At 43.2% G+C, this 266858-nt stretch overlaps 6 protein-coding genes across 11 annotated transcripts in view; 1 reads left to right on the forward strand and 5 right to left on the reverse strand.

The window, feature by feature from the left end:
* The window catches only part of LOC139372521 (actin-related protein 3-like), a 12814-nt gene extending 2479 nt beyond the window's left edge, over nucleotides 1-10335 (reverse strand). Inside the window, exons 1-9 of the mRNA XM_071112252.1 lie at nucleotides 10142-10335; nucleotides 9486-9541; nucleotides 4335-4459; nucleotides 3789-3899; nucleotides 3608-3703; nucleotides 3154-3261; nucleotides 2721-2864; nucleotides 2313-2486; nucleotides 205-297 (exon numbers count right to left, since the gene is read on the reverse strand). Of these exons, the coding sequence (XP_070968353.1) occupies nucleotides 205-297; nucleotides 2313-2486; nucleotides 2721-2864; nucleotides 3154-3261; nucleotides 3608-3703; nucleotides 3789-3899; nucleotides 4335-4459; nucleotides 9486-9541; nucleotides 10142-10185 (951 nt within the window). The 5' untranslated portion in view covers nucleotides 10186-10335. The remainder of the gene's footprint in view (nucleotides 1-204; nucleotides 298-2312; nucleotides 2487-2720; nucleotides 2865-3153; nucleotides 3262-3607; nucleotides 3704-3788; nucleotides 3900-4334; nucleotides 4460-9485; nucleotides 9542-10141) is intronic.
* Nucleotides 10336-32219: 21884 nt separating this feature from the next.
* Nucleotides 32220-40113, reverse strand: LOC139372522 (ly6/PLAUR domain-containing protein 1-like). Its single transcript, XM_071112253.1, has 3 exons — nucleotides 39976-40113; nucleotides 36742-36876; nucleotides 32220-32501 (listed from the first exon to the last, which is right to left on the reverse strand). Exons 1-3 carry the CDS (start codon nucleotides 40022-40024, stop codon nucleotides 32266-32268), a joined length of 420 nt encoding a protein of 139 aa, XP_070968354.1. The 5' UTR covers nucleotides 40025-40113; the 3' UTR covers nucleotides 32220-32265.
* Nucleotides 40114-40981: 868 nt separating this feature from the next.
* Nucleotides 40982-201366, reverse strand: LOC139373192 (nck-associated protein 5-like). 4 transcript variants are annotated; one of them, XM_071113373.1, is made up of 20 exons: nucleotides 201174-201366; nucleotides 194136-194244; nucleotides 156625-156698; nucleotides 132895-132958; nucleotides 115758-115891; nucleotides 96013-96103; nucleotides 91111-91287; nucleotides 86375-86443; nucleotides 84030-84068; nucleotides 83693-83812; nucleotides 74573-74677; nucleotides 72974-73162; nucleotides 67480-71072; nucleotides 66120-66225; nucleotides 61382-61469; nucleotides 56481-56816; nucleotides 54610-54734; nucleotides 53713-53836; nucleotides 53393-53574; nucleotides 40982-43553 (listed from the first exon to the last, which is right to left on the reverse strand). In XM_071113373.1, exons 1-20 carry the CDS (start codon nucleotides 201242-201244, stop codon nucleotides 43230-43232), a joined length of 6120 nt encoding a protein of 2039 aa, XP_070969474.1. In that variant the 5' UTR covers nucleotides 201245-201366; the 3' UTR covers nucleotides 40982-43229. The 4 variants fall into 4 exon arrangements, with proteins under 4 accessions (XP_070969474.1, XP_070969475.1, XP_070969476.1 ...); XM_071113374.1 differs by lacking the exons at nucleotides 156625-156698; nucleotides 194136-194244; nucleotides 201174-201366 and adding an exon at nucleotides 143780-144207; XM_071113375.1 differs by lacking the exons at nucleotides 156625-156698; nucleotides 194136-194244; nucleotides 201174-201366 and adding an exon at nucleotides 133893-134060.
* A 13919-nt stretch (nucleotides 201367-215285) lies between these two features.
* Nucleotides 215286-220683, reverse strand: LOC139373195 (glycerol-3-phosphate dehydrogenase [NAD(+)], cytoplasmic-like). Of its 2 annotated transcripts, none has more exons than XM_071113380.1 (9): nucleotides 220518-220683; nucleotides 220163-220347; nucleotides 219657-219834; nucleotides 217922-218062; nucleotides 217487-217625; nucleotides 217249-217361; nucleotides 216793-217026; nucleotides 216532-216638; nucleotides 215286-216143 (listed from the first exon to the last, which is right to left on the reverse strand). In XM_071113380.1, exons 2-9 carry the CDS (start codon nucleotides 220201-220203, stop codon nucleotides 216047-216049), a joined length of 1050 nt encoding a protein of 349 aa, XP_070969481.1. In that variant the 5' UTR covers nucleotides 220204-220347; nucleotides 220518-220683; the 3' UTR covers nucleotides 215286-216046. The 2 variants fall into 2 exon arrangements, with proteins under 2 accessions (XP_070969481.1, XP_070969480.1); XM_071113379.1 differs by having other exon boundaries at nucleotides 220425-220675.
* Nucleotides 220437-231808, forward strand: LOC139373194 (oxysterol-binding protein-related protein 11-like). Of its 2 annotated transcripts, none has more exons than XM_071113378.1 (13): nucleotides 220437-220567; nucleotides 221500-221568; nucleotides 221895-222070; nucleotides 222590-222669; nucleotides 224202-224390; nucleotides 224795-224996; nucleotides 226109-226251; nucleotides 226680-226814; nucleotides 227584-228061; nucleotides 228286-228472; nucleotides 228853-229035; nucleotides 229226-229379; nucleotides 229741-231808. In XM_071113378.1, the coding sequence occupies exons 1-13, from the start codon at nucleotides 220563-220565 to the stop codon at nucleotides 229795-229797; spliced, it is 2058 nt and encodes a 685-aa protein (XP_070969479.1). In that variant the 5' UTR covers nucleotides 220437-220562; the 3' UTR covers nucleotides 229798-231808. The 2 variants fall into 2 exon arrangements, with proteins under 2 accessions (XP_070969479.1, XP_070969478.1); XM_071113377.1 differs by lacking the exon at nucleotides 220437-220567 and adding an exon at nucleotides 220713-221146.
* Nucleotides 231809-243442: 11634 nt separating this feature from the next.
* Nucleotides 243443-253279, reverse strand: LOC139372523 (zinc finger protein 514-like). Its single transcript, XM_071112254.1, has 2 exons — nucleotides 252840-253279; nucleotides 243443-245512 (listed from the first exon to the last, which is right to left on the reverse strand). The coding sequence occupies exons 1-2, from the start codon at nucleotides 253126-253128 to the stop codon at nucleotides 244563-244565; spliced, it is 1239 nt and encodes a 412-aa protein (XP_070968355.1). The 5' UTR covers nucleotides 253129-253279; the 3' UTR covers nucleotides 243443-244562.
* Between the last annotated feature and the right edge of the window lie 13579 nt (nucleotides 253280-266858).

Below are 266858 nucleotides of genomic sequence, written 5' to 3' on the forward strand. Positions count from 1 at the left end.
ACTCCTGAATAGATCACTTAGAAAATGAAACATGTCATCCTCCTACTTAATCTCATAACTTCTGGATGGAGACAAGTCTCAGTATCTGGCATAAGTATATCGTTTCAGTAAATCACGAGGACTGCTTTTCTATTGTCAAACGCAATGTTCTTGTTGCCTGTCATGTGAAAAAAATAAAACAAAACTTGAACTCCCCAGGCGTACCTTATAGAGGGGACGTCTGACGTCGATAGGGCAGTTCTGAATGACTTCATCAACAACCTCGGAGATGGGTTGGGTGAAGTCAGGGTTGGCAAACTGGGGGAGGAGGAAAGTACAACACATACAGTACAACCAATGTTATTATGATACAATTGGAGCCGAGTGATTAACAGAAATGTCAGTTAAATTATTTGAATTCCAATTCTTTCCGTTTTTTTCCCTGTGAGCTCAATGCCGCACGTCTCACAGTTTCTCTAGAGATAAATCAGATCCAGCCTGAACTGTGCAATGTAGTTGTAGTTTCCAACAGGCCAATATTCTATATAGTTTAGCGCATTAAAACGTGGTAATTAGCTACAATGACCATAATCCATTGTGCATCTACTTGTCCAGTCTTTATTTTAAGCCTGCTACTGAACAGAGAAGAAAGAGTGGTCGTGAGGTGACAGAGAGCAGCTGTTACTTTGCGAGGTACATCATATGACACCTGCCCGTCGAACATCGCATTCCAAAATCATAGGCATTAATATGGAATTGGTCCCCTCTTTGCTGCTATAACAGTCTCTACTCTTCAAGGCTTTCCACTAGATGTTGGAACATTGCTGCAGGGTCTTGCTTCCATTCAGCCACGAGCGTTCGTGAGGTTGGGCACTAATGTTGGGTGATTAGGCCTGGCTCGTAGTCACCGTTTCAATTCATCCCAAAGGTGTTCGATGGGGTTGAGGTCACGGCTCTGTGCAGGCCAGTCAAGTTCTTCCACACTGATCTCAAAAAAACATTTCTGTATGCACATCGCTTTGTGCACGGGGCTATTGTCGTGCTGAAACAGGAAAGGGCCTTCCCCAAACTGTTGCCACAAAGTTGGAAGCACAGAATTGTCTAGAATGTCATTGTATGCTGTAGCGTTACGATTTCCCTTCACTGGACCTATGGGGCCTAGCCCGAACCATGAAAAACAGCCCCAGCCCTTTGCTTTTGGGCACATAGACCTCTCCTGGCATCCGCCAAACACAGATTTGTCTGTCGGACTGCCAGATAGTGAAGCCTGATTCATCACTACAGAGAACAAATTTACACTGCTCCAGAGTCCAAGGGCGGCGAGCTAGACACTACTCCAGCCGACGCTTGGCATTGCGCATGGTGATCTTAGGCTTGTGTGCGGCTGCTCAGCCATCAAAACCCATTTCATGAAGCTCCCGACACAGTTATTGTGCTGACGTTGCTTCCAGAGGCAGTTTGGAACTCGGTAGTGAGTGTTGCAACCAAGAACAGATTAATTTTACACGCTATGCGCTTCAGCACTTGGCGGTCCCGTTCTGTGAGCTTGTGTGGCCTACCACTTCACGGCTGTGCCATTGTTGCTCTTAGATGTTTCCACTTCTAAATAACAGCACTTACAGTTGACCGGCACAGCTCTAGCAGGGCAGAAATTTGACAAACTGACTAGTTGGAAAGGTGGCATCCTATGAGGGTGCCACGTTGAAAGTCCCTGAGCTCTGCAGTGAGGACATTCTACTGCCAATGTTTGTCTATGGAGATTGCATGGCGGTGTGCTCAATTTTATACACGTCAGCAAGGGGTGTGGCTGAAATAGCCAAATCCACTAATTTGAAGGGGTGTCCACATACACTATACAAAGGTATCTACCTGAATATACATGATCTAAGTGTTTTGACAGTTGGTTTTCAGCAGTCATAAAAGTATGCCTTATTTACTTTGAAAAACTACAAAATAGTGATTTTGTCAGACAGCATAGGCAGCAGCTCTATAGAGATGAGACGATGACTTAGAATGAAATAAAGTCATCAAATAAAACAAATGTAATATACACAACTGAAATATTTGATTAAAGTCAATAAATAAATGGTTATTAAGTGATAAGCAGTAATGGGCACTCACTACCATCACGAGACTTTTATTAATTATTTTATTCTGTGTTGCCCACATAATGAACAACGCATTTCATGTTTTCAAAATAATATTGAAACCGAAATCTGTGATTATGTTTTAATAATCGAACCAAAAAGCATTAAATCTCTCAGCACTAGATACAATAACTAGATACATAACACAAGCACAACAATATTTATTGAAAATCAAGGTGATCATACCTCTGGGTGGAAGAAGATCTCAGGGCCAAGGAAGCGCTCGTAGCCCACGTCGATGGTGAACTCCTTCTTGCTGATGGAGTTGATGCCCATGTACTGCTTGATCCACTTAGAGCCGTCCGTATCGTACTTGTTGAACTCTTTCACCAGGTCAGGGCAGACATAACTGAACCTTTCCTGGAACACAATATGAAATCATTATCAATTGTAAGTCATAACCGAGTGTACATAAGACACTGGATAGATGCCAAATAGTTAACAAGGAGTCATGATCTGTGACTGTACATCTCTGGTCAATGGTGCAGCACTACTGACCTCTGCTGTTTAACCTGAGAAATGCTCACAAATAATACAGGTAATAATTCCTTTGGTTTGTGAAGGGAACAAAAAAAGTTAGAAATGTGCTGGTACCTTGATGGCTTTGGCTGTTTCCAATGACTGCTCTGGTGGGATGCCCACCTCCCGCTCTCTCAGCAGCTGCTGGGTGAAGTAGGTGATGTCTCGACCAGCGATGGGGATGTGCTTTATACAGCTACCGATGACGTAGCCTTCTGCCTGGAAGAAAACAACACCGATTGACAACACAATCTATTATCACTCGTACAGTAATGTAACGTTACCATGTATGTGTTAGCAATAGTATATAGTTAGAATACATCCGAGTAGTGTTCAGTAGGGCACACTGTTCCAAACATTTACAGCAGATTAAGAAAATGCACTCTTGTTGGACAAGTTCAGGAAGTACCTCCACGTTCCACTTTGTTTCAAAACGTTTGCTACCTACTAAACATGACCCAGTTCTAGTAAAGACTGTATGGAATGATGATCGAACGAATGCACCCACCACTGGGATGACGTGGGTGACCCCGTCACCGCTGTCAATCACCGTCCCCGTCAGGGTCCTCTCGCCCAATTGTCTGGAGGTCCATGAGGCTGCCAGCGCCAGGACCGCCTGAGGAGGAAAACACAGACCGTGTCACTTTCCACTAATGACGACAACCCGTATTTCGCAAAGGAGTGCTAAATCTAGGATCAGTTTAGACTTTTAGATAACAAATCAATACAATTATATAGTCAGGGGAGTTCTGAACCTAGATCAGCACTCCTACTCCTTTTTTGAAAAGGGACCCAGAATTGAGATCCACCCAAGAGTTTGACGGACACCCTCATTTTCTCTGTGAAATGTGTTGAGAGTTGTGATAATGTACTCAAAATCAAGTTTGACTTGACCCTTGAACATGACGAGGTGCAGAGAGAGAGAGATTATATAGAACCAACCAAGAACAGAGAGGATTTACCTGTACAGCGATGTAAAGACCTGGAACGTTGAAGGACTCAAACATTATCTCTGCTGTGTACTCTCGGTTTTCAGGGGTATTCAGAGGAGGCTCTGTCTGTGGAAAAGAAAAGTACAAATCCCATAGGTTCCTGCTACTAAATAGCGTACTTTCCACACTAACGTGCATGTTATGAACGTACCAAGAGGAAGTAGTGGTCTTCGGGCTCTGCCCGCAGATACTTGAAGATGACCTGTTCCATGAACCTCTCCATGAGATCCCAGTCATCCACGATCCCATGACGAATGGGCCACTGTAACAAGGGGAACAACCACACCCAACATTTCTCCATTAGGCTACTCAGTTCTAACAGGCCTTCAGCATGACTTTACATTTCAACTTTAAAAAGGGGCAATAACAAAGCGAACTCCCCGACACTGTTGTTTCGAGGAAAAAGCTGACTAATTGGGCGGCAGAAATTTAACCGCTCTAAAATCCATAGATAAGAGATATGGTTGCAAAGACTGACCATCCAACATCGTAGTTTTCACCATGTTTTGTTTACAAACATTGGAGTAAAACAAGAGGATATTTTCGGTTCTGATGGGATATGCCAGTTGAACTAAGCCCATGAGTCATATTGAAGTTATTTTCTTCCAGAACTAATATCATTAAAGTCCAAAAACGTATGTAGCAACTGCAGACTTCCCCTTTAAGTAAACCTCCATCACTGGAAAATGCAATGTACCTTTGTTGCATAATTTGGTTTGTCTATTGCCTCGTCACCGATGTAAAAGTCCAGATCGTCCACCCCCTTCGTCATCCTGCGCTGGGCTTGGTCTCCAACCTTGGCCGACTCTTTGATGGCAATACCTGAAGTTTAGGAAGATTCAACTCCATCAATCCTTAGTACCAGCCTACATATGATTAGGACATTGTTGATGACTTGAGGGTGCTGATAGGCAACGTTACACAGGTGAACTGATTAAATCAAGCATAGGGAAAGCAAACTGCCTATGCTAAACATAAGCCACATTTTTATTAAAGAGATACTGAACGCACTGACTCTGCATGGGTTTTTCGGTTGCTCATTACGAAAAACAAGATTTCAGTCATGGGGGTGTGGTTCGATGTGGCGGTTACTGATGTTTGTCCCTCATGAGACACCGTAGGAATAAAGTCAGTATCACTTTCTCAAAATAGTCAGAATGAATTCAATTAAATTCAAATCAATTCAAAGGGCTTTCTTGGCATGGGAAACACGTTTACATTGCCAAAGCACGTGAAATGGATAAACAATTAAATTAACAGTGAACATTACACGCACAAAAGTTTGAAAGAAATACAGACATTTCAAATGTCATAATATGGCTATGTACAGTGTTATATCTATGTGCAAATAATTCAAGTACAGAAGGGAAAATAAATAAACAAATATGGGAGTGGTTTGGAATTCATAGTAACTCAAGAATTCTGTAATTTTTTTTAACGTTTTTGCCGAGGTGCTTTAAGTCACACGGTTTTACATCTAGCTAAGGTGTTTGGTGCAGTATTTCTCAAGTAAAACATTTTTGTGACGAGTTGTTTTTTGTAAACAAAGTGCGATCTTCTGTGCTGCTGGGCAAGTCTGTCTCGCTGTCTGTGTTCTGCTATACGACTAGATATGTATCCCGCGGTAATGGGCATGGTTGAAATCAAAACCAAAACCATGAGTAAGTGTTTTGGACGATACTGACTTTATGACCAAATTTAACCTACTTGTGCTTTTTAGACAATTTTATCACTGGAATAAATGTTTGACTAATATCAATGTCACATATGCCATTTTCAACCAGATCCGTTATTTTATGTTTTTAATTATTTTCACAACATTGAATAAATGAGGTAAGCTTTATCCAACAACTTTGAGTGCCAACCCATTACACCCCTGTTTTGTCTGAATTTACGTGTTTTACCCACCAGCTAAGCTTCTGGGAGAGCGCCATCACTCTCTTTTGATTTGAAAATACATTCGATACAGGACCTTCTAACCAGCAGGTTTTACATGGGTGGAGTTATGGCTTGCCTGGTGACATCACAAGACGGTAAATAAGTTACACCAATAACAAAAGAGAGTTCCAAACCGCTTTGCCAATAACTGCTATTTTTTTCCCATCCCCACTCAGACTCCTCCCAAACAGTCCTAGCAACATTACTGCTTGAGAATTATAATATTTTGCTTAAAAGCCATTTGTTTCTTTTTAACCATTTTAATGGAAAGCTATTGCAGTAAGGTACTTAAATTGTACCCAGAAATGATTTGATGTTGATATACAAAAACAGCTGCATTGGGCCTTTAACTAACTGCATAATGTAACTTCATTGACAAAGATTTACCAAGAGCACTTTGGTTTCCTGGGCCCACACGTACATTAAAATGTATGCACGCATGACTAAGTCAATTTTGATAAAAGTGTGCTAAAATGGCATACATTATATATTATTATAATGTCGGACGATGAACATTGCTCGTTCAACTACTTCCTTGTAGCCTCTAAATGTTTAGGCCTACTTGTCAGCCATCCATGCTTCTAAAAGTGCACATCATCAATCTACCGGCTACTTCAAGTCCACAGTCAGGTGGCCTTGGCAAGCTTGTCCGTTATTCTAGTCAGCAGGGGCACAAGGGGACTTCTGCTATGGAGCCATATCACTGAATATAGGCTGGACTAGCTTCCTTTCAAGCTGTGTCTGGACAGCTTTCAAGTACTGAAAACAAGTGAATAGGCTAAGATGATTGAAAATAGCCAAAAATGGTTTGGATTGGTCACCGAGTAACTAGTTTACGGTCCTCTAACAAGCTAGCATTGCCATTTAGCGTCCACTGGATGACTCAATGCTAGAGGAAGGCGGCCAACTTCAAACTTTGTGGTTTTACATTTGTTGAATTAGGCGTGCTCGCCTACTTCCTTTGAGCACTCCAATCAGATAAGAAAAACAGGAAGGACCGATACCAAAATGCTTTCAGCAGATTCATTTAACTAATGGCCACACAGTATGTCCGCCTTATGAGTTAGCCAAATAATGGACTAAAGGAGCCTAAAGTTAATCCTAATAGACCAAGGATTTTCTATTTTAAGGGTAAATTGGCTCTGAAAGCCAAAAGAGACAAATACTCCATCTTGAATCGAATCTCAATTGCGGTATGGTTCTAAAAACATAAATCACCCTACTCTCATATAATTTCACAAATGTAAGATGCACACTCACTGTATTAACACAGTTGCAGCAGACAGACATTTTCAGTGAAAACAGATTTGAGGCATCCATCTTCCATTTAGAACAGAATAACACTGTCCATCCAGGATGGACATTTTTCTTTGGCATCACCTTCCATTAAAATAATCACATACACATACAGTCGAAGTCGGAAGTTTACATACACGTAGGTTGGAGACATTGAAACTAGTTTTTCGACCACTCCACAAATTTCTTGTTAACAAACTATAGTCTTGGCAAGTCGGTTAGGACATCTACTTTGTGCATGACACAAGTCATTCTTCCACCAATTGTTAACAGACAGATTATTTCACTGTATCACAATTCCAGCGGTTTAGAAGTTTACATACACTAAGTTGCCTGTGCCGTTAAACAGCTTGGAAAATTCCAGAAAATTATGTCATGGCTTTAGAAGCTTCTGATAGGCTAATTGACATCATTTGAGTCAATTGGAGGTGTACCTGTGGATGTATTTCAAGGCCTACCTTCAAACTCAGTGCCTCTTTGCTTGACATCATGGGAAAATCAGTCAAGACCTCAGATATAAAATTGTAGACCTCCACAAGTCTGGTTCATCCTTGAGAGCAATTTCCAAATGCCTGAAGGTACCACGTTCATCTGTACAAACAATAGTACGCAAGTATAACCACCATGCGACCACGCAGCCATCATACTGCCCAGGAAGGAGACGCATTCTGTCTCCTGGAGATGAACGTACTTTGGTGCGAAAAGTGCAAATCAATCCCAGAACAGCAACGGACCTTGTGAAGATGCTGGAGGAAACAGGTACAAAAGTGCATATATGCACAGTAAAACGAGTCCTATATCAACATAACCCGAAAGGCCGCTTAGCAAGGAAGAAGCCACTGCTCCAAAACCGCCATAGAAAAAGCCAGACTACGGTTTGCAACTGCACATGGGGACAAAGATCACACTTTTTTGAGAAATGTCTTCTGGTCTGATGAAACAATAACAGAACTGTTTGGCCATAATGACCATTGTTATGTTTGGAGGAAAAAGGGGGAGGCTTGCAAGCCGAAGAAGACCATCCCAACCATGAAGCACAGGGGTGGCAACATCATGTTGTGGGGGTGCTTTGCTGCAGGAGGGACTGGTGCACTTCACAAAATAGATGGCATCATGAGGGAGGAAAACGATTTAGGATATATTGAATAAACATATCACAACATCAGTCAGGAAGTTAAAGCTTGGTCGCAAATAGGTCTTCCAAATGGACGATGACCCCATGCATACTTCCAAGTTGTGGCAAAATGGCTTAAGGACAACAAAGTCAAGGTATTGGAGTGGCCATCACAAAGCCCTGACCTCAATCCTATAGAACATTTGTGGGCAGAACTGAAAAAGCGTGTGCGAGCAAGGAGGCCTACAAACCTGACTCAGTTACACCAGCTCTGTCAGGAGGAATAGGCCAAAATTCACCCAACTTATTGTGGGAAGCTTGTGGAAGGCTACACGAAACGTTTGCCCCAAGTTAAACAATTTAAAGGCAATGCTACCAAATACTAATTGAGTGCATGTAAACTTCTGACCCACTGAGAATGTAATGAAAGAAATAAAAGCTGAAATAATTCACTATTATTCTGACATTTCATATTCTTAAAATAAAGTGGTGATCCTAACTGACCTAAGACAGTTACTTTTTACTAGGATTAAATGTCAGGAATTGTGAAAAACTGATTTTAAATGTATTTGCCTAAGGTGAATGTAAACTTCCGACTTAAACTGTACATTCTCAAATCATACACATTTAAACGAGTCAGTCCATGTTGCATACACTAACAGAGGACATGAATAGATTCACAAACTACCACTTTCTCAACTGCACTAGATAGATAAGTACATAAACCGATACAATTTACTTTGCAATTAGTAGTCCAACAGCACAAGGAACAAATTAATGTTTGAACACGTTCTTCTTGGCCATGGGCATTCTGAAGTGCCGGACAGAGGGAAGCCTCTCGAACTGAGGGTGTAGGGGGTGGGAGGGGGTCGCCAACAAAAGCCAGTGCCTTCTTTTTGGTTGCCTTATAGAACAGAATGCTCAAATGTGCCTGTGGTCGACCAATTGCTGGCTGTGTTGACTATTCTGGTTAGTTTGCTTTTTCTCCTCACTCTCAGATTCCCATACCAGACTGTCATATTGAACGTAAGGATGCAGGTGTTTGGAGACGCAGATAGCTATTTAGCACTTATTGTGCCCGTTTTCCATAAACAAGCGCCTTAACACGAACATATCGCCGTGTGGAAACGCTAACCCCATTTTTATGATTTCTCGCTGATATGAAAGATAAGGTCCTTATGCTTCCAAAATCATACTGCAAGCGATGCGTGTTAATGTTCAGACCGAGCGTCGTGGCTCTTAAAACTCCTCAGTACAGTCCAATGACTCACGTGTAATGGAAAGGAACTGATTCTCATGATCAAGGCCTACATATGAATAAACATGGTACATTATCCTTAGAAGAGGGGTGGTTTTTGCCCTAACCCTACACAGGTGATTCAAATTATCAAAGCTTGATGATTAGTTGATTATTTGAATCAGCTGTTTAGTGCTCGGGCAAAAAAACAAAATGTGCACAGAGTTTGGGGAACCGCTGCTGTATGATACAGAAATACTTACATGAAGGAACAATAAACTGTGGCTCTGTGTTTCCAGCATATCCAATCTTTGTGTACCTACAACAAAAGCATTGCATGAGAAAGTTCAGTGGGTTATATAGATCCTAATGATGCATGATCTAAAGCAGTGGTTCACAACCTGGTGGTACTTAGCCATCCACAGGGGGTATATATAGATGTATGGTCGTGAGACCATAGGCCTACTGGTAAAATGCACATAGGGGTACTCAGTCCGAGCAGTGAAATTTCAGTTGGTGGTACAGTAACCGAAAAAGGTTGGAAACCACTCATCTAAAAGGTGGCATGACTGTCTGTGGACTAGGCCAGTTATACGCTTCCATAAATTGAAACAGTCACGTAGACTCTGGTAAAAGATTAAAAGCAATGCATACTAAAGTTACTAATGTAACGTCTAACGAGTGGGGAACCCTGGTTGAAATGAGCTACTAGCAAACTATCTTGTAATGCCTAAAATGGTTAACTAGCGATCTTGCTGGCTGAATTAAACGAAATTAAGCAAATTAAGGTTGTTGCTGACTAGCTAGTTATCTTGATTGGTTTACTTTGCACGCCCAACATTTCTGCCCTGTCTGGGTGCATCTAGCAAAAGCCAATGAATCAGTTAGTTAGCTATTAGCATTAACACATGCTACTTACCCTGTACCACAGTCAACTACACAAGCCGGTAGACGTCCAGCCATGTTTTCTTAAATATCTACTGCAGAGTGCAATCGTGAATTGCTGCTTTATTCCAATGGGTCTTATAAAAAGGAAATTCGTTTGTTTTGGGTAGAGGGATAACCATTTATTTAGCTAGCTAGTTTAGAGGCGGAACCCTGAACCCGCAGAGTGAAGTTACCTCCGCAATCACCTGACGCGGAAGTTGAAAGCGGTTGACGCGACGCTGATCATAACGTTTGTTAAAGCATTTCTCATATCGCACCTTATCAGAAGGGTAAGCGAATGTACACTTTCTAATTGGAATGTAAACATATTAAACAATTATTCTCTATAATGTACCGATAGTTTGTATAGTAGCAGCAGAATAACTGTGTTCAGTCAATTCACGGACAGGATTCTGTGACGACTGATATGAGGGCAGTAGACTATCTGAATATAATATCTTCTTTGAACATTGCATGACGCTATAGACATCAATGACATTAAAATGCATTGTATCAATGCGTTAGATTGACCTTTTGGGTGAACATGAAAACCAAGCTCTCTTCTCTCTATCCTAGAAGTAAACTGCATTAGTGATCAGTTTCACCCAAGACCATCTCAAAAGTTTCCATCATTTTCAGAGACCGAGTTAAAATCAGTTTCAAGTTGGATATTTGACAATAGCTTTCAAACCACTTGAGCCACAGACTCCAAATAAGTGTCATGATGTTTGAAACATTGTGACTGTTACATGTTGGTATGTTCCTTTGAATTTTATCAAGTTGACATTCAGTGATCCGTGCCCAGTGGGAACCTAGGCTTCTTCTGTCCGTTTTATGGTTCCGCAGCAAAACAATGGGCGTGGATGGTACTACCCACATCAGATATAGGCCTCCCTCCCCAGACAACCTGGAGATACCTCTTCCCACTTCATAGGGCATGAGCCAGATCCATGCAATGCCAATGGGTTTAGTCTCTGCCTCAAGTCTAGTGAGCGTAGAGGAGACCTCCGCACCTACAATGTGTGGGTCGGCAAGCTGGGGAGATCTACGAGAAGGGCCCGGCGCGCGTCCAGAGTTGCCGGACCCAACCCCCAACCATTCCGCCTTCAGCCCGCTGACAGACAGCACCCCGATGAACCCCCGCATGCAGCCTCCTGCGAGACCACGCACGAGAGACTACGAGATGGGCCACACAATGACCTTCCAATGGTGGCGAGAGGAGGGCGGCGGAGCGACTGCTCCCCCAACCGCGGCTCGAGCCCTGCTTCGCACCCCAGCCAGACCGACCCAGCCCTTAGAGCCAATCCTTATCCCAAAGTTACAGATCTTTTTTTCCAACTTTCCGGTGCGCGTTATAACATGCCAGAGGCTGTTCACCTTGGAGACCTGCTGCAGATATGGGTACCGCTCGGAGTGAGATTTACACCCTCTCTCCCGGATTTTTAAGGGCCAGGGAGAGCTCACCAGATGCCGCTGAAACCGCAATGCTTTCCAGGGCTTGGGCCCCTCTCTTGGGGCGAACCCATTCCAGGGCTCACTGCCCTTTACAAAGAAAAGAGAACTCTCCCTGGGGCTCCCGCCAGCTTCTCCGGAATCGGTTGAGTTACTGCACTGGATGTCTCATGGCACCCATCCCCGCCAGTCCGTGGACATTCTGAAAGTAGTTTGAGGTCAGTAGGTCACATTACATTTGAAAAATGTTTGAAAAATGTATTCAAAATCATGTGAGATGAAAATTGACAAACTAAAGGGTGTGTAATATAGTAGGGTAGTCAGTAGACATTCTGAACCTTGTTTGAAGTCAGTAGGTCACATGACCAAGGAGCTATTGAAATTTTGAAAAATTTATGTAAAATCGTGTGAGATTAAAATTGACAAACAAAAGGGTGTGCAATATGTAGGCCCACAATTGTACATTCTGAACCTTGTTTGAGTCCAGTAGGTCACATGACCAAGGAGCAATTGAAATGAGAAATTTTAAACATTTTATGTAAAAATGTGTGAGATGAAAATGGACAAACTGAAGGGTGTGCAATATAGTAGGGTAGTCATTGGACATTCTCAACCTTGTTTGAATTCAGTAGGTCACATGACCAAGGAGCTATTGAAATTTTATATTTTGAAATATTCATGTAAAATTGTGAGATGAAAATGGACAAACAAGGATGTGCAATGTGTAGGGCCACTGAGTGCACGGTCGTGGCCAAAAGTTTTGAGAATGACACAAATATACATTTTCACAAGTCTGCTGCCTCAGTTTGTATGATGGCAATTTGCATATACTCCAGAATGTTATGAAGAGTGATCAGATGAATTGCAATTAATTGCAAAGTCCCTCTTTGCCAGGCAAAAGAACTGAATCCCCAAAAAACATTTCCACTGCATTTCAGCCCTGCCATAAAAGGACCAGCTGACGTCATGTCAGTGATTCTCTCGTTAACACAGGTGTGAGTGTTGACGGGGACAAGGCTGGATATCACTCTGTCATGCTGATTGAGTTCAAATAACAGACTTCAAAAGGCGGGTGGTGCTTGGAATCACTGTTCTTCCTCTGTCAGCCATGGTTACCTGCAAGGAAAAATGTGCCGTCATCATTGCTTTGCACAAAAAGGGCTTCACAGGCAAGGATATTGCTGCCAGTAAGATTGCACCTAAATCAACCATTTATCGGGTCATCAAGAACTTCAAGGAGAGCGGTTCAATTGTTGTGAAGAAGGCTTCAGGACGCCCAAGAAAGTCCAGCAAGCTCCAGGACGTCTCCTAAAGTTGATTCAGCTGTGGGATCGGGACATCACCAGTACAGAGCTTGCTCAGGAATGGCAGCAGGCAGGTGTGAGTGCATCTGCAGGCAGGTGTGAGTGCATCTGCACGCACAGTGAGGCAAAGACTTTTGGAGGATGGCCTGGTGTCAAGAAGGGCAGCAAAGAAGCCACTTCTCTCCAGGAAAAACATCAGGGACAGACTGATATTCTGAAAAAGGTACAGGGATTGGACTGCTGAGGACTAGGGTAAAGTCATTTTCTCTGATGAATCCTTTCTGATTGTTTGGGGAATCTGGAAAAGAAGCTTGTCCGGAGAAGACAAGGTGAGCGCCACCATCAGTCCTGTGTCATGCCAACAGTAAAGCATCTTGAGACCATTCATGTGTGGGGTTGCTTCTCAGCCAAGGGAGTGGGCTCACTCACAATTTTGCCTAAGAACACAGCCATGAATAAAGAATGGTACCAACACATCCTCCGAGAGCAACTTCTCCCAACCATCCAGGAACAGTTTGGTGACAGACAATGCCTTTTCCAGCACGATGGAGTACCTTGCCATAAGGCAAAAGTGATAACTAAGTGGCTAGGGGAAAAAACATCGATATTTTGGGTCCATGGCCAGGAAACTCCCCAGACCTTAATCCCATTGAGAACTTGTGGTCAATCCTCAAGAGGTGGGTGGACAAACAAAAACCCACAAATTCTGACAAACTCCAAACATTGATTATGCAAGCATGGGCTGCCATCAGTCAGGATGTGGCCCAGAAGTTAATTGACAGCATGCCAGGGTGGATTGCAGTGGTCTTGAAAAAGAAGGGTCAACACTACAAATATTGACTCTGCATCAACTTCATGTAATTGTCAATAAAAGCCTTTGACACTTGTGAAATGCTTGTAATTATACTTCAGTATTCCATAGTAATATCTGAAGACACTGAAACAGCAAACTTTGTGGAAATTAATATTTGTGTCATTCTCAAAACTTTTGGCCATGACTGTACATTCTGAACTTTGTTTGAAGTCAGTAGGTCACATGACCAAGGAGCTTTTGAAATTCAAAAATGTTAATAAATAATTGTGTGAAATTTAAATCGACAAAAAAAATGTGTGTCTATGCCATCAGGTTAGCTAGAATCAGTTTGAAAGTTTTAGGAATAGTGGTTAAAGAGTTATTGAAATTTAAAATGTTTGATTTGTCACTATGCTTACGGTCACTAACTGCTCTTGGTGGACGTAAGGAAAACTACAGGCGAATAGCCGTCGACTATCCAACCTGAATCTTTCTTTACTTCGGTTTTTCAGAGCTATGTGTCCCTCGAAGCTATAGGCTACTGCAGCCCCCACAAAAACCATCTCCAACGATCTGCTCTGTTTAAAGATGATATCATTGATTTACCTCCCATCAACCAGCCAATGAGGATTGTATTCCCTTCTACCATGACCACATGGAATGGAAGGCCACTGATAAAGAAGATATATTAGCCGAGAGAGCTCTGGGGCTTAGAGCTGAATCCATCATGGAGGACCATCTTGCGGCTCCACTAGATCCAATCCTTGAGCTTTATAGAACATTGCCTTATTTCTCTCCAGGAAGAGTCATCCATCGCTCACGTCGGTGGTCCCTCACTCCCCGTATCCTCCCAAAGCCCTCAGCTTTCTTTTCTTGTTCAAACGGTCCTCTCCAGTCTCCACTCAGTGGGAGAAACCATTCCTTTACTGTGTTGACATTAGGATGGGATAAGGAAAAGCTGACAAATAAATACAGTTTAGCTGAGAAACCTTTAAAGGTACATTTGATTACAGTCCTCATTTAATATTAAATGTATAGTGCCAGAGTTACTGTATTTGAAGGGCTGCTATAAGAAAGAGGATGCATGCAGTAAATTATTATACTTGGGGTATATTGCTATTTCACCAGTAGGTGGCAATATGCATTTGACAGTACAATGCACAGTCAATGCCAATAGAAAGTGCACCCCCTGTTTTCACATACGTTTTTGTGGGATTGAAATAGAAATGGTACCTTTTTCTTTTTACGTTGATCTACACAAAATACTCTATGTGAAAGTGAAAATATGTATGTATATGTATATATGTGTATATGTATATACGTATATACATGTATATTTCTATATAGTTTTTACAAATGAATAACAATTAAATAACTAAAATATAGTCGTTGCATAAGTATTTGCCCCATTTGTTTAGGCAAGCCTAAATTATTTCAGAAGTAAATTCGGCTTAAGAAATCACAAATCGTGTTATCTTGACTGACCAGGTATGTGCCCGGGTGGGACGCCAGGTGGCGCCCCTAAGGGGGTGGGTGGGGGGAGGGGGGTCCTGTCACACCCTAATCTGTTTCACCTTACTTGTGCTTGTCTCCACCCCCCACCAAGTGTCTCCTATTCTTCCCCATTATCCCCTGTGTATTTATACCTGCGTTGTCTGTTTGTCTCTTGCCAGTTTGTCTTGTTTTGTCAGGTCTTTTCAGTGTGTTTCCCGTTTCTCCAGTTCTTGTCTTCTAGTCTTCCCGGTTCTGACCTTTCTGCCTGTCCTGAGCCTGCCTGCCACTCTGTCCCTGATTGACTCTGCCTTGGATTACAAACCTCTGCCTGCCCTTGGCCTGCCCTTTGCCTGCCCATTGTTATAATACATATTCTGAGAACCAAACTATCTGCCTCCTGTGTCTGCATCCGGGTCATATCCTGAGTCATGATAGTTGTTCATTATTTGGACCTTCCTATCTACCATATACTCCATCTAAACGTGAATCGATTCTCAATTGCGGTACAGTTAAAATAATTATCCTGGACATTATCATTCACCGGTTGATAAGACAAGACGTGCTAAAAAAAAGGAGCTTTTTTTGCTAATGTATGAAAGGGGTCCCTGGGTCTCTGATTTGCTTGGGAGGGGTTCCCTGGGCAAGAAAAAGGTTGAAGACCCCAGTTATAGAAAGAGAGGATGAATGCCAATCCAATCATTGCACAGGACCTGGACAGAAATATTCACTAAATATACAAAAGGATGTGGACACCCCATTCAAATTAGTGGATTCGACTATTTCAGCCACACCCGTTGCTGGCAGTTGTATAAAATCTAGCACACAGCCATCCAATCTCCATAGACAAACATTGGCAGTAGAATGGCTGAAGAGCTCAGTGACTTTCAACGTGGCACCATCAAAGGATGCAACCTCTCTAACAAGTCAGTTCGTCAAATGTCTGCCTTGCTAGAGCTGCCCGGTCAACTGTAAGTACTGTTATTGTGAAGTGGAAATGTCTAGGAGCAACACCAGCTCAGCCGCGAAGTGGTAGGCCACACAAACTCACAGAACGGGACCACCAAGTGCTGAAGCGCATAGCTCGTAAAAATCACCTGTCTTAGATTGCAACACACACTACCTAGTTCCAAACTGCCTCTGGAAGTAACGTCAGTTCGGAGGGAGCTTCATGAAATGGTTTTCCATGGCCGAGCAGCCGTGCCAAGCTTAAGATCTCCGTGCGCAATGCCAAGCGTCGCCTGGAGTGGTGTAAAGCTCACCCGCCATTGGACTCTGGAGCAGTGGAAACGCGTTCTCTGGAGTGATGAATCACGCTTCACAATCTGGCAGTCCGAAGCGTGATTCTTCACTTCAGAGAACGCGTTTACATTTGGGAATCTGGGTTTGGCGGAAGCCAGGAGAATGCTACCTGCCCCAATGCAAATAAACCCGTTTGTTTAGTTGCTGTTGACTTAGTTGCTGTTGTCAAAATCTGTGCATGAGAAAATAAATGCAACTATTTATTCAGTTTTACTCCCTTGAGGTGATGGATTCAAGCTCTTTTTGTCATGTCTACTCCCGCTCGACGTCACCGGTCTACTAACCGACGGTCCTGGCAACACATTATTATGCACACCTGGCAACTGAGGTAAAGTTGGTTTTATATTCACACATTCGGACATTCAACAGACATCCAACAGACATTCGCAAAAAGCCATTTATAAATGTAGAAATCTATAACCAATTCAATGTTTGTCACAGAATCATGGAAATAGATATGATTTATTCTATAAATGTCTAGCATACATTTACAATCTTTGTTTTGAGTAGAAATTCCAGTTTTGACTTGATAGAAATACATCAAATCTATAAAAATGCCATTTAATGCAGTATAAATCAATAACTAATTCACTGTTTGTCACAAACATCAAACTGTGTATGATTTATTCTATAAATGTCTAGCATACTTTTACAACCTTTGTTTTGAGTATAAATTCTAGTTTTGATTTGATATAAATACATAAAATCTATAAAATGCCATTTAAAGCTATATAAATCTATGATGTTTTCACTGATTATGTCATAATCATCAAACTAGGTCTGATTTATTCTATAAATGTCTAGCATACATTTACAATCTTTGTTTTGAGTAGAAATTCCAGTTTTGACTTGATAGAAATACATAAAATGTCAAATATTGCATTTAAAGATGAAGAAATCAATAACTAATTCAGTGATTGTCGCAGAAAAAAAAAGAAATGTTCATTTTCAGTGCAATTTGTTCTATATGAAGTTAGACCATGTTTACATACACTTGTACAATGTTTACAATCTTAAATGGTATGCCAAATCAATGTTTGTATTTTTAGTGCAACAGTTCCACATTTTAAAGTAGTTACATGGCACAACAGTAATTTATTTATACGTCTCTAATCTAACAGCAAAGAGGCCCCTTCCAATCATTTTCTATTTTGGTTTTGTTGAAGTCCTTCTTTGTCATCCCCAGACAAGCTGAACGGTACCATCTCTGGCACACAGAGCATTCGATCTGCAGTATTAAAAACAGAAAACAGGGTTATGTTTATTTACATGTAAATTACAGTTCTGGAATACCCAAATTCTGTTACATGCTTTTGCAATTAGGAACATTTTCAAATTTAATTGGATTTTTTAAAATTGGATTGCTCAATTACTAAATTGACTTTAAATGACATGCATTTGCTCACAACCCTGACAGAAGCACACATAACTGAGGTGTTAATCATCGTTGAGTATTCAGGCAATATAAATCATATAGTATTAAAAGAATACATTGTAGATATCACAAACAACTCGGTTTGAGCAGTGTCTGTCTGTTATACGTTTGATCAGTGGGTATAATGGTAAATCTGATCCCCAAGGTTCTCATAGGCTCACTTGGATATATAGAGTTGGAGGTGAAGAAAACAATATGAAACCAGGACATTAAAACACTGGCAGAATTCTTTCATCCACATCCATTCACACAAAACGTATTTAAAAGTAGAAATACCTTCTAAGACCACTGTCTTTCTGTATGTTTTCAAATTGTTCTTTCTTCAAGTAATGGGAATTTAAAGGGATATGGTAATACCTATGTTGGTGATGTAGGTAGTACTAGGCAGGTAGACTAGTAGTCAGAGCATTGGACTAGTAACCGAAAGGTTGCAAGATCGAATACCTGAGCCGACAAGGTTAAAAACTGTCGTTCTGCCCCTGAACAAGGCCGATAACCCACTGTTCCTAGGCATTGAAAAGAATAATTTGTTCTTAACTGACTTGCCTAGTAAAATAATGGGTAGTAGTTGCACACCTCCCTGCTGAATTATTATGTAGAGCTGATTTGGGCCAGTCTCCACTGTGGAATGTCCATGTTGATCATCTTGGTCCTCTTGATCCATCCACCTGTCTTCTTTGTTAGTCAGGCCTGACCGCTTCATCCCATAGTTTTTTCCTGTAATCTATGACTAAAGATGCAGCATTTTCTGCCAGGCCCCTTCTAATAGGGTTTAACAGACTCATTAGAACTTTGACCACAAGCCCTCTAGATGGACTACATGCCCTCTATCAAATCAATCCATTTCATTAAAAAAAAGGTTGTAAAAGTATGCTAGACATTTATAGACTACATCATACCTAGTTTGATGTTTCGTTGACAAACGGTGAATAAGTTATTGATTTATACCGCTTTAAATGGCATCTTATAGATTATGTATTTCTATCAAATCAAAACTGGAATTTTTACCCGCAACAAAGATTATAAAAATATGCTAGACATTTATAGAACAAGTCATACCAGGTTTGATGTTTATATGAAAAACGGTGAATTAGTTATTGATTTTTACATTTTTAAATGGCTTTTGGCGAATGTCTGTTGAATGTCGGAATGTGTGAATATAAAAACAACTTTACCTTGGTCACCTGGCAACCATTATTACGCACACATGCGCCCCATCATCTGTCACACCCGGACTTTATTACTACCTTGATGACTTACCATTTATCTAGCACTCTGTTCCATCAGTCATCAGGTAGTATTGTTAATGTTTCCTTGTTCGACTCTTGTTTTTGTTCGTTGTTATTAAACTCACACTGCACTTTTCTGACTCCCTGCGTCTACGTTACACTTTTGCAAAACACATGTCAAACGTTGGTTTCACTTTTGTTTTAAAGATAGCAAGGCCAAAGGACAAACGCATGAATATGAATAATGTCAATATATGTGGTCCTTGAGGGGAACAAGATCAAAATGCTGTAGGCATCGTTTCCTGATTTATAATATTAATGTTTATTTGAGGTTTTGGGACTATGAACTACTCCACGATGATAACATAATGCAATCTGAAGTGACTGTTGTGAATCTGATGCAACAAAGTTATTTATTCCATTTAAATATCATAACTTACGTTACCCAAAGGGGACTTCAGGTGTGGGAAGTTGGATGAGATACCTAAAGTAAACCTAACAGCAACATTCACATAAGACAATAGCAATACCACTCAATACCTAGGTGACTCGTTTTGTCTGCATCAAGTGCAACAGCATCCATTATTTGTGGGTGACAAACTAACCTGTGACAGTCAATCTGGAGGCGCTCATGAAAATGCTTACTAGTGACAGAGCGAAGCACCTGTAGAGCAAAGTCCTGGTCAAGATGAATCACCTTCCAATGGGTCAACAGAGGCACATGGATGGAAGTCATAAACCTGAAAATAAATTTTGTGGGAAGAGATGTTATACTGCAGGTTGTTATAACTAAACAATGGAATATTGAGGGAATACTGTATACTCACCATACCACATTGAATATGTGTGATATTGCATGTTTTGTATGTACTGTAAGTGCTCATATCCACAGCATCACAAATACAATACATATAGTACCAGTGAAACGTTTGGACACACCTACTCATTCAATGTTTTTATTTTTTGTACTATTTTCTACATTGCAGAATAACAGTGAGGACATCAAAACTATGAAATAACACATATGGAATCATGTAGTAACCAAAAAAGTGTTAAACAAATACAAATATATTTATATTTGAGATTCTTCAAAGTAGACACCCTTTGCCTTGATGGCAGCTTTGCACACTCTTGGCATTCTCTCAACCAACTTCATGAGGTTTGTCACCTAGAACACATTTCAATTAACAGGTGTGCCTTCTTTCCTTCTTAATGCGTTTGAGCCAATCAGTTGTGTTGTTACAAGGTAGGGGTGGTATACAGAACATATCCCTATTTGGTAAAATACCAAGTCCATGTTATGGCAAGAACAGCTCAAATAAGCAATGAGAAACGACAGTCCACCATTACTTTAAGACATGTAGGTCAATCAATACGGAAGATGTCAAGAACTTTGAAAGTTTCTTCAATTGCAGTCGCAAAAACCATCAAGCGCTATGATGAAGCTGGCTCTCATGATGACTGCCACAGGAAAGGAAGACCCAAAGTTACCTCTGCAGCTCCAAATTTGAGATTTTTGGTTCCAACCACCGTGTCTTTGTGAGATGCAGAGTAGATGAATGGATGATCTCCGCATGTGTGGTTCCAACCACCATGAAGCATGGAGGAGGAGGTGTGGGGGTGCTTTGCTGGTGACACTGTGATTTATTTAGAATTCAAGGCACACTTAATGAGCATGGCTACCACAGCATTCTGCAGCGATATGCCATCTCATCTGGTTGGGGCTTAGTGGGACTATCATTTGTTTTTCAACAGGACAATGACCCAACACACCTCCAGGCTGTGCAAGGGCTATTTGACTAAGTAGGAGAGTGATGGAGTGGTGCAATCACAATCAACACAACCTCAACCCAATTAAGATGGTTTGGGATGAGTTGGACCGCAGAGTGAAGGAAAAGCAGCCAACAAGTGCTCCGCATATGTGGGAAGTCCTTCAAGACTGTTGGAAAAGCATTCCAGGTAAAGCTGGTTGAGATAATGCCAAGAGTGTGCAAAGCTGTCATCAAGGCAAAGGGTTGCTACTTTGAAGAATCTCAAATATATTTTGACTGGTACTGTACATGTTACACTAATGAAAAACAATAAATTACATTAGTACAAATATTTTTTTTCATTGTTATCTAATCAAATTTGTTATTTCAGTCTATAGTCAGGGGTCTATCAATTCTGAATCCTGGGACAGTTAAATGTTTTACTCTGAAAAAGTGGGAATCTTTTTATGATTATCCCAAACTTGTAAAAAACTTTTGAGACATCACATCTTCCTTTAGGAGATAAATGACTGGACTAGATTAACGCGAGCCACAAATTACACCCTATTCTCTATGGGCTCTTGTGTAAAGTTTTGCACTAGATTGGTAATATAGTGCCATTTGGGACGAACACTAGATTAACTTTACAAGACATCCATTTCCATCACTGCATGTCTCCATCTATAAAGCATTACTATTGGATTCCAAGTGCCGGCTTCTATTTTAATCAGTGTAAAACGACAGGACATTGCACCAAGGGTTCTCTCGACCGACATTATTGTGATTAATACAGTCTCTTTTATCTTCTGGCTTTCTTCTGGTGGCTTGATGTATTTAGTGTAGGCCCCAAGGCTTGTTAATGCTTTCCCATTGCCTAATGATATAGATCCTCTTTTGCTCCCATCCCTAACAACACAGATGAATCAATCAAAACAGATTTGTTATTAAGTTTCGTTTTCTTTATTAGCTCCCTTGAGAAAAAGATAAGTTGAGACAATTTTTTTTTCCCCATCAGATCACTTTAGAGTGGGAGAGAAAACGAACATTTACTTTCGTCAATTAGCTGGTTTTGATCAGCCTGGCTGTATAGTTGATCCTCATAACTTGGAGCGTTTAGACATAACTCAGGATGTCTGAGAGCACAAAGCAATCGAGGCAAAGACACTATCGTGTATAATGCACGCCCGTTTTTCTGTGGTAAATGAACACCACATGCAGGCACATGCTATATCCTATAGGTCTCTACCTGCGTAGAGCACATGCTCCTTTTCATTGACGTTGCAGTCTCTAAAGTGTCCTTTTGTTTTGGGTTTAAAAAAAAATATATACATATACAGCTTAGTCGTTGTGGCTCTGAACACACTGCCCGCAAGCCGTCGTTAAATGTTCATTAAATATGTGGCATTTTATTAGCCATTCAGATGTGGTCATATTTTGCTCTTATGTAACTAAATCATCAAAGACATAACTGCTCAAGAGTCGGTGACCGTGGTTACAAATTTTTCTTTTTAGGTGTCCTTTTTTTTTGAGCACCTGCCCCCCAGAAGTTCTGTGTATGCAACAGAATGTACACTGCTCAAAAAAATAAAGGGAACACTAAAATAACACATCCTAGATCTGAATGAATGAAATATTCTTCTTAAATACTTTTTTTGTTACATAGTTGAATGTGCTGACAACAAAATCACACAAAAATTATCAATGGAAATCAAATTTATCAACCCATGGAGGTCTGGATTTGGAGTCACACTCAAAATTAAAGTGGAAAACCACACTACAGGCTGATCCAGCTTTGATGTAATGTCCTTAAAACAAGTCAAAATGAGGCTCAGTAGTGTGTGTGGCCTCCACGTGCCTGTATGACCTCCCTACAACGCCTGGGCATGCTCCTGATGAGGTGACGGATGGTCTCCTGAAGGATCTCCTCCCAGACCTGGACTAAAGCATCCGCCAACTCCTGGACAATCTGTGGTGCAACAGATTGGTGGATGGAGCGAGACATGATGTCCCAGATGTGCTCAATTGGATTCAGGTCTGGGGAACGGGCGGGCCAGTCCATAGCATCAATGCCTTCCTCTTGCAGGAACTGCTGACACACTCCAGCCACATGAGGTCTAGCATTGTCTCGCATTAGGAGGAACCCAGGGCCAACTGAACCAGCATATGGTCTCACAAGGGGTCTGAGGATCTCATCTCGGTACCTAATGGCAGTCAGGCTACCTCTGGCGAGCACATGGAGGGCTGTGCGGCCCCCCAAAGAAATGCCACCCCACACCATGACTGACCCACCGCCAAACCGGTCATGCTGGAGGATGTTGCAGACAGCAGAACGTTCTCCACGGCATCTCCAGACTCTGTCACGTCTGTCACATGTGCTCAGTGTGAACCTGCTTTCATCTGCCAATCTTGGTGTTCTCTGGCAAATGCCAAACGTCCTGCACGATGTTGGGCTGTAAGCACAACCCCCACCTGTGGACGTCGGGCCCTCATACCACCCTCACGGAGTCTGTTTCTGACCATTTGAGCAGACACATGCACACGGCCTCCTCCACGTCTCCTGATGTACTGGCCTGTCTCCTGGTAGCGCCTCCATGCTCTGGACACTACGCTGACAGACACAGCAAACCTTCTTGCCACAGCTCGCATTGATGTGCCATCCTGGATGAGCTGCACTACCTGAGCCACTTGTGTGGGTTGTAGACTCCGTCTCATTCTACCACTAGAGTGAAAGCACCGCCAGCATTCAAAAGTGACCAAAACATCAGCCATGAAGCATAGGAAATGAGAAGTGGTCTGTGGTTATCACCTGCAGAACCACTACCCCCCCCCCCCCCCCCACACACATGTGAAATAATAACTCAGATCAATCACATTGAAACTCTGGCTCCAAAATAATCCTATCAAGTCAGTATTAGAAGTTGGGTGATTACGATGCCCCTAGGGTTTTGGACCCACCTCCTCTACCCCATCCCAAAAACATAATAACTACCTTGTGCACGATCCTTCCCAAAATATGAATACTTTTGCCATCCTGGCTAACATACTTACAAAGTAAACAAATCAAACATGAGTTTAAGTCCCTCATCAACTAGAGTGTTTCAACCAGCACCCCCTAATATGACTATGTTTGCACGAACATCATTAGGGCCGAAGCAGAGGTAGCCCTATTATTTCTAATAATCTGTCTTTTTGCTGTTTCTTAACCCCAGGAGGTCTGTAGTCTGCAGTTAGTACCCCCTCTTCTCCTACTATCTCAATCCTTTGGCTCTCTCCTTTTCCACACAGCCTCTCTGCTTAATAGCGCTGTCTGTCGCCAACACTTTTTCTGCTGCAGGGTGCAGTTGCCGCTGCTTTAATGATCCTGTTCGAGAGGGTACAGGAACGTCCGCTTTGCCTGTGTTCAGCACTGTGGTTTCTCTGTGATCTTGTTCGTCTAACCGCCTGCTTTTATCCCACCGGCTGAGGCTTAACCTTCATGTTCTGCATGAAGAGTACATACTTGCTTTCTGATGTACCTCCTCCTATGAGTTTGTGTGTGTTTACGCGAAATATTACTCCCGGGACTTATTAACACTGTAAATGTGCTGTTGGTCCATCATTGCGGGATCAAATGGGAAGCATGTAAGCCTGACTTCAGACATGGATGACAGTTGATGTGAATGAGAGTGGACGCTCGTTGTTACCATCGTATTCCGAAAGGAGAGTAGATAACAACAAGAAAAATGGCGGCGGTGAAAGACGCCCCCCCCCCCCCCCCCCCAAGCACATCATCTAAAAGCTCATGAGTTTAATAAGGCATTAATGCTAGTCGAATGTACCGGGCAGAAACAGAGACCTCAAGGCCCAGTACAACTCACAGGAAGCTAAGGTTTTTGTTGGGAACATGTGCCAGGTGTTTGCCGATACACCTGGAGCCTTCCATGCATTGATTTTATATCTCTGCGGGAATGACTATACGTTGGGGCACCATTGCCCTTGCCAGAGCTTGTAAATGAACCATGGGGCTTTATGTCTCCCTGAAGGGGCTTTTAGGCCTGGTGAATCAGCATTCAATGAGCGACTGACAGACAATGTCATTTTGGCTGCATTTACACAGGCAGTCCAATTTTAATATTTTTTTCCACTAATTGGTGTTTTGATCAGTCACATTAGCCCATTAATTTAACATATTTTTCAGAGCTGACTGATTGGACAATAGGCTGATTACAAAAAAAATATCTAAACTCAGCCTTAGAGAGACGCATAGAATCGGTTTCTAAATCCCTTATGCCTGCAGCAGCCCCTTCTGAAATGCACGTTATCTTGTTTAACGCCTAAAACTATTTTCCTAAAAGTTTATTTGTTGAGAAGCCATAACAATCACATCTTCAATGTGTTCTAGTGTAATTGTATTCCCCTCCAAGACGCTTGAAAAAAGCAGCAAGACATTGTGAGAAACAGTGTAGAGTAGCATTAGAGAGGAGGTTTTCAATCATGGCCGCTTTGTATTCATACCGCTCTCTAGGTGTTTTTATTCATGAGTTTTAAATTGTGATCTCTTATTTTCTTTGCCTTTATCAAGTAAGAATGAAAACCAGCAGTGACTATCTCTAAAGTGGGCAGTCTGGGCTTTTGTCTATGATATTAGAAAACCCGCACACAGAGATATTGCTAACTCCAGGAGAAGCCCAATCATGCTCGCAGAGGACACATCAGACTTTCTGCTGACTGTTGACCAAAAATACTTATTTTTCGCTGACATTTTCCACCAGCCTTGTTATAACATTTATGTCAACTATACTTCATTCTCCTCTTTTGTATGAGGAGCCAGTCTGGCCCCCTCTCCCCAGACAGATGCGTAGTGGGAGAAAGCTAAAGGCTCCATTTTGTAAACAAATGTTGCACTTGCAATGTGTTGAAATGCACCATCAAGGTATATTTGAAGACACCTGATAGAATATCACTCTATTGCTTCGAGCCACATCCGTCTGTGTTGCCTCGAAATGGCAAAACCGTGCTATGTAAAAGAAGGAGTGTTGCGTAAGACTTGCCCATTGCCTACATTATGACTCCACTGGGCTGTTTGTCGCCGCACACACCAGGAAGACAGAGGACGACCCTGACACAGCTGATCTCTCTTACACACGGATTTGAGCTGTATCACCGTCAAAGGTCTAATCGATAGTTTCTTATACCATAGAGAAACCCACATACTGCACCATCCTCTACTTTCTTTCCTGCCTGAAGCAAATGATCGTTTTGCTTGTTAGCACCTGCTTGTTCATGCCTGACTGCAGTGAAACGTGTACTTCCACGTGTATGAATGAATGGCAAGAAGCAGCTTGGTTATAATTGGCCTCTGCACCGAACTCCTTATTGCTTTTCGTAGCATGATAATTGAATGTAAAGTGAATGATCGTGTGGTACGGTACGCAAAGTGGACGGCAGAAAGTAGCATGATACAGTTCATTTAGTCCCTCACCTACTGTGGGTGAGAATGTAGCATCTTGGGTGTGAGAAATGTGCATTACAAATTGAATGAATTATATACAGATATTATAATGGTAACACTAGTTTGTTCAAGGCTAAACAGCGAAACAGTGACAATGTTCTGAAGACCTGGTTAATAAGTGGTCACGAATGGGTCGTCATATTCCAACACAATTATAGTTGTCATTAGACAAACCTTATAATGTAATCTTTGAGAAAAAAATCTCAAATGAAGGTCTATTGCATTAGTATTGTCTGTAATAATGGAATTACAACAGTTGGTGGTCATTGGAAATTGGGAGTGGCAGGATTATAATGACACAGGTGCGTGGGTGGATGCTTTGTCCATTTACAGTTGAAGTTGGAAGTTTACATACAACTTAGGTTGGAGTCATTAAAACTCGTTTTTCAAACACTCCACAAATTTCTTGTTAACAAACTATAGTTTTGGCAAGTCGGTTAGGACATCTACTCTGTGTGTGACACAAGTAATTTTTCCAACAATTGTTAACCGAGAGATTATTTCACTTATAATTCACTGTATCACAATTCCAGGGGGTCAGAAGTTTACATACACTAAGTTGACTGTGCCTTTAAACAGCTTGGAAAATTCCAGAAAAGTATGTCATGACTTCTGATAGGCTAATTCTGATAGGCTAATTGACATCATTTGAGTCAATTGGAGTTGTACCTGTGGATGTGTGAAGGATTACCTTCAATCTCAGTGCCTCTTTGCTTGACATCATGGTGAAATTATGTAGATATAATAGCAACATCTCAAGATATCAGTCAGGAAGTTAACGCTTGGTTGCAAATGGGTCTTCCAAATGGACAATGACCCCAAGCATACTTCCACATTTGTGGAAAAATGGCTTAAGGACAACAAAGTCAAGGTATTGGAGTGGCCATCACAAAGCCCTGACCTCAATCCTATAGAACATTTGTGGGCAGAACTGAAAAAGTGTGTGCGAGCAAGGAGGCCCACAAACCTGACTGGGTTACACCAGCTCTGTCAGGAGGAATGGGCCAAAATTCACCCAACTTATTGTGGGAAGCTTGTGGAAGGCTACCTGAAAGGTTTGCCCCGAATTAAACAATTTAAAGGCAATGCTACCAAATACTAATTGAGTGTATGTAAACTTCTGACTCACTGGGAATGTGATGAAAGAAATAAAAGCTGAAATAATTCATTCTCTCTACTATTATTCTGACATTTCACATTCTTAAAATAAAGTGGTGATCCTAACCTAAAACAGGGCATTTTTACTAGGATTAAATGTCAGGAATTGTGATTAACTGAGTTGAAATGTATTTGGCTAAGGTACATGTAAACTTCCGACTTCAACTTTAGATGTCAACGTTAATCGATGAAACCACTTCAATGTTTTCCATTCTGCCCTAGCCTACATCTAGCTGTGTGGAAGTTACAGAAATATGAAATGCAGGGACATCTCCCTGTGATATCCATTTTCCAGACGGTGCAATAAATGGAGCAAGGTCCACATGGTGCGTACTGTGTCTGGTGGTGAATAATAAGAAAAACCCTAGCCGCTGGAGGTCACTGAAATTTCAAGCTAGGCTCCGAGACAGGATATTTCACAGCCTCCGTCACCCTGTGTCTCTCATTTAAAAGTGGTGCACGGCTGTGTCGGGCATCCCTCTCTCCCTTGCTCTCTTCCTCCATCTCTCTCTCCCAGTGTGAGGCTGACCTAACTAGGCCCATGTCTCATTTACAGACAAGCCTTAACTCCCCAACAAAGGAGGTTGGCATTATAAGATGCCCGAGGTCATTCAACTTAAACTGCCCTTTGGAAAAAAAGCAACTAATCAAATCAAAAATGTTATTATAAATATGTTATTTGTTTATTACATATTGAAAACAGAATGGTGAGTCTGCTGTTTCAGAAGCACTGTTTTTGGTCACAACTCTTTATTTGCATTTCACATGGGCAGAATATACAATCACTCTTCACAGAAGACCAATTAAGGGAGACCATCAAAGAAATTACCCATAATACCCCAATTCTGTTAAACATGTCTACCTGTTAGTTCAATGCCTTACACATTCAAGATTAACATCAAATAAGGAAAAAAAGCTGTATCATTATCATTTAATTTAACCACTATCTTTTAATTTGAAGGATGAATTATGACATGCTTCTTACATTAATCTCTTTACAAAGCCTTTCAATAATTATAATGGCCAATGAATAAATCAAATCAAATCAAATACAATTGTATTGGAGTAATGAGAGTAAGTTATTAGATATGTTTCTGAAATCTATTTACATTTCATATATGCTGTATTTCAAAAAGAATGGTCTTCCCTTCAGTCTCTGTGCTGCCTTTTCAGCAGAATAAATAACTCATCAATTGACAATAGAATCAGCTGAAAAGAAAGTCAAAGTAGATGACTGTAAAGCTACTGTTAAGCTAATACTGACTATGACTGGCAAAAGCCCATGGCACAAGAACCAAGAAAGAAACACTAGCCAACATAAATAAACACCCCGTCATATATTTCCTACTGCACTGTTGTCTGTACTCTTTTGTCAAATTAACTCCACATTGTCACTTCAACATTCAGTAGTCATATACACTCTGATATACGTGAGTGACGTCAGTTTTAGGGGTCAATAGAAACATTTCGACCAGTCACTCACTCCAAAGGTTCATGTGGACCATTTTATACAATCCAAAATATTGTAGTTGCGTTTGTGCGCTCTCTGGTACTTTCAAGTGACAATCCATCAGATAGGAAACATCAATAGAAAGAGAGAGAATAGGATTTCAGTAAGACATAAAAGTATGAGCAATATTTGTACATGAGGCATTGTTGAGTAAATGTATCCATCAACTATGCCTCTCCACGTATAGCTAAGTGATCCATTCCACAACACACCGCGCGTGGTGAGCGTTCCGTGAGTCAATGTGTTGCAAAGGACGTATGCTGCTGAATGAGCATTATACTAACATCGTCAATAGTTCCAGATGAGCAACTACACTTAAAAAGCTCCTCTAAGCAGTTTTAGCAGGTAGCTACAATAACCAATACTTATATCTGACCTTCCCGCAATGACAGCCACATATCTCATGTCTGTACAGAAAAGGGTATAATATGCATCCCTGCATTGAAATGTCCTTCATGTGAACTTGTGAATCAGTTATGAATAACGGAACTGCATAAGCTCTACAACTAAAAAGCTGAAATATACTATAAGGACTGTTGAATGACTTCAAATATATTTGAAGAACGACACCCCAAGAAGTTTTGAAAGTTGAAACTGGATGTTGATACAGATTATTATTATCATCCTGTCAATGACTACAGCTAATAACAGGTTATTGAATACGCTACCGTTCAAAAGTTTGGGGTCGCGTAGAAATGTCCTTGTTTTTTGAAAGAAAATCACATTTTTTAACCATTAATATACATCAAATTGATCAGAAATACAGTGTAGACATTGTTAATGTTGTAAATGACTATTGTGGCTGGAAACAGCAGATTTTTTACAGATTATCTACATAGGCGTACAGAGGCCCATTATCAGCAACCTTCACTCCTGTGTTCCAATGGCACATTGTGTTAGATAATCCAAGTTTATCATTTTAAAAGGCTAATTGATCATTAGAAAACCCTTTTGCAATTATGTTTGCACAGCTGAAAACTGCTGTGCTGATTAAAGAAGCAATTAAACTGGCCTTCTTTAGACTAGTTGAGTGTCTGGAGCATCAGCATTTGTGGGTTTGATTACAGGCTTAAAATGGCCAGAAACAAATAACTTTCTTCTGAAACTCATCAGTCTATTCTTGTTCTGAGAAATGAAGGCTACTCTGGGATGCTGGCCTTCTAGGCAGAGTTCCTCTGTCCAGTGTCTGTGTTCTTTTGCCCATCTCAATCTTTTATTTTTACTGGCCATTCTGAGATATGGCTTTTTCTTTGCAACTCTGCCTAGAAGGCCAGCATCCCGGAGTCGCCTCTTCACTGTTGACGTTGAGACTGGTGTTTTGCGGGTACTATTTAATAAAGCTGCCAGTTGAGGACTTGTGTTTTCAAACTAGACACTCTAATGTACTTGTCCTCTTGCTCAGTTTTACACCGGGGCCTCCCACTCCTCTTTCTATTCTGGTTAGGGCCAGTTTGCTCTGTTCTGTGAAGTGAGTAGTACACAGCGTTGTACGTGATCTTCAGTTTCTTGGCAATTTCTCGCATGGAATAGCCTTAATTTCTCAGAACAAAAATAGACTGACGAGTTTAAGAATAAAGTTCTTTGTTTCTGGCCATTTTAAGCCTGTAATCGAACCCACAAATGCTGATGCTCCAGATACTCAACTAGTCTAAAGAAGGCCAGTTTAATTGCTTCTTTAATCAGCACAACAGTTTCCAGCTGTGCTAACATAATTGCAAAAGGGTTTTCTAATGACCAATTAGCCTTTTAAAATGATAAACTCGGATTAGCTAACACAATGTGCCATTGGAACACAGGAGTGATGGTTGCTGATAATGGGCCTCTGCACGCCTATGTAGATATTCCGTAAAAAAATCTGTTATTTCCAGCTACAATAGTCATTTACAACATTAACAATGTCTACACTGTATTTCGGATCAATTTGATGTTATTTTAATGGACAAAAAAATTGCTTTTCTTTAAAAAACAAGGGCATTTCTAAGTGAACCAAACTTTTGAACAGTAGTGTATGTCAATTTATATAACGTTTAAGAACAAATCCCTTGTGTCTTTCAGCAATATTTGAAGTCCAAGAAAGTAATTGGGTATATACAGATGTAGGATCTTAATTTGATTACCCTGTTTTTGCAGGGAATTTTCTGCACAGCAGGAAAAGCAAACTTGTAGTGTATTCAAGGTTTTTAAAGGCTTCTAAAGTTGTATTTTCCACTTTAAAATGTTGGTTTGCCCAAACAAAAAATGTATCAACCCCTATGAAAATGTCCATTAATTATAACCCACACAATAATTCACATTTCTGTAGGATTTGTTGCTGTAGGAATATGTTCCTGCTGTGAGAAACTGGTCAAATTAAGATCACACATCTGTACTTACAAATGATATAAGACATGAGATCCTGCAGTTAGTACTTACTGTAACAAGAACTTGTACCAGTAGTAAATGATGCAGACATCTAAGTATATCTCCAAAATCCCTACAACTCACTGCTCAATGTCCTCAACTGTCAGTGCCATCTCTACACTCAGATCCATGATGAGTTAACACAATTCTCACAGCTAAACGGCTGCTGAGTACTCACTGACTATGATCACGTCTGACTCCTAATCATCAGGAGTATTGATCTGAAGTGTTCGATCTTCCTATAAACAGGAGAACACCGACGTTGATGAGGTCAGTGCCCATTGCCCCCAATAGCGAACCTACAGAGTAAGCAAGGGGGGATTGGAGGGCAAGGGAGGGACGAAGAAGAAGGAGGCAATGGCAAGCATTCAGTTCTCAAAAACTCAAAACACCAGGATTATAAAAGGGGATCCTTCCAAAGAGTCTTAAGCTCTTGAGTATCCGATCCAAAGATGACGCTGTAGAGTCCACAGGAGGCTGCTGAGGGGAGGACGGCTCATAATAATGGCCGGAACGGAGCAAATGGAATGCCATCAAACACCTGGAAACCATGTGCTTGATGTCTTTGATACCATTCCACTCATTCTTATCCAGCCATTACCACGAGCTCGTTCTCCCCAATTAAGTTGCCACCAACCTCCAGGGATAGTCTCTTATGTATAGGATTCCTCTCCAAAGACGACACTAGTCTGATGTTGCCAATACACTACGTACGGTTATGTACTGTACCCTATATGTACTCTCATAATACTCTAGTGTTATCTTTGGGTAGAGGAGTGGACAAATGGACGCCTCTCGGTCTATGTCAGAGAGAGGGAGACCAGCGTGAGGGAGACCAGAAGAAAAAGAAGGGATGAAAATGAAGAGTTGGCGGCCGACGGGACCGGGCGGTTCTTCTTCCGGGGCCCATTGCAGAGCGGTGTGTTACAACAGGAGATGCACACAGAGTTGATCCTTCCAGTGCAGAACTGCTGGTAGCCTGACGAGGATATGAGGCATGCCCCGGACGAGGCGCAGGACTTGCGGTAAAATATGCCTGAAGAAGGAGAGAGAGAAGTGGTCAGGAGTAGTGTAAAGCTATACAGGATGTCCAGGTCAAGGTAGATGTGGTAGTGACACCGTTGGTGAAACTGAGCCAAGTCTCATAGCAAACTGAGGTAGCACAAGCACTGGGGAAGGGAGGGGTAAAAGTCTGTCAACTGTCTTTTTTTTCCATTAATGTGTCTGTTTTATGTTATGCCTGGCCTATGCCATGTCTCGCACCCTTTTACAGTGCATGTTCTTGTATGTAAAGCAAATATCTGTGAAAATCAGACAAAGCAATATCTAATCTACCTTTTTTCACAAATAAACAGGAATAACAATTACACATCAAAAAAATGTGGTGATTTGAACATATTTGCCTTAGGATCTTAGCCAAGTGAGAAATTCTTGAGACTATATTGTAATTCAGTGCTATTTGCAATTTAACAGAACTTTATCCTGATCAATACTGGAATGGTTCATATTACTGGGAGGTGATCCTCTAAGTGCCTAGAACCTTTGTCAAGCCGTTATAAGAAATAATACATTGGGAATGTCACCTCGACAGAATATAATGCTCTCAAACGATGGAACAATTGCAACAAAACAATGCTTTGATTTATATGGTGGCGAGAGAATGCACATGAATAAGAGTGTTTTGATTTCATGGAAACGTTGTTGTGCCATTAAGTCTTACCATAGGAGGTCTTAAGAAAGCCTGCGTCTCCCTGCCTGATAAATGAACACCTTGCAGGGACTCAACTCCCATTTCTCCCTACTCCTTCCTAGGAAATAGACACTGCGCTTTTGGACACAAAGAAATCCAAGGTGACCCTGGAGATTTGACTCAAGCTCCAACTGAATCTATAAGCATCCGTACATGTTATAAGCATATATGGGCGCTCATAATGTCTTAATGCAAGGTCTATCATGTGTGTTCTCTGCTGAAATGTGTCAGCAGACTGCAAAGAGCTGTTATTATGAGAAGGGGTTCATAAGTACGACAAGTCTTACATTGCATTGTAACTGTGGCATAATGCGTTACACGCGTCGTCGTTAAGGGAAGAGTTGAGAAAAGTTCAAATGAAAGAGTAAAGAGGAAGTAGATGAAAGAGGTAGATGAAAGAGGTAGATGAAAGAGGTAGATGAAAGGGGTAGATGAAAGGGGTAGATGAAATAGGTAGATGAAAGAGGTAGATGAAAGAGGTAGATGAAAGGGGTAGATGAAAGAGGTAGATGAAAGAGGTAGATGAAAGAGGTAGATGAAAGAGGTAGATGAAAGAGGTAGATGAAAGAGGTAGATGAAAGGGGTAGATGAAAGAGGTAGATGAAAGAGGTAGATGAAAGAGGTAGATGAAAGGGGGGGAGAGAGAACTGCTAGTCATGTTAAAAGTTACATCAAAACTCTACTGCTCTAATTTACTCGTCGTTCTCTTAAAATAATAACCGATGAGCTGTCAGGCAAAGTGTAAATGTGTAAATGCAATACAATATTATTGTTTTGTCTCAAAGACGTCAGACAAGCCTTCAAGACAAAAGTAGAGCGTTTCGGTCTGCATCAGCCCCTGATTACTGCTATTAAGTTTGACAGAACTAACAATGCAACTTCAGCTTAATCAACCCTCTGCTTTGTTCCATACTTCATCACTCTGCACATTTAGAACTGACTGTCTAACAAACCAAGTCCCCAAACCTTTGTTGGTGGGGAAGAATGGGTAGAGACCAAGCTGGCACCAATTCACATGCAAAAGCCAACTTTCCCTGAGGATTACGTTACAGATGTCTTCACATATCATACACACATTATGCACGTGTTTCTTTCCGCCGATAACGATGTGGTAATTCACAAATGTATTATTTGTGATGAATTGCGGTTGCTGCATATAAAGATAATTAGTTAGGCTCCTGGTCTCAGGTTGACATTACAGGAAATTATTAAATGAAGGAACTTATCATTACCAACATTGCTGGAAGGTTTCATGTTAGAATAAAAGTTTGCATGAATTTTCTGTTTATCTGCTTACAGGAGCACATAAGAATCCCTTTGCCAACATCGCATTAGAATCAAATGACTCAGAAGACCTGAGTGCAGAGGCTGGAAAAGATTTGTGAATATACTGTAAGCATGTGCATTTCACACAAAAGTGCATCCTTATCTCAAGGTTATTCAAACCATTACACAGCATTACACAGTGTACATTTGTTCATGACATTATTGCCGTAGATTATTGCCTTTGAGTGATGAATCTTGTCAACCATCACGTTCAGAGACAGTTTGGGCATAAAACACTCGCTAAAGACAATCTTGCTATGCCGGTTTTGGTACACTTTTTTTATGCTCTTGTAATTGGAAGCATACATTTGAACACAAGTGACATGCTGTACATAACATTGGATGTGGTAAGATCAATAGGCCTAGTGTGTTTGAAGGGCGTTCTCCCATTAACCCTCTTGTTGTGTTCGTTTCATGTTAATGAATTCTGTGTTCCCGGGTCCAAAATGACCACCCCCATTATAGCTGATTATAAATCCATAATAATACATATATTATCACCTAATGTTGTGTTAGATATTTTTATCAACTTATAGTTCTTGTGAACATTACAAGTTTTGAACTTCTATTTGCAATTTATGGCCTGTAGGCCTCATTGACCTGAGCTCATACAACTCGTATTTGAGCTGAAAAAAAAGCATAATGTATGGATTATTTTGACAAAAACAAATACTCAGATGAAACATATTGTTCTATTCATCACAGACTACTTTGTGTCAAAGTTTAACAAGGACTCTCTCCTCCTCACCAGTGTTATGATCAAAGATATGATCAAGAGCCTCACATACAATATATTGTTTGGTCATTGTGCTGTCACAGAATGAATTGTGAGAAAGGCCTCAAAAAATATTTATATACCAGAGCCTGAGAAAAGTTCTATATATTATTGAAACAATGTTGAGATTGTTTGTGAGAATGCTAACAGGTGTGGTTCCTGTGGGGGAAATATTCTATTGGGGAAAGGTTCCCGTGGGGGTTGCCATGGAAGCCAAGAAGGGGAGTGATGTGTGTGTGTGTGTGTGTGTGTGTGCTCAAACACACATGCATGTGGGGGTCTGGGAGAGGAAGTGTGTCCATCAGATGAATGGGCATGTGCCTGAACTCAATTTTATACACTAATTGTATTCTCACCCATTAATTTCTAATTACTGGTCATTTTTGACCAGGAACACCACAGGTGTACAAAAGTTCAATAAAACCCCCAAAATGTTATGAAAATCATCCAAATGTAATTTGTGTGTTCAGATGCCCTGTGTGGACAAAGTCATGGAACCTTATGACAATCAGATTAAATTAACTACGTTTTTCAGAGAGAAAACTTGTAAATCAGTCCAATTTGACCGGAACACAGCAGGAGGGTTAAGCACTAAGGCACGAAGGGGTGTGATGTATGGGCAATATACCACTACTAATGGCTGTTCTTATGCACGACGCAACTCATAGTGCCTGGATACAGCCTTTAATTGTGTTATATTGGCCATATACCACAAACCCCTGAGGTGTCTTGTTGCTATTATAAACTGGTACAGCAGTACAAATAAATGTCTGATATACCACGGCTGTCAGCCAATCAGCATTCGGGGCTCGAACCACCCAGTTTATAATAAAAAATATTGCATGGATCAACTGAGTACAGCAACCAGCAACCAAGGGGTTAACCACCCTTTGGAATAATCCCATTAAAATAATATGAGCCATAAACCATGAATTAACTATGGTAATAGCCTCTTCATCTATGGAGATTCGTTGATAGGTCCCAATTGATGTAGTGGGCTTGTAGGCCTAGTTTATGATCTCATGTGTTGATGTTACAAGGAGACCTTATAGATCAGTTCCACTGAATTCAGAGATAGAGAGGAAGTACATGAAAGAGGAAAATATACCTTATTTAGGTCACATGTTAAAAAGTGTCACAGTCCGGTGTGACTTGGTTTTGCATGGCCTGGGGTGGTCTAGCTGCAGAATACATTTCTGTTGTGTTGGCGTGGGTTCGAATCCGGCCCCACCCTTCTGACACAAAACAGATCCCCCAACCTTCCTGTCTCTCTCTCACAGGTCTCTCTCGTCAGACTGAAGCTCACGCTCTGCTGTGGTGGAGATACAGCGTCAGCGAGAAGGGACTACTTCTCCCACTAGCTCTATCCAATGAAGAACAAACGAGGAAAGGAATGGGACTGCTCAGGAGACGCTGTTTTCTTACCATCCTTCTTCACCAGTACCTCCTTCTGACACATGTCCTGCACGTTGACCGTGCAGTTGACAATGAACTCCGGTGTGGAGCATTCATTGTTTTTCACCTCCTCACACTGGTAACATTGGATCTGGAGAGCATAGCCTGTACAAGAGAGAGAGACAGGAAGAACCGCAAGGAGTTAAAAACATTTTTTTTTTAAGTCCACAGTTCACCAGTATCTGGCATATAGTATCTCATTAGTCTATGAATGTTGGTCAAGAGAGACTACAGGCAAATTCTTTCAAGTTCGTTTGGCTGTGCTTGATTGAGCTTTCCCGGCACAGTGGAACCAATGGAGTTGTCAGAAAAATATAAGCTGGCACTCCAGGCAGGCTCAATCGAAACGCTGAAACTATTTGAAAGACTAGGCCTAAAATCTTGTTTGAAAGATTTGAAAATGTTATGCCGTGCACCCAGGTCTGCAGTTCAGTCATTAGCATTATCCCTTGTTCATCTGGAGCCTTTCAGCCCCCCATGTTTTCCTCCCAGCTAATCAAGAATAATGTGTTTTCGTGATCTATTGCCATTACCACAGATCAGGAACTGTATCCTCGAGGAGAGACAAATCCATCTTTGAAACGAAAAAGTCTCTTTGCTGGCATTTTGAAAGTCAACTTGGTCCCTATTTGCAAGACGGGATCTCCTTGATGAATCACACGTGTGAAGATTATCTCAAAGAGCAGTTAATGTGGGAGAGACGATGTTGACGCTATCCTTGCACATGTTGCAAATATCAGACAATAGGACTTTGAGCTAATATGATGACATTTCTGTACCCCACCACAGAAAGCACTGATGAGTCACACAAACACACACTTCTCTGACTGCATACACGTTTGTCATGACAACAAAGAAACACAGCAGAGAGGAGTTGTTTGGTGCACAAACAGGTCTGTAGTCAGGATAAAGGGATTTTGACTGAAAATAATGAACAAACATGTTTCAACAATATAAATCCATACTCTCATGTACTAGCCAACTAAACTTAATATAGAGCCGTCAGACATAATTGTGTGTGTAAGCTGGGCATACTGTATCTGTGCAGGGAAAAAGGCGACTCAACTTTACGCACTAAAATAATAATTGCCATTCTGACTACGACAGGTCAAAACAACCAAGCCAGAGTGTTTCAGACAAAGTGTTTTATCCACACACTCAATGAAGCTGTCGCTCCAGCACTGACTTCAAATGAGATGAATTCATTCTAACTTGACTCATTGGAATTAAATGGAAATTGAGATGAACTAAGAATGACAGATGGTTGGCTATTCGTGCAAAGTTGTTTCGCAGGGAAGAGAAACCGAAAGAATTTAATCGAGGACACCGGATAGAGAGCACAATCTGATTTAGGGTTTAGCAGAAACATGCATGACTGTGCAATGATAAACAATAATTCAAAATGTTTCAGGTCATTTGTTCTCCGTGACAGTTAGTACTGTGTTCTAATTACTGAAATGGCAACAGTCCTTCTTCTCACAGTCTGACAGCGCCATCAAGTACAAATTCAATTGAAAAGGACCCAAAACAAAAATCAGAGCGTAATTACTTTAAAACCAGATAAATGCCTCAAAACCCCATCCATCAACCGAGCAATAGTCTCTTAAAGTGCCTAAACACATCCTTAGACTGTAATGTATTTGTCCTCTACAAACCACTGGCTATTTATACTCTCTATAATGAACATTTAGGCAAGCATAAAGTTATGTACATATCGTCTATACTTTTCATATTGTTCTTCAATACAGTTTCCACTGAGGTAAAAACATCCTCAAGTTATTTAGAAGCATTTTCTGCCAACAGCGAAGATTATGTTTAAGGAGTGAGTATGTTAACTAAATGCAGCACGTCCAACTCAGAACGGAGAGAACATTTGTATGTTATTTTACACCAGAGGCATTTTTGGACGAGATCAAGTTCTTACACACCACTGTTCATATGCCATGTGCAATGGGTTCAAGTGGAAATATGGACTGGAAAAGCTCTTGAGCGGCTGATTGTTACATCATTCTGATGATATGATCATTGGATGTATGTGGGAATGACAATGCGGACTATTCCATTGACATAGATTATCATTTTCATTTTACCTGAACCTTTTTTGAACTACATTACCACCGTTTGTATACTTTATTCCCAAATCATTGCTATAAGGTGACCCATGTGGATTGAGAAATCAGTTTGTTTGCCGTCATCTATTTTATTAAATGGTGTTTTTTTTCCTTCCACAGTCATCTGAAGAGAGACAGCTTTGTTATTCTCTGCATATTTTGTGATATTAATATTCAACACAGGTGTTCGTGGAGTGGTAGTTCAGCTCCTTTAAAACCCATTAAAAAAATGGTGCTTGAGTTTATTACATTCACCTGAGCTGACAACTGTTGATCAATCAAGTTCCTTATCATTTGAGCTTGATGGAATGCCTACACCTGTAAAAAAAAAAAAAAGTGTTGAATTGCATCTGTGTAATTAGAGAGCTATTAATTAGCTATTGATAATGAGCGGCCTAAACATGTCCCTCTGCTTTATAAAATGTGTGAATACATTCTTCACCTGTAATGGTGTCTAGTCATGTTTAGTAGCAATTAATCGGAACATTCAATAGCCTAATTAGCATGCCACGCGGGGCAATTGTAAGATCAGAAAGACGCTCCAAATATGGAATAATGGTCAATGTTTCAGCATGTCACGCTGTATTATGTAACATTTACTTTTTAAACAATATCTTACATTTAAGCAAAGATATGTAAAATAGTAGCTTAAGTAACATTTTGAAAATGTTCCTTTGCACAAGTCATATGGCGCAATAGTTTTACAGACGCAATTACGACCTAAGGTGACATATTTTCTCTAGCTGGAGCGCAAGTGTCATTAAAAATGTTAAATCCAAGAATCTATGTCACAATTTCTTATTCCAAGACAGTTATAAATGCATTTAACGAGATGATTAGATCTGCAATGGTGACCTCCTGCGCGCCTCCCTGTTGGCATCACCAGACCTCTACTGGACTTCTGAAAACGATTTAATTGTTTTCATCCGACAAAAAAAAGCTCCCCAAAATCATTTAAACATAATCCAAACTTGAATTAGATTGGAATACATGGAAACGTTGACACATCACTTGAGGAAATGCTCTCAGCATCAGAATACAACGCAGCAAGCCAACACATGTAAGATTACGCAGTCTCCAAAGTTTAGCATACCTGTTTTGAGGAAAATTCCAAGCAAAGTTGCGTAAATGAGAAGCAACATCCTCTCCCAAATGACACTATAGAGGAACACATCAGACCAGGTGAACTTAAAACGAAAGCAAAACCCTTAGATGGATCCGTGGCATCAATGTGTGAGAGCACATTCTGCTGCGAGGAATGTGATGCGCAGCGCTGAACGAGGGCGAGCTCTGGGGTTCGAGAGACTAGGCTGCGGAATTCCAGTGAAATTGGATGAGGATAAATCGTAAAACGTACCACGTGATGAAAGATCGTGGTATGGAAGCAATTCTTCAATCACTCATATCCTACACACGCAGATCAGTGACTGTTTAATTGCGTCCAAATATGAAATGGTCACCTTTGGATATGCTTTTGGGCATGGAGTGCACCGTTGGTAGCCATGCACATTTAACCAGATTTAGAAAGGCTACTATTCATTAAATAAATGTTTTGAGATCATCTTATGGATCGTCTGTGTCTGTTATGGATCTTGTATGTTTCAGTTAGAGAGAGAGAGAGAGATGGGAGAGAGAGCGAGAGAGAATGTTTGGATGTCACTCTTGGGTGGCTGAATTAATTACTTTTATTTATAGTCACATAATTACCCATCAAGAGACTCCAATTGTTATAAATGCCCCTACTTTATAAGCACTGTTAAAGAGAGTGAAGCTCAGTGAACACAGGCTATACGTTTAACACGTTTTGTAGTTGAAGACTATGACATGAGCTTTACCGCAAGCATTTGAAGGCAGGACTTGGCTCAAACCTTCCCTTGCCATTATTAACAATTCCCTTCTGTAGCCTACTTACATATATTTCAGTTACACATTTATGAGCGCAATGGCAAAGATCAGCGAAGATCTCACTGTTCCTTATGACTATAGTACCTTACATTTGACTACAGTATATGATAATGAACGCACACGTGTATGACTGCACGCACACACACATACATACACAAACGTCAACCTCCAACAGTTACGAAAGCTGCACCAAATTTAAAATAGGAAATCATTTATTATTATTTGTCTGGGAAATTATTACATAAAATATAGTATTAAAAGTCTAATGTAACAGCCAAAATTGCACACGTAATTACCAAACTAACACTGCTGGTAACAGGTTCTCTTACAAAGGAACAATCAAGCAGAGAAGATGTGAAGTAGGACAATTAAACACCACTATACAGTTCCATGTACAAAAAGTGGGATATAAATACTCGTCAGCTAGAAAAATACACATTATGGTCTTAGCAAGACTCTCCTTACATATTATTAACAGTTTCATGGAAAATTGTTCGAACAATGAAACGTACAGTCTGTTTTTAATTAGCACCAGAATCAAATTACGCACGTTTGGCATGATGATTTATTCCTACTACGTGTCAAATGTGTTATAGGATAAAGTGATAAAAGGTTGCAGTAGTAGCTTTTATTCGACAAAATAAAACATTTTGTATCGACAAACACTACAGGAAGTCACAAAACGAGGAAACGATCAAGAAAAGTTGAACTGTTCTCAATCAATAGACATATAGTTTGAATGATTGGCAAACATTACACAATTATTAAATGTTTTAAATTGCATATACCAGTCAGCAATGCTCCATTCTGATATTAATTTAATTGCAGTTTTTAACACACAAACAAAATATACAAAACATGAGTGTTTTATGATGCTACAAGAGACACAGTTTCAACAGTTATGTTATCTTGCAGTTCATGAAGGTTTTACTTTTAAAAAAATGTCTGTTTTCCGTTTTAAAAAATGTAAAATGTATTTTCCATGAGTTGTAACCTTATATTCAAGGTAACTAGGTATACGCGTTGCATTTTCCCTGAGCTACTAGCATAGACTTTGCTCCGCAAATGTGTTATTGAAGCCAACAGAAGTTTCTGATTCATAAGTACCATTCTGACACTAGTTCAGTTCTATGTTTACATGAAATACTGAGTGACCCAAGTACAATGGTGATGGCACGGTGATTGCTTAAAGGGATAATTCAGGATTTTTTCTACTTCCCCAGAGTCAAATTAATTAGTGGATACCATTTTTATGGGCAGTTTGAAGGACATTGCTAAATAGTGTTAGCATAATGACTGGAAGTCTATGGTAACTGCTAGCATGCTAGTAGATATACTTCCAGTCATTGCGCCAACACTAGTTAGCATTAGCTCACACAACTAACTCTAACTTCCTTCATACTGGATGCAGAGACATGATAATGGCATCCATGAGTTCATCTGACTAGGGAAGAAGATAAAGGGCTTCATTGCCAAATATCCCGAAGTGTCCCTTTAAGCCACTACATAGCAGTTGAAGATCAGCTTGACAGTTTTGACTTGCTGGTAGAAATGATTGATCATGTATTGATCATGTATTTCTCATCTGTACTACAACTCAAAGTCAATATTGACTCCAGTACATTCAATATGCAGGATACTATTCTTTAAGATTCCACAGTACTGGTGGTTCAATTAAATGTGCAAATGCGTGTATTTAGGTCACTTAATATAAAGTATAAATTCCGCCACTTCAAAAATAATGTGTCTAATGTATGTCACATTTTAGTTCGCCATGCAACTTTCAAAATAGCACAGCAGTCTAGTAATCGTACACGTTTGACACAATGGCTTTAGGAGCTATGATTGTATGGTATGGGTTGCAGTGTATTGCATGATGGTAGTTGTGGTGTGTAGGCCTGCCATTGTGGCATACAACACTGTGGCAGTAAAACTTTTGTGAAATAATGATCCGTGAGAAAACCATCTATCCACATCCAACAATCGTAATAGTTTTTTGCACATATTATCATTCTTAAGGTATTGCTTCACACTACTAGGCATCATCAGTTGCTCCTGATGATATTGCTGATTGGTTTGATTTGGATTTGGTGGTATTTACTCTAGTTATGTCTTCAAGTTGAATTCCTTAACTTTGTACAGTATTTTTACAGTGCAATGATAAAAAAAAAACATTCCCCCTTCGGGGAAAAATATATAATGCAAGACAATTTCTAATATTGCTTTCCACACCTTGAACGGTGGTACTGTTGTAGCCTATAGTTTAATTGTCCATCTCAGAGGTCATGCATACCGTACAGTCTGGGTTCACGTCCTTATCTTATGACATCATCGATGACATCCCTTCCTTCCTTATGACCTAAGTGCTTCGGTTGGTGGGAGTAGCAGAGGACTCCAACAGAAGACTCCAACAGAATCGGCTCCGGCCTCCACTTTCTTACTCTACACATCGTTGGAGCCTTGACTGGTGCATGAGGAGAAGCTGTCGTAAAGCGAATCGCTGAGAGAACCAACACGCTCCGCCCCGGGCTTGTTGGAGTAGTAGCTGGACGACGAGGGCTCGTTGTCAACCCTGCTGCAGCAGTCCTCTTCTCTCTCCCCTGCGGAACAGGAGCAGTCACCGCTACTGGGCCTTAGCTCTGTCTCTGGGTACAGCCCCAGCCCACTGCTGTTCAGCTTGTTCAGGGAATCCAAGGACACGTCTCTGGAGACACCCTGGACCCCCCCTCCGCAGCCGCCTGTCGTCATGTCCACTCGATTCCCTTTCTACAGCAACAACAAGACAAATAAGAGAGGAGAAAATGAGACGAGAGGTGTTTTTGTCATCTGCCCACACTGCAGCGCATTATTATCATCATACTTTAAAGGGCCAATCTGGTATTCAAACAACAAAGCTGTCCCAGATTACTTATATGAAATTATTTGGAGAAAGGAGCAATCTGTCACTCTGTCTCTCGACAAAGAATGTCCAGAAACAACAAAAACAAGGCTGTCATGCTGAATTTACACTGAGTGTACAAAACATTAGGAACACCTTGCTAATGTTGAGTTGCACCCCCCTTTGCCCTCAGAAAAGCCTCAAATCGTCGGGGCATGGACTCTACAGAGTGTCGAAAGTGTTCCACAGGGATGCTGGCCCATGTTGACTCGCGAGGTCAGTCTACGTCATGGAACTGTTTTGTGCACTCAGTGTACATCTACTTCAGCGTAATGCAACACTACAAAGCAATTTGACTACTGCCATTCCTGAGTATCGCATTGATTTATTGAGAGCTTTGTTCATTCTCCTCCCATGCTTAAGGCCCAATGAGTCTGTCTGGGGGAATCTGCCGTGAGATATCAACCTCTCTACAGGGAGGGAGGTAGGTAGGGAGGGAGGGAGGGAGGGAGGGAGGGAGGGAGGGAGGGAGGGAGGGAGGGAGGGAGGGAGGGAGATTCTCCTTTGTAGCTGTTTTAACACAGCGTATTATATTTTTGTCAGGAGCCCATGTTGTTAAAAAAGAAACGAGTGAAACGGCGGCCAGCTTCTTCTCGCTATAAATTAACGCAAATGGCTTAACCTCAAATATACTGGAGAGAAAACAGCTACTGTATATCAATTTGCATATTGACAGGTGTTTTGGTATGCACGGAGATTCTAACTTAAAGGTATAATGTGGTATCTGGGTATCTGTTCAATGGAGATTTCAATCCATTAATTATTGAAGATTATATCACAACAAGAGTGGAGCTGCCATTTGTCTAGAGAAATAAATCCCAGATTGCAGCATTAATGTTGCAGTTTCAGGATGAATCCCTAGATCCCTCTAGGTCCTGTTGTTTATGTACTTTTGAGAAATGTTTTTGGCATGTACACTTTTATCGTGTGTGGTGGCTGAACTCATTGCCTTCTTTCATGGAAAACGCCTCCAAGCCATTCCACCAACCTTGAGTAATTTGGCAACACAACAATAGGAGAAGTCTCCATTGAGATACATATATACATATATATAAAAGCTCTGCATCTCCAATCTAGCATAATCACAGAAATCATGCATAATGCATTTTTCCACATACAGTCATAAATCTAACCACAGTGAATACAAAACACATCTTCAGTAGAAAAAAAAGAGATGTTGTGTAATTCAACCTTGGTCAATAACTATTAGAATATCTTAACGGAAATATTTATGCAGAAATGCACTAAGGAATCTTGAAATAATTTGAGGAGTCGTTATAAGGAGCCTGTGTTCTCTGGCTACATTGTATCGGTGGTCAAGGTAAACACAATTCTCCTGATAACTGGATTTTCCTCCAGCTAATCTACCGAAAGGGCCAAGCCATCCACACACTTCCTGGGTGGAGAGTACACAGAGGTATTACCGTATTACCAGGGGTATAGACCGCCCTCGGGGTTGCACTAACTCCTCATCATTAAGTGTTCTCTGCCAGGTGCCTCTTAGAAATGGCTTTCCTCCCAGGAACTCCAGCCCAGAACCACTCTGCTAACAATCTGGCGGTTTACAGTAATGCATTCTAAACACAGGCACCGCGGGTTAGATATTCTTCATGTACTAAATCAGCACAGAGAAAATCGGAAATATCCTATACTTCTTGAAAAATATCACTTTTGAGGTACAGTGACTAATAATGGTAATTCAAGGGTTGGTGATAAAAACTAATGTGACTCAAATCTGCAAAAGGACACATCTCCATTGTAGCAAAGTTACTGGAGAGTCAAAAGTGCTACATCGAAAATGCTTTTTAGTCAAAAACTAGGCTCAATCTGGGTCCGTGAAACCAACCATACAGTATGTGCCGGTGTAGTGTAGTCTACAGGTGCATGGATGTGGGAGACCATGAGAGCCGAGCAGAGGGTGTTTGACTTGATTGTGATCAGTGATTGGAATTGGGGTGGCCTTTCGTTCAGTGCCTTTGACAGTGAGGAACAGCAATCATGGTCCTGTTCTTCTCCTAACAGCCCTGAGCTCTCTATCTCGGTAGGAGGGATTCTTATCTGTGATTGAATTTGATTTGGTGAAACACAATTACCACTCTTGTCTGTGGGTCGAAACCAACCTCCGTACAGACCTTTACCATCCGAAGGTACCTAAGGAGCCAGTTGAAGTGTATCCTTTACAACGGAACACACAGGAAAACATCGCCTCAGGGGCACTTCAGGTGGAAAAAGAGCTTGTCAATGGCTAATTGGTTATCATCTAGCAACACTGAGGTATTTCAGTTCAATGGGAATGTCTTAGGTAACTGGGATTCTGACAGAATATATACGTTGGAAACATTCTTCCTTTCTAAAGAAGAGTCAGTCAGTCGATAAGGAGGTCAAATAGAGAACGGCCGTTCTTCTCCCTGAATGGGATTCAGGACAATTGTTGTGTGTCTGAAATATTTATTGTTCATATACCACTAATGGTATACTGTTGTGTATGTACGTATAGGCAGTAGCAGCTGGTATACAATTTAAATCAATCAATCAATATATATATATATATATATATATATATATATATATATAGGCATGTGGGCCTTGAGAGACAATACTTTTTCTCTACACTTGGTGTCAGATGTTTAAAAAAAAATACACCTCTGACATTTAGAAAATGACAAATTACTCATAACATTCCGGCCCAATATTTGATTCGAAAGTCTGTCATCTGAAGCACATCTTACATGTCTGTACTTCTACTTCCAATTGCATGTCCAAGACCAAAAACATGCCTCTCTCTCTCCCCATTGCATTAGTGCTCCAGGTAACAAGCTGTTACAAACAGCTGGGGGAGAAAGTGTGAACACAGATATTACATAGTTATGAGGCATATTGCTGTGTAACCTGGCCCTCTCTGGTCTGGCTCCTTAGGCCATGCCATGCCCGGCCCCAGCACAGCATCTAATGCTGTTTTCCCCCTGTCGGAGAGGCCTGCAGCAATCTCTATTACCCATCGGGAGAGAGAGAAGGGAGCGAGATAGAGAGAACCTGGGAGAGAAGGAAAGAAAGAGAAAAAGGGAGAGAAGGAAAGATAGAGAGGGAAAGAAAGAGAGGATGGGAGCAACTGAGAAAGATATAGAAATAAAAAGGGGGGAGATTGAAGGAGGCAGAGGGAAGAGGGGGTGTAGCCAGGCAGCCAGAGAGGCAGGCAGGCAGCGTGGCTGTCAAGCAGTGTCAGGATGATGAATGGGGGCCAGGCTGGGCCATGAGGTCTCTGATGGGCGCTGCTGAGCTTTACATCACTCTCCTGAGTGTTTGTGAAAGGTTATTAAAGGCACTTAAATCACCCAATCTCACACCGCACCCGCGCTCCCCCGGTCCGCACCTTCCGCACACTTCCCAAACGAATCTTCCCTAACGATATTATGAACTTACCTGACTGACTTAAAGGGAATGGTATATATATATATATGCTAGAATCCTGACTAGAACCAAAAAATTTGATCATATTACTCCAGTGCTAGCTTCCCTACACTGGCTTCCTGTCAAAGCAAGGGCTGATTTCAAGGTTTTACTGCTAACCTACAAAGCATTACATGGGCTTGCTCCTACCTATCTCTCTGATTTGGTCCTGCCGTACATACCTACACGTACGCTACGGTCACAAGACGCAGGTCTCCTAATTGTCCCTAGAATTTCTAAGCAAACAGCTGGAGGCAGGGCTTTCTCCTATAGAGCTCCATTTTTATGGAACGGTCTGCCTACCCATGTCAGAGACGCAAACTCGGTCTCAACCTTTAAGTCTTTACTGAAGACTCATCTCTTCAGTGGGTCATATGATTGAGTGTAGTCTGGCCCAGGAGTGGGAAGGTGAACGGAAAGGCTCTGGAGCAACGAACCGCCCTTGCTGTCTCTGCCTGGCCGGTTCCCCTCTTTCCACTGGGATTCCCTGCCTCTAACCCTATTACAGGGGCTGAGTCACTGGCTTATTGGGGCTCTCTCATACCGTCCCTGGGAGGGGTGCGTCACCTGAGTGGGTTGAGTCACTGATGTGGTCATCCTGTCTGGGTTGGCCCCCCCCCCCCCCCCCCCCCCCCCCCCCCCCCGTGGGGGCTGTGCTTTGGCAAAGTGGGTGGGGTTATATCCTTCCTGTTTGGCCCTGTCCGGGGTGTCCTCGTATGGGTCCTCGTATCCTGACCCCTCCTGTCTCAGCCTCCAGTATTTATGCTGCAGTAGTTTATGTGTCGGTGGGCTAGGGTCAGTTTGTTATATCTGGAGTACTTCTCCTGTCCTATTCGGTGTCCTGTGTGAATTTAAGTGTGCTCTCTCTAATTCTCTCTTTCTTTCTCTCTCTCGGAGGACCTGAGCCCTAAGGCTATATAAATACATTTGATTTGATTTGATTTGAATGTTCACACCACCATATTTTACAGTAGGTATGGGTTTCTTTTCGGCTCATACATTCTCATTTTGGTGCCACACCCACCACTGATGTGAGTGGCCAAAAGACCTCTATTTTCATGTAATCTGACCAAAGCACCAGTTCCTATCAAATCCAAGTGCCAGTGCCATTTAGCACTGCTGGGTGATTTGAAAAGTCTTAGTCAAGCGATCAATAATATAATAACACTCTTAGCAAAAAAATGTTATCTTTACTTTACAATCTGTAGAAACTATGAGAATAGAAAGGTTCAGAACTTTTGTGAAACATAAATAATATATCTAGAAATAGAAATCAAAACTGGATGGACTTCAATGATAGATGGTGGGTTAAGAGTAGCTGGGACAAAACAGAAACAAAACATACTGTGTCCTTAAAATGTACAGTATATAGTATGTATAAGCTGGAAGTAGAAGTTGTTGTTGTCCATTGGTTTACTCCAATTAGGGAGAGGATGTAGGGTTAGGGGAAAATATATACAAGATATATATACATACAGTAACAGTCAAAAGTTTGGACACACCTACTCATCCATGTTTTTTTTTAATACTTTTATAGATATTTTCTACATCGTAGAATAACAGTGAAGACATCAAAACTATGAAATAACAGATATGGATTCATGTCGTAACCGAAAGTGTTAAACAGATTAAAATATATTTCATTTGAGATTCTTCACAGTAGCCCCCCTTTGCCTTGACAGCTTTGTACACTCTGCATTCTCTCTACTAGCTTCATGAGGTAGTCACCTGGAATGCATTTCAATTAACAGGCGTGCCTTGTTAAAAGTTCCTTTGTGGAATTTATTTCCTTCTTAATGCATTTGAGATAGTTAGTTGTGTTGTGACAAGGTAGGGGTGGTATACAGAAGAAAGCCCTACTTTGTAAAAGACCAAGTCCATATTATGGCAAGAACAGCTCAAATAATCAAAGAGAAATGACAGTCCATCATTACTTTAAGACATGAAGGTCAGTCAATCTGGAAAATGTCAAGAACTTTGAAAGTCTCTTCAAGTGCAGTCGCAAAAACCATCAAGCACTATGAGGAAACTGGCTCTCATGAGGACCGCCACAGGAAAGGAAGACCCAGAGTTACCTCTGCTGTAGAGGATAAGATCACTAGAGTTAACTGCACCTCAAATTGCTGCCCAAATAAATGCTTTACAGAGTTCAAGTAACAGACAAATCTCAACATCAACTGTTCGAAGGAGACTGTGTGAATCAGGCCTTCGGGGTTAAATTGCTGCAAAGAAACCACTACTAAAGGACACCAATAAGAAGAAGAGACTTGCTTGGGCCATGAAACATGAGCAATGGACATTAGACCGGTGGAAATCTGTCCTTTGGTCTGATGAGTCCAAGTTTGAGATTTCTGGTTCCAACCACTGTGTCTTTGTGAGACGCAGAGTCGGTGAACGGATGATCTTCGCATGTGTGGTTCCCACCATGAAGCATGGAGGAGGAGGTGTGATGGTGTGGGGGTGCTTTGCTGTGTCTGTGATTTATTTAGAATTCAAGGCACACTTAACCAGCATGGACTTGCGCTTATTAGGACTATCATTTGTTTTTCAACAGGACAATGACTCAACACACCTCCAGGCTGTGTAAGGGCTATTTGACCATGAAGGAGAGTGATGGAGTGCTACATCAGATGACCTCCACAATCAACACGACCTCAATCTAATTGAGATGGTTTGGGATGAGTTGGACCGCAGAGTGAAGGAAAAGCAGCCAACAAGTGCTCAGCATATGTGGGAACTCCTTCAAGACAGTTGGAAAAGCATTCCAGGTGAAGCTGGCTGGGAGAATGCCAAGAGTGTGCAAAGCTGTCATCAAAGCAAAGGCTGTCTAGATTTGTCTTACATTTTTTTGGTTACTACATGATTCCATTTGTGTGATTTCATAGTTTTGATGTCTTCACTATTATTCTACAATGTAAAGTTGTAAAGAAAAATCCTTGAATGAGTAGGCGTGTCCTAACTTTTGACTGGTACTGTATATTAAAAAAAATATATATATGTATATATATATATATATATATATATATATATATATATGGGGGATTGGAAATTATGCAAACAATTAAATTGATTAAAGCCCAAATTTACCTGCAATATTAGAGCTGATCTACCCCCTATTTTTATTTATTTTTTATAATAATACAATTAAGCAAACTCCAGGCTTTTATATTTTTGGGATGACATGAAAATAGAACTCTTTAGCCAAGCACACCAGTAGTGGGTTTAGAGTCGAAATTAGAATGCATGAGCAGAAAAGAACACCTGGTTGCCTCTGCCAGGAGGCTGAAACTTGGCCGCAAGTGGAACTTCTAGCAAGACAATAACCCCAAGTACACATCAAAATCCACAAACAAATGGTTCATTGGCCACAAAAACAAAATTTTGCAATGGCCATCTCAGTCTACGCGGACATGAAACCCATTGAAAACCTGTGGTTTGAATTGAAGAGGGCAGTCCATAAGCGCAGACGAAGGATAACAAGGATCTGAAATAAATCTCTATGGATGAACATTTAGAAAAAGGCTCAATGCCATTATCCTCGCAATTGGAGGTATTGTGACCCCTACCTTTTTGAGAAAAAATGGATATTGCTTATTTTTTTTTAAATCAAATTCTCTGACCAATTGTATTAGTATAAAATAATAGAATTTACATTTTTGGGAGGAGCATACAATATGTAGCTCAGTGTTTGTATTATTTATTTTATACAGTCATTTTTGCTCATTTTTATCAAGGGTGTCAATCATTTCAGACCCCACTGTATGTATGGGGTATTGTCATGGGTGGACACATTGTCCCTTTCAGGTAAAACACATGTTAATAAGGTGTAAATGGGTTGAAAAGGAGTAAATGGGTTGAAAGGGGGACTATCATCGTGGTTGGTTCATGGCTATTAAATGAGGTTTTCTCTTCTGTTAATTCCACACATATCTACAGTATATACCTTTAACTTGAACATGTAATTATTCACGGATTCATTTAGAATAGTCAAGTGCTATTCAACCAAACAATGTCAACAATCCTCATAGGCCTTTATTGTGTTAGATGTTTTTTCAAAGTTTCTTTATTTTATTTATGAAGATGTTTTCTTGTGGAGGTCTTTCCAAGACCAATTATTGGACAGCAAAAGATGGTAGGATTAAATCCATAGTGTTGCTCTGTCTTTGGGTGTATTTGTTGTCGTTGTTTGGGTGTTCTCTGTGCAGGTTGGATGCACATGATCTCTGTCCGACACGCTGCATTTCTGTAGGGAATCTCATCACAATCAGAGCCATGCTTTCACACTCCCAGCTCATCACCGCAGCAGCCAACCACACGTAAACCTTGTCAGAAAAACCTCAGTTTACAACCCCACGTCCACAACCAGCAACCACACTTCCCTTTATTTCACACTGACATTAAAAATGGTCAAATCCAGGCCATTTTAGCACTCTTTGTAGAGTGGGAGCGAAGCCTCATATCCAAAATGATTTTATTAACTGTAGACAAATGGCTGAGAAGAGAAAAAGCAAAAAAATTTTCCAATGATTAGATGAACCAGTGTTTCTGCATGCAGAGCCTTCGTCAGGGTCAAAGCATACGCCAAGGACATTCGTTTCTCCACATTCAATCTTGAGCAGTCAATTGTTCAGTCAATGCAGAATGGAATAAATCTGTACTTATTGAATCTATTAGAAATGTTTGACCACAAAAAGAGACGGGCAAGGATGATGTTGTAAGTTTAATAAAAAGGCATACACCCTGAGCCCTGCAAAGTTGTATTTTGCTTTAGCAGAGTAGCTGCAACTTTCAGTACTGCTCCTCTTTCATAGTACAAGGCCTCTATAGGCCAACAGTAAGAACCAGAGTTCAAGAACATAAAACATATTCATGTATTTTTCCTCTCGCTCTCTTTCCCTCTCTGAACTTGTGTTGAGTCAGATCCTTTTGCAGATTATGGATTTTTCTGTCAGGTCGTGTGTATGTGTGTGTGTGTGTGTGTGTGTGTGTGCGTGTGTGTGTGTGTGTGTGTGTGTGTGTGTGTGTTAGGTTATTCTACTGCACTCATCTTAGGGGAAGTGGGGGCCAAGGGGGGTGAGGGCCATTTCATGGTCACTGCTCCTAATTTGTCATTCAGTGAAGTTAAATACTGGTAGGCAAATACCCCGTGACACGAGAGGGCAAGCCGATCGAAAGCAATTAGGTGACTTTCAGTTTTTTTGTTTTATGAAAATGTCCGAACAATCCAACTACAGCGCTGTGTAGGAGGGTGAAAGACATCAAGCTTTGTGGACTCGGGACGCAATTTGAGAAAGCTGGAGAAGCTGGAAAAGGACAAATGTTGCTTCACAGCGACTTGTTTTCACATGAGTTGGAGCGCAGGTTACCATGGAAACAGTTTGTTTTGAGCTAATGCATGATCTTACATAAGGTAAAGAAGTAAAGTGGTCCATACAATAGATCCTCCTGAAGCAACATCAACAGACCATGATCATCTAGTTGACGAGCTACAAAAGGATATGTCAAAGGTAATATACTGAACAAAAATATAAATGCAACAAGTAAACTGTTGGTCCCATGTTTCATGAGCTGAAATAGAAAATCTCCAAAATTTTCCATAAGCACGAAAAGCATATTTCTCTCCAATTTTGCCGACAAATTTGTTTACATCCCTGTTAGTGAACATTTCTCCTTTGCCAAGATAATACATCCACCTGACAGGTGTGGCATATCAATAAGATGATTTAACAGCATGATAATTACACAGTTGCACCTTATGCTGGGGGCAATAAAAGGCCACTAAAATGTGCAGTTTTGTCACACAACACAATGCCACAAATGTCTCAAGTTTTGAGGAAAATGCTCTGCAGGAATGTCCACCATAGCTGTTGCCAGGGAATTGAATGTTAATTTCTCTACCATAAGCCATCTCCAACGTTGTTTTAGAGAATTTGGCAGGGGGTGCTGAGGAGTATTTCTGTCTGTAATAAAGCCTTTTTGTGGGTGAAAACTCATTCTGATTGGCTGGACCTGGCTCCCAAATGGGTGGGCATATGCCCTCCCAGGCCAACCCGTGGCTGCGCCATTGCCCAGTCATGTGAAATCCACATATTAGGGGCTAATGAATTTATTTCAATTGACTGATTTCCTTATATGAACTGTAACCCAGTAAAACCTTTGAAATTGTTGCATGTTCAGATTTTTGTTCAGTGTATGTCATAGGTCAACAGGAAGTACTTACGCTTAGTCTGTCTCCTGCTTTGCCCTCTAGCGATGACTGGTTGTGCAACAAGTGGTATTGGGAGAAACTCCCCCTGTGGTCGTCCTTCTCTATGTGAGAGAACATATCATGTTGATAGTAGTCCATGATTGACGGGAACTTTCCCACACTGTTCCTCCTCATTGTCTTCTCTTCGGAGAAGACTGTGGAGAGCATGTTTCAATCAATATATCTATCAATCAATCAACCAAATCAAGATAAACTGGCTAAAATCAAATGATGTAGGCCTAAATAACATTAATATTGTGTCTGTGGATGTGGGATGCAGACAAGATTCTGACCTTGGTTGCTCGTCTTTGCTCTGTTGGTAAGGGTGCTTTGGGTGGAGCCTAGCGTGTTCCCTTCAGACTCTGTCTCGGTGTCACTGCTGCTGCCTGAGTATGTGCACACTCTTGGGGCTCTGTCCTGTTCAGGAAAGAGAGGGACATCAGAACAGAATGAGAAGATAAGAAGATAGATCAATCCCTCAATCCCTGCATCCAGTATGAAGGAAGTTAGTAGCTTCACGAGCAAATGCTAATTAGCATTGGCACAATGACTGGCATTCTATGGCACACTAGCTGTTAGACGTCTAGTAATTGTGCTAACGCTAGTTAGCAATTGCTGCCTTAAACGGATACTTTGGGATTTTGGCAATGAGGCCCTAGATCTACTAGCATGCCATCAGATACCCATATACGTCCAGTCATTGCGCTAATGCTAGTTAGCATTGGCTCGCGAAACTACCTCTAACTTCATTGATACTGGAAGTAGAGACATAAAAATGGTATCCACGAGTTCATTTGAGTAGATGAAATCCCTTTAATATCACTGTATCCTCAACCGATTACAGAGATACTCTTTCATAATGATAATGCTTCTTGGAGATGTGAAATTGTATAGGGATTGTACGGAAGCCGCAATTACAGATGATAATGCGTCTCATGTGCTACACAGAAACACAACCACTAGGCATTTGAAGTACTGTAGATTTTTCAGTTTAGCAGTTCTCTTATTGCTGCTATTATTCTGTCAGAGGATAATTGATTTACGTCCCTCCACTACTAGCAACATTTACTATATTTCATGCAACATAAGGAATCAATGCTATTATATGCTACTATGCTATTGCAGTCTATTTTGCCTCCAAAACACCACCCCTTTGACATAGGCCTAATAGTGCTGGGGAAGTTCCTTACAGTTGGTGAGTTTAGATCCTTAGTGTTCCTCTTCTTCTCCACTTGTTCCTCGTGGGCCTCCGTAGTGACTGCGTGGCTGGTGCTGCATAACTCTAACTGACTCAGTCGCTTCCTTCTGATGACATCTATCATTCAAAAGTAAAGAGAAACAAACCATGAGACACAGACAACAACCAAACCCACACACTCACACCAGGAAGAGAACCTACGCATTGCGTACATAGAGGGCGGAGGAAAGAAAAAATGTCAAAGCTATTAGATCCCGGAGTTTCAGTAAGACTCATGGTTACATCCCAAATGGCTCCCTATTCCCTTTATAGTGCACTACGTTTGACCATGGCCTTAGGTTACCATTTGGGACGCATCCATAGCTAACGCTATGCCAATATAGTTGTTAACCTGTGAAAGCCCATGCTGTACTACATGAGCATTATGCTACAATTTCTTTAATTGTGAGGAGAGTTTGGCATTTCATCTATTAATAGTCAATGGCATCCTCCCTACCGAGACTACATCGCTACATTTCTGACTTGAAGCAGCCCCGAAATACCAGCTTCAAACTGTCACTCCCAATGACAAAGCATCCAATGATAGTCACAGCTGAGTCAGTGTGAATTTTAATGACTACCTACCCCTTCCTTCACACTTTTTTTCTCTATACAACTCCCTGCCTTCTCCTGACAATATAATTAACTGGGCCTCGTTGGCGGCGGCACCGCGGGAACATCAGCAGAATAATTTGTACCGCACCGAGGACAAAATAGTTCTTTCATCTTCTTGACTACCTGTGAGGGAATCCGTGGTGGAGATTAGGCTCCTTCTCTATTCCATATAATGGCAGCTGCTGGTCATGCCTACCTTAACCGCAGTACCGAGGTCACACAGATAGACACTAATTCCCTGATTGCATAAATCCCTAGGCGTGATCACGGAGATCACTCATCCCTATACGAGTACATTGTTAGTGTTACTTCCCTCAGCCCATATGATCCCTCTCTCTCTCCTCCCCACCCACCGTTGTGCTGTTGTGTTGCTGCGGTAAATGAACAGGCAGAAGGTGGTTTATGATCTATGTCGCTAATTGTCGCTATTGAGTTTGCGTGTCTAATTGTATTAGCGACTTATCCTTGGGATATGGTCTGTGGGTCGTATTATCCGGAGGGTTTTGTGAAGGTGGGTGGGGGACACAGTGTCCTTTGTTAAGCAGAGCTACAGAATATCACTCAGAATACCAATAGGCTTGTCCATCTAGTCCAGCATTCAAAATGCATAGGAGATTGAATAACAAAAGGTAGAAGGTTTTCCTTTTCATTGAATAGCTTCAAGTGGAGAATGGATCCTCGGTTGAGATTGAGAGGGTGGAACATGTATAGTGAATTCTTGAGGGCGACTTAAGGTTCATAATGATGTGAATTGAAGTAAAACACTGCCACCCTCATTGCACAATCAAATTGAGCCAGCGAGATTCTGAATTTTATCCTCTCTCATTTTACACACAGTTTATAGATGGGTTAACACCAAATTGGGTTTCAGGATAGTGGCCAAACATCCTCTGAGCCTGCTCAGCCATTCTAACTTTTATATGCAGCTGTGAATCATTGGTTTACCTAACATAAAACCATTGGCATGAACCAGAGACAACACAGAGCCTGTAACAGTGGTTGTGTCCCGATCATCGACTTTTCTCCCTGAAGTGTGCACTTCACATGATGGGACTGTACTGGTATTAGAGCAATGGTGTGGACATTGTCCAGCCAATACTTACGGCTTCTTAATGCATAAAGGGGAGTGTGGAAGTGCACGCTTTGGGAGAAGGGTATAGAATGGAGACGTAACAGGGATGTTGATATGAGGTGAACCCCCAGTCTTACCTGAGGTGGATGGTCTGGGGAGGCGGCTCAGGGCTTCCTGTCCACAACCTCTTCCAGTAACTGTAGTGTCAGACAGGGAGTGGCCCAGGGCACTGGTGGGTGGTACATGTGGTTGGGATTCAGACAGGGACGGCACTGTCACATGGGATGGGGAATGAGCAGCAGAGGCCGAGAGGAGGTCCTGGTCAGGATCAGTGGGACTGTGAACGCTCGCCATTGTCCGGTCGGGGCTGGACTCAGATCTAGGAATGTGGCGCCCATTGACCCGGGTGACGGAGTCAGGGAGGGGGAAGGTGCCAATCCCGCTGTCCAGGGTTCTCATTTGACAGCTGGAGCCTGGGGGGGGGACAGGAGAAGCAGCGTGTGATGATGGGGTTGGGGGCGGGGAGGGGGGGGGGGGGGCAATGGAAAAGGAGGAAGAGCCACTGGATTGGATTCACAAGCAACGGAAGGTGTTGTGGGTAAAAAGGGCATCTTGGGGTAGGTTCAATAAGATAGGAGAACGAATGGAGGCAAAAGCAAGAGATACAGGAGCATTACTTAACGTACGGAGCACCTGGGTACAATCCAAAGCCAAATCATTATGAGAAACTGTAGAAATGTAATGCAGGAAAAAAGTCTGAACTTTTTGTATTACTTTGTCCAGTAATATGTGTGATGCGATCTGTTGTGTGTGTAATTCATCAGGTTTATTCCTATAAGTGGTTATCAGCCCTCTATGATCAAATCTGTATCACTTCTTCATGAAATTAATAAAGGTATCTGACTAATCTTGAAAAGGATCTAAAATGAACGGCCGCTTGTAACTCCTAGGTCTCTCTGCGTTCCCAATCTAATTTCACCCATTTGGAACCCAGCGTGACTTTAGAGTGCCAATTTATTAGTGATTTTTCTCCCTACCTCCTATATCAGCATTATGTTGATTTATACACATTCACCGAACTTGATATGTTCCACACTGCGCAGTGATCTAAGGACACTGTAGCAACAGATGGACAGCGTCTAAAATACACAGTTTTGCAAAGCCTCCGTCTCCGAGCGAGACAGATGGATGGCTGTTCGACATGATCCAATTCCATGTAACTGTGAATGATGTTGGCTAATCATTCTGTGCTCATTACTTAATTGCAACAATTTGAGTAAAAAAAAGAAAGAAAGAGAATGTTGAACTAGTTCTAACATTAATTAAGTTTAAAGACAAAAGTGCGGGAAAGGTCAGATGGCTGATATGACTGCAACTTTGACAATGTTCTATTTTCATTCTAGGTTGCACAGTGTTTTGCTGCATTGCAAAAGTAGAACATATCAATCTAGCGTTATGTACATTAAAGACTAGTTGAGGATGGAAAAACCTTGGAAATGATTGATCCTTTCGAGTGAGCAGTTGTTTTGGAAGATATTTAGAACAATCTGTAAGTTCTGATTTCTTTCTTGCCTTTTATGGACAAGCATGGGACCTATTTTTTTTAAGAGTTGGGTTAATTTCTGCTAGCTCTGCCCTTAACCATGGCGCTTGGTCTTGTAACGCACCATAAACATCCACTTCTTCTATATGCCCTAACACATCCCTCCATCGTTGTCATACAGTCTCTGGACGTTCAACCCAAACTTCTAGAAAAGAATGGGTAAATGGATGGATGATTGAATTAATGAATTCATTAATGATATATTAACTGTTTCCCCTGAAGGGGTTCAAGGCATGTAAAAGCTTCCATGGATATGCTTTAGTACAATAACCCATACGCATAGGGCTCGCACAACATCATCGCCAACCAGCTGCATCAAATCATAATTAAAACCAAAGCTCTTTATCAGAGGCAATGCGCTGCCGTTGTAAAATACATTATTAACCTAATAAAGCAATATTTTCAGTCCCCTCTAAATTTGCAACCAGACATTCAATTAAACCAACAGTGCATCAAAACAAGAATTAATTCAATTATGCATCAGAAACGTCCCACTGGATGACTGGGAGTAAACAGAGTCGACTTAATCATGCTATTAGTACACAGTTAGAGTCATATTGTAGGCATACGTGTCTTCTTCTACCTCTCTTGCACCTCCTACTCTGCAGTAATGTTGTAGCTGAGGTGCTCATAAACCACCTCGATGGACAGATGGCCTGTTATGTTGCTTAGATACATCTGCAATGAGTCATCACGGGGGCGGTAGTGGCCAGCCCCTAAAACAGCAGCTGATCAATTACTACAGAGTTCTGCATTATGCATCAAGTGTACACCAGTTCAGAATGTCTCACATGCTTGATCCTATATTCAAGGAAGAAGACAGAAGATAAAGAGGGAGACAGAGAAAGGGAAATAAAAGAGAAAGAGAGAAAGGAAAGAGAAAGAGGGAGACATCCACACCTCACAAAGCTCAATAATCAAAAGAGTTGATTTGGCAGTCGTTTTCAATATGCCGTTTGCACTCACACTATAACAAGGTCTAACATGGACCTAGAAGCCAGTTCCACTGCTTTTTTTTCAATCTTCCTTTCTAATCGGGGACTGGTTTAGACCTGGGATACCAGGTTTGTGCATATTAATTATCAGGTAGAACAGAAAACCAGCAGTGCTCCGGACCTCGTAGGGTATGATTTTAATGGCCCTAGGGTAATACTATCTAAAATCATAGGAAAAAGTATCAGAGAGGCTCTGGAATTGTGTTTACTGTGATCCCAATCACTTCTATATTAAACCTCCTGGAGATATAGGGCAAGCTCTGCAGACCTAATGACATGTTATGATGAGGACCCATGTAAAACCCAGACATTAACCACCATCGCAACTGCATGGGAATTAGAACCAGAGGTCATGACTATTGTCACATGACCAAGACCTCAAACCATTTAAATTCAGTCCAAGGTCAAATCTTGAGCTGTTTATGATCTATTATCTATGCACAGTCACTTTACCTACATATCATCTCAATTACCTTGACTATCCTGTAACAATGCACATTGACTCGGTACTGGTCCCGTTGTATATAGCCTCGTTATTGTTATTTTATTGTTGCGCTTGATTGTTTTTTAATATAGTTTATTTAATAAATATTTCACTTTTCTGAAAACTGCGTTGTTGGTTAAGGGCTTGTAAGTAAGCATTTCACCGTAAAGTCTACACCTGTTGCATTAGTGCGCATGTGACAAATAAAATGTGATTTGATTTGATTTGAACCATGACAAAGCCACATCTCAGACTCATGAGTCCATCCGCATCCTTTTCTAGTTTCTAGTTTTAATCCCTGCTACAATATCACATTATGTCAAAAATAAAATACAATTTTGTTTCTAGTTTCTTGTGTTCAGAGAAAATAAGTAATTGAGATCAGGCAAATGTGTGACATATTCTACCCATAAAAGCCCAGGGTAAAATGATATTCTAGGCTGGACTTCAGGACCTATAAGTGGACTCTGCTTAAATCTTTATGAGACCTTTAATTCATACTGAGGGGAGGTTGGATAGATGTGCTTAGCTGGCAGTATTAGATATGCCATTCAGTTAATTAGAATACAGAAACGATTAACAATCTTATTTTTGGCTCTGTTCCACGATATGGGGCTTAGTTGAATCAGGAAAATGTTCATACATCCTGGACATTTTCTCATGTCAAAACAATTTCTCACAATATTTGTGTGGTCGACCCCATCAATACAGAGGCTAACATATAAAAATGACTTAGAGCCAAAGAGAGCAGCTTTCATAAGTAATGGTAAGTAGTGGTATGTGGTTTTCCATGTTTGATGTAAATGATGTGCAAAATAACCTGCAAGTCTAGGTCCTTAATGTCCATCCTTTAGAATTCATCTTGATTTAGATAGTCATTGTGATAGTCAGCATAAAATAGTTAGTGGAATATTGCGTACCAGCAGCCACATCATCTGTGCAGACCTATTATGGTGCATGGAAATAAATAAACAAAATTAAGCAACAGAGATCATAATCCTGTGTGAAAATAAGGACAAGCTTCAAATATAAAGAAAAGACCATTATAATTCAAGTCGAGGCGTCACAAACACCTTTTGCACAGGTTGTACATGACTGGTTTGCTGCTCTCCTGTTCACATAATGCCAAAGCCACATCAAACTAAGTGAGAGAAGACCCCATTCATGAAAGGACAACAGGCATCATCTCTTCAAAGATAGACAGTTAATGTGCCACTCAGTTTAAAGCATTCCAACAGAGCGATAGGCACCTGGCGTTATAAAACTCTAATAAACATTGATTGCCCTGTCCTAGTCACGTTCCCCGAGAATGCCTTCCACCTGCCAATGAATGACAAACTGCCCAGCGTGTAAAGATCGCCTTGTCATTGAAATAGTAAGTGGGTGTTGTTGCATATAATTTTCCTATCACACATTGTACGCTACACCAAAGCTCTCAGAACAGCAGCTGCCCTGACAACCCCCGATGTCTTAGCCACGTAAATAATACTGTACGCCGGCAACACTAAAAGGATTTTTGAACGCCGGAGACAGTAACCATTTTGTTGATGACCTCAAAATGCAGTGGGAGAGTGGCGTGATAATAAAGACTCACTCTGCCAGTGACAAGACGGATCAGTCCTGCAAAGATACAGGAAATATTTTTATAGGCTCTAAGCTTACAGTTTTTCACTGGTATGAGAATGTGTTACATATGCAAGTCCCACATGCATTAGGTGATGAATGGCAACAGCTCTTTCTGTATACTGCAAAAGCCTAAAATAAGAGACCGTTTCTATACTCTATCACAGAAATACTTTACACAGAAAGCAAAAGTTGGAGATGCATTGCTGATGACTACTGAACATGTCTATGTTGAGAAATCTATATTAATGTTGCTTATTAGCACTAAAATGTTATATGTTTTCAGACGATAGCTCAAAGTACAGTAGGCCCATTGTTACAGTAAAACCTTACCTATCATGTGGTCCTGACATGAAGTCTCAGGGTTGGGTTCCTCCTCATTCTCTCCATGCAAGCTGATCTTCTGTGTCACAATGATGGTCTGGTGGGAAAAAATGAAGGAGGAAGTGCATTTAACTTTACTTGAGTTCTCACAACATACACTACCGGTCAAAAGTTTTAGAACACTTACTCATTCAAGGGCTTTTCTTTATTTGTACTATTTTCTACATTGTAGAATAATAGTGAAGACATCAAAACTATGAAATAAAACATATGGAATCATGTAGTAACCAAAAAAGTGTTAAACAAATCAAAATGTTTTTTATATTTGAGATTCTTCAAATAGCCACCTTTGCCTTGATGACAGCTTTGCACACTCTTGGCATTCTCTCAACCAACTTCACATGGAGTGCATTTCCAACAGTCTTGAAGGAGTTCCCACATATGCTGAGCACTTGTTGGCTGCTTTTCCTTCACTCTGAGGTCCGACTCATCCCAAACCATCTCAATTGGGTTGAGGTTTGGGGGATTGTGGAAGCCAGGTCATATGATGCAGCACTCCATCCCTCTACTTCTTGGTAAAATAGCCCTTACAAAGCCTGGAGGTGTGTTGGATCATTGTCTGGTTGAAAAACAAATGATAGTCCCACTAAGCCCAAACCGATGGGTTGGCGTATCACTGCAGAATTCGATGATAGCCATGCTGGTTAAGTTTGCCTTGAATTCTAAATAAATCACAGACAGTGTCACCAGCAAAGCACCCCCACACCATAACACCTCCTCCTCCATGCTTTACATTGAGAAATACACATGTGGAGAGCATCCGTTCACCCACACCGCGTCTCACAAAGACATATCTCCAATTTAGACTACAGACCAATGGACACATTTCACCGGTCCATTGCTCGTGTTTCTTGGCCCAAGCAAGTCTCTTCTTAATTACTATTAGTGTCCTTTAGTAGTGGTTTCTTTGCAGCAATTCCACCATGAAGGCCTGATTCACATAGTCTCCTCTGAACAGTCAATGTTGAGATGTGTCTGTTATACTTGAACTCTGTGAAACATTTATTTGGACTTCAATTTCTGAGGCTGGTAACTCTAATGAACTTATCCTCTGCAGCAGAGGTAACTGTGTCTTCCAATCCTGTGGCGGTCCTCATGAGAGACGGTTTCATCATAGCTCTTGATGGTTTTCGCGACTGCAATTACACAACTGATTGGCTCAAACGCATTAACATCCTTAGGATTGGTGGGTCCACTGCGTGACAGGTTGAGCTTTCGTAGGCTAATGCGATTAGCATGAGGTTGTAAGTAGGACATAGACATATCTGATATTGGCAGAAAGCTTAAAGTCTTGTTAATCTAACTGCACTGTACAATTTACAGTAGCTATTACAGTGAAACAATGCCAGGCTATTGTTTGAGGAGAGTACACAGTTTTGAAGATGAAAAGTTATTAATAAACAGATTAGGTACATTTGGGCAGTCTTGACACAACATTTTGAACAGAAATGCAATGGTTCATTGGATCAGTCTAAAACTTTGCACATACTGTGCTACCATCTAGTAGCCAAAATCTAAATTGCACCTGGGCTGGAATAATACATTATAGCCTTATTCTTGCATTTCAAAGATGATGGTACAAAAAAGATTGAACAAAAACTTTTTTCTTTTTATTATCTTTTACCAGATCTAATGTGCTATATTATCCTACATTCCTTTCACATTTCCAGAAACTTTAAATTGTTTCCTTTCAAATGGTACCAAGAATATGCATATCCTTGCTTCAGGGCCTGAGCTACAGGCAGTTAGATTTGGGTATGTCATTTTAAGCGAAAATTGGGAAAAAAGGGGCCGATCCTTAAGATGTTTTAAGAAGGAAAGAAACTCCACAAATTAACTTTTAAGAAGGAAAAACTGTTCATTGAAATACATTCCAGGTGACTACCTCATGAAGCTGGTTGAGAGAAAGCCAATAGTGTGCAAAGCTGCCATCAAGGCAAAGGGTGGCTATTTGAAGAATCTGAAATATAAAATATATTTAGATTTTTTTTAAACACTTTTTTGTTAATAACTACATTATTCCATATGTGTTATTTCATCGTTTTGAGGTCTTCGCGACTATTCTACAATTTAGAAAATAGTCAAAATAAAGAAAAAGCCTTGAGTGAGTAGGTGTTCTGAAAGTTTGGACCGGTAGTGTGTAAAATCAAGTTCTAAATCATGTTTATGACCAATTTGTTCAGGCATAATGACAGAACATTGACATAAGGTGTTATTAAATGTGCCTCACAACATCGTCAACAGATGGTATGTTATTTGTCCGAAAAATGGTTGGGGAGACCGGGGAAAAAAGTAACACTTTTAGGCTTTTGCATATTGAAAATATTATTTGATTTAGATTAAATAATATTGTTATACAAACAACATGCATATCTCAGCTACTATTACAAACTGTAACTACGTTTATAGAACATACCAGGCGTTTACAATTCAACCAAAAGTGTCAGGAGTGAAATGTTACAATTGACCCAGTATGTGGGATTAAATGTAACAGGGAAAGGGAAAAGGGGGATACCTAGTCAGTTGTCCAACTGAATGTATTCAACTGAAATGTGGATTCGATCCAGCAACCTTCCGGTTACAGCTACGGGGTTAAAAGTAGCATTGTGTTCAATGTTGGTAATGGTAATGGTAATTGAAACATTTAATATTTTTGAAACTGGTATTTTGATGATAATACACTAAATTGAAACTGGTATTTTGATGATAATACACTAAATTGAAACTGGTATTTTGATGATAATACACTAAATTGAAACTGATATTTTGATGATAATACACTAAATTGAAACTGGTATTTTGATGATAATACACTAAATTGAAACTGGTATTTTGATGATAATACACTAAATTGAAACTGATATTTTGATGATAATACACTAATTTGACAAATATTTTCTATTTGATCTTTTAGGAATGTGATATTGACCAAAAACTCAAATTGTATCAAAATGAATATAGCCTGTTTTATATTAGGATTCAAACGTGTAAATTGTACAATTTTGCAATTTTGCAAACACACACACACACACACACACACAGGAGCCTATACTAGTCTGAATCTTGTGAGAAAATACAAATAATTATTGTTATGGACTTTACAAATCAAAATACCTCATCTTACTGATAAAAATACTATGTTTAAATACATGGAGAATGCCCCACAGGTCAAAACACTAAACAAGAGAAGCGGCGGGTATATTTACTTAAGGGCCTCAAAACCTATTTTATGTCAATAAAACAAAAAATGATTGATGAATTTAGGCATTTAGAGACACCACTGAAGCATTAGCACATTGCACAACAGCTTTCTAAGTGGTTTCTAATTTGAGTTATTAAAAGCTCTTACAACTGACCCCGTGTTACATTTTTTCCCCAGTCTCCCTTACATCATTGTAATGTGCATCGCATTGTATTCATAATTGCTTTGCCGCTTTGTGTGTGTATTCAATCGTTTGTATGGTGGCCTTAACATTCCTTGAATATCAACTGCACAGATAATAACAGAACATCACTGCTAGTTTAAGGACATGTCTGGTATGATTCATAAACCACAAACAAGCAAAGTACACTTTTCCACAACGTGATAATACTTTATATACTTCTACGAAACCAGACATCCAAAATAACAAACGCAGCTAAGCTAACACAGATTTAGTAGCTGGCATATTCAGATAGAACATTATTGATATATATATAGCTTCCCTTTCGCTCTTAAACAAAACAATAGTGGAAGACGATTCATCAATTCTTTAAGCGATGACTCAAAACAGAATCGACAAACACCTTAGATTTACAGAAGTTACTATTACATTTTCAGAGCCTCTTTCGTAATAGGTAGTTCTGTCAGGGGAAGCAACAAGGTAATTGTTCTAATATGGAGGTGGGCTAACAGAGTGTGATGTTGAAAAAGTGTTCCTCCGAAACTATAAAGGGGATTTGCAGGTCATAAACACTTATTTTCTTCTGTTGTATTTCTGTAGAAGGGAGATGGAGATGAAGCTGCAAGGATAGTATTAAACAGGCCATTGTTGAATTGAGTGTCTGAGATAAGAGCCTCCTCATCGCTATCAAAGTTCCCCATCAGCTGGATTGAATTTCCTGCATATTGCATATGGTCTCTTTTTTCTTTCTCCCCCTTCCTTCCTTGCTCTCTCTCTCTCTCTGTCCCTGACAGAGAACAAGTAATATATTCTACCAAGGTCAGAATTACGTGGCATTCTAAGTCTTACCCAAAGCATTTTTTTTCTATACAAAGCTTAGTACGTGGTTCAACATCGGTAGCATATCTCCCAAGATGAAGTGCTTCAGTGTGCGCTCATATTTGTGTATGTGCGAAGGTTGGCGGAATTTGCAGGTGTGTACACAAATCAGACATAAGACATGGAAAACGTTATGGCAACAGTAAATGATATGGAGTATACGCACAATCCAATAAGCAACTGACCAGCATGAGAGCATGGAGGAAGTGGATACTCAGGTTAGGGGAAATAGTTAGAAAATGGTGAGATTATGAGGAAAGATGGATAGATGAGAGAGAGCGAGAGAGAGAGAGAGAGAGAGAGAGAGAGAGAGAGAGAGAAAGAGAGAGAGAGAGAGAGAAGGAGAGAGAGCAGTCGAGTGAGAGATCCATGCAATATCCTGGAAGCCAAGCAACGTTTCATTACAGGACCCCTAGCTCACTCACAGCTGTATCGGAGCAGATCTCCATATCTCCCCTCATATCGCTGTTTCTCTTGGGGATGGAGATGCCAGGGAGAGATTCAGCTATGGAGTCACCCTTCCTCACACTCCTGTATGGGAAACATGATTTGATATATTTTCTGTCTGTCTGCTTAACTGATTTCATATGAACCGTGCAGTTGGAAAGAGATCCCGGGTGAGACATTCCACTGTTCTCACTCAATACGGCCTCCATATACACTGAACAAAAATATAAACTCAACATGTAAAGTGTTGGTCCCACTGAGCTGGAAAGAAATGTTACATATGCATACTAGCTTACTTCTGTCCAATTTTATGCACAAATTTGTTTACATCCCTGTTAGTGAGCATTTCTCCTTTTCAAAGCTAATTTATCCACCTGACAGGTGTGGCATATCAAGAAGTTGATTAAACAGCATGATCATTACATAAGTGTTGGGGACAATAAAAGGCCACTCTAAAAGGCCACTCTGTGCAGTTTGGTCAGACAACACAATTCCACAGATGTCTCATGTTTTGAAGGAGCATGCAATTGGCATGCTGACTGCAAGGAATGTCCACCAGAGCTGTTGCCAGATAATTGAATGTTAATTTCTCTACCATAAGCCGCCTCAAACGTCATTATAGAGAAACTGATTCTGATTGGCTGGGCCTGGCTCCCCAGTACCATGCCCAGTCATGTGAAATCCATTGAATTGGGTTTAATTCATTTATTTAAATTGACTGATTTCCTTATATGAACTGTAACTCAGTAAAATAGTTGAAATTGTTGCATGTTGCATTTATCTTTTTGTTGAGTATAGCTATCCCCCTACTGTAGGATCTGAAATAAACTATTTTGAATGGCTCTTCCCGACTCCAGTCTCATTGAGTGATAAATGTTTGTAACTACTCTTGATAAAAATCTGTCAGCTGAGATTTTAGGTATTATATCAATTTATGGGAGGAGGGGTAATTCTGTACTCTTCCAGCCAAGATAGCTCAGGGCTGACAGTGTCTCTAGATTCCAGGCTAGGAAGTGCTAATGTTCACTCAAGTGGAACCATAACTCAAAGAGACAGCTGGTGTTGCTGTTGTTGAGCTGTGTGTGTTTTTGTCTCTTTACATGCATGCATAATGTAGCAAGACTTGTGTTTTACAGCAGCATGAACACTGGGAGAAATGCTAAAACGACAATCCGCAATCATTTCAGCATCACAGGAGACAAGTTATCTAATGAGTGTTCTTTTTCCTGATCAAATCACTGTAATTTTTGGGAGGTTTTTACCTATGACTAATTATGCAAATGTACTTGAAATATTTAACAAATCACATTTTATGAAATTTGCTATGGTAATACCAACCGTCCAAGAAGCTCTTTCATGAACTGGTCTTTCCCAATGTAGGTTGTAGAACACTGGATCTGATTGGCTATTTGTCCCATCTGAATATTGCAATGATCCATGATTGAGCTCAGCTTGTTCTCTGACAGCGTCAGCTCTGGACTCTTTTCGAACTGGCTGTCGTTTTTCTTCTTGTCCTTCTTTTTGTCCGATTTCATCTGTTTGCCTCCCAGCACAGATCCGATCCTCAGCTCTTTTTTCTCATCTTTCTCTTTCGGGGAGGTGGCGTCTGATTTCTTTCCATTCAAGGCTGGCAGCTTGCTTTTACGCAGGCCGAACCAGTTGGCTAGAGACGGGCCGGTCTTCTGCTTGGTCTCCGGTGCTATTACCTTCTCTTGACCCTGACCTTTCTGGATATTCTCCTCGATCCCCATCATGACCTTTTCCTCAATGGTGCAGACTGTGGGGCTCACTGGTTGCTCTCCCTCATCGATTTCCCCTTGGGAACAGCCTGCCTGGACTTTGACGCTCTTCGCGTGGTCTAGTTTTCCGGGGCTGAGCACTTTCACACCCTTTGTTGTGGCCTCCGGGCTATAGACAGGAGAGGCCGGCGACTCAAATGGAGGATGAGATGCAACCTTCTTGGGATTTCGGTAGTTCTTCAAGCCGATCCGGTCGGCGAGGGGTAAGCTACGCACTTCTTTTTGAGGTGGAGCCGTGACGCTCTCCCCCTTTATTGGGCTCCGTGGCCCTTCACCGGTGAATCCCGATGTGGAGGCTCTCTCCGGAAGACCCTGGTGGCTGTTTGAGCCTGTCATACCTCCGTAGTGGCTCAGCCTGTGGCTGGGGCAACGGACTGGACTTTCCCCAGATCCGCTACTGGGTTTAATCTGTATGCCCTCAACAAACGAGCTCTGCCTTGTTAACGAGTTCCCCCTCTCTCCAGAGTTGGTGATGATCTGGGTTCGAATCTTCACATGTCCGTCCAACACACTGATGTTGGGTTTTTCCATGTAGTGGGTGCTGAAACTCTGGCTGCGAGCTTTCGCCCCAGTCATCCCCAGGACAGGCTTTAGGTGAGGTTTGGTCGTGACAGATATGGACCTCTTAAACAGTCTACTGTCACATTCCGACTTGTCACCAACCCCCTGCTCTGCCAACTCAGAGGTGTGTGCCTCCTCTTCCTGAATTATGCACTGGACCTCACCCTTAGTCTCAATGATGGAAGTCATGGCTAATGAATCAACATACACTGCCTGAAAACTGTCACACGGGATGAAAGCATTTGAAGTCACAGTCTCTTTGGAGACCGAGTTGATGTGTTCCTTCTCTTGCTTTCCTGGTATCGTGGTGGAGCCTTTCTGCAGTGAAGGGGGCGATTTCACAAAAGCTTTGAAGCCCATAGGAATGCGTGTCTTTGATGCTTTTTGAGTGCTAGTTCCAGAGACGGGTGGGTTTGCTACAGCCTGGGGAGGTTGAGTCATACTACTGTGAGGTTCTGTTGGACACTGAGGGTGGCCCTGCAGAGTTACAGGGAAACTACTAGAGGTCTTATATGACATAGAATGCCTATTGTCATTGGTACCTTTCTTACTTGTAAATGTGCTTTGAAGTGAAGAGCCACGTTGAGAGTTGTATGAGGGAGGAGGAACATTCTTTGAGCTTTTAGGTGCATTTTCAGGGTGATCAGGCACATGCCCTGAGGAGGGGAGGTAGAGTTTTGTGGGGACCCGTTTCGAAGTGCCTTTAGAGGGGGTCTCATTTGAAGCAGGGTGCTGCTGGCTCGATTTGTCCAACAGTTTCTGAGGTGCGATTGCGGTACCGTAGCCTGCGTCCAGGTCTATGGTATCTTGGCCCTTGTAGGGTGGGGGTGGTAATAAATGTTGCATATTTGGTACAGGCGGGGGGTGGTAACTTGGGGGTGGCCCCCTCCCAGTTGTAGGCATGGATGGTTGAGCCCCTGGTTTAAGTGCTTGAGGTGACCCATCGTAGTTTGGTCTGATAAGTAAGGAGGTGGTGCGGCCAGGGGGCGGGGGAGGAGACGGGGACCTGAGTTCAGTTTTGCTGCTGGCTTCACAGTGTCTGTCTCTGGTAGGCTGTTCCCTGTAGTCCACATGGTCCAAATGCCTTCTTGGGAGGTGTGGGGAGCCGGTTGGAACACTAGATGAGGAGCCTTTTGTCCAGTCATTCCTGCCAGGAAGCTTGTTGATTACTGCCTTGGGGCTTGTAGTGCAGCCTGGAGCTTTGATGAACCTGGACATCTTGACCGGAGGAGAAGAAGGGAACTTTGACTCCTGAGCTGTGAATCCGGAGGTTGGTCCACTGTTGCTTGTTTCCGTGGTGGAGCCCTTAGAAACCTTCAGTGGAGATCCTTTCCCCCGGCTGCTGGGGATCTTTGAGCTGATGGCCTTGGGGCTGGTGGAAGCATTGTTCATGGGAGGGACAGAGTGGCCTTTGTTGGATCGATTGGAAGGTGGCTTTATCAATTTCCGTACTGGAGTGACATGCATTTGCAGCCTCTCTGGGCTTCCCTCCCTGCTAATGCTGCCGTTGTTGCCTACTTTGTGACGAATGGGCCTATCATGAGGCGACAGTGCAGCATACTCAGCAACCCCATTTTCTTTCCTCCCAGGAATCTCTTTCCGAGCCCCAGTACCAAAAGAGGACTGCTGAGCACTGAGTTCAATGGGCTGTCCGTCTGCATCGAATACAACCATGATACTCTCCTCAGACTGGGTTTTAGCCCCCTTGTGTTCCTTGATTAGGCTGAAAGGCCGGGGCCTTCCGTCAGCAGACTGAGTTCGGCCAGGTTCCCTCTTCAAGCATTGTACGGGAAGCAGTTTGTCAGAATCTCTTGAGAGCCTCTTGATGTCCTTCTGCAGTTGCTCAGCTGTCCGGCAAACAGGCAGCCGCCGGTGGTCGCTGACCTCAGTGTGCAGATCCTCAGGGTCGGTGTCTGAGAGGTGGAGGGGGCATTCAGCCTCTGTGGGGCTGATGTCAAAGTGCAACAGGGAGGGGTTTAGAACAGCCGAGGTCCGCCCCCCGGAGAGGAAATTGTTGATGAAGCTTTTGAGTTTTTCTGGCCGCTCCTTGGAGTTATAGCCGGGCGGGTGTGTCATACCCATGCTGCAGTTACTATCCCCTACTACGCCACTGTCCTGCCGCCCATCCCAGCTACACACACTGTCCGAGACGCTGTGCGACAGCTTCCTGAAGTACATCCAGCCTCCGTCCTTACTGGGGACGCAGTCTCGTCTGCAGTACGCCGAATGTAGCGACTCGTCGTCCGCATCATCAGAGTCGTACACAAACTTTTTGCCCCCCACCCCTGAGACAGGGGTCCTTCCCACATAAGTGGGCTTGGAGATTCCCTTGCTCCCACTCTTAATCCCCAGAGAGTAGATACCCTCATTAGAGTTCATGCAGTCCTTGTCGCCCGACTTGGAGACCCAGGAGGATGAGGAGCCTTTTGGTTTTCTCCTCTGGAGCTTCCGCAGGCCTTCTAGGATGTGGCTCTCTTTCCTCCTCGTGGGGAGCTGCTCTTCCAGGGGGGCACAGATGTTCCCGGGGGCCGAGGAACCCAGGCTCAACCTCTTCTCCCATGTCAGAGAGGACTGCAGGAGAAATACAGAGAGACAGAAGTTATTAGGAAACTCAGAGAGGACAGAGGGAGATTTAGAGACAGACACACAGACACATCATTCAAAAATGCAGCTAAATTGAGCTGTGCAACAGCAATCCAAGCATGAATATAAGGGTGTTCAAGCACCTGTAGTACTTCTCAGAGGATTTGTGACCATGGCCCACTCTCATTCTAAACAACAGAGTTGGTTGTGGAGTCATATGATTCATTTGTTAAGCTGTTACTCAGTCTGCAATTTGTTTTACTTCCTTTCACATGGTCTATTGGACATACTAAGCCCTTTGGGTTATGGCTCAAGCTACATATTTAATGCTTTGATTAATAAATAAAAAACTATTAAATAACACATTTGGAATCCTGTAGTAACCAAAACAGTGTAACCCAAAATATATTTTATATTTGAGATTCTTCAAAGCATCCACCCTTTGCCTTGATGACAGCATTGCACACTCTTGGAATTCTCTCAACCAGCATCATGAGGTAGTCACCTGGAATGCATTTCAATTAACAGGTGTGTCTTCTTAAAAGTTAATGCATTTGAGCCAATCAGTTGTGCTGTGACAAAGTAGGGGTGGTATACAGAAGATAGCCCTATTTGGTAAAAGACCAAGTCCATATTATGACAAGAACAGCTCAAATAATCAAAGAGAAACGACAGTCCATCATTACTTTAAGACATGAAAGTCAGCCAATATGGAACATTTCAAGAACTTTGAAAGTTTCTTCAAGTGCAGTCGAAAAAACCATCAAGCGCTATGATGAAACTAGCTCTCATGAGGACCGCCACAGGAATGGAAGACACAGAGTTACCTCTGCTGCAGAGCATAAGTTCATTAGAGAGTTACCAGCTTCAGAAATTGTAGCCCAAATAAATGCTTCACAGAGTTCAAGTAACAGACACATCTCAACATTGACTGTTCAGAGGAGACTGTATAAATCAGGCCTTCATGGTCGAATTTCTGCAAAGAAAACACTACTAAAGGACACTAATAATAAGAAAAGACTTGCTTGGGCCAAGAAACACGAGTAATGGACATTAGATGGGTGGACATTTGTCCTCTGGTTTAGAGTCCAAATTGGAGATTTTTGGTTTTAACCGCCATGTCTTTGTGAGACGCGGCGTGGGTGAACTCCACCGTAAAGCATGGAGGAGGAGGTGTTATGGTGTAGGGATGCTTTGTTGGTAACACTGTCAGTGATTTATTTAGAATTCAAGGTTAACCAGCATGGCTACCTCAGCATTCTGCAGCGATACGCCATCCCATCTGGTTTGGGCTTAGTGGGACTATCACTTGTTTTTCAACTGGACAATGACCCAACACACCTCCAGGCTGTGTAAGGGCTATTTGACCAAGAAGGAGACGGATAGAGTGCTGCATCAGATGACCTGGCCTCCACAATCCCCTGAACCTCAACCCAATTGAGATGATTTGGGATGAGTCGGACCTCAGAGTGAAGGAAAAGCAGCCAATAAGTGCTCAGCATATGTGGGAACTCCTTCAAGAGTGCTGAAAAAGCACAGGTGAAGCTGGTTGAGAGAATGCCAAGATTGTGCAAAGCTGTCATCGAGGCAAAGGTTGACTCGTTGAAGAATCTCAAATATAAAATATATTTTGATATGTTTAACACTTTCTTGGTTACTACATGATTCCATGTGTTATTTCATAGTTAGGATGTCTTCGCTACGTAGAAAATAGTAAAATATAGAAAACCCGGTAGTGTTCAGCTATGTGTTACTTCTATTTTTTTAAGCTGATTGAAACCCCATATTGATAAAGTTCATAAATGAGAGCGACAGAGACAAAGAAAAATAGACAGAGACAAACACACACACAGAGACAGAGTGAGGAGAGGTTGGTCTGGTCATCGTACCATTTTCCCACAGGAGCGTCCTTCATTCCAGGTGTAGGAGCCACTGGAGTATTCACTGCAGGCGCTAGACAGGGACAGCTCACTGCTGCTACAGCTGCTGCGTGGGTAGACTGGCGCTTGCACCGTCAGACTCAGCTGGCTCAGACACTTGGCCACAGGAAGTCCCGCCTTTCCGTTCAGTTGGACATCCTGCAGGATGGATTCCAAAGTCATGATTTAGTGCCACATACATTAATGAGTCAGGATAAAGGGGACTAAGGTAGAGAAGGTAGAGACAATTATGAGAGATGCAAGAAAACGCTACAAAAACACTGATTAACAAGCCTTATTTGAGCTTCTCAGTCTAGAAACTATAGAGTTGGGTCTGGACCCATACAGCTTGTTACATTGTATTTGAACTGAAAGGCTTTCCCCATCACTCTCCAGTGTTTATGTCTTGAATGGCTTCAAATCTAGTCTGGGACACAGACACATGGCTGATGCCAGGGGAGGAGCATGGTTTGGGTTATGAGCTAGGGGTGACAGGCTGATGGGCTCCAGTGAAAGCCAATTACCCAGGGAGATAAGGGAACAGCTGGAGGACAGGTGGCAGGGGTGAACAGGGGCGAGTGGGTTGGCGCGTGTCACAGAGAGCTTCACAGGGTCATATGAGATGGTAATGGTGTCAGAAGGTAAGAATATGGCCGGGAATCTATGACTATGCAATATTGAATCACTGGTGCATTTTACAAGGCTGTCCAAACACACACCGCTTTTGTCTTTGTACATTAATGCAAAAACAACTGTGTTTTTTGCATGTCTATTGACTGTTTTAAGTTAGATTGCCGGTGGCTGATATTTTATGTGTGAGACTTTCTGGGGTTTTCAGTATTCCTGTAAAGTGTTACGAAAGCTACTGCTTCAACCCTATAATTAGCCAGTGAGATGCAAATGATCAATCATACTTTCAGACGCAATCTCCCCAACAGATGTTTTCTGCACCAGTCCTATTCCACAATTCTGTCCAAACAAATGTCGATTCAGAATTCTAATCAACTGTTCAGTCAGAGAGATAATAGGAAGCAAACTAATTGGCCCAGGAAATCTGTACCAAATCTGTACTGCAAGTATATCACATTTGCACGGCTTCTTTTCCCAAACTCATTACCTTGTCGCAAACACATGAATATATTATCAGATTTCAACATAATTACACAATAAATGTTTCACATTTCTTTACTATATATGAAGGTTTATCAGGTTGGGTCCTCAAGGAGTAAAAGGACACAAGACCAGAGTGAATTTTTTAAGACCTTAATACATAATATATAACATGACTAATGTTCTACACTATCCCGCAGACTCATTTTTACTGAAGATGAGCCTCAATCGATGGTCCTCTGGTAATATGACAAGGATATATACCTTTAAGAATGTGATACTGCCAACTCTGCTTGCCCGAGAACAGCGGATCAAACCCCCATAATAGTTAGATCTGGTATTTTAATCCTCCCTAATGATTTCTCTGGGCTATACGTCAGTTCTGATGCCTGGACAATACATATGGGTGAGGCTGGGGGGAAAAGAACATGCCATTGGTTTGTTTTCCATCAATCGTACATGAGGTGGAGAGTCAGTGTTCCTGGATAGCAGGAAGCTTTTGCTCCTCTCCGGCTCCAGGAGGAGATCAGAGGCAGACAAATCCATGATCCGAGAGTGGAGTTTCTGAAAGGACAAGAAAGAGACTGAATGTCTCTACTACATACAGAGATATATCAACTACATAGAGAAGGCATTTAACACATTCAACTGTACGGAAGAATCTGGCAATCAAACAACTGTTCTGTATCAATCGCACCTTTCCAGAAGTAGATTCATGAATACATAATAGAACGTCTACCATCAAACATAAATCATTTTCATTCAAATCTCACAATGAAAACAAACAAAAAATCACATTTGAGCTGGTCGCAAAAACGCTTTGGTTCAGCTTACTTTCCCAGAGCTTGAAAGTAAATCTCTTTCTCCCTCCACTGAGATTGTATGCAGGGCACTCTTCAATAGTCTTAGACTCAATGTCATTAATGTCATCTGTTAAGAATAATTCATGTGAATGGGAAATAATTGCATTGGGGAGCGAGGGATTCCTTTGATTTTTGTATTCATATTCAAACACTATTTTACGATCCATTATTTTCTTTGGTTTCCGTTCACAGGGGAAGGATACAAAACCAAATACATTTTCACATATTAATCCTCCAACCTAATTACTGCCCAGTTCCCCGTGCTCGGATCTACTTAACGGCAAACGTGCTGTAACAAAACACTCGATTTATGCCACATTCCCCTCCAAAGGCAACTTTAATGCTCGTTGAGGGAGGACATCTTCTGCTGCGCTCATATCTATTTGAATTTCTCCATCTCGATAATGAAATACAATTGCCAGATTCCTGTACTCTGCACTAACTTTCCTTCCCGTGCTGTGTACGCCCACTCTAGATGAACATAACCGCAGGAAGAATGTCACGCTGCCTTCGGTGCGGCGATGAGAGTCACCTTGCGGAACTTTTTGTGTATAGTATATTAGCTTAAGTCCATCTATAGTCTTCCTCCAGTGTCCTCCACAATTAATCCCAATCATTTGAAAGTGATGAAAATGATTATTTGCATGACATCATTAGTTGGAGACGCGGGCGACATCCCACAGTGTTCCTTTAACATACATGAAGTATATCTGAATAAAAAAAGACAGGGAGAGAGTATACAATATGACAGGCTTGAGCCTGATATATGCTTACCTCTTTTCTTACTCAGTACAACAATAGAAATGCAATTTCTACCTCACCTCATCTCTGTTCTGCTACTCAGACTACCCAGATGGCTCCTTGAGTATAAAGCTACTCCTCTACTAAATCACAGAGGATACTAAGAACATGTTTATTAAACAACAGTTTCACACCTCGTAAACCCTCTGCTGCACAGCTGTGTCATTCAGGAAGCACTGATCTCAAACTCCTTGCCCAAGGCCAAACCATAGTATCACATTATCCATTATTTCATACAAACATCCTTCATGTTACCACCTGTTTAAGTGCGAGATTCCGATGCAAGATTATGCCATTCTAGAGTTTGTATGTGCTATCAACCGTTACACTGAGTATCAGGGACAGAGCTACAGTATGGAGGTGACCTTCCGAAAATAACCTTCAGCATGAAGATACCGGCTCACTGCATAAGTCCACTGATCCAACAATGAAACAGAGAGCCAGACAATAAGTCGAAAAGCTTGTAATAAAATCAGTCCCAGTGCTAGTGATCAACACACCGGCCGAGCCCTGGGGTCCCGGAGGCTTCGAGCTAACAAGCCTTCCTGCAAACGCAGTGTGAAAGCCATAGAGATAGATACACTATTGCATTGTATCTATATATACAGTGGAAACCATATTCCTGGAAGCCATATTCTTTTTACTTGGGACAACAGCCCCTTGTAACCAGTTTCTTTTGAATCTCCAAGACAAAATGCATTCATGATGAGAGGGATAACAATCCTAGTCCTTTGTTTCATAAACCCAGCCTTGGGCATTGCCAATTGCCACTTTAACATTGTGTTCAGAACATCCATGGACTACTGTCAGAGGATCAATAGTCACAATCTCACTGAAAGCAACCAACCAAAGCCACCTGAAGACCTCCCAGGAATTTACAGGTAGGTCTCCTTCACTACAAGGCTCAATATGTTATATATAATTTGTGATGACTGCTGCACTAGTGTAATACACGTCATGCAATGTGAAGTGAGGCTTTAGAAGTAGAACACCAGCTAATACATGCATCTTCACCATATGGCGTCCCTTAGGCTAAAGAAACACTTCCCAGGACATACGTCTTGGTTGCCTTGACATCGAATCTCAATATATTGCATTCCTGGTTTGCATTCGCCCGGTTCACCAACTGCTTCTCTGATAGAGTTCAGTGTGTCAAATCGGAGGGTCTGTTGTCCGGGCCTCTGGCCGTCTCTATGGGGATGCCACAGGGTTCAATTCTTGGACAGACTCTCTTCTCTGTATACATCAATGATGTCGCTCTTGCTGCTGGTGAGTCTCTGATCCACCTCTACTCAGACGACACCATTCTGTATACTTCTGGCCCTTCTTTGGACACTGTGTTAACAACCCTCCAGGCAAGCTTCAATGCCATACAACACTCCTTCCGTGGCCTACAATTTCTCTTAAATACAAGTAAAACTAAATGCATGCTCTTCAACCGATCGCTGCCTGCACCTGCCCGCCTGTCCAACATCACTATTCTGGACGGCTCTGACTTAGAATATGTGGACAACTACAAATACCAAGGTGTCTGGTTAGACTGTAAACTCTCCTTCCAGACTCACATCAAACATCTCCAATCCAAAGTTAAATCTAGAATTGGCTTCCTATTTCGCAACAAAATATCCTTCACTCATGCTGCCAAACAAACCCTTGTAAAACTGACCATCCTACCAATCCTCGACTTCGGCGATGTCATTTACAAAATAGCCTCCAATACCCTACTCATTAAATTGGATGCAGTCTATCACAGTGCCATCCGTTTTGTCACCAAAGCCCCATATACTACCCACCACTGCGACCTGTATGCTCTCGTTGGCTGGGCCTCGCTTCATACTCGTCACCAAACCCACTGGATCCAGGTCATCTACAAGACCCTGCTAGGTAAACTCCCCCCTTATCTCAGCTCGCTGGTCACCATGGCAGCACCCACCTGTAGCACGCGCTGCAGCAGGTATATCTCTCTGGTCCCCCCCAAAACCAATTCTTCCTTTGGCCGCCTCTCCTTCCAGTTCTCTGCTGCCAATGACTGGAACGAACTACAAAAATCTCTAAAACTGGAAACACTTATCTCCCTCACTAGCTTTAAGCACCAGCTGTCAGAGCAGCGCACAGATTACTGCACCTGTACATAGCCCATCTATAATTTAGCCCAAACAACTACCTCTTTCCCTACTGTATTAATTTATTTAGCTCCTTTGCACCCCATTATTTCTATCTCTACTTTGCACATTCTTCCCACTGCAAATCAACCAATCCAGTGTTTTACTTGCTATATTGTATTTACTTCGCCACCATGGCCTTTTTTTTGCCGTTACCTCCCTTATCTCACCTCATTTGCTCACATCGTATATAGACTTATTTTTCTACTGTATTGTTGACTGTATGTTTGTTTTACTCCATGTGTAACTCTGTGTTGTTGTATGTGTCGAGCTGCTTTGCTTTATCTTGGCCAGGTCTCAGTTGTAAATGAGAACTTGTTCTCAACTTGCCTACCTGGTTAAATAAAGGTGAAATAAGAAATACATAAAATAAAAATTCGTATTGATCAAGTTTGAAAAGGTGCAACGGCTTGCTTGGGTGTGAGAGCCACCCGCCGCGAAACACAGAGAATGGATAGAAATAGTTCCAAGTGGTGCTGTTAATTGTAGATGCATTTACATGTGCAAATTAGAGTGAATTGGAACTAGTTTAAGGGAACATGGATGTAAACTGGAGATGTGGATTAAATCACATTTATGACGATCCCTTTATCTCCCCAGAGTGCCAAATGAATCCTCCCTCTTGTTTCTCTTTCCGTAATCTCAGCCCCATTTACACTGAGTTTAAGGGGACACTGACTCTATCCTGCAGACCAGCTAAACGATGATAGGCTATAATGGCAACATTCTAATGGATTAAATCATATTGATTTCCAATGGATTTTTGTAAAAGTAATTGGTTTGTATTTTGATGTGCATGTGTGTGTGTGGGTTGGTTCTTCTAACCGTGTGAGGATATAAAATCCCATTAAGTTCCCACAAGGATAGTAAAATCAGGAAAATTCTCCCTCGTGGGGACATTACCCACGTCCCGATAAGGACAAAGGTTATTTGAAGCTTAGGGGTTGGGTTTAGGGTTAGGGTTACAACTAGGGTTAGGGTTAAGGGAAAATAGGATTCTGAATGGAAATATATTTAACGTCCCCATGGGGATAGAAGAAGAAAAACTGTGTTTGTGTGTGAAATTTCAATTGAGTTGAAATTGCTCGACCCATCGTGCAGTCTGGTTCTCTAGTACTGTACAGCATATTGTGTGCTATCAGGGACCTGGAGGGACATCAATACTCTCTTTCAGATCTAATAGGCTATTTGACTATTTTCTGGAAATTCTGAACCTTGAGGTCATCTCGGTGGAATGCTCCGTATTTTATTATTGGCCCAAGTCAATTTGGTCCAGTGCGGTCACGATCGATTGGGATGTGGAAAAGGATTAGACGCAATGTGCTCTCTTGTTCCCCATCGTCAGTTAACTTATGAAACATAGAAATAATGATAGAGCTGTTTAAACTGGATTAAATGGGAATGTAGTACAGTATATAAACAGCATGTTGAGCCTCTAATCAATTTTATTTCATCCCTCTTTTTTTTTGCACAGTTCATGCACATATGATGCTAAATAGTTTTCAATTAGTTTGTTAGGTATAATCAAATTGTTACATAAAATATGTTGTTTATTGCTTACACATTTATGCAAAGACTTAAAATGTAAGAATTAAAGGGAAGTGACATTAATTAAATGAAAAGGTTTTAAAACACGATCTGCTTATTTTTAGTTCAAATTTGAAAATCATATTCATATCATGTACATAATTGTGAATTAACGGAGGCAAAATATACCTACTACAGCTTGTTCTAAACCAAGTATTTTCTTTAATACCGCTTAACTTGCCATTATGACCTAAAGTTTATATGTAGATGAGAATTCTTCCCCTGTAGCTGACTCAGTCCAGGTTGTCCTTTACAGTGGACTTAACATGCCAGATGGCGTCTCTCTCACCATAAAGCCCGTAACAGAAATGTAGTCCTCTCTGAAGCCATATCGCTCCTCTCCAGGGTATAGGCTGTCCACACAGGGGGATGGGAGTGGTTGAGTGTCAGGAGAAGAGAAGGGGGGCTGATGTTATCGTAGGGGTGCAGGATTACACCTCCTCAGCACAGTCATCAATGATTCAGTCAATAGTGTCACAAGGCCTCCGATGGGGAGTGGTGGGGAGAGGGGGGGGGGGGACATGGGGGCGGACAGCTCCCCCATCTCCGTGTCTCTTAGGGCTAGCCTCACTGTACCTGACCGCGTGGAAGTGTGATCTAGCCAAGGACGGAGGCGCACTGAGGGAGCTCACCTTCTCTGTTACTACCTATTACCTAATCTGCATTTGATTCTGCACTCAAGGCTTGGTCTTCCCGTAGTCAGAGGATACAGGTAACGTATAGCAGGAAATTGGCTAAACTAAGACAAAACATGACTCTCGTACTCCACTGAGACTTTAACCAGAATAGGAATACTGTGCAGGCAGTCCAGTTAACAAACCTCCAGCAAAGACAACACTTTGAGGGGAACCATAGTGCAAAAGCCAATCAAAATTCAGAAGGCAAAAATTACTGAATGGTACTGTGTAGCTACTACGTCCTGCCAGAGGGGCATGGGAAGTTTCCACGGCAGCCAGGACCTACTTTTACGGATAATTGTCAACTCAATTACCACTCGCCTGTCACTTTTGATAAGGCTGCCTCTCTGAGTGGAAGGAGGGAATTATTATTCGCTACTTATACACCTTACTAAACACCTGGCCGAACTGCAGCAAACAGAGCTTTGTAGAGCTTTGTAGCATGTGAAATGCCAAATTACATGAGGCGACAGCAGGTCAAGCATATTCCCAGTATTCTTAATCACAATCTCAATAGAGAGCAGTGATTCGTAATCAGGGAAATTCAAGATGGCCCCAGAGGCCAATACTACATTTAATTACAGACTCCCAGAACAGTAGAAATGAAATATTCTGACTGATAGGAAATATTAATATGTCTAGCTCTACTGTCGCTAATTACTATTTGATGGTAGGTTATGGTATAAAGGTAATTCATGCAAACCCCTAACTTGCCTAGTTAAATAAAGGTTAAATAAAAAATAAAAATAAAATCATTTTTAAAAAACAGAAGGTTACCTGCAGCCGTTTTAGAGGGCAAAATATTAGGCTGCTTTAAGAGAAATGATCCACAAGAAGTAGCAAGGGAACTGATTTCAAACCCATGTTTTAATTGACTGAATCAATCAATCAATCAATCAATCAATCAATCATATACTCTTTCAGTACTTGTATTACTAGTCATCGTTGTCACAGTCACCTTTATAGAGCAACTAATCCCAGGAATAGAAACAAGGTTTACAACCTGAAACATATCGACAAAACCACAACCATGAAAGAATCATGAGATTTTCAATACAATGAATGACTGTTTGAGGAATCCATGTGAAAATACAAAAAAAAAATCCTCCTATAATGTATGATTTAGCTATCGCTTACACAAGTGTCAATTATTTTCTTGTTGTTTAATGTGCTGGCAGACATCGGTTGGACATAAAGTTGGACATAAATCTTTCAAATCTATCCGCCTCCTTCACAATAAAATCTCACTTCCTCACTGCTGAAAAAATGCCTTGCTACAAATCCTCATTCCCGGCATACTCCCTCGTGAAAAGCCAGCTCTGTCCCAAATGGTACTCTATTTTCTACATAGTGCACTTCTTTTGACCAGAGCACTATATAGGGAATAGGATACAATTTGGGGCAGAGACAGAGGCTCCTGCTACACAAGCAAATAGATTTACGGTATATTGCTCTCTTCAATGTCTTGTTGATCACGTTGTATATTGAACACAAATGCTCTACTGAACAGACTGAATACGCTAACATTTACTCTTGTAGGATATAACCAGAACATACAAATTAGTTTATTAAATCAAAATATGATTCAATAGTTACAAATAGTTCATAAACAATGACACATTTCACTTTATTCATGCCCTGGTTAAGTTGGGACAAAAATAGCGCATCCACAGCTTCGCTCAATCTGTTGGAATGACGAAAATGCCTCCCTTCCAGCCAAAATTGCACTCTTCACTGGACAATGTGGACTGTGACTTTCAATTATCCATATGTCAGCATAGCAGAGGGCGACTGACAGAGGGCATACTCTCTCCTGAACTTGAGGTAGATAAAGGATTGTCGTCAGCTCGCTCTTTGCAATTCTCATTTATATCCTTTCGAATTTTGTCAACACCTGAACAAATCGTGATGAGGGTCTATTGATCGAAACATTGCTTAAACGAGATCCATTAAAATGGTTTGTGGACTATTCAACAACACCAGTGTTCTGGAGGCTGTTGTTTTACAGATATTGTCAACAATAAAAAAAAAGTTATTCTTCAACTATAACTTTCTTTGTTTCTGTACCTGGATGTGTTGACTTGCATAGTACCTGGATGTGTTGACTTGCATAGTACCTGGATGTGTTGATTTGCATAGTACCTGGATGTGTTGACTTGCATAGTACCTGGATGTGTTGATTTGCATAGTACCTGGATGTGTTGACTTGCATAGTACCTGGATGTGTTGACTTGCATAGTACCTGGATGTGTTGACTTGCATAGCACCTGGATGTGTTGACTTGCATAGTACCTGGATGTGTTGACTTGCATAGTACCTGCACTCAGCTCTCCCCTGAGCTCCTCTCATCCATCCTTTCTGAGCCACATGTTCTCATTAAGACCAGTAGGAGTCTCATTATCCGTCTGTACCGTCTATAGGCCCCCTGTACCTCCATCCCCCTCAGCTCCCTCTCACACCCCACATCTCCCCCTTTTACCCTGTGGCAGTCTGAGAGCCTCCACCCTCCACTCTGAGAAGAGGTAAGGTAACGAGAGCTGGACGGCCATAGCTGCAAATCAGATAAAGGAAAATCCATGCGGCCATTTTATAGCAGACATGGTTGTCAATATTTCTCTCTCTCTCTCTCTCTGCAGTGACTGGAGTAAATGATTTCTGTGTTACAGTAAGTGTGCATTCCTACCCACGGCAGACTACATACACACACGGGCGCACACACATACCCTCCCCTCTCTCTAGCATCTATGTCTGTGTTACATGCCACAAGGTCTGGTGAGCTAGAGGTAATTTGGTTGAGAGGTTTACCGTCCCCCCGAGAGAGCCCAGGATGGATGACGCGAGTCTCGGTACTTTCTCAAATGATCTTGTCTGAGCCCTGCAGCTCCGCGGAGGCTGGATGGTTCATGAGCACACTGTTTTTTTAGCGATGATGATATCACAGACCCCGGACTCAGTATCACATCGCCATCACAAAAAGATGGATGATCTAATATCGCTGCTCTTCAGAACTTTGAAGTGAGCAAATATGCTACTGGAGCAGATGTCCTTACACCCACACTGTTGCCTTCAACAATATTGAATACAAGAACCAACATAGTTCTAATACTGAAACTAGTAGCAGTGAAATGCTATTTTAACTCCATCAGTTAGGCACATCTGAGTCATGGCCAATAGTTTCTCTATGAGGTTCTATCGTGGTTCTGGATAAATGAGGTGCTATAGTGGTTCTGGGGTAATGAAGTTCTATTGTGGTTCTGGGACAATGAGGTTTTATATTGGTTCTGGGACAATGAGGTTCTGTAGTGGTTCTGGGACAAAGAGGTTCTGTAGTGGTTCTGGGACAATGAGGTTCTGTAGTGGTTCTGGGACAATGAGGTTCTGTAGTGGTTCTGGGACAATGAGGTTCTGGGACAATGAGGTTCTATAATGGTTCTGGGACAATGAGGTTCTATAGTAGTTCTGGGACTAGATGAGTGGACAGGTCCCTACCTGCAGGAGCAGGTCTGATGCAGGTCGGACTCGCTGCTGGAAGAGGACACTCATTGTCCGGTTTTGTTGCTCCAGGTCAAACACTCTGGTCCGCAACTTCAGACACTCCTCCCTCAGATCCTGCATGGGGAAAAAAAAGAGAGAGAGTTATTACAAGCAGAGGTGTGAACTTACAGATGTGTGACTATCCTAATATGGACACCATAAAAGTTGATTAGTTAACACAAAGTTTTGAGCTACTGTATTACATACATGTCTAACAACATCATTGGATCTAATATTAGTATAATTCTGAGGCGTTTTTATAACACAGTTGCTATGGAAACCAGACTCCTACCTTTTGGGTGAGCAGTGCCTGCACAACTTGATTGGCAACCTAATACAGAATGAAAAAAGAAACAAGAATTATCCAAACGTTTTATGCAAGCTGTTTAGTGACTGACCATAATATGGTGGCTGTTATGGGTGAGAAAGAAAGAAAATGTCTCTAGTTGACCCACGACCTCAACTCTAAACTGCCCCTGCCCTGTGCATGCCGACGCCGCATTTTCTCAATTCCCCTCTTCCTCCAACAACATTTTATACACAAGTTCCTCTGACCGCTTACAAAATTATTACAGGCTTTAGTGAACACGATGTCCCAATACATTACAGCATTGTCCCCCCGTCTGTCTTCCCTTGGAGGAGTGTGTTGATTCCTAAGGGGACCAATCATCATAAATCTGACGCAGGGTGGCAGAGAAGGCCAGTAGCGGCCCGGCGAAGCCGAACAGATTGGAGCCAGACACGCTGCATGTCTTCATGATGTTTAATTGTCTTCTGTTGATTCTGTATTGACAGCAGTGTCAGGGCTGATGTAGTGGCTTGGAGAGTAGAGGGTTGTGTCCTGAAGGACACCCTATCCCTTATATACTGCACTACTTGACGCCATAGGCCCTGGTCAAAAGGAGCGCACTATATAGGGAATAGGGTGTCATTTGCGACACAGCGGTCAGTCGGAGAGAAGAAGTGGAGGGCTAAAGTACTGTTGTGCCTGGGCTTTGGCCGCAGAGCGCCTCACACCCCTACCACTCTTCCGAGTTTAGACCGCAATGCCCCATCGACTCTGACTCTGATTACAGCCCATTGATTGCTCGTTAATTCACTGTAAGCACGCATTGGCTTTTTCTCAGAGGTGTCCTCTCTCCCTCTATTGAATAACGGGAGATGGAGTAAATATGATGAAGTGATTGAGCCCTGTGGGGAGGGATACAGAGCTGCTCCTGTAAAACTGAAGGGCACTAATTCAAAGAATATTGAGTGATCTTCAAGTGAGAATCTAAATTACAACAGATGATAAATAAAATCACTTATAAAGACTTTATAGAGCATTCATAGTTCAAGTCATACTACATGAAGTGTGGCATAACAGTCTCTTGCATCTGATGCATTGCCAAATGTGGCATAACTCCTTTAACCAGCCTTTCAATAGCATGACATTTGCACATGTTTACTAAGTGGAACAAAAATTATATATATATATTTTTTAAATCATTTTAAAAACTAAAGTGAGTGGCCAGCCCAAATAGCATACCAAACAGCCACCACTCTGCTTATGTAGAGATAATAATCCACAATCTTTTTATTAAAAGAATGCATCATTACTAAACAAGCCCCGCGTTCTCTTCAGTTTCCAAAGGTCCTGAGCCCATCAGCAGAGCTGTTAGAGCTGTGGAGACTTCCGCATCACAACATGCTCATTAGTGAGCTAGCTCCAGTCAGAAGAGACCTCAGAGGACAACACAACACCAGACCAGACAACAGAGCAGCACAGCCCTGGCTTTTTGAGGTCACGGAAGTGGAAAAGGGATTTGGTGTGGGCCCACCCCAGGCGTTAGCCTCCAAGGCTGCAGCATGGTGTGGAGTTTCATACAGTATGCTTGGAGCATTGCAAAACAATTGCATACCACAGATGGACTGTTAACACAGATCACATATTGTTAACGCTCCTTGTGTCTCTCTATCACTTTCTCTCGCCTTCTTTTTCTTTCTTTCATTCTCTCGCTTTCTCTGTCCCACCATCAATCTACGTCTCCCCCTCCCCACCCCCACTCCCTCTGGCACCAGAGACCCAGATCTCAGGTCATATGAGCCCCAGTGGCTGGCACCACAGTGTATTAGACCAGTCTGTCCTTTCTGGCACCAGCGGGCCTCCAGCCTTCCCTCAGGGTGACTCAGCGTGCGGTCCGAGCCAACAAGCTCATTAATTGCTGTCATTCGGCTCCCTCAGGCCACCATTTTCCCAGCTTCTCCCACAACACAGTTCGCCGTCAGAACGCCAAGTACCTCTTTCTCCATAATCACATTTCCTTTGGAGAGGAATTACTTTGGAATTGCATTGATAGAATTTGAGAGCAGGAAAATTGTGTATTGAGAGAAATCTCAAAGAAAAGTCGGCAAAGGTAGAGAAGGATACTGGAAATTGTGCAGTGTTTGTAACCTGTTGGATCAGTACTATCAGTAAGATCTTAAAGAAAGTCGCTGAAGGTAAATAGAAAAGAATACAACTCACAATAAGTCACAGAATAGGGAAGAAATAACACTTGTTCCTGAGATGTAGGGTATCATTAGTGTGGTGAAAGAAAAGATTTCCCTCACGGAGGTTGCGGGCTGGGTGAATAGAGCGAGGCGTGGACTACTCACCTCATCCAGACAGTGCTCATACTGCTCCCTCTGGCTCTCGTTCTCCATGGCCAATGCGGAGTTTTCCTCCTGTACGGCGAAATAAAACACATTTAGTGATGACTGAAATCCACCGAGAGCTTGTCGTCAAAAGCAATTTGTACAGTTTGTATGCATCAGATTTATTTATGAGCCATTTACCAAAAGAGTAATGAAGGAAAAGTAATTAAAATAGTATATAAATAAATACCAGGTGGTGCCTGCTCGTCAATTTAAATAAATAAAAAACAATCACAGGTGGTTATAGAACAACCAACATATAATTATATACCCTGATTGACATACACTAAACAAACAAATAGAAACGCAACACGCAACAATTTCAAAGATTCTACTGAGTTACAGTTCATATAAGGCAGTCAGCTAATTGAAATACATTCATTAGGCCATAATCTATGGATTTCACATGACTGGGAATACAGGTATGCATCTGTTGGTCACAGATACCTTAAAAAAAAGTATGGCTGTGGATCAGAAAACCAGTCAGTACTGTATCTATTGTGACACTATTTGCCTCATGCAGAGCGATACATCTCCTTCGCATAGTTGAACAGGCTGTTGATTGTGGCCTGTTGAATGTTGTCCCACTATTCAATGGCTGTGCGAAGTTACTGGATATTGACGGGAACTGGAACACGCTGTCTTACACATTGATCCAGAGCATCCCAAACCTGCTCAATGGTGACATGTCTGTTGAGTATGCAGGCCATGGAAGAACTGGGACATTTTACGTTGCACAGATCCTTGCAACATGGGGCCGTGCATTATCATGCTGAAACAGGAGGTGATGGCGGCGGATGAATGGCACGACACTGGGCCTAAGGATCTCGTCGAAGTATCTCTGTGCATTCAAATTGACATAGATAAAATGCAATTGTGCTTGTTGTCCGTAGCTTATGCCTGACCACACCATAACCCCACCTCCACCATGGGGCACTCTGTTCACAACTTTGACATCAGCAAACCGCTCACCCACACAACGCCATACACGTGGTCTGCAGCTGTGAGGCCGGTTGGACATACTGCCAAATTCTCTCAAACGAAGTTGGAGGTGGCTTATGGTAGAGAAATTAACAATCAATTCTCTGGCAACAGCTCTGGTGGACATTCCTGTAGTCAGCATGCCAATTGCATGCTCCCTCAAAACTTGAGACTTCTGTGGCATTGTGTTGTGTGACAAAACTGCACATTTTAGAGTGGCCTTTTAGTGTCCCAAGCACAAGGTGCACCTGTGTAATGATCATGCTGTTTAATCAGCATCTTGATATGCCACACCTGTCAAGTGGATGGATTATCTTGGAAAAGGAGAAATGCTCAATAACAGGCATGTAAACTAATCTGTGCACAACATTTTAAAGAAATACGCTTTTGTGCATATGGAAAATGTATGGGATCTTTTATTTCAGCTCATGAAACATGGGACCAACCCTTTACATGTTGCATTTATATTTTTGTTCAGTGTGGATGTGAAATGATACTGCATATGTGGCCAATGAAAATAATGCCAAAGGCATTTGTAGTCTCTCCAATCTTTGTTTTCATATGAAAAACTATTGATGCAACAAATCATATCTGTGTTGTGTAGCGCAAGACTATACTGCCAGAGAACAAGATAACAACAAGAGAGGATTTGCCGGAGGTCGAAAAGGTCAGGTGTCAACCATAAGACCGGGGCCAACTAATAAAAACCTGCAGAAGTATCTCACAATGAAAGGTCAAGGGGCTTGAAGTTATGATCCTGAACTTTAAAAGGTACAAATAAGAAGTTAGGTAGAATGGGCTAGAAGGGGCTAATGTGAATATGTCCTTGTTTTAAGTGAGGGGGGGGGGGGATATTGCTTCACCTTTTAAGGGAGAGGGGCTATTGATCTCCTCTGTTTCTAGTTTGTCAAATGCAGGCGGTCCAGGCAGGCCATATTAGAAGCTGTCAACATCGCTCCGGCTAGCTCGCCTCTCTCGGCGCATGCCCTTTAGTACAAAAAGCCAACCTTTGATTAAAACCCAGGCTAAATAATTGCACCTAACATATTCCCCTGCCTTAATCAAAATGGCACAGAGCTATAACAAATGAGCAACTTTGAGATGTACACGAAAAGCCCTTTACAAAAAAAAATGTACTTGTATTAATATTAGTAAAGTAAAAACTCCTAGTGAAGGCAAATGATTACCCAAAGGTTGCATATAAGCATGTTTTTGAATGTTTTATCATATTCCTTGTGTGGGTAGTAACTGGTTGAATCATCTTTCTCTATGGAACAAGGGGTCGGAGAAAGGTGAAGTGGCGTGCTATATTGACGATACTGTTGATATGGGAACTGTGTGGAAAAAATGTGTCTACTTCCATCAAACTGAACCTAACCTGATGAGCACACATCTAAAAGCATCCGCGATGAACGCTGAACATTTTCTGCTCGCATTAAAAGCATTTGAGATACTTTCACTACGGTGCTCTTTTGCCATCTTCTATTGCAAAACGTCATGGAGAACGTCTGACATCGCAATAAAAATATATTATTTGATCTTAGTTGAAAAACAATATTTTGTACAGCCACAGTGCATAATCAATTGTACCGTGAATGAATGCAGTGCTCGGCTGTGATGCGTTGTCAACAAATTCAATCAAACATTTTGAATGGGGATGAAAAGAGCAACTAAATCACTTAACAAACATGTATTCAATGTATTGCTCCTACAGCCGCTACAATTAAAGCATAGCAACTACAACTGCTGTTGCCATAGATTCTGAAACATGTTAATTATGCACGCCATTATAAGTTGCTTTTTATAGAACAGAATACTTGCATGATCATCCATGATTAGAGTTCCCATGATTAGAGAAGTGGTTTTCTAGAATCATGGATGTATTTTTCTTTTAAACTTCAATGGAAAGTAACTAGCTAGAAAACAGAGTTATAAACAGCAGGGTTTTTTTGCTTCTGGCTTACAGTAGGTTTTGAATTGGGGTGAAGAGGGTGGAGAAGGGATGAGGGATTGTATGGACAGGGCTAGAGCTGGCTGCACCACAGTCAGTTCTCACTCGGCCTGTAATTGAACAGGAGTTAGAGCCAGCCCTGCACTGAAACCAGAGTGCCAGCTGTCCATCTGTGACGCCTGTACGCCAGGCCTCCTTTCCCGGCTGCCAACTGTGCCAGCCAAGCTGCATGGGCACAAGGCTGGGCAATGGGCATGCACACTTGCTCGAACTGCAGACAGTTACCCGAGACCCAGTCACTTGCTTGCTCGAGTGCTCTGTCTTACTATGGAGTCTCTACAACACTTGTGTGGAAAGCTAGAAGCATTGAGAGTTGAGCTGGAATGGATGAGTTAGGTACAGGTATATCATCTGTAGCGGTGACTTCTATTCTATCCTATGTCCACTCGAGATGAACCCTAACTCATTTTCCATTAGCGTTTTTTTTGGCCGTAAAAAAATATATAAATTAGAGTAGCAGCGTTAACTGATCTTTCAAGCATCTGTGAAAAGAACAACCTGTTTTTTTTCTTCTCCAATATGTTTTTTTTTTCTCTAAAGGATTCAATCTAAACCTAAAGGCATAGCATGCCCTCCATGGTAATGAATGATATCAGTTGGGCTGGGCTGGTGGGGGGGGGTGGGGGGGGGGGAGGGGAATAGAAATGGGCGCCCTTACTTAGTGTCATCACCGTTTACACATAACAAAAGGCCAGTGATGTATTGCCTCGCCCGTTGTTTTAGCCGGTTCTCCTCTGGAGGAGCATCCATCACGGATGCAGCGGGACGGAAGAAGATGGCAGATACATTTCGATAAACTCATTTAGAATGTGGCTTTTTGTGGTAATGTGGGAAGCTTCCTCCGACAAAATCACGAGACAGGCCAGCCGTTATTTTCTTTGAGTGCAGGGAAGACAACTTACACTGTGACAGAGGAGCCATAAAACAACAAGCAATTACACTGCATTTTGTTCTAATTAGCTTTAACTGCAATTTCTGTCAGCGTGGAGTTCGTGTCACTGTTAATAATGTCTGTAGAACGTGCCGGTTTCTTGGGGCGTCTATCTCTGGCAGCGTTTTCTCATGTCTGAGCTGTCCATAGTGGCTGAGGAGAAGACCTGGGTTCAAGTAGTATTATTTGGGTTTTTTTAATACTTTTTCTGCACTTGATTGAGCTTGTCTGGCAGCAATGGGACCAATGGAGTAGTCCTAAACGTGCAAAACCAAACCCTTCCCAACGGGCACTCCGGTAGGGGCTCTATCATACGCTCAAAGTGAACATTAGCCACAGACCCTCCGTAAATGAGTAGGTGGGTCTCAGAGCGTAATTTGATTAAGTCTTAATAGACTTAGCCCCTTTAATTGCTGAGGAGAACTGAAAGCCTGGTGTGTCAGTCTAGTGGGTGTACTGTATGGTCGGAAACAATCAGAATCAGAAGGATTACTCAAAATGGATTTCTGACTCAACTGTTGCTAATGCTGAGAACAGAACACACAGTAGAACAGTGGAGGAGCGCTATGGAAATTAACAAAGACCGTTGTAAAAGCCCCAAGTTCCGAAACCTGAGCCCTCTGTGGAGCGCTTTGCTCTTCAAACAGCAGAGCGCACAATACTTTGATAAGACCATTATGCTCCAGACTGCAAACATAAGAAGGAGAGCCTGGTCGCAGAGGGAGAAGGGGACGAGGGAGGCGAAGAGAGGCGGGGCCATGTTTTGAACTGTACCTCTAGGGTGCGCAGACGCTCCAGAAGGAGCTTTGTTTGGTCCTGAAACTCTTCCGCTCGGCTGATGCTGCCGATGTCTGGCAGCAAAGGGTCTCCAGAAGACGGCTGTGGGCCGCCACCGCTGCTGTTCTGCTCTAGGCTGTCACGCGTCTTCTGCACCTCCTCCGAGAGTTTATCCTGATAGACAGACAAGAGGAGAGAGAGAGAGACAGAGAGAGAGACACAGAGAGAGAGAGAGAGAGAGAAACAGAGAGAGAGACAGAGAGAGAGAGAGACAGAGAGAGACAGAGAGAGAGAGAGAGTGACAGAGAGAGAGACAGAGACAGAGACAGAGACAGAGAGACAGAGACACAGAGACAGAGAGAGAGAGAGAGAGAGAGAGAGAGAGAGAGACAGAGACAGAGAGAGAGAGAGAGACGGGAGAAGGAGAGAAATAGAAACCGATAGAGAGAGAACAGAGAGCGAGAGGGGAAGAGAGAAAAAAAACAATTAAACTCCAAAACATCCCCTAATCCCTAATCGCGTTTCACTTGTATTCCAAGAGAGTGGCAGTGACCTTGAGACCTCTCCATCTTGTCTGCCGATAGGGGACCCCACACCCCCCTTTTCCCCCCCTTCACACCCTGCCTCAGTCTCCAGCTGTGACACTAATAAGAGAGAGGCGGAAATTAAAAGCAAACACAATAAAATGATGGGGTCCCTGATAATGGCTCACCAGGAGATTCACAGACCAGACAGCATCCTGACATTGATTAGCTAATTAGGTACTGTACATTCAACACAGGATATAGAGTACTGTTAAAGGAGGATATGTCATGTGTCGTCTGTCAATTATTCAAAGTATTTTCACACTAACCTAGAAGTCAAGGAGGGATTTTCTTTCACTCCGATATTACCATTCAAATAAATGATATCATGCTACTTTGGCCTTAAATCAGTACCCCACGTTGTTTTGTATGTGATATTGAGACATATGAAAACCATAGCATAGCCTGTTGTTAAATCTAATATGCTGTATTTACAACAAACACCATTTTCCTTACAATTCCATACAAAACCCCTACCAGTGGGGATTTATGATGGATTTCCTGCATCCAAAACAAAGTGATATGCCGATAATATGAAACGCTTACTGGACGAAACTGGGCATTTATCTGTATGCATTGAATGTGCTTTAAAAAAACAACACCGGCTCTGGGGTGATATAGTTGCCATGAATCCTAGATGTAGGTACATTTCAATAGGAGAGATTGGGACACCTTTAAATACATGCAAGGCTTAGTCCGATCGAGGAGGTCACCGCCCTTTCATTTGCAACATCCATTTCACAAACCCTCTTTATCTCCGTCCTATTCCAAATCTGATCAAGGACCAAGAGAGGGATGAAACTACAATTGAGCTGGGAGTTAGATGTCGTGTAAACCTCAACACATGTCTATAGCCAGCCAATGAGCTTTGCAATGCAAGTAAATGGACTTTCCCCCCCCCCCGAAAAAATCTCACCAAAGCCTTTTGTTGTTATCGCCTGATGTACACCTGTGCACCTCTGTTAAATTTTCATTCAATCCTTCTCCCCCCCCCCACCCCTTGACAGTTAATTGTCAAGTCTGATGATAGGCTTTCACGGACGCAGACAGCCATGGCTGGAGACATTGATAGATGAGGTTGAGTCCTTGCTAGCGCCGCCATATACAAATGCATTCCAAATCAAGTCGTCCCTCCCGAACATGAATTGGAAATGCTGTCCTTGGCAACAACTAGCATTACATTTTGCTTTGAACTTTAAAGGACTATTCCAATCGGTTCCCAATCTTGACTTTGTTTGATTATTTTGTTTTGCAGGCACTTTGAAACCAGGGTTGTAATTAATTTGTAAAAAGTTAAGCATTTCTTATTTTACACGTTCAGGTTGCCTCTCCCTGTTTCAGTCAGTTTTCTTCCATTTGGTGCATAATGAATATGACCCACATCTCTCCCCCAGTAATGGCACCATTAATCGAGAGCTTGCTCTTATTACCACAGCCCTGTTATGTCTGATTGCTTGCTGGTTACAGTAGGTACAGTCATCTCGGCAACCTAACATATGTCTCTCTCCACATGTGTATGTTTGCTGCATCCGTTCACATAAGTTAGAGCGAAATCGATCCCCCACACTGACACACATCAGAGCGAAGTCAATCCCCTCCACTGGCACATGTTGACAGATCCTAATTCCATGTTTAATAATCCACTCAGGTTGATTAATTCTGGGGCTGCTGTTCTTCTGTATAATACCCATCATTTCAATAATCACAGGGTATCTGGCTGGGTGGAAATATGGTCCACCGCTGAGAGAGACTCTACACCGCAAAAGGCTGTTATGCCTAGTGCTAAATACTTTATGGGCCCTGGTCAACGATTGTGCTCTGTATAAGGAATAGGGGATTCAGCCATAGAGTTATACTCCCTACGTTCACCCACAAGAAATCTAGCTAATGCGTGATTTAGGCTAATTGAAATGTATACTGCCATACCTCCATTTCCCGTTATGATGCAAATTTTGTATATTTTTACATTTTATTTCACCTTTATTTAACCAGGTAGGCCAGTTGAGAACAAGTTGTCATGTACAACTGCGACCTGGCCAAGATAAAGCAAAGCACTGCGACACAAACAACACAGGGTTACACATGGGATAAACAAACGTACAGTCAATAACACAATAGAATAATCTATATACAGTGTGTGCAAATGTAGTAAGATTAAGGGAGGTAAGGAAATCAATAGGCCATAGTGACATAATTACTATTTAGCAATTAAACACTGGAGTGATCCAGTAGATGTGCAGAAGATGAATGTGCAAGTAGAAATACTGGGGTGCAAAGAAACAAAAAAATAAATAACAATATGGGTATGAGGTAGGTGCGAGGCTATTTACAGATGGGCTGTGTACAGGTGCAATGATCGGTAAGATTATCTGACAGCTGATGCTTAAAGTTAGTGTGAGAGATATAAGACTCTGATTTTTGCAATTCGTTCCAGTCATTGGCAGCAGAGAACTGGAAGGAAAGGCGGCCAAAGTAGGAGTTGGCTTTGGGGATGACCAGTGAAATATACCTGTTGGAGCACGTGCTACGGGTGGGTGCTGCTATGGTGACAAGTGAGCTGAGATAAGGCAGGGCTTTACCTAGCAAAGACTTATAGATGACCTGGAGCCAGTGGGTTTGGCGACGAATATGAAGCAAGGGCCAGCCAACGAGAGCAAACAGGTCGCCGTGGTGAGTAGTATATAGGGCTTTGGTGACAAAACGGATGGCACTGTGATAGACTACATCCAGTTTGCTTGTTGTTTGCAGTTGGAGGCTATTTTGTAAATGACATCGCCGAAGTCAAGGATCGGTAGGATAGTCAATTTTGCAAGGGTATGTTTGGCAGCATGAGTGAAGGATGTTTTGTTGTGAAATATGAAGCCGATTCTAATTTTGGATTGGAGATGTTTAATGTGAGTCTAGAAGGAGAGTTTACAGTCTAACCAGACACCTAGGTATTTGTAGTTGTCCACATATTCTAAGTCAGAACCGTCTAGAGTAGTGATGCTAGACGGGCGGGCGGGTGCGGGCAGTTAGTTTTACTTGCATTTAAGAGCAGTTGGAGGACACGGAAGGAGTGTTGTATGGCATTAAAGCTTGTCTGGAAGTTTGTTAACACAGTGTCCAAAGAAGGGCCAGAAGTATACAGAATGGTGTCGTCTGCGTAGAGGTGGATCAGAGAAGAATCACCAGCAGCAAGAGCGACATCATTTATATATGCAGAGAAAAGAGTCGGCCCGAGAATTAAACCCTGTGGCACCCCCATAGAGACTGCCAGAAGTCTGGACAACAGGCCCTCCGATTTGACACACTGAACTCTGATCTGAGAAGTAGTTTATGAACCAGACGAGGCAGTCATTTGAGAAACCAAGGCTGTTGAGTATGCCGATAGGAATGCAGTGGTTGATAGATTCGAAAGCCTTGGCCAGGTCGATGAAGACGGCTGCATAGTATTGTCTTTTATCTATGGCGGTTATGATATAATTTAGGACTTTGAGGGTGGCTGAGGTGCACCCATGACCAGCTCGGAAACCAGGTTGCATAGCGGAGAATGTACGGTGGGATTCGAAATGGTCGGTGATCTGTTTGTTAACTTGGCTTACAAAGACTTTAGAAAGGAAGGGTAGGATAGATGTAGGTCTGTAACAGTTTGGGTCTAGAGTGTCTCCCCTTTTGAAGAGGGGGATGACCGCGGCAGCTTTCCCATCTTTAGGGATCTCAGACAATACGAAAGAGAGGTTGAACAGGTTAGTAATAGGGGTTGAAACAATTGCGGCGGATAATTTTAGAAAGAGTTGGTCCAGATTGTCTAGCCCAGCTGATTTGTAGGGATTTTGCAGCTCTTTCAGAACATCAGCTATCTGGATTTGGGTGAAGGAGAAATGGGGAGGCTTGGGCAAGTTGCTGTAGGGGGTGCAGAGCTATTGACCGGGGTAGGGGTAGCCAGGTGGAAAGCATGGCCAGTAGTAGAAAAATGCTCAGTGAAATTCTCGATTATTGTAGATTATCATAGATTTTTTCTTTCAAAAACAAGGACATTTCTAGGTGACCCCAAACTTTTGAATGGTGGTGTATATTTACAAAAAAATATGTGTGGTTGGTAAAGATACAGACAATTACATAGATAAAAGCCACAATCTATCTGCAATATTAAAGCTGTTCTACCCCCCCCCCCCCACACACACACACACACACTCCTAATTGATGGTGAATAATAACAATTTATTCTAATGCATGGCCTGTGTTACCAAACAAAGCATTCCTCCTACACAAGCCTCTACGGTTTGGCTTTATAAAGAGCATTTTGGGGGAGTGCTGAGCAGTGCGGTGTTACCTTGTAGGCCTTCATGATGTCCACAGTGTCCACGGCTGTCTGCTCCAGCACCCCCTGGTTCTGCAGCAGCGTCCGCACTGTCTCTTCCATCCTGCACATGCACGCACACACACAAACAGAGAGGGAAGAAGAAGGGGGAGATTGGTTTAGAGCCAGCAACACAGGGGACGGTGGGTTTTGGATCGTACCCCAGTCCCTTCCCACCACAGTATGTGGTACACCACACGATGTGGTGCTGAATGGGTACATATGGTGCTGGGGAGGTTCAGAAGTGCATCCACTGAGGCAGAGTATTGCCTGCCTGCCTGCCTCTGCCTCAGTGCCTCTATGGGACTTGTGATACGGTTGTGCCTCGATTTTTGTGCCAAATAATGATTTCTCTCAATGCAAACCAGAGACTTTTACCCCACAGCCTATATCAATATTCTACACCTCACCCCTGATTCCCATATGAATTACTACAATGGTATTACCTTCTGCTCTACATTCTCCCCTGGCCTATTCCAGTTTTTTTTTAAAACACATCCAGTGAGAGTTGGATCTTTAGGGAGTTTTGTCTAGGATAGGGCTCCCTCCATTGACCCGGCTGAAAATAGGCCTACAAGTCAGAGTACAAAGAGATGGAGCGATGAAACCACAGTGACATTTCAGGAGAGAAATACCATTGTGGAGCAGGGAGAGAAGGCCAGACTTTGATAAAACGAAGGCGAATTCCAAATCATCACACGGACAAAGCCAGGGACACAGCCAGGGACCTAGCCAGGGACCTACTGTAGCCAGGTACATAACCACGGGATGGACAGATGGGTGTGTCACAAGAGCACTATCTTAGGAACGGCATTTCAACATTTCATGGGCAAAAAGACAGCAAAAGGACAGATAACATCAAGTTATCTTGACAGCATTAGGAAACCTACTTGTGTCTCACTGAATTCCCTGTCAGTGTCAGTCACCTTTAAGTGGTGACACTTCTGATCATCCCTTCAACAGTTGACAGTTGACACTGTTAATTGTTCAGGCTTAAACACACTCTGGGGAAGACAACTCAGCCACGTTTGTTTTGTTTGTTGTTTTGTTCTTACATCTGAGCTCAGGGAGATTTTGCCTGTTATCCCATCGCGGTTTTCACAGTTGAACTGTTGCACGACGGCAAAGCGTAGGCAGGGCTGTGCTCTGCCATCGTAGTAGCCACGCAATCTGGCAGGCTGAGTTGAAAGCCAGAGAAAAGCCGGCTATAATCAGGCCTAGCTAGCTGACTGACTGAGAGGCTGAGTGAGTAGTCAGGTCTATGGCAGATTGCTGTAGCCCGCAGCCTAGGACACTGTCCTTAATCACTGTGGTCAGGGATAAGGGGTGTGGGACTGGGACATTGTAGTCAAGGACTTTATGACTGAATGACATACTAAATCAGATTAGTATGGTATTGGAAGTAACCAACATGTGGTAACTGACTCCTTCAGAGTTGATTGACTTAACGTTAGTTGGGAAGCTAATATGGCTGAGCTGAAACACAGTGGGATTCAGTCATCCTCTGCACAAACCTACCGGTGTGTCTACAGTATGACCAGGGTCATGAGTTTTTACTGGTCAGATCATGTCGTAAGGAATAACTCCTGGCCCTTACTTTGATTCACTAGATGAATAGGAGAGCAAAGGCATTACTTACCCAATATTTACATTGATACTGTATTATGAGAGGTTATAAAAAATAAAATACAATCCTGCTTCATCAAAACAACTTTATTTCACTATTTCATTCCCTCAAAATATTTTCTTCACTAAACAAAAACATATTCAAATCAGATTCTCCACATTCTCCGCCACATTACCAGACAGACAGAACGTCACTGTGTAGAGAGGTAGTGGTCTGACCCCGGTGACCTCTACATGGCTAAGTGACAGGATGATGGGGGCATTTGATGTTCCTCTCCTCTTGCTGGCCTGTGTTGTGGATGAGGACTAGGGGCTCTAGGCCGGAGGTCTGGTGGCTGCGGCTAGCCAGCACCTGAAAGGGTCTCTTTGTGTATTTTTAATAGGGGCTGATTCAGGGCAGATCACGAGAGCACATGGTGTGCCTCAAAAGTCCCAACAAGCAATGCTGGACACGCCCAGGCCCATTCTGAATCTACAACCTGGCCAGGAGAGATGGGCAGAGCAATTCCCCTGCAGAAAACACGCGCGCACACACGCGCACACACAAGGCTTCCAGTGCTGATTTGAAGGGAATGACTTCAACATGCGTCGGATTCCCCAGACTGTTTGGTCACAGGGTCCTGTATGTGCACCATATAAGCAGAGAGAGAGAGAGAGAGAGAGCAGAGGGGGATAAAGGGACCATGGATATGGATGGAAGCCACTGCAGAGAGGTGACAAAGTCTGACTTCATAGTACATGCTGAGCTACAAGGTGCCTGACACCATACCGTGACGGTCAGCATGCTATTCTATGAATCAGGAATGTCCAGGACTAGTTGTAAATGCTCTGCTGAACAGCTTATTCTAATAGTTAACCAATAGCTACCCGGAACATCTGCACACTGTATCTTTTGACTCATCACATACGCTGCTGCTACTGTTTATTATCTGTCACTTTATTCCTACTTGTATATGTACAGTACATATCTACCTCAATTACGTCGTACCCCTGCACATCGAGTCAGTACTGGTACCCTGGGAATATAGCCATGTTGTCGTTACTCATGTATTTACTCCTCGTATTGTTTTTCTAGTGTTTCTCTTTTTTTCCCTCTACATTGTTGGGAAGGGCCCGTAGGTAAGCATTCCACTGTTAGTATCCACCTGTTGTTTACGAAGCACGTGACAAATCCAATTTGATTCGATTTAATGCCATGGCGTGGTAATGCCATGACAATTCACAAAGCTATGACAAGTCGTAACGCTATGACATGATGTAATGCTGCAGCATTGGCATTCAAAAGCTACATATGAGAGGAAGCCAAACAAATCTTTATCGGGTATCTTTTCAGCTACTAGCATACAATTGACACATGACACATCTCATCCCTCAGCACCATACATGACTAAGGGAGATTAGCTACACACACAGTGACCTGAAGATAACATTTAGTTCTGTTGTCTCTGTCGTCCTCTTGAAAGGCGGGTTCCAGTTTAGCTCCCATTCATTGTAACCACATTTCTCCCTCCGATTCATCTGGGGGAGCATCACAAATAGGACTGTCTTGGACAATTACCCCTGATAATCACATTTTGATGGTGTACTGATTAGGAATTATGTTGTTTTCTGAAGCTATTTAGTAGTATAATTTGCGAGGACAGGGGAGGGAGATCCACGAGGTTGTTTTGAGTGCATAATGCTTTTTAATATATTTCTTTAATGGTTTATATGTAATCAAATAGAGTGAGAACGGTTTAAAAGATCCTGAGTGTTTATTTAATTTATCTCTAATAATAAACTTGGATTAAGATCCTAACTGTAATCCATTGACAATTTCAAAACATCCTCAAGTGGCACATGCGCTGTTTAATATAGGCCAGAGTCTATGATCTTTAACTCCCCAACAACTTCAGCCATTGCATTTGTCTATAATATTAAATGTAATAACATTGCCATTTAAAATATGTTGGGAATTTCCTATTTTTGTGTGAAACACTTCAAAATCTACGCCATCAACTCTACTTGATGTCAACCCAACCCATTAGAGCTGATAACAATCAAAGTGGAAAAAATGCTGTGAAAGATAGCTTTGATTCCACACAAAAAAAAAAACATAAATCTGTGTCCGAACAGATTTTACTTAATGTGGTTACAATCTCAGTGGTTGTACATGACCTTCTATTGAGGACCTCGCTGGAGAAGAGGGAGGAAGGGAAGGATGGAGGGATGGATTAAAGAAAGCAAAGCCTGACTCGTTTGACCCCCAGACTGCAACAGCTGAATTTCAAACACGTCGGGCAACAGCCAGGAAGTACAATTAAGACTCCAATCAATCTCCAGCCCCAGGTATCAGGCACACACACACACACACACACACACACACACACACACACACACACACACACACACACACACACACACACACACACACACACACACACACACACACACACACACACACACACACACACACACACACACACACACACACACACACACACACACACACACACACACACACAATCCAATGGGGAAAGGAAGCCAGATGTCTGAATGAGCTGAATGAGGTGTGTTTGACAAGTCATCAGAACATGCAAACCATTGATGAACCAAACTGGCCTGTTAGAGGTAGAACACCCTGTGTGGTGGTCTCCCCTGCTTCCTGTGTCTCACATTACTCATGTCTCAGCTGCTTTCAGATGGCCCAAACATTGACACACAGATTTGCAGCTTCCTGCCATTAAAGCCATGAAAACGTTCACCGCCGTCCAGACTTCAAATGGGATGCCATTTTTATCACCTGTCAATAAAAACTATCAAGCGCTATTCCAGTTGTAGAACGGATACTAGTGAAATTAAATTAGTTCTCAGAGGTACCTCTAACAATGCTTCATGCACAACCAAGGATTTAGCAAAAGAACGACACACACACACACACACAGATCTTTAAACGCTCACACTGATCAGATTGCCTCAACTTACCCCATGTTGCTGAATTTGGGTCCGTTAGGGTTCTTACAAACATCCTTTCTCCTAAACAATGCCACAAACACCGTGCACTCTTCCCTAAGCTCCATGGGGACAAGCAGACGGACCAGCCAGCCAGCCTGCTCTCAGCACTCAGTGTCACCGGATGACCCAGACACAGATCAAAATGTGGGTCCGCTAAAATAGGCCAGTCAAGAATCATACAAGCCTGAGTGCTTTTCCCATCGAACAGACACTGCCAGCATGTTTGGATGGTCGTCCGTTAGCTGGTCGCTGGCTTGGAATCATGAACCACACACAACGCGCAGGCCAGTCTCAACCAGTCTCGCTTTCTATGAGGTGGCCTGCCTTGTGGTGGGTCATTATCCAATCCCTATGCTGTCCCAGTCAGGATCATGGTCTGGTGAGGGAAGTCCAAAGGGAGGGAGAAGTAATGGGGGAGGGAAACCCTTTCCCATATGTCCCATGTTAAGCCTGAGCCAGAGGAGGACAGCCCCTGCTGTGTCGACGCTAGGCTAGGCTACGACCAGGGATCAGGTCTGTGGCCACAGGGGGGAAGCCAGGATAGGGATCACTCAGCCTGGGATGAGTGTGAGGGATGGATGGGTGGAGGGGTGGATGGATGGATGGATGGACAGCAGACATGTGGAGCTTTATTAGCTGCCAGGGATTAGGGCGGCTGAGTTGAAACCAGCACTTTCTATTGCTATGTAAGTGACTGCTGTGTCGTCATGTCAATACTGTGCAAAAGCAATAATCCCACAAATTGACAGACGGGCAGACAGACAAAGACAAACAGACGTATTTCTCAGGACACATATTACCATGATAGAGAAAGAGTGAGACCATGAGCTCATGGGTTGGATTGATCTATCTGGCTACTGCAGCCTCCGGGCTCATTGGGAAAAGCCCTGGTCCAAACTCTCACTCCATCAACACGGTATTAGGAGCTGAGCTCTCCCAAACCCCCCATTAACCAGGTTTGACAAAGGCAGAATTTGAAAAGTCTTGAGCCCCCCTCCCCCCACCCCCACCAAAAAAAAGAGTAGGGAACAATCATCAGGTTGTGGCTGGATTGGGGTCACGAGGGGTCACCATGACTTGATGGATAAATATTATTATCGCCTTATCTTCACCTGGCAGCAGCTCCTGGAAAACTCACCCAAACTATCCGACTCAGCATTGCGAAGTTCCATTTTTCCGGTTGAACACTCTTTTTCTCATTTCCACTAAATCTCCTCCACCTCTATAAATGCATGTAATTGCCCGGCAGGCCGATAGATTAAGCTAAGCTACTTCTTTATCCTCTTTCAAACTTTTGTTTTGTGGTTTTTCGACCAGAATGGGTCATTGTAGTGGGGACTCTCCTGGCCTCTACCCTCTCCTCCTACCTTAGAAGGCACTGAGCGACCTGGACCCCTAATAAAGCCCTCAGGACAAATGCTGTTGGCGTCTCTGCACTCGTTCTCTGACCAAGCGATACACATCCAGTTTTGTTTAAAGCGGAAAACGGGGGGACATCGTTCCCCCTTTAGCACAGGGGAAGCATTACAAATTCCTTAAACCCTAGGACCACTGGCTCTTTCAAGTCACCTTTGACCCCTGACAATGAGACATGCATGACGGGGAGGCAGGGCGACATCAAAGGGACGAGTGAGACAGTCAGAGGCCAGGCAGGCCAAGGCAGTCATGTCACTGTTTTACAGCCTCCTATTCTTCTGAGAGAGATAACGACAACCTCCAGGATGCTTCCACCATTTTCATTTAATTTGAGTGAAGTACCATGTCACATAGGGTACAATTCTCACAAACATGCGACCAAAAAGTCACTGCATGGACATACGGATAAGACTTGAGTTAATTATTCCACCTCTTTTCCCTCCTTTAGTTGAGGTTGGTGTTCAAGCAAATTCATTATGTTTTTCCACGTGTACATCTCTGGCCATAGGAAGTAGTTAGCAGTGAGCTGGGAGCATAGGAAGCAGCTATTAGTAAGCAGTTAGCAGTGAGCTAGCAGTGAGCCAAGGGGCTCCCAGCATAGGCCTCTAGCCCTCTGAGGCTCCCAGGGGATCTGCGGTAGGGTTATGTGCGTGTGTGTGTGTGTGTGACTGCATATTTGCATGTGAAGGGTAGCATGTGCGGCCCACATGCAGCACAGAATATCACTGACAGGCCCCAGAGGAGACACTTAGGGAGGATGACAGGATGAATCGTATTACTCCACAGCACAGCTGTCACGTCCTGACCTTAGTTCCTTTTTTATGTCTATTTTAGTTTGGTCAGGGCGTGAGTTGAGCTGGGCATTCTATGTGTTGTTCTATGTTTTTGTATTTCTGTGTTTGGCCTGTTATGGTTCTCAATCAGAGGCAGCTGTTTATCGTTGTCTCTGATTGAGAACCATACTTAGGCAGCAGTTTTCCCACTATGATTTGTGGGTAGTTGTTTTCTGTCTTTGTATGTAGTTTACCAGACGGAAATGTTTCGGTTGTTCTTTTTGTTACTTTGTATTTTTAGTGTTCAGTACTATTGACTAAAATGACGAACACTTACCACGCTGCATATTGGTCCGATCCTTCCTACTCCTCCTCAGAAGAGAAGGAAAACCGTTACAACAGCCAGGAGCACAGCAGTCCTGCAACTGCGTCAGGTTCTCTCCCATCTACACACAACCTGCTGAGGTCCTTGTACATTCCCTATCATAAGCATCTACTGTGCTTGGCATTGCTACTATGTAATGAAGTACAGGGTCATTTCAAGTTAGATTTGGCTCCCATGTTGAGTTCCAAAATGTTTATACATCTGTACAGTAATACCCAGAGCCATGTATTAAAATACTTTGGCCAGGTTTTGGAGCGGACGCCATGTTAGCGCCTTTATTCTCGACATTGTGATGAGGTAACAATAGGACAGCGCCTCTCAAAATCCCCTATGAAATGAACTGCTGTGAACAATCAAAACAGAGCAGCGAATTTAACCGACTTTTTATTGATCAGCATTCGGGATAATGTATTCGGGATAAGGTTTTTGAAAAGGATCCAAAATGAACAGAACAAGGCGGAAGCGTCCATTAACACAATAGCAACGGCTATAGAGGAGAAAGAAACCTCACTGGCTCAACCCTCGAAATAAATGACTTTAGTAGCGGCTATTAAGGCACAAGTGTCTCTATGTATTGACCATGCGTATCAGTCTACGTGCCTGATCATGTGTGGACAGGTGTTCATATTACGCCATAGACAGCGCCTGCCTGCCTGCCTGCCTGCCTGCCTGCCTGCCTGCCTGCCTGCCTGCCTGCCTGCCTGCCTGCCTGCCTGCCTGCCTGCCTGCCTGCCTGCCTGCCTGCCTGCCTGCCTGCCTGCCTGCCTGCCTGCCTGCCTGCCTGCCTGCCTGCCTGCCTGCCTGCCTGCCTGCCTGCCTGCCTGCCTGCCTGCCTGCCTGCCTGCCTGCCTGCCTGCCTGCCTGCCTGCCTGCCTGCCTGCCTGCCTGCCTGCCTGCCTGCCTGCCTGCCTGCCTGCCTGCCTGCCTGCCTGCCTGCCTGCCTGCCTGCCTGCCTGCCTGCCTGCCTGCCTGCCTGCCTGCCTGCCTGCCTGCCTGCCTGCCTGCCTGCCTGCCTGCCTGCCTGCCTGCCTGCCTGCCTGCCTGCCTGCCTGCCTGCCTGCCTGCCTGCCTGCCTGCCTGCCTGCCTGCCTGCCTGCCTGCCTGCCTGCCTGCCTGCCTGCCTGCCTGCCTGCCTGCCTGCCTGCCTGCCTGCCTGCCTGCCTGCCTGCCTGCCTGCCTGCCTGCCTGCCTGCCTGCCTGCCTGCCTGCCTGCCTGCCTGCCTGCCTGCCTGCCTGCCTGCCTGCCTGCCTGCCTGCCTGCCTGCCTGCCTGCCTGCCTGCCTGCCTGCCTGCCTGCCTGCCTGCCTGCCTGCCTGCCTGCCTGCCTGCCTGCCTGCCGAGTGCCACCGCCACCAGATCCATACAACTTCCATAAGGTCACTGCATATTCCATGTCACTGTGCCACGGGCAGTCTGCTGGTCTGCATCCTACCCAACGGTAGCCCTTTGAACAGTAGCAAGACAGGAAAGCCTTAATCATGTGTGACCCAACGGATGCCCTACTTTCACACAGGCTTGTAATCTGACCTCGTTTCGTATGCCTGTAAAATATCATCATAACCAACATGGTTAATCCGTAGCGGAAGTGAATTAGTGTGTGTGTGTGTGTGCACGCGTGTCAGTGATTTAAGAGTGCAGATTAAAGTAGAGTGTGTGTATCAGGTCTTGGTTACAGACATAGATTACACAGTGCTAATAAGTATATTTTTGATCAGTGATCTCCCCTCCCACTAACGACTCTGTCACCACTATACAGTAATGATAGACAGACTGTTTCATTTGAATAACCTCTCCAAGTTGATCAGCCTCTGAAATTAAATAACGTTTCAAAACTTCCCCTAATCCCCCTAAATAAACTCAATCATTCCAATTCCCTGACTACTTTGGAACTCCTGTAACTCGGTTAATTGCGGCACAAGGGAGGGTGGGGACAGAGAAATATAAAATCATAAACAAACAAACCCTCTAATAATGTGGGTGGTTTAAATATAGAACTGACACTTATTATCAGTCTAACCGTCTCCAATCCATCGCTAATGTGTCTGACGGCTGTGAGTGGAACAGCAAAGTCTGATGGCTGTGAATGGAACAGCAACATCTGATGGCTGTGAATGGAACAGCAACATCTGATGGCTGTGAATGGAACAGCAACATCTGTTGGCTGTGAATGGAACAGCAAAGTCTGATGGCTGTGAATGCAACAGCAACATCTGATGGCTGTGAGTGGAACAGCAAAGTCTGATGGCTGTGAGTGGAACAGCAAAGTCTGATGGCTGTGAATGGAACAGCAACATCTGATGGCTGTGAGTGGAACAGCAAAGTCTGATGGCTGTGAGTGGAACAGCAACGTCTGATGGCTGTGAGTGGAACAGCAAAATCTGACGGCTGTGAGTGGAACAGCAAAGTCTGATGGCTGGGAGTGGAACAGCAAAGTCTGATGGCTGTGAGTGGAACAGCAACGTCTGATGGCTGTGAGTGGAACAGCAACGTCTGACGGCTGTGAGTGGAACAGCAACGTCTGATGGCTGTGAGTGGAACAGCAACGTCTGATGGCTGTGAGTGGAACAGTAAAATCTGATGGCTGTGAATGGAACAGCAACGTCTGACGGCTGTGAGTGGAACAGCAACGTCTGATGGCTGTGAGTGGAACAGCAACGTCTGATGGCTGTGAGTGGAACAGTAAAATCTGATGGCTGTGAGTGGAATTGCAAAGTATGATGGCTGTGAGTGGAACAGCAGGGTCTGATGGCTGTGAATGGAACAGCAGGGTCTGATGGCTGTGAGTGGAATTGCAAAGTCTGATGGCTGTGAGTGGAATTGCAAAGTATGATGGCTGTGAGTGGAACAGCAAAGTCTGATGGCTGTGAGTGGAACAGCAAAGTCTGATGGCTGTGAGTGGAACAGCAACGTCTGATGGCTGTGAGTGGAACTGCAAAGTCTGACGGCTGTGAGTGGAACAGCAACGTCTGATGGCTGTGAATGGAACAGCAAAGTCTGATGGCTGTGAGTGGAACAGCAAAGTCTGATGGCTGTGAATGGAACAGCAAGGTCTGATGGCTGTGAGTGGAACAGCAGGGTCTTATGGCTGTGAGTGGAATTGCAAAGTACGATGGCTGTGAGTGGAATAGCAAAGTCTGATGGCTGTGAGTGGAACAGCAAGGTCTTATGGCTGTGAGTGGAACAGCAAAGTAGCTTCAAAGAATATCAAATGAGACGTTTTTTTCCTCAAGACACCACCAGATGTGCGGGGTGTGGACCAGCGCCACAAATCAACTCCGCAGCTGCTCAGACCGAGGGGCCCTGTTTGAAATGCTTCAAATGAAACACTTTGGGGCTGGTATTGGGTGTTTGATTAGCCTAAAAGGGCATTGATCTCTTAACATGAGTGCACACAGACACAATCACCGAGCTCACTGGGAATCAGGGGAATGTGTGTGTTAGCTAGCTAGCTGTGGCCGGGCGATAACTCGCCGGTACAACTGTGGCCCGGAACGAGCTAACACACTAGCGAGGTAAGCACATGACCATGGTCTGTATTGTTTGTATAGCCTGACCCTATGGTCTCTCTCCTCTCCTCCCTTCCCCTGTCAGACCGTGGTAATAGTGGGGGCCAGCTTCAGCAGTCTGAAACCAAGCATGATTCTCAAAACAACACATCTGGACTTGAACGTCCATCCACTCATTTCTGCCTGTTTGCATCATCCTACCCCCCCATCAGTAGCGTGCAGACAGAATACTCCACAGAGTTGTAAATCTAGACCAAGAGTCATCATCTGCTGTTGTTATTAATACTCACAAGCCTGTAGTCCATATGTCTCCCATATCCTGACAAGGAACACAACTTGTGGAGGCAAAACTGATTGAAAGTCAAGAAGGAGAGCATAGGTCAGTATCTTGGAGTTAGGCATTTGATTAGCCAGCATATTATTGCAGGTGGCCATGACCTTATACACAACACATAGGCTTTAGTATGCAGGTTTAAGAGTTCTCCAGCATGCTACCGAGTATTCCAGAGTACAGTAGACAAGTGTTGAAGACAAATAGAGACAGTGAGAAGCAGAACGAGCCCGGATCTTTCATTACCTGAAAACTGTTTCCCTCATCTTCAGGCCAAACCCTAAGTGGAAACTTTTGATGGGGGGCCCCAGTGGCCCCCGGGTCCCCCGATCTCTGCCTGTCCACAGGACATCCTGTCTGACTGTAGGGAGGAGGGAGGGGTGGAAATCCAGTCCAGTCTGGTCAACTTCTAGTGAAGTCCATACAGCCACCTTCTTTCACCTCCATCTTCCGCAACTTGTCTATGTAACTCTGCTCCTGTCCTACTAACTGGTCAAACTTCAGCCCTCGAGAAGTTGAGAGGGCTCTTGTTAGTTGGTCTCCCGTTGTCCTCTGTCCTCTTTCTACAGTGTCTGGCCAATGTGTGTGTGTAAATAGCCTACAGGGTGGGCTGTGTGGGCTCTAAGTCTTCTACTAATCCCTGAGTTTTAATGACGACCAATCTGGAAGCTAGCTCCCTGAGGGCTGACCCAAGTCAGGGGCCGACCATGTGACCTTCCTGCTGGGGTCTCCTCCCCTTTAATGCTCAGCTGGATAGGGGATGGGGGAGGGTGTGTGTGTGTGTGTGTGTGTGTGTGTGTGTGTGTGTGTGTGTGTGTGTGTGTGTGTGTGTGTGTGTGTGTGTGTGTGTGTGTGTGTTGGTGGGGTTCGAGTGTGTGAGTGACCAGTCCCTTAAGGAATGCAGACCTGCTGATCTAAGGACAGACATGAACACAAAGGAAAACACAAAACTGGGAACCGAGACTATGACGTCTTTTTGTGTACAAAATGGAGAAGAAAGCCAGACGACCGACTACTGAACGATTGTTTTGATCAGGTTCCTGCCCTTACATTCACCTCCCGAAAAGAAAGCACCGAGGCACATCAGGAAGCAAACACACATCCCCGCTGGGGCTAGTAAGAAGCTGTGCTTCCCTGGGGTTCGTCTGGCTTCACTCTTAGGCATTCTCTGATGTGTGTGTTTTCTCTATTCCCTGATCAGAGAGAAGGAAGGAGGGAGACAGCGAGGTGCTACAGATCTAACAAGGAGCTCATTAACATAACTCTCTCATATCATCACAGAACACCTTGGTCTTCCAAAACAGAAGATTGGAAAGCAACCTGGTCTCAGAGCATTTCGTATTATTCTGTAGGTAAATCTGGGACACTCCATTTAGTATGATATGGTATGTATTAATTTGTGGATGTCCATCACCCATTTTGTATGATATGTTACGAATTACTATTCATATTTTATATTTACAAATTTGCTAAACAAATAATATATTACATATTCTAACTAGATGGCTAATATTAGATAGGTTAAGGGTTAGGGTTAAGGTTAGGGGAAGGGTTAGCTAACATGCAAAGTAGCTGCAAAGTAGCAAGTAGTTGGAAATTAGATCAAATGCTAAAGTTGTCCATGATTAGATTCGCACTCGAAACTTTTGGTTTACTAGACAATCACATTTGGGTTGCTAGACGTTGCATTATACGCCTGTCCATCCACCTTGACTAACCACCCTACTTTCGTTTTTGTCTCAAGTAACCATACCAAACATAACATATCATACTAATTTGAGCATCCCACATTTACATTTACTATGTTACGTCTAGTCTATGAGACCAGGCTGTGCAAAGGAAAAACTAAAACAGACTCAAATAACTTCACAAAAAATGGTGTCATGTTATGTTAAAGGAAGTTCGACTGAAAAAATATGGTTCTGTTACATATAGACAGCCCTTTAAGACAGGCCAATAAAGGCTCATAACATTTTTATAAAGCATTATTCCTGCAGGCTATGAAGGTTTTACCAAAATATTGATATGTGTTTGTGGTATTTTATCTTTATCCTATTTGGAGTGGTCCTTTATAAGATGTTTCATGACTGAAAGTTAGAGGTTCTATTCTAACCTTATTTCAATGCACTTTCATCATTCAATGTGACTTCATTAAAGATACTCAAATACATTTTTGCCAGTCTATTTAAGGCGGTTTTCACATATAGCCCTCTTTAAAAGAACCTATCTCAATCCTCTTTAAAGTGAACTCTGGGGTAAAAAAAAAATTGCAAAAGAACTCAGTTCTCTCTCTATTCCCACTGCCCTTGCCTTTGAATGAGGACTCAACTCTTTTGCCAATTCACTTCACCTATTTTGTGGCCCGAGTCCTCTTTGAATTCACATTGTTATGTTTAGAAAGGAACTCATAGTTTTTTTCCAACATTCACCTAATGCATTCTGGGTTTTAACAAAGTGCTGGAGAAGCCATTCCATCCGAACATGTTATCAGACAGCTAGATTTACCTACTCACATTTTGTAAGCTAATAGACTGCATTTATTTAAAATATGAGGCATAATAATAATGATCAGAAGATAATATTTACATGAATATACACTGCTCAAAAAAATAAAGGGAACACTTAAACAACACAATGTAACTCCAAGTCAATCACACTTCTGTGAAATCAAACTGTCCACTTAGGAAGCAACACTGATTGACAATAAATTGCACATGCTGTTGTGGAAATGATAGGCAATTAGCAAGACACCCCCAATAAAGTAGTGGTTCTGCAGGTGATAACCACAGACCACTTCTCATTTCCTATGCTTCCTGGCTGATGTTTTGGTCACTTTTGAATGCTGGCGGTGCTTTCACTCTAGTGGTAGCATGAGACGGAGTCTACAACCCACACAAGTGGCTCAGGTAGTGCAGCTCATCCAGGATGGCACATCAATGCGAGCTGTGGCAAGAAGGTTTGCTGTGTATGTCAGCATAGTGTCCAGAGCATGGAGGCGCTACCAGGAGACAGGCCAGTACATCAGGAGACATGGAGGAGGCCGTAGGAGGGCAACAACCCAGCAGCAGGACCGCTACCTCCGCATTTGTGCAAGGAGGAGCAGGAGGAGCACTGCCAGAGCCCTGCAAAATGACCTCCAGCAGGCCACAAATGTGCATGTGTGCTCAAATGGTCAGAAACAGACTCCATGAGGGTGGTATGAGGGCCCGACGTCCACAGGTGGGGGTTGTGCTTACAGCCCAACACCGTGCAGGACGTTTGGCATTTGCCAGAGAACACCAAGATTGGCAAATTCGCCACTGGCGCCCTGTGCTCTTCACAGATGAAAGCAGGTTCACACTGAGCACATGTGACAGACGTGACAGAGTCTGGAGACGCCGAGGAGAACGTTCTGCTGCCTGCAACATCCTCCAGCATGACCGGTTTGGCGGTGGGTCAGTCATGGTGTGGGGTGGCATTTCTTTGAGGGGCCGCACAGCCTCCATGTGCTCGCCAGAGGTAGCCTGACTGCCATTAGGTACCGAGATGAGATCCTCAGACCCCTTGTGAGACCAGATGCTGGTGCGGTTGGCCCTGGGTTCCTCCTAATGCAAGACAATGCTAGATCTCATGTGGCTGGAGTGTGTCAGCAGTTCCTGCAAGAGGAAGGCATTGATGCTATGGACTGGCCTGCCCGTTTCCCAGACCTGAATCCAATTGAGCACATCTGGGACATCATGTCTCGCTCCATCCACCAACGCCACTTTGCACCACAGACTGTCCAGGAGATGGCGGATGCTTTAGTCCAGGTCTGGGAGGAGATCCCTCAGGAGACCATCCGCCACCTCATCAGGAGCATGCCCAGGCGTTGTAGGGAGGTCATACAGGCACGTGGAGGCCACACACACTACTGAGCCTCATTTTGACTTGTTTTTAGGACATTACATCAACGTTGGATCAGCCTGTAGTGTGGTTTTCCACTTTAATTTTGAGTGTGACTCCAAATCCAGACCTCCATGGGTTGATAAATTTGATTTCCATTGATAATTTTTGTGTGATTTTGTTGTCAGCACATTCAACTATGTAAAGAAAAAAGTATTTAATAAGAATATTTCATTCATTCAGATCTAGGATGTGTTATTTTAGTGTTCCCTTTATTTTTTTGTGCAGTGTATTATTGATAACAGAATAAATAGCAGAATAATAACTACAGATGAAATAATGCTGTAATTGAAAATTGTACACCCAATGCCCCTTTAAGAGCTAGCATTGAATCACAAAAAAATATGTTGTTGCCTTCCTACACTATTCAAACCCCATAATCGAATAACAGTTTACAAGGCTCTTAGCCTTTATACAACATATTGCAAAAAAAAATCTCAGCACATCGTGTCAGTACAAAACTCCAAACAAATGTTGTAATGTCTGTGCATCGCTATTCAATAACCAAAAACAGCACTTTTTCTTTCTTACGTACCTACACGTCATCATCTTCTCTCTTTGTGAGGGGATGTGTCAGAGGAAACGGTGTTGCAGTAGTCTAGTGTGTGGTGCCGGAATAATGAGAAGCGAACCTGGGGAGCTTTGTGTTCACATTGCCCTAAAAAAGGGAACCGGCCATTGGAATTCAAGAGAACCAACCTCAGACCACCTCTCGAGATGGTCTCAGTTCGGGTTTGCTTCAGGGGCACTTTTGAGGGGTCTGATTTCCTTTGGAGTGTTTACACTGCACAAAAATACATCTGAAAAAATTGTCTCAAAGAGGCCAAGTGTGAAAACACCCTAAGAGATTAGATGTCAACCTCCCTAATTCCTGGATATTATCTATGAGTACACATTCATGGGATGAGGCTATCCTCTTCTGATGAGAAATGAATGGTAGGCTATGGCTGCATCCCAAATGGCACCATATTCCCTATATAGTTCACTACTTTCAAGCAGGGACCATAGGGCTCTAGTCAAAAGTAGTGCATTATGTAGGGAATAGGGTGCCATTTGGGACGTAGAATGTGTTGCCTAGCTGTATGCAGGGCACGTAGGTCCTACATCCCAAATGGCACCATATTCCCAAGATAGTTCACTACTTTCAAGCACGAACCATAGGGCTCTAGCCAAAATGAGTGCATTATGTAGGGAATAGGGTGCCATTTGGGACATAGGATATGTGTTGCCTAGATGTATGCAGGACACATAGGTTCTATCCTTGACAACCAAAGAAACATGTACAATGGAAGGATATTTCACTGGAGAATCAGATTTTAGTGGGATTGCAAGTAATAATTCAGGTAACAATATAGTAATGAAATGCCCCTTTTGGATGGCACAAAATGCTCAATCATCCTGAACTAAGCACTACACACAGTGTGTGTGTGTGTGTGTGTCAGTGACTTACGAGTGCAGAGCTGGCATTATCAAGTGGGTCAAAGGTTCAGGCTGAAGACAGTGTGAGCAGTCTGCTGACTGACTGGTTTGCTGGCTGGTAAGCTCATAATTAAAGTGACCACACAGATGTCCCATCTGCCACTACGACCACCGCCACACATTACTGGCTCTCATGTAAACATGATAATCCAATGAGAGACCGGGTACACATGCAAAACACACACACACACCCCGACGCAGCCAGACACTCCAAAATACAAAAACAAATATTATGTATTCAACAAGACACTGAGTCTCTCTAAACCCGTTTATCTCCTCTATGTCCTGTCACTGCAGGGAAACCTCCTTTAATAGGCACTGAAAGGTACAGAAACAAGAGCAATACAATGACAAAGAAACACATTTCTAGCAATGCCTGTTGAAATTACTGCCATCCACCACCACTGACAATGAGCAATACAGGGAGAATTATACCAGTTGAGCAATGCCAAGCACTTCATCTCCTATAGTGTTCAGTGTTTTGGGAAAGTCTCTTTTCGCTGAGCATTATAAGGACATAATGGAGTCCCCGTCTACATTGTTCTTCCACAGTCTAGGGGCCGAGGAGGCATGCAGTCATCCACAGGAGTCACAGCCAATAAGAACAATCCGTCTGGAGAGAGGCAACGGCCCGGCGACGGAAGCATCTGTCACAAAGGGACTAGAGCAGGACCCAATCACAGATAAGCCTAATATATTTTCCCCCTACACACATACATGCACACCCAGTCTAGCCTGCCTCGCTTATTCGGGCTCTGGGACATCGGGCGTCGTTATGCTAACGCTATCAGCTGATTCATTGGTCCACGCCAGCGATAGCCCAGAATATAAACAGATCTGAGGTCAGCCTAGACTCTGGATGATGTGACAGAACACATAATAAGGCTATGGCTGGTTGAGTCAGACACTGATTGGGGATCAGACTGATGGCAGCCATAACTGAGGCAGTCAGGGAAGGGCGATATGAATAGGGACAAAGACTGGCGACAGGCACTTATGTAAACAAAATACGATGTCTCCGCCGCTCACTGACTTTTATTAGATCTCTGTGTTGAATGATCTGTGGCCGATTCCTCAGGCATTATTCCATATGGGGGGGGGGGGGGGGCAGCTAGCTACTATACAGACACACAATAGCAAGTTTGAGCTGACTGTGTTGTCTGTGCTGACTGATAATCCATACTGAACACCCACATGGATAAAGTAATTCCGCGACAGAATGAATATGTTGATGGATACGCATATAGATATGTGGTGACAGGATGCCACAGCCAAGACTGAACATGATACGGAGTTGTGGGGCATGGGTATGTTGAGCTTGTGGGCTGGAATGACAATGTCTCATGATGATTGTTTAACAACTTCTAGTCCATTAAGTTTGACACCATATAGAATTATTGGGTTCTAAGTGAATTAACGTTTAATTGATGTGCATTGCAGTGTGTTAGCCATCAAGGCTGTTGTGAATGTGGTTGAGTGAAGCGGGTGAGTTGCCATAGTAACCACTACACTGTAACACATCTGACATTCCTTGGAGGCATGGGTTCGAATCCCACTTCTGACATCATTGTTGCGATTTTGGGGGATGCTTGAACTCCAGACGCCTTGACCAAGGGCAGCGACAGGAACCACTAGCCCACAAACACCCTTTGGAGAGCAGTTTGCGGTCTTAAGAACATCAGATTTCTTACAATACTCATTTAGTTTCATCTATTTATTTTTTTACCTTTATTTAACTAGGCAAGTCAGTTAAGAACAAATTCTTATTTTTAATGACAGCCTAGGAACGGTGGGTTAATTAACTGCCTTGTTCAGGGGCAGAACGACAGATTTTTAACTTGTCAGCTCGGGGATTCGATTTTGCAACCTTTCGGTTACTAGTCCAATGCTCTAACCACTAGGCTACCTGCAAAACTTAGAAAAGAAACACTAATACCATAGCTGGACTTGTACCATAGCTGGACTTGTACCATAGCTGGACTTGTACCATAGCTGGACTTGTACCATAGCTGGACTAACCCCATAGTTAAACACTACATGACAACAATGACCCACCACATTTAGAGGTCATTCTGCGCAACTAACTCCAGACAACTAACTTCAGTTACAAAGTCAGACTATTTTAATATGACAGATTTTCCTCACCCAATTTAAAATGGGAAGATAAGCGCTCATTCTAAAAATCCACGGGTTATTCTCGAAAGGCAGTGCGTTGAATGACTATCTCCTAATTATGACATCAGTTCCGAGCTGAGTGGTGCTGAGTAGTGAATTCTTTCACATACTGTCACACCTCAATGAGCCTGTAGCAAGAAGGAAATGACCATATAGTAAAGGGGAAATGGAGTCTGGAAGCAGTAGTCATTCTTCACGGTCAGAGAACGGACAAAGACTTCATCCTTACTTCATTTTAAATGTTGGAGAGATAAAAAAAAAAAAAAAAGGTCTTTCAATACAGTCAAGGTTGACTGATGAAGTAATACACCAAGTGATAGGTCTATATTCTCCAATGAAGTGGAGAAAGGTACGAGGAGAGAAGGACTGCAATAAAGATTTCTCGGCACAAAAGATTTAAAACAGAGATGGCTAATGAACCAAAGACAGTGTAATTTTGGGGGGTGTAAATTAAAATTGGCTCCTAGTTTGAAACCTGCGGCAAAGTCTGTTGCATTAAAGTCTTTGGCATTACGTCAATGGGTACAGTAGTGCAATCTGATGGTAGCATGCACAGAATGTATCTAGGCCTACAGTATATAGGTTGTGTCTGACCTGTGTCATGCTACTGTGGTACAGTAAGCTGGTGGAGCCTACTGGTCTGTTGTCATGGTGCATGGGGCGGTGTGTGTGTGTGTGTGTGTGTGTGTGCGTGTGCGTGTGCGTGTGCGTGTGCGCGTGTGCGTGTGCGCGTGATGCGTGTGCGTGTGCGTGTGCGTGTGTGCGTGTGCGCGTGCGCAGACCAGAAGTACCCACAAGAATAGTAAACGGAAAAATCCCCACCAGGTCAAATGCTATTTCTAAGGGGTTTAGGGTTAATGTTAGAATAGTGTTGGGGTTAGAATTAGGTATTGGGTTAGGGTTAGGTACTAGGGTTTGGTTTAGGGTTATGGTTATGGTTAGGTTTTTGGGTTAGGGTTAAGGTTAAGGTAAGGGTACAGGTTAGGGTTAAGGTTAGGTTTAGGAGTTAGGGAAAATTGGATTTTGAATGGGACTGATTTGCATGGCCCCACAAGGTTAGCTGCGCAGGACTGTTTGTGTGTGCGCGTGCGTGCATAGGGGCTGCGTGTTACCTGGAGAAGTGTTGCTGTAGTGAAACCATCTGCGCTCGGCCCAGCTCTGACTCGTCCGTCACCTCCCGAAGCCGCTTCTCACTGTCCAATCGCAGGCGTCGTTCTTCCTCTAGCACATGAATCAGCTTTTGTCGCTGTGGGGGAAAGGAGTCAGGTTAGCTGCTGGTTTTAATATGTGTTGTTACCAGCCAACACAGGTAGAGAGATAGAAAAGCCACCAGCAACATAGACTAAAGTCTGAGTATCTACATGTCACAAATATATTTTTCATAATATCCATTTCATAATATCTATGTCATAATATCTATGTCATAATATCTATGTCATAACATTTATGTCACAACATCTATTTCAGCAGTGCATTTGTAATTTTACAGTTCAGGAGAACCATACCATGTAACTAGAGCTCTAACTAGAGCTCCTAAAGCCATCCCAGTTGCCATGGCACAAAATGGACACCCAGTGTAATGCAGCACCCTTAACTGTAATAAAACAAAGATGTTGATTCAAGTGTACAATTGTAAGGCAACCAGCAATCATATTGCAGCTGTGGTAATAAGTTACATCTTGAACCCTGATACACAATCTATGTCTCAATTGTATCAAGGCTTAAAAATCCTTCTTTAACTTGTCTCCTCTCCTTCACCTACACCTACTGAAGTGGATTTAACAAGTGACATCAATAAGGGATCATAGCTTTCAACTGGATTATCCTGGGCAGTCTATGTCATGGAAAGAGCAGGTGTTCCTAATGTTTTGTACACTCGCTTAAACCCTGCTGCCAGAATCACAGTGGAAAACAACTGCACTAACGCTGGATTTGTCTTTCCTAAACATGGTTTTGAAAGAGTCCACTGCAGGCTCACTGCAGAAAGATGATCAACGTTCGCTATAGAGTCTCGAAAAGTAGAAAAGCTTCTGAACTTCCATTTTCTTTTCTATGATCCTAATTGGAACATGCACTATGTCCCGAAGCCTCAGAAGTTGCTCCTCCAGAGAGAAAAAACAGTCCTTGGTTCAGATTCTACACTTCAGATTCTACACTTCAAAGGCCGTGCAGCCTGGCCTGCCGTCCTGTCTGACCATCTCAAGGAAGAGGTTTCAAGTCAAAGATAACGTTGGGGTTCTGTGGTAAAGTTGTGTGGGGCCAAACACCGCCTGCTTTACATCTAAACGTCCACAAGCTGGTTGAGTTTGGGGTTTCCACTTGAAGACACTGTACAACTCAAAACATGATGTGGAGATAATTAGTGCACCAACTTCCCTATAATCTGTCTCCACGTGGCCAAATGAGTTACAGGAAGTGACAGATGTAACTATTGATCACTGCATGCTGGGTAAGCCTCTTAGCTGTACAGTAGGTTTAACCACTCAACCATCTCCCTCTGTCGAGGGTGTAATACGCTTCTTGCCAAAAGATAAGGTTGTTATCTTTTGGCAAAGGAGAGGCCTTGACACTGTGTTGAAAACAATAACGATACAAAGTGAAAGGAACACTGCCACTACCTCGCTCTCCAACTAATGTGCATGAATCGAGGAGCAAACTGAGGAAATTGGACCGCCAAGAGTTGCTGAATTTCCTCTTCACTTGAACACTCTAACATACAGTACAATATTAGGGGCGGTGAACATAGCAAAGGAAAATCGTGCCTGGAATAATGCAGATACTGATAACCGTTCTTTATAGCATGTTTCATGGACATTCCATGATATATCTCATTCACAGTGAAGGTTATAGGGGATGCCTCGAAAGGAAGGAAAGAAAAGGGGATACCTAGTCAGATGCACAGCTGAATGCATTCAACCAAAATGTGTCTTCCGCATTTAACCCAACCCCTCTGACTCAGAGAGGTGCGGGGGGCAGCCTTAAAATTGACATCATCGGCGCCTTGAGCTTTTGTTGTTGGGGGTTAACTGCCTTGCTCAAGGGCAGAATGGTAGATTTCTTTCCACCTTGTTGGCTCAGGGATTCTAACCAGCAACTTTTCGGTTACTGGTCCAAACGCTACACAGCAAATAGCCACCAAGGCCATGGGTAGCTGACTGTGGCTGTCTTACAATAGAGGGTGAAATGCACATTTCATCATGTGTGTCATTTACATTGTAGTGGATGCTTCAACGTACGTCTCACTGTACGGACGTCTCACTATACGGACGTCTCACTGTACGGACGTCTCACTATACGGACGTCTCACTGTACGGACGTCTCACTATACGGACGTCTCACTGTACGGACGTCTCACTATACGGACGTCTCACTGTACGGACGTCTCACTATACGGACGTCTCACTATGCGGACGTCTCACTGTGCGGACGTCTCACTATACGGACGTCTCACTATGCGGACGTCTCACTATACGGACGTCTCACTATACGGACGTCTCACTATACGGACGTCTCACTATACGGACGTCTCACTGTACGGACGTCTCACTATACGGACGTCTCACTATACGGACGTCTCACTGTGCGGACGTCTCACTATGCGGAAGTCTCACTATACGGACGTCTCACTGTGCATACGGACGACTCACTGTACGGACGTCTCACTGTACGGACGTCTCACTATACGGACGTCTCACTGTACGGACGTCTCACTATACGGACGTCTCACTATACGGACGTCTCACTGTGCGGACGTCTCACTATACGGACGTCTCACTATGCGAGACGTCTCACTGTACGGACGTCTCACTATACGGACGTCTCACTATACGGACGTCTCACTGTACGGACGTCTCACTGTACGGACGTCTCACTATACGGACGTCTCACTATACGGACGTCTCACTATACGGACGTCTCACTATACGGACGTCTCACTATACGGACGTCTCACTATACGGACGTCTCACTATACGGACGTCTCACTATACGGACGTCTCACTGTACGGACGTCTCACTATACGGACGTCTCACTATACGGACGTCTCACTATACGGACGTCTCACTATACGGACGTCTCACTATACGGACGTCTCACTATACGGACGTCTCACTGTACGGACGTCTCACTATACGGACGTCTCACTATACGGACGTCTCACTATACGGACGTCTCACTATACGGACGTCTCACTATGCGAACGTCTCACTGTACGGACGTCTCACTGTACGGACGTCTCACTATACGGACGTCTCACTGTACGGACGTCTCACTATACGGACGTCTCACTGTACGGACGTCTCACTATACGGACGTCTCACTATGCGAACGTCTCACTATGCGACGTCTCACTGTACGGACGTCTCACTGTACGGACGTCTCACTATACGGAGGTCTCACTATACGGACGTCTCACTATACGGACGTCTCACTATGCGGACGTCTCACTATGCGGACGTCTCACTATGCGGACGTCTCACTATGCGGACGTCTCACTATGCGGACGTCTCACTATGCGGACGTCTCACTATGCGGACGTCTCACTATGCGGACGTCTCACTATGCGGACGTCTCACTATACGGACGTCTCACTATGCGGACGTCTCACTGTGCGGACGTCTCACTGTGCGGACGTCTCACTATACGGACGTCTCACTTTGCGGACGTCTCACTGTGCGGACGTCTCACTATGCGGACGTCTCACTGTGTGGACGTCTCACTATACAGACGTCTCACTGTGCGGACGTCTCACTGTGTGGACGTCTCACTATACAGACGTCTCACTATGCGGACGTCTCACTATGTGGATGTCTCACTATGCAGACGTCTCACTATACGGACGTCCCACTATGTGGATGTCTCACTATGTGGATGTCTCACTACTATATGGACGTCCCACTATACGGACGTCTAACTATATGGACGTCCCACTATACGGGCGTCTCACTATATGGACGTCTCACTATACGGGCGTCTCACTATATGGACGTCTCACTATACGGGCGTCTCACTATATGGACGTCTCACTATACGGACGTCTCACTATATGGACGTCTCACTATGTGGATGTCTCACTATCCGAACGTCTCACTATACAGACGTCTCACTATGTGAATGTCTCACTATCCGGACGTCTCACTATACGGACGTCTCACTATGTGGATGTCTCACTATGCAGACGTCTCACTATACAGACATCTTATAAAAGCATGCCTCCCATTTCCTGACGTCCTTCTGTTCTCTGTACTGTTGTCCTGAACCAGGTCCGTTAGTGACGGCATCTGAATAGAAAGACTAAAAGGTGCTTAATAATAAATACATTGGTAGGCCATTAAAATTAAAGTGCTGAGTCACTGTAATTGAGTGAATAACCTTGTCCAATATCAACTAGTTCAACACTCCATGAGGAATAGAGCCTTAGAGCAAACAAAGTATGGCCTTTCCTTCACCTCTGTTAAAGAAATATACAGGTATAAAATATTTACCTTTCGTGGCTATCACACATAAAACATGAGTTCATTTGAAAAAGTAATAATGAACAAACTTCTTTAATCGTCATCATTATGTTATTTCTGAAATATGCAACACTACCAAGATCTTCTTCATTCGGTTGTCCGTTGCATGGTAACCAAGATGGACACTTTCACAAGACAAGTACTGCAGGGCCATCTAGTGGCTATCGAACAACACACTAGCTCACGCAGCATACAGGAGAGGAACCAAGGAGCTTAACCGTAGCACAAACCAGGGCCCTTACCGCATGAATGACACATTTCAAACCTCTGTATATACTATGTAGGCCTTAATATAACAACTCTTTATTACTCTCAAATCAAACTACCTATATAACTGTATATAAAATCAACCCCTATACCCTACCCCTAGACACTACTAATGGTTAGTGTGAATACCAAATCAACCCCTATACCCTACCCCTAGACACTACTAATAGTTATTGTGAATACCAAATCAACCCCTAAACCCTACCCATATGGACACAACAAGTGGTAAGTGTGAATATCAAATCAACCCCTATACCCTACCCCTAGACACTACTAATGGTTAGTGTGAATACCAAATCAACCCCTATACCCTACCCCTAGACACTACTAATAGTTAGTGTGAATACCAAATCAACCTCTATACCCTACCCCTAGACACAACTAATGGTTAGTGTGAATACCAAATCAACCCCTATACCCTACCCCTAGACACTACTAATGGTTAGAGTGAATACCAAATCAACCCCTATACCCTACCCCTAGACACTACTAATGGTAAGAGTGAATACCAAATCAACCCCTATACCCTACCCCTAGACACTACTAATAGTTAGTGTGAATACCAAATCAACCTCTATACCCTACCCCTAGACACTACTAATGGTTAGTGTGAATACCAAATCAACCTCTATACCCTACCACAACTAATGGTAAGTGTGAATACCACAACTAATGACACTACTAATAGTTAGTGTGAATACCAAATCAACCTCTATACCCTACCCCTAGACACTACTAATGGTTAGTGTGAATACCAAATCAACCCCTATACCCTACCCCTAGACACTACTAATAGTTAGTGTGAATACCAAATCAACCTCTATACCCTACCCCTAGACACTACTAATGGTATAGTTAGTGTGTGAATACCGGTTAAATCAAATAAACCCCTATACCCTACCCCTAGACACTACTAATAGTTAGTGTGAATACCAAATCAACCCCTATACCCTACCCCTAGACACTACTAATGGTTAGTGTGAATACCAAATCAACCACTACTAATAGTTAGTGTGAATATCAACCCCTACCCTACCCCTAGACACTACTAATGGTAAGAGTGAATACCAAATCAACCCCTATACCCTACCCCTAGACACTACTAACGGTTAGTGTGAATACCAAATAAACCCCTATACCCTGCATATAGTCACTATTACCCTACTCCTTGACACTACATTTGAAACTCTACTTCTTCAAAGAGTATCTTAAATAATCCCACAGCACCCCTCCTTGTACCACTTCCTTCCCCAAGGGTGCCTAAGACTCGCACTTCACTCCCCCCCCACTAGCACTGACTTTGCTAATAGCTGCTTTATTGAGTAAAAATGTACTTACTATGACTGAGATATATGGTTGTCTTAAGATACATGTAAGTTGCTCTGGATAAGAGTGTCCTCTAAACGACTACAATGAACAAAATGTCATCTCTAAAAGAGAAAGACAAAGTAACACTGAATGGAAAAAGTGTCCCACGCTACTGCAACACCACAACCAGGGCCATTTCCAGACAACCAAAAATATATAATAAATGAAATACAAAACAATGACAAAACCGTTTTTTCCCAAAGGGGGGGAAACCTCTTGGCTCCTTCAGTTGTGAGCCCAGTGTGTTAGAGTTGAAGCCGTCCAATAAATAACCATGTTTCACTCTAACTCTGTGACTTGGCCCAAATTCTTCCCAACAACGGTTTTAATTCGCTGAAGCAGTTGAGCAGACCACATTAAACCCTATTCACAACTGAAACCACCCCCAGTTCTTCAACAAGACCGTCAACCCAGGGCTACTATGTGGCGCACCAGGGAGCCTCTCCATCACACATAATGGCTGCCGTAAATAACACGCTGCTACAGGAACATAAACCCACAGTCGCAGGGCTGGTGCCAAGTTAGAGCTGGACCTAGCTGCAACCGGGACCAAACCCAAAACGAGTTCCAATACCACGACTAGTTAGACCCAGAGTTGAACAACTGAATATGAGTTGAAGTAATCGTTTTTGAAAGTTTAGTGACCTTTTTGGAAACTAGACCTTTTCTCTTTCAAAAGGGATGTGTTTTCTTTCATAAAATGAGCCAACTCTAACATAAACAGTTTTAAACACAGGCACAGTTCAAAAAACAAACAAAAATCTCAAATCAGAAAATGAAAGGTAAATTGTACTGGACTTATTGCAATTTAAATTACTTTACATCAAAAATGTTTCGACCAATTGTTCAAACACCCACACTAATTGCCTAAAGATGTTTACTGTATGTGAATATCACCTCCATATACAAAGGTCAAATTTGCCTCAAACACAACTGCAAATGACCCTGTTCAGTGATTTGTCCTGCGTTCCTACAATTGTCCATTGCCCCTGCCTTTTGTTAACCACACCTACTTACAAAACACCCCAGGCACAACAACCATGCGATTAAAATAATAATATTGTCTCAACCCCAAACGGCACCCTATTCCCTACATACTACTCGATAATCTCCCTAGGGGCCGTGGTCAAAAGTAGTGCACTACATAGGGAATAGGGTGCCATTTGGAACGGGTGCCCCTACGTCTTCATACTAAGCCTTGCCAAGAGCTTCAATAACAACACACGTGTAACAGCATACCTTACATTAAAAGCAGTCTTCTGCTTTTGCTCAATGTATAATTTCTGCCATTTAACAAGGCCCAGATCCGTTAAATACAACTTTAAGATATCTGTACGTTGCCAGGAAATCCGAGCGAGACGTTACAGTATTTCACAGCTGAAGTATTTGCTGTCGACAGACTTTATATGCGTTTGGCAATTGGCCTTGCCCAGTGATAGCAAGCCTGATAATTGAAAGCATACTCTTAACGAGCTAAAAACCAACCACTGACATTTAGCTGCAGCTAGACTAGACTACATTCAGTCTTTTCAAACGTAGGATCAACTCGATGTGAGAAAAACTGATCAGGCAATCAGTAGAAAAGCTAGCATAAGCATTCTTTCTAAAGCGACATTTACCCTGACATCTCGAGTGACTAAAAAAGGAGATACCTCTGATTATGATTAGCTTGCACGGTAGTAGACTGTCTTCACTGATGTTCTCCCCTCTCTGTCCTGTAGATGGCCTTCTCTTCCTAAGAAAACTGTCAAAGCCCATATTCACAAAGTGTCTCAAGAGTAAGGAGTGCTGGTCTAGGATCAAGTCCTACTTGTCCATATAATCTTATCGATTGTGATCTAAAAGGAAAAACTGATCCTGGAACATTTATAATAATGTTCTACTAATACTCAGTCATATAATCTGCCAGATGAGATGCTTTATGATTCTGCTGACTCGTCAAGGTTTAGCGAGTGGCTCTGCCTAGGGATTGTAGCTGGGTATTCAGGATTAACTTTGAACTCAATGGGATTATCATGCTATTACCTGGGAAGGTCACGGTGGGGAAATAAGCAAGGCTAGTGATTTCATCCAAATATTACTACAGCATTGTTCAGTGAAAAGTGAAACATTGGACTGCCTAGTCAGTTGCACAACTGAATGCAATTCAACCGAAATGTGTCTTCCGCATTTAACCCAACCCCTGTGAAACAAGGCATGGGATTTGGAGCTGGGTGTACGCATACAATCTATCATTAGGGAAATATATACATATGGTATAATCATAATCAGAACTTCAAAGCATGTCTCTGTCATATTATACAGCATATGTAACTGGGCTTGATTGCTCCATGTTATAGTAACCCAGTTGCACTAGACACAGTCCTGGCATGGCTGTGTAATTCTACAGCATTGTCATTTATTCATAAGGGACAGACAGACAGGGTTCTCAGTAGTGAATTACTAGACCTTCCGTAACCCCCTGATACCCCTCCATGATCCGGAGGAGATTTTAAATTAATTAGAGACGACTGCGTCTCTCAAGGCCACATTGTGCACAAGATGCAGTCTGTGCAATGTTATTAGTGAATGTGTGTGTGTGTGTGTGTGTGTGTGTGTGTGTGTGTGTGTGTGTGTGTGTGTGTGTGTGTGTGTGTGTGTGTGTGTGTGTGTGTCTCTCTCACTCAATCATCTCTTCATTACACTGTGCACCTCAGTTTGAGGCTGGGAGGCTCTCGCTGAATCTCCTTGGCCCAGTACTGCACAAACATCAGGGACACAAAACACAGTTTTGCAGTTTCCTCCTCCTTCATCAATAATACATGCAGTTTACTGTCTGCCTGTCTGCCTGTCTGCCTGCCTGCCAGGCTGGCAGTATATTGACCAGCCTGGATTCTGCTAGAAGAAGTGTAACAAGGGGATTTGTCTGACTGGCAAACTGTAGGCTAAACAATGTGTGTTCACTACAATGCAGAATACAGGTACTTACCTTCTATTATGACTTCTATTATAACAACAACAACAAAATGCTTTAAAAAGTAGCATGTCGTGTAGCACTTTTGCCTGAAGTGCCCTCTTTTAGCCCAATTGCATTGAAATAATTAATTTACTAACTAACAATTTCATTTCTGGCAGGTTCTTAGTAGTAGCTCTGCCCTTGGAACATTGAGCAGGTAACAATTACCATAATATCCATATTTAAATTGCAGTATAAAATATGATTATATTCTTGAACATGGCCATTTGCGAAAATAATACTTATCTTTGAAATACAGAGGATGGCGTAAACCAAACCTCATGCTATTCCCTAGAAATCACTGCCCTACAGATCCCTGGGGAGTCCATAAATTCAATTATCATGCAGGGCCAACCATTGCATTAGAGCCTGGCAATTGCTCTCATGCAGGCAGCAACTGCAGATGTACAGCATACACACACCCCGGGATATGGTAAACCGTTTGAGTGGCCCATTTATCATTGCCAAGGGACCCACACCCTGTCCATCCACACACAAAAAGAGAAAGAGATGGAAATAAAAAGAGAGAGGGAGAAAGACAGACACAAAGAGAGACAGGCACACACACACAAACACACAGAAACGTAAAACAAACAAACACACACGCACGTACACACACATACAAACACAAACTCAGAAATAAAAAAAAATGTCCCCTTTTCAGGACCCTGTCTTGCAAAGATAATTCGTAAAAATCCAAAATAACTTCACAGATCTTCATTGTAAAGGGCTTAAACACTGTTTCCCATGCTTGTTCAATGAACCATAAACAATTAATGAACATGCACCTGTGGAACGGTCGTTAAGACACTAACAGCTTACAGACGGTAGGCAATTAAGGTCACAGTTATGAAAACTTAGGACACTAAAGAGGCCTTGACTCTGAAAAACACCAAAATAAAGATGCTCAGGCTCCCGGCTCATCTGTGTGAACGTGCCTTAGGCACGCTGCAAGGAGGCATGAGGACTGCAGATGTGGCCAGGGCAAAAAATTGCAATGTCCGTACTGTGAGACGCCTAAGACAGGGAGACAGGATGGACAGCTGATTGTCCTCGCAGTGGCAGACCACGTGTAACAACACCTGCACAGGATCGGTACATCCGAACATCACACCTGCAGGACAGGTACAGGATGGCAACAGCAACTGCCCAAGTTACACCAGGAATGCATAATCCCTCCAGTGCTCAGACTGTCAGCGAATAGGCTGAGAAAGGCTAGACTGAGGTCTTAAAGGCCTGTTCTAAGGCACCTGCCAGACATCACCGGAAACAACGTTGCCTATGGGCATAAACCCACCATCGCTGGACCAGACAGGACTGGCAAAAAGTGCTCTACACTGACGAGTCACGGTTTTGTCTCACCAAGGGTGATGGTAGGATTCGCGTTTATCGTCAATGGAATGAGCTTTACACCGAGGCCTGTACTCTGGAGCGGGATCGATTTGGAGGTGGAGGGTCCATCATGGTCTGGGGCGGTGTGTCACAGCATCATCGGACTGAGCTTGTTGTCATTGCAGGCAATCTCAACGCTGTGTGTTACAGGGAAGACATCCTCCTCCCTCATGTGGTACCCTTCCTGCAGGCTCATCCTGACATGACCCTGCAGCATGACAATGCCACCAGCCATACTTCTCGCTCTGTGCGTGATTTCCTGCAAAACAGGAATGTCAGTGTTCTGCCATGGCCAGCGAAGAGTCCAGATCTCAATCCCATTGAGCACGTCTGGGCCTGTTGGATCGGGGAATGGGGCTAGGGCAATTCCCCCCAGAAATGTCCGGGAACTTGCAGGTGCCTTGGTGGAAGAGTGGAGTAACATCTCACAGCAATAACTGGCAAATCTGCAGTCCATGAGCTAGAGATGCACTGCAGTACTTAATTCAGCTGGTGGCCACACCAGATACTGACTGTTACTTTTGATTTTGACCCCCCCTTTGTTCAGGGACACATTATTCAATTTCTGTTAGTCACGTGTCTATGGAACTTGTTCAGTTTATGTCTCAGTTGTTGAATCTTATGTTCATACAAATAAAGTTTGCTGAAAATAAACGCAGTTGACAGTGAGAGGATGCTTCTTTTTTTGCTGAGTTTACACACAGAAACGTAAGCACACACACACACCACCCAACAGCACATGTGCACCGTCCAGAGACTGCTGGCTCTGTAGGCCTGGCTGTGACTGCTCGTCAACCATCTCAATGTGTGAAACCACTATGGGAGAGAGGGATCCCAGTGAAGGTCCCCATAGTGGTTTCACACATTGAGATGGGTGACGAGCGGTGACAGCCATCACTGGGATCCCTCTCTCCCTGCACATGTCTGATAAGCCCCAATCTGTAGAGACAGCACCTGAGTCCCCAGCGGTCCCCTCGGTCCCCAGTCTCTCACCAGTGTCAAAGGTCCTCCAAACAGCTGTCAAAGGTATCTCCATGCTGTCTCCACACAGACGTCAACCTCAGAAATACAAGGAAAATACTACAGAATGAAAATATGCTATTATACTAGCACCTTTCTAGAATAGAAGTAATGTTATTTCTAGGACTTCAACTCACTAGGCTATCCCGTTCTTTCTTTTCCCCCATTCTAGCTTATAGCTAGAATGCATAGGCATTTTGTTTATTATCCATTTGGCCTACTGCTCTGTATGTTTGTCCTGATCTCTTTTAAAGACTCAGATCTGTAACGGTACCTTGCATTTTCCCCATGAATTACCACTGGTGCATTTGGATCCTTTGGAGTAAATGGGACTGTTGAAATGCCTAGAATGTTGATGTTGATGAGAAAATTTTTCGCTAGAGTTCCATTCAAGCGTGTGCGAATCGCATGCAGTAATCAAGGAAGGAGAAAATAAAGTGGTTTGTGTGTGTAGACTTGCATGTGCGTGGATGTATGTGTCAAAGAAAGCTGTACGCATCTACACTTTATGATGGGTCTATTAAGCTGTGATACCATGGTGCTACCAGGGTGTTTCACACAAAGTGCAGCGTTTATTTTCTCCACGTTGTTTAGACAGCCGTTTCCAGTGGTCATAATCTCAGCCAGCGTTTTAAAATCTCTCTCTCTCTCTCTCTCTCTCTCTCTCTCTCTCTCTCTCTCTCTCTCTCTCTCTCTCTCTCTCTCTCTCTCTCTCTCTCTCTCTCTCTCTCTCTCTCTCTCTCTCTCTCTCTCTCTCTCTCTCTCTCTCTCTCTCTCTCTCTCTCTCTCTCTCTCTCTCTCTCTCTCTCTCTCTCTCTCAATTCAATTGACTTTATTGACATGGCAAGTCCATTATTACTTACATTGTCAAGGTATACATATCGAAAAATAAAATATATATTTATATATAAATAAATGGTGGGACCAACAGCAATAATAATAGCCGTAGCGGACATGGGATTACCATTAACAACAACTACAACAACAATATTAATGAGAACAACAATACATCAAAGCAATGGTAGTAGACCAGTGTCAACATGACTGAGAAGACACATGACATGGTATGAAAGACAAAACAAAACAAGATGGGAAATATTATCGACATTACTTTGCACTTTTCACTGGCTGTCCCTCAGGTTGTGACAGGAGGACACATATTTGCACATTTTGGCTTTTCACCCAATAAATATGAGATTTTTTCTTCATCTTTTATAGTTTCAAATTCTTTGTATTGAATTATAATTTTGGGAAAGAAATATTATCTTAGGTCTGAGTATTTGTCACAGTGTAATAGGAAATGCAGCTCTGTCTCTACCTCTCCTCTGGAGCAGACGTTTGTCTGTGACGACCTGTCTCTATAGCCAGACTGTGCTCACTGAGTCTGTACCTAGTCAAGGTTTTCCTCAGTTTTCTATCAGTCACAGTGGTCAGATAGTCTGCCACCATGTACTGTCTGTTTAGAGCCAAATAGCATTGATTTTTTGTGGTGTCTTTCCAATAGGTGATATATTTTTATTTTTGTTTTGTGATGATTGCATAACTCTGCATGCAGTATTTCGATTGGATGTTTGCCCCATTTGGTAAATTCATTATTAGAGATTGGACCCCATACTTCACTGCCATATAGTGCAATTGGTTCTATAACTGATTTAAAAAATTGGAGCCAGGTTTCTAATTGGAATTTCGATTTTGATGTTCCTTTTAATGGCATAGAATGCTCTTCTTGCTTCGTCTCTCAGCTCATTCACAGCCATGTGAAAGCGACCTGTGTTGCTGATATTTAGTCCTAGATATGTGTAGTTTTTGGTGTGTTCTAATAGAACTGTGTCCAAATAGAATTTATATTTGTCATGTCTATTTCCAGACCTTTTTTGGAATATCATTATATTTGGGTTTTTTAGGTTAACGTTCAGAGCCCAGGTCTGATGAAGATGATCTAGGTGCTGCTGTAGCCCCTGTAACCCCTCTTTAGTGGGAGACAGCAGCACCAGGTCATCTGCGTACAGCAGACACTTGATTTCAGTGTTGTGTAGGGTGATACCAGGTGCTGCCGATTCTTCTAATGTTTTTGCCAATTCATTAATGGAGATGTTAAATAGTGTTGGACTTATTGGGCAGCCCTTTTTCACACCCCGTCCCTGAGGGAAGAAGTCTGTTTGCTTGTTGCCAATTTTAACTGCACATTTGACTGTACATTGATTTAATAAAATCATATGTTTTCCCTCCAATACCACTTTCTATTAGTTTATAAAAAAGACCTTTGTGCCAAATTGAATCAAATGCTTTCTTGAAATCTACAAAACACGAGTAGATTTTGCATTTGTTTTGGTTTATTTGTTTATCAATTAGAGTGTTGAGGGTGTAAATGCGGTCTGTTGTACGATCATTTTTTAGAAATCCAATCTGGCTTCTGCTCAGGACGTTGTGTTTGTCAAGGAAATGATGTAGTCTGCTATTTATAATACTGCAGAGAATTTTCCCCAAGTTGCTGTTAACGCATATCGGGGAAAATACCTGCAGTGAGGATAATTTTGAAGAGTTTGAGTATAGCCAATTTGAATTTCTGGTCTGTATATATGATAATGTCATTTAAAATACCATCAGCACCACAGGACTTTTTGGGTTGGAGAGTGCATAGTTTTTCCAATAATTCTACTTCTGTAAATCGGGTATCCACAGGATATATTCATATTCTCTCTCTCTCTCTCTCTCTCTCTCTCTCTCTCTCTCTCTCTCTCTCTCTCTCTCTCTCTCTCTCTCTCTCTCTCTCTCTCTCTGAATTCCAGGGGAAACCCACAGCAGTGACTGGTACTGAATGAGAGGGTTTGACTGGGGAAAGACAGGCCACACTTGTTGGAGTGACTGGGCCTGTGTTCTGCCTTCTCTGAGCCTAAACACGATCAGTTACCAGAGCTCATCATCAAATACCTTGTGGGGGATCCAGTGTTTTTCTTCCTGACTGAGTTTGAACGGAAGGTGGCTGGGTGGGGCTGGCTGATTAAACACCCCGCAGGGCTTAAGATAATGTTTAAGCAGTAAACAGCACGTTCAAGGCCTGGCAGGTATGGCTATACCAACATCGGCTTATAACCAATAAACCAATGAATATAGGTCATGTCTATCATATAGGGACTCTGACAAAGTTGTCATTGCTCTTCAGTATCTTAACCTCAACTCTCATTTTACATTTTTTTATTTTATTTCACCTTTATTTGACCAGGTAAGTTCTCATTTACAACTGCGACCTGGCCAAGATAAAGCAAAGCAGTGCGACAAAAACAACAACACAGAGTTACACATGGGATAAACAAACGTACAGTCAATAACAATTTACACTGGAGTGACAGATGTGCAGATGAGGATGTGCAAGTAGAAATACTGGTGTGCAAAAGAGCAGAAGAAAAAACATTCTGAGACGCTTGATACACACTTATTGCTTTTTACAAACTGCTGTAGTTTAAGTTCCGATAACAAAGACAGTCTAAGAGTCTAAGGCCCATGTAGTTGGCAGTTTCCATGGTATTGTGTCACTGTACCCCCCCCCCCCCCCCCCCCCCCCCCCCCCCCGCCATTTAAAACACTAGCTAAAGTTAAGGCTTGCATCATAAAGACGACTTCATGATGCATTCTTTCCCTACACAAGGTAGTCTCTCTCTCTCTCTCTCTCTCTCTGTCTCTCTCTCTCTCACACGCTGAAGGCGGAGAAGAGAGCATAACTAGTTAAAGAGGAGGCATCAGACACTGGAGGCTCAGAGATGCACACTTCAAAGTCTACAGCATTTAATCTGCTGTCCTCTGGAGGCGGTGTGTGTGTGTGTGTGCGTGTGTCTGTCGGTATCTGTATATCATTACGTGTCTGTGTGTGTGAGGAGGTTACTCTTAGGGGCAGAGTGCCTCTCGTTCACCCTGCCATCACATTAACAATTATCTCCCTGATGCAGCCCTCTCTTTTGATTTCTATTAAAGACCCTAAAGAGCATGCCTGAGCTGAGCTCCCAGAGGAGAGGAGCATCTCCCAGGCATGTGTACTCCAGGAGGGATAATCCCAATTTCAAATGGAGCTCAGAGACACACACACACACACCCCACATTCTTCTTTTACCACTCCCTTCCCCTCCTCCTGTCTGGCACAGATAACTCATCCCTCCTTCGCCCCCCTTTCCTCACACACACACCCAGAGTTGTAATTAGCATGGCATCCACTCTCATGACTCGAAGAAGCAGTACTCAGAGGAAGCCACACACAGCCAGGCAGTAGATATTTCCCTCCGAGCTCTTCACTAAGGTCAGAGGCTGATCAGTCTCTTAGTCTGATTGACTACAGTACGAGGTGCTGACACACAGAGTTCCCCCAATGAGATAAGAGCTACGTGTGAAACGTCCTTCTCTTGTGCTGCGACTGTATGGAATTGGCTAGAGTGAGCCTCAACGTGACTCTGATTGCGTGGTCACGCATGACCTTGTCGACGGCTACAGCACACCTCAGGAACCGCAATGCGCAAATAAATACACTGGGTAGGTCGTTCTCCACAGGCACAAACTAACATCCAAGTCTTTTCCAAAGACCCAATGGTAAAACGTCACTGCCTCAGTGGGGTGCTTCCAGGAAACATTTCTCTTACCATCTATTTCTATACGTCATTTAGCAGATGCTTTCATCCAGAGCAACTTACAGTAAGTAGTAAGTGCATACATTTTCATACTGGTCTGAATCTACAACCCTGGCATTGCAAGCACCATGCTCTACCAACTGAGCCATACAGGACCATCTATACAAAGAAGGCTATGTACAGTATGCGGTCATTGTCATGATGCGTATGCTAGCCACTCTATTCAGTATGTAGTGTGTTGTTACGAGCCCAGGCTGTTAGCTCGGTATTCTCAGGAGGACTTCTAGAACGCTCGAGACCACTACGAGAAAGCATTGTAGATATGGATATCCTAGAGTATGTGAATCTCAAGTCTGCTTTAGGGTTGCTGCCGTAGTGCTCTTTTATGAATCTATTTGGGGCTGTAATGGATTTACCGGAGTTCTAAAGTTGTAAACAGAGTCCAAGGCCGAGGTCAGCTGGTATCTGCTCTGTCACACTGTCGGTCCCCTCTCTCCGAGCCCTACCTCACGCCCTCCGCGTCCGCACGTCTGGCTCCCTGGTCCACTTTCCCCTTGTTATATAACCACTGTGTGTGTGTGTGTGTGTGTGTGTGTGTGTGTGTGTGTGTGTGTGTGTGTGTGTGTGTGTGTGTGTGTGTGTGTGTGTGTGTGTGTGTGTGTGTGTGTGTGTGTGTGTGTGTTGTGTGTGTGCATGCGTTACATTTGACGTTATCCCTGAAATCTGCTGCACTAATGTCCCATAATATGGGTTGACAATACCATGGCGATGGGAGCTAGACCTAGACCTAGAATTGCCACCCAGAAAAGTGCTGCAAGACCCAACGTAAATATATGTTTTTAGTTCAGGAAAGTTATCAGTGCAGTGACCTTGGTCGATGACCGAGCAGGACTGGCATGCCTACAACTGTGGGCTGTGGGTTTAAGGCTGATAGTGTGTGTGTGTGTGTGTGTGTGTGTGTGTGTGTGTGTGTGTGTGTGTGTGTGTGTGCTTGTGTGTGTGTGCGTGTGTGTGTGTGCGTGTGTGTGTGTGCGTGTGCGCTTGTGTGTGTGTGTGTGTGTAAGACAGCATCAACAGTACCATTGTTCCTTCGCTTTTGCTTCGTGCGACTTCCCTCTGCAGGCGAGCCACGGCCAGCTTCTCCCTGAACAATAGAAAGAGCGAGAGACAGAGAGAGAGAAAGACGGAAAGAAAGAGAACGAGAGGAGAGAAAGAGCGAGAGAGAGAGAGAACAAGAGACGAGTGAATAGCTGATCGTTTTTCATTGGGACACAGTCAGGCAGGTCTGTCACCTCTCTCTGTCAGTGCTCCATGCACTGTGCTCTGCCAAACAACTAGCTAACAGCACTGTGGTATACCAACACGTCAACAAACATCAAACAGAAAGGGTATAGGGGGCAGCAACTAGACACTACACACTAAACAGAGACACACTAGCCTACGCCTTGATAAAAAATAGCACACAAAAAGCACAAAAAGAATTCCACATTGACAACCATAAACATCCACTCAGTCATAGAGATACAGCGTCTAGCGTTCTATTTCTATGAAAACCGTAGAACAGACAAACCCCCCACTCTCACATGAGCTCAATCATTTTGCTAATGAGAGAAAGTTCATGTTCATGTACTGGCACTGATAACGATGGCCTCTTTAGAGCTTTTCCCAAGGTATCGCTGCCTGACAGCTCTCTCGGCCAGGCATGCCTTCCATATTAACAACATACCATAACATGTTTGAAAGCTACAGACATGAGGAATTGCACTGCTGTGGTTTCAATGCCAGCCAGCCAGCCATCACTTTGTTAGCCCACAAAACAACGCTTAGTATTCCATATTACTGGTAGCTACCTGTCTGGAACCAACAGACAAGACAACTCCTCTAGGCCAGGCATACCTTCCATATTAGCAACATATCTGAAGGCAAGAAACAAGAAGAGGTACTGTAATGCTGTGGTTTCATTGCCCACCAGCCACCATTGTTAGCCCACAAAATAACTCTTAGCATTAGTAATAGGGCAATTTCACAGCATCGGAATTGCGCTGAGACGCCAACAAAGAGTTTCTTCTTTGACTTACCTGGGGAAAGTCCTGTGTAAAAAATACTACTAAGGTAGAAGCTATAGAGTAGTAGATGAATACAGATATAGTAGAATATGGATGGTGAAGTCCCCACTGAATTAGCAGTTTGTAAGACACTACTCGCTGACGCCAGCTAAGAAAGTTCTGGTTTGTGTGTCATCCAACTGCTGTGTGTGAGGAAAGGGAAAGAGAGACAAATTCAATTACGCAAAGCCTTGGCACGCTGACTGATTAAGAAACAGTGACGCTGTGAATCCAACCGGAAGTTGATGCTATGAATCTGAGCGTAAGTTGACCTGCCCTATTAAGACACGCAAACACAAACACGCACACACACACACACACACACACACACACACACACACACACACACACACACACACACACACACACACACACACACACACACACACACACACACACACACACACACACACACACACACACACACACACAGTAACTGGAATGGTTACTAACAGGAGTGTGCAACTGGAGTGGGAGTGTGTTGCTGTGTGTTTCAGGTGTAGCGTGTAGGATCACATGGGGACGTGTGTGTGTGTGTGTGTGTGTGCGTGCGTGCGTGTGTGTGTGGGTGGGTGTGTGTGTGTGCTGTGTCACCTTGTGAGAAACACCTGAACTTCTGTAACTCGTCACCACGTCTACACTGTTTTCCTAACTGGCAACTCATCACATACCCTGCTGCTACTGTTCATTATCTCTCCTGTTGCCTAGTAACCTTTACCCATATACATATCTACCTCTATTACCTCATAGCCCAGCATATCGACTCAGTACTGGTACCACGTGTATATAGCCAAGTTATCGTTACTCATTGTGTATTTATTCCTTGTGTTATCTTTTTATTATTATAATTTCTCTCTCTCTGCATTGTAGGGAAGTAAGCATTTCCCTGGTAATCTACACCTGTTGTTTATTAAGCAAGTCTTTGTTATGTCTGCGAGCTAGACATGTAAGGGGTTAAGTTTCAGGCCACTTATTCACAGACATGTTACAGGGGGCAGGAAACTTGAGCTAACTGCGCCCGTTGAGAAAACCACTGCCAAAAATAGAGCCATTTGACATTCTGTGTTAAACATAATTACAGTAATTGGTACATTTTTAACAGGCAGTCAAAACAATATTTCAACATGGCAACATTTGACTCCAATTTCAGCCCTGAGAATGTGGACGGGTGGTATTTGAACAGTATCATGTAAGTAAGGGTTGGTGGAAAAAAACGGCCTGGGTAATGGACAACCCATTTTGCATATTTGATCCTGACATCATGTGGCATCTGCATTTCAACTACATCCACGTTAGCCCAATTCCGCTGATCTGTTTATCTGGGAACGGCTAGGATAGTCTGTCCATGACCAGCTGTGTAAACCTACCTCTCAAAAGAGAAACAGAACGAGAGTCAGTCTTAAAAGCTATAATGACAAACATTCCAGATATCAGAAGTCATCCTCCTTGAGTTGTGATAGGGGGTTATAAATATAAGTATCTGTTCCCATATGTCACACTGGCATACAGTACCACTTCCTAGAATGTATGGGGCATGTGTTCTAATTAAATGGTATAGTAGTATGGAATTGGAACATGGCCAAGATGTGTTCCGATGCTCTGATCCCATGTTTGATCGAACACAGGCGGAAAGGAAGCATGCTGCATGCTCACACAGCTAGCTGTCCACAGTTGACCATGTCTTTGTGAATGTTTTTCATCTCAATACCTAATTGAAACCCCAGCTGCATCCAAACCCTCCTCCCTTCATCCCTTCTTTTCCCCCCTGCTCTTTGAACACGGTTAGGGGGCTTTGGGAGCGAGTGCATTCCAACAGCAGCGACGGGCAGACAGATCGGGGTTGGCACCTCGCTGGCCTCCAGCAGTTCCCAGTCACCTGGAATTATCTGGCACTGCCCGCACCAGTGCTCAGTCCGTGCCCACAGTCTGCCCACAATATATCCACCACGAGCAGTTGGGCCAGTGGAGAGCAGGAACGCAGCTTGACTAGCTCCACGCTTCAGTGAAGCAGGCCCAACCACCTAACAACCCCCACCCCCCGCGGACGCCCCACCGCTTCCCACGCCTCGCACAAGCTGCTGCAGCGAAGGGCAACGGGCCAAGGACCAGGGAGGGCCAAGCTCTGCCCCCAGGCTGACACCACGGGCAGGGCAGGGGCAAGGGAGGGCGCCCCAACCATCCCATATCCCACATGGCATCTCATCGCTCGCCCTATAGGGCTAAGGGTACGTTTGGCAACATGTACTAACAGTACGAACGCTAAGCCAAAAAACTCCATTTGATTGGTTACTGGAGAGTATTGGACCAGAACTATACTGAAACCTTATTCATCAGGCTCCATATGCTTCTGAACTAGATCTGTCACATCTAGTTCTGATCCAGGATCAGCTATCATGATCAGCTGTCAGTTGTCCACCCACCCACATGATACTTTATTGGTCTTTTCCTCATTGGGATGTTGTTATTCAGGCACAATCACAGCAACATCACCTTCCTTTAGGTTTCATATGACAGCCTAGAAGGAGGCGAGGCGAGGCGAGGGAAGGTGTGTGTGTGAATACAGATCAAATCAGCCCTGTTTCTCTAGACATTCTCCCACATTCTCCAGGCTAACCAATCTTCACCATCTCTAGATTGTTGTTGTCGTCACGTGAGAGACAACGAGCGCGGCTGCTTTGGCGTCGGAGCATCCCAGCGTGCAAAGACATGATCTGGCGAGGGGCGGGAGGATCAATCATTCTCCGGGAGATGTTATTTGCCAACCTGAGCTGACACGTTCGCCCCAAGACAAGCTTTGAAATGCATTGTGGGAGGCAGCTCGTTGTGTTGCGTTTTTTTCTTTTATCCTCATTGTTCCATTGTCAACCATTGTCCCTTGTGTGAGGTTGTGTGGTTTAAGTCTATTTTGTCAAGTCTAAGTTTGTCTGATGAGGAAAGACGGGAATTTACAAAGAAAATAGTTATCCTTGTTCATGATACTTAGGGTTACTCTGTAGTCCAAACTACACATTCATACACTGGCAAGCCAACCCTACCTCTCTGTCCTATCAAAACCATTGCCGCAACGCTACTGCGTACGTAACAATGAGAAAATGACATACTGCCTTCAGGTAGCCTAGCGTTTAGAGCACTGGGCCAGTAACCGAAAGGTCGCTGGTTCAAACACACGAGCAGACAAGGTGAAAAATCTGTCGCTGTGCCCTTGAGCAAGGCACTTAACCTTCATTTGCTCCAGGGGTGACGTACTACTATGGCAGACCCTGTAAAACAACATATTTCACTGCAGCTATCCGGTGTATGTGACAATAGAACATCGTCCATGGTTGGTACTCTACAAATAGTCACGCCGGGGAAGAATTTGGCTAAAACAGGAAATCGACCTCACCATCCACTACATAATAATGAAAACTCATCTCCAGCAATGCCAGCTCTCACAGTCTATACTCTAAACACACCACTCTGGGAAAAGGATGCCTGAATAAAATAGCCCTCCGTTAGAGTTGATACAAGGCTTACATAAGCAAACGGAACATCTAAACCATGACATTATCTCTATCTGAGTAAACCACAAATGTACACAGAGGGAAGTGGATGGGAAGCATAAATGTTTGGATGATGATGAGTCCCCATGCATTTATGTATTAGCTGAGTTTTAACTCTGCAGGTGAACAAATCTGGTGTGTGTGTGTGTGTGCATGTGACTAAAAGTGTGTGTGTGTGTGTGTTTGGAGAGACTTGCCGGTTGCCTCTCTTTTTGGCCAGGGCCAATGAGTTTTGTTCTGGCGCTTATTAAGTTATAGCATCCATTAGAAAGCAATCATGGCTAATGCCCCCGTGTGTGTGTGTATGCACGTGCATCTACGCACATGAATGTTAATGCAGTTACAGCCATGTCACTAGAAAACGTTCCCCCTTAGCACTGAGAGGCAGAGAGAGGCTGCTACATCTACCACCCACATCTGGGGGTCTGACCTCTGGTACCCTGTCCAGACCTGGGCTACACGGGAGAACAGCGGGAGGTTGGAGCCATATGTTATCACCTCACACACACCCATGAAATGAGGAGATCAGATGGCCAATGACTGTTACCACACCACATGCATCAATAATGGAGGACATGAAACCTGATGAGGTTTCTTTGAAAACACACAAAGAACACCTCTATATCTATCATTGGGAAGCTATAGGGGCTGGACACAAAAGCGTGGTTTTGGATAAGAATGGCTCCATCTTTAAAGACATTTTATCACTTTATAAATTATGGACAACCTTAATAGAGAATAGCCAGTGAACGAACCATGAACCTTTTCAGAGGCAGAGACGTATTTTACAAAATACAGTAGGAAAGGTTCAAATGGGATGATGTTCACATATTATGTGCTTTTACCAATTGCCTTATCTTCTGAAATTACAACACATATGTTCACACATTCATTTCCACACAATAAGAAAACCCAAGGACCTTTAGCTCATACTACCCATCAACGATCAGTAACAGTCACACAAAACACTAATCATCTGTCCAATGACAGCTATGGCAAATTTAGCTCTGAAGCCTTGGGTCTGACAGGGTTTAGAATGTTCCCCCCACACACACACACACCTCCCCCAGTCTCTCTAAACATTTTCTTATTGGGCATGTCATGGCTGACCTCGATTGTTTCTCAACCACATCAGCCACAGTCAGACGCATTCCACCTCAGACGGAACGAAACACTCCGACAGAACAGATGTACTCTGAAATGGCCTCCGATGCCCCGCCATCACAAGCCAGTTCACAGACAGAATACAGACAGTCGGCTCAGGCACGATGAATGGAGATTCTGAATCATCAGACTCAAACCACTGCAGGTGTTCAGTGTTGGAACCAGACGCAAACGTGCACAGATACACACACACACGTATGCATGCACACAAACATACACGCACACCACACACTGTAGGGTATTTTCACCATCTATGGTGAAACCCCAGTCATTCAGGTATACGCTCATGTTCCGATGTGTAATCATGTGTGTATCACTCCTATAATTGTGTTTATCTGTCCATTCCTTTCCCCATGGAGCCAGTGTTGATGTCACACTGACCAACACGTGACAACAACCATCACAAGCTTTTCATTTGCTCTGAAGTAGGCCCTTCAAAATGCACTGACTGCCTCTCAATATGGGGGGACACACTCTTAAGCCTCACACACACACACACTCCATACCCCATTATGGCTGTTTACTGCTGACTCATCCAGGCTAGTTTTAAAGGCCACCCCTGGTCCCTTTTTACTCATTGTGAATGGGAAGCCGTCGACCATCGTTTCAGATGCAGCGCAAACACTGTCCCCTTTTACAGCAGCAGACAAACAAGTCAGTCCTCTAGAATAGACACAAAGGTATGGGTAAACACAGGCTCTCGTTCTCTCAAGGGTCCCTGGTCTCCCCGGAGAGGCCATTACAACGTGTTAGCTATGTCACACACTGACACACACATACGGATGTGGACACACACACACACACACACACACCTCTATGTAAGAGAGTGCCGGGTACCAGCAGCCAATACAGTTCTGACCCCACTGAGCCAAATAAAAAGTCAAGAAACGGCAAGTGGATGAGGTCTGCTTGTTTCTCACACAATTATCCTGTGATTTACGATTGGGATAGATGGGAGCTGAAGTTTGTTGACATTCCCGAGGCTCGGTTAGCCTCAATCTGAAGCCATGGGCCGTATGTAACTCAAAGTGCTGATTTTGGATCAGTTTCGCCTTTTATATCACAATGAATAAGATTACATCGACAGGGGGAACCGGATCCTACATCAGCACTCCAACTGAGAGGCTTGACACATACGCTCCAGTTCATTCCCAACAAATGTCATAAATGGTTTTGTTTCTAAAAAAAAGGGCATCTTTAAATCGTGTGAAAAGGTCGATCAAGAGATGTTACTAGAATGGCTTGACACCTGTCCTTGGTTAAGAATCATGATGGAAGCTTATGTTTCCAGGTTTTAGCAATAAAGAAAGCATTTTCTTCAAAAGTCGATGAACGCTTGCTTGTCACATATCCTGTCATTTTCTCCATCCATGCACCTCGGTTGGACTGTGAGGCTGCAGCAGCACACTGTTCACATTGTAGCTTTTCTCATCACAATTTTGTGGGATAAAGTATGAAGCTTCGATGCCAAAAAAAAAACTCTCAAATGACGGCAGACACATCAATCTTCTCACAAAGAGTTTGCATGTGAAACGTATGACCCAGTTACTGCTGAAAACACACTGCTTAAAACTAGTCTTAAAGTCTTAAAACTAAATCCAATCTGGGGTGTTTCCAACTAACTTTTATGTCCACCAGTTTTGTCTCTTAAACTTAATCCTTAGTGGACACATGTATCAAAGGGATAGATGCCAACGCAATCAAAGATTAAGGTTATATTTAAAAGAGTTACAACAACCACAGTTCTTACAAGCCTGTGTTCCAAGAATCTGTCACTGCCTAAAGACTCTGTTGAGAAATATAATCCATGGCTTTATTTTGTGGGCCAAACCTGATTGGCAAACCTTGGAATTTAGCAGTTAGTGACTGGAATAATGTCCTGCTAAAATGTTCACCTTGGAGAACTCCCGTAGAGCGAACCCAGCCGTTTTAAACCACAAGAATGTGGCGTTTTAATGGCATAATTTAACAGGGTAATACTGTACTTTGTCTCTAAAGGCAAAGGAGTAATCAGATTCCACCAACACCATCCATTGACAGTTACCACATAAAACCCTTTTATTGCCTATAAATGGTGTTGGGGTATTAACTTTTAATGTTGCTTTTGAGTGGGACACTAGATTCAGAAGGCAGTCAACCACAACATGACAAGGATTTAACAGTCGTTCACATTTGAAATATGTCTTTCACATTTGAAACTATGTTGGCAATCATTGCAGCTATAGAACAAATGCATTCATATAGCCTACACAGCTGTCAAACTGAAATCTTGCTAATCTCAAAATGACTGTGCTATCCATCAGAGACAAGGCATTTGCCTTGCCCCATTTTCAACAGGGCAACTTAGACAGACTCAGACCGAAACAGGCTCATACTGGCTTGTCCCATGTCGGAGAGCCCTCCAAAGACCTCTGCTGTCTTTTTCGAGTTTCCCACGTGCTGTTCTTAGCAAGATAAATGTGTAGCGGGACTATGGGAGGAATGCATTCACTGCTACTCCTAATTGATGCGAGTGGTCGTAAGCAGCAGTACAGACTGTCTAAACAGAGCCAGGGGTTAGAGATGGTCGAAGAACTCAGGCCTCACACTCAGGCCTCACACATCATTACTGCTTTATGGGCGCCTCTGGGTCTCCCCACTGTGTGTGTGTGTGTGTGTGTGTGTGTGTGTGTGTGTGTGTGTGTGTGTGTGTGTGTGTGTGTGTGTGTGTGTGTGTGTGTGTGTGTGTGTGGGTGTGTGTGTGTGTGTGTGTTGGTGTGCGTGGGCATGTGCAGTGTTGTTGCTCATTTAAATGTGTGTTTGCATGTGTGTGAGTATGTGCAACCCCAGTGCTGAACAGCACAGAGCGGGAGATAGACTGGCCTCTGGGGAATTGGGTCCTCTTCCCAAATGAAACGAGTCTTGCTGCAAATGAGGTGGAAATGCTCCCATGCTGGGACACACTGGGGCTGGCCGTTGAACAGGAGGACATTCCTCAGCAATTCATTTTGACCTGAACCCAGTATGCTAGCTGGGTCGATGAATGGAAGAGGGAAAGGAGGGGAGAGACGGGGAGGAGAGAGAGAGAGCAGGAGAGGACTAAAAGCATCATATTTGATGAGGGGATGGCAGTAACCGGTTGTGATCCCTGTATGCTTACTGCCAGCGGCTTGTCTGTCAACAAACTGGCTGTTCATGTAGACATTTGGATTACATGCAAAGTGGTTGGCAGGACATTGTGAGTGGATAATATGTTGTGCCACCATATCACTGGTTGGACTGGCATGACAACATTTACAGCACTTCCACTGAAATATCAACTTTCAACATATTGTCTCATCTGAAAAAATACTCTTAGTGGGATTATAACAAATAGGACATTTACACAACCAATCCAGTGACTCCACAACACATTTGTCACACAAAAACACACTTTCAACTGGCTCCATATACAGTTAATGACATACATTAATATCAAACGCTGTACAGGAATAGAATGGGGGGGGGGGGGGGGGGATCATGTCACTCAGAAAATGTTTTCATTCATCCATCGCGGGGACACATGAAGCACGACTCTTTTAAATCCATCAAATCAAATCTCTCCACTTCACAATCCTCTTAAACTAATCCCCAGGTATGTTTCAGAGGCCGCTGGCCTCAAACTGGACAGCACCAGCAACACATCTGCCGAGTGTGAACACTTTCACTTGGCCAGAAGCTGCCCCAGGCTGCCTGTAAAGTAGCACCGCCTTGTAGCATTATATAGTGAATCATTACGGCCAATCATAGACTCCCTGGTGATAAAAAATATATGTTGTTAAAGAATAACAGAGTAAAACTGCAATGCTATTACATAGCATAACTGCAATGCAATTGTGTTTGTTTGAGACAGAACAACGCAGTTCGACAGGAGAAAAGAAAGCAACAAACATGTCCTGTTCTATAGTCCTGTTTCTGTGTTTCTGTCGCCTCTTTGTTTACTCCGATAATAGACAGAAATAGGAGCCGTCACTCAAGTCAGTGGTGTTTTAGTGACAGCTAAGGGTTCTGTTGATAAGGGTGTGTATGCAGTACTGTCACCCCCTCATACGGTGATTGCTGTGGGGCTGGCACATGTGGCCAGCTCTCCCCACACCAGTCCTAGAGAAATAGGGGTAGGGGTCCACGGGAGCCCCACAGCTGGCTGTACAATGGAGCTGGCCACATCCAACCATCCATACATCCATCCATCCACAACACACACGCACACACACGCACACGCATACGCACACGCACACGCACATGCACACACACACACACACTGGGGGAGAGCCAGGGACAAAGCAGTAATGATGTGAACACACACACACACAATCCCAGCAAGGGAGCACAATCCATACCCCACCATTGCTGTTTCTATGGCAGGATTAGACTCACTGCTGGGGGAAACAGACTAATCTTTAATATGGCTAAGAGGGGACGAAATACATTCCAACACACACCTCCCAGACTAGCTTGTTGTACCTCTCCTTGAATGATCGGGCACATATTCCCTCTGTTATCAATCAGAAATAAAGCCTCCTTACAGGGCCTAGCCCCGTGCCGTTGCCCCAAGCAACAGGGCACACAATTGCTTTCCTTTTCCCTGCACTGGCTAGTAAAGGGACCGTGTAAATCAGGATCATCTCCTGCAAGTAGCCTCATTCCCGAAATAAGAAATGTAGCTAACGCTAGGTTACACGCTCATCGGAACCAGTTGGACAAACACAGCTCACAGCAAGCGGACCCCGATTTAAAGAGGCACAACCGGTCAAATATGATACCGCTACAGTCCACGACGCGTACGCAGCAAGGAAGCATGCACACTGCATTTAACTTTGCGGCTCCTTGCAACTTAAAGGACACACCTGGCTGAAATTCACATGAAATGACAAGAGGAAGAAAACACATTTAAGCCCAACACAATGGCCTACTATTATTGGGTTGCGTAGAAGCCTATGCACCAGATGCAGAAGCTTGATGCCCCCAGTCCACAAAAAAAAAAAATACTGCTGAATTCCCATGTCTTAAAGGGACATCTCCTGTCTTAAAGGGACATCTCCACTCTTAAAGGGACATCTCCACCCTTAAAGGGACATCTCCTGTCTTAAAGGGGAAAGAGTGGTGGTGTTATGAGCATCTAGCTGTTCTCCTTACCATGCCTGAGGTGCTGCATCCTGGTGTTCTGTCTTCAGTTGACACACATGGTAATTCTGCTGCACGCTGCACCGCACAGCAGCTGCTGCAAGCCACTGATCCCACCCACGATAAAGTTTACATCCCCAATGCAGCCCTCTGCTCGGTGTGACAACTGCGCAGAACAGCGATCGCCCTCTCTGTCTCTCTCTGAGCCTCTCTCTTTCTATTGCACTCCCTCTTCCTCTCTCTCTGACTTGCTCTACACACAACCTCTGCCTGTCCTCACTCTCACACACTGTGTGTTTCTATCACGCTGCCTCTCTCGTTCTCTCTCTCTCTCCCTCTGACAACATGCACACTGCTGCCTCTCAACGCCGTTTATCACTCTTCCGCCTCTGTCTCTCTCCCTCTCTGCCCCTCTCTCGCTCACACTCGCGTTACATACTCTGCCGCTCTCACACCGCCTCTCTCCCTGTCTCTCTCCGTCTCACTCTCGAGGTCCCTCCTCTTTCTGTGCCTCAGCGCTTTTCTCCTGCTCAAGCTACATGACGTTTAACATGTGTTGGGGGGTGTAGGGATGGGTGAGATGGCTGCTGGCTCTGAAGGTGGCACTTTCCTCTGGGGAGATGAAGGGGGGTGGGTGATGATGAGGGGGGGGTAGGGTAGGAGATATGGGGGAGGGGTGGGTGACAGCAGTGGGGGGGGGGGGGGGGTTCAGGGACGTGAGTGGGGGGTTCAGGGACGTGAGTGGAGCTCGGCTTGAGATGTTTCTGACTGAGCTCTTTTGAGAGAGAGAGAGAGAGAGAGAGAGAGAGAGAGAGAGAGAGAGAGAGAGAGAGAGAGAGAGAGAGAGAGAGAGAGAGAGGGGCCTGGCTGCCTGGGACAAACTCCAGCCCATCTGCCGCAATCACAATCAGTCTCAGCTGAATGGCTGTGACAAACCAAAGCCCCGAGCCTCTCGATCAGGACGCCTACGAGGGTAGAGGGGGGAGAAATGGGGGAGAAGTGGAGAGGAAGGGGGAGGGGACCCCTCTCCATTGTCTCCCCCCTCCACTGTAAAAAGGGGGCAGGCACTGGAGGGGTGAAAGGGAAATCGAAAGGGTCCTGGCTGGCGAAAGCAGTCCTTGTTCAAATAAAGAGGAAGAGAAAGGACGAGCTACTCCCAGCCTAGCCAATCACAGTCCCTCTGCCCAACATTCACTAGTCGCTAATGTCGCTAAATGAACAATTACGCTAAACACATGAGTAATTAGTAGCACCACAACCAAAGGGGACAGAAGCGGATGCCTCCTAGTTGTAGCTGGGCGAAAAATAAACACGCACATATTACCGCATTTTGGGTCAGAGAAAGTTAGAAGTTAATCAGATGGTGGTAAAACTAGAAACGCGCACATTCCAGTGAGAACACGCAGGATCTGAAAGCCAACATTTGAACTGGTTAGAGGGCGCAACATCAGCTGGAAAGTTTGTGACGTGATCGTGAAAATCTTGGCGTGTCAAGACTACACACTTTCATTACTGGATCGTTGTGTCCCATAAAATTGACAGTGAGAAACCTACTCATCATAATAACAGGGAAGATTCACGGCGGCTTATTATGTTGAATATGACCGAAGTGTCATGCGTATTGCATTTATCATAAGTTGCAGATGTGTCTTACGCACACACACACAATCTGAATATGTGGTGAGGGTCTAATTTGATTTCTAGAGCAGGTGGTCACCAATTTAGTCCCATTGTCCTGTTTGGATAAAAAAAGATAAATGGACTCAGAAGTCAACAGGAACGGATACATAATCAAGAAATATTGAGGAGTCGCCCCCACTTTACTTCAATAAACTGCACGCCCCCCAACGTTGAGCGACGGCCATGTCTACAACGGGATCCAAAATGGACACACAGAAAGACAGCTTGTCTGTAGTGAGACAGAAACCAGCAGACCAAGCCTAGTCACTCATAGCAGTGGGAGTCCGACCCCCCCGAAACAGGAAGCTCTGTATGTTTGGACATCCACCACATGGAAATTGTTTTAAAAAGTGTAACAACATGTCCAGGTGTGAGTTGTGTGTGTGTGTGTGTGTGTGTGTGTGTGTGTGTGTGTGTGTGTGTGTGTGTGTGTGTGTGTGTGTGTGTGTGTGTGTGTGTGTGTGTGTGTGTGCATGCTTGTGTGTGTGTGTGTGTGTGTGTGTGCATGCTTGTGTGTGTGTGTGTGGTGAGTGATCTTCTACACTCGTTAGGAATCCCTGATTACTCTACTGCCTGTAGTGTCAGTGACAGATTCCAATGTTTGGAAACACATGGGTGCCAACATACCCCACACACACAACCTGACTGGTTCCACTAACACCACCACCACGACTACTACCTTCACCAACAGGCTAGCATTCCACTGAAAGGCGGGTGGTGGATGGTTGTACTGCTGGGAGAGGAAGGGGAGGGGGAGACAGGGTTGATAAGGGGTGATGTTGGGGGGAATGGGAGTTTAGGGGGGGCTCTCCTCCTCTCCTCCTTGGTAAAAAGCAACCATAATCCCCCAGCAATCACACATTAATGTCATTAATCCGGGAGGGCTTATGAAAACATGTGTGGACGGAGGGAGGACAGAGGAGGTTGATGACATGCGTCACTTAGCTGAGCGCATTACGTGACCAGTTTCTGCCGCCATCGTCGTCAAGGTCTGTGTTCCCCCCCCGGACACTCGTTAATCAGGGGGCGATAATCATGGGATAAAATGCAATGGTGTGTGTGTGTGTGTGTGTGTGTGTGTGTGTGTGTGTGTGTGTGTGTGTGTGTGTGTGTGTGTGTGTGTGTGTGTGTGTGTGTGTGTGTGTGTGTGTGTGTGTGTGTGTGTGTATAAATGTTCCCCCCTTCCTTAATCTTCAGGGCCTCAAACACTATTTACCACATCTTATTGGCTCAGACAAACACAACTGCCAAGCATTTGTATACATTTCTGAATGTCTGAACACTAAATGAGGTACGCTAAAGTCTAAATACCCTTTTGAAACTAAAACCAGAAGTGTTGATCGCATTTTTTTTCACCTTTCATACTTATTTGTCAACAGACTACCCCCTTGGGCTGTTTGTACGTTGAGACGAGCGGTGGGAATGCCATAGTGTAGACATGGGCGTTTATTTACCCAACACACACACAGGCTACCCGGCTCGGGCTACACTGCTCTCAACCCCCTCCCTAGACAGCAGTCAGGCTATGGAAACCATCTGAGCTGTGATCGTCCACTTTGGAATGGCCCCACCGACCGCAAACTGGGACAGCCATTTAACATTTTGTTTGGGGGGCCAGATTGAACGTGCAACACGATGAGTGGGATCTGTGATAATGTGCCTATGTCATGTTCCATTAAGCAAGGGGAATGGGTTGGCGTGATACAGTGGGGCAAAAAAGTATTTAGTCAGCCACCAATTGTGCAAGTTCTCCCACTTAAAAAGATGAGAGGCTTGTAATATTCACCATAGGTACACTTCAACTATGACAGACAAAATGAGAAAAAAAATCCAGAAAATCACATTGTAGGATTTTTTATGAATTTATTTGCAAATTATGGTGGAAAATAAGTATTTGGTCACCTACAAACAAGCAAGATTTCTGGCTCTCACAGACCTGTAACTTCTTCTTTAAGAGGCTCCTCTGTCCTCCACTCGTTACCTGTATTAATGGCACCTGTTTGAACTTGTTATCAGTATAAAAGACACCTGTCCACAACCTCAAACAGCCACACTCCAAACTCCACTATGACCAAGACCAAAGAGCTGTCAAAGGACACCAGAAACAAAATTGTAGACCTGCACCAGGCTGGGAAGACTGAATCTGCAATAGGTAAGCAGCTTGGTTTGAAGAAATCAACTGTGGGAGCAATTATTAGGAAATGGAAGACATACAAGACCACTGATACTCTCCCTCGATCTGGGGCTCCACGCAAGATCTCACCCCGTGGGGTCAAAATGATCACAAGAACGGTGAGCAAAAATCCCAGAACCACACGGGGAGACCTAGTGAATGACCTGCAGAGAGCTGGGACCAAAGTAACAAAGCCTACCATCAGTAACACACTACGCCCCCAGGGACTCAAATCCTGCAGTGCCAGACGTGCCCCCCTGCTTAAGCCAGTACATGTCCAGGCCCGTCTGAAGTTTGCTAGAGAGCATTTGGATGATCCAGAAGAAGATTGGGAGAATGTCATATGGTCAGATGAAACCAAAATATAACTTTTTGGTAAAAACTCAACTCGCCGTGTTTGGAGGACAAAGAATGCTGAGTTGCATCCAAAGAACACCATACCTACTGTGAAGCATGGGGGTGGAAACATCATGCTTTGGGGCTGTTTTTCTGCAAAGGGACCAGGACGACCTGATCCGTGTAAAGGAAAGAATGAATGGGGCCATGTATCGTGAGATTTTGAGTGAAAACCTCCTTCCATCAGCAAGGGCATTGAAGATGAAACGTGGCTGGGTCTTTCAGCATGACAATGATCCCAAACACACCGCCCGGGCAACAAAGGAGTGGCTTCGTAAGAAGCATTTCAAGGTCCTGGAGTGGCCTAGCCAGTCTCCAGATCTCAACCCCATAGAAAATCTGTGGAGGGAGTTGAAAGTCAGTGTTGCCCAGCAACATCCCCAAAACATCACTGCTCTAGAAGAGATCTGCATGGAGGAATGGGCCAAAATACCAGCAACAGTGTGTGAAAACCTTGTGAAGACTTACAGAAAACGTTTGACCTGTGTCCTTGCCAACAAAGGGTATATAACAAAGTATTGAGATAAACTTTTGTTATTGACCAAATACTTATTTTCCACCATAATATGCAAATAAATTCATTAAAAATCCTACAATGTGATTTTCTGGATTTTTTTTCTCATTTTGTCTGTCATAGTTGAAGTGTACCTATGATGAAAATTACAGGCCTCTCTCATCTTTTTAAGTGGGAGAACTTGCACAATTGGTGGCTGACTAAATACCTTTTTGCCCCACTGTAGATAGTCCCGGGAATTGAACCCACTACCCTGGTGTCACCTTGCTCTACCACATGAGCTAAACAGAAACACAAAACCTACAGCATATACAATGTTATAAAGCAATAAATACTGTAAAACAAATCAATACTGAAATGATACAGCATGGTATAATTCATTACTAGCACCCAAACCCAATACGTGTTGACTGAGTCAGTCTGGTACTTAGCTGGAGGTGAATAGCACAGATGCAGCTACTGTGACATCCAGAAGCATACTGCGCCAGACCAGCACCTCCTCTATCTCGCCACACATCTCAGTACAAGGATGTCTCTCCAAACGGTCAAAAGCGACCGTGTCAGTCAAAACAACTGCATGCTGCGGTGAACACGTACAAAAGAGCAAAAAACATTGTTTAGCCTACTAGCTCACCTTGAGAATAAAGCCAAGGAACTCCACTCAAAACATCCCAGGAAATAAATCGCTCGCCCAGTACACTGTACATCTAAAGACTCAAAGCATCACAACTGTAGATGCCACCCATTTTGCTCAAAATAGAACAACATAGCGGCTCAAGCGCTGTGATGTGTGTACGTGGTGCCATAGTTAGCATGGCAGGCCTTGTGAGATTAATGGTGTGGAAGCCATCGGGTCGGCTGGGTAAACACCCGTGTTCATTAGTCATTGCACAAGGCCACAGTGACCACTCTTCTTCACCGGATCTGATTTCTCCACAAGAACAGTCCTAATACCTCCTCTCAATGAACCTACAGTACTGTAAGCAGCACAACAAAACGTCCCTTTATTATAATGTTGTGTAATGTCGTTTACTTATTCAACCTATTTAACCAGGAAAGACCCCTGAGGTTAGAACAGAGCCCTTCTTTGTACAGCCGACCAAATCAAAACAAATCAAAAGTTTATTTGTCACATGCGCCGAATACAACAAGTGTAGACCTTACAGTGAAATGCTTACTTGCATGCTCAAACCAATAGTGCGAAATAGGTATTAGGTGAACAATAGGTAAGTAAAGAAATAAAACAACAGTTTAATGACAGGCTACATGCAGTAGCGAGGCTATAAAAGTAGCGAGGCTACATACAGACACAGGTTAGTCAGGCTGCTTGCGGTAGTGTGTACATGTAGATACGGTTAAAGTGACTATGCATATATGATGAACAGAGAGTAGCAGTAGCGTAAAAAGAGGGGTTGGCGGGTGGCGGGACACAATGCAGATAGCCCGGTTAGCCATTGACCTCGGTCATGCAAGAATTGAACACAAGCACACAAACACACTTATCTTCCGTAACAAGATGCTTTCAAACCCTAAATAGATGACCACTTAGCTTATGCTTGACCTTGAGTACATCATAAAGAGAAATGCATGGCCATCAAGGACGCTACTGTGGTACCGTGTGGACTGAATGGTGGGGGTGGCGAGTGGATAAAGGCCCGGCATAACATTTCAGTCACTAGCCTAAGTGCTTTCCTTCTCCACTGTACAATGGCACAGAGATATTACGGCGAGTTAAGACGACACTCCCCTTCAGAATGTATTAGCGAAGCGCTTCATTAACCCGTTCGATTAACCCCTTCCTCTCATAAGCGCCATAAAACTGATGCATGTTTTTAGCCAGGCCTGGCCATACTGATAAATCACGGGAGACCCTCAGGGCTCTTACAGTTAGCCTACAGTTAAGCCTCGGGTTAAACCAGACCGAACGCTGCGTTCAATTGGGATCAAGGGTGAATGCAGCGTTCCGTTTGGCTTCACCAGGCTATCTTTCAGTAGCCACAGACATAAACAGCACTGGACCAGACTGGGTTGGTGTTAGTGGTTGGAGATCCGTATAATGTACTGTGGCAGTCATGGCCGACTTGTGTTATGGGCCAACAACAGTGTCAGGCTTGAACTAATTGGCCGAAGTGTTTTCGTCATCTGGTCTGTTTATATGAGTTCATCTTCAGTTAATAGATAGTACAGTGCAGTATTGGCCAAGAAGATGCACAGCTCTCCACGGTACTCTGATTAAAGACGAAGCAGCTAAGCTAAGGCTAAGCTAAGACTAAGCTTAGACTAAGCTCAAGTTAGCTTTATGCTAAAAACAGATGGAACATACAGGCTAAAAGCACATGCTGCATATTTCCCCAAGCATTGTTCAGTTCTCTGTTTAGAATTTACTCTTGAGTAGCTCAAAGTACGCTATTTTCATCAGGGCACACTTGTAAGAGCTTGAAATAACAACCACTGATTACTAAAATAAACATATTTCACCGAATCTAATCAAATCCAAAAATGTATTTGATGGGAGTTTTCTGAGGGAAAAAGAGGGGGGGGGGGATCTCTCTGCAAAACATTTCTATAGAAAACCAATGGATTCATTTATCTCCAACTATGGTGGGGGAACTGACCTCTAATCAATGCATTAGGCTAAGTCTCTCACTCACAGGAGGGCACATAAATACACAATTGACCTTATTAGGTCTCTGGTGGGGGGCTTAGCATTATCAAATGAAAGCATTAGACTGGTCAACTTATCCAATTACAGTTGTCAAATGCAGGGCCTTCACCCAAGTGAGATGGCTGCAGAACAGAGCCTTGGGGAGCGAAGTTGCATTGTGGGCCATACCAAGGGAAGGCTCGGCCCTATCCTCATCATCTGGAAAGGGAGAGATGGAGAGAGGCAGAGAGGGCCGCATACTTCCACACAGGATTACATAGCCTTTCATCTACCGGCAGCGGCGGTAGGTGAACAGAAGGATCTTTGAGGTCGAGACATGCCTTGTAGTAACATCAGTGAGCCGCACAGCTACAGTCACAAGCCGTTAACATCAGTGGAGGAAAAGCCTCCTCCGTTAGCCTGCTATCATCATCGTGGATGAACACACACGAACATAAACATGAACACACGTGCCCACACACACACGGGATCTCTTTCAATGAAAGTGCCCCTCAGTCTGTGCCCAAAATGGAACTCGAATAAAGATATATTTAATCATGTACTCAACTATGAACTGTTTTTGATGATCATAGCGCGGCCTTAAGGGTCTCATACTGAGACGCTGCAATTTCATGAAGGGAGGGATTATTGCCCAAATAAATTAGAGGGAATTCAGAAGGAAAATAAGTCCAATTACTATGGATGAAATCCCATTTTCAAGCTAAACTGGTAAATGAGCACTGCTCTGGTGGCTATAATTCACCATCTAAGCATAATCCAGTACTTGTGAGTAGTGGCAATGTCCTGATCAGGCAAGGACACACACAGACAAATGAAGGACAGCTATGGGAATATAATATACATTTCTTCCAAGTGGCTGAACATTAGAGGACGATAAAGAGTTGCTTTTTACTACTTTTAGACCCAAAGAGACATACATCCAAACAAAGATATTTCAAAATGGACAGATAATCTATCAAAACCTACTGCCAGACCTCCCACTTCCCTCAAATGTGGAGGGATAATTCCTCTCTAAAGATGATAAATAGTTTATTGATCAGCAGATGTCCTGGCTAATGTCCATTCGGGAGGGGCTGCAGATGCACGACTTGCCGGTCCTCATAGCCTAAGAGACTTTCCTCCATAGATCGCCAGCAGTGTGCCCATTCTCCCCTGCTCCCCACCCCACCCCCTGCTACCCTGAGCAGGCCCCCTGCCTGCCTGCCCTCCCTGAGTCCTCCAAGGTGTGGAGGGGTCACAGACAAATAAAGACACACACCATCTGCTAAGGGTAAGGCCAGGTGAGACCAGCTTTGACCACTTGGCTGATCAATGGACAGAGTTCTACATAAAATGTAGAACACAGACACCCAAAGGAAAGTCAATTGAGATTTAGTATGCAGTGAAAAACACTTTCATTACATAAGATAAGACCACAGGCAATCCCAACCATACACGCAGACACATGGACAGAGTGCAAGAAGGAGGGGATGAAGGGAAAAAAGGAGGAATTGGCAGAAAGAGGGAACAAAAACTAAATCTGCATTGTTTTAATCCAAGGTCAAGGAAGATTATATATTTCTGTTCCCTCGACACAGCAGCTTTTCAGACAGGGCACGTGACCTTCCACCCGAGCCAGTCATGCTTTTTAGTGTCCTAAAGCAGCATCCATATGTCCTCATCCAAATCACGCCTGCTCCCATTCAATAGCTCACTGTCTAAACAGAGAGAAAGCTGTCACTCACTTCACTTTCACCACATTCCCTCTCTATTTACATGTAGAGATAGATGTACATGACATAGACTTAATGTTGTTGTTTGGCCAAATACATCTACTGTGAATCTATCTTTTTGGCCAATCATTTCCACATACAATCAACCTTTATCTGATACGATCAGAGAGAATCCAATATAACTGCAACAACCACAAGGAAAGCTTTTATGATGCATCATGACATGTCTCGTCTTGTTTAGAGGTTTTCAATCTGATGTTGACACAGGGCTGTGGAGCCTTTGTTTGTGTTTGTCATGGACGTCATCAGAGTTAATGAAATAATGAGCGATGCCGCGACAGTACCCCACTGTGGTTTTGTTCTGTGCTCCCTCGGCCAGTGTTGCTGTGTGTGTGTGTGTGTGTGTGTTGTGGAAGGGAGTGGATACAAGGAGGACTATTTTATGGAACAGATGGGTTTGACATACGATGAGAACACTGGCAAAAAAATGTTTTTGGAGAGAGCTTTCTTGTATTCGTTGGCAGACATTATCATATCTTTTAAAGTGTTTGATTTGTAATCTGTTTTTAGCCTGTAATTACAATACATAACAATAGCGAAACTGTGGTGTAGATATTGGGGGGATAGAACAGTAGAAGGGTGTCCGGGGCTCCTCCCCCGGAATTTATTTTGACATTTTAAAACGCATTTCCTGCTATTTATACACAGTTTGACATGACTTATTATGTCTCTCTTCAGGGGTATATGGAGGGGTATATGGAGGGGTATATGTAGGGGTATTTTGAGGGGCATATGGAGGGGTATTTTGAGGGGTAAATGGAGGGGTAATCTGAAAACACAGTACAAGTGGAAGTATAAGTGGAATAGAGCATCAAATCGTATCACAGTTTATTGGTCGCGTACACAGTTTAGCAGATGTTATAGAGGGTGCAGCGAAATGCTTGTGTTACTAGCTCCTAACAATGTAGGAAACAACATCAAACAAAGGGCATTTACAATAAAGTATGGCACGCAATATTGAAATCAGGTACAATATCCTACATCTGTGTAATATTACTCTATAATGTGATAGACTGTATAAATATAATTTTGCATTGGGCCTATAGGACACAGAAATAACAAGCCCTGAAGTGGAATCCAATTCGTTCTCTCTCCAGCTTCTTGATGGATTGATTGCCTTAATTTTCCCAGGAAGAAAATGAGGAATATAATGTAAGTCCTCTCGATAAAGTAGCCGTAAGACACAACGTAATAAAGGGAAGGAGGCGTGCCTGTCTTTATCAGTCCTGAGTTTCTGCTTTAGCCCAACAAAAGAATGTATGGAGTCATTTATCACTGTCACTAACAATGTCGAGCAACATCAGAGGAACAGCGGCACAATCCCTAGGATCTGGCCTGTCAGGTCTGTCAGCGTAGCTGTCTATTCCAAGGAGGTTTATTACCATGAATTTGAATATTGTAATTATATGTACAGTTGAAGTCGGCAGTTTACAAACACTTAGGTTGGAGTCATTAAAACTCATTTTTCAACCACTCCACAAATTTCTTATTAATTAACAAACTATACTTTTGGATGTATTTCAAGGCCTACCTTGAAACTCAGTGCCTCTTTGCTTGACATCATTGGAAAATCAAAAGAAATCAGCCAAGACCTCAGAAAATACAGCTCAGGAAGGAGACGCGTTCTGTCTCCTAGAGATGAACATACTTTGGTGCGAAAAGTGCAAATCAATCCCAGAACAACAGAAAAGAACCTTGTGAAGATGCTGGAGGAAACAGTTACAAAAGTATCTATATCCACAGTAAAACGTGTCCTATATCAACATAACCTGAAAGGCTGCTCAGCAAGGAAGAAGCCACTGCTCCAAAACCACCATAAAAAGGTCAGACTATGGTTTGCAACTGCACATGGGGACAAAGAGCGTACTTTTTGGAGAAATGTCCTCTGGTCTGATGAAACAAAAATGGAACTGTTTGGCCATAATGACCATTGTTATGTTTGGAGGGGAAAGGGGGGGCTTGCAAGCTGAAGAACACCACACCAACCGTGAAGCATGGAGGTGGCAGCGTCATGTTGTGGGGTGCTTTGCTGCAGGAGGGACTGGTGCACTTCACAAAATAGATGGCATCACGAGGGAGGAAAATTATGTGGATATATTGAAGCAACATCTCAAGACATCAGTCAGGAAGTTAAAGCTTGGTCGCAAATGGTCTACCAAATGGACAATGACCCCAAGCATACTTCCAAAGTTGTGGCTTAAGGACAACAAAGTCAAGGTATTGGAGTGGCCATCACAAAGCCCTGACCTCAATCCTATAGAACATTTGTGGGCAGAACTGAAAAAGTGTGTGCGAGCAAGGAGGCCTACAAACCTGACTCAGTTACACCAGCTCTGTCAGGAGGAATGGGCAAAAATTCACCCAACTTATTGTGGGAAGCTTGTGGAAGGCTACCTGAAATGTTTGACCCAAGTTAAACAATTTAAAAGCAATGCTACCAAATACTAGTTGAGTGTATGTAAACTTCTGACCCACTGGGAATGTGATGAAAGAAATAAAAGCTGAAATAAATCATTCTCTCTACTATTATTCTGACATTTCACATTCTTAAAATAAATTGGGGATCCTAACTGACGAAAGACAGGGATTTTTTATTATAATTAAATGTCAAGAATTGTGAAAAACTGAGTTTAAATGTATTTGGCTAAGGTGTATGTAAACTTCCGATTTCAACTGTATGTTAGTTTTAAGTTTTAATTTGTAGGTAAGTGATTATTTATATGAGCTACTGGAAGAAAAATGTTGAATAGATAAAATTATCATTATCTAATTAGAATATCATTCTGTTTCACTTACAGAAAAAATGTACGCAAACACAACTTAAAAATCCTTAACAAAAATAAACAATGATCACTAAAACCCTAGCTATTGCCCCCACTGTCCTTCCAGGTCTGAGTTCATGGATTCCAAACAGCCCCTAGTGAGAAGACCCCAGCCGCTCTCATGGGCCAGTCCACACAATAACAACCAGGCCCCTCTAACCTGTCATTAGGTCACTTTCCTGGTCAAAAGAGGAAGGGTCTCCTCTTCTAAAGTGGTGTGAGTGAGACTATGGACAAGACAATCATTCCTTTACACACCACTTCCTTACCCTTCTATTGAAAATCGGCCTGCCGTAGCAAAGGCCCTGGTCAGCGGTCAACTTCTAACCCCCACCATCCACCCAGGGTCCACTCAGAGGCCCCTCTCCCAGGCCTCCCTGCTCGCTCAAGGGGAAAATTGTTGCTGGATGGGGAGAAAACAGCTCTTTTGACATGGAGAGTTATAGGATAATGGGGGTGAAGTTTGAAAAATGGTCTCTCTTTTCTTCGGGCGGTGTGACATTCAAGGGTCTAAGGATAGGTTTGAGGGCCAAGGTCATGAGTTTGACCTCTCCGCATCCCCATTGTCTCCATGAGAAATGTCCCCAGCCAACCCCAAAACTGAAATGGACTGAACGTACATCTTTGTCTTTCCTCACCTTTAGCAACCTTGTCCTCACCACCACTTCACAATAGCATTCTCTCACCAAGACTGCACACAAATCATTGTGTCAGCTTCCCAAATTTAACAACATTGTTCGGCTGGTTCTCATTGAGAATAGATTGCGTTCAGCTGTTAATATTTATTGGCAACTAGCAGCAGCTGTCAAAACGCAGATCAAGGATCCTCCCTTACCTTCGGACATTCCTCCGCTCTTCTTCCAGCTGTTTGAGTAGCTCCTCGATGCACTTGTTGGCGTCCATGTACCCCTGTAAACAACAGATGGAGATGAGTGTCAAAGATGGATTCCATGTGCAAATATGGATGAAAAACATCAGTAATATCAAGAACAGCCCAACAATCCTACACTGTCTTTATTATTAGGAAGTTCGGGGGTCGGTTTCCCCCCCTAAAAAAAGGACACAAGACCATACAGAAGCCTACACGGAGTATGAAAAAACAGACCAAAGCCATAGTGCGTATTGTGTATTTTTCCAGCCGGTGCCTTGTTTCCAAACACTCCTCTTCCAAGTGTGAAGAGGAACACTGAGGCAGAACTGGACTGTGTTTCAAAGAAGGTGTGATTCATTCATACTCTTTTGGGGTGTTCGTTTTCAGGGAGTTAGGGAAGAGTGTAACTCCAGAAGCACCGCTGGGTAACTTCGCCTGGCTGACCCTGAGTGCAGGCGGACAGCTGTGTGGTGTCAAGAGGGAATACCTTCACACACACATACTCCACACACACACACTCCCAAAGTGTGCTATTGAATTACAGCATGGCCCAAATGAGCAGAGACCCGGGAACAGTATGGAAAAACAGATGTTCAGCTTATTTGACACTTTGCCCTAATGATGTGCTCATCCATGCCATGCCTGTATAGTGAGTATAAGACATTATTGTGGAAGAACTAGGCCACCTAGCCATAATATTCCACCCAGCTGTTCTTTGGAGAAGCTGATAGTGACTGTGTCAGTGGTTGGCTACATACGAACATCCAATAGCGACTTATTCATCCTTTGGTAGTGATTGTGGCTAGCTTGAATTAATTATTGGTATTGGTGACGCCTCTCTTGGGTGAAGCGTTATCTCACGGCCACAGATGCCCCCTCCATTGATTTTTAGACCTCCGTCATGTGCTGTTCACGTATAATTGAATCATGGGGAATTCCTCTGAGAGATAACCCAGCTTAGTATCGTTTAGACTTGTCCCATGAGCATATTTTTCATGCTGGATACACTGTGTGTATCTAGAACACGTAAAATATGATGGTACAGACAGTATACATTATAATGGTATAGCCTACATTGTGGAACACTCTAATGTTCTTTCTCAAGCTGAAAATAGAGAGAAACCCTTATTGTCGGAAGAGCTTTCTTCTCAGAAGGCAACCGTATGGCTGGCACCAGGGCAATTATCACACTTCAGGACTGACCTGAGGCCAGCCACTGCAGGTGCCCACCGTCTCCAGTATGCCCCCGTGCCAACTGAAGATGGCACAAGCCCAAACCTCCAGCCAAAGTCGCCAGTCAAGGGCATACTAGGTGACCAATGATCATCAAGGGCAAGGACAGAGGCCAGAAGAACATGGCGATGGCCAGGTGATGATGCGTTTTGTCGTTCATAAGAAAGGATATCCAAATAACCTGATGAAATCATCTTAATTTTCACTTTCTTCAACATTTGCTGTTAAACGCACCTACATGTACTTCCTTGTCCTCATATCTGAACTGAATAATTTAAAGTGTTGGTGCTATTTATCAGTGGTGTCCCCAAGGCCATCTGGAAGCCATAAGGTGCCACTGCACCCAGCAGAGATGCCAGTCACACTAAACCCACTGAGTGCCATTAGGACCAAATTAAGTTGCCAGAGGCCTCCCGAGTGATGCAGCGGTCTAAGGCACTTCAGTGCTTGAAGCGTCACTACAGTTCCGGGTTTGATCCCAGGCTCTGTCGCATCCGGCTGCGACCGGGACACCCATGAGGCGACGGAGGGGGAGGGTTTGGCCGGCCTGGGATGTCCTTGTCCCATCACACTCTAGCGACTTCTGTGGTGGGCCGGGCTCAGTGCACGCTGACACGGTCACCAGTTGTACGGTGTTTCCTCCAACACATTGGTGCGGCTGGCTTCCGGGTTAAGCAACTCGGGGGTGTCTTACAGTATCAGAGGGATAGGATAGGAACATGGGAGAATCATCTGAGTAGAGTCCAAAGTTTACGTGCAGGCTTAGTTAACAAAAGTAGCTAAACATCAACTATAGTGCATCTAGCTCTATAAACTTAGAACGGAAAGAAGTTGTCATACAGAGGAATTGTCAGGAGAAAATATCTGTTGTTAGAGACAACTAGCCACATAGTCTCACAGATCCAAATCCCAACTTGAGGTCCCTAGTGATTTAAGCAAAAGTCCACGTTAAAGCAGATCTCAAGTTAGGATTCAGCCCGGTAATGATTTTCCCTGTCTCTCAGAGAGATCTACCCATCACCAGAGTGCCATGTCACCAAAAAGATTTACACCCTACATCAAACGTTAAGCGCAGCTAGCTAAGTCTCTGTTGTCATCGCGGAAACCTCTACTAATGATAGGGTTCTGGCGTACTCCTCCTCATACAGGAAGGCATGCAAAGAATGTGCAATGGTCTGTCGTAATGTCAAATGGAGGGTATTTAAACCGAAGATTGAAGGCCTGACTCGTATATGTTATGCGGAGCACGCTGCCATGTATTGCATTACGTCTTTGGTGGGGCATTACTCCTGACATTTTTACTGTGTGTGCGAAAGCTGCAGGGTTCCCACGGGCGCCAGCGCCTACATTGGGAGAGAGAAAATTATGGACCTTTGCCTCAAACTTTATCGAACGCATATTTCGCAAAGTACACTTGGAGTGCGATACAGACCAAATAATTAATTGAGGTGGTTGAAGTGTCTAAATAGCACTAAAGCTCATAAGGACCGAATATCACCTTTACAGAAAACATCGCTAAATCGTTGGGAGGTTGTAAAAACCGTGCCCGGTGCGGCCTGCAAAGTCCTCAAACTCCTCCGCAGCAGTGACCAGACTATACCTTCTCTATCTATACAACCCTCTAGTCAACAGTCTTGTGAGGCTCATTCGCGACGATCCCATGGATACCAAATCCTACATGGCAAGAAACCAAAGGAAGTTGTTTATAGACGGTCTAAAAGTCATACGAGCTCACGAACAGGCGATAAAATGTCTCAGAGTAAGTTAGCGATGATGGGGATCGATTGTGAACTGTCTTATCCAATGCAAATATCTGCAAATGTTGCTTATTTCACCATATACAGTCCTGTCCTCTGGTTCTCTTTGTAGGATGGACACAAGACAAAAAATGAACCAGCATCCAAATTCTGAATCCAATTTCAACTTCAGTGTAGGAGTCAAGGGGAGAAACAGAGCACTGGGATTTGTTGAGCTGGAGTTGGCTGGCGTAGGCATGCACTTAAATACTGTAGTTTCCTTTGTGCGTTTGTTCATGTTTCTAGTCTATGGCAGCCTATGGCAGCCAACCCTCAGTTCCTGTTTACTCTGTATGTGAGAGGGGTTGATAAGAAGGCTAGAGCTGTTGAGAGAGAGGGCTTCCCCCACTGGGCATGCTGTGAGGCCCATATCCTGCAGTCCTCCAACCGATCATGTGCCTCCTAATCTTTAGGACATTTTAAAATGAGCTTTGTCCCCCACTGCTACGGCACTCGGAAACTCGGCCAAAATAGCTTTGCTTTACGCCAGACACACATGCTCACGTGCACGTATGCGCACCCACGCGCAAATGTGTTTAAAATAAATGGTCCAAGAATTTCAGTAATAAAACATTAGATTCATTATTCATCCATGAGAGCGTCTCTCCCTCCCTCTCTCCCTCTCGGCTCTCTCTCTGGCAGATCCACACATACTGAAAGGCTGTAATGGATGGGATCATATCCCTGTCAACATACGAGTTCCTTTAGGTCTTGGCTGAGAAAAACCCAAACGCAGATACAGCCCTGACCCAGTTGCAGTATAGGGTCAGTATGTGTTTCAGGCTTCCTTTAAAGTCCTACCTATCTATAATGTGATTTCCTCCCAACCTCACCTCAGCAGGGCTGTAGATCTGAGACCCAGGCAGCAGGCGAGTGAGAGAGATAAGAAAGCTTGAAGCTGCCTAGTGGCCTCTGGGAGTGAGACCTGTCAGACCAGTCAAAGCCAAGGTCAGGATCTATCTCAACCCCAACCGCCAGCCCCCTCCTCTCTGGCCATTAGGCAGGCCGAGACCCGATGACATGGCAGAGTGGCCTAGGGACCCACTTTAGCCAACTGGAAATCTGCTCTGTGTGAGGCGTTCGAGGGGAGATGGAATGTGGAATTCCCGACTGGCTTATGGCAGTCAAAGGTTATGCCTATAGAACGTAACACTTCTTTCTGAGGGAATTTTTATGGCTACTTGGGAATGAATGATATTACAAACTTTCCTGGGTGTCGACACGTTAGAGCTCATATGGCTGAGAAGACTACCTCTCGCGCACCTCACGACTATGACAGCCCTCTGCGCTAAAGCCTAGGCACTGACCCGGAGAGCGAACGCAGGTCTTTATGTCTCAGGCAAAGTTAAGCATCAGACGGGCGGTTACACAGATATTGAAACTGCTCATTGTATCCGTCCTCAGCCCTGGCTTGAATCAATTAATGTTATCAGCGGCTTATCTGTAGCACAGCACTGATGATCTTTCCCTCGGAGTCATTATTCAGGTCAAAATGACTTCATGTCACCATATCAATCCTGCCCATCAAACTCCCACCTCCCAAGACTTTGATAGAATAGATAACAACAGCCTGATGAAGGCTGTGTTATCAAGGGGTTACTATGGTGATTACTAGTGATTTGCTATGAGAAGCCATGGAGAGCTGAGTGATCTGGTTTGTAGGCCTTGGCGTCAGAAACCAATACGCCACCAGTATGAAGCCAAATGCTTTCTTCAGATTGCAGCAGTTGTAACAATAATAATAACAATAATAATACATTACATTTGTAGAGCTCTTTTCAATTGCAGACGTAACTCACAAAGTACTTCACACTGAGAGCAACCATTCAAATAAAAAAAGCTTTAATAAAAGGCGCTAAAAACAATCGGAGAGTAACATACAATTCTATACACTCCAAAACCATATCTAAAAACTGCAGAAAACATGGTGGTTTCAAACGCCATCAGTGTAAAAGATGGAACAGGCTAAACCAGGTAGACAAAGCCTCCAATGCTAAATTCATCCCTTGCATACCACATGCAAACGGGGACAGATTTGGGAATATGGATTACCTGATGACACAAAGGAGGCCTGTTCATCCTCTAGGGTGAGTTTCAGTTATCTGATGTCCTCTTACAGCACCTTGCCTGTCCTAGTCCCAGCGCAAGCACGCACGCACGCACGCACGCACGCACGCACGCACGCACGCACGCACGCACGCACGCACGCACGCACGCACGCACGCACGCACGCACGCACGCACGCACGCACGCACGCACGCACGCACACACACACACACACACACACACACACACACACACACACACACACACACACACACACACACACACACACACACACACACACACACACACACACACACACACACACACACACACACACACACACACACACACACACACACACACACACACACACACACACACACACCAGACGGACATCAACACCTCCCCGGGCCGTCAGGAATCCGAATCTGTCAGATTATCTTTCCAAACATTAAGATATATTCAACACTTAAATAGCCCCTGTCTCCTCTCTCCTCCTTCCAACGCCCAGTTGGCTAGTCAAAGAGTGGGTCATTCATTCCTGTGCAGTATGTGGCGGAACAGTAGCCAAGCCTGTTCCTCAAGCAAATCATACTCAAGAAAACTGAAAAATGGAATAAATCCAACCTGACATGCCCACTCCATAACACCCCATAGTACAACCTGTGTAGAGACGAAGCATATGCAACTACTACTGTATGTCATTTGGGAACTAAACATAGAGCCTCTGTTTGACAGTATCTCAGAAAACATGTGTGGAGGGTAGAGCACCTAAAGAACGGGTCTATTAGAAATTCTAATATTTATTTTGACATTTTTAATATACAGTGCCTTGCGAAACTATTCGGCCCCCTTGAACTTTGCGACCTTTTGCCACATTTCAGGCTTCAAACATAAAGATATAAAACTGTATTTTTTTGTGAAGAATCAACAACAAGTGGGACACAAACATGAAGTGGAACGACATTTATTGGATATTTCAAACTTTTTTAACAAATCAAAAACTGAAAAATTGGGCGTGCAAAATTATTCAGCCCCCTTAAGTTAATACTTTGTAGCGCCACCTTTTGCTGCGATTACAGCTATAAGTCGCTTGGGGTATGTCTCTATCAGTTTTGCACATCGAGAGACTGAAATTTTTTCCCATTCCTCCTTGCAAAACAACTCGAGCTCAGTGAGGTTGGATGGAGAGCATTTGTGAACAGCAGTTTTCAGTTCTTTCCATAGATTCTCGATTGGATTCAGGTCTGGACTTTGACTTGGCCATTCTAACACCTGGATATGTTTATTTTTGAACCATTCCATTGTAGATTTTGCTTTGTGTTTTGGATCATTGTCTTGTTGGAAGACAAATCTCCGTCCCAGTCTCAGGTCTTTTGCAGACTCCATCAGGTTTTCTTCCAGAATGGTCCTGTATTTGGCTCCATCCATCTTCCCATCAATTTTAACCATCTTCCCTGTCCCTGCTGAAGAAAAGCAGGCCCAAACCATGATGCTGCCACCACCATGTTTGACAGTGGGGATGGTGTGTTCAGCTGTGTTGCTTTTACGCCAAACATAACGTTTTGCATTGTTGCCAAAAAGTTCAATTTTGGTTTCATCTGACCAGAGCACCTTCTTCCACGTTTGGTGTGTCTCCCAGGTGGCTTGTGGCAAACTTTAACCGACACTTTTTATGGATATCTTTAAGAAATGGCTTTCTTCTTGCCACTCTTCCATAAAGGCCAGATTTGTGCAATATACGACTGATTGTTGTCCTATGGACAGAGTCTCCCACCTCAGCTGTAGATCTCTGCAGTTCATCCAGAGTGATCATGGGCCTCTTGGCTGCATCTCTGATCAGTCTTCTCCTTGTATGAGCTGAAAGTTTAGAGGGACGGCCAGGTCTTGGTAGATTTGCAGTGGTCTGATACTCCTTCCATTTCAATATTATCGCTTGCACAGTGCTCCTTGGGATGTTTAAAGCTTGGGAAATCTTTTTGTATCCAAATCCGGCTTTAAACTTCTTCACAACAGTATCTCGGACCTGCCTGGTGTGTTCCTTGTTCTTCATGATGCTCTCTGCGCTTTTAACAGACCTCTGAGACTATCGCAGTGCAGGTGCATTTATACGGAGACTTGATTACACACATGTGGATTGTATTTATCATCATTAGTCATTTAGGTCAACATTGGATCATTCAGAGATCCTCACTGAACTTCTGGAGAGAGTTTGCTGCACTGAAAGTAAAGGGGCTGAATAATTTTGCACGCCCAATTTTTCAGTTTTTGATTTGTTAAAAAAGTTTGAAATATCCAATAAATGTCGTTCCACTTCATGATTGTGTCCCACTTGTTGTTGATTCTTCACAAAAAAATACAGTTTTATATCTTTATGTTTGAAGCCTGAAATGTGGCAAAAGGTCGCAAAGTTCAAGGGGGCCGAATACTTTCGCAAGGCACTGTATGTTCAATTCATATTAAAAAGTTATATAAAGGAATGGTAGTGAAATATGAAAATACACACTGAATTCATAAGCTATATTGATGTTTAGGACCATGCCATTAATTTAAAAAGGGTCTATTTTTCTCAATTTTCACCTAACTGATGTGTCCAAAGTAAACTGCCTGTTGCTCAGGCCCAGGATATGCATAGAATTGGTACCATTGGAAAGACAACACTATGAAGTCTGTAGAATTGTTAAAATAATGTAAGAGACTATAACACAATAGATATGGTAGGAGAAAATCCAAAGAAAAACCAACTGGAAAAACAAAATTTTGAGAGCCTATGCTCTTCCAATGGAACGTATAGGAAAATCATTCAATCTAGCTCCCAGTATGCAATTCCTATGGCTAGTATGCAATTCCTATGTCAGTAGTCGTTGTTCAAGGTTTCAGGCTTGTTTCTTCCAATACGAGGAAGAATAATGAGTTTTAGTACTGGGACACAGACTTGGAAATTTGTGTATGTGTGTGTGGCGAAGAGGACACACACCTGCTAATATCGTTTTCCTATTGAACATACTTTTTTCCGTATGAAATATTATAGTTTAATTACATTTTAGGGTATCTGAGGATTATATAGAAACGTATTTGACTTGTTTTATTAACAAAGTTTAGCGGTAGCTTTTTGGATTCCTTTCTCTGCATGTTTAACGAGTGGATTACTCAAATCAATGGCGTCAACTAAACAGACTTTTTGGGATATAAAGACGGATTTTATCTAACAAAAGACACTACATGTTGTAGCTAGGACCCTTTGGATGACAAATCAGAGGAAGATTTTCAAAAAGTAAGTGAATATTTAATGGCTATTTGTGAATTTATGAAACCTGTGCCGGTGGAAAAATATTTTTAATGTGAGGCGCTGTCCTAAAAGAATCTCATGGCATGCTTTCGCTGTAAAGCCTACTGTAAATCGGACAGTGCAGTTAGATAACAAGAATTTAGGCTTTTAACCGATATAAGACTTGTATGTACCTAAATGTTTAATATCCATAATTTTTAAGATTATTTATTTGAATTGCGGGCCCTCCAGCTTCACCAGAAGTTGTCCCGCTAGCGGGACGCCTAGCCTAATTAAAAGAGTCCGACAGATCTGTGGCCTGACGTTACAGGCTGAGGATTGCCATAGAAATAGAGATAGAGAGACAGAGAAAGAGAGAGATAGAGAAGGAGAGTGAAAGAAAGAAACACACAGTGAGGATAAGCAGAGTTTGTGAGTACAGGTAAGTGAGAGGAGAGAGAGAGAGAGAGAGAGAGAGAGAGAGAGAGAGAGAGAGAGAGAGAGAGAGAGAGAGAGAGAGAGAACCAGATGTTGATCCACCGGAGGGAATCTCAGCTTCTGTTTGTGCAGGCTTTGACAGGCAGGCACCACACCTAGCCTAGCCATGCACAATTGGCTCTGCCAACATATTAACGAGAGCCGCAGCGATCAGGTGGCCTGGCTACCCCTTAGCTTCATGGGAAATTAGACACATTAGGCACATTCAGCAAGCGATATTCACTTTCAGTCAGTGTTCGCTTTGCTCAAACAGCAGCCATTCACTCTATATTGCCTCTCACCTTATTGAAGCTGCACATACTGTATATGCGTATCATTGTGTATTGTGTATCGGTTAAATTCACGCCTTGTCAATGAAGGGTTTGTCGTTCTGGCTCACTGTTTTGGACAGTGAACGGTGCTGAAAGCGCTAGAAAGGTCTAAGCCGGCTAGGCTAGTGTTATCCCCGAGTGAGTCGGCTTAGTGAGATATTTTTGTTCTCACCCAGAAAACTTCACAACAACAAGGAATCCTCCCCAGACACATGAAGTTAGTGACTTGTTTTATGACCGCCTCACCTAGCCTGACACCAGTAAAACAGCAAACTCCAAGCCAACGCTTATTATAGTCTTCGCTGCCGACGTTCTGGGAGCAACGAATGGAGAGAAGCCAGACTTGAGAACACATTCACGGTATAACAAATGAGCTCAGTGAAATATAGCTAACGTCTCGTCAACGCAAATTCCCGACCCCCGAGAGTATGTTTTGTTAGATATATTTTTCTCCATACATATAAATATATATTTCTCCACCATTTGACCTGTCTTGCGTATTATCAATGTAATAAGCCCCACAGCCTCAGGTTTATTACAGTATATTTTCTCTGTTTAATCTGCTGGGTGATTTATTGATTAGGCTGGTTGTGTCTCAAATGACACCCTATTCCCTATATAGTGCACTACTTTTGAACAGGGTCCTGGTCAAAAGTAGTGCAATAGGGTGCCATAGAGATCTGGTCAAAAGTAGTGCACTCTATAGGGAATAGGGTGCCATTTTGGATGCACACGCTCTCTCTAGGTTGACCCATGTGTTAGGCAGATGTCGAAGCAGGCAGGCAAAACATTCCTCGGAAAAGCTGGAGCTGGAAGGTTAGGATCTGCTTCTGCCTGATTTCCAAATCTCTTCTCCCACTGGAATGGTCCTGAATGCCAGGGAGATTCCCTGTTGCCGGGGAGCAGGGAGCAGGAATGCTGAAGCCTGACAGAATGGTAATGTGACAACGGGAACGCTGTTTGTTTGCACCTCTGTCATTCCCCCTGCCACCTCTCATCCTCATCACAAGCCATATTTCCATTTTAAGTGACAGTGATAGACAACAGATAGGTTTCCTATTTTGCCGGGGGATGTGTGTGTGTGTGTGTGTGTGTGTGTGTGTGTGTGTGTGTGTGTGTGTGTGTGTGTGTGTGTGTGTGTGTGTGTGTGTGTGTGTGTGTGTGTATGTGTGTGTGTGTGTGTGTGCCTGCCTGTGTAGTGTGTATAAAGGTCTTTTGAAACAGGAACGAGAAGTGTGAGCAATGATTGGTTGTCGTAACTTTTGACCTCCCTCGGGTCTTAGATTGCTTTCATGCAGATACGGTGCAGAGGGCGATTTCCTGTCATATATTACAGTAGGGAGGAAAAGGTGTATCTGAACATAATGTTATGCCTACAGCATATAGCCTTCAGCCTTCAAACCGCAATATCCAATATTCCACAGCTGAACATCAAACTGATACTGTATGTATCAGCGAGTTTTGCACTCTAACCTAAAAGTGTTAACATACTATGTTAGTGTTAATCTTGTGATGCAGATAGACACCGTATGAGGATGAAGTAAACCAACCTCCGTTATTATATGTGCAGCGTCCATGGAAGTCCCTGGAAGTCCCTGGAAGTCTGGACATTTGTTAAATGTCTTCTTTGAAGCCATACCATATGTATGCAAAATGAGCCCATTAGTCGCTAAGTGATGACTGTCAGTCAACAAGAGCCTTCTCAAGAGGCAATTTCCTTTCTCTCTCTCTCTCTCTTCGACCACTTTAATGGGATCCGTGTCATGTGTTTCTAGTAGGTTTCTGGGCACACAGGCTACTCGGTGTGTCTGCTGAGCACACAATGACACACAGTCAAGTGATTTGAGGGGATTAAAGGGGAATAAAAGCCTAATATCTGAGCAGCACGAAATGCTGAAAGGTGTATGACGTACCGTTATCCCGCTAATTATCCTTACTATGAAAGTGTGTTATTGTAATGTTGGCCTATTTTCACTTTCTCTTTTCAGTGGAGAGGATTTAGAAATTGTATATAAAGTGCGAGTGAGATTTGAGGTAAAATCGAAAGATGGATTAATGCCGATAATAGCACACAGTCCAAAGGTGTTTTCAAAATGAGTCAACTTTCATAAATAACTTAACCCTTTACACTTGTGGGAATTGGCCTATACGGATAGGGCTAAATGAAATGTGTCTTACAGAATAAATATGGAAAGCACATGGACAGCCATGGCAGCAATTAAAAGGGAACCGCTTGGAGTTTCTGGGGAAATTATTAGACTAAAGGCGAGGACAAAACTGTTCACCTGACACAAGAAAATCCTCTGGATATATTCAGCGACATGATAAGAATATTCTTGGAAAACTTGGGGTAGGTGCAACATAAGACAACAAAAAAATGACACGGGTTTGAGTGAGAGGTCTAACTGGTGTTTCCAAGTGGCCACGAACCTCTCCAAAGTGTGCACCGTCCTAAGTCATTTCGATTCACTTTTATGACTCAAAGAAGAGTCTTCAACTGTAAAGTGCTTCTTGTATTTATTTTGTTTGGAACACGGCCCTGCATCCTGCCTTTACACAATGCTGTTGTTTACGCAATCCCCAAAATTGTCCATTATAAATCCCAATCTGGGTCAGGTGTTATGTTGCCAACACGACTAGCTAAATTATAAAATGCGATCTTACAGTGGAAAGCTTCGAGAGGAGCAGATCGTAATTTGGATGCGCTTCGAATGGAGTCATGAGTGCATTCAGATGCGCAGTCTGCGGCAAATTCTTCACAACACAGAAAACACAGGCTCATTCTGTTCAGGACAACCCAGGGTACGACGCCATGTCATCTTGTCACTATACATCAAACATAGTGATCCTAAACGTTGACACTGTGTATTATATGGGTTTTACGGTGTCGAATTGTGAAAAGCACATTGGATTCACGGGTGTTTGACTTGCTTGTTTGACATCAACGTGGTATTTATTATAATCCTCAACGTCTCATCTTTCAAAATACATTGAGTCCTCATCAGTTACAGTATTTCCCCCACTCAGACAACCAAAAAGGTGCTCAAGTTGCCCAATTACCATTAAGGATGGGGGTAACTTCTTGTCACACGCGGTGGTCAAGTTCAGAACGGCTGTCATCAAAACCCACACAGATCTGTGAAGCGGAGACCCAGAGCTCTGACATCATGTATAGCATGCTACTGTACAGCCACTGCGTTCCAATTTAGGCACTTATCAGTGTCCAAAATCTGTCATTTTCAACCCATATACAGGTATGAGTGTAACGGGCTACAGGGTTAAGCAAATTTGTACCATTATTTTTAAGAGGCCTTCACTATTTACAGTCAGGTATGGAATTTGAAGATGTACTGTATGCTTATTACACCGTAAGCAATAAATCTGTTTCATTATTATCTCAAGTGGGCCTCTATTTTTAGTCGCCATCTTTGTTTCATTGCTTCCAGATGGAACAGACTCTGAAGGAATTCGACATAACTTCTGGTTCGCATTAAGACTCAGACTGGGGTGACATCATCACACATGAAAACTCTGTCGTCTTGGGGTTCGACAGATGCCTGGGAGCGTTAGCGCTAAGCCAAGGCGCTAACCCCCTAAAGGCGATCCCAGCCCAAATAAGGAAGACAAGTCAATGGTCAGACGGGATATAAAACAAGCGTGTATCATTTGGCATAGTGATGTCACCATCTTCTCCGCTGTCACACAATGGATTTAAAACTGCGCATTTCATTTATTTGTGTTGTTTTCTCTTTTTCAAGATGTCCTCATCTTTTGACCTCTGATCTCCGGGATTGGCGAGCGATACTTCGGCGACTGTGGGAAGATGTCAAACGGCGAGAGTTCATCTTCCTTCGGTTAGGCCAGCTATTTTCTCCTACGATAACAAACACAGTTCTGTCGTTATTATTTGTTTACTTGGCTCACCCTCTTTATCTAGGGGTGCCCCCACCCTTGGGAAAACCTTTACCATAGGGCCATTCTTTAGACCGACTAGAGGGATTCAAGTTAAATCAGCTCACTCTCCGAGGCACACAATGGTGCGCCCTCCACACTGAAAGCATTACCTTACAAGAGCTATTCATTCACTCCCCATCACATAATGCAGAGAGAACAAGAGCCTTCTGCATTGTCCCCTTACAGGTCACATGTCCAATGACCAGCAATTCCTTTGGAATGACTTTTGCTATTCATTCAATAGAACTGACTAGAGGGCATCCATCGCATCTCAAACTTTGAACATGAATAGTTATGTGCTTTGATGAATGGTTTCGAATATTGATAACCAAAGGAAAGAACCAACTGAAAATGGATTATATTTGCCCATTGTAAACACATAATACTGTACTGTGCAGACCTGACGAACGCACGTAATTGCATCCAACATTATTGCTAGCATGACACTTCATAGATTGTTTTTAAAGATTTTACACTTAGAGATGTTTGATGGAACAGTGTAAACAAATCCTGGAAGACCACAACTACCTTTTTAACACTGATACAGTTGATGCATGTACTCCTTCACCCTCTCTATCGGCAATACACCCACTCGGACTTCCCAAAACTAAAACGTGAGAGCTTTCACTGTCAAAGCCCTTTCAGAGTAGATTTACCCTGAGCATTCACCTGTCAAAGCCATTTCAGAGTAGATTTACCCTGAGCGTTCACCTGTCAAAGCCATTTCAGAGTAGATTTACCCTGAGCGTTCACACATACAGGCTCATTTAGCAGAAATGTATCCTGAGACTTGAAGGGAATGCTTCCCAAGCTCCTCGTATTCTGTCTGGAGCCACGAGAGGGGAGCAATGGAGAACTAGGTCAATAATAATGCACTAATTCAGCTAACTCAACTCAGCGAAGAGTCTCCCTGTTGATGAGTCTGCCACCCAAATGGCAAACGTATCCCTATATAGTGAATTACATTTGACCAGGGCTCATAGGGTTCTAGTCAAAAGTAAAGCACTAAACAGGGGAATAGGGTGTCATTTGGGATGCAGCCTGTCTCCCACTAACTGTTCTGCCTCAGGAGGAGACTAATTCACCTGACTAATCTCAGCCAAGAGTCACCCTGACTCACTGTAATACTCACCAATACTGCTTAACCTCAAAGGTCTGGGGAGGGACGGACTAGGTAGAGGTTCAAATTGAGTAGGCAGAAACGTCCTCCCTGTATGTAGGCTATAAAGTGTATGGTAAGATAATTTTTTTAAATACACTGCAGGCATGATGATTAGAATCAAAGCTAATTGACTGCCACAACAGCATGGATTACTACAATGAGTTATCTGATAGTGGTGGTGAGTGGTGACCAAAGGAGAAATAATGTTCTTGTACCATGCTACAGTAGCCTACCTACCTTGTTCTCCTACAACCAACGTCCAACCAACAAACCACCAAACCCTCAGTATGCTGACCAGCTGCTGGGACCAGATGGGGGTTAGAGCACAGCTTGATAGCCCACTGACCCCTATCTATCTATCTATCCATCCTATACAATGACCCCTAGGCCCTGTTGACCACTGCCGCTGCAGCCGCCAGCCACACACACACAATGGCCAGCCATTGACCGGGTTGACACTATGGACAATTGGCCCTGGGGGTCAAAAGGTGGCCCGAAGAGAAGCTACGCTCATTCACCTGAAGGGCTGGAGCCTTTTTGGTGGTAGTGTCGCCTCGTAAAACGTCCCCCATTATATTTATGTCCACCATCATGAGGAGGTTGAGGGAATCATTGAGTGCCACTAGCCCATCGCCATAAACATGAGTTACGGACACATGAATAGGAGATAGATAATATTGCCTCTTTAGAAAGTGACTAGGACTCAATAGGCTGAATGGATGGTGGTGGTCCAACCAATGATTTGCCATATCAAGACAAATGCTCCTAACCTGAAGTAGTGGTGAGTGACTGTTCTTCCACTCTCTGCACGGTCAGATCATTAGAATAAAGGACCTAAATGGTTTATGTGGGAATTGGTTTGCACACAACATCATTGATCAATGTCAGCCATAGGATTAGTACTGTGAATACAGCCTCCCTAGGGATTATACCGCTCTTCCATCATAACATATTATGATGAGCCCTAGGTAATAAAACATATTATGATAGCTTTTTCTGATGGTCCACTTCGTAATGACACTGTATGTTGTTATGCTATTTTGGAATAGCTATATGAACATGGCAGGGTTTTGAATGTGTTGTTCATAACCATGAGAATAGAACATGGGCAAGTGTCTCCTGCTACGTGATTGGTTCCCACTTGAAGAATTTTAAAAACACTCCCACTTGGGAAAAGCACTCTACGACTTCCCAAACCACAGAAGGAGAAAAAAAAGCAATTGATTAGAGAGGAAACAAGAGTTATGGAAGAAACGACACCCTGTTCTATGGGAGAGAAAACTGTCGTTCCCTATGACACTGTCTTACAAACTCTTGAGAAAATGACTCAATGAACAGGTCATCGCATCCTCACTGGTAAAACTCTGATGTGTAAACACCAGCGGGCAACCCAAAGGAGGCCACGCTTTGCTTCACCCAGAATTCAATGGCAGAAAACGAGGCCTGCCTCAGCCGCAACTGCTTCTGACAGACCACGTTAGCTGTGTCAGAAAGAAATACCTTAATATAATAGGATGCAGTTCAGTACGACGCAGTACGCACTTTGAGGCAAGACAGATCCCTGGGCTGTTATCCGTGAAAATACTTTATTTCGAAATGGAATACGGGCAAACTAGAAATCCAACTGCTGGAGGTTCGGGAAAGATATCCAGATGAATTACCTTGTTGGGAGAAAAACATCTATGGCTATTTGTTGGATAAAATGTCAGGTTGAATCATACCCATTTTAGAAGAGATGCAGCACTGCTTTGGTTTTTTTGTTTTGAAATTGTAAATGCTACTGCAAACAACCTTGTCAGCATAATCCCCACACTGAAGAGTACCAGTGCTCAATTGTTTTTTTTTTTAAAGAAGAAGAAAAAAAGATTTGAACTGGGAGGCTAATCTAACATCAAGTGGTGGGGGAAATTGATCATCATAGCAGCTAATAGGAGTGATACAATACGCTCTTAGTCCCCCGGCCCCTGGGACTGAGAGCGTGGAGCCAGGTGATCTTTTGTGAGTGAGTGTGAGTGAGTGAGTGAGTGAGTGTGAGAGAGAGGGTGAGTGAGTGAGTGTGAGAGAGAGAGAGAGACAGAGAGAGGGAGAGAGAGAGAGAGAGAGAGAGAGAGAGAGAGACAGACAGAGTGAGAGAGAGAGTGAGAGAGAGAGAGAGAGAGAGAGAGAGAGAGAGACAGAGACAGAGAGAGAGAGAGAGACAGAGAGAGAGAGAGAGAGAGAGAGAGAGGGAGAGAGAAAGAGAGTGAGAGATAGAGATAGAGATAGAGAGAGAGAGACAGAGAGAGAGAGAGAGAGAGAGAGAGAGAGACAGAGAGAGAGAGAGAGAGAGAGAGAGGCAGAGACAGAGTGAGAGAAAGAGAAAGAGAAAGAGAGAGAGACAGAGACAGAGACAGAGTGAGAGAGAAAGGGAGAGAGAGAGAGAGAGAGAGAGAGAGAGAGACAGGGTGTGAGCGAGAGAGAGAGAGAGAGAGAGAGAGAGGCAGAGACAGAGACAGAGTGAGAGAAAGAGAAAGAGAAAGAGAGAGAGACAGAGACAGAGACAGAGTGAGAGAGAAAGGGAGAGAGAGAGAGAGAGAGAGAGAGAGAGAGAGAGAGAGAGAGAGAGAGAGAGAGAGAGAAAGAGAGAAAGAGAGAGAGAGAGAGAGAGAGAGAGACAGAGAGACAGAGAGAGAGAGAGAGAGAGAGAGAGAGAGAAAGAGAAAGAGAGAGAGAGAGAGAGAGAGAGAGAGAGAGAAAGAGAAAGAGAGAGAGAGAGAGAGAGAGAGAGAGGCTCAGAGAGCTCACACTCTCCCCCAGAAGCAGTGTTGCATTGTGTTGTCCTGTAGCAAGAGCCTCATTATAGGCTGAAGCTACATTCTCAGATGTGGTCATAAATGCAAAAACATACATGAGCAAGGAACCAGCTGGATCACCTGTCACTAATGTCAACACAACTGATACTATGTGCCTCTCTAATCTATGCCGTTTGGTTAATCATCATGGGTTCGAATACATTACTTTGTTGTATGAGTGAAGCTTATCAAAGGCCTATGTGCATACTATCCTTACTTGGACTATGACAGCACGGATTAAAGATCATTAGAGGTGGAATAGAGTGTAAAACCTCAGATATGAACATTCAATATCCAGCCTGCAGTGCTATTGGTTCTCGGCCATCTATAACAGTACAAATATAGATGGAAATACGGTATAAATTGTAGTAACAGTAGCTTCTTCAAGCTAGAGGGATGAAACAAGAACTCACACAGTGGCGCTTACTTATTACATGAGTAATGTCGGCCCTACACATGCAGTAGCCATCAAAATGACCTAAAAGAAACACCTCAGTATCCCTAACCACAGAACCAGCCGTTTCCAGTTTCCACTCCAACCTTCCAACCTGCTTTTCCATCACTGCATGAATAATCTGACCTTAATTTATTTTTTACGGGGATAATTTTTTTTGGGGGGGGGGGGTTGCAAAAGCAAACGCTCAAAGACTCTGTTCGTGTCGAAAGTTAATAAGGCAGGCAGCATCAAACAAGGGTAGAGTTAATTAATCATCTCCGCTTCCTTTCCATGGCTCTCCCCTCATGGCTGTCCTGGGGGCGAGGCAGGCTGCTCCAGGTTGCAGCAGGAGACGGGCGTTGATATTAGCATGTGGATATGTGCAGCAGACTGCTCGTTTCCACATGCAACTTGCAGCCGCGGAGACAGGAAACGAGCCAAAAAAGACTGAAAGTGCTTTTTTTCCAATGACCCAAAACAAAGGAAAAAGAGAATGTGGGATGAAGAGAATATGTGATGAAGGGGAAGATACGTTGATAACCTTCTCACTATTCACTCACTGTGACCCCCAAAAAAGAGCACCTGTGGAATCCAGGAAACACATGAAGATGTAGGTAACCTTCTCGCTCTTGGGTCACTGTGAAATGAAATGAATGAAGATCAATTTCACTTTGTATTGGAGGGCCGACTAGATTGTGAGAGTATATTTCAAAGGGGCAGCCAATCATAGAACCCACTCTTAACACACTGTAGGGTTCAGTGAAAATGTCAGCAGCAGATAGATGGCCAGGACAGCTATCCACAATTAGCTATGACCTGAACCTACATGACAATCTACCACATCGTCAACCAACTGAATTCTGCTAGGGAATTCCCTTTTAATGCACTTTTCTCTCCACGCGTATTCTGACCTTACACTTAAGCATCAGAATAGCATGCTATTCACCCGCTATTTGTTTGGGGTGAAGATCAAAGAAATTAAGATGATTTCCTAACCCTAAAAAATATAGAAGATCAGAGTATTTTTTTTTATCTACCAATTGGTGCTGAAAAGGAGACCAATTTACATGTTTTCACATGGCTTTCTTCAATTGATCCCTAATATTCTGAACAATTTCATTCATAGATTTGAATGAGTCTGTCGGAAAACAACCAAATTAAAATGTACACCAAAGTGAAGGTTTTCAGCGGATGAATGAAATGTATTCAGCGAGGGCAAAGGGAATCACGCCTGCAAAGCCCATTACGCACCTGCATTAGGTAAGTTTGAATATCAACTACTGAGAAGTGCGTAGGAATGGCGTGAGTAGGAAAGGCTTAAATTGCATAAGTCTGAACCTGGCCCCTACCGCATAAGCCAACGTCAAATCCAGAACCCAACGTAATACAACGACACAATAATCAACATCCCTCACCCCATTCAAAACCTGTAACCAGTTGACAGCATTAGTTATTATCTTTGAGTCAAGAGACATACAGTATTTCCATCAACATAGAATTAATTTCCTCCGCAAAAGACACGACAGTGGCACAACACACACACACACACACACACACACACACCATGTGAAATAGGATGGAAACGTTCAACCATGCATCAAAACCCTCTGCAGCACCTCATAGTGTGTTTCCCTCCTTTACGGGTGATTCATCATAACACAGCTTCTGGTAATGTAGTTAGACAAAGGGTATATGGAGTGATTTGTCTGGTTTAATAGGTTCCTAGTCACAATCGAGCACGAGGACCTTTGGCTCCATTTAAGCACAATTTAGGGTAAATAATTCAGTTGGAGTGCTGTGTCTGGGAGCTTTGCCCCAAACACAAAGCCACAGAGGGGAAGAGGAGAGGAAGAGGAGGAGGAGAGAAGGAGAGGAATCCTCCCCAGAAGAGTGGAGGATTCTCTCTCTCTCTCTCATTATCTCTGTTTTTCTCTGTCTCTCAGTCTCTCTCTCCCTCTCTGTCTCTCACTCTATTGCGCTCTCTTTCTTACTCTCCCTCTCTCTCTCTCTCCCATTATAACTCTAAGAGCTGTATATGTTTTCCACAGAAACACAAATCTAGTCTCTATCCCTGTCTGCAGTCCATCCGGGGGAGCTCCCAAAGTCATCTCACTAGAGAAACCCCCTGTCACATACTGTACGAATCCCCCCCCCCCCCATCCTATTCCTGGTAGAGACATTTTTAGAGTTGGCCACTGCCACACATCGGAAAAATCCACTTACACACAGACAGATAGCACACAAGGAAGCCATAGAACACAAAGGGAAGCCATAGTAATAAATTGCGATACGTGGCACCATGTCGTCCTACAGTGAATCACTTCCATACAGGAGGCACATCCCTCATTCCAAATTGTCGGGAGACACTCGACAGATCGAGCATGCTCGATCCCCGCGGCAATTAGTGGTTGTTGGCAGTTGGCAGCAGTTGGCAGGTCAACGACCTACATACTACAACACAGCAACACTAACTATCACATTATTGAGGGTAACTGAAGGATGGGACTAAAGACAAACAAAAGATAACTCGTGTAAAACATGCCGTGTCCGTAAAATCTATGTAGTATGTACAGTATAAGCAGGAAGTAGAAGCCTAAGTGTTGTTGTCCATTAGTTTACTCCAACTAGGGAAGGGCTGGTAGGGTTACGGGAAAATAGTAAAGAAAAATACATACAAAAAATATATATATATTTAAAATTATATATATTCACAAAATAAATATATGGGGTATTGGAAAGCTGATCTACCCCCTAAATTTATATATTTGCTTTATTCACAATACTCTCAAGAGGCCATTCGTCTTTTTTGTGAACCACATATATGTTCCCCCCTCCAGGTGCTGTAACATCTGCCCAGTGCAGTTCCCTGTCTCCTGCTGCAGCAGCCATGACGGTCCGGAGGCCAGGTCTAGCATGATTAACACCCAGTCGGCCCCACTTCCACTATAGACATCACGCTGACTGACAGCTGAATCCCACAGCCAGAGAGGACGGATGGTGAACTCACCACCAGCAGTTGAAGCAGAGGGATGTTGCATATCCTCCTGCATGTGGACACCACGGCATGGTCCCTGAGCTGACTCATACTGTTCCTTCGGTGTACCCTGTACTGTTTCTCTCTCTCCTGTCCCTCTCTCTCTCGCCGTCTTCTTAACGTGCCTCCCTTCCAAACGCTCGCCACGCCTGTGGCGAATGTGTGCCGGAATCCGAAAAGAGGATGCAGGATTCAGGAAGCTCTTTATTCCCTCTGTCCTTCCGTCGCGGCACACAGCTCTTCCTCTCCTCATCCCCTCCTCCTCCCGAGGCACAGCAGCACATACCCTCTTCTGCTGCTTGTCAATATTTAACTAGTTTGTCAAGTTGGATTAAATCACCTGTTCAGGATCCCCTGTTTTCTGCCGCCGCCCTGGGAGCGCAGCAGTGTGTGTGTCTGCGCGGGTGTGTGTGTGTGTGTGTCTGCGCGGGTGTGTGTGTGTGTGTGTGTGTGTATTGTCCGGGCTGGTCACAAGAAAGAGCGGTCGATTTCAGACGTTTGAGAAGGTCCCGAGGAGATCGCTTCTGCGCCTTGTCAGAGTGTGTTGGAGCAAGGACATCCAACACGTCAACAGACTAGCCCTCCTGGAACACCCAAACTCTCTCCTCCACTCTCCTCCCGTCTCTCAGCTCTCCTCCGCTCCATCTGTCTACTGAGCCGTGGCTTCTCCTGTGCGTTGACAGCGGCAGGAGGTTGAAAAGGAGCTGACTGGCAGAGCAAGAGAGCCACGGCTGATGTAAGGGCTCACTGACATTCGTCAGAGTCAGTCAGAACCCCGGTTAAGCAGTGCAAATGGAGAGGAACAAATAAAGATCTACTGACACGCACAGAGAAGAAGTCTCAGTCGAGCAATGACAACTCCGGTGGCCACAGACACTTACCGTCGCATTTTCTAGGAATATGTGCACGTGGTGCTTTATGAATAGCTCATAAGGCATGATAAATGCCCTTATAATTAGTGCCCGGGATAATACCAGTATGGCCATCTTTTTTTTCCATGGCAACAATGAAAACACGAAGCAGGCCAAACTCTTTGGTCCTTTAAAAACCTGCTGTATGTAAAATAGTGTGTGCTATAGCTTGGAAAATAAATACATGTGACTCTGGATGACAACATAAGGTTGTTTGTTTACAAGAAAGGGTCTGTTTTCCTAAAGATGTTAAGTCCACTTTATGTTTTGTTTCCTTCCCACAATACTAACGAATATCGCAATACGGGTGTCGTTGCAGCCCAACTTATAATGCATTGTGGTGAGGTTATTCAAGGGTCACCACAGTAAAAAATATATTCTTTAAAGTGTAGATAGTTTCATTAGATTTAAGGACAATCAGAGGATAGCATAATATGACATTCACATACTACATTGATTTCCTTCAGGTTGCAAAATACAGGTATTTTCACCTATTTTCCAGAAATACCAGTTGGAAGATTCCTGTATTCAGGGGGGAATGAGCAGGAGATCTGGGAACCCACCCCCCCTCCTCCTCCCCCCAACTGAGATTTCTGGGAAACTTGAGAATTATTGATTTTTTCATCCCTATTTCAACACAGACAAAAACAACCAAGATGTTCAGTAACACTGACCTATTTTTCACAGGTTTTCTTCCAGAAGAGTCCAAAGGAAGAGAGTTGAGTTACACTTCCAGGTCTCAGTCCTCTGGGTATTATAGTGAGTGGAAGATGACATTACAGCTCACACAAAAGATTACAAATATGTCACATCAGGTGCCTGGGCAAGCCACTTGGAGAAGAGTGAAGTTACCCTTAAATACTGATCTTGAGTCTGTTTCGCATTTCCCCCACAAATGGTTAAGGTTAGGATCGGGGGAGGGGAAAACTGATCCTACTAGATCTGTGCCTAGGGGAAACTTCACCCCGGAGCCAAGCCTCTTAGAGGCATTTATGACAGACTGTCCCTGCTGTTGTTGAGCAGGTTAGGGTGCGCTCTGTTGTAATTGTAAATCAAAGGGGCCTGTCGTGTCCGTAAATGGCCCAATCTAGGTGACTAATCGTTTTCTCATCAAGTGTTGATGACGCATGCTGAATCACACATAGTCTACATTTCGTTGGATTGCATCACAGCTTTAGTCACCTTTTAATTAAGCAATCAATAAACTACTTCAACTTTGACAGTTCCGTTTCTAACAATAAGCTTCAAGTAAATTATTTGAAAGTAATATTGGCCGTACCTCAACAGGATGAGACATCTGTACATTGAATTCACAGTTTAAAAAAAAAATTATCCTATTGCTCAATAACCAAAAAAAAATACTTTTGAGGAAATATTCCTATACTGTTCAATGACCAAGCTAACGTTTTGAATTATCTTTATAAGGGGTCGCCAGGTGCGTGGAAGTTCTACTCATCTCCTCTGGAACACCTGGAAACGTCTCCCACTACAGGCCAAACCAGTAAGGTATGTCGAACAGACATATGCCACTGTTTCCCCATTCACACCCTAACAGCTTTCACAATACTCTGTACTCAAACAATGGCCCCTCAAATTCTTCTCCGATGTCTACCACATCAGTTAAACCTAAATCCTTCTAACAATATCATACAAAGAGTATCTGTCAAACGAAACGAAACAAAGACTAGTTTCTTCAGTGTTTTCAAGTGGCTTTTGCATTTATTTACTCAGTAGTCGAGCTAATGTCGGAAAATGTAAATATTTCCTGGACTGAGGGGAAATTATTTAGGGAATGCAGATCCTTCCAGAACTTGCGCTATGCACCAAGCCAGGGTGTATTTAAACAGTAGTCTTCTCGTAAAATGTGAAACCCCCTCTAGGGATTTGTAGAAAAGGATTTACCTCACTGTGTGCTTCAGAAATGTATCAATTTTTAAACGTAGATTCAGAAAGATCATTGCATGCTCAGGGGGCAACTTCCTGCATGCAGAAATCAACAACAACAAAATTAATATCTGCCAATTTGAGCCCTGCTTGAGCCATACACATATTGGATGGAGGCCAATAGTGGCAGTCTTGACAGATTTGTGTTGTTGTCCATTTCTGTGAGGAGGAAGTTGCCCTGCTGTGCATGATGATGTCATATCCCTGACTGTACCTTTAAATCTTCTGCGATCAATAAATCAAATCAGTCTATCCACCAATAAGCCAGTCCATCCAAATCTCCAGATGGGGTGTGGTGAAAGAATCCCGAACATTGGGGACTGAGAGAGTTCACAGACCACAGACTACAGGTCATGACTTGGCTTGGAGCCTGATGAGGATGTGATCACACCCATTCATCCTCACACCCACTCAGCCGGTCTCCCTCTCTGCCGCCCTTCCCTAGTTCAGTGTTCCCGGGCAGGTCAGTCTGGCCTCTCTCTATCCCTGCAAGTCCCAGCTGCATGGTGGAAGGGTGGGCATCCCCTCTTCCCCTCACTGACAGATGCAGTGTGGAGGCCCCTCCACCCTTCACCACTCCCCCAAGGCCCAGGCTCTAATCCGCCACATTCAATCCTGTTAGCTGCCCCTCTGCCAATCTCTGCCTCATTCACTCCCAGGCCCCTGAACCAATCTGCCAATAAGCCCTGATCTTGGATCAGTGATCCACAGTTCCACACATCATAATAATAAACCCCCAAAGACACAGTACTGCCAGTTCCATGTGGGCGTGGTTAACAACCACGAACAAAGCACATGCAGCAATGTCGACTGACAGGATGGACCACTTCCTAGTGGGATAATGATTATCTGCATGTTTGGCTTTTAACACAGGTAATCACAGGAAGAGGATTCCCAAGGTTCTTAACTTGTGTTTCTACCAGTTAGTTGACTTGGGTAGTTCCTTGTTTTACGTTGACATGTTGCACTGAGATTCGGAGAAAAATGCCCACATACAGTTTCTTGCGAAAGTATTCGGCCCCCTTGAACTTTGCGACCTTTTGCCACATTTCAGGCTTCAAACATAAAGATATAAAACTGTATTTTTTTGTGAAGAATCAACAACAAGTGGGACACAATCATGAAGTGGAACGACATTTATTGGATATTTCAAACTTTTTTAACAAATCAAAAACTTAAAAATTGGGCGTGCAAAATTATTCAGCCCCCTTAAGTTAATACTTTGTAGCGCCACCTTTTGCTGCGATTACAGCTGTAAGTCGCTTGGGGTATGTCTCTATCAGTTTTGCACATCGAGAGACTGACATTTTTTCCCATTCCTCCTTGCAAAACAGCTCAAGCTCAGTGAGGTTGGATGGAGAGCATTTGTGAACAGCAGTTTTCAGTTCTTTCCACAGATTCTCGATTGGATTCAGGTCTGGACTTTGGACTTGGCCATTCTAACACCTGGATATGTTTATTTTTGAACCATTCCATTGTAGATTTTGCTTTATGTTTTGGATCATTGTCTTGTTGGAAGACAAATCTCCGTCCCAGTCTCAGGTCTTTTGCAGACTCCATCAGGTTTTCTTCCAGAATGGTCCTGTATTTGGCTCCATCCATCTTCCCATCAATTTTAACCATCTTCCCTGTCCCTGCTGAAGAAAAGCAGGCCCAAACCATGATGCTGCCACCACCATGTTTGACAGTGGGGATGGTGTGTTCAGGGTGATGAGCTGTGTTGCTTTTACGCCAAACATAACGTTTTGCATTGTTGCCAAAAAGTTCAATTTTGGTTTCATCTGACCAGAGCACCTTCTTCCACATGTTTGGTGTGTCTCCCAGGTGGCTTGTGGCAAACTTTAAACAACACTTTTTATGGATATCTTTAAGAAATGGCTTTCTTCTTGCCACTCTTTCATAAAGGCCAGATTTGTGCAATATACGACTGATTGTTGTCCTATGGACAGAGTCTCCCACCTCAGCTGTAGATCTCTGCAGTTCATCCAGAGTGATCATGGGCCTCTTGGCTGCATCTCTGATCAGTCTTCTCCTTGTATGAGCTGAAAGTTTAGAGGGACGGCCAGGTCTTGGTAGATTTGCAGAGGTCTGATACTCCTTCCATTTCAATATTATCGCTTGCACAGTGCTCCTTGGGATGTTTAAAGCTTGGGAAATCTTTTTGTATCCAAATCCGGCTTTAAACTTCTTCACAACAGTATCTCGGACCTGCCTGGTGTGTTCCTTGTTCTTCATGATGCTCTCTGCGCTTTTAACGGACCTCTGAGACTATCACAGTGCAGGTGCATTTATACAGAGACTTGATTACACACAGGTGTATTGTATTTATCATCATTAGTCATTTAGGTCAACATTGGATCATTCAGAGATCCTCACTGAACTTCTGGAGAGAGTTTGCTGCACTGAAAGTAAAGGGGCTGAATAATTTTGCACGCCCAATTTTTCAGTTTTTGATTTGTTAAAAAAGTTTGAAATATCCAATAAATGTCGTTCCACTTCATGATTGTGTCCCACTTGTTGTTGATTCTTCACAAAAAAATACAGTTTTATATCTTTATGTTTGAAGCCTGAAATGTGGCAAAAGGTCGCAAAGTTCAAGGGGGCCGAATACTTTCGCAAGGCACTGTAAATATAATCACCAGTCATTCTATTTCTATTCTATTGCCGTGTCATCGTCTTCAGCTGTCCATTGGGCATAAAATGGGCCTGAATCTGAAGTCATTGATCCCAGTAGAGCAGTTTCTTTCAGCCTGTGGTTAAACCTAAAGATAGTCCCGCTGGCCTTTAAAACAAATAGCTGTTAACTGTTATCCTGTCCCCTGGGCTCTTGGCTCTTTCAGGAAGAGGGACACAGAGAATAGAGGTGTGTGTGTGTGTGTGTGTGTGTGTGTGTGTGTGTGTGTGTGTGTGTGTGTGTGTGTGTGTGTGTGTGTGTGTGTGTGTGTGTGTGTGTGTGTGTGTACCAATGTTTAAATATGCACGCGGCCACGCAACCACTTTTCATCTAGGGCATGATGGATAAAGAAGGGAACGTTCCCTAATTGGAGGCCCTCTTGACTCAACGGGGCAACAAAGGGCCATCTTATTGGACGGAGGGGGAAAAGTGATGTCCAATTACACATGCTGGGCTCTTGGCCTGAGCGAAGCTACCGAGGAGAGGACAAACTCAGTGTCCTCTTTACAGAGATGTAACTCTTCTCCTCTCCAACGGCCCAAATTCCAACCAACTCTAGTGGTTGACCTACAGAGACTGAGAGGCCTATTCTGTCCCTTTGAATGCTTCTCGTCTTTGATTCCGCCGACATAATAACCGATAGACTCATGGATGGTTAAATAAGAGGTTTGACAGCGACAGAACTCTACATTTAGCGGAGATATAGTGGTTTTCAGGATCATTACTGAGGCATGTGTAACACAGATAACTTACGACACGGGTCAGAGACTTCAGCAAACATCAGAACACGCAGAGAGAGAGAGAGAGAGAGAGAGAGAGAGAGAGAGAGAGAGAGAGAGAGAGAGAGAGAGAGAGAGAGAGAGTTCTCCTGCCTCGCAGAACATAAACAGGTCAACTGAAATGTTTTCCTCATCATCTAGCAGAGCGAGTGCAAAAACATGACTGTTTCGGCTCATGGATTGCTAGCCTATTTATTAGAGTTCATTTACCAGAAACGCAAGCAACAAATAGCAGGCCAGGGTTCTCCACAAACCTACAGTATACAGGCACATGTGGCTCTTACAATTAGTTAAAGTGGAATGCATTAGTGAAGAGCGACGCCACTCATTTCTTTCTCTACAGTAACTGTATCCACATGTCCTCTTTGTATGGGCTAATCAACTTGAAAATCATGAGATATAGTATGATGCCTCAAACCCCCAACGCTCTACAAGGTACCGTTCCCTAGAACGATTTCACAATACCATGTTTTCCCAGACATGTTATGAGTAGGAAATACTGTCTAATGTGTGTATTAAATACCTAATAGATGTTATACAGAATGTGATTAGCAAGTCCATATGGGATTCATAATTACATGAAATAAAACCAGAGGGTAGTTTCATTAAGTCTCAGGGGCTAGACGAATCTCATTAAGGTCGGAAAACTAGACGAGTGGCCAGTAGCACCATCAAAACCACCTCGGTAGGGATTAAACCGGTTTCATGAGCAAACAGGGGGCCGAGCGCCCGACTTCTCTTACCCACAGGATAAGGTGAATATGGAGGATACCACTGAGATGGAACTCAGCTCGGGGGAATCGTGATCCCACATCCAAGGCTGTAATCATTTGTCTCTAGCCCCATCAGAGCCAACTCCACCAAGGCAGTTCCCATGAGACTGTAGCCAGGACTCCAAATCCCCATTATGTAAAACTATCACATGCTCCCTGATCACTGTTGAGGCCCTTAGCTCCACCAGGTGCTAAAGGAATAGGTCATAGGTTAAACCCTGATCACTTCTCTCCGTTATGATTATTTGACACATGTCATGTGAACCCTAAGCCACCTTCAAACAGTGTGTGGACTGTGGGGACATCCCCTTTAGAGTTATACATGCTGTTATACCATAGTCTAGCGAGAGAACCGACCTCTGACCACAGTGGCTCGTCACTGCACTTCTACACTGTTATAACTCTCAGTTAGACACAGTCGTTTGAGCCATAGGATGTGATATCAAACTTCCCCATTGGACTGCATAGTAATGTAAGAGTCCAATCCCCTTAACAAGCATGTCTACCCCCGTACACAGTACTTTCTACCCTGCACCATGTTTTATGTATGTCTCTACTTGGCACTGTGGTAGCTGACTGTAATATGGCTATGGTGAGAGAGAAAAAAGCCTTACCAACCCGACTCCATGCTGGCTTATCTTCCAATTCATTTGCACTTAAATGACGCATAAACCAAACTAATTTGTCTGTTTTGGAGATATGTTCCCTTTTCTGGCTTGTTTTATTGCTCTGTCTCCAGCCAATGTGGAGTAGGCCTATGAAACAACACATAGGCTCTGGATAACAACAATGGAACAAAACGAGCATATAAAATATATTATATGAGGAAAGGCTACCCAGAACCAGGAGCCTGACAGCTACCTAGAAACCAGATGTGGGTTCGGATAGTATTTGTAACCTTTCAAATACTTCATCTGCGCTTGACTGAGCTTGCCCGGTGCACATTGAACCAATGGAATAGGACCAAAAGTGCAAGGTGCAAACCCTGCCCAAATGGCACTCCGGAAAGGCTCAATCAAACATTCAAAGAAAACAAATACTATATGAACCCAGCTCTGCCCAGAAACACAACACAGAGACAAACAGGAAAGCACTCCCACATGCTGTTTATTCAGCAACAATTCACAACTAACCAGTGAGTGTTTAATCAGTAACGTGGAACACTTGATTATTAACCCTCCACTTGGAGTATTTTCAATTTGCTTTTGCTTTTTTTTGTCAATTATCTCTAAGCATGAATGCATAGCTGCACGGATAAAATACAATTTTGGCAGGAAACAGGGAGAGGTTGCAGAAACAACGGTATTCTAGGCTGCTTACTCACTTACGGTTTAGGGTGTTGTTTCATGTCTGATTCATAAACACACCCATTCTTCTCTTGATGCCTGATGTCATGGCTGGAAAGACAGTTGCAAAATGTTGATACATTTCCCAGGATTCACAGTTTGCATTCCAACTAGGTTTTCCGGAAGTCCGGGATTTTGAAAAAGTTACTAGAATTGTGCAACTCAAATAGACAAAAACCTATATAATTTCACAAATGGACCCCCCCCCCCATCCCCCCCAGCTTTGAAGGGCCAGTCTGCAGTTCAAACAACAACAACAAAGTGGTCACCCTAACCTGAGCAGGAACATGTATAAGTGACATCAAATGGATGTACCAATCGCAAATTGCCACTTTAATAATTTTAGGTCTGGCCCCATCCATGGTGCATGCATGGCTAACATGTACTATGAGAAGTGACAGGGCATGAGGGAGCAGCAGAATGACTCTGATGGAGCTGGATCCTGACCTATATTAGGGCTAATCGCTGGGCTGTGGGCAGGCAGAGGCGGCAGACACAGAAGGGCATCATTCAGATCCAATATACTGCATCACTGCATAATTGCATGACTAAGAGCAGTCTCATCTGCAGCAGGCAGACTTTAACATGATAAAAATACATATACACAGAGAGGCCACCCAGCAACACAGATCTCTTATGTAATGCAAGGCAGAGAATGCCCTAGTTAGGCTACAGCTCGCCCTACGCCCTTCCTTTAGAAAGATAACCCTGCATGGGGATATTAAATATACAAACCAAACTGACTTCCTGTATAAAGTATATTGGAGTTAATTGGATCAATAAAGCCAGATATCTTCTAACATACACAACCGGTCAAAAGTTGTAGAACACCTAGTCATTCAAGGGTTTTTCTTGATTTTTACTATTTTCTACATTGTAGAATAATAGTGAAGACGTAACTATGAAATAACACATATGGAATCATGTAGTAAACAAATAAGGAGTTCCCACATATGCTGAGCACTTGTTGGCTGCTTTTCCTTCACTCTGCGGTCCGACTCATCCCAAACCATCTCAATTTGGTTGAGGTTGTGGGATTGTGGAGGCCAGATCATCTGATGCAGCACTCCATCACTCTCCTTCTTGGTCAAATAGCCCTTACACAGCCTGAAGGTGTGTTGGGTCATTGTCCTGTTGAAAAACAAATGATAGTCCCACTAAGCCCAACCCAGATGGGATGGTGTATTGCTGCAGAATGCTGTGGTAGCTCATGCTGGTTAAGTGTGCCTTGAATTCTAAATAAATCACAAACAGTGTCCCCAGCAATGAACCCCCACACCATAACACCTCCTCCTCCATGCTTTATGGTGGGAAATACACATGCGGAGATCATCCGTTCACCCACACAAAGACAGCGGTTGGAACCAAAAATCTCCAATTTGGACTCCAGACCAAAGGACAAATGTCCACCAGTCTAATATCCATTACGTATGTTTCTTGGACCAAGCAAGTCTCTTATTATTATTAGTGTCCTTTAGTAGTGGTTTCTTTGCAGCAATTTGACAATGAAGGCCTGATTCACACAGTTTCCTCTGAACAGTTGATGTTGAGATGTGTCTGATACTTGAACTCTGTGAAGCATTTATTTGGGCTGCAATTTCTGAGGCTGGTAACTCTGATGAACTTATCCTCTGCAGCAGAGGTAACTCTGGGTGTTCCATTCCTGTGGCGGTCCTCATGAGAGACAGTTTCATCATAGCGCTTGATGTTTTTTGCGAATGCACTTTCAAACTTTCAAAGTTCTTGAAATGTTTCATATTGACTGACCTTCATGTCTTAAAGTAATGATGGACTGTCGTTTCTCTTTGCTTATTTGAGCTGTTCTTGCCAAAATATTGGCTTGGTCTTTTACCAAATAGGGCTATCTTCTATGTACCCCCCTATCTTGTCACAACACAACTGATTGGCTCAAAGGCAAACCTGTTAATTATATAGGTTTTTTACGTCTTCACTATTACCTCATGAAGCTAGTTGAGAGAATGCCAAGAGTGTGCAAAGCTGTCATTAAGGCAAAGGGTGGCTATTTGAAGAATCTCAAATATAAACACTTTTTTGGTTACTACATGATTCCATATGTGTTATTTGATAGTTTTGATGTCTTCACTATTATTCTACAATGTATAAACTATTAAAAATAAAGAAAAACCCTTAAGTAGGTGTTCTAAATCTTTTGACCAGTAGTGTATGTACAGTAGGTACTATTCCACATTAAAATAACATTGATCAGAAATACAGTGTAGACACTGTTAACGTTGTAAATGACTATTGTAGCTGGAAACGGATGATTTTTTAATGGAATATCTACATAGGCGTACAGAGGCCCATTTTTAGCAACCATCACTCCTGTGTTCCAATGGCACGTTGCTTATCATTTATCAGTTTATAATTTTAAAAGGCTAATTGATCATTAGAAAGTTATTAATAAACCAATTTGGCACATTTGGGCAGTCTTGACACAAAATGTTAAACAGAAATGCAATGGTTCATTGGATCAGTCTAAAACTTTGCACATGATGCCATCTAGTGGCCAAAATCTAAATTGCAACTGGGCTGGAATAATACATTATGGCATTTCTCTTGCATTTCAAAGATGATTGGTACAAAAAAAATACAAAAAAAGTTGTTGTTTTTTCCTTTGTATTATATTTTACCAGATCTAATGTGTTATATTCTCCTACATTCCAAACTTCAAAGTGTTTCCTTTCAAATTGTATCAAGAATATGCACATCCTAGCTTCAGGGCCTGAGCTACAGGCAGTTAGATTTGGGTCTGTTATTTTAGGCGAAAATTGGAAAAAAAAAGTGGTGGATCCTTTTTACAAACATTGTCAAAATACTTTACATATCCCAACAAACGGAGCCGACAAATGTAATGCTTTCAAATCTACTGGCAGACAATGTGTTGAACAATTACACAAAATCCCTGTGTTCATTGATTCATAGACCCATTGTCTAACCGGTGACCAGATACAGGTACATTCTGATTCGAGCTGGAAACTGGAACATGAATGCTGGGCCTGTCGCCAGATGGAATGTCAGAAATGGCCTTTCTTGTTTTCACAGATGCCTGGGAAAATAAATGTATCGGGAGGCTCATATCCTCTCAGGAAAGGGAGTGTTTACAGGCTTTAGTGAGTTTCTCTGCCAGGGCCACGAGGGCTCTGGAACCCTGGCTGTGATCATCCACATCCCTCCTCACCAGGGCAGGCCAGAGCCAGACATGTTCCACCATAGTGCCCCCGTTCCTGGGTAACAACTCAGCCCACTGGCCCCATTTTGTCACTAGCTCCACACGAGCCCTGTACTAATGCTACAGGGCTCCTTCTGCTCCTCTCCTAGGGCAACGAAACCCCATTCTGTCCCTATATACTCCAGCTGGTATAAGAACTGTCGGTAACACTTTCTAAGTCACCAATATCTATAATGCATTACAAACCCTCACAATGAGTTATAATGCAGTGTCAATTTTGAGATGTACACACATAATAGCTGATAATGGACTATAGACAACCTATGTTAGTGTTACGGAAATGTCTAGGAACTAGTATGGTAGATGACTCGATTGTGCCTATAAGTTTACCAGTCTTAATAGTCATAATAAGATTCATTCTCCATGTGTACACTATAAAACAGGCGCATCTAGCTCAAGCTGTCCCTTGAGAGAGAAAGCGACAATGCATGCATGGGTAAATGAACAGACAAATATTGTTGAATGGTATGGCGTGTGGTTAATATGGCCCAGTATCCGCCTGGACAGTGAACCAGGCCAACACGTGTCAAATTAAAGCAATAAACACCATATCACCAAATCTTCAAACGGTAATTGCACCGCCTGTTATCACATAGGGTGTCATAAACAAGGCGCAATAATCAGGCACGTGATGTCCCGCTGAAGTGATTTGAGGATATGATCATATGATGATGAATGAAAGTGAAACACTTTTCAGTATAATTTCATGACCACCATTTAATCAACATCTTAGATGAGAATTGGAGACTTTTTGATTTCCTTCTCTCATGAAAATGACTTAAAACCAATAATTTCCACGTCACATAAACTTGGCAAAAAAAGACGTCCTCTCACTGTCAACTGCATTTATTTTCAGCAAACTTAACATGTGTAAATATTTGTATGAACATAACAAGATTCAACAACTGAGACATAAACCGAACAAGTTCCACAGATATGTGACTAACAGAAATTGAATAATGTGTCCCTGAACAAAGGGGGGTCAAAGTCAAAAGTACCAGCTGCATTAAGTACTGCAGTGCATCTCCTCCTCATGGACTGCACCAGATTTGACAGTTCTTGCTGCGAGATGTTACCCGACTCTTCCACCAAGGCACCGGCAAGTTCCCGGGCATTTCTGGGGGGATGGCCCTAGCCCTCACCCTCCGATCCAACAGGTCCCAGATGTGCTCAATGGGCTTGAGATCCGTGCTCTTCGCTGGCCATGGTAGAACACTGACATTCCTGTCTTGCAGGAAATCACGCACAGAACGAGCAGTATGGCTGGTGGCATTGTCATGCTGGAGGGTCATGTCAGGATGAGTCTGCAGGAAGGGTACCACATGAGAGAGAACCGCAACTCGTCAGTGAAGAGCACTTTTTGCCAGTCCTGTCTGGTCCAGCGACGGTGGGTTTGTGCCCATAGGCCACGTTGTTACTGGTGATGTCTGGTGAGGACCTGCCTTACTACAACAGGCCTACAAGCCCTCAGTCCAGCCTCTTTCAGACTATTGCAGACAGTCTGAGCATGGTGTAACTCGGGCAGTTGCTGTTGCCATCCTGTACCTGTCCGCAAGGTGTGATGTTCGGATGTACCGATCCTGTGCAGGTGTTGTTACACGTGGTCTGCCACTGAGAGGACAATCAGCTGTCCGTCCTGTCTTCCTGTAGCATTGTCTTAGGCGTCTCGCAGTACGGACATTGCAATTTATTGCCCTGGCCACATCTGCAGGTCTCATGCCTCCTTACAGCATGCCTAAGGCACAGTCACGCAGATGAGCAGGGACCCTGAGCATATTTCTTTTGGTGTTTTTCAGAGTCAGTAGAAAGGCCTCTTTAGTGTCCTACGTTTTCATAACTGTGACCCTAATTGCCTACCGTCTGTAAGCTGTTAGTGTCTTAATGACCGTTCCACAGGTGCCTGTTCATTAATTGTTTATGGTTCATTGAACAAGCATGGGAAACAGTGTTTAAACCCTTTACAATGAAGATCTGTGAAGTTATTTGGATTTTTACTAATTATCTATGCAAGACAGGGTCCTGAAAAAGGGACGTTTCTTTTTTTGCTTTTTTTTTTTTGAGTTTATTTCTGATACACATCAACCTCGTTCCCACTAGGGAGGGTGTCCAATCAAAAACGCATCTTTTGACCAATGGGTAAAATGTATTCTGTATGTATTCCTCTAAGAAAACCATAGTTTATACCCTTGTAGGATGGCCAAGATTAGGGTAACTAAATCAATAGAGGCCAGAGACTAAAAGTGGAGAAAAATCCGCAAAATAACAGTACGTCAGCTAGGCTGGATGCTGTGAGAGAATCAAGGCAAACTGACAGGCTCACTGTTGAACTCTCATCTTTCTTCCTGAATCCGAAGGACATAAAACAATATAGAGGTAAGATAGATATCAATTTTGAGACATGACATGTGGTATTTTCATATTATAGTATATGGCTTTTCATATTAATGGGAAATTCCTGTTCTTTTTTTTGAAGATTTCTCAGAAAAACAAGCGTATCTCCGTGTAATGTCAACGGAGCACTGAGCATACCGCAAGCTTTTTCATTTGAATTTGATTTCATTCGCCTAGTGCGAAACAACTCTGCGGGAGACCACCGCCACGCGTCGCTGTGAGAAGCGGCACCGCTCTGACAACAAGAGTTCGTTGCTCATTGCCGGATGCCTCCGACATTTTGGACGTAATGTTAATGATATACTAAAGAAAGACCTCACTGAATGATTCAGAACATGAAGAATATCCTGGTCAAATGTATTTTATAACATAAGGAAGTGAAATTTCATAGCCAAAGCGTGTTTTCCCCCACTATGGGCAGAGTGTGTGGACACCCTACACTAGGGCTAAACCAAGCCAAGCTAAGGCAGGTTGTACTGTGCTGGCCTGGTTAAACATCCACCATAGTTGCTGGAACCATGCTGGAGAGAACAACGTGAAAACAAAAATCAGAACGGGAAGGCCATAATCGAGACCTACCACCACAGACAGGCGTGCTTGTACTTGACATTCCAAAGTAGCACTTAATACTGGGTTCACCTTGAGTTAACCCTGACAAAAACAAGTTTCCACTCTCCAGTCTTGTGTGTCGCTCTAGACACCGGGGGATAGATAAGCCTGTCAATCACGTCGACACAAACACAGCCAGATGAGGCTGCTTTATCTCAAACCGTCTGACAGGGTATGTTTAGTGTACCAGACTTGGGTTCAAAGCCAAATAGTAGCTGTTTTGTTTAGCTGCACTTGATTGAGTTAACCCCAATGGAGTAGTCCCAAAAGTGCAACTCCAAATCCCGTCAATCTGGCACAATGGGCACAAGCTTAATCAAACCCAGGTCTGGTTTGTACTTTTCTCTAACCTGTGTGAGTTGTAGTGAAGGAGAGAGAAAGAGACGTATACACAGAGACAGATACACAGAGAGAGACGGAGACACAGAGAGAAAAAGAGACACAGTTAGAGACGGAGACAGAGAGAGAGGTGGAGACATAGAGAGAGACGGAGACACAGAGAGAGACAGAGATGGAGACAGAGACACAGAGAGAGACGGAGACACAGAGAGAGACAGAGATGGAGACAGAGACACAGAGAGAGACAGAGATGGAGACAGAGACACAGAGAGAGACAAAGACGGAGACAGAGACACAGAGAGAGACAGAGACGGAGACAGAGAGAGACCGAGACACAAAGAGAGATCGAGACATAGAGAGAGACGGAGACACAGAGAGAGACAGAGATGGAGATGGTGACACAGAGAGAGAGAGACGGAGACACAGAGAGAGAGAGACGGAGGCACAGAGTGAGACGGAGACACAAAGAGAGATGGAGATGGAGACACAGAGAGAAATGGCGACACAGAGAGATGAAGATAGAGAGAGATGGAGACACAGAGAGACCGAGACACAGAGAGAGACAGAGACACATAAAGGGACATAGAGAGAGGAAGACACAGAGAGAGACATAGAGAGAGGGAGACAGAGAGAGACAGACACAGAGAGAGACAGAGACACAGAGAGAGAGAGAGACACGTAAAGGGACATAGAGAGAGAGACAGAGAAAGACACAGAGAGAGACAAAGACCTGCACCCCCGCACATTGACTCGGTACCGGTACCCCTCTGTATATAGCCTCGTTATTGTTATTTTATTGTGTCGGTACCGGCACCGAGTCAATGTGTGGGGATACAGGCCTCTGTCTCCCTCTGTGTCTCTGTCTCTCTCTGTGTCTGTCTCTCTCTGTGTCTGTCTCTCTCTATGTCTCTCTTTGTGTCTCCCTCTCTCTTTGTCTCCCTCTCTCTATGTCTCTCTCTATGTCTCCCTCTCTATATGTCTCTCTCTATGTCTCTCTCTATGTCTCCCTCTCTCTATGTCCCTTTCTGTGTCTCTGTCTCTCTCTGTGTCTCTTTCTCGCTATGTCCGTTTATATACAGTGCCTTGCGAAAGTATTCGCAAGAGACTTGATTACACACAGGTGGATTGTATTTATCATCATTAGTCATTTAGGTCAACATTGGATCATTCAGAGATCCTCACTGAACTTCTGGAGAGAGTTTGCTGCACTGAAAGTAAAGGGGCTGAATAATTTTGCACGCCCAATTTTTCAGTTTTTGATTTGTTATTGTTATCCAATAAATGTCGTTCCACTTGTGTCCCACTTGTTGTTGATTCTTCACAAAAAAATACAGTTTTATATCTTTATGTTTGAAGCCTGAAATGTGGCAAAAGGTCGCAAAGTTCAAGGGGGCCGAATACTTTCGCAAGGCACTGTATATATATTTATACATACACATTATTATAATTTTTTTAAATTTTTACTTTTGTTTATTTAGTAAATATTTTCTTAACTCTATTTCTTGAACTGCATTGTTGGTTAAGGGCTTGTAAGTAAGCATTTCACAGTAAGGTCTACAGCTGTTGTATTCGGCGCATGTGACAAATAACATTTGATTTGATTTGACACAGAGAGAGACAGAAAGAGCGAGACATAGAGACAGAAAGAGCGAGACATAGAGAGAGCGAGACAGACAGAGAGACACACAGAGAGCGAGACAGAGAGATACACAGAGAGAGAGAGAGAGAGATAGAGAGAGAGAGAGAGAAAGAGCGATACAGACACAGAGAGAGACAGAGACACAGAGAGAGAATGGCACAGAGAGAGACAGAGACACAGAGACACAGAGAGAGACAGAGACACAGAGAGAGACAGACACAGAGAGAGAGGAGCTTGCCCCTTTGACTTACCACCAAGCTGCTGTCCAGCGACAGTCGCTTTAGCTGCTCCCTCCTCTCCAGGTGTCCGTTCATGGTCCTCCTCTTCCGCTGCGGCCCACCGCCACGGCCATGGGAGCCACTGTGGGAGGGGTGGGGAGAAGCCAAAGATCACTCTTTTGTACAGGCGAGAAACTATTCTTGGTTCTCCCAGTTGTAGTTAGTAAAGCAATCGCCTTAATTGTTATAGAGCTCAGAGTCCATGTTATATTTGCGTCTTTGAAGCTGAGAAGGCGGCGACGTCGCTCTCGCTCGCTCTCCCTCTCTCTCTCCCTCTCTCCCCTCTCTCCCTCTCTCTCTCTCTCCCTCCCCTTTCCTGGCTTCTCACCCTATCTCTCTCTTCTTCCTTACCACTTCTATCATTCTGTTTTTGTTGTGCTGCCCGCCTGCTCGCTCTGCTAACCTGAAAGCAACCGGAAGTGTTGGAGAGAGGGAGAGGGAGAGCCTCACTCCACTGATCATCCCTGAGTTGATATGTTTTCTGTCCCCCTCCCTCCCTTCTCCTACTCCATGTTTTCATAGGCTTCTCCAAACAGAGCTGGGAACCAGCGCGACCGGGCCAATGGAGGCTAAGGGAGAAGATAAACACTTCACTTCACGCATACTACTCCTCTACAAAGAGCAGGCTCTGTGCCTCCGCTCAGCCCTGCCACAGAGTAAGCACACTACTTCCTAATCAGTGAAACGCCCGGGTCAAAGGTCGCACAGTGACCGCCAAGGGTCAGGCACCTTTTGTCATGACCGCTGTATAGTATGTAATGTATGGATTGTGTGTGTAATTACAGTATGTTACATATTCTAGGAGCCACTTCAAAAGAGAAAATCTCTTTGGGTACTGAATACAATTCATCTCTTTTAAGGCTAAATTATTCCATGTTTACTTGCCTTCGCAGATTGTCTTCTAACCACATCCCCTTGGTCCCAAGGCCCTCTGTCTCTGGCTTGTCTGTTCCACCCTGGCTGAGACCTCAAAGGCTTGACTACACCTGTCAGTCAGTATGCAGCTGACATCAAAATGCTACGCTACATCCACTGTCAATCTCTCAAACGTTTCAGTCAATATACTGCTAATATTCAGAGAGTATTTCAAACCCACACAAAAATTGTTCATCTAAAACCCAATTGACGACTCATTGCACTTACCCCAGCGCTGATAAAGCTGGTTGAGATTACGTCATTACAATCAGAAACGGGTTGAAATTAGGTCATTATGATGACATGTCAACCAGTCTTGCCGGTTTGGTCAGCCCATTCTTGCTGTTCTACATCTAAACGTTGAAGGAAAGGGCTCGATCAACGACAGGACAGGACGTCATGCAGGCTTACTCTGGTTATGCCACCACCAAAGATGGCATAACCATAATCAGTAGTTTTGATGTCAATCAAACCTGGGTTTAAATACTATTTGAAATCATTTCAAATACTTTAGCGGGGTTCGATTGAGCTTGCCTGGCGCAACGGAACCAAAATAATTGTCACAAAACTACAAAACCTGCCCCATCTGGCAGGCTAAAACAAATGCCCAAAGTATCTGAAAGTTTTCAAATAGTATGTGAACCCAGGTCTGATTCCTATGTGTGCCAGGACATTACGTCAGCTGTAATTCTCATTCCATGTTTAGATTACATTTCAGTTAGTGCCTTCTCTCTAAAGATTAGACTAGATGTAAAGCCCCCACGCTTCCTGCAGACGGCCAGATAGGGACTGTGGGTAATCGAGAGCAAATGATTCAAATGGATTTACGTTTGAACTTGACTGCCCTGACTCGAAAAACATAATAGATTAACCAGTCAAATGCAATGACACCGTTTCGCTTGAACGTAGGGTAAACTCTAACAGGGGAGTCAGACAAATAGAACCAGAGAGCACCTTTACGCTGAGCGGTGAGAGCCTCTAATGAAGACGTGCAGCTTATGCCCAGTCTTCATTGAAATTAATTGGGGGGGGGGGGGGGCAATTCCCGCTCTGCAAAAGTTACCCTTGTAGTGCAGCAGGTCTGTAAAGGTTGTGTAGAAACAGGTGGTCGATAGGAGGTCGTAAAGCTGAACCAAACACATTTGGAGTCAGATATGAAAATGGGGAAGGTAGTGAAAAGCGATAACGCACAAGGACAAGACTAATGGTTGAATAAAAGCAAATGACTCTCGGTCTTGGATCAACAGCTTCTGACATGGTCAAGTTCGGAGAAATATGTGCAACTGGCAAAAAGCAAAAGAGAGAAAACGCACGAGGCAGGATGTCCGTCTGTAGACCAGTGTCCTACATCACCAGCCGAACGGTAAAAAAGACTACAATAACATGTGTCTGTCCAAGTGGCGGGATATGTCCCCACATGGAGCTCAGGGATATTATTTCATACATTTACAATGCCAAGGGTCGTGGGTTCGATTCCCGCTAGGGCCACCCATATGTAAAATGTATGCACGCACGACTGTGAGTCGCTTTGGATAAAAGTGTCTGCTAAATGGCATATATTATTATTAAGTGTATTATTATTATTATAATTGTATGTAACAGAGGTGGTTCAGTGAACATAAAATACACTTGTGTGATGAGTCACCTTTGCGGTGTGATTAGCAGAATTGGGATAGTCCCGAAGAATTGGTTATAGACTATAGCTCAGAGGGCTAACACAGTCCTGAGACCTGGGTTTGATACCCAGTCTATCCCATATGCTGTAGAAGCTGATGGCGTCTCACTCGTCTGTTTATTGGCCAAGGGAACTCAGCAGCGTAAATAGGCCATAGAATACTAGGAACAGATTACGTCGGTGATGATCTCTGGCCCACGCTACCATCATAAAATACAATCCCACAGGGACCTCCCTATCCTCATCTCCTTATCTCGTCACACACAACAGCCCCTCCTTTCTCCAAATGATTTACACCAAACCCAATTACCACTGTGTAAAACCAGTCTTCTGTTAGGGGGGGGCACAGAGAACAAAGAGAGACACACGTCTACGGCCATATTACGCGCTCGTCCCAGCCAGTAAGACAGTAAGTCAGCCAGCCAGCAAGTCAGCCGGGTGGAATGGATGCAATCAAAGGTCCACGGACAATCCTGACATCTGGGAGTCTTTGTGTACACCCCTAATTAGATGCCAGGGTGGAGGTGGAGGCGGCTCCGAGGGTTATAAAGGGGGAAACCACTCGTTTTTAACATCTGCTGAGGGAGAAACTAGGGAGGGGGATGCATTTGGGGTTGCACAGGGGTGGACTCGAGGGGAGGGAGGGAGGGAGGGAGGGAGGGAGGGAGGGAGGGAGGGAGGGAGGGAGGGAGGGAGGGAGGGAGGGAGGGCTGACTAGAGATAATGAGAAAGGAAAATAGCATTATGATCACTTATATACAAATGTAATATGCCATACATCACTTCCCTTTTATTTGCACTGCGATTGGTTATTGCTCTGTGTATGCACTGATCCATCAACAGATGTAGGATCTTAATGTAATCATTGTTCTGTTGCTGAGAGTTTTCCTTCACGGGAGGAAATGCAAACTTGCAAGGTACTCGAAGTTGAAAAAGGCTTCCAAAGTTTGCAATTTCCACTTTAAAATTGGCAGACTTAATTTGCACCAACGAACAATGTATCAACCCACACACAAAATGTCCATCAATTCTAATCGACATAATAACCTCTGTTGCTGCAGGATTATTTTCCTGCTGTAGCAACCTGGCTCAAATTAAGATCCTGCATCTGCATGGTGTTCTGCTGTTGAATATCAGTAAATTATAATGTTGTTCATTCAGGTTCTATGTGTGGTGAATTTATGTTATCTGAAGTATCAGCTGATGAAATGTAACCCGTGTTTTCAATTCACAGACATGAAAAGGTGGAATAATTAACTAGATGCATTTGGATGATTTCTATCATTTGTTTATTCTTGATCAAATAATGAATGTCGCTCGTATCATGAATGCATTCTGATTAGAGAGTTGAAATTCACACTTCTCCTAAAAGCTCTCTACAGCTGTGCCTCACCTACAATCTAGCTGATTACTCACAGGAGGGAGTCCACTCTCCACCAGTATTGACAGTGCTGCCCTTTGTACCCATACAGTTAAACATTCACCCACTCATATTCCCATTTCAACACTAAGCAAAGAACCGTACACCAATAAGGACTCTTTATAGAGGGATAGTTCAAACAGGGACATCAATTGGTTGTTGTGGCTTGAACTTTAAACCCTAAATCTATTTCTATTGGAGGAAACAAACATTTTGGCTACAAATGATTACACCCACAATTCCCATTACATGTTGATATTTCTTCTGAGCTGAATACAAGTGAACAGCTGATAAATTATTGGTGTTGTGTGTTGCCAGTTGAACATTATTGGTCATAACACATCACGAAACACAATGAGTGACTCGGTCGGCGAACATGTCTACTCGCCACCGTCTGGGCTCTCAGTGCCACGTAAATTCTCAGAGGCAGAAGGATTCCAAACATGCGTACTGTCGCATGAGTTCTCAATTCGCACTTTCGTCCACAGGAAAATGGACTCTCATGTCGAAAGAAAAACCCTATTGGCGAGGTAGTACGCCCCCCCCCCCCCCCACACACCCCCCAATGAGCCTGCCAGGAAGTGTCAGTCAGCCTGGGATGGATTGCGATGGTTGACATTGATTGGTGCACCGGCCCTTGCCCCGGGACCCTATTTATTTTGTATGTGTGTTTGAATGGAGGAGGGCTATAAAGGAAAGGGGATCAGGCTGGAGCCCGGAACCACCCCCCAGCCAAGACCTCGTTTTGTGAATGATTCACCCAGATTGCTCAGGCAGGGTGCAGAATGAATGGGGAGGGTAATTATACATTGGAGATTTGAGAGAGAGGAGCATGTCTAGGCTACCTCCTAATTCCCAGATAGCTATTACTTTTCAATCATTGAGAGGTAGGGGGTAAGCATGATGTGAACGTGAGGGTATAGAAAGAGTGAGCTTGCCAGAGCAATGTTAACATATGTTTCCCCTGCCAATAAAGACATTGAATTGAAATTGATTTGAGAGAGAGAGAGAGAGAGAGAGAGAGAGAGAGAGAGAGAGAGTGAGAGAGAGCGAGCGAGAGAGAGAGAGAGAGAGAGGTCCATCTGTGTGGCAGGCCAACAGCACAGATGGCATATGATGATCAGTCCCCTATGTCCTCAACCTCCTGTCTCTTTGGCTTGGGTAGTGCACTACTGTCAAAAGTAGTACACTTCCTGAGGAATAGGGTGCCATTTGGGACAAGCTTTGTGGTACAGACAGACAGACAGACAGACAGACAGACAGACAGACAGACAGACAGACAGACAGACAGACAGACAGACCCACAGTCATCACGGTATTAGAGAGAAGCACAAAAAGTGCAATTAACTCCAAGATGAAGGTGTTCCACAGTGTTGATTTATACACACCCACACACACTGTATATACATATGCTACATACACACTTGCACACACACACAAACACACACAGCTGTGTGAGATACAGGACGGGTGTGAGGCATTTAGCAAATCCTGTGCTCGACGTTAGCTCACTCCTGCGAGATGAACAGACAAATATTTGTTACATTTTGATCCGCATTCTATCGAGTGTTTTTTTTATTACAATCTTCACCCGACGCCCTTTCTAACACTTCGTAAGTCGGCTCAGGGTTTTACATCTAACGTTTCAACAGGTTGAACAGGAGAGTGTTGCTGTACTGTAGATGTCTCAGCCAGAGACACACACACGTGACACGTTTCAAATTAAATATGCTTGCTCTTAAGAAAAAGCCTATGAGCATCTGGCAAAATGAATTGACATATTTTTGCTCTGCGCTCATGTCATGTGCAATAATAAATTAACCGCAAACACTGCATTGAACATGACAGGGACACAATCTACTGTAACTACACTGATAGAAACTTACTTGACTTCTAATGAATATCCTTCATTTCTGCGACAGTGACACAAGACTTCAAACTCAAGAGTGTGCTCCCATTGCTTGTCTATGGAAGGAAAATGTGGCACGCCACTGCACACAAGTTCATTAGAGTTGCTTGGGTTTAAACGTTTTATCAAAACAATGAGCATAACGTCATCTAGCTCATCAGGGATTCAATGCTGCAGAAACACATTTCCCTCCACCGATCGCACCCCAAACACAGGCCCTTAGGAAGACCTTATTACATCCTGAAACAAATCAGATGGGTTTCCTGCCTTCGGGCCAGCGCTGGGTTCAAATAGTGTTGAGAATCATTTCAAATGCTTTAGCCGGCGCTTGATGAGATTTCCTGATGCAATGGAACCAACTGAAAAGTCCCACCCACCACCTGGCACTCCAGGCAGACTCAAGCAAATGCTCCAAGTGTTTGAACGATTTTAATAGGATTTGAACCCAGGTCTGCTTGGGATTTTCATTCACAATGTCCAGCATGTGTAGCCTAGCCCCAGCTGCCCTGCTGACAGGAACATGACTGGGCTGCGGTCTGTCTCTCTCATCATGGCAGCTTGTTAGGAAAAGAGACAGAAAAACACTAAAGTCCAAAGGGACACTGCATGTATCTCACCAAGCTGAGAGAGCACAGGGATCTTCCAAGCCCTGTCAAAATAAATACATAAGTTATGTCTGCATTTGGAATGTGTGTAAGCAGTTTGATCCTGACCAGTTTGCATCTCTCTCTCTCTCTCTCTCTCTCTCTCTCTCTCTCTCTCTCTCTCTCATAGCCTCTCTCTCTCTCTCTCACAGCCTCTCTCTTTCTCTCTCTCTCACAGCCTCTCTCTCTCTCTCTCACAGCCTCTCTTTCTCTCTCACACACACACACACACACACACACACACACACACACACACGACAGTCTGAGAAACAGCCTTGAGTTTTAACGTCCATATTCTTACTGAGTCTCACATATTCTTAAAGAGTCTCACATATTCTTACTGAGTCTCACCATATTGCCCTGAGACAACTCTTAGAAAGCAAGTTTGAGCAGTTACCCATGGCCTTGTGTGTCCGTGTCAGACAACGAGCATGCATCTATAACTTACGTCTTGCCTGGCAAATCCTCTGCTTCACTCAACAGGTTGGCAGCAGCCTCTGATGAGTCTACGTCAGACATTGTAACATGGAATTCCCTTTGAAGGTGGCTGGAAACATGCTCCTTTGGTAAATTCCCAGTGAGGAGTAGAAATAGCAGCGGAGGCACTGAGCGAACACACACTCACTCTGGCTTGCCAGACTGGTGCTCTGCAAACACCCTGCTACTTGTAACGAGGGACGGAGGAGGGGGTGGTGTGGGTGAGAAGAAGTTCCACATTACATCATGTGCAGCTGTTGACAGATCAGTGTTTATTAACTAACTGTCAGGAGCCAAGGGATCTGTCGCTGCAGGATTCACACCCCGGCTTGCCACACACACTCGCACGCACGCACGCACACACGCGGGCGAGACCACACGAGCGCACCAGTGGAGGCTGCTGAGGGGAGGACGGCTCCTAATAATGGCTGGAACGGAGCGAATGGAATGGCATCAGACACATGGAAACCATGTGTTTGATGTGTTGGATGCCATTCTGCTCCAGCCAATACCACGAGCCCGTTCTCCCCAGTTAAGGTGCCACCAACCTCCTGTGACGCGCAGACACACTTGCACGCAGACAGGCAAGCACATGCACGCATGTAGGTTGGCCTACACACACATACAGTAACAGACGCTAACTCGCATGCACATGCTAATGGCACATAACATAACAAACAACTTCACAACCCTTCCGACAGACTGTAATTACACGCTAACAGGATGATGCTGAGACTAAGAGTATGCCAAACAAAAAAATGATTTATTGCAATGTTAAAGAAACCACACAAATCAAATGTTATGTCACAGTCTTCGTAAACAACAGGTGTAGACGAACAGTGAACTGCTTACTTAACTCTGTGCACAAGGACTACTTTTAACAATTTCCACAGAATATTGTTTGTAAAGTTTAGTCACAGTACTTTTTTTGTGTGAGACAGTTTTTGGATTAACACCCGGTAACAGAATGACATCACGGGTCCCTGATCTGTACTGTACAGAAATGTATGATTATGAATGCCATTCTCTTCATGGTGATGTATCCTGAATAGACACAAAGGTAGAACCAATGATGTCATACTTTGCATGTTTGGGTGTTATTCTACACACTGGCTGTTATTCTAATGAGCTCCGCCCCCAAACAAGACCAAAATGAATCTGTACCAATCACAGATGTTTATGTTTCACAAGTTTGGACATCACAGTACAGCACAGTTGAGTAGATAATAATATAGTACAGTAGAGCATAGTTCAGTATAGTACAGTGATAGTTACATTTTAAAAAAGAATGAAAAACAATACAGTAAATTATAATGTACTCTACTCTGGTGTGCTCTACTGTACAGTACTAAACTCTACTGTACAGTACTAAACTCAGCATTACAGTACGGTACAGTACTGTGTTGTACTCTACTTTACTCTACTTTGACCACCACGCGACAGAAAGAGAAAGAAAACAGTTATGAGCTGAACTTAACAGTATGCCAGTGGAAGAGAAGACCGTAGCAGGAGACCCAACAGGGGTTCGTGACTACTATGAATTCCCATTGAAGACAATTCAGTTTCAGTCATTCTGTTATGGATTTTTCTTGTCATCTTGTTACCGATTTGGTAACGGAATTAAGCAATTTAAATCACTTAATAAATAATTGTAAAGGGGATTTTCAGGTGAACACAAGAGTAGAGCGGTCGCAGGTATAGTCAACCATAAATCAGTTCAGGTTAAATTACAAGTTTGCAACAGGGAGACACCTCCAGCACACAAGCAGAGAACATGTATCTGCTACACACACACACACACACACACGCAAACAAACACGAGAGCCAAAGTGCTGGAGTACTGAGCCAAATCAACAAAAACGGTGTTCCTGTGCAAAATACATTCGGACCTCACGGTACATGTTAATCAGACAGTACCAAAATGTTCTGTAAACACCAGCCTGCGAGGCTGTGAGGAAGACAACATCAGCAGCAACAGAATCACGCCATGCCACAGATAAATTATAAGTGTGCCGCCAATCAGCATCAACGGATATCAGAGAATATGTCAAATACAGCATCAAGTCAGGTGATCATCAACCCGTGACACAAATGAGTGTCACAAATACAACACTTTAAAAGCATGTGTATGACAGACATATACATATGTGTTGTGTTCATTGTGTTAATTACTCCGAACGGAATATGAACTTTATTCATCTTAAATATTCCCCATTACGATCATTAACCAAATAACTAATTGTTAGTTCTACCTTTACTTATTAATTCTGTGAGCTTTCATGATCCGCCATTCTCATGAGGGAGAAAAATTTGAAAATGTCTTTAAGATACAGTGCCTTCGGAAAGTATTCAGACCCCTTGACTTTTTCCGCATTTGGTTACGTTACAGCCTTATTCAAAAATGTACTCAGTAATCTACACACAATACCCCATAATAACAAAGCCAAAACAGGTTTTTGGAATTTTTGCAAATGTATATAAAAAAAAAATCTACATAAGTATTCAGACCCTTTGCTATGAGACTAGACATTGAGCTCAGGTGCATCCTGTTTCCGTTGATCATCCTTGAGATGTTTCTACAACTTGATTGGAGTCCACCTGTGGTAAATTCAATTGATTGCACATGATTTGGAAAGGCACACACCTGTCTATATAAGCTCCCACTGTTGACAGTGCATGTCAGAGCAAAAACCAAGCCATGACGTCAAAGGAATTGTCCGTAGAGCTCCGAGACAGGATTGTGTCAAGACACAGATCTGGGGAATGGTTCCAAAAAATGTCTGCATGTCACGCCCTGGCCATAGAGAGGCTTTTTATTCTCTATTTTGGTTAGGCCAGGGTGTGACTATGGTGGGCGTTCTATGTTATTTTTTCTATGTTTTTGTATTTCTTTGTTTTTGGCCGGGTATGGTTCTCAATCAGGGACAGCTGTCTGTCGTTGTCTCTGATTGAGAACCATACTTAGGTAGCCTGTTTTCCCACTATGATTTGTGGGTAGTTATTTTCTGTTTAGTGTGTTTTGCACCTGACGGAGCTGTTTTGGTTGTTTCTTTTGTTCCTTGTTGTATTTAGTGTTCAGTTTATTAAAATAATGATGAACACTTACTACGCTGAATCTTGGTCCTCACCTTCTTCCACCAACAGTCGTTACACTGCAGCATTGAAGGTCCCCAAGAACACAGTGGCCTCCATCATTCTTAAATAGAAGAAGTTTGGAACCACCAAGACTCTTCCTAGAGCTGGCTGCCTGGCCAAAGTGAATAATCATGGGAGAAGGGCCTTGCTCAGGGAGGTGACCTAGAACCCAATGGTCACTCTGACAGAGCTCCAGAGTTCCTCTGTGGAGATGGGAGAACCTTCCAGAAGGACAACATTGCTGCAGCACTGCACCAATCAGGCCTTTATGGTAGAGTGGCCAGACAGAAGCCACTTCTCAGTAAAAGGCAGCCTGCTCGGAGTTTGCCAAAAGGTACCTAAAGTCTCTCCGACCATGACAAAGAAGATTCTCTAGTCGGATGAAATTAAGATTGAACTCTTTGGCCTGAATGCCAAGCATCACGTCTGTCACCATCCCTATAGTGAAGCATGGTGGTGGAAGCTTTGGGGATGTTTTTCAGGGCAGTGACTGGGAGCCTAGTCAGGATTGAGGGAAAGACTAACAGAGAAAAGTACAGAGAGATCCTTGATGAAAACCTGCTCCAGAGCGCTCAGGACCTCAGACTGGAGCGAAGGTTCACCTTCCAACAGGACAACAACCCTACGCACACAGCCAGACCAAAGCAGGAGTCTTTCAATGTCCTTGAGTGGCCCAGCCAGACCCTGGACTTACACTATCGTTCAAAAGTTTGGGGTCACTTAGAAATGTCCTTGTTTTTGAAAGAAAAGCAAACGTTAAAATAACATCAAATTGATCATAAATACAGTGTAGACATTGTTAATGTTGTAAATGACTATTGTAGCTGGAATTTTTTTACAGAAAATCTACATAGACGTATAGAGGCCATTATCAGCAATCATCACTCCTGTGTTCCAATGGCTAATTGATCATTAGAAAACCCTTTTGCATTTTATAATAGCACAGCTGAAAAATGTTCTGATTAAAGAAGCAATAAAACTGGCCTTCTTTAGACCAGTTGAGTATCTGGAGCATCAGCATTTGTTGGTTCAATTACAGGCTCAAAATGGCCAGAGGCAAAGACCTTTCTTCTGAAACTCAAAAGTCTATTCTTGTTCTGAGAAATGAAGGCTATTCCATGCGAGAAATTGCCAAGAAACTGAAGATCTCGCACAACGCTGTGTACTAATCCCTTCACAGAACAGCGCAAACTGTCCCTAACCAGAATAGAAAGAGGCTAGACCTGAAAATAGCTGTGCCGCAACGCTCCCCATCCAACCTGAATGAGTTTGAGAGGATCTGCAGAGAAGAATGGGAAAAACTCCCCAAATACAGGTGTGCCAAGCTTGTAATGTCATACCCAAGAAGACTCGAGGCTGTAATCGCTGCCAAAAGCACTGAGTAAAGGGTCTGAATACTTTTGTAAATGTGAATTATTATTTATTTTTAATACATTTGCAAAGTTTTTGCTTTGTCATTTTGGGGTATTGTGTGTAGATTGTTGAGGGGAAACATTTTTTACATCAATTTTAGAATAAGGCTGTAACCTAACAAAATGTGGAAAAAGTCAAGGGATCTGAATACTTTCTGAAAGGCACTGTAGGCTTTTGGTGTGGGCTTTTGGTAACAGAATGACTAGAAAGACACTAAGCAATATTTCTTTAACTTACAGAAGGCAAATCATTTCTGTTAAACGAAGTGTAGATATTAGTTGGCAGGGGTGTTAACTTCAACAATATTGTGTTTTGATGCATGTCTAATACCTTTTAAGACTTTTTCTGCTAGTCTCACGCCCTGACCTTAGAGATCCTTATTATTCTCTATGTTTAGTCAGGTCTGGGTGTGCCTTGGGTGGGAAAGTCTATGTTTTCAATTTCTTTGTTTTAGCCGAGTGTGGTTCCCAATCAGAGGCAGCTGTCTATCGTTGTCTCTAATTGGGGATCATATATAAGTTGTAATTTTACGTTTGGGTTTTGTGGGATCTTGTTTTCTGTTTAGTGTCTGTACCTGACAGAACTGTGCGCTTTCGTTTTTGCGTTTGTTTGCGAGTGTTTTTGAATAAAGTATCATGAACATGTTCCACTCTTCCTTCTACCAACGAGAGCCGTTACAGCTAGATGTTTTCTAAAACCCCTTTTCCATCTGTTTGACTAGAAAGCCTTTGCTTATGTCTAGTTTATATATGCCTTAATAAAATAATTATATAGATTCATAGCTTTCATTTGACACCCATTTTTATGTGCTCCTATGAACTTCCCGTTACTGCTAATGGCGCTTTTACAAAGAAATGCCCACCAATTTACACAGACTCGCCCATGTCACAAACAACCACATTTACCCAACTCCTATACACACACACACACACACACACACACACACACACACACACACACACACACACACACACACACACACACACACACACACACACACACACACACACACACACACACACACACACACACACACACACACACACACACACACACACACACACACACACACTTGTTATGTTCTTCTAACCTCATGGGGACCTACAATTCATTTCCATTCAAAATCCTATTTTCCCTAACCCCTAACCATACCCTTACCCTAACCTTAACCCATAACGCTAACCCAAACCTTCAACCTAACTACTAACCTCTAATCCTAATTCTAACCCCTAAATTTAAAATAGCGTTTGTCCTCATGGGGGAATTTTCCTTGTTTTACTGTCTTTGTGGGGACTTTTGAGGATTTTAGATCCCCACAAGGATAGAATAACCAACACACACACACACACACACATTAGCTATGTTTGCAAGTGTTATACTTCCATCTCAAAAGCTCTGTCTGACCAGCCAGCGTTACTATGTCTCTCTCTCTCAGGCTTCAACTGTGGCAAACCAAGCAAGGCCCAGCTGCACTCCTTAAGCGTCTGGGCCTGGCGTAGACCCCAGTCTCTCAGAAGGTTTAAAGTGTTTATCTTTTTTTTCTCTCTCTCATTTAAAGGGAGACACATGACTCACAGCTTTACTGCCAACCAGATTTTTCTACTACCATGCTGATTGGAAACTACTGGTCTGGGCCATTATTCACAAACTCAAGAGAAGTCTTAGTTGTGCTGATCTAGGATCAGTTTAGAAGTGCTGATCTAGGGTCAGTTTAGCCTTTTAGATCATGAAGAGCTTGATTTTATGGACAGCACTGCTACTCTTAGACTATTTCTGAATATGGGTCCAAAGGCTGTATGTCTCAAGTGTCTAAAAGTAGGAGTGTTGATCTAGGATCAGGATCCGCCCTGTCCATATAACAGTAATCAATATGATCCAAAAGACAAAACAGATCCTAGATTAGCACTCCTACTCTTTAGATAGAAGCCCTTGAGCCATATTCATTGTCTCAGAGTAGGAGTGCTGATCTAGGATCAGTTTTGCCTTTTTGGTCAGCATTTATTTGTTTCAATTTTGACAAGGAGGGGATCCTAGATCAGCACTCCTACTCTTAAGACTAAAGTATTTCCAAATAAGGACCCCGGTCTGCTTTTCATTGGGGCTCCCCACAGAAACTCTGCTTCTTAACACTTTAAGCATTCCTCACCACAGACCCAGAATAAAGTAGACAAGGGGCACACTGACAGAAACCATCAGACCGGTCACGTCACCCACGGTTTGTCATCGCAGTCGGCGATCACAAATGCACCGATTCAGCCTCTCTAAATGCCTCTGTTGCATTCCTTATGGCCACAAATGCAATAATTTTCCAAAAGGTTCCACACTGTTTTCGCATTCCTCCTCTCGTAGCTCATTGCATTGCTGTGCTGTTCGGCAAGAGATGTCTAGGAGACCCGTGACATTGTCTGTCAAAGCGAGGCTGGGTTGTTTACCCCCAAAATTGGCGTGGTGACCGCTTTGTTGTTGTTTGTATCCCAGATTGCCCCTTTACAATGGGTCTTATATCATAAGGCAACTACATAAGTGTAGCTGGTCAGATAAGAGTGTAGACTACAGCTGGTGAGAAGAGGTGTAGTCTACTCCTTGAGAATTTAATTTGGAAAACCTCAAATGCTACATAATGTCAAAAACATTGGTAGCCTATGATAAGCCTTCTTAGATAAATCTAATCAGGATAACACGAGTAGTAATCAATTGGCTCAAATGCTAGTACACAAACCACTTGTGAAGACGCAATCCATTATCTTCGAACTGACATTTGAACATGCAAATTCAATCTATTCTACTCAATCTAATCTAATTCATTGGATACATGTGGTAGACTGTCTCATAAAAAAATATAGCATTTTTGTGCAATCAAACGTATTGACATTTCTCAGTTTCAACCTGGAAAGAGTATCTCTCTCCTCGTGACATCTAACACTTCACTGTGGCTGGCTGCACGACCTGAGAGGCTACTGACAAGGTAATCATGCACAAAATATATGGTTTGACCCATGGCTAGAACCCATACATTGGAGGGAAGACCTTAAACTGTTGGGGGTTAAGGGTCAGACCCTTTGAGGGCGAATGTAAGAATTCCTCCCTCTACTGAAGACGAAAAAAAGCTCTAAAGATCATTCCTTTCCTCTTCTCCTTTATATGCAGTGATCTGAAAGAACTGACCAGGGGTGTAATCATTACTCCAAACAGTTGCAAAACTGAACGGAACGTTTTGGCCCAGGTGAAAACCAGCCTAAGGACGAGATTCCACCCTATAATTTTTACCTGGGCCATGTTCGGCAAGCAAACGTTGTGTAACAATGCACATAGAAATACCATGAATAGAGCTCCCATGATTCCTTGTCATTTTTTTTCCATTCAGTGTGGATGAAGGGAAGGAGCCAATGACAGGATACATTTTATGACAAATAGCCTGTTTTTTCTTTAAATTATATAAAAGTCGGGCCTCCGTAGTGGCGCAGTGGTCTAAGGATCTGCATCGCAGTGCTAGCTGTGCCACTAGAGATTCTGGGTTTGGGTCCAGGCTCTGTCACAGCCAGTGCCTGAATGGGTTGTGTTTCGGACGATGCATGGCTCTTGACCTTCGCCTCTCCCAAGTCCGTTCGGGAGTTGCAGCGACGAGACAAGACTGTAACTACCAACTGGATACCACGAAAAAGGGGTAATAAAATATTATCTCAAAGTCACTCTATTTTTGTTATGCCTGTACTACTTGACAATAGGTTGCCACTGCCAGACTTACCATTACCCCTCTTTGGCTGTACTGATGCAGTTTGAGGGTTCTTCATAAGGTGGATTGATGACTCTCTATGTTGACAACACTGGATGGAGACAGATTACTCTTTACTCTTTTGATTTCTCTTTTACTCATGAACGGACTCCATTAACAGAAATGTCACTTCAAGTACTTCCTGTTCTCAACATCTAACCAATCAGAACAGAGAAAAGTAGTTGCTAGGTAGATCATCAATTACCATTAAAATTATTATTAAAATATTTTGGAACTCCAAAACATTGACAAATAATATCTCTTCACAACATAATTATACACTAGTATTATGTGGTGAACAATGTTACAAACAAAATATTTCTCAAAAGGTCTTTCATATCTGGTCTGCTTTGAGTCATATTGGCTAAGATAGGTAGAGGCCTGTGAGCCATAAAAAGCCTATTGCAAAGACTACAGAGACTATTGTAGAGAGTAATGTCAGCAGTTTCAAATCCAGAACATTCTAAACCTATTAAACGTGGAATGCAGGTTCTAGTAGAGGGGGACCTTCAAAAGAAGATGAGGCAAATACTCAACGTTAAGTGTGCCATTGCAGTTTGACTTATTTATGGATTTATAGTTATTAGCAACTGAATGTTGAGCTATCGCCCATTGTTTTGAAAGTGTACTTAGCAGTACTTTGGCTGTAATTGCTTTCTAACAAGGTTGTTAAATAGGATAGAACACGTATGTATATCTGGCCTATCTAAGTGATTTTCACCCTGAACTTTCCAGCAAGAGAGCAATACCTCACATACAGTATCTAAAGTCATAAACTGTTCTCTCAGCTACTGCACGGCAAGCGGTACAGATGCACCAAATCTGGAACCAACAGGACCCTGAACCGCTTCTACCTCCAAGACTACTAAATAGTTAACCAAATAGCTACCCGGAATATCTGCATTGAGCCTTATCTATCCTATTGCCTAGTCCCTTTATCCCGACCTATATGTACATATTTGCTTCAGTTACCTCGTACCCCTGGACATCGTACTGCTCTCCGGTGTATATAGCCAATTATCGTTACTCATTGTGTATTTATTCCTTGTTATTATTTTTCTATATTTTTCTCTCTGCATTGTTTGGAAGGGCCGACCGTTAGTCTACACCTGTTGTTTCAAAAAAAAAGTGTGTGGCAAATACCATTTTAATTGATTTGATAACCAGTTCGGGACACTGGGGAGGAGCAATGTTGGACTTCTATGGTCAGAAACCCGTAGAATTTAGCCGACCCTCATCGTTACATGTCATCATTGTCATGATGATGACATATCTATTTTTCAACGTTTTCAGTGCGACCAGCTTTCACCAGACATTCCTCCTTCCTGTAAATCTTTGCACTGATGATGAGCGAGAGGTTGGAGCTGGTTCATGGGGTGAATTGATGACTCTCTACAAATAATTGTAGCCTGCAGGAAATGCATACTATAGTGCACCATACTGAAACAACCAAAGCTCTTCTCAAACACTCTCAGACAGATTCGTGTTTGAAAGATATTTCCATTCTCCTTTCTGCCATAACGTATTACGTGATGGAATGGAATGGCAAATCTATATCTTGATACAATCATACACAATCCAATGTCTGGAATTCATAAAGATTAAGAGTTGGCCAAGTCTCGGTGAAAGATATTGTTAGAGAATTCCCATAGTTAACCAGAACACTATCCTTCAGAATCCCCAGCTGCATCTGGGAGTTAAATCTGCTTGGCCATAAAGCAGTCAGTCCTACAGCTTCCATACCAACACTGACATAAATATGACTTTTAATTATCCAGGCATCTGGTTAATGGTAAAAGTGTATGTGTTCCGTTTCTTCTTAGAACAAATATTAAAACAAGCAAACTCAATGCTATTGTGTGTCCTATACATGCAAAGGTAAAACTGTTTCGACAATACCACAAAACATCATAAAAGGAGAATGTAATAACGAAGGGAACTCTACTATCCAATACAAATCCAACCAAAAATGTTAGCTGGAACTGAAGCACGGTTCTATCTGAGACAGTGTAGCTCCCAGTGTAGTGAGATGACTGGGGAGTGTCGAGGCAGTCTGTCTGCTGAAACGTGCTCAGTGTCGAGGCAGTCTCTGAGTGCATCCCAAACGGCACCCTATATTCCCTTCATAGTGCACTGCTTTTGACCAGGATTTTTTATTTGAATCCCTATTAGTTGTTGCGAAAGCAGAAGCTACTCTTCCTAGGGTTCACACGAAGCATAAAACATGACATAATACAGAAAATGAATAGACAAGAACAGATCTAAAAAATAAATAAATATTCAAAGTACTGTAATACAGGGAAAAGGGTTCCATTTGGGACACAATTTCTGTGTCTACTGAAATGTTTTTGCTCAGAGGAACACTAAGTGGATTCATGCATCGCCCCATGCTACAATGACATGTTGGAATGTCCAAGCCATGTTATTTGCAGTCCCACTGGGAATAAAGAAATGTCCCTTTTCACATCAGAAGCTTGAAGAGAGGCCCTTTATATGGCCATCAGCATTCATGAGCTACAAAAGGAATCTACAGATAAATAAATGGTCCACATCTTGAAATGTTAAGCTCACTGATTCTAGCAACTCTTGCTTCTCAGGAGATGAACAGAGGTGACGGTGAACCAAGGCACAAAATGTGGACTAAAAACATTCCCGAGCTATACTACTCTGCCCTCCCTGATTTTTTTTTTTAGAGACAGTCCACTGTCATTTGGAGTGATAAGTCATGCATTTGTTTTTGAAACTACATCAAAATCAACAGTAAAAGTCAACATACTTAAAAAATGTTTTATATTGCCTCTTTTGTCCAGTCTTCAGGTAAGCTTCCTTTCTTCTCCCTGTCCCCAACCGGCCTTGTCTATCCCCAGCGTGTGGATGAGTATCCAGTCCAGGCTAGTGGGGTTAGGAATTGTCTACTGTTCCTCCCAAGTCTGCCTGAGGTAAGGGGGGAGGAGGCCTAAACAAATGTGCTTGTGTTCACCCTCGATGGTTTGTATGCAGCCAACACCACCACACCACAGCCGGGCTCCTAGCCAAGGCCCTACCTCTCCTTCCACAAATGGCAAATGGCCGTCAAAAAAATGGACCAGTTCCCGCCACAAATACACACCCACTCCTTGTACTTTATAATTTCCTCAGAGCGCTGGGCCAACACAAAGGAGGGCCGCTGTGAGGCGTGGCATGATGAGAGGCCCCCAGAAAGACTACGTTATGCCCCTGTGAATGTGCATGGAGTAGGATAGGGTGGGTGCAGATAAAGGGTAGGGTAGGGTGGAGGGAGGTGTGTGTGCGCCATGCGACTGAACCTCAGCTCCCTGCGCCATTATGCCATATTTGCCCTGTGAGACTGGCAGCTGGGGTGAGAACAAGGCATTTTTGTCTGTGTTATTTTCCTATGAGGGCCCTGGGACAGGGAGGGAGCGCTGATGATGAGGGCCCATTCGGCTGGCATTGACGTGTGAAGAGACTGTGTCAGTGACAGCTGAGGAGATCAGGCCCTGTAATTAGCTGTGTGTGTACAGAGGGGATGTAGGATGGGCCGTTGCTTCCCCCTCTCCCCCACCCTTTGACATTCAGGATCACTGATCATATTCTGAAAAACAGACAAACTGGGTATAGCAGACTTGGATTCCACTAGTGTTTGTTTTCTTTCAAATAGTTAGGCCCAATCAAACGCTCAATCTGAAATGCCAGGTACAATAATACTATAATTAAGCAATAAGGAATGGGTGGGTGTGGTATATAGCCAATATACCACGGCTAAGGGCTGTTCTTAGGCACGACGCATGGCACAGCCCTGAGCCGTGGTATATTGGCCATATATCACAAACCCCCGAGGTGCCTTGTTGCTATTATAAACTGGTTATCAGTGTAATTAGAGCAGCAAAAATAAATGTTTTGTCATATCCGTAGTATATGGTCTGATATACCACGGCTGTCAGCCAATCCGCATTCAGGGCTCTAAACACCCAGTTTATAATATAACAATATATGCCATTTAGCAGGCGCTTTTATCCAAAGTGACTTAGTCATGCGTAAGTACATTTTACATATAGGGTACAGGTTTGCACTACTCCTTTGCTTCCATCGCACTGTGTTCGATGAAGTATCAGTGAAATAATCAAATATTTGAAAGAAAATACATCCTATTTGAACACAGGTTATATAGCTTACCGAGCAAGATATTCTAGTCTGTTTGGGATTTTTACGCAGAACTAGAATTATACGACTGTTATAAATATAAGGTTGTGAGAGCCAGGTGGTTGGGGCCTGGGGTGGCCCATATAGAGCATGCAAGGCCTGGGGGAAACATTCGGAGGAGGAACACTGACAGAACCATCCATGTGAGACACAGGTGTGATCAACCAACAGTGAAAAACTCACCCCACCTCAGTACACACAGTAAATCACAGCGAACACTATTTGTTGTAACTCAACATTGCAAAATGTTGAGTTAATCCTCGTGTAACGATAGCCTTGATTTGTTGATTTTGCAACAGAGGTGGTTCGGAACAACACTGGTTAAATGAGTAACCTTTGCCTGAGACTTGACAACTTGCGTTAGTACCTCAAACTAATGCCTAGGCTTTAGCTAAGCGGGCTAACATTCTCGTGCCACCCGGCAGAGCCAGGTTTGAATCCCAGTCAGTCGCACTGTCAACTTGTAATTGGATAAGTAGATGTATTTGTCAGCAGCATGCAGACTCAGTGATATCTCAACCATGAACCATCCAGACCTCACACTCTTGTTTTTGCTCACTTTCTCCACCTAAGTCCAAGACTCACTCTCTCCCACAATGGGACAGTGTTGTGTGATCTGGTTGGCCTCAGTGCAGTTACCATGGTGATTAAGCTGCTCTTTCAAGCCCAGGACTGAAGGTGCACCTCTTCTCTTTGTGACAGAGGACCAGGGTCTCAACCTGCACAAGGCTCTCAGTGTCTCACATCAAAACACTGATGCCACTTCAGCTGGAGGTGAAGGGGAGCCTAACCTTCTGCAACACCCCACACAGGTCCTCTCCTGGGGCCCAATGTCCCACGGGAAACAGGGGCAGACAGGGTGCCTCAACCTGGGCCGTTGCCATCTCCGTGGCCCCCTGCCTTCCGTTGGGCCCTTTGATGTACAGGGATGTGTGGGATCTGGGGCAGCCCCGTCTGTGGAGCTGTCAACCAGAAGAGAGGCCTCCTCCTCGTCGGGTTACCCAGGAAAACTTGAACCATGGCCGGATACGGTCGTGGCTACGAACAAGGTGGAAGCGTGGAGGGATGGATGGAAGCATCAAGGTCCCTCTGATCTGATGGGACAGTCAAAGGCCTAGCTGATTACTCGCTATCCCACTAAGCCTCTGTTCTTCTCGCTGTGATACAGCCAGAAGAGATGGAGAGACAAGGGCCACGATTGTTCTTTAATCCTGGGTCTGATATGGTTGTGTCACAGAAGAATCCAGGGAAGGGGTTTGTGGAATATCTGTACAACATTTACGTCTGTGTTCTCTAGGATAAGTAGGCCATCTTTGAAGTGAAGGCACGAACTAGATAAATGTAATTGTTATGAAAAGCTGAATTTAAATCAGTTAAACATAAGCAATCCTTCTTTCATCAGGGGAACATCTAATTAAAATAAATATGGTCTTTCATTTTCTTTCAAGACATGTACACGGACAACATTAGACAATCAAATAAACGTATCTTTGTTATTCCTCCCTCATCTTAACTATTTCAAACTGTTATCCTCTGAAACGATTTCAAAGTTAAAACGGGCAATTGACATCAATTTCTTTTTTTATTTATTTATTTAACGCGGCAAGTCAATTAAGAACAAATTATTATTTACAATGACGGCCTAACAGTGGGTTCAGGGGCAGAACAACATATTTTTACCTTGTCACCTCTGGGATTCGATCTAGCAACCTTTCGGTTACTGGTCCAACGCGCTAACCACTAGGCTACCTCCCACCCCAATGCAGCTAGAGTAAGTGTGCCCCCATGTAACAAGATGAAGTGAAACAAAAGAGTCACAATACATTTGTTTTTCACTCAAAATTATTATTTTGAGAATATTTGTTCCACAAATTGTAAAATTGTTAAATGAATAGAAAACATTTTTGTAACCAACAAAGATTACTTTACACGTGTCAAGTGTAGTTGGTTTAGTTAATAAGCTGATACACAATCAAAACACAAAACATATGAATATGCGACAAAGCACGTTAAGTAGTGGTTCTTCAGACTTAGTATGAAATGATAAGGAATATTTAGTGGTTGCAGTTACATTTTTAGGTAGTTACAATGATATGAATGAGCATTTATGCAGCGCTGCTGCCCTCTGATGGTATGATGGTGCTACTGGAAGTGGCTCCGGGGGTGAAGTTGCCCTATAGGTACAGGTCTAGGATCAGCTTCCCCTCTCCAATCCCAACCTAACCATAGGGGAATGCAAAACTGACAAGATCAGCATCTAGGGGCAACTTCACTCGACACCATTGGAGGAGCAGCAGGTTCCGTGGCTGCAGGTTCCAGAGTGATCACATATGTTCAGGGTGGCTCTGCAGACATGTGATAAACTCCTGCACAGCTTTGCCCTCAAAGCAGATCTGGTACACAGAGGCAAACAACGGAAACCTACAAGACAAAACATTGCACTAAATCTCAGCAAGATGTGGTTCCATTAGCAGCACTCACACATTTATTGAGGAGAGCTTCAGCTCATATTTGCAGCTAATTTGATGAAAATGTTTGTGGTGAATGAGTAGAGGAATATTGGAGGAACATTTGTAAGTCATTAAATGTATTAACGGTAGGCTCGGTGACGCACGAAGTACACAAAAATATCGGGCCACAATTTCCACAAGAGCGTTGAAGCATGAGGCTAAACGTCTTCACTATGTTTCCCATGTTGTAGTAGCGTGAAGTGGAACTGTGCACATGCGCAGATACTCTGTGTGACTGCGCAAGGGCAAGCAAAGTCATATCGCCGAGTCTCACTTTAAGGTGAAAGAGTTGTACTCACTTGCTGATCATGTCTCTCTTCTTGAGAATTTTGAACACCTCAGCGGAGGTTTGTGGGCCTTGGAGCTTCTGACCATTGAGCATCTCAGCCTCTAGCTCTTCAATAGACTGGAAAGGTATGCAACATAGTTACTTAAAGCACACACACACACAAGTTTCTTGAAGTGATGGATATTAATATCTTGACCGTTATCAACCTGACAAAACAGTTAAAAGTTGCACTGGTCACAGCACATTCACATCCTTGAGTCGTATTTGTCACCTTGGATGTCTTGGCGAAGGCCTCGGCCACCTTGCGGTTGCGCCCCCCGTAGCAGGTGGTGATCAGGTCGGCGACGCCACAGCTCTCCAGGAAGGTCACAGAGGAAACCTGGCCCTTACAGAACAGCTTGGTGAAGGCGATCATCTCCATCAGCCCAAGCCGGATCACCGCAGCCTTGGTGTTGTCCCCAAAGCCCAGACCGTCACAGAACCCAGCGCCCACCGCTACAATATTCTGGGAAGGGGAGAGTGGGGAAGGAACCATAAGTGTTTTCTGCAGTTTTCTACTCTATTTCTATCAATATTATGATTCATGGTTTGTAAAAAATAAAAAAATAAAAACATTTGACAATGTGAGCAAATAAAACAGAGGTGCAAGTGCAATGAAACATAGGCCTCCTGTGTAAGTTACGTTCACGATGTAGCAGAAGTTCTTCTCTTTGAATGTAAATTGTACCTTGAGAGCCCCACAGAGTTCTACTGTGTCACTCTCCTGCACCACGGTGATCCTGAAGTTGGGAGTCTGCAGCAGCTCTTTAAAGATATGTCCGTTTGCTTCGTTCTTCGCTCCTGTTTAGGTAGTGATAGAAAGTCAAGGTACACATAACTGCATCAGTGGGAGTTGCAACACAAGCCGAGGAGGACACAAAACATTACAGCACTATCCTAGATAATATTATGGAATAATATTTTACCAATTGTGGTCTCACAGAACTTCTCATCAGCCACTTCGTTGGCAATGTTGGCCCCCATCAGGACGCTAACCTCGATTTCCAGTTTCTCACGGATGATGTCAGAGATGAGCTTCAAGCCCTCGGGGCCTTCATCGATGCCCTGAATAAGGACCAGGGCAGAAAAGAGATCTTAGGCTGCCTTCAATCACTCATTTTGTAACATATACCCTAGTTACCAGCATTTGGGTGGCAGCATTTTTTTTTAGACTAGGCTGCTGTTACATAATGAGTGTAAAATCATAGCCATGATGATAAATTCATACAGCTGAGAGTTTTCCTGGGTGATAAGAAGCCCGATATGAAGCCAGAGTAAAGTCAGACTTATACATTTTTATAGATTTTAGCAATGGTTTTTCTAAGTGAGAGCTGGTGTGAAAAAGAGCCAAATGACATTACTTTGATGAGGGATATCCCAATGGTTCCCTGTGCAATATGAGGTTTCATCTGATCGCATAGCCTCCCAATGAACTGATGTGGAATGACAAAGATCAGTATGCTGGCCCCTTTCACCGCTTCTGTGATTTCTGGAACAGCAACCTGGTAAATTGGAGTGGGAAAAGATAGCATGATACACTGTACTATTCATGATGGATGTTACTATGTAGTAGCATTTATCGTGAATCTACATTACGCAGTGGAGGCTGCTGAGGGGAGGACGGCTCATAATAATGGCTGGAACGGAGCGAATGGAATGGCGTCAGACACGTAGAGACCATGGGTTTGATAACAATCCATTTTTTCCCACTCCAGCCATTACCGTGATCCCGTCCTCCCCGATCAAGGTGCCACCAACCTCCTGTGATTACAATATGTTATGTTATTTTGTTACAGGGTCGTTTAAGGAATTGACATAAGGGGCGGCTGGATACAATAACACACGCATTAAGTCTTGGCATAGTGGAAAGCAAGGTATGTCAGACTGGTAGGCCGTTCAGAGAATGCCAACTACCTTAAGCATCTACCCATGAAGGTATATTCTGGCCGGGGGAGTTTTGTTAAGAGCCCCGACGCTCGTTCTGAACGTTAACATGATTCACTTGCGGTACGGTTTTGGAAATATAAGGAAAGTATCTTTCATAGCAGCAAGAATTAATATCCCAAAAAATTATGTCTAAATTACTACACACCTTTTAAAGTATGTCTGGGAATTTCCAGGGACCTCACAATACCATATTATCACGACATTTAGGTGCCAATACGATATGTATTGCGATTCTCACAATTCTATGTATTGAGATTCGATACTGTGATTTTATTGCGATTCGATGTGCCAAACGGTTCACCATAGCTGCAGAGGGACAAGCAAGAACATGAGAAAACGAGTTTGGATCAGTCAGGGAAATAAAAGTGCTGAAAACAAATTGGATCCCTGCTTAAAAAGGAGATGGAGAACAAGCTAGGAAAACAAGCTAAGGAAAAATACAGGACAACTAACAAAAAAAATCATATTGCGATAATGTCAAAACTACATGATTTATTGTCAAAAATAATATCCTGATATGTAACTGTCTAGATTTCTTACCCCAGCACTATTTTATAAGGTTAGGGTTTGTGTTCCCATATGGCCATGTTACAGCGCTTTATTAAGGAAGACTAATGGAAGGCAGAGAAGACCACCTGTGCTAATTAGATATCTAGCGTGCTTGAACACCTGTGTGTAAGCGTAACTGGAAAGGAAGTGTAGTTTTGTCGTCTGGAGGAACACAGTTGGCATGATATTGATCCCATACCTTGCATACATACAGCCCTATGGTTCAGTGCAAACCTGATACAGTAAGTGGATCTTTTTTATATGAAAGATTATTTCTCACTGATATGAAAGATAATTCCATGTTTCAAAAACCGCATTGCATGCGATGATTATTGACGTTTCTGAACTTTAAAACAAAGAGGGTATTGTAGTTTACATGGGCCCACCCTAGGGATATAGCAGAATGCCTTGGGTTCTTGTGAACAACCCCAGACAGATATGTTATCATCTCTGTATAGGTCAAACTTCACTCATCTTATCTGTGTGTATCCTTTTACACAACCACAAAGCATGTCCGGAGATAACGTTAACTCCAGATGTATTGCCCAACTCAATGATTTGTAATCTTGAGGCAAAAATCTAATATTAAACCAAACTAACCACATTTTTGGGAAGCTTGTGACCCGGTAGGTATTTGACGTTCTCATGCTCTGTGTTGATGATTTCTGTTAACTTTTTGCCATCGATCATCTCTTCAAACACCCACATGTTAACAATGGGGTCAAACCTGTTGGATCCCTTTGCATTGTGACCAACGATTTTGGCTATCGCAGAGCCCCTAAGAGATGATGAAAACGGATTAGATTGGAGGGCAATGGAATAACACCATTCATATTTTCAAAATCCCAGTCGCAAAATGAACAACATGCTAAATATATCTTGGGGGTACCATAACCAGATTATAACAGTACACGGAATATACCCAAGCCTACATTCAAAGATTGTAAATCAAACTTCTGTTTGATATTCTATGAAACTACATGCAAGTTGTCAATTTAGCCAAATATGAGCACTTAGTTGGCTACATTATGAATCAATGAGTGGAATTCACGATACAATTATGTCGAATGCAGGCACATGCAAATAGAGAAAGCCCATAAATATACCAGTTTCCGGATCCAACGATGCACACTTTCTTAGCAGGCATGTTTAAGGTAGAGTAGCAGCCACGATTCCTTGAACAGTGTTAAGGGATCAGTAAAATGCCGTGTTTATAACCATGTCCATAACTTCCTTATACGCCCTAGTCGTGTGGGCAGCACATTCTTTTTTAGCACGCCGCCCTTTTACCCTGTATATAAAAGAGGGGAAAGGTTTGTACAGGTTAGATAACAGTAGGGTTATTCTGGGTGTGCCACCACAACGAACCTGTCATGACAAGTATGGAGAGACATTTATCCATGGAGAAAGTCCTATAATTTTCTCGATTTGCCGAGCTCGGGGGAGATACAAAATTCTCACTGTTTGTCATGCAACACGACTGAAATATGTGCCGGCGGTAGCTCGATGGGGTATGTGCAGGATATATTTGAAGACGTGTTCTATTTCGACAACTGCAACCTATTTCGAAAAAACTTTGTATGCCACAAATGTCCCTATTGTTTTGCCAATGCGGAAGTCCTTTCATGGAATTGAATCACATGACTCCAGTTCCGTGTCGCGTCATCGTGAAGCCTGTTAGCAGCGATTTGGATCATGTAAACCCCAAGCTCACGACCTCGTTAGCTAGCACGCCACTGTTTTTACAAGAATATATTGTGATGGATTACTTAATCAGTCGTTTAGATAGCTATCGTTCATGAGAAACTATGTGGTTTGTAAAGCCATAAACCGAATAAATCCATCTGTGAGCAAGGCCTTCAAGTTAGCAAATCAGACTAGAGATTGCTGTGTGACTAGTTGTCAAGCTAGCTAACGTTTCTGGCAAGGTTTGTAGCTTGTTAGCTAGCTATAACGTTGGCTATGACTATGCAAGGAGAAACCGTCACGGCAATACGAATATCGGACAGTGAAGGGAAACTGGATGTCTTTCCCCAGAAAGGGACGCCTGGTAGTTCTGGGAAAGGGAGTTCTAAAGGCTGGCAGTACAGGTATGCTTACTGTCTAGTTAGCTAGGCTAATTATCTGGCTTAGCCATATCTGGCTAACCAATCGTGCAAACCTAGTTAGCTGCAGTGATTTGTTTGGTTAATAGGCAGTGCAACACATCTTCAGTTGGTAACGTTAACTAGCAAGCCCTTGGTCAAACGTTAGCTGTCTAGCCGGCTATGGTTTCTAGCTTTTTCTAGCTGAGCTTACTGACTTAACTATTAGTTAACAGGCTAGTCAGAGTTGAATCAGAGGTTCGTCTGGAGTTGAATTTTGCCAACCCATTGATGTTATTGTAGCATAACTAGCGTGTGTGCTAACTGTCAATCCTTTTCTCAATCTCTGCTCTATTCAGTGACCACATGGAAAATATTGACGGTTACCTGATGAAATACACCAACCTGGTAACAGGATGGCAATATAGGTGAGTGGGCAGCCCAGGTTGAAGAACATTGATTAAACAGTAGTTTTAATAAATGCACATAGCATTTACAATTTGATCAAATCAACTAAACATACTACTGAATTGATTCATTGCTTTGCCAACAAGCATCTTGAGCTCAAGGGCATTGGGCCAGTAACCAAAAGGTCACTGGCTCGAATCCCTGAGACGACTAGATGAGAAATCTATGCCCTCGCAAGGTACCCAAACTTATTTTCTTCTATAAGTCATGTAAATCGCTCTGTATAAGAGCGTCTGCTAAATTACTCAAATGATTTGATTGATTGAACGTTCTGCTCTTCATGCAGGTTCTTTGTCCTCAACAATGAGGCAGGGTTGTTGGAGTACTTTGTCAATGAGCAGTCCAGGCCCCAGAAACCTCGCGGGACACTCCCCTTGGCAGGGGCGGTCATATCCCCCAGCGACGAGGACTCCCACACCTTCACGGTTAATGCCATCAGTGGGGAACAATACAAGCTCCGAGGTGAAACGCGCACACACACTGTCTCTCACACTCCTCACCAATCAAAAAACAATCAAAACAGCTACAACAACTCATACAAGAGTGTCATGCTGTTTGAGTAGTCTACTACTGGACATGTATGGTTTGCATTTCATCACAATGTTATTATATCCTCAATGCATCAGTCAGTAGTTGGACAGGCAAGATGCACATCTAGTCACTGTCAGACTATTATACCAAGACTTCAGGAAGGGGAGAAAGCATGTAAAACATATCCAAATCAATACGCGATAATGGCGGTTTTCTCATTATCCTCGGTTGACGAGGGATAACGTTGTCGTTATTGATCCATGCGGAGAGATTCACTCTGCTGCACTGTAATGTGCTCACTCTGTTCAGGCACCAAACTAAAGAAAACCGACTGAAACAGGGATGCACTAACTGAACATACCTAATAGGAAACTCGTTTGAATTTTCAATTGCAAAACATTTTGCAACCGTGTGCACTAATGAATGTGACCCTGTGGTGTTGTCTCCCAGCCACGGACGCCAAAGAGAGACAGCACTGGGTGAGCCGGCTGCAGATCTGCACGCAGCACCACACTGAGGCCATGGGGAAGGTAAAGGCCAGGGCTTTTCGTCTGACACACCCACTTTCACAGGCGCATATACACAGTTGCATGCACACACACACACAGACACACACAGACACAGTTGCATGCACACACAGTTGCACGCACACACACACGCACACACAGTTGCATGCACACACACACGCACACACAGTTGCATGCACGCACAGTTGCATGCACGCACACGCACGCACAGTTGCATGTGCATGCACGCACGCACAGTTGCATGCACACGCACGCACAGTTGCATGCACACGCACGCACAGTTGCATGCGCACGCACGCACAGTTGCATGCGCACGCACGTACAGTTGCATGCGCACGCACGCACAGTTGCATGCGCACGCACGCACAGTTGCATGCGCACGCGCAGTCGCACGCGCACGCACACACACAGTTGCATGCATACACACTCACCATCACAAGCTCTTTCTCACTCACAACAATGTTTTCCCTTGATCCAGACACTCTCTACTAGCTCGTTTTGTGACGCAATTCCATTGATCGTGTCCATGGTTGCCTGTAACATGAGCTTCATAACAGAAGTGCAGAGCGGATGTCTTGTATTTAGATTAGATGTAGTAGTGTTTGTGCTTGATAATGAGAACACATTGATGGGGAACTCGAGCTACTATTCATTTAGCTTAGTCATGAGCCAAGACCATCCTTGATGCCAGACTTTGACACCAAAGACACCCCTGGCTGCATCATAGCAGGCAAATGGGGGGGGGGGGGGGGGATGTGACACTTCCTTAAAAAACAAGTTTGATCTTACGTTCCTGGCTAAAGTCAGTGAGTCTGTATTACTCAGCGGGATTTCCTTCCTAACAGATGTACATTTTCTATTGAAATACTGATGATAAGACAGAATGTGACAAACCACAAGCATGATGCACTCTATTCTTGGATAAATTGTGGCGTAACCATAACGACTCGATTCAGTACACTTCACATGATTGGCCTTAATTCGTCTCGCATCTTGAGCACTTGAGTTGAAGACAGTCAGCATTTACAGAGCACACGGACATGACACCATAAGGTCACACAAATAGTCACAAACAAGATGGCTCCACAGGTTAAGATTCCCCTAGGTACAGATCTAGGATCTTTTCCCCCTACCACAATCCTAGCGGTAATTAGAGATATATAACTTGTTTTAACATGGACATTTCCATTGAGTGCTTCCACCATTTTTAAAGTAGTCAACTGGTGGGGATTCCTGTAAGTTGGGAGCAATCAGCCAATGACAAAGACGTCAATGGCCTAAGCCTCAATGTCGCTGCCCATTCTCTCTCTCTCTCTCACTCACACTATAATGGCACAGATACAAAGATGAGGCCTCGATCTCTATGCTGTAACCATTAGTGAGGGAAATGCTAAACTGACCCAATATCCGAGTCTAAGGGGCAACTTTACGTACATTCCACACGCTCCAATGGTCAAAATATACTTATCTAAAGATCCTCTCACAGATGAGATTCACTCTATGACAAATTTGTTGACCATCTTGTCTTTGTCCAGAGTAACCCTCCGCCCAAGTCTCGCAGCTACTCCATGGCGTCTCAGGGGAGCGCCAGCTCGCCCCTGTCCCAGCGCAGGCCTAGCCAGAACGCTGCCTCCTTCTTCAGCATGACTCAGCTCCACAAGGGCTCCTCGCTGTACTCCTCCAAGAGGTCCCTGCTGCCCGACCATTTGCTTGATGCCAGAGAGGTAGGCTGAGGATAGGGATGGTAGCTACTACCTCATGTACCAAAATAGAAGTGGGGTTTGGCGTAGCTTGAAGGATATTGTTGTTGTTTTTCTCAGTGTCTTGTACTTTCCATCAGTTTTTTGTTGTTGTTATAACTTTGCGTCTCAACAGTAATAGCTGGTGGTAGAGAGAAGAATATCTCTTCTGTCTTATTTGACATGTATTTTGTCATAGAGGAATTCTCTTAGTCTTTTTACCCGTCTTACTCAGCTTTTTTTTGTTTAGTGTCATTTTATGAAGATCGTTCATCTAGGACTAGGTGACAGGGACTTCTTGTTTTAATCTAATGACGGATACAGTAAGCACATTTGTACATCGGTATCAACTTACTCCTCCGGTTCCTTCCGCTCTTCTTTACTCCCAGATGATGACCCAGGCCCAGGGCCAGCACCGAGACCTGATCCAGACCATCGAGGGCCTGCCCCCGGCCGCGGGCCCCCTCTCCCCGCTAGACCAGGACCTGCTGATGCTCAAGGCCACCTCCATGGCCACCATGAACTGCCTCAACGATTGCCTGCACATCCTGCAGCTGCAGCAGGTGGCCCGCCAGAGGAGCTCCCTGGGAGGTGAGGGTGAAGGCTGGGGGCCTGGAGGGGAGGGGGAGTAGGTCACTACTGGTGACAGTAATGTGTGTTCATTTATGGATGAACTCCAATGAAAAGAAAGGGATCTGTGTACATGCACTGTTAGTTTTTTCAGTGGGTAGGTCTTTATTGCCAGGCTTTCTCAGATTTGCCTTCAAGGTGGTGGTTAATTTACCACCGAAGAGAGCAAGGTAGAAACGGTTTAAGTTGCCTTTTCTTTGACCCATTTCTCAAAGTTAGCCGTGGAAGTCTTGAAGGTGTTTTGTTTCCAATAAGGGTTTTTAGTCATGTTTAGTTGTATGTGACATGTACTAGACACCCATCATGTGCTTGCACAATTCTACCTCACAAATCATGGAATTGCACATGTTGACCCTCCCGGTCCAGATGTACTCCGAAAGCCGACAGTGGAATTATTGTCCATAATTAATGAGGGAGCGGTACTTATTCTTACCGGCTGTCTAGGCTGGTAACCAGATCGCTCATTGGGTAACTTGAGTAATAACAGCTCTCCCATTAACCACCTTTCTTCCTTTTTGATCACACCGCACCATACTGACAGCCAAGAGACTTACCAAAAGTGTATGGCTGCTACGATCTCAGCCATTTCTTTTGACAGAGCCAACCAGACATTGTGGAATCGGGGAAACAGTGAAAAGCTGTCACAAGTTCCCGGTTTGACGTAAGAGATCGTAAGAGATCTTGTTACCTGGCATCCATATTTCATTAGGCCCACGAACAGGACGGAACCCGGGGACCAGCCAATCAGGAAAAGTTGTCAAGGATTGTGTGGGCCATGCTAATTTGAATGGGCCTCGCCTCCCTGCCAAACACTAACCCACCAATCAGGTGGTTTCCTGTTGGCTGGGCATAAAACTTATCTCGATACTCCCTGTGTACCGGGGATCGGGTTAATGTCTCATCCTGTAGTCCTAGGGAACTGTCAGGGAAATACGCCAGCCTGGGTCTTTCTTGAATGGTCACTGGCTACAACCTTGTTGTTTTGGTCTGGTAGCCTCAAGGGGCCTTGTAGCCTAGCATGAGTACCTCTGAGCTAAAGGTCGTGGCGGCCACTGCTGTGTCGGGTGTTACAGGGCCCACCATCGAGTGGCTGGAGCCCAAGCTGCCGGACATCCTGAAGAATGGCGGGCCCTTGGACAGCTTCAGCACCGAGGGAGGGCCACTGGAGGGTAGCCTCCTGGAGCTCAGTGCCACGGAGCCCTGCAGTTTCTCTGGGGTAAGGACAAGGAACATTACTAGATCCAAAAAGGTTTTTCCCACTATCGAGCCAAACTGTACTGACTTGAGGCTGTATGTATCAAGCGCTCAGAGTAGGAGTGGCCTGGTTACGCATCCAGTATAGTTACTGGAACTGTGCTAGAAAGGGCGACGTGAAAATAAAGTATTTGAAAAGTGATTGGCGTATCTCTTTGGACAGGACAATTTGACTTCAGTACTTTTTATTTAATAATTAAATGTATAGCATTGTTTCCAATGATCAATTTGTCTATCCATGGTCAGGTGAGGACGATGGTAAATATAACTAAAGGCCTTTTATTTTCAATCATAGCTTTTTCTTGTAGGTACTTCAGTTTGACTGTTTTTCAAGATGCAAGCCACAATTTATGATGTTCTCAACGTAAATATTGTTGTATCCCCTGCCAGGAGGAGATTGACGGGGAGGACGAGGTGGAGGACGCGTTCACGGAAAAGGAGGAGGAACTGGGGGCGGTGGAGGAGGAACGCAGTGTCATCCTACACCTGCTCTCGCAGCTCAAGCTGGGCATGGACCTCACACGGGTAGGTTCCACAACGCTCACACCGCTGCCCCCCCCCCCGGCCGTGGCCTGGACACCGCCTGAAACATATGGCTGGACCAAGGCCCAGCCTGAAACATGCATCAGACTGGACCAAGGCCCAGATAGACAGACCGTAGTGGTGTCTTGTTTCCCGTCCTCTGATTGGCTAATGTAAAGGACTGCATACTGCAGTTAAGAAATGCCTCTGTTTGTTGTTTCGCTTTTCTTGTTGACTTCATTGTAGAGCTAGGTGATATGGACTAAAATCCATATTGCGATTAAATTGCTTGAATTGATGCGATAACAATAAATAGAACGATGCGTTTTAAAAGTTAATGTGCACCAGTTTTTATTTGCGTTACCTTTTAAACTAATACCACTAGTTTGATGGTTTTAGCCATAAGTTGTCCCATTAACAATCCTTCATATTAGCAACCGTATTTAATTTCAGACTTCACATTTCTCTAATATAGGCTACAAAATGCCTGCGATAAGTGATCTGTATGGTCGGCGTCAATCATTTTCGATTATCGTCTCGGCTCTACTTCAGTGAAATTCCGTTTCCCATGGTTAGCAGCTAGTGTCGGCTCAAAGCCTGTGTGTCGGATAGTAGTTAGTCAAGACATAAAAAGAGAATGTGCTCTCAAATTCCAATTGAAGCTTTAAAAAGAAAAATCTTTACCTCATAGCTACATGTCATTATAGAGCACACACATTGTCAATGACCCAACCTGCTTTATTAAAGGTCATAAATAGTTCTGTCTCCTCAGGTGGTGCTGCCCACCTTCATCCTGGAGAAGCGCTCCTTGCTAGAGATGTACGCTGACTTCATGTCCCACCCGGACCTGTTCGTAGCCATCACAGACGGCCAAGGGCCCGAGGAGCGCATGGTGCGCTTCGTTGAGTACTACCTCACCTCCTTCCACGAGGGCCGCAAGGGCGCCATCGCCAAGAAGCCCTATAACCCCATCATCGGCGAGAGCTTCCACTGCTCCTGGAGGGTGCCCAGGTCAGGGGAACCCGCCAAGGATGCCCCCTCGCCCCCCTCTCCTCCCCAGGGAAGCCCCACCACCGAGGGGGAGGACGGTAGTTACCAGTTGCGCTTTGTGGCTGAGCAGGTGTCCCATCACCCGCCTGTGTCGGGCTTCTACGCCGAGTGCCCCGAGAGGCGGATGTGTGTCAACACCCACGTGTGGACCAAGAGCAAGTTCATGGGCATGTCCATCGGGGTGTCCATGATCGGGGAAGGTAAGGCCGGCCAGAGACGTAGTATCGATTATTACACCTGGTTTGAAATGGAGAGACTCGGTAAGGGATTAGGCCTACTTCCTTCAGACCAATGTCAAAGGGAGAGTGGACATTTCTTCCATACAGGAAGTAATTATTGTTTCGACTTCAAACCTCTGGCTAAAAGTGATCTCTAATGCGAACAGGATACAAGGTATAAACCTTACAGTAATCTGTATGTGTAGGATGTCTGTACCTGCTGGAGCATGACGAGGAGTACACCTTCACGCTGCCCTGTGCCTACGCCCGCTCCATCCTTACCGTGCCCTGGGTGGAACTGGGGGGAAAGGTTAACGTGAACTGCACCAAGTCGGGATACTCCGCAGTCATCACCTTCCAGACCAAGCCCTTCTACGGAGGCAAGCTGCACAAGTGAGTGCCCCTCACAGAGCACACCTGCAGAGGAATTTCTAATGCTTTCATTAAATTGTTACATTGGCTTTATGTTCCTGTGCCGTTACAGCTTCATATAGTTAGTTCCATGTTATGTTACTGTGTGTGTTTAGATTTAAACAATGAAATGTTTATGGATCCTAGGACTCCCTAGAAAACAGTGACTGTTGAGGAGTGGATTATCCTGGCTAAAGAAAGATTCATTTAAATTGAGTTAATAAACAAGTGCTTGAATAATTGACAAAAGCCACAAGTCTTTGAAGTGACCTCAAATTGTTTTGCATAGTTTGCGCATAGAGGCTGTGATTGGTTGATATCGTTAACCATGTGTCCTCCTGCTCTCGTGGCGCCTCACGCAGGGTGACGGCGGAGGTAAAGCACAACGCCACCAGCGCCGTGGTGTGCCGCGTTCAGGGAGAGTGGAACGGCGTGCTCGAGTTCAGCTACCAGAATGGCGACACGTGCATGGTGGACGTCACCAAGCTGCCCGTCACCAAGAAGCGCGTGCGCCCCAACGACAAGCAAGGACCAACTGAATCGAGGTTAGACCAAAAAGTCCATCATATTGGCATTAATATGCTCAGATTTGTTTCCGACGCTTTCAGGTGAGGTTGTGGCATAGATAAGGACTGGAGATGAAAAATAAGCTGTGTAGTTAATTATGTCTCCCCTGATTATTGTGCCTTGTCCCATTTGAATAGTCATGATGTAAATGGATAACTCTGTTTTTAGGCGCCTGTGGCAGCATGTAACCGAGTCGCTGCGTCAGAAGGACATTGAGAAGGCCACGGAGTACAAGAGGATCTTGGAGGAGCGACAGAGGACCGAGGAGAGACACCGCACTGAGACCGAGACCCCATGGAGGACCAGATATTTTGAGAGCGAGGTACGTAGAACATCGTCTTGACAAACCTTTTCATATTTGGCGCGCTTGCTTCAGTAAGACCTGGTGGAGCTCTGGACAGACATGCTTTAGGACAGCTGAAGCAGGCACACACATTTTCTTCAGGAAACGTTCCATCGTTGTTTTGTTAAGCGGTCAGGCATTTTGACACCCAGTTTTGCTAGAAGAATGCAAGGATCATGGACACATGATATCTAATGGGGCATTTACAGTTTATATTCAGGAATCAATGGATTTTATAATGGATTCTCTTCTGTCAGACATTTATAGGTTGAAATGACAATTGCGTAGCAGGAAATCTTAGCTTGTCACGTTTTCTATTCTTTCCTCCTCTCTGTGCTAGGGCGAAGGCTGGATGTATCACAAACCACTGTGGAAAACACCCACTCTGAAAACGTAGTCCTACCGGTCAGTGAGATCTATCATTGAGAACGGCTGTAGCCACGAGACTGACGCTCTCTTTTGGTTTGTGTGTGTGTGCGCGAATGTGTGGGGTTTCCTAAACGGTCGAGGTAAAGCGCGACCTCCACTTACATGCATACGGATGCAAAGGTATTGAGGAAAGCCCTATAACGTGATGACAAGCTATATAGTTTCATCTCCCACTCGATGTACAACTCAAACCTCAAGGTAGTAGGTACAGGCTTTTGTGCTGATGATCACTTTTTGTATAATCCACTCTGAATGAGGACATTTCTCCTTAAACAGATACAAGGTACTCCATTTACACCGCCTTCACAATCGTATGACGACGCGCTCGTTTGGGTGGTTTTAAAGTGTTCAAGGATCACGATTCAGAGGGAGTTTTTTTTTTTTTACAGTGATGTCGCACACGAGACCGAGAATGGAAGTGCATCTTTCAAAGTACGCGATTGATGTTCGACGGTGTGAACTGGATAGCTGTATTTTGGGATATGATTGGCAAGGCCTGGGTCATGTTCATTAGGGCATGCGACAGAATGTTTTAAAACGCAATACAACGGTAAATTAGTTATTGGATAAGTACATACAGTCCCTCCCTTTTTGACTTTTCTTCCGTTTGGTGCCTAATGAACATGACCCTGCACATATTATGTCACAGCTTGGATAAGACACACACACACACACAACCTGTCACTACAATGAACAAGTTTATAATTGGGACAATGTTCCTGAATTCATACTGTAGGTAATTAATCACATTACTCCTTTGGTTTTGCACAGACTTCTCCATTTGGATGATTCCATTGTTCAAAATGATTGACGAGGTTTGGCATGATAGTATTTTAACGATTTAGGCCCCCCCCCAAAGTGAATGCATTTGTTGATATGCGATGTATGATAAAGTAACAATCATTCCTTTCGCAGTCCCAAAGGGATATAGTCCACCTTCCTGGAGGAATTTTGGAAAATGGAACGCATGATGAGCAATGTCTTTTTGTGTACTGCAAGTATTATTATACTCTGGTTACTGTCTGAATTCCACAATTTGTTTTCATATGCAAACAAATGTTTTACTTCATTTTTCTGGTTCAAAATGAATGTTAATCTCCTGGATATCTGTCTGTTCTGATTTTTAAGAGCAGAATCTAACTTAATATCGTCACCTTATTAGTTGGTTTTGAATGAGATTGCTCCCTCGTGGTGGTTCTATTCAAAAGCAGTTATCACATTTTTCACCCCCCCTCCCAATGTATGAAATACACAACACTAGTTGAGTCTCAACACCAATGCAGTCAATATCAGCCTGGAAAGGTTCTCCCAACCCCTTATTTGATAGGCAGAATGCAAAGAGAAGACCTGCTTGAAGCATGGGATTTGATTTTTAACTCTGCATTGATAAGCTACTCTATCCACGTCATGGTGCCTTAATCACTCTTCCTGTGTGCTTCTTCCAGTCCAAGAGTATAGCATACACCCCTCCCCCCCCCAGGGCCGGATTACCAGATTTGGAAGTCAGCTAATTTATAGCAGTTTCGTACTGCTATTCTACACATTATGGCATGAGCCTGAGAACAATTAGCTGTTTTAAAGCTATATTGAGGCAATTCTACACATTATGCTATCTGGGGGCCCCCGCCCTCCAAGGGGAAGCAACCCCTTGAGGTCGGGGATGCCGGGGCACGTGCCCTGCGTGCCAGTTCTGTAATCTAGCCCTGTTTTGTTTCCCCCGTCACCGCTATGAATGATGCAATAGTATGTAAATATTGGTTGTTTTGAGGGTAGTTGTTGCATTCTTTCCTGGTTTGAAGAAAGACATGTTAGAAGCGCAGACCCCTGAATGGTGTTATACATGTTGACTTTGTTGTTTGGAATATTACTCGTTTGTCTTGCTGACCTGTGAAATGCACTGACATTGAAGGAAACATGACTCCTTGTAGACTAAGATATGTGTGGTAATGAATGATTAAATAAATTGCCTATCAATTGAGTATCGTGTTAACTCTTTCGCCCCAAAAAAAGCACTGCTCATACAACAGTAATATTTAATAACCCAATACATTTTCCTTATTGACCGTGTATTACTTGCATCATGAAACTACTCAGTATTCTAAAGTGGATTCCTTGCCAACAACAGGTGCATCACAATACTCTTCAAATGTGCGTGTCTAGTGAGCCACAATCAATACAGGGAAGCTACCTTTCTCTACAACTGTGTGTTTGCCTTACATGGTTAGCAGTTTAGGTTGGGCATAAGTTCGAAACTCTCTTCAATATTCCTTATGAAAAGAAGCACTCTCAATTTTTTTTTTTTTTTTAAGTATTATTTTAATCTTTTTTTTGTCATCTTAATCACTGGAGAACTGTATATATACACTCACAAAATGCCTCAATCTTTGATGCCCCCCCACACACAGGGCATAGTCATGTTTCTGGGCATTCTTTCCATGCATCCCCTTAGCGTTTGCTTCGTTGCAATCATTTGACGTATACATTTTTGTTTCTCTCTGTGGGTATTCTTTGGTTATTCAATGTACTTCTGGCACTAAAGCATGACAGCTGCTTGTAAGATTTATCCTGTGAATTTCCATATGCAATGCCAAATATAACAGACAATTGTGAAAGATGTGCAACAGTCACGGTAGATTGTGGTTTCTCCCCTCGGTCTCATATGCCAGATCAAATGTTATTTAGTCACATGCGCAGACCTTACAGTGAAATGCTTACTTACGAGCCCCTAACCAACAATGCAGTTTCCCAAAAAATACAGCTAAGAATAAGCTAAAAGTAACAAGTAATTAAAGGCGCAGCAGTAAAATAACAATCGCAATACTATACAGGGGGGTACCGATACAGAGTCTATGTGCGGGGGCACTGGTTAGTTGAAGTAGTATGTACATGTAGGTAGAGTTATTATAGTGACTATGCGTAGATGACAGAGTAGTAGTGGTGTAAAGAGTTACTGAGCACGTACTGCTGAGGGGCGGATGTGGTGTTACCTACCCTTACCACCTGAGGACGGCCTGTCGAAGACCAGGATAAAGTTGCAGATGGAGGTGTTTAGTCCAAGGGTCCTTAGCTTATTGATGAGCTTTGAGGGCACTATAGTGTTGAACGCTGAGCTGTAGTCAATGAATAGCATTCTCACATAGGTGTTCCTTTTGTCCAGGTAGGAAAGGGCAGTGTGGCGTGCAATAGAGACTGCATCATCGGTGGATCTGTTGGGGTGGTATGCAAATTGGAGTGGGTCCAGGGTTTCTGGGATGATGGTGTTGATATGAGCCAGATTGGAACAATTTGTGAAACATTTACAACAATCCTGACTGCAAAATGGTGTCTCTCATATCTGATTATCCTCCTATGCACTCTCGTGACTGCCCCTGCTCAAAGATCTGCTACTGAAGCAACAATATGAATTCCCTCATATGCGTAGTCAGATTATGGCCATGCAGAAATGATTTGCCACAATAATGACAGAAATGAGGCTTCACCCCTTTTTGAATCCTAATGTGAGAACTCCGACTACCACTATGAGCAAAAGATTTTCTACAGACCTGGCAGCAATATGATTTCTCCCCTATGTGAATGCTCATTAATTTTCAGACCAGTGCCAAAATGAAAACAATTGTCACAATCATTACACCTAAATATTGTATCCCCTGTGTGGATCCTCATGTGATAAGTCAGATACCGAACTTCAGAAAAACACTTGCCACATTCACCAGTGATGCTGTTTCTCTCCTGTGCCTTCCTATGCGATTAGAAACGTCAAGCCAAGTGAATACTTTGCCACAGTCTTGACAATGAATGAGTTTCTCCTGTGTGAATCTTCCTATGACACTTACATGCACGAGCAAAACATTTGTCACAATCCTGACAGTGATATGATTTCTCCCGTGTGGGTCCTTCTATGAGAATCCAGATATACCCCCTGAGGACAACATTTGCCACAATCACAGCGATACGGTTTTGTCCCCGAGTGTAACATGAGCCTATGAAAATTCAGTTTTCCCATCTGAGTTAAATGTTCACCAATCACTACAGCAAAATGGTTTGTCCTTTGTGTGATTTCCTCATGTGCACGTTTAGATTGTGGCAAATGTTTTGCTAAGATTGGCAATCACTGACAGTGATGAGATGTATCTTCTCTGTGACTCCTCTTTTGCACTTGTGATTTCAGATCCATTGAATTTTTGCCCTTGGAGCTGATGAAGATTTTTCCTTTTTTTTTGTCTGCACTCTTCGATTTGTGCAGGGGCTGAGAGTCACTGGTTTTCTCTGTGGAACCCTCTTCCTTCGATTCTGTTTTGATCTGTTCAGTTGAGGCCATTCTGTCTTTGTATTCTCCTCCTGGATGATACAGAATTCCTCCTGCTCCTCTTTAATCTGTATGATGTTTCAGTCATCTTTCCCCAGAAGGGGGCTCCACTCCTGCTTACAGTGCTGCTGCTCAGGGGAAAACTCCTCTTCAGAGACAATGAACTGCTGGAAATATGAAGGGAAGGAGAAAGGATACATTTGAACTGAAAAGCTGATAAGACCATGTAGAAACCCTTATCTTATGGCAGGCGGTGCTCGTTCCTCAACTGACAGTGTAGATTTTTTTTGTTTTTGTGCTATCTGATGTAAGACAACTGTTGCAGGATAAATTCAGCCTTTTACAGCGTAATGCAAGTTGGTTCCTCACCTTGAAAGTAGTCTGCAAACCTATACCACGACTTGCTAAAAACATTTATGGAAGTGATAGAGGCAACTGTGCAATGCCAAATCAAATAATCGTTGATTTCGGGGGATTTGGCCATGAACTTTGGACTGTGCCATTGTCGTGGAAAATAGTGTTTTATTAAGATAGTAGGCATATTCTGCCCGTTTTAGTTTTCTGCCTCTATCCATTTAAGTTAGTAAAGAGGACACTGGCGCCTTTTGCAGCCTGAATGGAGGATGTTTAATGTACTCACTGGTAGCAGGGATATTAGTGTGGTAGCCAATATCCTTCCAAATGATAGTGGGACCCTCAAAGGCCGGTAAACAGCGACCACTAGTGGCCTAGTGGATCTTGCTAATTGGGTAGGCATTAGGGTTTGGAATTGTCAAGTATCTCACGATTCGATATGTATTGTGATTCGATGTTCCAAACGTATTGCTCAATATACTGTATGTCTGATGTAGAGAGCATAAGAAAATTAGATTTTGATCAGCCATGGAAATAAAATTGCATGTTAGCTCTATTTAAAAAGACAGAGAAAAAGCTAATCCATTCCTTACTTAGATTTACGTGCATTTTGGGTATATGTTGTGAAACTGTTAGATATTACGGCACTGTCGGAGCTAGAAGCACAAGCATTTCAATACACCCGCAATAACATCTGCTAAACACGTATGTGACCAATACAATTTGATTTGGAGAAAATGCTATAGGATGAAAAGCTCCAGTTTGGTACAGGCACTGCCGATTAGCGCTAGCTAACGCTACCCAACAAAACAAAAATAATAATAATTGTACACTATCGGAATATGTAAGTAACGGACATTAGTATTCGATAGGGCTTTGACGGTCATGGAATTTTGGATGACCAATCACTCTAGGGCGCCCACAAGTCTCGTCTGAAAGTAGCCCGGTACCAGTTTAATATTATTTTTATGGAAGAATATATGGAAGTAGTTTAGTTCCTAAAAATAGGGGTTAAATATGTTCCAAAAAAATACATCTGGATACTTCTCTGATATAGGACAGAAATGTAAAAACAAACTTCCTTTTGATGTATTTTGTTGACTGTTTTTCCATGTAGGAATCTGTTATTCAATGCCTTTCTATGGGCTAATAGCAGTAAGGCCAAATTCAATGTTTCATCCCCTCCAAAAATACTTTTTAATAGTTAAAGGGCTCCTAAAATTCCAAATCAAATAGCTAAATGATACTTGGTATGACCATATTTTCACATAAATTCCGATTAGTGAAACACTTCTTAGCCAGTAGTTTTGAAAGTAGTGCTCACGAGCCAAAAGTGGTCCCGAAAATTCTATACTATGTCACATATGTGCGCCACACCATTGCTCTTTCTCACTCTGCTGTGTTAGCTGTCACTCAAATGGTGAGGGGCTGAAGCTCATTGGCGAGAACTCAAATTGCTAGGGGCTGGCCAACGTGGGGGAAAGTACAGCACAGCTTCCAGAAAAACAGCCGCTTTCAAACTATGGATTTTGTTGTTGAGGTAAAAAAAAATGATCAGATTATGCATGTATGAAGTAAATATTTACACATTCAGTCGAAAGTGGGAGGATTAAAAATACTTACTACATGCTGGCGCATGTCTTTAAAATTAATTTAAGACACATCCAGACTGGTATATGGAACATTTAGTGTAAGAGTTTAAGCTGGCTGTATAGCTAAAAAAAAATATCAATGAGAGCAATGCTTTAGTGAGGACGGCACACTTGAGCCACATCAGTTATCATTTAAATGAACATTCTACATTACCGTGGAAATTATTGCATCACAATACCAGTCAGCCATTGTGAGTGTACCCATGAGTTTACCAGTCAAATTGACAGGGTTAGATTCCAAGCCAAGGGTATACTATATTGTGTACAACGTCAGCTGTAGCTAACGTTAACAACCAACTGACTATAACATACCGTTCTCGTTCTATGTTAGCTCCACAGGTTACTGCTCTTTTGTGGCCAGGCTAATACCCTGGACCTTTGGAGAGCCCAAGATGAAGTGCCCAGACTAAAAGATTTACAGGTTGTCATTACCTCTGTCAAAAAGTTAATGATACATACACTTTCAAACCTAATCATGAGTACCATTACCAAAGTATGGGACAGGTGGGAATCCGTGATGGGATTTCTTTGTCTGGTGTAACAATGACTATCCCCTAGAGCTGTCCACTTTGATGCAGAAAAGCGGGAGAACATGAAAAGCAACCCGGACTGCTTTATTTTTTTAAAGCATTTCCTGCCCGCCTGGTGCAGATAATATCTGTGTCAATGAACGAGGCATCATCTTCGGTATCCTCTGGTCTCCCCTGTGGTGTTAGTGGAAACCGTATCCTGCAGATCAGATTTTAATCTGTAGATACATGTGATATACACTCAGTGGACAGTTTATTTGGTACACCACCCAGTTCACAAAAATGGTTGTGACTTGCTCTATAAAGTTGGCAGACAAGCAGAGGCATTCAGTTACAAAGGGGAAAACAATTGACCTAAGTAGGGCTGTCTCTGACAAGAAAAACTATTATTTGAACATTTAAAAATGTATTTTTCCATATATAGACACAACCTGTGTTTTAATAGAATCAACAATATATGCATTGTGTTTGTCTGATGCTTTAAGCTCACTGTTTAATTAAATAAGACACTAATGACTCAAGAGGGAGCCAAAGACCAAGATAACCAGAAGAATAAAAACTTTACCTGATCCAACTATTCTCCTCTTGCTCCTGCTGGCGTTCGCAGATGCTGCCATTACTCTCCTGAAAATGCCGGTATTATTCTACACGAGGAGTCGGCAACCTTTCTCAATTTATCTTACCACTTCTACCAATCTGCGTGCAAGTTATGGTTTTCATATGAACATGTTCGTGGAACAGTTGTATAATTTCATTTATAGTAACATATCTCAAAATCATTGTCATGTGGTTAGTATCCAAATGTAAATGAAAATGATACAAACCTAAAAAAGTAACTTCTATTTCCGTTGCCAACTATGTAAAAATAGACTAAAGCCAAAAAATAAATAAAAATGCTGCTAAAAATATATAGCCTATAAATCACATTGGCTATGCTTGGCCTGTCTGTAACGAACTTGAAACATTGTATAAACTATAAACTTGGCATAAGCAGCATGAGTCCATGGCCCCATCCTGCCTGATGTCACTGGCGTCAACAGTACAGACTGGTGGTGTAATGGTGTGTGGACTGTTTTCCTGGCACGTTAGGTCCCTTGATACCAATTGAGCAATGTGTCCATTCCATGAAGAATTCAGGCTGTTCTGGAGTCAAAGGGTGGTCCAACCCAGTACTAGATGGGTGTACCTAATAAAGTGGTTACTGAGTGTACATGTGTGTAATTCATTGTTTATCATTCAGTGTTAAATTTACATTGTTTTAGAGATCTCCTGAATCAAATTATCTGTAAGTCATATTACATTGTACTTGCCTGGATACCAGACGAGTACATTTCTTAATTACACTAACGTCTGTGAATTTACAGTGATTGATTCTGGAAATGGTCCTCTACAAGTAGGAATATTACAATACAATTACATTTGAACTTACTCTACTGGGTGTCTGCGTTGTTGGTCCTCCGTTGGGTCGAAAATTCTGAAAGAATATCCACAGGTTTATAATTAAAGCAACTTCTCAAAGCGCTGGTAGTGTATTCAGATATCTATCACCTGAAGCATGTGCAAAACCATGTAAACATGCACACGAGTTCAGGAAGTATATGCATGTATTTACATCATATGCACATGCCTAAGTTGAATTCTGAACACAATGACTGTTTAAGCTTTTTTTCCCGAATGGGGTTTTCAAGCGTCTGAATCTGGCAGGTAAACGCTGCACCAAAATCATCTCCTGTGCTACACACGCAACACGGATGCTGGATCATTGCTACTTTCCCTTTTGGGACGGCTACAAGGCCCTCTCTTCAGCAAATCAGATCATGCCTCCATTCTGCTCCGCCCCACCTATAGGCAGAAACTTCAACAGGGAGCTCCTGTGGTAAGGACTGTTCAACGTTGGTCTGACCAATCGGAATCTATGCTTCAAGATCATTTTCATTCACATGGACAGTTAAATGTTCCGGGTCGCCTCAGAATAGTATTGACGTATAACACGTTGTGACAGGGTTCATCAGGAAGTGCATAGAGGATGTTGTTCCCACTGTGTCAATTACAATTTATCCAAACCAAAAACAGTGGATAGATGGCCGCAATCGCATGAACCACCACCTTTAACCATGGCAAGGTGACTAGGAACATGGACATGTACAAACAGACCAGCTACGACCTCCGTAAGGCAATCAAAGAGGCAAAACGACAGTACAGGGACAAAGTGGAGTCACAATTCATAGGCTCAGACACAAGATGTATGTGGCAGGGACTCCAGACAATCACTGATTATAAAGGGAATGCCAGCCACATTGCGGAAACCGACACCTCCCTCCCGGGCGAGCTAAAGGCCTTTATCCGCTTCGAGGAAAACGCTTACGAGAACTGTGTTCTCTCGTTCTCCGCGGCTGGCGCAAGTAAGTCATTTCAGTATGTTAACCCTTGCAAGGTTGCCGCCCCAGACGGCATCCCAAGCCACGTCCTCAGAGCATGTGGAGACCAGCTGGCTGGAGTGTTTTACAGACATATTCAATCTCTCAATATCCCAGTCTGTTGTGCCCACTTGCTTCAAGATCCCCAGCATTGTCCATGTACCCAAGAAAGCGAATATAACTTAACTAAACAACTGTTTCCCTATAGCACTCACTTCTGTCATCATGAAGTGTTTTGAGAGGCTAATTAAGGATCATATCACCTCCACCTAACCCAATACCCTAGACCCACTACAATCTGCATATCGCCCCAACAGATCAGACGACACACACTGTCCTATCCCACCTGGACAATAGAAATACCTATGTAAGAATGCTGTTCGACTACAGCTCAGCCTTCAACACCATAGTGCCCTCCAAGCCCATCACTGTGCAATAGGGTCCTGGAAACCCTGACAGGCCAACCCAAACTGGCGAAGGTAGGCAACAACACCTCCCCCACGCTGATCCTCAACACGGAGGACCCTCAGTGGTGCATGCTCAGCCCCCTACTGTACTCCCTTCTTCACCCATGACCGTGTGGCCATGCACATCTACAAGTCAACCAAGTTGGCTGACAACACAACAGTGGTAGGCCTGTTGACCAACGTCGATGAGGTGGGAGCCCTGTTGGAGCGGTGCCAGGAAAATAACATGTCCCTCAACTTCAACAAAGGAACTGAGCGTGGACTACAGAAGACAGCAGAGAGCACGCCCCCATCCATGTCGACGGGGCTGCAGTTGAGAGGGTCAAAAGCTTCAAGTTCATTGGCGTGCACATCACTGACAATCTGAAATGGTCCCTTCACACAGACAGCGTGGTGAAGAAGGAGCAACAGCACCTCTTCAAACTCAGGAGGCTGAAGAAATTTGGCTTGGCCCCTAAGACCCCCCCCCCCCAAACTACTACAGATGCAACTGCAGGGCTCTCCAGGAGGTGCATTCAGCCCTAAGCATCACCGGGGGCACACTGCCTGCCCTCCAGAAAATCTACAGCACCTGGTATCACAGAAAGGCCAACAAGATCAAGAACTTCAGCCACCGAGCCAAGGCCTGTTCACCCCGCTACCATCTAGAAGAAGACAGTACAGGTGCATCAAAGCTGGGACTGAGAGACTGAGAAACAGCTAATATCTCCTGGTCATCAGACTGTTAAACAGTCACCACTAGCCTTAGTCATTGTTCTAGCCGGCTACCACTCGGTACTCTACCCTACACCTTAGACTGCTGTCATTATTAAAGTTCAATGTTTACATTGCATATACTGTATTCTAGTCATGGCTCATCCTATATAACATAATGCTGTACACACCTTTTCTATTCATATACTGTCTTTACACACCATTACATGTATAGATTTTTACATTGAGTATACTAATCATTAAGAACACCTTCATGAAATTGAGTTCCTCCCTCCCCATGGGCCAGGGATGCTGGCCCCTGTTGACTCCAATGCTTCCCACAGTTGTGTCAAGTGGGCTGGATGTCTTTTGGATGTTGGACTATTCCTGATACACACAGAAAACGGTTGAGTGTGAAAAACCCAGCAGCGTTGCAGTTCTTGACCAACTGAAACTGGTATGCCTGGCTCCTAATTCCATACTCCATTCAAAGGCACTTACATCTTTTGTCTTGCCCATTCACCCTCTGAATGGCACACACACACAATCCATGTGTCAATTGTCTCAAGGCTTGAAAATCCTTCTTTAACCTTTGTCCTCCCCTTCATCGACACTGATTGAAGTTGATTTAGCAAGTGACATCAATAAGGGGTCATAGCTTTCCCCTGGATTCACCTTCAGAAAGTATTCACACCCCTTGACTTCTCCCCCACATTTTGTTGTGTTACAACCTGAATTTAAAATGGATTCATTTGCAATTGTAATAATGTCAAAGTGGTATTATATATTTAGAAATGTTGTGTTATTAATGATTTGTATACTCAGTGTATATACATTATATGTCATCACAGTATATTTATAGTCCAGTCTCTGACATTGCTCGTTCTGATATTTCTTAATTTCGTATATATTTTTTTCTGGATTATGTATTACTGGAGCTAAAAACACAAGCATTTCGCTGAACCTGCGATAACATCTGCAAATCTGTGTACACGACCAATAAACTTTGATTTGATAATCCAGAAAATCATGTTTGGGTGAACACACACACATACACGTGCACACAGGCTGGCTGTGAACTGATAGATTTGTGAAGAAGTGTTATTTTATTAACCCTATTTGAAGGGGTTAGTCAGTGATAGTGCATTGGGGAAAGTATTCAGCCCCCTTGACTTTTTTGATACATTACAGCCTTATTCTAAAATGCATGAAATAGTTTCCCCCCCCCCCTTGTCAATCTACACACAATACCCCATAATGACAAAGCAAAAACAGGTTGTTAGATGAGACATTTTTGCAAATGTATTAAAAATAAAACAGAAATACCTTATTTACAAGTATTCAGACCCTTTGCTATGAGACTCGAAATTGAACTCAGCTGCATCCTGTTTCCATTGATCCTCCCTGAGATGTTTCACCTGTGGTAATTTCAATTGATTGAACATGATTTGGAAAGGCACACACCTGTCTATATAAGGTCCCGCAGTTGACAGTGCATGTCAGAGCAAAAACCAAGTCATGAGGTCGACGGAATTGTCCGTAGAGCTCCGAGACAGGATAGTGTCGAGGAACAAATTTGAGAAAGGGTACCAAAAAATGGCTGCAGCATTGAAGATCCCCAAGAGCACTGTGGCCTCAATCTTTCTTAAAAATTGAAGGAGTTTGGAACCACCAAGGCTCTTCCTAGAGCTGGCCGCTCGGCCAAAGACGGAGCAATCGGGGGAGAAGGGCCTTGGTCAGGGAGGCGACCAAGAACCCAATGGTCACTCTGACAGAGCTCCACACTTTCTCTGGAAATGGGAGAACCTTCCAGAAGGACTTCCATCTCTGCAACACTCTGTCAGTCAGGCCTTTATGGTAGAGTGGTCAGATGAAAGGAACCCTTAAGTAAAAGGCACATGACAGCCCGCTTGGAGTTTGCCAAAAGGCACCCAAAGGACTTTCAGACCATGAGATTGAAGATTCCCTGGTCTGAAAACAAGATTGAACTCTTTGGCCTGAATGCCAAGCATCACATCTGCAGGAAACCTGGCATCATCCCTATGGTGAAGCATGGTGGTGGGAGCATCATGTTGTGGGGATGTTTTTCAGCGGCATGGGCTGGGAGACTAGTCAGGATCGAGGCAAAGATGAACGGGGCAATGCTCCAGAGCGCTCAGGACCTCAAACTGGGTCGACGGTTCACCTTCCAACAGGACAAAGACTCTACGCACACAGCCAAGACAACACAGGAGTGGCTTCGGGACAAGACTCTGAATGTCCTTGAGTGGACCAGCCAGAGTCCAGACTTGAACCCGATTCAATATCTCTGGAGAGACCTGAAAATAGCTGTGCAGCAACGCTCCCCATCCAACCCGACAGAGCTTGAGAGGCTGTGCAGAGAAGAATGGGAGAAACTCCCCAAATACAGGTATGCCAAGCTTGTAGCTTCATACCCAAGAAGACTCAAGGTTGTAATCGCTGCCAAAACTGCTTCAACAAAGTACTGAGTAACGGGTCTGAATACTTACAGTATCTCTATTGGCCAAAAGCCTGTGTTAGCATGGGCAGCGCCATTGAGGACTTCCTCCATTTTGCTTTCGTCAACTCGCCTGGACTTCCCAATTCGTTGTCTGTTCCCTCCTGATGACCTGTTGGGCATGACCAGACAACCCGGTTGGAGTCCTGACAGCCGGGTCATCAGGAGCCTATGTATTTTACTCGTGAAGAAGTAAATTGACTTTTAAAGATGAGATGGCCTCAATGGCACTGCCCATTCTCTCACAGACGCCATCGAAACACAGAGATGTTATGTTTATGGTCCAGGCCCATCACCTTTTATAGAACAGCGCCCAGTGGCAAGAAGTGACATCCTAAGAAAACAAACTATAGGCCAACAACAAATGTCTCCTAGCCTCCCACACATAGGCTACTTTCTGTCCCTAACACAAACTAAATATAAAAACGAAACAAACATTTCTATCAAAACTCAAACAAAATAAAAACTAGCAAATCAAGTCTAAAAACGAACTAAATTGAATTTCTAATCAAAATAAAAAAACAAATATTAAATCACAAAACTATAATAACCTTGCAGCGATCCCTAGCGGCTTTTCAGGCTATAAATATGCAGAGGCGGGTTGCTAGTGACCAGCGTAAGCTTGATAGATGTAGCCTAGGCATAAACCAACATTGTTGGTTAAAAATCACTCAACTTTAGACATTTTTCAGATAACGCCTATAGCTAGCTCATGTTGTCACCTGTGAAGCCAACAAGAGTAATGAAGCGCTTCCAGGTCAAGTGTAATTACTTCAAAGTTAGTCATGTAACGTGAAACTGTAAAATTAATAATAAAGAATAAAATGATTGTATTATCAACATATCTTATACTAGTCATAAAACACATGGACCTCGAAGTAATTTTGGGTCTTTTTAACAGGGTTCCAACTCTTTTCACGAAATCATTCTATAACTTTTCCATAAAATGTTTTATCATGACTTACAAGGAAGACAATACTCAATAGCGGGCAAAACACACAATAACACACCGAAGTAGGTATCATACATGCACACATAAACAATGCATCAATTCCCTAGGGGAAATTCCAGTTAGTTCAGGTAAAGAATGGTTACTGGTGTCTCGTGGGCTGAACTGGAATCAAATGGTTTCTACTAGATTCAAATGGACCAGTTCAAGCGGCCGTTTCAGCTAGACTCGGTTACAGCTTGCATCAACGTGGGCTTTATCAGATCAAAATAATCTTATCACTGTCGTTGGATTAATTATTTGAGAGATATTGTGCAGGGTTCACATGGAAAGTTAAAGATGACTGACTATACAATGTAATCAAGTATAAAACTATGAACAATAGTAACTATTTGTAGTATTACAAATAGCAAAAGACAAGAGTATATTATTCACCCAAGAACCGTATCTCCACTCACAGGTGGAAGTTATAAAATGTGACTCAATCGTCTGACTGATGTCCATGTGTCCACTTAAGCATTGCTTTGTTTTGACTTAACCTAAATAGATTATTTTCAGTGTCTATTCTGATGGCAATTCAATGCACTTTTGGCATTTAAGCATTTGACAGACGCTTGTAAGATTCCTCCCGTGTTCCTCTCATACACAATGTCAAAAAAAGGCAGTCATTAAATATTTTCTAGTCATGGCAGTAATGTGGTCTCTTTCTCTCCGTCTCCCCAGTCAATTCAGATTCAAACAATTAGTGAAATATTTACAACAATCCTGACAGCAATATAGTTTATCGTTCATGTGATTATCCTCATATGAACTCATGTGACTACCGCCAGTGCTGAAAGATCTGCTACTATAGCGACAATGTGATTTTCCTCGTGTGAATCCTCATATGTGTTGTCAGATTACCTTTATGACGAAAATTTTTGCCACAATAATGACAGCTATAAGATTTCTCCCCTGTGTGAATCCTAATGTGAGAACTCAGATTACTAGGACGAGCAAAACATTTGCCACAGACCTGGCAGCGATGTGGTTTCTCGCCTGTGTGAATCCTCCTATGAAGTGTCAGCTCACCAACTCGAAAGAAACATTTGCCACAATCATGACAGCGATGAGGTTTCTCCCCTGTGTGAGTCTTTATGTGATAGTTCAGATACCCAACTTGAGAAAAACATTTGCCACATTCACCACAGCGATGCGGTTTCTCTCCTGTGTGGGCCTTCATGTGCAATTTGAAGCAGTCAATCCGAGTGAATACTTTGTCACAATCCTGACAGTGATACGATTTATCCCTTGTGTGGGTCCTCATATGAGAATCCAGTGTTCCCATCTGAGCAAAACATTCACCACAATCACTACAGCAAAATGATTTATCTTCTGTGTGACTACTCCTTTGCACTGGTGATTTCAAATCCATGGATTTTCTACCATTCAAGCTTTGTCCTTTTTCTGTCCATGTCTTCTTTAATTTGCCCTGGGGATGAGAGTCACTGGTTGTCTCTGAGGAATCATCTTCCTTAGATTCTGTTTTGATCTGTTCAGTTGAGGCCATTCTGTCTTTGTATTCTTCACTTTGGGTTTGTGAGGACTGAGTTGAGTACTGATCATAGTCACTTTTCACCCAGGCAGGAGTGAATACAGAGTCTTCCTCCTCCTGGATGATACTGAATTCCCCCTGTTCCTCTTTAATCTGTATGGGGTTCCAATTATATTTCCCCAGACTGGGGCTCCACTCCTGCTTATAATGCTGCTGCTGCTCGGGGGGAAACTCCTCTTCAGAGACAATGAACTGCTGGAAATCTGAAGAGAAGGAGAAAAGGGGAGTTAGAAGTTAGAAGCTGATGAGCTAGGTACTGATGATCTGACATAAGATACATGGGCTCTAAGATAGCCTATGTTCAAGATTTCGCACTCATCTGTGCTGTTGTTGATTGGCGCAAACAGTTTGCATATAATAGTCAATTATTTTTTACCAACAGCCGCAATCTGACTAATGATTATAATGGAGGGGGTATAGCTCATTACTGGTCTAAACAACACTAATGGTCCATAAAAAAACACAAGGGTAATACAGCGAGCAACTTTGTCTTCGGGTAATCTCTGTTAACCCAGAACTTTATACCCGAACCGAGAGAGCCAGGTGCCGCTAATGAACGAGGGGTCTTGCGTGACTGAAGCGAGGATGGCGGAAGCAGGTGCAAACTTGGATCTTCAATCTAATGGCGGCGGAATAGTGGAAGAATGTAGAGTGTAGAGAATGGAAAAAGGAGCAAAGTTACGTGTCCTCTTACATGGCAGGAGTACAGTTTGTAGAAGAGGATCAGATGGCCCAAATGCCAAACTTGAGGATTCCGTTTGTGATATTTCAACTGATGGGAAAAGTGTTAGGTCAAGTTAAAGCTGTGAGGATCATGAGAAGTAGGCTAGTTTGATTTCTTGAACTTCCGCGGAGCAGAAAGAGCATGTGTTGTGGCTCATCCGATTTGAAAAACCTGCTGTATTGTAGGGCACCCGTCCATGTGAAAACTCAGATTAAGGGGGTAATGTCGGGCGTTTTATGGGGAGTTGACTTTATGCATGAGCATGAGCAGTACCACCCTCTCAGGCCCCAGAGGCGGCCCCGGAGCCTGGGGAGGGAGCTATGGAACTTTGAAGGACAGAGTTAGAGCTTGTTAATTTTGTTTTAGTTTGTCCCCCCCCCTCATATTGAATGGAGTTGAATTATTTCACCGCAGTTCAGTTGGTGGTAGCGGTAATGCACCATAAACATTGGATGTCAACTGCTGTTAAACACAGGAGAAGAAAGGGTTGTAGTAGTAGTAGTTTTCCTGTCAAATTCGGCTACTCAGAAAACGATGTTGCAGGTGAAAATGTATTGGTCACAGGTTTTTGGGCTACTTCTAAATTGCACCGCGGCTGCCATGAGATTTTTCTTAATAAAAAAAAACTTATATTAATTACACTGACTATCTGCTGAGTGGTAGAGGCAGTAGTTTACTAGAGCCAAAACAGAAAGGGAGAGAAACTGAGAAAAATCATTCAACAGTTTCAGAGAGAGGATCGAACAATGTGCTTTCTTTATGGGTAGGCTATATAACCAGGGCGTCCTGTCGTACCGGGGACGATACAAAAATATGGCTGGGATAGGTTCTGGACAATAGATCCAAAATTCATCCAACTAGGCTTACTGTAGGTTCATCCCCAAATGTTAAAAAGCAATGAAGATGACGCAACAGATCAGAACTTTTAGCTTAAAAATGTCGATAAACTATTATTTCTATATATTATAAGAGCAGCAATATGCACAAAGCAGTAGGCTGTGTGTGAATGTTCTAAAAATGCAATTAGCGGGAAGACCCCATTCTAAAGAGCACACCACACATGCGAGTGGTTTCGTGTGAGAAATGTGGAAAGAGGGGAAATCTACAAATGGAACGAGCAACAAGGGCTGCTAATATGACTAGGATTGTGGATGCTGACTGCCTCCGCTCCTATTGCAAGGTGAGTGAGGTGTGCAACAGGCCTTTCTCTCCAGTCATGACCATTTGATCTGAACGAACTGTGCCTCAAGTACGTCAAAAGAATCAAGACTTTATCCTACATGATAATTGTCAAACATGACTGGCATTTAGACTACATTTATGTCATTAAATTCTGGCGATTTTTTTCTGACGCCTTGACTAGGCTGTAGCCAATACGCACAGTCTAGGCTACACTTTTACATGTAGGCCAATTATTTTTGTAAATATTATTCCAATGTTGGGCTTTTTAGAGTGAATTTATCACTTAGTTGACAAACCCATTGATCTATTTCAGTAGTAGGCGAAGCTACTCTTACTAGCCTTGTCATGACTGGCCTGTGAGGATCCAGCTCACACCCTGTGGTAAATCAGGGATTAGAACTTTCAGCTATCTCCCTCGCCAATGTTCACACAGGAATGTGCCTCTACACAGACGTTTTCCCACCGAAACTCTAACTAGGGATGCACGTTATATCAGTAAGCATATCGGAATTGGCCGATATTAGCTAAAAATGCCAAAATTGGCATCGGCCCGATGTCTAGTTTAACGCCGATGTGCAAACCTGATGTCATAGCTGACCTATATAAACGTACGCGCATACCTATATAAACGTACGTAGATACCTACATAAACGTACACAGAACAAAAGCAGAAAAATACTAAGCACACACTTCCAACAACTAAACAAGTTCGAGCAGTCATTTGAAAGAGTAAGAAAATTTCAGCGAGACAACTCAAAAGGCGAAATCCATTAATGCCAAGATAATGGAATTCATTGCCTTTGACAATCAACCGTTCTCTGCCATGGATAATGTTGGCTTTCACCGAATGGTCGAGCACCTCGAGCCCCGGTACACACTACCAAGTAGGCGCTATTTTTCAGATGTTGCCCTACCGGAGTTGCACAGTATTGCTGAAACGCACACCCATGAGCTACTTGCTATGGGCGTCACTGTTATTAGCTTCACGACTGGCGTTTTGGACCAGCGGTGTCAGGCCCATGAGCATGCAGAGTCTGACAGCACAGTGGGCTGACGAGGATTTTGTACTGAGGAAAGTCGTATTGCATGCCCAAAAATTTGCTGGTTGTCATACCGCTGCTGCCATTTCAATGGCATTTGAGAAGATGTTTGAAACTTGGAAACACTCCTAGCTCCATTTCGAACAACTGACTCGAGAAATAAGCTCATCAACTGCGGCTGCAGCAGACGTGATGCCCTCTGTCATGGCCTGCTCAACAAAACTGCCGACACAGAGGCTATGAACAAGTGATTCGGTGGCATTCTCTGTGAGCCTCTTTACTGTGCTTTACTTGCTCGATGATAGGTACTTCGATGCAGACAAGAAACAGGGTTTACGTGAATGTTACAGACACAGCTGGACACGGACACAGTGACAGTGAAATGGTTTTTTGGGGGGGGAATTTGACCCCTTTTTCTCCCCAATTTCATGGTATCCAATTGTTTTAGTAGCTACTATCTTGTCTCATCGCTACAACTCCCGTACGGGCTCGGGAGAGACGAAGGTTGAAAGTCATGCGGCCTCCGATACACAACCCAAGAGACAAGGATATCCCTACCAGCCAAGCCCTCCCTAACCCGGACAACACTAGGCCAATTGTGCGTCGCCCCCACAGACCTCCCGGTCTTTTTTTTAAACTTTTTGGTCCGTGTGTGTGTTTCAACTATTTAACTGTACTAGAATGCTTAAAAGGCTGGTAAAATGTTAAGTATCGGTATCGTTTTTTTTGGCAGGGAAATATCGGATATCTGTATCGGCCAGAAATGTCATATCGATGCATCCATAACTCGTTCTAAAGTGAATATTGGAACAATATTTTTAACATATAATGTGGGGAATGGTCAGAGGCGATCTAAAGAATAATAATGTCATGTTGGTTGTTATTTTGTTTTGTCATTAAAAATGTTAAAGGAAATACTGTAACTTGAAAAGTATATACACTACATGTAAGAAGTATCCATCCTCCACATTGTGTATGAAATATTAAAAATTATGACTGTTTTTGTTAACTGCTATCGGATCGGTGTCCCCCCCCGCAAGACGGTTGCGCTAATGTGATTGCATGAGGTTGTCAGTAACAAGAACATTTACCAGGACATAGACATATCTAATATGGGCAGAAAGCTTAAATTCTAGTTAATCTAACAGCACTGTCCAATTTACAGTAGCTATTACAGTGAAAGAATACCATGCTATTGTTTGAGGCGAGTGCACAGTTATGGACTTATATGCCTAATTGTTTTATTGATACATTTTTGGGCAGACTTGATAAAAACATTTTTTTTATTAAATCAGTCTAAACCTTTTCACATTCCCTGCTGTGGTCAAAATCTAAATTGTGCCTAAACTGGAATAATACACTGTGGCCTTTCTCTTGCATTTCAAATATGATTTAAAAAAAATGAAAATAAAAACGTTTTTTTTCTATGTATTATCTTTTACCAGATCTAATGTGTTATTCTCCTACATAAATTTCACATTTACACAAACTTCAAAGTGTTTCCTTTTAAATGGTATCAAGAATATGCATATCCTTGCCTCAGGTCCTGAGCTACAGGCAGTTAGATTTGGGTATGTCATTTTAGACAACAAAAAAAAAGGGGCGGATCCTTAAGAGGTTTATATGAGAGGGATGTGAGCGAAGAAACTATAAGAGGAAATTGTTTCTATAACTTTGTACAAGTGAGTAGTCACCGCCCCCATGAGTGAGGTCAGAGAGTGTCAGGCTCACGAACTGCCCCTTTTGAAGAACTGTTTAAAATAAAATAAGGGGTTAATAATTAACATATCAGACCAGAGAGGCGTTTAGCTGCAGCTCACCTCCAAAGTGGTTCGAACTCTCTGCCTCATGTTGAAAGCTCAACACGAGGCAGAGACAATAACATCACCTCCCGGACAATCACTGGTATGGCTGATTAGCTGTCCTAAGTAAAGTATCTAGAAAGGGGAACTTATGTGGCACCATTCTACTACTCTCCTCAAATCACCGTAATACGCTACTCACTTCACCACCATGGGAACCATCGACCCGGCTGGCTAGCCTATCTTCAAAGAATCATCTTCCAGAGCGAATGGAAGAATAACAGTAGAAGAGACAGGTGGGGACTCCTTTTGGACAATCAGAGCCCGACAAACGTGCCGCACAAATGCCCAGCACCCTATCCAAGAAGGCCTGATACCAACAGAAATCCATGAAAAACCAAGACATTTACACGAAAATACATTCATGATTTCTTACTTCAAAACGGGCGGCGGTTCATGTGCAAAGTATATGATAACTGTGAGAGTAGTTTCTAAATGTACCAAAGTATTATGTCTCTGTCCCTCTCTCTCGCCCTCCCCATCTCCTTTGTAACAAGCCGCCATATTGCGCCACTCCGCTAGGGACCTGTTTTAATGTATTAAGTGTGTATGTTTATCCTGTGTTACCATTTAGTTAGTTAGTAAATACATAATTAAACCTATTTGTGTAGTACTGAATCATAAGTAAGGCTGGGGTTTTTGCAGATGCAGGAGGTTACAACTGTTCAGAATTGTGAAATGATATGATTACTGGTTATGGTTATGATTAATACGTTGACTGTTTTATGGATGTGATAGGTTTAACTCAAGAGATGGTAACTCTTTAAACAACCCAAATCCTAATGAGTTAATTGTTACATGAATAATTTAAAATCGGGTAACAATTAAACATAGTTAGTTGATTTGATAAATAACGGTCATCAGATTAATGAAAGTAAGGTCACGACAGCCAATTAAATAATTGTGAATGACCTTGGTCCAAGAGTAGACCCATGTCGGCATATGAAAAAAAATTGCCAGTTTGGGACGATTTAAATTTCACTTTGGGACGGTGAAGAAAAAAGTCAGTCTTGAGCCCTGCATGTCACAACCTAGCTAGCATTGGCCAGAAAGTCAGAGGAGAGAGAGAACTGTGTACAGTGGAGCCGAGGTGAGGACAGAGAGGGACCTGTTAACACCATTACTGACTGTTCAGAGGGATGGAAGTCTGCAGCCACTTATGAAATTATGAAAGACATAAAAGACAAAAAGGAAACTGTTGGAGCTTTTGGATTTCTATACTCTAGTTGAAAATAAGATTATTTTAGAGCAATGTGCCTTGTATTAATACAATTTTAAATGAATGTTCTAAAAAAAAAAAAAAACGTACATTTTAACCATTCACTATCACGAACCAATAACAAAGGGCGAAATGCAGAGAACAAGGTAAAGCAATTGGATTTAGATTGTCATTATGGAGGCACACATTGGATAAAGGTGGCAACTCCTCTCTTGCTGCTGGAGCTAGTTTTCAGTAGTCAATTAAGTGCTAATGGCCTCAAAGACGGTGTTTTGGAGGATATATTGGCACGGTGTTGCAAACCATTATCATCTTTATACAATGGGTTACCAACATATTCAAATAATGATTGACGTATTTTCATTAAAACGTTACTCTTAGAGACACGACCCAGTCGATCAGTCTTTTTGTTCTGCATCTATGGACGTGACCCAGTTGTTTGTTCTAAATGTTCCATTGCCATATGTTCTTATCCCTTACTTGCTAGCTAACCAACTAAGGCTAATTTACAGTCATGTCAAAAAAAGTGCAGCCAGATGAACAATAAAGTAGCTGCATTTGCATTTGTTTAAGCTGTTTTCTTGTGACATTTATTTGGATGCAGCCATAATAATTAGCTGAGGCACAATTTCGCCTCGCATAGAAAATATGCTCACTTGTCAAGACACTTGTCCAGAAATGCTAGCCAACAACACAGCAAACACAATCACTTCAAACTGAAGCTGGAAAGACTGCAAACTAGCCGCCCTTGTTTTGTTTTATATTTTTTCATTTGATATTTTTTTGTATATTTATCCAGAAAAATGATGCCAGCTGATTCATGATTTCGACTGGCTGAGAAACACTGCCTGCCTGTCTGTCTGTCTCATCCCAACATGCTCATTACTATGGGACAGCAGGAGATCGAATTTGAATATTGAAACAATTTTGCAAATGTCGGAGAGAGGTATATACAAATCTCCGCTGTTCAAAACAAAATGTTAGTCTAAAAGAAATGTGAGATAATGTGTAGATGCTTTTTATAGTGGAGATCAAGTTAATAAATTGCCTGGCTGGGCTGATGAGACAGTGGATTGCGCAGTCAGATGGAACAGAGTAAATAGGCATTTTAACGTCATATTTAGCCAGTGGCAATTTGTGGATTATAAACTGGGTGGTTCAAGCCCTGAATGCTGATTGGCTGACAGCCGTGATATATCAGACAGTGTACCATAGGTATGACAACATGTATTGTTACTGCTCTAATTACGTTGGTAACCAGTTTATAATAACAACCTCAGGGGTTTGTGGTATATGGCCAATATACCACGGCTATGGGCTGTATCCATGCACTCCGTGTTGCGTCGAGCATAAGAACAGCCCTTAGCCGTGGCCCTCTGGCCTTATTGCTTAAATAGACACCGGCCGGAATGCGGTTTTAACCAATCAGGATTCAAGATTATACACACCCGTACCGTAGTATAATCTGGCAACCCTGAAGACAGTTACAAATCGATAGCCCACCTTCGTCTTCAGCATCAGCCGAGGGGGAATTGCCCGAAGGACTGTTGGTTCTCGATGAACCACAGGTAACAAACGTCTGCCCTTCTATGCTACTCACCGACCTGTACCTCGACTCAGTCAGGCTGAGTTGCTTCTCTAGCATTTTGATTTGCTCTTTGCTTTGAAAGACTTCTACACTTAACGCTCCACAGCAATCCTCTACTAATTTGCAAATCTCTGTCACGGCAGCGGAGGCTAGAATGTCCATGACGGAGCTTATCCGTTGATGCAAAACACTCGTCTCCGACATTGTAAACCCTTGTTTTTTTAAAAACCGGTCACAATTACTTAATCTATTTAGATTCTAAGCGTTTTTTCCCAGCAGCTTATTCGCGAAATAATACTATTTGTAAAGAATATATGGCTTTTTGTTATCAGTGTTTCGCCATCTTTGATAACTGTGTTATTGCGAGTGCATCCGGTCAGATTTTAGACGGGGGGAAAAAGCTAGAAAGCGCCACCTACCGCGTGGAGAATAGAAGGCGCCTTACTCCGAATTAAATCTTTGAACACTGATTGGATTTGGTGTATCCTCTGACTGCATGATTTATTCCTATGGTTTGCAGAATCATTGTTTAATAATTGAGTAAATCATGGTTTTTATTATGGTTGTTGGTTATCAACTTGAATACAGGATTTAGCACTGGAGTAATCTTAACCTCAGACAAACTGAGATTGTAATCGTCTCAAGATCTTGAGAAAAACTTAATTAATATTGTTAATTTCTAGTACATATGCTTGTTTTTACCATAGATATAGAATATGGTCCGTTTTTTTTGTACACCATATCTTACTGGAAACCCTCTTATCCAAATAAGGCTGTAAAAACATTCCATGCAAAATGTCTCCTCTAAACACATCCCTATATCCAGTCCACACCCATTACTGTATTTAACAGAGCCTTAGCCGAGCCAAAGACCGGTCTCGGTAAACAGGTAAATTGAGGCTCAATAAATAAATGGAGGTTTCTATAGACTTTCTGTTCTCATCACAAATCTTTTCTCATCCCATTTTATGCTGTCAACCAAAAGCACCATATCCATATTTAACCCATTGGTGAACACTTATTTAAAGTAACATACAGTAAAATAATGCAAATGTTCAAAGCAGTTAGAAATCTTATTGCACTGAATTGTGTGTTGCTAAGAAGATAGTCAACATTTTATGGTCTAACATGCGCAAATGAATGGGTATTGTGTGCCACATGCGAGGTTCCTCCAGCCCTGGCCCACTACAAAAGGAAAAACAAAAATGTGTCATTTTAGTAATTTAATCTGCCATATTTGAATCTGTCATACAGTTCTGGGACCAGGCTACCTGCCATTAATTTCCAGGTAACATAAATAAAGGTTAAATAAATAAAGTAGTTGCAGTGCTCTGGCTGTGGTTGTAAATTCCTGAACGGTCAACCCCCTTTTTTTTGTTGTCATTTAGCAGATGACTTACAGGAGCAATTAGAGTTAAGTGCCTTGCTCAAATGCACAATGGCATATTTTTCACTTAGTCAGCTCGGGGTTTCGAACCAGCTACCTTTCAGTTGCTGTCACTGGCCAAATGCTCTGAACTGTCCATTCTTAACCAGTAGGTTACTTACAGCTGCACTACTGTCCCTTACCACTTACAGATCTGATATCATGCCTAGCTGCATGAGTAAAATATCAGAACTATTTTTGCATGTGACCTGAGTGAAAAACTCTGGGTCAAAAACGTTCTGCTCAGGCCACGTTGTCAGGGGAGCCTTTCTCTCACCTCGAGGTCGAATCCAGCGATCCAGGCGGTGGCGCTGTTGGTTGTTCTTGTTATCTGTTGCAGGTAACAATATTCAGACGAAGAGCCGGCGAAGGCCAGGCTGGGGCCCAGTTCGTTGCAGTGTTACTGAAAGGAGAGGGGGGAGATGAGACGTGTGTGTGTGTGTGTGTGTGTGTGTGTGTGTGTGTGCACATGAAAAAAAGGTTGAGCACCCTCATAGTGACTATTTCAGTAAATACCAACAACAACAAAAACGCACAGACATTTTGAAAGTCCACAATTTGCTATCATATTAATAAATTCATGTCAAGCACTCAGACACTAATTAAATTGGGAAGTGCATTATATAGATGACTAAACTCAACTCCATGGTGAATGAAGTTTCTGATGAACTCCAACAACGGAGTTGAGCAGAGACCAGGCTTTGTGGAATTCAGCTCCGACAACATCGATTAGCCTGAGGTCAATGCTTTAAAAAAAAAAATTAAATTATGAAACGCTTGCCTTGTTTGTCCTCTGTAGTTCTTTGTTTCCTGAAATCTATACTTTTTCAATAAACGTTAATCAAATACAACCACCAAATATTTGCTCATTGCTGTTGCTCTAAGATGGTAACTCAGAGCAAATGCATGTGCCAATTGAATCTCAACAAGGAAATACCTAGCTAACAAATGTTCCCACAACTTTAGAGTACATTCCCTTAATGTTTTCATAGAAAGTTCCAGTGATGTGCAGGGACTGTTTCTAGGAGACCATTCAAACAGAACTTACCCAGAACGTGGTTACCATGTTCTCAGAATATTCAAAAGTAATGTTCTAGACACGTTTCCTGGGAACGTTGTAAGAACATTTATGTATCCAGTTTTGAGGGTTAGGAGAATATTCCATCAACATCACAACATCATTGCCATGTTCTCAGAATATAGGATATTAATGTTCTAGACATGTTTTCATGGGAACTTTGCGAAAACATTCCTATGTCTGATGACGTTTAAAACCGGATGTTCTGTCATGGTCCCCTGGAGGTTTTTGTTTAGTTTCCAGCATGTTCCTGGGACGTCTTTGTTTTTTAGCCTGTCACCTGATGGTTCCAAAGAAATGTTGTCCCCTCAAAAAAAAAACATTTATTTACACACCATCCATTGTTACTGTGGCCGAGCCAATCAAGGCCCTAATTGGTGTACCACTGATCTATTTACAGCTCTTTGTCTGTTGGCAAGGTTAGGGACACCCACACACACAGTGCTTTGAACATACAATGTTTTCAACTTACAAATTTGACACACATGATTACATTGTGGATGTTCATTTATACAGTAATTATAATGAATTATGTCCTCACCTGGAATTTGAACTCGCAACCTCTTGGTCCACAGCGTTCTGATCTTCCTGCTACACATTTGATTAAGTTTTGATCTTGGGAGAATCAATGTAGTCCTTCACCATGGAGTTGAGTTTAGTCAGCTAGACAGAGGAGTGTTCACAAACATGAAACACTTGGACTGGTAGCTGAACCATCCGTCAGGGCAGAACCTGCGTGGCGCTGTGAAGGCGACGATCAAACATGATCAAGGCGTTGATATTGGCAGGAGCATGACCTTGCTGAAGTACAACGTTTGATCTCATAATGTAAAATATGAATGTTTATTTAGTCTTTGGTGTTTTTTTCCCCCTACCTGTTAACAGATCCAAATTACACTTGTCTTTTGTTATGTGGCCATGTATTGCAGCACGTACCACATCAGTAATAGTAGAACAAGTAATAGTAGAACCAGTAACGGTGATAGCTGTGACTTTATATCATTCACAGTGAAGTGTCAATATACCTATAGGTTTAGGTTCAATAGCCTCAGCCTGTACTTCCTCCTCTGGAAAAGCACAAACAATACACGTAATCAGAGAACAACATCATTATTTTGCCACCAGCAAATCACTATGACAGGGAGTTATAGATACCATATAAATATATGTTTGTTTTCGTGCCTTTAGTATTTTATAGTTGACATGTAGTTGAATGCATTTGTTTCATACCAATGTGAAGTCTCACTAAAGGGAATCCCTAAACTATAATTAATCAGGAAAAGGTACATAATAGACAGTGATGGTCCTGCTTGATGAAAGCCCATAGAGACTAACTTCCTGCCCTCCAGGACACCTACACCACCCGATTTCACAGGAAGGGCGTTAAAGATCATCAAGGACAACAACCACCCGAGCCACTGCCTGTTCACCCCGCTATCATCCAGAAGGCGAGGTCAGTACAGGTGCATCAAAGCTGGGACCGAGAGACTGAAAAACAGCTTCTATCTCAAGGCCATCAGACTGTTAAACAGCCACCACTAACACTGAGTGGCTGCTGCCAACATACTGACTCAACTCCAGCCACTTTAATAATGGGAATTGATGGAAATTGATGTAAAATATATCACTAGCCACTTTAAATAATGCTAATTAATATAATGTTTACATACCCTACATTATTCATCTCATATGTATATACTGTACTCTATCATCTACTGCATCTTTATGTAATACATGTATCACTAGCCACTTTAAACTATGCCACTTTGTTTACATACCCTACATTATTCATCTCATATGTATATACTGTACTCGATACCATCTACTGCATCTTGCCTATGCCGTTCTGTACCATCACTCATTCATATATCTTTATGTACATATTCTTTATCCCTTTACACTTGTGTGTATAAGGTAGTAGTTTTGGAATTGTTAGGTTAGATTACTCGTTGGTTATTACTGCATTGTCGGAACTAGAAGCACAAGCATTTCGCGACACTCGCATTAACATCTGCTAACCATGTGTATGTGACAAATAAATTTGATTTGATTCGCGACTTAACTGTCCTGGGGCTTCACCCAGCTTCTCTCTGGTGCAGGAGCCTCAATCCTTTAGTATTTTAGTGACTCTAGTCAGTAGACTGGACCCTGGTTTTACAGTAAGTATCATAAGTATTCACCCCCCCTTGGATTTGTTTCACATTTTGTTGTTACAAAGTGGGATTTAAATGGATTTAATTGTGATTTTGTTTTTGTCATTGATCCACACAACATAGTCCATAATGTCAAAGTGAAAAGATAATTCTACAAATGTTTACAAATTAAATAACAAAAATAATGTAATTGCCTAAGTATTCACCTCCTTTATTTAAGCAAGCCTAAATTAGCTCAGGGATCAAATTTGGTTCAACAAATCACATATTAAGTTACATGGACTCATTCTGTCTGAAATAATAGGGATTGACATGATTTTTGAATGACTACCCCTTCCTCTGTCCCCCCATACATATAACATCTGTAAGGTGCCTCGGCCAAGTATTGAATTTCAAGAACAGATTCAACTACAAAGACCAGGGAGCTCATAAAGCCTCATAAAATAAGGGCAGTGATTGGTAGATGGGTAACATTACAAATTAGACATTGAATATATATTTAAACATGGTCAAGTTAATAATTATGCTGTGGATGATGTATTAAACCACCCAGACGCAACAAAGACACAGTCGTACTTCTGAACTGAGCTGCAGGAAACTACTCAAGGATGTCACCATGAGGCAATTAATGGATTTAAAACAGCCACAGAGTTCAATGGCTGTGATGGGAGACAAATGAGGATGGTTTTTCCACAATAATGACCTAAATGACCGTGAAAAGAAGAATACAAATATATATTTAAAAATGTGCATCTTGTATGAAACAAGGCACTAAAGTAATACTGCAAGAAAACACAACAAAGGAATCAACTTTTTGGACTAAATGCAAAGCCTTACGTTTGTGGAAAATCCAACAAAACCCATCACTGAGTAACTGCCTCCTTATTTTCAAGCATGGTGGTGGCTGCATCATGGTATGGGTGTGTTTCCCAATCCTGGAAGAGGGGCCTGAGTGAAAAGGTTTGGGAACTCCTGACTTACAACACAAGGCCAAATCTACACTGCCCACTGGGCAAAAAACAGTCAACTTTGTTTCAAAGTAATTTCAACAACAATAATTAAATCTGATGACGTTGAATCAACATGGAAAACTGATTGGATTTGCAATAAGACATCAACGTAAGATATATTTTGTTTACATAACCATTAACCTAAATCCAATGACATGGTGACAATATTTGTTGATTTCACGTTAGTTGACAACTCAACCAAACTAGACATTGAACTGACGTCTGTACCCAGCGGGTGCAGTTGCTTACCAAGGAGACAGTCAATGTTCCTGAGTGGCAAAGTTAGTTTCACTTAAATCTATGGCAACAATATGTGATTATACTGATATACTAATGTCAAGATATGTCACACTATTCGTCTTCATAATTTAAATCGAACATTAATTTGCAAGAGACAAAGTCCATTTCATCAATAGTTATTGCTCTAGTATCCTATGGTGCCACTGATACCAATGACATCTATAGTGCCACCAACTGGTCTGGTGCCACCCAAGGTTGGTTCTCATGAAATATACATAAGGTTTATATACCAAATGTATATACCAACTTATCATTCTAAAATTCATTAGAGGTTGAATTCATTGAGTCTTTATAAAATAAAATCTGGAGTCAATCTGACTTTTGGTTCATGAGAGTATTTTTAGCATTAGCATATGTGCTAACGTGCATCTAACAGTGTGGGCATATTTGAATGCAGCAACAATTGTTTTATCAAAACCATTAAAGATGGATATAATGAGTCTAAATACAACATTTGGAGTGAATCTGAAGTGAGGTTCATGAGGAAATTATTTTGAGTTTTAGAGTTACATGCAAACAATGAGTTGTTACTCGTTTCCTTGTTTTTTTTATATATCAGTAACAAATTCAGTGTGGTTCATGTTAGGTATGTCCATGATAGTGATGACAAGTTTCAAGTTCATAGATGACTGCGGAGTGGATTTACAGTGGTTTAAATGGGCACATAAAATTGGACTCAGACATCTTTTGACCAATCCCTTAGCTTTTCTCAAACTAAGTTAAGACATGTAACATGGCCTCCCGAGTGGTGCAGTGGTCTAAGGCATTGCATAGCAGTGCTAGCTTTGCCGCTAGAGATTCTGGGTTCGAGTCCAGGCTCTGTCGCAGCCGGCCGCGACCGGGAGACACATGGGGAGGTGCACAATTGGCCCAGGGTTTGGGAAGGGTTTTGCCGGCAGGGATGTCCTTGTCCCATTGCGCACTAGCGACTCCTGTGGCGGGCCTGGCGCAGTGCACGCTGACACGGTCGACAGGTGCGGCTGGCTTCTGGGTTAAGTAGGCATTGTGTCAAGAAGCGGCTTGGGTTGTGTTTTGGAGGACGCACGGCTCTCGACCTTCGTCTCTCCCGAGTCCGTACAGGAGTTGCAGTGATGAGACAAGACTGTAACTACCAATTGGATACCACGATATTGGAGACAAAAAGGGGTAAAAAAAAGACATGTACCATGGGCCTACATTCCAAATATTTGTTTAAATATATTTTGCATATTAGCGTATGTACTAATATGCATCTACTGGCTATCTTTGAATACATCAAAAGATTGTCATAACCCACTGGCAAAAAGTGGGTGAATCAACGATGTTTCCACGTCATTTCAACCAAAAAATGAAATGTGATGATGGGGATAAAATACGCATTTCTTCAGTAAAAAGACACAACTCTGGGTTCTCTTCATTGCGCACAACCCTGCATGGTGGAGATTTTCTGGGGTTCTGTCCCTTTCTCTCTCTATTTTATCCTTTTCTTTCGACTGACCAGGAGGCAGCAACAGTAACAGTGGCTTGACCTCGGCTGGCGCTGCCTTTCTGGTCAAGCGGGAAAAGGCAGAGAACACCTGAAGGACTGGGGAAGTGGAAGGGTAAGAGTGGCTTGACCATGACCCGACCTGACTCGCCAGTCCACTGACCACCCATAACCCCCCGGCATCCGGAACCAGCAACGGACCAGCTGCCTGAGGAGGAGACGACGGACTGCAAGCCTTGAGGCGAGTAGAGTGCTGCCAGGGTCAAGCCTTATTCCCTCTACCCTTGGTCTGCAGCCCTCCTCCCCTGCCGTTTTTTACCCATCTGCCCTCCTCAGGCCACCAACACCGACCAGACCAGGACCAGCTGACCGCCAACCACCCAGAGCAAACCAATCAGCATCTCTTCCAGAACCAGAAGAGCGGAGGAAGAACCAAAGACACCAACCTACGCCTGGAGTGAGCAGGCCACAGTAGAGTCCCCCCCCCCCCCCCCCCCCCCCCCCATTGACCTATGGGTCACAGGCTTCCAGGTGTCTGCCTGCTGTGAGGTCCTTCCTCCCTCTGCAAGATCACAGACCCCCCTAAACAACACCACCACCCACCTGAACAAGATGACCAGGATAACCCCAGGACTGATGTGCCACTACAACATGGTGAGGCTGATGCTAATCCCCAAGAGGAGACTGTAGAGTATGGAGCCAACAAACACCGGGGAGCAGCAACAACAACCGCCAGACCAGAAACCATGGATTTCAGCAGGGTAGTTCTCCAGTGAGGTATGGGATTTGTGCAGTCTTACCTGAACTGCCTGATGAAACCCCCAGGGCCACAGTAATCATTCAAAGCCCTGTAGTTACTAGAACAGTTTTGGTCTAAATTCAGTATAAAGACTCAGCACTGTTTAACAAACTCAGAGCCTTTCCGACACAGAATCCAAGGTAGTTACTGTACAGTTTCACAATGAATGCATCCAGGACTATGACATACAAGTTTGGTTAAGCAGGTTCGCCACCCTCAAGTCAGTGGCTAGGTGGGTCCTGGACGAAGACAACGTCTGGACAAGGGCACGAAAATGGCTAGTAATGTTGAGACCGGATCCAACCAGAGTGGGCAGAGTCCCCAGCACCATAACGCTGGGAAACAACAGATGCTCCGTCCACTACTACGGCATGCCCAAACTGTGCAGGAACTGCGGCCAACTGGGCCATCTGGTCGCAGCCTGCCACCCCATCATCTGCAAGATCTGTAAAGACAACGATCCCACCTCAGACTGTACCCCCACACACCCCTGCAACCTGTGTGAGAAAGCGGGACACTTCTTCAGAACCCAGTTCCTATGCCAGCAGGAAAAGGGCATCGTCAGAACCCTCAGACTCAGCACCATCGACTACACTGTGCCCTATTCCTAGGACACCCCCGCCCACCAACCAGTGCCTTCAGAAAGAATTCAAACCACTTGATCTTTTCCACATTTTGTTACATTACAGCTGTATTCTAAAACGGATTAAATTAAACTATTTCCTCCAGCAATCTACACACAATACCCCATTTAAAAAAAAAAACATTTGGAGTGAAAATGTATTAAAAATAAACAGATACCTTATTTACATAAGTATTCAGACCCTCTTCTATTAGACTCGAAAATGAGCTCAGGTGCATCCTGCTTCCATTGATCATTCTTGAGATGTTTCTACAACTTTACTGGAGTCAATATGTGGAAAATGTAATTGTTTGGACATGTTTTGGAAAGGCACACACCTGCATGTCAGAGCGAAAACCAAGCCATGAAGTCAAAGGAATTGTCCGCAGAGCTCCGAGACAGGATTGTGTAGAGGCACAGATCTGAGGAAGGGTACCAAAAGATGTCTGCAGCATTGAAGGTCCCCAAGGTTCTTCTGACAGAGCTCTAGAGTTCCTCTGTAAGGATGGGAGAACCTTCCAGAAGGACAACCATCTCTGCAGCACTCCACCAATCATGCCTTTATGGTAGAGTGGCCAGACAGAAGACACTCATCAGTAAAAGGCACATGACAGCCCGCTTGAAATTTGCCAAAAGGCATCTAAAGACTCTCAGACCATGAGAAACAAGATTCTCTGGTCTGATGAAACCAAGATTGAACTCTTTGGCCTGAATGCCAAGAGTCACATCTGGAGGAAACCTGGCACCATCCCTATAGTGATGCATGGTGGTGGCAGCATCATGCTGTGGGGATGTTTTCCAGTGGCAGGGAGACTAGTCAGGATTGAGACAAAGATGAACAGAGCAAAGTACAGAGAGATCCTTGATGAAAACCTGCTCCAGAGAACTCTAGACCTCAGACGAAGGTTCACCTTCCAACAGGACAACGACCCTAAGCACACAGGCAAGCAACGCAGGAGTGGCTTCGGGACAAGTCTCTGAATGTCCTTGAGTGGCCCAGCAAGAGCCCAGATTTGAACCTGATCTAACATCTCTGGAGAGACCTGAAAATAGCCGTGCACCAACATTCCCCATCCAACCTGACAAAGCTTGAGAGGATCTGCAGAAAAGAATGGGAGAAACTCCCCAAATACAGGTGTGCCAAGCTTGTAGTGTAATACCCAAGAAGACTTGATGCTGTATTCGCTGCCAAAAGTAAAGTGTCTGAATACTTATGTAAACGTGATATTTCAGTTTTTAAATTTTAATAAATTAGCAGAAATGTCTAAAACCTGTTTTTGCTTTGTCATTATGGGGTATTGTGTGTAGATTGATGAGGGAAATAAAACTATTTCATGAATTTTAGAATAAGGCTGTGACGTAACTAAATGTGGAAAAAGTCAAGGGGTCTGAATCATTTCCGAAGGCATTTTACAAGACGTGGAGAGATTTCGCTTTTAGGACAGGTATGCCCACAACTGGGCTGGCATCCTGGAAGTAGAAGGACATCATGGCCCATAGCCGCTCTAAGAACACCATCGCCCACCTGAGCCAGCTCAGCCGTAGATCTGCAACAGGTATGGTTAAACGTCAATCCCCACGGCATCACAAACAAACAGAAAGATATATCATGGATGGCAGTTCATGGTTGCCTACCCATTAGGGTATTAATGTATAGTCGGTACATACCATGTACAGAGAACTGCCCCCACGGATGCACTGACACTGAAAACATCTACCACCTGTTATTTGAGTGCACCGTGGCCAGGCGGCTATGGACCCTGTTTGTTCCCTCTGTCTCCCCCAACAATTTGCTAACCCTACCTCGCTTGACGGCGAAGAACATCCTGAACGGTCCTCCCGGTGGATGTAGCAACACCTACCTTCACCAGCAGTGGAGGATCATCGGCACAATCAAGCAGGTCCTGTGGGAGACAAGGAACATCAGAGTCTACCAACAACAAATCGTGGAAAGAGTGACCTTGAGGAGAAGTAAAACCATCCTTCTCAGGAATCACGCCATCACAGATTTCCATAGAGACCCAAACCAGGCGAAAGCGGTATTGGGGGTGGTAAGATGGAACGACATCAACATTAAACCGCCCCCCCCCGAGCTGCCCAGACCAAGACAAACCCCAGACCCGTCCTCCGGTCTTCAGTGTCCAGCCTCGCCGCCACATCGCTCCTCTTCCACACCCCATGCCACTGACCATGCCTCCAGCACCAACCAAAGCCGATAGACAAATGATCTACCCTCCCCATTTCTCCGTACCTCCCACGTTCACTCTCACAGAACCGGCACCAGCTCAGAACTAGGAAACCATCCACCACCACAAGAGGGCAGAGGGGAGACCAAACACCAGAACTTCTCCCAGAGCGAGCGGACCAAAGAGGGAGTGCCATCATTGACCCCTGGATCTAAGGCTCCCTTGTTTTGCCTGCTTGCTCCTCAAGTTGTCCTTCGTCATGATTGTTACATGTTGTTTGAATGAATGCATTTGTTTTTGGTAATTGTTTGTTCTTTTGATTCGATTAACTTAAGTTGGATTGATTTTTTGGGGTTGATTAAAAAAAAAAAAAAAATGTAAGTTTAACTCAATTTTATTTGAAATTTAAACATGTAATGAATTTAGAAAAAACTAATAAATTGACCTTTAGTAAAAAGACAGGTGCTGCTGATAATTCTGCCATCGTCATCAGTGTGTGTAGCCAATGTATCTGATGCCAAAAAAAAGAGTTTGACATGCCATACTTTTTGACCAGACAGCATCAGATACGTGGGTTACACATAGTAAGATAGAGGGGCGCTGTTTTGCTCGCTCGCATGCTTTCGCCGGTGATATAGTTTCAGCCACATGCGAATTGAAGGAAAGTTGGTGGAATTATTTTACATGAACATGCGAAGGTAACCTACTATTTGAAGTGATTTGCTTGACAATCAGATGAAAACATCATGACAGGTTGTGTTCATGGCACATTAAAAGGTAATACATTTTTATAGTTAAATTATGTCTTTACTATAAAACCCATTGTAGCATAGAGGAGGGGCAGGGTGTCATGTCTTTGGCATCATTGAAGTGAAGACTGTTATTTTATCAAATAAATTCTCTGTAATTATTATTACGTGATTAAACAAATCATGTAAATGTAATTAACTAGGAAGTTGGGGCACCAAGGAAAATCTTCAGATTACTAAGTAAAACATTTTCCAACTAATAACTTTTCAGATATTTTAATATCTGATCAATTAGTCTTCTAATTAATGAATTATTATTTACCTCACGTTAGTCTCATTCCAAATTTTTGGTTATCTGCACAAACCCAGCCTTCACTATGAATCATCCATACATCAATTGTGTAAATCATTTATTTACTAATTAACTAAATAATCACAGAAATGCATGCATAAACAATCAAAGTAGATATGGTTACAAGGAAATGATAGGGGATGTGCCCTAGTGGGCTAAACCGATATGACGCTTGGTAGACAAAGGGACTGAGAAGGGCGCGAAAGACAAAAGTCACTTCACCGTTGATAATTATAATAATTGAAATGCTAATCCTTTGCACATGAACACTCACTCATTCGGGAATAATTGCAATCAATATATATATTTACGCTCAGTGTGTTGTCATGATCTCTGTTGTTCATCTGAACTTCTCTTTGCATCCCTGGAGTCTTTTGTGGTTAGAATGGATATTTCAGAGTCCCATTCAGAAATGTTTTTATAGAATAAATTCTAGCTGCAGACTAGTAATTAGTATCAAAGATTTGCTCTTATTCTGTCGGTATCGAAAGTCTGAGTTTAACCATTTCCACCAGTGTAGCCAATGCTTCGTGGTTTGGTCAGGAATTCAACAACCGAGGAATGCATTGTCTCTACTCAAACCTTAGCCCTCTTGGTAATCGAGGTACGCTTGGTCTCTACTCAAACCTTAGCCCTCTCGGTAATCGATGTACGCATGGTCTGAAGTGGGCTTCTCCAGATGGGGTTTATATTCGGAACAGCAGAAAAGGGCTGTCCCATGATGCCAGATCAATGTCTGTGCTCATGGGGCGGGCCAATGACTCAGTTAAACTTTAAAGGGAATTGGATTCTCTTTCATTAAACAGTTTAAAATCACATTACATAATTTCACAAATAGTTTAATCTTTACTCATTCATTTTATACAATAATCACATGCAAAACTCATAACGGAGACTCTTGTATAAACAGAGTTATGGTAATGTGGCTGTATTGTCTCATGAGGTCACAAACATTACACAAAGTGGATTCTCCACCGAAGTTTACACATTCTCCAAAACATGGACATTGTTCAGTTCTCAAGTTCTGTGAGGTAGAAGTTCCTTTGTTCTACTGTGAACCCTCTCTCTATATTGCATGAGAGTCTCCTCCAGGAATTTACGACCTGAGATAACAGAACCTAGGTGTAAGAGGGAGAGCGGGGGAAGGCACTTGCTATACCCAAAGAGGGCCACGTCATGACAGGGGGCTTAAACTGGACACTGCCTGGGGTCTCCAAATCACTAAGTCCGCCCTGGGTGCCACAGTGTACTACCAATATTATTAAGTTATTTCTCGTGTAAGCTACTACATCCGTTTTTTGTCTTGTATCGACAATGGTCTATTTCTGTGAGATCCATTTGAGGTCATGAGGATGGTTCATTAAAACTTCTTCAGGATCGGTGTCCCGTCTGTGGGACGGTTGACCAAACATAAGCTAATGTGTTTAGCATGAGGTTGTAAGAAACAAACAAAAAAAGATTCCAGGACATAGACATATCTGATATGGGCAGAAAGCTTAAATTATTGTTAATCTAACTGCACTGTACAATTTACAATAGCTTTTCTAGTGAAAGAATACCATGCTATTGTTTGAGGAGAGTGCACAATTATGAACTTGAAAATGTATGATTAAACCAATTAGGCACATTTGGGCAGTCTTGATACAACATTTTGAATATATATGCAATACTTCACTGGAACTCTGAAACTTTGCACATACAGTGCTACCATCTACTGGCCAAAGTCTAAATTGCACCTGGGCTAGAATAATTATGTCCTTTCTCTTGCATTTCAAAAATGGTAAAAAAATAAAA

This window comes from Oncorhynchus clarkii, chromosome 18, assembly GCF_045791955.1.
Source record: "Oncorhynchus clarkii lewisi isolate Uvic-CL-2024 chromosome 18, UVic_Ocla_1.0, whole genome shotgun sequence".
Lineage (NCBI taxonomy): Eukaryota > Metazoa > Chordata > Actinopteri > Salmoniformes > Salmonidae > Oncorhynchus > Oncorhynchus clarkii.

Coding starts and splice junctions, on each gene's coding strand:
- LOC139372522 (XM_071112253.1), bottom strand. CDS start 40,024: ATGTTGCTTCTCATTTACGCAACTTTGCTTGGAATTTTCCTCAAAACA. Junction 36,877..39,975: donor TGGAATTTTCCTCAAAACAG/GTATGCTAAACT, acceptor TCTCTTGTACAG/GCTATGCTCTCCAGATCCAA. Junction 32,502..36,741: donor GGTACTGGTGAAGAAGGATG/GTAAGAAAACAG, acceptor CTCCTTCTTCAG/GCATATTTTACCGCAAGTCC.
- LOC139373192 (XM_071113373.1), bottom strand. CDS start 201,244: ATGTCTGACGTAGACTCATCAGAGGCTGCTGCCAACCTGTTGAGTGAA. Junction 74,678..83,692: donor CATCAGACCTGCTCCTGCAG/GTAGGGACCTGT, acceptor TTGTCCTTTCAG/AAACTCCACTCTCGGATCAT. Junction 53,837..54,609: donor AGGATCTAAACTCACCAACT/GTAAGGAACTTC, acceptor TTTCCTGAACAG/GACAGAGCCCCAAGAGTGTG.
- LOC139373195 (XM_071113380.1), bottom strand. CDS start 220,203: ATGCCTGCTAAGAAAGTGTGCATCGTTGGATCCGGAAACTG. Junction 217,362..217,486: donor GTTCTGTGAGACCACAATTG/GTAAAATATTAT, acceptor CTACCTAAACAG/GAGCGAAGAACGAAGCAAAC. Junction 216,144..216,531: donor AAGAGAGACATGATCAGCAA/GTGAGTACAACT, acceptor TTTGTCTTGTAG/GTTTCCGTTGTTTGCCTCTG.
- LOC139373194 (XM_071113377.1), top strand. CDS start 221,019: ATGACTATGCAAGGAGAAACCGTCACGGCAATACGAATATCGGACAGT. Junction 221,147..221,499: donor TCTAAAGGCTGGCAGTACAG/GTATGCTTACTG, acceptor TGCTCTATTCAG/TGACCACATGGAAAATATTG. Junction 228,062..228,285: donor GGTGTCCATGATCGGGGAAG/GTAAGGCCGGCC, acceptor CTGTATGTGTAG/GATGTCTGTACCTGCTGGAG.
- LOC139372523 (XM_071112254.1), bottom strand. CDS start 253,128: ATGTCGGAGACGAGTGTTTTGCATCAACGGATAAGCTCCGTCATGGAC. Junction 245,513..252,839: donor GGCTGATGCTGAAGACGAAG/GTGGGCTATCGA, acceptor CCTTCTCTTCAG/ATTTCCAGCAGTTCATTGTC.